Here is a 261,960-nt window from a genome sequence, read left to right as displayed (position 1 = left end):
GGCTAAAGGTTACATGCATTTTTATTACTATTTCCACATTTTGTGTTGCACCCCGTAGACCTAGCCTATGGGTATATCATGTAAACCATATATATTCTATTTGATTGTGATAGTGTCGTCGCTTGAAGCATCTTGAAATGGTTTCGCTCATGCGTTAAACCTTATCATATTTTTGTTATTGCTCAACAACAGCTTTGGTTTCAGCTGCTTGCCGCATTCTTATGGCCTCCCGGCAAGCACCGAGCACTTGCCACGCCCGACTGAATCCGGAGCAGCAAAGCCGCTGTCAAGAAAATCAGAGATGATATTTATCAGCATGCAGCACAAAAGTACCCAGTGCGTATTCGAATATTAGATACCCTGTTTTATTAAAAAGTCTCTTGTGAGAGAGATTAATGTTGCGAGACGACGAACACCGTTAATTAATTATCTTGATATGCTTAACAGACACTGTTAATCTACAGGCTGTGCTGGGATTTTTCAAATATTAATCGATAGACAGAGATCTGGCTCTGATAAATTCAACCGATAAATGATTCATTTTCATTTTTCTGCATTGAGATTCAATTTGTATAAAAAAAAACTACAAATCGAATATATACAAATCAAATACAAATCAAAAGCAAGTTTATTAATATGATATGTCATAAATAAGATACCCCAACTGCACTTCGTATGTATTGCAAGGAAATGAAGCGACAATTGTAAAATGTAAAATGCAGAATGAAATTCAAAAATGCATCTAAAAATGCACTCAACTTGGGGTTTTGTCAGAGCAGCCTTGCAGATGACAGCAATAAAATGCAGGTGCAGGTATCTCAATCTCAATGGTAACCGAGACAAGTGGTCTTTTGTTTGTATGTATGCTTGCATGCACAACCACAACACTCAGGTACAGATGCCAACGCTGTTAACTAACAGCAGTTTCAATAACATTTGTCTGTCTACGAGTAAAGGAAACTTTGATTAAACTGCTAGCAATAAACAGTTGCCGACGGCTATTCAATTTCAGTTTTTCGGCCTGATTGCCACACACCGACACACATACACACCCACATATATAGCCTGCCACATTTTGGTGGCAGAGTCATCAAAGTGGCAGCCATTTAAGCTAGACAAAAGAACAATTGCAAACATTTGCCTCACCCTCAAATTGATAGAAAATTGGCGGGGCCAAAGTGTATTTTATAGTTTTGCAACAAATTTATTTGCTTTCAGTTAGTTTTTTTTTTATTTTATATATGTTGTTTTTATTTTCCATTTGATTTTGCAGCAGTTGTTGTTTCGTGCATAGCGGCGAAATTTATTGTTGCATACTTTTCGGCTCAGCGCGCGAGCACACGAGAAATGAAAAAATAAAAAAAATACAAGAGCAAAATCGCTTGTTGCCACATGTTGGGGCATGTTGTTCGCTGATATTTTTGGTTGGCCTTGTTTATTTTTCGGTTAAGCTCAGATATGCATTTTTCATGGCTGCTGCAGCGCTTTTTGTCTGCAGCTTGGCCAGAGTTACTGCAGCTTTTGCAGTTGCTGTTGTTGCTGCTGCTGTTGTTGTTGTTGTTGTTGTTTCACTCCTTTTAATTGTAATAACATTTGTTGGGCACACGATTTAAATTGCATTTACGTTTGGCAATTGGTCTGAGCTCCACTGCCACTGCCACGACTCCTGCTGCTGCTGCTGTTGCTGTTGCTTGGCTTTTCATATGACTCATACGTCACGTTGGCCACGTCGCGTACTGTCGCTTTCACACAATCTAATAAAAACAAAAATTAAAGAAAAAAAAACATTGCGCGCAAAAAAAAATATTGAAACAATGACAATGGCAATGGCAACGAACGAACGAACTTCACGTCGTCTGACGAAACGGGGCCAAATTAAATTACAAACTATTCTTTTAAGCAAGCAATTTAATTGAATTGCTTCATTCGCACACCCATAGACACATGTTCACTCACACATACAGGAAACGAATGCTTATTGCATTTGAGCGTGCACAAACAATAACACTCTTTGCCATTGTTTTAACAAACATAACAAAACTAAAACAACAAAGTTTTTCTTGTTGTACAATAGCAAAATAATTAAATTTAACTTGGCTTTAGGGTATCTATAACGCAAGAGGCTTAAAGAATTTTGAAAATCCTTTGCATACACTCAAATTATAAAGAAATATTTAGTTTTTATAAGGTTGCAATCACAATTACCAATTAATAATTGATTCGTATTCCTATCTCTTTCATCATCTACTCCTCTCTTTTTCATCTCATTCTATAATCTCGCTCAGCTCATCCAACTTGCAAGTATATTTAGATCACTATCCTTATTTGCATGTATAAATTTGAAATGAAAATACATGTTTTATCCATTACGCATCTGGGTAATTTTCGTTAAATTTATAGAACACGAAATGCTCACAACTAACAATTAATCAAACGTGTTCCAAAGAATTTAATTAAGGCTACGCCCACAGTGACACCTCTATAATTGACACGTAGACAATAGACGAGTTCTAAGCAATTATTTGAGGCGTACGCATCTGGCAGGGGAGTAGAGGATAGAGATAGAGGGTCTCGCAGAGGAGGGATGCAAACCACCAAATGTAAAAGCCCAAAAACTATGCCAACAATTTTAATGTTGAGTGCCAGCCGGTGTTATGGATTGCTGTTGTTGTTGTTGTTGTTTCGGTTGTTGGATAGAGACAACTTTTGATTAAATTAAAATTTATTTTAATTAAACAAGCGTCGCAAATGTCTCATTTACGCTTCGATGATGCGACAGGCAACAGAGCTGGCCAACACACAGATCTGTCTGCTAGGGCACTCTTATGTGTGTGTGTGTGAGTGTGCGTGTGTATTTGAATGACAGAAACAATGTTGCTTTTTTGTTCGCATGTTTTGCGGTCTGCCGACAATTTGTGCGTCGCTCGCACCACCCAAAAATAAAAGAAGCAAATTGTTGTTACCTCTGGCAATACACGCTCAGAGAGTGTGTGACATAGACTATATAGGTGAACAGCTGAGCTTACTTTGTAAGCATTGCGTGTTGTATGGTTGTCTAAGTCCCTAACAAAGTGCTGAGTCAAGGTAGACTTTATGGGAAAGTTGTGAAAACTTTACTATAAGGTATTATAATAGATATTGGACTGTTTTTTCACATTTTTATGATTGTAATATAATAATCATGTATATCTCACTGACGACCAATCGCAAGGGATTCCAAACATACAACAAAATATTTAGGTGACCATATTTAAGGAGAAAGCATGGTGAAGAACATATGTAAATAAAAAATACACACCGAATCAAAGTAGATTTACGCCTATAATATATACAGTATATATAATTAGGGTAAACGTATTTGAAAAACTATAATGCAGATAAAATCCAAAAGATTCTTATTAAATTGAAAAATGAATACTTATAAAAAATATAAAAATTGAGAAGACCATATTTTGGATAAAGCTTACTCATTAACAGCTGCCAACCACGAGTCTATCAAAAATAAAAAAATAAATACAAATATTTCATATCTCCATTTTTTACCTAGTATCAGATCCTGAGCGAGCATTGTGCAGTCATTACCAACCCAATTGCCTCACTTACACTTACATTCATTTTTGTACTGTAACAACAACTGCAATTACATCTATTTAAGAGCCAGAAGTATGCTAACCATTTGTGGCTGCAGTACAAAAAAAAAAGAGAAAACACACACACACACACGGAAAATGAAAACAGAAGCTAAATGCCGCCGCAAGCAGGTTTTTGGGCGTGGGTGGTTGGTGGGCGTGGCGTGGCGGCAGCTACTAAGCGTCGTCTAAGCAGGCACGCCTAAGTGCAGCTAATTAGCTTAGATTTTAGGGCAAGTTGCAAGTTGCTGTTGTGCGCCGCGTCTGCCGCTTAGCGTACGCAAAGTTTTTGGCATTCGCTCGGCCTTGTTGCGGCACTCAATTAGCTTTATCTACGCACCTGGCACAGGTTCAGCTGGAGCTGCAGCACCTGCGGCGTGGCTATTAATTGATGTTATTTATGGCTGACAGACAGTTAGACAAAACGCATAGCGAACGGCTGCTGTTGCTGTCTTGCTGCTGCTGCAGGTGCTCTGCCAGAAGGTGTGCTATGTTATTTTCATTACGCGCAAAGTTTGCGCTTAGTGCTGCCACATCTAGCTGCAAGTGGCTGGCAATTAGTTGCAAACATGTTGAGCATTCCGGAATGCTGCAGCTGCATTCATTAGAAGTTTCCGTAGCGAAGGTCTGATGAGGTCAACACTAATATGCGACTGCCGTTCCCGCCCGCATCTGTCCATCAAAGTGCTAACTAGGCTGCGCATAGTCAAGGCACAGTCAGGCCCATAGTCACTCCGGGGTATTATGATTTGGTTATCTAATTTGCCAGGCTAATCAGCAAGCAGTGGAAGAGTGTAAGCTGAAAGTTCTGTTGGTGAAATCCCTGAGGAGGATTACTAGGAGTACATGGAAGACTTTCGCCTTAAGCTAAAGAATTCGAGTTGCGGTGGTCCAGAAATAGCTCGAGAGATAAAATACTTTCTCGAAGCTAAAGCTGGCTAATGCTCTAGATACTGTGGCCAACCCTAGGATCTGTTAGTAACAGCGCTAGAAAATACTGAATATCTGATTTTGAACTTTACCTGTGATAGGTAAGCTCTGTTAGCTCTGCCTTTTGCTATGCTAAATATACTGTGTATATTTTATATGTTATTTATTTCTGTTTCGGTTGAGTGTCATAAATTGTTAAATTAGTGGCAGGACACTAATTTGTTAATATTTTATCAACTTAAAAATACTTACCTCTATATGATAGTTCTATATAATATTTCTATTGTCAAACTCTAATCATCCACAATATGTTATAACCGCTATCTTAGTCTTAATAAATAGAACTATGTATGTATATATACAAATTGATATTTATATATATTTCATATTCTGTCTAATCTCAGCTAGGGTATTCAATCTTCTCTGCTTGCGCAGCAGTGAGGAACCGTTCGTGCATGTCGTCGCCGATTCTGGAGCAAGCTGAACTGCAGACGAGTCCAGTCCAGTCCAGTCTAGTCTCATCCCGTTCCGTTCCGTCCCGTCCAGTCCAGGCAGGGACTGTAAGACATTTGGACTGCTGCAGGCATAAATCACGTGCGCCGCACAAGAAACTTTTGATTTGTGAAATCAAAAGCTATTTGCAGCGCTGCAATCAGCACAAACATTGTAGCAGTCAGCAGTCAGCAGGCAGCAGGCAGCAAAAAACTTTTGCTTTTTGGCATTCGTCAGATATGGATGCCAAGCAGCAGCAGCAGCAGCAACAGCAGCAGCCGTTGCAGTTGCTGTTGCTGCAGCCAAATCTAAATCCAAGTCCATATCCAAGTTCTGCTCTGTCCGAAAGTTTTTCTCTTGTTGTAAAGTTTTTAATAGTTTGTTGGCGCTTTCGCTGATTTGCTGTTGCAAACTTTGTTGCATTTTATTTTTATTTCTATTTGTATTTTTCTCTTATTTTATTATTTTTTGTATATATTAAATAGTGTTTTCTATTAGCTAGCTTAAAGTCGAAATGCATTCGTTAAATTTCAATGGAGAGGCTAATGAAATGCCCTGAAGCTGGCAGTTCACATTCACATTTCTCTCATGTCTCCGGCTGTCTCTCCCTTTCTCTGTCTCTTCCTCCCTTTCCTCCAGTCGCTGTCTTTATCACGCACGTGTCCAACATAATTTGGCTTTAGCCGCACTGCGCTGCGCCCAAAAAAAAAAAAAAAAAAAATAAACTATGCTAAAAGAAACTAAAAGTGTGTCAGAGCCTGGCCGCTTGGCATTTAGCATAGAGCCCGAGCCAGCGGCGGCACGAGAATTTGTCACAATTCACGTAGGCTGCAGCAGCCATAAAAAAGAGAGGGAGAGAGGAACACAAAAAACTGTGCAAAAAGTGGAAAATAATCAACTAAAGCTAAGTGCAGCTCCAACTGCGACAAGCTGTGTTCACCCCAGCTGAAGAAAGTTACCATGTCTCTCTCTCCATCTCTGTCTAGCTCTCTCCCTCTGTCACTTAGTTCGTATATGTGTGTGTGCTGCACTGTTTTTTCTTAGGGTATCACGGCATCTTACAAATGCGGACAATGAAGTGAAAAATCTACTGTGTATGGGCATAAACTCATATGAAGTTCAAGAGGTCTACACACCTGAAACTGAATCTGAAGCATTCTGAGACTTCAAGTTCTGTTAAGTAATATAGAGTATCTATTTGTCTGCCATGCTCTCATGTTCTCTCATCTCTCGTCGTTTTTTTCCTTGCTAGCATTAGGAAAAACTCGTAGAAAAGTAGTTAAACTTAAACTTTTAGCTGCTTTGGCTGACATAATTTCACTTGGTTCGCCTTCTGAATGATATATACAAAATGCAGTAATAAATTTGCACAAAGTATACTAAAAGTTTTTGGCCAACCATGACATCACACACACACACATACACTTATATATATGTAATTCTTTAAGCATGTATGCTAGAGAGGGAGAGCAGCTGTTAAAATATAAGTAACTGGCTAATGCGGCGTATGCGTATTAAAGTAGCATTTTCCCACTTTAGCTGGGCTTAGTTGAATAAGTAAATTTAACTGCTCTAAATGAATTCTTATAGGAAATTATATTATATATTGCAATGTAATATTAAATTTAATATATAAATTTGTATGTGAATAAAAATTATTATAAAAAAAGAGATAATGCAATTTAATATACAAAAACAATGTTATATCAAATAATGAATATATAATTATATTGTATATCAGTTTATATAAAAATAAAATATACATAAATCGGATGTTCTGGTATATTAATATGTAATATTTTATTATATTAATTGTTTTTTTTTTTTTGTTTTTGTTTTTGTTTTTTTTTTTTTATATACAGTTATAGCTAGTTTTCATAGTACGAATATGAGTACGATATCAAGTATTTTATTTTTATTTAAAGTATAATAAATAAAATTCGATATATAGAGTTCATTATTTTCAATAATACAAGTCAAATATTTCTATTCGCCATTTACATTATTAGCTTTATAACATATACATATATAGTACATATGGAATACACTTAGTTTCTCTCACTGCAATTTGCCCTCAGTGACCTTCAGCGCGAGCCATTTATTTCATGCATATTTTTAAATTAACTATTTGCGCTGTGTTTGTGTTTTGTTTTGTTGCACATAAGCCACAAAGAGCTGCACAGAGTTGGCGTGCATTTGCCTGCCACTCCCCCCCACTACTTTCGCCTGCCTTTTGGCCAAGTTCAGGGCAGGGCTGGCATCTCAGCACGTGCTGCCCAGATTCATCTCAGTCAGTGGCAGTCAGCGCACAATTTCTCCATTTAAATGAGAAAAAATTGTGAGAAATTTGTAACGCAGGCGTTTTGCTTGCCCCTGCCACATTGTTGTTGTTTTTGTTTTTGTTTGTTGTTTTTGTTGCTTTTGTTGCTGCTTTGCAGGCTTTGCCAGTCAAGTCAAGTAAACATGACGTGCGATGTCTAATTTTTTTTTTTTTACTATTCAACTCTGTTTTTTATTTTATTTTACTTTTATTTTTGGCTGCTCTCTCTAGCTATCTATCTCTCTCTTACTTTCGCTGACTCTCTCCAGTCGTTGACTCCATGAGCCGTTAACTCTGTCTCGATTCAACTCGCTCCTGCTGTCCCTCTCTCTTTCTGTCGCTCTCTCTCGCTCTCTCGCGCTTGCTGGCTTACAGGAGCGCAATATTTTACATTTTCATGCATGACGCGTTTAATCACGTGATGCATATGATTTTCAGCCGCTGAGGGCAGACGCAACACTTTACCCGCTCCCAATCCGCATTTTCTCAACCTTCCTTATATTCATGCATACAATTCCATCAGCATGAATTATTATGCCTTGCATACTTTTCAGCTGCCTTCGGTGGTTGTTGTTATTGTTGTTGTTGTTGTTGTTGTTGCTGTGTTTAGCTTTGGCGCTGTCTGCTGTTGGCTCTCTGTGGTTTGGTGGCCCTTGGCGCCTTTACGAAATGTCGCCTTTTATGTTTTCTACTTTAGCCGCTTCTCTTTGGTTTGTTTTTAGGTTCTCTTTCATTTTGTCTGCCAGGTTGGACGGGCTCTCCACTCGCAAACTTGTGGATTAGAGCGTGTAATTTAACTAAAAAGAGCACTTCACATACGACGTATTCGTAAGTGTTTTTGGGTGTTCACTGTTCGCTGTTTGCTGTCCGCTGTTCGCTGCTCGGTGTTTGGTGTTTGGCTGTGGCTGCGGGGCAATGTGCTTTTAATTTCGCTCCTTTTTGGCTCCAGAGTCACAAAATTTCCATAGAATTTATGTGCTCAACTTTCACAGTCCGCTGCCAGTCACCGAAAAATAGTCACAAAAATGGTCAACGTTTTCACACTTTTGCGCCTTTTGGCCAAAAACTGAAAATGAAAGCGAACACAAAGTCAAACAGTCAGCCAACCAGACGGCCAACCAGCCAGCCATGCAGTCAGTCGGCCAGCTAGCCAGGCTAACCAACACTCAGCACCAACAACAACAACAACAATGCGCTGAATATATTCAAGCGAATATTTATGAGCGACAAAAGTAGCATTTGTGCTTTGCATTTCGGCTTGCACTTGTTATACAATCTACCCATTGCAAATGCTCTCGAATGGGAGTTTGGGTTTGGGTAAGCTTATGTGACGTTATGAGAAGTCGAGTTGAATCTATCTAGCGTGCCATATCTGTCTGTCTGATCCATATGCACAGGCTTTATATGATTATTATGTTTAAATAAAGCTAAAAAAATGATAAAAAAGGATCAAATTTAAAAGTATATAAAATATATTGAAAATATATAATATATACTTGTTTATTTCAGATAGATAGATGACTACCTACCGGACTATTTGACTATTTGACTATCTGTATATCTATCTGCTACATTACCTATTTATGGCTCTTTCTGTCTATATCTTTGTATGTACTAATATTAGAGATCATGAAATCTCACATCCTCAGATAGTATATAGTCTATATAAGCCTGTTTTCTATGGCATCAGTCTCTCTCTCTCTCTGTTTCACTCTCTCTTCCTGTCTCTGTCTCTGTCTAATTTCCTGTCTATCTGCCTATCTATCTGCTACATTACCTATTTATAGCTCTTTCTGTCTATATCTTTGTATGTACTAATATTAGAGATCACAAAATCTCATATCTTAAGACAGTATATAGTCTATATAAGCCTGTCTTCTATGGCATCAGTCTCTCTCTCTCTGTTTCTCTCTCTCTCTTCCTGTCTCTGTCTAATTGAGTGTTTATTAATGCTCTGCTTATCGTTTCACTTTGATCTTATTGGAGGCACGTTTCTTTCCTTTTTATTCTGCTTTGCCGCATCTCTGTTGTCTCACTCTAACTGCCTGCTTAGTTGTTTGTGGACTTCCTATTGATCTGACACACTTTGATTTAGAATCTTAAAAGTATTATTATTCTTAATAAGATTCATTAGCCAAAGCGACTTTTTGTCTTCTTTTTTTTCGAATAATATGAATGACTTGAAAAACTAGATTTAGAAAAGTATATATACAATAATATTATTCAGCTCTTGGGTATTTCTTTCTTTCTCTCTTTCCCTCTATCTTTCTCATTCTTCACCCTGTCGATGCTTATCCGAATTCTTAGAAGTATTTACAGTCGTGTTAAACCCATTTCTAACTGGATGAGTCATATAGCTTGTCTGTCTCTATTGTTTTGTATTATTTTCTTCTTTTCTACTCTCTCTCTCTCACTCTCTCTCGCTCTTCAGCCTATCGATTCTTAGCTATATTCTCAGAAGTATTTATAGTCTTGCTAAATCCATTTCTAACTGGATGAGTCATATTATATGTCTTTCCTTTGCCTGTCTATCTCTCTCTCTCTTTCTCTCTATTTCTACTCAGATTGCTGGGTATTTTCGAGCTGTGCGTGCCTCCATTGTTGCTGTTGCTGCTGTTGTCATTATCCCAACATTATAGCTGTAAGCAACAGTCGGCCAAAAGTGACGGCCAGCGACAACAGCTTTTTGGCCAACTTCTCTTGTTGTTGTTGTTGCTCGCATTCGTTGTCAGCCTTTCCGACGCTGATGAGTTTATGCTTTTGGGCTATATTACTTTATTCGCCATTGCTATCCGAGTGCGTATATGTATGTGTGTGTGAGTGTGGTAGTGTGTTGGGCCTGTAACTCTGTGGTTGGACGCCTCACACAAACGCCCATTCATGACTGTCATGAGTTTTCCGCAATTGATGGTCTAATTATGCCGCCAACACTAAATTTCATGACTTTGGTGGTCGACCCAGTTGTGGGCTGAGCTGTGAGCTGTGAGCTGTGAGCTGTGAGCTGTGAGCTGCTCTATGTTTGTGGCAGACAGGCTATGCATGTAATTTAATGGAAAAACATTTGACACGCACACACAGACACGAATTAGAGCGACTAAGAGCTGCGTTATCTATGTGTGAAAGATGGCCAACAGCAATTGCCCTTTTAACAGATTGACGCTGCATACTGAAGCGCATGACCAGAGCATCAAAGGATAAGACTTGAGGGCCTCTATTAATTTGTGAGTGCTTTAGACAGTTTGACATTGATTCAATGGAAATGTGATATTATAAAATCGAGAATGAGCCTCAATTGGCTTAAGTTAAATGGGAGAGGGGAGACAAGAGAGGTGTGGCCACTTGGACTCTGCAGAGTCTGAACCTGTCAATAGAGACTCTAAGGCTTTCATTAATCTAATCTTAAGTTCTATGACATTGTTCGAGGCATTATTAACACTTTCACACAATTTGAGCCGGCTTGAGGCTTAAAGAAAATGGCAACGGCTTAATAAAATGGCATATTAGCTGATTTATATGCTTTATATGGACACGCCTTCTTCTGGCTGCTTATTATAATTTTCATATATCTTAAATGCTTAAGTAAAATGCTCATATTTTGTCCACCTATTCATTTTTACAGGGTATATAAATGAAAATAATTTACATAAACAAATTCTGCTTAATGATATCTAGAGACATTATTGACTAGCTGAGCGCGGCTATTTGCCCAACACTCGCAAAAATTGAATAGATAATCAATAGCAGAAGCGTTCAAGATTTAAGGTATTTAAATATTTACCTATTAACAATAATAAGTCATTTAATTTATGTGAATTTAATCAGGCTTTCGGCCATTTCTGTTGCTGTAATACAGACCTCACCGCAAATTTATGCAAATCAGTTTGTTCGCACTTTATAATAATTGTATGCATATTTATGAGAGTCAATAATTATGTATACAAATTAATGTCCAAATAAACAAACAAAAGAAGTACTAAAATCAAATGCCGAAAATATGTATGTGATTATGGAGAACTAACAAAACAAAGCCCGATTTGTGGCGAACAACTAGTTAGTGCTGCCCCATCAGGTTTCTACATAACTGTATGACTCGCTGGGCCCGGTGTCAGTGTGTGTCGGTGCTTGGTAGAGGCCGGTTCTGTACAGATTATTGTTGGTACTCAGAATGTGTTTCAATTCGCGCACATGGCTGCTGAGCTCTGCTGTGCTCTGCTGCCTGAGCACAATCGGCGCTCAGCAACTGTTTGAACAGCCGTCGACGTTGACGGCCAGAAAGTAGGTCGCCTATGGGCTTAAGTGCTGGAAAGAGGTCAATCTATTGAGCAGCCATTTACTTGCAGCTTAGCGCCGACAATCTATAATGTGGCAGGAGGGGCTGGAGTTGGCGCCGCACAGTTGCCAAATCGTGCGGCCGCTCAACGTGCGCCAACACAAATTATTAAGGCAACGGCGCTGCAAGAAGTCAGGGACAGCGAAGAGCTGGCGCCGTTCTTCCAGCAATTGTTGAAGCAAACTATGCCAAATTGGCAGACAGAGCACAAGCAGCGGGGGCAGCAGCAGGAGCAGCAGCAGGAGTCGCGGGGGCAGCAGCAGCAACAGCAACACTTTTTTGTGGAGCTGCCAAGTCAACAACCTCAAATATTGCAAGGCTACAATGGCGTCAATGTACGCCAGCAACAGCAGCAGCAGCAGCAGCAGCTACAATCGACATCTCTGCCGCAGCAGCAGCAGCAACAACAACAACAACCATTCACTCAGCTGCCAATTCAGTCGCAACAACAATCATACACAACATATTTACAAACATCGCCAAAAATCGCATTGGCGCCGCTTGCAGCAGGAGCAACAACAACAACAACAGCAACAGCAGCAGCAGCAGCAGTGGCAACAGCAGCAGCGGCGCCAATTGGAAGTTTGGCCAACAGTTTTCAGCCTACGTAAGCAAACAGCTATCAAGCATAATAGCATTTACTTTACCGTTTTGTTTTTGCGCTTTTCATTATTATTATTGATTTGCTGTTGAAATGCATTTTTTTAATTAGCTCACCTCAAGCGCAAAACACGACGTTGGGCAAGGAGCAGTGTGAGCTGTGCTGCGACCCGTTGGCGCCGCCGAATACGCCCTGTGGCTGCTGCAATACGAAGCCGTTGCTGAGCGCTGCGGCGCTCAGGGCGACAACTGGTTAGATGCTATTTTTAATTAAATTTCTGTGAATGTGTGTGTGTGTGTGTGTGTGTGGGTGGCTGTGTGCTGGCCCAATTAATAAAGACGTATCCAAAAGTGTTGCATACTTTTGAGCTGTTCGTTAAAGCTGAGAAGGGGAGGGAGATAGACAGAGAGGGAGAGAGTCTGTGTTATTTAATTGCATGAAGCAGCAGCTGTGCCGTATGTGTGCCTGTATGCGTGTGTGTGTGTGTGTGTGTGTGCATGCTTGAAAAGTTTTCACAATATGTGTCTTATCTGTCATCAACGCCAGCCACACCTACGTCTGCAGCGTTCAGTTGACTCCAGCTGCTGCTGCCATATTTGTTCCAAACACAAAAGCGACTCATGCAACTAAAAACAATTTTTAAAAATATAAAACATGCCACACACAACAACAACAAAGAGTAAAAAACCGCAACACTTCATGTTGAGTGCGACGTTGCAAATTGTTTGCCACAGCTTCTCGCTCTCTGTGTATGTGTGTGTTTGTTAGTCCGTGTGTGTGTGTGTGTGTGTTGAGCTGTCAACACGAAAATAAATAAAAAATCTGCTAAAAGTGCGCGTTGTTCTATACGTCTGTGTGTGTGTGTGTTTCAAACTGAAAAATGAAAGTGCTGAAGTGTTAGCCATTGTTTTGTGTCAACGCTAAGCGAAATCGCAATCCCATTCACCGCAGAACAACAACAACAACAGCAACAATGACTGAAACGTAGACGATGACGAAGTCAGAAGGAAAGGTAACAGCACGATCCGCCTAAGCAAGACATAGAATGCATAGTATAGATATAAGGATGTTATCTAATATGCTTCGTTAGTAACATGATATATTAGATTTTTCAAAGAATATGTTTATTCATGTCTATAAATTATTCAAATATATTGAATTATTGTATCATTAGACTATGAGTCACTACAGCGTAGTGCCATAAACTCTCTCCTCGTGTGCTATATAAACCAGTCTTTGCGTCATACAAAAAGCTATTCAAATATATGTAACATATTTAGAACATAAACATTTCGTTAGACTCATCAGATATTTGATGGGAACTCGTTTGCAACTTGATCTAATGATCGTACGTCATGCAATAGTTCACCAGTTTATTTTGGTATCAACCAAATTTTTGAATATTCTTTAATTATTATTAGTTTTAAATATTTATTATTGCTCATATAGGTAAAGATACATATCTCTAGCTATAAAGGCCGGATTTTACTTTTCGAAATGAAAATTTATATATAAATGATCTAATATCACAGAACAGATAAATTAGGATTACTACGATGGTGTTTAGTTTCTATTGATCTTTATTCTTCTGAACGGGGGGTTTCTACCCAGACTGATGCATATATTCCTCGCGTAAATCTATTCGGTCTATTGCTGTATGTTACACTCCGCATTGGTCTATTAATTATTCTTATCCTATCGCCGAGTTTGTAAGGCTTGGCGCTCGTCTTTTACATATTCTGTCGCTGGGGCTGCAAGGGCTCATCTGCCCTTCTCAGTTCCGGGTACATCCAGATCGGACATGCCTATTAAAAAAACACGATATCTATAACTTTACTTATTTATTAAGAATTTTCATAGTCATAAATAAAAGAAAAATAGATAAATATATACCTCAATCATTGTTGTTGAGAAGATCTGTATCTATCTGATTTATCTCTCTAGATCAATCACACAAAATCCAAGTTAAGTGTGTGAGCAAAACTATAATAAACTAAATAAACGCACACTATTAGAGCATTAGAACTAAAGCAAGAAATCAATACTTAATTTAAGATTTCGAAACTCCTGCATAATCAAGTTAAGTGTTTGCTACCTCCAAGTCTCGCCCTCGAGCTGAGCTACTAAGAGCTGTGTCATGTCACGCAGTTTATATTCGTGTAGATATTTATATATATATATATCTATGTGGCATATATCTTATTGCGTTAAATTTGGCCAAGAGGTAAATGTAATTTCATGCTCGCTGCCTGGAATGGACCATAATCGGATGGCGTGGCTAATTAAATTCTAAGCATTTGCCAGCAGCTCCAGCTCCAAGTGCAAACAGTAAAAAATGTTTTTTTATATGGCAACAGAGTTGCAAAAGCCAGCTATAAAGCGGCTGGCAGCTACCAGGCATCTCTTAACCCTAGCACCGCGCCATTCACTCCAGACTCTTTCAGCCCCACGCCCCACAACCCATCCCATCCAATTGACAATTTCAATTGCAGATCCTGGACCCACACACGCCCCTATGCAAATGGCGAAGCTGCCTCCGTTTGTGCTGACAGCTTTCGAGCTGAAATCGTTTGTTGTTGTTGCTGTTCATGTTGTTGCTCGTGTTGTTGTTCGAGTTGTTGCCGTTGTCATTGCCGTCTAAATTAACCGTTTCGTAACATCAGCACAGTCCTTGCCTATCTTTGTGCGTTGCCAGCTGCCACGACTCGCCCGCCCAACCCGCCTGGTTGGCTGCCTTTGCGCTGAGATGCGAGTACTTCTCTTGTTATACCCAGTGAAAATGAGCCAAGCGGGGTATATGGGCTTTGGTGTAATGTCTGCATGGATCATATGAATTGAGAAAATGTGTTTAAATATATATACAGAAGAATTTGGTTATAATGATGCTCAAGATACCGTCGTTATACCCGGAAGACATTATAACCGTTTAAGTTTGCTTACCTACGTTTGCCTGGGAATCATAATTGTCTCAATAACCGTACGGACGCTATAAGCGAAGTCGTTATAACTGGCTTCTACAGTATATGCAAACATTCTTGACTAAAAACAGTTAAGTTGGATCGATCACGACTCTCCGTTCATCTCTCTGTGTGAGCTCATTGAACTCGTAAAGCAAAAATGTTAGAGACTTGAGATTTTATATATATTTATTCACATGTTAAATGTAGGCAAATGTAAAATCGGCTTTCCGCTTATATATCGAAATGGTATATATACTTTATTTTTAAAGCATGACGCATCATGTAATCATTGGATAATTCCTTTATATTTATGAAATTTCAGGCTTCGCACAATATACAGCCAGTTTTATTTTATTTATTTATTTATTTTTTTTAAATATAGTTTTTTTTTTAATTAATTAAATTAAATACAGCTGTGGTAGTGAGTTGGATCAAAATATTAGAGACTATTAAGCTTAATATCCATATCTAAATTAATAAATTAATATTGATATAATATAAATCTTAAATCCGTTTCAAATTAATTTCAAAATATATTCAAAATATTTTTTTTGTGTACTACTAATATTTTATTTACCTTACACGTATGCAGTTTAGTTCATGAGAGAGCATAGCTCTTTAGCTGAAAGAGCAACTGGAAGAGATGCTCAGGATATCTCTTAGGCATATACTTCCGCAGAGAGCGCGCTCACTTGTTTAGTTTCAAGTTTGTATGAGTCAGTCGTGCGTGCCGGGGCGCTTGCCAATTGGCGCAATCAGGCAGCGACTTTAGACAACGCCACTCGACTCGACTCGCCTCGCTTCGACTCTACTCGACTCGCCTCGACTTGACTCGACAGTTGGCTTTGTCTTGTTCTGGAGCGGATCAGGGCGCCGCCCTGATTGCCATTTACAATTAGCGCGCGGGTAAACAGTGAAATCGCATGGCCTTAAAGGCGCGCTGTCTCTAATGAACAAACCCGCCTCAAAGTAGAAAGGGGTATACTACATCCCGCAGCCCACAGCCCACAGCCGCCCCACCCTCACACTTGCCACTCCCACGCCGCCTTCCCTGCAGCTGTCTTATGCGCGCGCGTAAGTATGGAATTGGAATAATGTACTCGTAATTGGATATGTGATTAATGAGGCATGTACGCGTTCGCCTTTGACTCAATACACGTGCTGATTTCACGCTGTCAACGGGCGGTCTCACAAATACACACGCACACACACACACACACACTAAGACATTATGCATGTGCTTAATCATTATCCGATTAGCTGTCCGGTCTATATTATTATCGAATTTGGTTTATATTACGACTGGTTTTGTTTTTCAACTGCTGCTGCTGCTGTTCCGGCTGTCAGCTGCACTTGCAACGTGCAACCGAATGTTGCAAGTCGCTGTGAAAACTTGCAGTTAATTATGCTTCAATGAAGCGAGCATTTCTTGTTGTTCTTGTTGTTGTTGTTGTTGTTGTTGTTGTTGTTGTTGCCTCACCTCTTGGCGGCTGGCAGCTCGAGTAAGTCATCGATGAAATAAATGTAATTAATGGCAATTAAGTGGGCGTGGCAAGTGCTGCACGTGCAACACACTCAGAGCTAATGACCCATATTATGCATTGCCTTTCACTGTATATGTATGTGTGAGTGTGCGTGTGCGTGTGCGTGTGTGTGTGTTGGTGCTGCAAGTGTTCTTTGTAATGGCAAGAGCTTTAAATTGTCAATGAAAGATGCTGTTAATTGGGTCAGCAAGCTGATGCAAGAGCAGCAGAAAAGTGCCCCAGCCAGCCAATTGATGCTTCATAAATCGCATTCGTTCTGAGGTCGAGCATTTACTTCATTAATTCCGGGGCAGTTTTCCTTGAGCTCGGATAAATTCGCTGCAATCAGCATTTTTTTTTGTGGTTAATTTTCTGATGCGCTGCTCTGAGCTCTGTAGCATATGGATATGTATTTAAAATTCCACTTTGAACTGAAGTGTTTAATGAAAGCTGAATTGCATTTATATAATATAAGGCTCTACAAACGAGTCACGACAAGTTGTCTCCCGCTAAGTTGAGAATCTCAATAATTCATAAATACTGCTGTCCCCATTTGAAGTAAACTCATTAATTCGTAAAATATCCACACATTGTGGTCCCCTCAAGTTGAATACCCTAAAGTCGTATAATATGAAATTCCCTTAAGTTCAAAATATGGTTTGAGAGTCGTTCAATGAATATTTCGATAAATCGTCAAACCATGTCTATTTCGCAATTATAATATTTATATACTAATATATACCATTTTTAATTTGTATTCTATCGTTTTAATTCTTCATAAAGTGAACTGTAGGTATTTATATATACCCAACCATTAATATCTATTTATTAAATATTATTATATGACTATTAAACATTTAAATTAAATTTTACATTTATCTTAAGATCCCATTTTTATTCTTCTGTATATCTTCTATATATGCATATAACTATGGGAGTTATTTCCTTAGCCAAAGCCCTTAATTTTAACTTAGCCACAGGCATCAAAGCCAAAGAGCTTAAATTATTAATTTATATTGAGCCAACTTAATAGCTTATTCTAATAAGTCATAGTTATTAAGCTAAATAGTTGATTTCAAATTAAATTAAACTATTAAATGCATTTCAAAGGCTTAGAAATTTAAATGCAATTCAATGAAAACTTTGAGGTTTACGGCCTAAGACACTTGGCTCCTTATCTTTAGTTGCTGTGATTTAATCAGAGCCGAGCTGTTAGGAGCAGGAGCAGTAGCAGGAGGAGCAGGAGCACACATTATATGCACAGTTTGTTGTGGTTAAAATGCATATTAAATCTAATTCGATTTGCATTTACTCTGGCCACCGTCATTGAATGGATAATGATGTGCGTGTAGACGGACACACACACACACTCTCTCTCTCTCTCTTTCTCTCCTTTTCTGACTCGAGGTTTGTATTGAGGTTTTGGCTGAGCTTTAGGTGCAGACCGAGGCGCACCGCAGGCCAACTTGCAGCTGGGCGTTGATGCGTCTGGCAAGTTGATGTAATGTTGTGGTCGAGATTTGAGGCACGTTGCTTTGAGGCTTTGGCACTGCACGCAGCCGAGCTGAGCCGAGTTGAGCTGAGCAAATAGTTCTAGCCAGACGTCTATGGGGTCCGCCATCAAATGTTCAAATTCTCTTCAAATAATTGAAATTTTATTATTGCTAAATGAAAAAAAAAAGACAGAAAGAAGAAGATTTGAAAGCGCAAATACTTGTTTGTTTTTCTGCATTGTTGTTGTTTTTTATTTTTCTGTTCGGCTGTCGGGCGTAAATTCCCAACAAAATATTTTTACATATTTTTTTGTACTCGCGGCTGCTCAGCTTCCAAAAACATGTCTTTGATCTCAAACGAAAGAAAACAAAACAAAAAATGAAAAAAGAAAAAAAGAGAATAAATTTACATACAACGTCAATTGCGATTAAAAAGAAATTACTAAAATTAAACAAATACGTGAATAATGTAAGTGCAAAATAAGCCTCAGAGTTTGCTGCGTTTGCCGCTGGAATTATTTACGGAATTCATGATATTCGTGAGCAGTCCGAGTGCCAATAAAGCCATCACAGCAGGAGCCGTTCGCTTGAGGTTTTTCCAAAATACAAGTAGTGGGAGAGAGTGAGTGAGAGAGAGAGAGAGAGAGAGAGAGAGACTCACGCAACGCACATTAATTGATGGAAAGCGGCTTTGATTGACAGTCAAGTGAAGGTAATTTATTTATTTACATTTATTTATTGTCGCATTCTACACGGAAGGCAAGACATGCGAATGTGTTTACAAACACTTAATCATTTCTTTAGAGAATGTTTGATTAGGCTGGCCAGACATTATAAATGAGTCATATAGACTCATTCATTAAATCTATAAATTTATTAATGCATTTAAGTTTTTCTAAATTCTTTGCTCTTCGTAAGACTCAGAAGCAATTTATCTTTATAAAATATTTGAATCATTGTTTTGAATTAATTCAATTTTTTTCTCTCTAAATTTATCTAGCTTTATAATATGTTTATTTTCGCATTTCTCACAGTTATTAGGCTAAACGTTTTTGTTTTTTTTTTTTTTTAAGCTTTAGAATAAGTTGATAAAAAGCTGAATGCTTTTGCTGCATTCTTTTGTAGTTTTTTGTTTTGTTTTTGTTTTTTCTTTTTTCAATTTTTTTTTTTTTATTTTTGCTTTTTGCTTGATTCTAATTTAATTGCTTCTTTCATTTCTAAAATAAATAGCTTTGCGAAAGTTCTCTCTATCACCCAGCCCAACTCCAATTCCTATCATTTAATTGAAATCAGTTTTCTTATCTTCAAACACAATTTTATGGTGGCAAACAATTTGTGAATCTGAGTTACGTCTTTTATTTTTTAGTCTATACGCCTGTATACCTTACCTTACATATATATATATATATATATATATATATATATATATATACGTATATATGCAAGCGACAATTAGTCTGAAGGCAATGCACAGCAAGCGAAAAAATTCGTAATTAAATATCAATATTAAAATGTCACATTATAAAACCTTTTGATCGATATGCCAATTTTCAATCATGCGTGTGAATGTATGTGTGTGTGTGTATGTATGTATGCATGTATGTGTGAATCAAGTGCTTAAACTGCATTAAAGTTCAGTGGTACAAAGCGTGTGTAATTAATAATAATATTTATTAACATTTAATTTGTGCGTATTAATTAGCCAATAAACTCATTGAAGACAGTTGAACAAAGGTGTTTTTGTTGTTGTTGTTCTGCTTGTAAAACACAATCGAATTCAAATGAATCAGACGCACTCACAAATGTGTGCCACAATAAGCTGCACAGTCGCAAATACCTCGATTTCTTGTTGTTGTTGTTGTTTTTTTCTTGTAAGCTTGACATGCAACATGATGCATGACGCGACTTGTCGCTGGAATCATCCGTTCATCCATTCAGCTGCTGCCTGACCTGCCCTGACGTCTGCTGCGTGTGTCAGTCACACCAATTGTCAGTCAAAGGCAGCAGCAGCAGCAGCAGCAACCGGCAGCAGCAGCAGCAGCAGCAGCAGCAACCGGCAGCAGCAGCAGCTGAAGTGGTCGTCGCACAGTTTGAAATCGGAGCTTGCGAACCGGATTTACCCAAAACAAACAACACAATGATTAAGAACATTCGAATGGCATGCTAACGACTGCTGAATACACTGTATGTAGATTAAAGTAGGGACTGCAGAAAATAGATGATATATTATATACATTTTTTTAGATTCATGAATTATAATATAAATATATTTTATAAATTGTACTCTAATTTCGCTGTTTTACTAAAGGAACTCTAGGCAACTTCTAATCTATATTTCAAGATGTATTCCCATCCAAATATACATATATAATAAGTTTGTAGATATATATGATTATTTTTTTTTTATATTCCTATATATGTATATAGTTAAATGTAGTTCCTTATCATTTGAGCTGTATTTCATTTATCTATAGAAAATATCCGCATTGTAAACCTACTTTACATTATGATATATTTCATATAAACTTATATGTATTCAAGGTATATTACCTTATCGTGCACTCAACCAATATACCCCTTTGCACTTTCTGTACAGTGTAGAAAGAAACAGAAACAAAAGAAGCAGCAGTGAAATGTTTTTTCTCTCCACTTGAACCTGATGCGCTGCTTAAATATAAAAACACCCAGCTTCAGAACATTAGACGTGTTTAAGAGCTCGATTAAGACGTAGCGCGCATCGAATCGACTTGAATTGAATCAAAAAGAAATTTCAGTTTGTTTATAAATATTATATATTCATAAAAAAAAAACATTATTGGAAAGTGGATTTCATTCACAGTAATTTTATCAGCTCGCAAATTTAACAGAAATGTGTTTTCGGAATATGGTAAGCACTCGCAGTACCTCAACTATATACGATCTATATTAATATAAATATATTTTGTGCAACCTCAGTTGCTTGGCTGCTGTCTGATTCTGATGCTGGCCACAAGTCAAGCCCGGCCACGCTACAGTAAAACCTCAAACAGGAAGAACTTTGACCTCAGCACCGCCGGCAGCGAAACCATCCTGGCCTACGCAGCCAGGCCCCAGCCGCCTATGGCCCTGACGGGCAATTACAATTTGATAATGCCCGATTACTACGATCACCATCCAGCAGAGTCGATGCAGCTGCAGAACTTTGCCGCATTCTACGACGCCGAGATGAGTCCGGGCGCCGACCTGGGCATGGATGAGTCACAGTTCCTGGCCAGCAGCACGCCCGTGCGTCCGCCAAGGCCCATCACTGCCGAGGAGCAGCGCATACGCCAGAAGCTGCATCCCGTCGACATCACCCGGGAGAAGAAGGCCCTGCAGAAGCTGAAGAAGGGCAACACAAAGCCGAAGGGCGAGGGCTATGCCGAGTGGGATCAGTTCGATTACGATCTCTATAGCGTCAATCCGGGCGATAGCAAGAAGTACTATAACGACTACTAAATGTCTGTCCAACTTTCTAGCTATTCCCGTATTTGTTTATTGTTTATTGTTTATTTCTGTTTAAGCACTGAATAAATTATTTATTTATTTGTATATTGCATTTCGAAAAATGGCACTGGAATGCGGTTTTATATTTTTGGAAAGCTTTTGCGGCTGTCGCATTAACTTTGGCTAATGCCTTCCCTCTCATCTTATTTTTATTTTGTTGTTGTCAAATTTGTCTGTCGCAAATAATTATTAGTTGCCTAATTTGTTTAATTGCGCAAGTCATTAGCATTTGGCGCGACGTTTGAATTTAATTATGGGGAAGATTTTTCTACTCTTTTCTTTTGCAGTTTTCAGCCAAGTCGTTGCGATCTCTTGTACAGCATTCACTCTGCTAGCTGGAGTGCCTGGGCATCCGGCCCTTGGAGAGTGGCGACCGGACAGAAGCTTCATCATAAACGTGCCTGTTGACACCTTGTTTACTTATGCACCTCTTGTGGCGCCTCGACGCTGCACAGCTAGTGACACTTCCGCTGGACTTGGACTTGATGAATCGTCTAGCAGCTGTTGGCTGTTGGCTGTTTGCTGTAGTCTTTCAAGCACACACAAACACACGCACACTATGACGTCGGGGCCAGAAACGTGTTTCCATTTGGTAACTAACTAAGAGATAAAATAAAATAACAACAAGTACGAAAAAAAAAACAAAAACAAACAAACTAGAAATGATGCTATTTCTTGGTATGTCCCACTCGAATGCTAAACAAATGACTCAACAAGAAGAGCTCGGGCTGTCTTTGGAGCAGGTTTCGATTTGTTTGGGTTTTACAGTAATTTAATATCAAATATTTCCCAATTAAGGCGAAATGAAGAATTCTTTGTGGCCAAAATCTATTTCAAATTGCCTTTTATGGTTGTTGCTTGATGCTAAGCACGATTGAGTGGCCGAGTCGACTCCAGCAGGAAATCTAATGTGAGTTTCTAGTTGGAATTTTAGTAATTGAAACTGTTCTTTGTAAGTGTATAAAACGCTCATAGTTATGAAAGCCAAAACGAATCGCTACTAGATTGATACATATGTGTATAAAGCTTCATTTCTTTAAATTTGCTGGCATTTCAATTACTCTTTATGCTTTATTGACCAGCACAGTAACTATGAAACGCGCTTTCAGATTTTAGTTTTAACAAGTTTGTCTGAGGCTTGACAATCAGCATATACAGAACCAATAAGAAAAAAAAAAAAAAAAGTTTTGCTATGACTTAATTGAAAAATATTGCACATTTTTAGGCTTGATGAGAAAATCATTTGAATTGACAGTAGAAAGTCTCCAGCGGGTCTTAAGCTTTTTTTTTTGTTTTAATTTTAAATACACATTCATGAAGCGTAAAGGGTATATTGGTTTTGGGAAATGCACCCCTAACTGTCAGTCCGTCTGTTGTAGTCGTCCTTACCTTAATACTTTGGGTCGCCAGAAGGCCAGTATACATAGATCATATATGTGCTTAAATTTTAGTTTGTATTTATTTATTTATTATTTATTTTGTTTTTTATTATTATTATTTTTTTTTTGTTTTGCTTTTTTTAACTCTTAACTTTTATTAATCCCTAAGAGGCACTCTAGTAAAAAAAAATAAATTTGATTGTAATAATTGAATTTTTTCGCTGTGAGTTTGAGCAGCTACTGAGTTTGCAAATTTTCAGTTGCACTCTGTTGAGATGAGAGCTGATTTAGATGTGCTCTCAGTCTTTGTTGCTATCTGCAGCTGTGTCTACCCACGTTTCTAAAGCTTTGAAGCCCAATGAGCTCAACTACTGTGAGAGTCCCTAGACCTTCATGTAGCTCCCCATAAGTTAGTCAGCTCGATAACGCGCCACAGATTCACATAGCGCTATTCCATATGGGTAAATTGGGAATAGGTTTTGCACAATAATGATATTATATTCTTACTTACTTACCTTGCTTATATGTGGCTTAAAAGTTAGAATAAGTAGCCAATAAGCTCACAAAGGGGTTACTGGAGTATGGCTGCAATAAACATTATTATATATTATAAAAACTGAGAAAAATAATATTTGTTTGTCACAAATACATATATGTTTCTTTACTCTTCTTTACTCCTATACACGGGTGTCCTTTGAGTGTAATTTAAGTGCAAATTTAATTGAAGTCAATAGCTTACCGTAAGAAAATAAGGCCAAATAAAATATTGAGGATAAGAGGATTTTAAAGGCAATATAATAGAACGGATTAACAAAATGTCAACAAAATATTTAGAATATTCCTCTTAAATGTACTTTAGATGTATTTAGTTATAGGGATACACATCCAGCTGCTCATGCAAGTGCTGATATGCGCGTCTGTCGTGCGGTGTCCGCTGGCCATTGGCGTTCGCCTCTGCAGCCTGCGACAGCTGGTTGTCCTGGGAGTTATTCTTAAGGCTCACCGTTTTGGCTCGAGCCTTCTTCAGCACTTCAAAGTGGTTGGCATCGATCTGACCCGGCTCCAGCTGCAGCTGCTGGCACTGTCCGTTGGGCTCGCAGTTGGTCACGAGGCGCTTATAGCCGCGCGACTCACCTGCCACCGACTGCTTGTAGTCGTAGGCATCCAGCATGGCGCTCTGCGACTGGCCGCTATAGTCGCCAACGCGTTTTGGTGCCGCCTGCTGCTCGACCACGGGCAGCACTGGGCCATTGCCATGACCGCCGTCCTGCACTTGCTGGCCATTGGGCAGTGTGACAACGGCATAGGGCAGTGGATTGCTGTCGGACTGCTCCGGCTGCGCTGGTGGCGGCGGTGGCACATAAGTGACCGCTGGCTGCACCTGAGCTCTGGTCACTGCCACCGGCTGCGGCTGTCTGTAGTAGCTGGCAACTAACGGTTGCTGCGGCTGCGATTGCGGCTGTGGCTGAGGCGGGAGGTAATTGTAGTTGATTTCCTGGACTGTGGCAGGCCGCGGTGGTGAGAGAGCCAAGAACTGGGGCTGGCGGTTAACCAACAAAGGATTGCTAAGCTGCTGGTGCTGCTGCTGCTGCTGTTGCTGGCGTTGCTGTTGGTGGTACTGCAGTTGACGCTGCTGTTGCAGCTGCTGCTGCTGTTGCAACTGTCGCTGCTGTTGCTGTTGCAACTGTCGCTGCTGTTGCTGTTGCAGTTGCTGCTGTTGCTGCAGCTGACGATTGGGCACCGTGTACGTTTGATGTGCCGTGTAGACCGCTGGCGACTTCTGCGATTGCAGCTCGTAGGTGCGTCCAAGGGCTTGCACCACATACTTGGTCGCCGCGTTTGGAATTGCTGCAGGCGGGCGGAAGGGTATCTTCGGGTGCGGATAGTTGTAGGTGATCTGTGACTCGGCGCAGCTCAGTAGCGCCAGCTAATACAATTTTTCAAAACATTTACACATTAATATTAATGAGGCTTGGTTGGCTCATTAGGCCGCACGTCGCCGCTTACCGTCACGACGAGCAGCATCAGGTTGGCCATCGAAGTGTCAGCTCGGAAATTGTGGAACTGCCCGTGTTTCGTGTTGTGCACGCGTCGCCGTCTGGCAAATGATTGAGACAGTTGCCGCGCAGATCACAGTGTTAGACTTCTTCGACAGAAGAGCCAAACGAGAGCTGCGTCAGCGGCAGCAAAACTCGTTTTGCCTATTATTGAGTTGTAATTGTGGCATCGCTTGCCTCTGGATTCGCTGTAACATTTAAATTTCATAACTTTCCTTCTCCCTCGCTGGCTATCTCTTTCTTTGTCTTCCCCTATACATATATGATTGTGGAGATATTTCTGCCTGTATATGTTATCGTCGCTCGCCACTTCAGCGTTCGCTTGCTTGTGGAATAATTTGGCTATCACTTGGGTCTCGCTTTTGTCATCGTTAGGGAGCCAACTTTTACGTTGGCACATGCACAGAAATCATTCCGCGGGGGCCGTGAAAATCTTTTCCGCTCATTTGGATGCGCTTTTTAGAGGGTACTAAGTTGAACTCATGATTTATGTACTCTAGTGATAGATGAGAATCTGAATGCTGACAACAGTCAGGTAGATAAATTAGTTCAGCTGTTTGCTTGCTTTTTTTTTGTTGATTGATCTATGTATATATTTCGCAAATAACATTGAGTTCACAGTAACTTAGGATTGGATTATGAAGTGATGGAATGAAGATATCTGAATCAAATTTGTCATTACCAAGATACATTATTTTATATAGTATTATCAGTGATTTTATTTCTCTCTCTCTCTCTCTCTTTGTGTTGTTGAATTGTTATTATTATTTTCTCTTCTCTCAACATTATTTTAATATCTCCTACTCATCCCACTCATTTTACAATATTCCAACCTTAACTCAAATCTCTTGCATAAAGAGTATTAATTGTTCGTTTGCCTGCACCTCCCTCACTTTTTTTCTAGTTTTGTGATTTATGTTATTTTTCATTGTCTTTCCGCACTTAACCACTTTTAATTTACCAACTCAGCCATGCCACATTATCGTAGATCTCTGCGTATTGACTCTGTGTGTTTATGAAGATCATGTTGATCTCGTCAAAAGTAAAAGTGCGGTTCCGTCGGGTTCAATAATTTGGTTTTCATAGCAATATTTATTAACGTTGTTGTTGTTATGGATTTATAAATAAATTTGCATCAATTTCATATGGGATTTCTTGTTTCTGTTTTGGCTTCATCCGTTGAAACTGTGTAAATTGGTAGACAATAAAGTTTAATTCGATTTCAATCCAGTGCGCAGACCCGATTCATATATATGTATGTATGTATTACATATAGCCAAGAGTCGAGTTAAGCTTAAATTTATTACTTTAAAATGCTGAACTTGATTCAATTCTCTGTTTCGGGCATATTTATGGGCCACGTTTAAAGCCGCTACTGCCAAAAAGCGTGTTTGAAGATGACAAATTAGTTTTGTTTTCTCTTCTCTTTTGATCAAAGTCGAATTTCATATATAAGACAAAAATAAGAAATATATATGAAGGAAGTGATGCGATCTGCAGATGTGTTAATTATTAGCATATATATCTTAACTCTCTTAATGACGAATCATTTTGATCATTTCATTGTGAATCTACAAAAATGATCTTAGCCAACATAATGAGTGCTTATATTTTATTTTAAGAGCTTAAGTTTGATAAAATAACTTGCGCGCTAATTGAGTTAATGTTAACTATTAGAGGTTAGTTGTCAAAGTTGGCAGTAAGGCTATAATTGAACAATATATTTATGATTAAACTGCGACCGCCTCAGTTCATTTGTTGACAAATTTGTAAAACGATATTCAATCCTACCTGGGAAGCTGAAATATTTTGGAAATGTAATATATTAACAAAATATCAAGGCTACAAAAAATCTATTGAAAATTCGCATTTTGAATAAATAAATTTAAATTTACAGCAAATGTTTATTTATATATTTTTCCAAATAAAATATAATTAAAAAAAATTGTTTAAAATTAATTTAAAAAAATTATGTATAAATAATATATTATTGAAATAAATCATTTCTGGAATTTAATAAATTTAATAGCTTGCTGGTTTTTTTTTTTGTTTTCTGTTTTTTTTTTTTTTTTGCAGAAAAAAAATATTTGCTTATTGTTGTTAGACAATTTATTTATTTATTTATTAAGGATATTGACAATCAATCAATTAATCAATTTAATTTTTGAGTCTTGAATGTGTTTTTCCCTCAATTTTTTTATTTCCTTATGGGAATGTATAAAGATTCAGATTCATATTTGTCGGTTCGATGTTAGAACAGAACTGGTTTCCAACGGCCTTTGAATGGCTTTACTAATTATTTAACACACCTAGCCGAGGCATAAGGAATGAATATCAATGTAAAAGTGCCAAGAGGTTAACTAACCAACGTCACGAAAAGATATTATGTTTATTTTGCTTGCCTTGGTGTGGTCAAGATCGTCAACGCATAGATATTTTTGGGATTGTAGATTAAAAAATCGAAGAGGCTTGGCTCTGTTGAAGGTTTTAACTAACGCAAATGATGTTCTCAAACGGGTTCAATAAAAAGTCAAAGTTCCAAGCTTCTTTCAGCATACAAATAAAATGTTTATATACTAAGATCTAAGTTGTAGAAAAGCTATATGATTATTATGCATGACAATTATTGAGAAAGAGATAAGTGAAATTGTGTCTATATATATTATTTAATTCACAATGGATTTGAGTACGACTTCATAACCGGTAGTGGTCAGACTCTCTGGTACTTCTGCTCAAGAGATCTCAGTCAGTGGTCTGAGGCTCATGAAAACTTTCGAACGCAGTCAATTGACTGGCTGACAAAGAGGCCAGACGTTGCTCAATATGTTAATGTCAAATCAAAGACACGGCATTTGAATGCCACTTACGGAGGCAGAAGTCGATGCCGATGAGACGCTGCGGGTGGAGCTACGCACGTGCTGCGTTGCTCGGGCTGAAAACAAAGCGCAAGGCAACTGCCGGCACTTGACATTCACAATGAAAATGCAAGGCAAATGAAAGAGACTTACACACGCACACAGACACACACACACGTACACACACAGACACACGCAGAGATTCGCACTCGCGACAGCTTATCAGAGCGTTGGAGTAGCGCTTAATAATGCAAGTGGCCAATGCTGCGTATACGCAATGCGCCTTGACTGCAGCCAGCTTGACTGAGCTCAGTGTGAGCCCACAGGCGTGACTGTAGGCGTGCCGCAACTGCCGGGGTGTGGGTTAGTCTGTGCGTTGTCTGTGCCACGCCAACGTTGCATTCATAACGTGCATTCAGGGTTAAAAGTCGTGTTACGTCGCGTCGCGTTGCATGCAACGCCGAATGAGATAGCGCACGTGATGGGGTCGCCATAGAAATGCAGTTGCAGTTTGCAGTTGCATGTGTGCATCTGTGTGTGCGTGTGTGGGTGTGTTGCATCTTTTCGCGTAGGCAGACGAAGGGACGTGCAGTTTGCTTTAGCCATTTTCCACATGAAGCGTCACTTTAGACACCTCGCTGGCTTTGCTGGGCTTTCAGTAGCTTTGCTTTAGTTGCGGCGCCTAATTAGACACACCTGAGCCCACGGCGCCCACTGGCCTGCCGTGCAAATTGGTTAGTCACCTGCCACCTGGGTTGAATGACCCCCAATGCCACCCAGCTGAACCCCATAATCCCGCAAAAAAATGAAGGAGAAAAACTGAAAAAGTGCTTTAAGCAGCTTCGCCTACAACAATGCAAAAAACGTAGCTTGAGCGCTGCAAAAAAAGCAAGAAAATCAATTGCATAATGGCGCATGTGTTGCGCCGTGCAGCAGCAGCAGCAGCACCGGCAACAACAACAGCAATAATAATAACAGGACTAAATTGCAACTCTTTTTTTGTTGCTGTATTTCCATTTGCAGCGGCAGAGAAAATAACAAAAACAACAACAACAACAACAAAATCAACCACCAGGCGACGCCACTCGACTTGCAGCCAGAGTCAGTCAGAGATTTTTGTTGCTGCTGCCATATTTTTTTGTTGCTGTCGGAGACACACACATACTACCACACATTCAGAGATACTTGGGTCGACACATGTGTGTGACTGGCTGGCAGTCAGCCTTTGTTTGCACCCGCACAGGAAGCCATTTAAGTGCGGCTTCTTGAGAAAATTGCCGGCGCGACGGGCAGAGAGAGAGCTGAGACAAAAAGAGCCAAATAGATGGAGCGAGTAGGAGAGAGAGAGAGAGAGGACGATAGACACATAGATAACGAGAAGGAGTGTGGGAGAGTTCCATTGGATGGATGTGCCTAACGAGCGCGCTGCAGCCTTAATTATTAACAGCAGCAGCTGCAGCTGCAGGGCAGGGCGGGGCAGGGCACGCGGGCTGCAGGCTGAAAGAAAGGCAGATGGAGAGAGAGAGAGAGAGTGAGAGATGGGCATAGAGAAGCTAATGCCTGGCCAGAGCTTAACTTTGTTGCTGGCTATCATGTGCCGGCGCTGCTTGGAAACCCGCTCGGTGCTAAGCCGCTCAATTGTTGAGCGACTCGGGCGCCTTAATAGGCTTAGAATCGAGTCAACTATCAAAACAAGTCTGATAAAAGCACAAATACGCATGCACACATGCACTCACATGCACACACACACACATATGCATCGCATTTGATATGCTTGCGCTCCAGTTGCAGCGCAAACAGCTTTGTCAACGCATTCCAGATTCGCGTGTGTGTAGATGTGTCCCTGCTCTGTCTCAACTGCGTCTGCACTCTGTACTGTGTAGTAATACACAAACACACGCACACACACACACACACATTGCATACATTTGCATATGTGCGCCCGTCTGTCTGCTGCAGCGCCTCTTAGTATGCAATGCCCGTCGCAGTCGCCGTTACCGTTGCCGTTGCCGGCTCTTGACTTGTCCTCGGAGTCGTCCTCATTGTCTTTGTTTTATAATTTTCCTTTGATTAATTTCTTGTATTTTTTTATTTTCGGTCATATGCGCTAAACAATGCCTACGAGCAGCGCAGTCTGCAGTCTAAAGCAAATAAACAGGGTGCGCCAGCTAAGCAGATTTCTTATGGGTATTACTGTTATTTGCTTTTGAGCTTTGAAACATTTAATGATATTGTTCACACTCACTTCTTTGATATCATTGTCAATTCATCTCTTAATGTGGTCTTAGAGTTTCATTGAAATTAAATGAAATACAAAATTAAAAGTCATGAAAAAAGCAATAAACAAAAATAAATAAAAATTAATAAATAAATAAATAATAAAATTAAATAAAATTTAAAAAAAAATAATAATAAAATAATATAAAATATATAAATTTTAATGATTCGAGTATATTAAAAATATATTTGGTTTTGATTATATAAAATATAAAATAAATAAAAACATAAAAGAAAATTTAATGAAAGGTTTTATTCGAATTTAAAGCTTTTTTTCCAAGTTATATTCAAATATTTTTTGTATATTATATTTTATTTATGTTTATTTATAGTATACGAAAATTAATGGTTTAGTTAATATATATATTTATGATTTGAATACATAAAAAATATCTTAATTATTTAAATTTAAAAAACTCATATTTCCAAATAAATCTCTGCCTAGTATATTACTCTTCCAATAAACGATCAATTGATAATTAAGACATATGTAAATAAAATAAAATAAACGTGAAAGTAACATGAAAAATGAGTCAACAATAAATAGAAATAATGGCCCTATATGCATTGAGCATATCATATCTTAGCTTGATGCCGGCCAGCTTCCCTTGCTGCAAATGCTGAATATAACAACAATATCAAATGCAACAACAACAGCAACAACAACAATTGCTGCTGCTGGATATGGACTCCTCTGATGTTTATTTGCAGTCACTCCCATGTGTCGCCACCAGCGGCTGAGCGACACCGATGATGAGGCACAAAATGTGGCCAGGCGAAGTCAAAACTAAACTGCCAGCCCGACTGTCCCTCCGTCTGTCCGTTCGTCCGTCTGTCTGCCTAACTGCCTGTCTGTCTGTCTGCAACAAAAAAAAGAGAATTAAAAAAAAAACAAGCAGAAATGTTTGCAACAAACAGACAAATGAGGACGGCGGCGTTGACATGATAGCCGCCCGGGAGCCTGCGAGCGGCATCTGTCGGCGTCGCTGCCGCGCTGCCGCGTTGCATGTTGCAGACGATGTCGTCATTGCCGCGCTGCATGCGTTGCATTTTTTTTTGCTGTTTTTTCTTCCTCTTTTAGCTATATTTAAATACGCTGCGGGTTGCACTGTGCACAGCACTTCATTTGCTTCACAGCTCATTCATGTTTTGTGTCGAGCCTACGCCAGGCAGCAGGCAGCAGGCAGCAGGCAGCGAGGCTGCCAGCCAGACGTAGCTCTAAGCCGAGGTAAACACTGCTCGACAGTTGTCCGTCTCGCTTTGGCACATGCGACTGATGTGGCAGCTGCCTCACCTACATTCTGCACTTAGACATGCTGCCACATTGGCGGCGGTGGTGGCTGCTTCGCAAAAAAGTAAAAAACGGTGGAAAAAAACCTCCCCAGCTGCGACGCCGTAGCCGTCGCTGCTGCTGCTGCTGCTGCTGTTGCAGCTCCCTCGCGGCCTGCGTCTGGGCTCGGGATATCGCTTACAACAAACACTTGCAACGTTTGCAAAGCTTCTGCTCCGCCGCACGGTCGTTGGCCATGGCGGAGACGGAGGCGGAGGCAGAGGCAGAGGCGCTGGCGGCGACGTTAACGTTAACATTAACGTTAACGTTAACGGCAACGGCGACGGCGACGGCAACGTTAACGGCGGCCTTCCTTTCTCGAGAAGTTTGCCGAGCTCTACACTCGGTTGCATTTGCTGCATGTGGCATGGCCGTTGCCAGTACGTTCGCGTGCTTTGCATACTTTGGTTGCGTTTTTTGTTGCGCCACAGCCGCTGCTGCAGACGCCGCGCGCGTGATTTAACGGCATCGAGGACGTTGCGGGTTTTTGCCTGGCTTTATTTTGCAATTTCGGTTCTCATTCGCAATCAACGCGCTTTTTTCTCCCCCGATTGCCGATTCTCGATTCTCGGTTCCCGATCCCCAATACCCAATTGACGATTGGTCGCTTGTGTGGCGCCCCCGATTTCCGCCGGTGTTTTGGCCATTTGCGCGCCATTTTTTGCACGGCCATTTGAGGTGCGTTGAGGTGGCCAAGGCTAGCGCCATAAATCACATGGCATAATTGTGCATGTTGAACCAACAGTTTGGCTCACAGCTTGGCCAGCTAGTTAGCCAGAGACAGACGGACAACAAGTGGAAGCCTTTGATATTGGCGCTATAAGCCAAACGCAGGCCTAAAACAGATCAACAAAAAATAAACAAAAGCTGCTTAAAGCTAATGCGTCGATTGTGCATGGATTAGAGAGACCACCCAGAGCCGGCAATAGGATTTATTTATATATATAAATATCCATATATATTTAGCGGAGCAAATTGATTTCCAAACTAAATTGTAAGTATGGGGGAGGTGTGGGAGTAAATATAAAAATAAATAATTATAATTAAAATGAAAAAAGAAATAAAAACTTCGTTTAGTATGGGAGGTATTATAATTTATTTATATAGCAAATACTTATGCTTAAATGTATTTAGAAACCATGTATTTTACACAGAATTTATAAAACACTATTATCATTCAAATGTTTTTCAATAAATTCAAAAAATACTTATTGAAGTGTCAAATTATTTAGATAGAAATCTGAGATATAAAGAAAACCTAAAAAATTTAAAAGATAATAATTTTGTTCAAGTTTATCTATTAATATGTATATTATGCAGATTTTTTTAAATAGAATTGTAGTATATTCAATTTTATCTCTTAGTATGTATTTATTAAAAATACAATAAAATAGATTAGATATTTGAATTAGTATTTTGTTTTTAGGCTTTAACGCAAAGCGGAATATCTAGATCTAGAGAGCATACTGAGTTTACGGCGAGGGCATGAGTTGGCATATTTTGGTGTGAAATCATGAGTGCAAATAAGTTAAGATAGGAAAGACTTCCCATTAGAATTTCCAAGCTGCGGGTACTTAAAGAAAAAGTTTGAGCATAAGAAAAATGCAAAATGTGCAGAGTGAATAGGAAATGATTGACTTAGGACTACATTGACTTAGATAGACTAGATTAGTTCTGTTTTCTTATGATTAAACAAAAGAAGGGAATAAAAGGAACATCATGTTAAACTTAGCTAAAAATGATCTTATTATACCAAAATTCAATAATGCAAACAAAGAGAAAATTTAAGTAGAATATATAAATGACATATATATGTAATTGGTCTTTATCTTGTAACATGAGATACTTATAGTAAATAGATTTATATACCCTGAACCCTGTTTATTACAAATAATATTTTCTAATTAATATCTTAATTTTTCATAAGAGATTTAAGGAATGGAATCATTAATCTGATATATGTTTGTTGTCAAGTGTATTCGAGCTGCTCCTTTCACTTTGAGCAGATTTGGGCGAAGCTTAAGGCCAAAAAACTCAATAAAGGGTTATTTGCTTTGTGGGTTGTATGAAGGGTTTCGAATGCATAATAAAAGCTCGTTAACCGCAGAATTGTCTGACAGCTTGTCGCATATTTACATGGGAAGTGAGACGCGTCTCGGATGCCCTGTTGTAATTCAGAACTTGTAATTGTGGGCAAACAAACGCAGCAAATGCAATTTCAATTAAGCAGCTACAACAACATGGGAACACGACATCAAAGTAAAGAACGGGAGTGAGCGAGATGGCGCGATGGAGAGACTGATGTGCGGGGAAAAAAGTGAAATCGAATCCGTTAACATCACACGCTTTGTTAAGCAGTGTCCCCATACAGGAAAGATGCCACTCGAAACGCTTGTAAGGCTTCCCCCTCCCTACCTCCCTCCCTCCCTCCCTCCCTCGCTCCACCCGACAGGCAAACGCAACCGCAAGTGCGTAGCCTGTCAGAGGCTGTGTTGCCAGGCCATGCCTCGCTGTCTCGCTGTCTCGCTGTTTCGCTGCCTCGCTGAGTGCCGTGCTGCATGTAGCATGTAGCATGTAGCAAGTGGCAAGTGCAGCGTCAGGTGCACTGACATTGACGCGCACGGCTGCAGCAGCAGCAGCAGGAGCAGCAGCAGCAGGAAGGGACTTGCCACACAGCCAGCTGTTCCGCAGCGAACCTTGAGCCCAAAACAAACTCGTCTGCTTTTTGCTGAACGCCTGCTGGCCGACCGGCGCGTCTGCAAGGGCGTTCCCGAGTTGCATTTCGAGCCCCTTTCACTGTGCATTGTATGCGATTGTTTTTTACTTTACTCTCTCTCTCTCTCTCTTTTTCCTGTTTCTGTTTCTGTTTTTTTTTTAGCATGCAGTTCAGCTGTGTGTTTTGTCAACATGGCAGCCAAGCAAATCCAGTTACGATTCCCAGCTCCAGCTCCAGCTCCAGCTCCTGCACCGACTCCTGCTGCTGCTGCTGCTGTTGCAGCTCCCTCGCGGCCTGCGTCTGGGCTCGGGATATCGCTTACAACAAACACTTGCAACGTTTGCAAAGCTTCTGCTCCGCCGCACGGTCGTTGGCCATGGCGGAGACGGAGGCGGAGGCAGAGGCAGAGGCGCTGGCGGCGACGTTAACGTTAACATTAACGTTAACGTTAACGGCAACGGCGACGGCGACGGCAACGTTAACGGCGGCCTTCCTTTCTCGAGAAGTTTGCCGAGCTCTACACTCGGTTGCATTTGCTGCATGTGGCATGGCCGTTGCCAGTACGTTCGCGTGCTTTGCATACTTTGGTTGCGTTTTTTGTTGCGCCACAGCCGCTGCTGCAGACGCCGCGCGCGTGATTTAACGGCATCGAGGACGTTGCGGGTTTTTGCCTGGCTTTATTTTGCAATTTCGGTTCTCATTCGCAATCAACGCGCTTTTTTCTCCCCCGATTGCCGATTCTCGATTCTCGGTTCCCGATCCCCAATACCCAATTGACGATTGGTCGCTTGTGTGGCGCCCCCGATTTCCGCCGGTGTTTTGGCCATTTGCGCGCCATTTTTTGCACGGCCATTTGAGGTGCGTTGAGGTGGCCAAGGCTAGCGCCATAAATCACATGGCATAATTGTGCATGTTGAACCAACAGTTTGGCTCACAGCTTGGCCAGCTAGTTAGCCAGAGACAGACGGACAACAAGTGGAAGCCTTTGATATTGGCGCTATAAGCCAAACGCAGGCCTAAAACAGATCAACAAAAAATAAACAAAAGCTGCTTAAAGCTAATGCGTCGATTGTGCATGGATTAGAGAGACCACCCAGAGCCGGCAATAGGATTTATTTATATATATAAATATCCATATATATTTAGCGGAGCAAATTGATTTCCAAACTAAATTGTAAGTATGGGGGAGGTGTGGGAGTAAATATAAAAATAAATAATTATAATTAAAATGAAAAAAGAAATAAAAACTTCGTTTAGTATGGGAGGTATTATAATTTATTTATATAGCAAATACTTATGCTTAAATGTATTTAGAAACCATGTATTTTACACAGAATTTATAAAACACTATTATCATTCAAATGTTTTTCAATAAATTCAAAAAATACTTATTGAAGTGTCAAATTATTTAGATAGAAATCTGAGATATAAAGAAAACCTAAAAAATTTAAAAGATAATAATTTTGTTCAAGTTTATCTATTAATATGTATATTATGCAGATTTTTTTAAATAGAATTGTAGTATATTCAATTTTATCTCTTAGTATGTATTTATTAAAAATACAATAAAATAGATTAGATATTTGAATTAGTATTTTGTTTTTAGGCTTTAACGCAAAGCGGAATATCTAGATCTAGAGAGCATACTGAGTTTACGGCGAGGGCATGAGTTGGCATATTTTGGTGTGAAATCATGAGTGCAAATAAGTTAAGATAGGAAAGACTTCCCATTAGAATTTCCAAGCTGCGGGTACTTAAAGAAAAAGTTTGAGCATAAGAAAAATGCAAAATGTGCAGAGTGAATAGGAAATGATTGACTTAGGACTACATTGACTTAGATAGACTAGATTAGTTCTGTTTTCTTATGATTAAACAAAAGAAGGGAATAAAAGGAACATCATGTTAAACTTAGCTAAAAATGATCTTATTATACCAAAATTCAATAATGCAAACAAAGAGAAAATTTAAGTAGAATATATAAATGACATATATATGTAATTGGTCTTTATCTTGTAACATGAGATACTTATAGTAAATAGATTTATATACCCTGAACCCTGTTTATTACAAATAATATTTTCTAATTAATATCTTAATTTTTCATAAGAGATTTAAGGAATGGAATCATTAATCTGATATATGTTTGTTGTCAAGTGTATTCGAGCTGCTCCTTTCACTTTGAGCAGATTTGGGCGAAGCTTAAGGCCAAAAAACTCAATAAAGGGTTATTTGCTTTGTGGGTTGTATGAAGGGTTTCGAATGCATAATAAAAGCTCGTTAACCGCAGAATTGTCTGACAGCTTGTCGCATATTTACATGGGAAGTGAGACGCGTCTCGGATGCCCTGTTGTAATTCAGAACTTGTAATTGTGGGCAAACAAACGCAGCAAATGCAATTTCAATTAAGCAGCTACAACAACATGGGAACACGACATCAAAGTAAAGAACGGGAGTGAGCGAGATGGCGCGATGGAGAGACTGATGTGCGGGGAAAAAAGTGAAATCGAATCCGTTAACATCACACGCTTTGTTAAGCAGTGTCCCCATACAGGAAAGATGCCACTCGAAACGCTTGTAAGGCTTCCCCCTCCCTACCTCCCTCCCTCCCTCCCTCCCTCGCTCCACCCGACAGGCAAACGCAACCGCAAGTGCGTAGCCTGTCAGAGGCTGTGTTGCCAGGCCATGCCTCGCTGTCTCGCTGTCTCGCTGTTTCGCTGCCTCGCTGAGTGCCGTGCTGCATGTAGCATGTAGCATGTAGCAAGTGGCAAGTGCAGCGTCAGGTGCACTGACATTGACGCGCACGGCTGCAGCAGCAGCAGCAGGAGCAGCAGCAGCAGGAAGGGACTTGCCACACAGCCAGCTGTTCCGCAGCGAACCTTGAGCCCAAAACAAACTCGTCTGCTTTTTGCTGAACGCCTGCTGGCCGACCGGCGCGTCTGCAAGGGCGTTCCCGAGTTGCATTTCGAGCCCCTTTCACTGTGCATTGTATGCGATTGTTTTTTACTTTACTCTCTCTCTCTCTCTCTTTTTCCTGTTTCTGTTTCTGTTTTTTTTTTAGCATGCAGTTCAGCTGTGTGTTTTGTCAACATGGCAGCCAAGCAAATCCAGTTACGATTCCCAGCTCCAGCTCCAGCTCCAGCTCCTGCACCGACTCCTGCACCAGCTCTAGCTCCAGCTCCTGCATTGTGCGCCTTTTTGTGTGCATTGTTTTTGTTAGCTCTGTGTGGGAGCTGTGCTATGGCAAGACGGGCGCGGCGAGTCGAGTTGCCGTTGCAGTTAATTGAAAATACTAAATTTTCACTGTCTAGACGGCAAATTATATGACAATTGTTAGAGCGCATGTTTGACTTTCATATTAAAATTAATTACTTGGGCTGCTTGCCATAAAAATGGGCACTGGTTAAATATTAGAGATATGCAAATACAAATATATAGCTTAAATATACTATATATAGCTAAAATTAAAGCTATTTTAGTTAATTATTTGTGTGTGCATTAACTGCGCTGGCAGCTTAAATTAGTTTATATATAAAATAGAGTTCATCAAATGAAAACGTGGAATTCTATCCGGCTCGACACGGCTTCTGTTATATAACGCTTCTTTTGGTATGATATATAATTCTGCTCTTCAGCTATGTAAAGCAAGGTCTAAATGAGAATGTTCGAAGCTTGAGGCTAAGCTAATAAAATATTTTTGGCACTAAACCAGCTCCGTGTGTCCGTAGTTGGCAAAGCCCAAAAATGTTGTTTGAGCTCATTTCATAAAAGCGAAGCCTAACTATACGATAGCCAGTTTATCATAAATCTTTCAGTCAGCTGAAAAAAGTCGATTTTTACATAGTTAAAAGTTGGCTGGTTTAGCTAAGAAATGCTCTGAGATGTAAAGTTCGATTTACTTTAAATTTCTCTAGAATGCATATTAACTAAGCCTGAAGCCTCTCTGTGTAGACCTAGATAACGATTTTTGATTTGAGAGAGAGAGAGAGAGACCTAATCACAAGTTGGCTATGATCATAATTAATGCCGTAATTGCAAATGCATTAAAATTAAGGAAATCTCATAAATGCCGAGCTCAGCCGTACAGGAAATTGAACGAAATTTGCACAATAAGCAATTACAAACGGAAATCGTGCGAAAGCAAAACACCTTTGACGATTACCACATACACACACACACGCACACACATACGCACATACACATGCATGCACATCGGGTATTCCTTTGGCGTTTAATAAACAATGATATTGAAAATTTAAGATGCTTAGCCAACGAGTCGTAGGCCAGCTCATATGTCAATTTTGGCATTACAGTCATGCAAGTAATTACACTGACCGCCTCACTAAGTCAGAAATTTTATGCATTCTGTAAATTGCAACAGCAATCTATATATGTGTGTATGTGCGTGTGTGTGTGTGTATGTGTATGTTTACTATTTGACTACTGCAAATTCATTAACTGCAACTCCTTGCTGCTGTCGTTGTTGTGGCCCTTTTGGGCAGCATCTTGAGGATCCAAATTTGCATCTGCTTCAACATTGACTTTACCGATTTTGCCTAACGCATTTTATTACGTGTTTATTATGCTAACAATGCGAGAAAACTTTGTCTATGTGTGCGAGTGCATGTGTGTGTGTGAGTGGTGCAAACAGTGGCGCAGTTCTTCAAGGAATGAAAGTTAAACATAACTAAAATTCATGTAGATAAACACGTGTTAATGAATATGCAAAATAGTCGAGCCCCGAGAAAGATAAACGAGCTGTAGATACACATATATTTGGGTTTTGGCAGATATTGAAGATATGAATTATATATATATAAAAATGAATAGTTACACTACTTGTAAAATGCTAAGTGACAGAGTTTAAAAGCTCCGCAAGTTGAGAAAATTAATTGGTGTTTGAGGTGTGGAATGAAAATATTCCTAAGACTGAATAAGCTGTAAAAAGAAAATAGTTTTCTTTGAACATAAGTCTACTCAAAACTGTCTTCTATTTAAATTTGATTAAATTAATATATCTTTCAATATTTATTATTAAAATATATATACAAATTTAGGCACATTATGAATGATATGATTTGTGATTAAGGTTTGATTTAAACTATTATAATAATATTATTTAATAAATATATATACATATAGATTTCTACACGAATATCTAAATATTCAATTACAATTCTTAATCATTTCCTAATCTTTTATTTCAATATCAATATTTCATGTGTTTCCCAATATGCACAAAAAAATTGAGAAAACTCTTGGAATATTTAATATGATATCTAATATCGTTTATTGTACAACAATTTCCACATTTAATTACCAGGGGCTGTTCAATCATCTGCCGTAGAGGAATGGGGCAGAGAGAGCATTGTTGACTGTGGTATTGGGCTGTTGCGTTCTGATCAATAAGTCGGCTAGGCAAACTCAAGTGCCTGAATGTGGCTCCCAAGTGGCAGCAAACAACAAATGAAATATCTTATAAATATGTATACCCTCAGTGTGTCTGAGTGTGTGTGTGTGTAAATAAATCAACACACAGACAATGTCACTGGACCACCCTACTTAATGACAGCTGCAGGAGCAGCACAACCGAAAACTGTAGCCACATAACATCTTTTCATTAGAGCATTGTTTCCTTGAATTCGCTGTATGTGTGTGTGTGTGTGTGTGCGCTCGCACGACTGGACACCTGAGCTAAGCCAGACGAATGTGTTGTGGAAATGGCAGCACATATTTCTAGTGGCAATAGCCATTTGCATTTCATTTTTCGACAAGCAGAAATATTTTTCAGGCGCAGGACGAACTGTCTGCCAGGACATTATAAATAGTTAGACGACTTCCTTTTGTCTTTTGTTCAAGTGCTCCGCCTCACCACTGCTGCCATCCATGATTGTCTTTCCCTCTCACTCTGTGTATCTGTCTCTGTGTGTGTGTGTATATGTGTTTGTGTATTGAGTCCATCTGTCATTTTAAGTGGCTTATTCATATGCAAGTGGCTTCCGGGGCTAAACATATTCGAGTGTTTTAGTGGCCCGTGTACATGACCGAGCATTATCATTAAGTGCTTATAGGCTGCCTGGCCAAACAAGTCTGTCTCTCTCTCTCTCTCTCTCTATCTGTCCGTCTGTCTGTCTGTGAACAATGATGGCTATTAACACAAAATTGATATACGTGTATAACTGCCTATTGCATACTTTTGCGGGCGCCGGAAGTGACGAGCCATTATTAAGCATACGCACTGTTGCACACTGTAGCATAAGTTGGCTTTCGCTTTTCATTGATGTTGATGTTGACGTGGATGTGGATGTTGTGTTTCTTTGCAGGCGTTGCTATGAAGGCAACGGTCAACAGCAGCAGCAGCAGCGCCGCCAGCAGCATCAACCACTTGGAGCCACTGGCGGCCCCCAGCAGCAGCACCAACAGCAACAGCAACAGCAACAGCAGCAACAGCTGCAAGCCGCGGCAGCCCAAAGTCTCGTTCGCACCGCTGGACATTCCGGCTCCATCGGCCGCTACGTGATACGCGAACATGCCGCACCACAACATCGTTTGCGAGTGGCTGCGCACTATCGGGCTGCCGCAGTACGGCGAGAGCTTCCTCGAGAACGGCTACGACGAGCTGGAGATCTGCAAGCAGATTGGCGAGATCGATCTGGATGCCATCGGCGTGGACAACTCCTCGCATCGCGGCAAGCTGCTCAAGAGCGTGCGGGCGCTGCGCGAGAAGGGCGCTGCGATTGTCTATGTGCTGATCAACGATCCGAAGGCGCTCAGCAACAGCAACGAGATACTGGCCTCCGACTGCGACACGCCCATTACCATGAAGGAGCTCGAGGGCGTGATGAAGCGCCACCTGGAGGCCGATGGCATACGCCTCACAGCCCATCCCTACTCCTCGCCGGTGAGTACTTCATTTAGTTTTAGTTTCAGCTTCAGTTTCATTGTCGCCTTATCTTGGCCATTTTATTTACCGCTTGCAATTTGCATGCCACGCCATGGGGGACCTGTTGTTCGGTTGCAGCGTGTGACAGTCGCCGCTGGTTTTGTAATGGTCGCCATTCGGGAACGGCCAAGCGGACAGCCTATGCTGGCTGCTGCCTGGTGCGCTGTGTGCGCTCTAATGTGAAATTAACACGATTTTAATTTAGTTAAACCGAGTGGCCAACCGCGTGTCTGGTCTGGCCGACACTGTTGGTCCTGGCACAGCGACCGCCCACAGAGCCGGGCAGAGCCGTGCAGAGCCGTGCAGAGCCGGACAACCGGGCAGCCATTTGTACACATTTTGCTAGAAAGTTTATTTTATAATATGTCGGTTTGGCTTAGCCGTGGGAAATGCTTTTTGTATTGCGTTAATTTTGTTTATTTTGGGCAGCAACTGCCTCTGCCTCTGCCCCCGGCTTGAGCAAATTGGGCCATAAACGCCACCGGGGACTGGCAAAACAGCAGAGCAACAGTCGCCCCCTAATGATCTCTGCCAATGTACAAATTTGTGCAGCGCTTGCAACACGGGCAAATTGCTGCTGCTAGACACGCACGATAAAGCAGCGTTGGCAACAATGTGGCCATAATGCAAGTGTTGCAGCAGGCGAACAAAACAACAAAAGAATTCAAATAGATTCCATTAACAGTGGGCTTGGCTCAATAGAAAACTGGACACAAAACTGCTCAGTTGTGAAAATTGAAGAACGTTTTTTATTTAATTTTCATTTATATTATTTACCTAAAATAATATTTGAAATATATATAAAATGGTACGATCATTTATACTAGAGTAGACCTTGCCGATTGTTAGTCGAAAAATATAAAATTAGCTCATTTATTTAAATATAAAATATTAAATTAGCTCATTTATTTAAATATAAAATATAAAATTAGCTCATTTAGTAATAAATAAATAAAGAATACAAAGGATAAATCTGACAGCTTGGAAATTATAAGAAGTCTCATGATCTTAAAATATTTTATCTTATATACATTCATAATGGAAACTAATTTCATTAAGCAAACAAATATATTAACAACAGATATTTTTGGATTACTACGCAGAATATTTAGAATATGATACAACAGTTATGTTATATTTAGTTGCTAAACGCCTTTCTGATTGAGCAGATGCTCCTCCTTAGGAAGAAAACTCGTTATGAATGAAGCAAATCAGAATTTGTATAAGAGCTTCGAATTTCCACATTCCCGAATAATGAAAATATTTACAAACCTCATTCTTACCCGATTTTGCATAATCATTTCAAATGCATATTTATGAACGGATTTGAGCGCGATTTGAATCGGTCGTGGGCCACTGTGCCACATGCATAAAAAGTGCGCATTTAAGGAAATATACACCAGAGCTCCTCGCACTGATAGAGCTCTGCAGACGTGTTCGCATTGTTGGGTCCGATGCGATGAGTTCTGCGAGCGTGTCTAGCGGCAGCTTTGCACCCACCCGCTCAGCTGTGCACCCGGCAACCCCTTCCATGGCTCTCTTGCACTTTTGCTGAGCAAATAGAAACATGTCACTGGTTCAGGGCCGCATGCACATTCGAAGAAAAGTGCGCTGCAAATAAATGCGGAATGAGCCGCTGCTGCTGCTTTTGATTTAAAGTTGCATATTTAGAGCAGTGAGGCGTGGGGTGGGGGAGGCCACTGCAAATGCAAGTGGGCGTGGTCAGGTGGGCCATTGAGCACGCATCGTTCAGCCGACACATTATGCACTGGCCATGCCCAACACCTGCCCAAGTGCCGAACTGTGCCTCTTGATGATGGAGCACGCAACGGAGCAGCTCTTGTGACGGGCTCTGTCTGCCTGGCAGCAGCTGCCTTGCATTCTAATTAGCAGTTTGGATGCTCTTCCTTTTTTGGGCACTTAACATAGTTTGCCTGTTCGCATGTAGACAAATAAACAAACAAACATTTTGTGCAACGCGTCGTATGCGCAATATCACGTCTCGGCCGCAAATTGAAATGCAACTTAAATGCGGCAATAAAATTATATGAAATGGAAATGCAGTCAAGTAAAAATACATGTCTACATGTGTGTGCATGTATGTGTGTGTGTGTGTGTGTGTGTGTGTGTGTGACAGGTGTCTGCGCTCGTGCGAGACTACAAAAGCTTAGAGAAGGAAGCTGGGCCAGGGGCTAGACTTGTTAGCTTCTGGCTGCTTGGCTCTGTCTGGGCCATGTTGATGCGCGCAACTTCAACTAATTGCACTTTGCGCTGATGAGGCAGACACGAGTGTGTGTGCCAGTGTGTGCCAGTGTATGTGCATGTGTGTGTGTGTGTGTGCATCAGTGACTGACTGACAGTTGCAGACAAGTTGCATTTCAGCACAAATGTTTGCATGGCTGCGACTCGAAATGAATTTGCCTGGCAGCAACAGTAGCAGACAACAGTTACACACATACACACACACAGACGCACAGATAGATAGACATTTGGAATGCCTTAAGAGGATGCACTGATGCTTCAGTGGACACTTTGAATGTCAAGCAGGACACATTTAACTAGCAGCTTTACGCTAATTACCGGAAGATATTAACACTTGTGTTTCTGGGCCACAAAGCGTCTTAGCAGTTGACCCTGGTCAGCATCAGCATCAGCATCAGCATCAAAGCGACGACTGCGGCTGCTGGCTACAGGTGGAATGTGGAGATTAAAGATATGTGCACGTGAATGAGTTCCGACTGAGAGAGCAGCTCAGCTCAGCCGCTCCACAGCTGCAAATTGAATTTCGATTAAGTCGGGCATGTGGCTTGGAAATCTTTAGCTGCTGCCATAATAAAATAATACCTAGATAAATTAAAGTATTGAGCTAACAGGCAAGTCAAACTCTGATCCTAACTTTAAGCCACGATCAGCTTGCCTAATAGCCTGATTAGCTCCTCTCTACGCATAGTTATGCTTAGCATTTATTTCTTATTCCCCCCTCTCAAATGCTTTTCCCGCAGGAGGGCAAACGCGGCTACTTGGAGGGTCTCGCTGCGCATTATAGCAAGCAGATCAATATGCCCTACGAGGACGTACTGGATGCCATCGAGCAGGTGCGCGTGTCCAAGTGGAAGGAGCGCCATGTGCGCATCTCGACAGGACATACGCTGACGCGACGCAGCGCTGGCGCCGGCAGCGGCAGTGGCAGCGGGGGCAGTGGCAGCGGCGGCAGTGGCAGCGGCAGCGCTACAGGCGGACTCGTGGGCTCCTCGGTGCTGCCCACCAGCCACAGTCAGCCGCTTTATGTGCCCGGAAAGTATTTGGTAAGCAGAGAGCACATTGACTTTTACGGCTGACTGTTTTTACGAGCCGGGCTAATCAGGCCGCACGAGCCGCATGGCGAATGAGTTCTAATTCATTTCGTTTATTATGCATGTATGCAGCCATCGAGCTGCCTGTCGAATCGCGAGGAGAACGAGATCTACAGCTATACCCAGAACGATTTGGCCAATCGGATGGCCCGCAACGCCATCGACTCCAAGTCGGCGCTCAATTTGAATGGCATGCAGCACAGCTATCCCGGGGCGCGCACCAACTTCTTTTACGACTTTTCGGCAACAGGTAAGGCAGGGGCCAGGTGAGAAGGCGGCCAGGTGCATGTGCTGCATGTGGCCTGCCCATTTGCCAGTTTGCCACTTTGATGCGGCTGTTTGAGTTTTTATGGCTTTTAATTCAATTACATTGGTTTCGACTCGCCCGCTACTCAATCGTTAGCTGTATGTTTAGCGTACGGCTTGTGGCTTTTAATATCGGTTTGATTTCTCTCTCTCTCTCTCTCTCCCTTTTTCCGGCAGAGGGGCGCAACAAGAACAAACAGCGACGTACGGTATTCGCCCGCTTCCTGCAGGGCCTGCGGCAGAGCGGAGACGAGCTCAATGCCAACGAGGGCATGCAACTGAAGGTGAGTGTGCGGGAGGGGGCGGGGAAGGGTGTCAAATCGTCATACTTAACGGCTGTTAAATATATTGAATATTGATTTGCACGAAATGGGGAATCGAGCAAATGGGGACAGTTTGTATAAAGAGGTTTTAATGGCGGTAATTAAAAGAAAACAGTAAAAGAGGCGAGATGGTAATGTAAAGGCATTCCATATTAAGTGTTTCCCTCTCTCTCTTTCTCTAACTCCATTTGTAAATTTCCTTAGCCTGTACCGAACTTGCATTTATTCTTCGCGTACATTATTCATTTCATATTCAAATTGTTTACTAGGGGTAAATTATTTGTAAGTGTTTTACATCAGAGATATTATAATGAATACGAGGAATTTACCAAATTGAGTTATTAATATATAGTAGAGGTATTTATATAGTAGAGGTATTATTATATATAATAAAGATTTTAGCATAGTATCAAATATAATTTGGCTTGGGTATTGTTCAGTTGTCTAATTCGTGGATTTTAGTCTCTCTATAATAGAAACTCGCTCTATTAAAATAAATTTACTTTATGGCGTCCACATTAGTTGGGATTTTTATTTCCCATTATGTATTATGGTATTCGTCGGAGGAAATTAAGTGAGACATAAGTTTAAGAATTGTTCAAGTGCTATTTGATATTTCCTTATCAAATATAATATTTTTGTTTTAATTAAATTATCTAATGATTATTTCCCCATCATTTAACTGCAACAAGTAATTTTGTTAGGGCTCGTTACATTATCGATAGAGCACAACGTTAAGTGGAATTATAATTATTTCCGCTGTATTTGACTTTTCCTTTGTTTTCTTTTCTATTTGGGTATGATGGTATGTATAGAGCGTTATTTTGCATATTTAACTGCTATGTAATATACTTCAAAGCATTTTGTGCCCTCAACCAATGAGAGAAACTTTTTGAACGCTCTTTTTATGTCTAATTTTTGCAAAGACAAACTTTTGACCTCGGGCACCGCCTCCCGTGTGCTACTTATAAAATTAAATTAAAATATAAAAACCGCGTTAACCTACAAATAACAACAGCAACAACAATAACAACAACAACAACAAAAAGAGCCACTGCCAAGTTGACAGAGTCGGAGTCAGAGTGAGAGAGACAGAGAGTGAGAGAGACAGAGGATGAGGAAGTGGAAGGCAAACAAAGGGAAAAAACTTATCAGGACTAAGCCGATAAAAGGCAATTACCGTTAATTGCGTTGCCTTGTGCGAAGGGCGTTGCACGAGATGACAAAACAGAAATGTAAGAGTACGCCAAAGGCAGAGTGCGAGAGAGAGAGAGAGAGAGATAGAAAGAGCGAGGCAGATAAAGATGGGGTGCAGCTGTTATATGTGCAGCATGCAAATGGTGGACGGACAACGGCCAAAGAGATATGAACTGCGCAGGTGAGGTGCAAGGATGTGCCACCAACAGGCAAAGGATTTGTCCGGTCTAGCTTAACGGCTTGCAGTACGTTTCTGCACTTCTTGGGGAATGGCCGGAAGCTGAAAAGGAGAGGGAGAGAGAGACAGTGTGAGAGAGAGGGAGATAGAGAGTTAAAGGTACGTTGCTGGTCGCCCACTCATTTGCACCTTTGCGCGTTTGCTTTCTGCGGTTGGCATCCGTTGATTCCCAACACACGAATGTCCTTTTCCTTTTGTTTTTTTGTACTACGTATTTCGTATTTGTATTTTATTTTCTCCTGTTGAGGGGGAACAACATTCAACGACAGCGCCGCATTTGTTTTTATTATTTCAGGCGTGCCAAAAAGTGTTTTGTTTTGCGAGTCTCTTTTTGCGCTCCTGAGAGAGTTTATAACTTTTCGTGTTTTACGGTTGTTGTCCGGCATTTCTTTGCCGTATTTGTGTAGCTTCTTTTCTCTGTTGTTCTTTTTTCCGACCGCTTTTTTGTTGTTGCTGTTCATTTAATATTTAAGCGCAATTTGCTGTCGCCCAGCGCAACAGAGTCCCGACTCTCGGCTTTTTGTGCGGCGTGGTCAATTTTGAAAATGACTTGGGCTAAGCACTGGCGACAATTGTGGCCCGCAAGTTCACCCTGCGTGCGTGTGTGTGTGTGTGAGTGTGTGTTTGTCCTTTGGCACTCATTACCTTTTTTGAGGACTGGCAGGAGTCGGGGTGGCGGTAACAGCTGCCGGCCATGGTTAGCCAACAACAACAGCAGCTCACAGAGACGCGTATGTACGATTCTAAACTTGGCTGCGCTCTCTCATTATGCGGTCTGTTGCGGAAATGTTGCTTTGGGGAAATTCTCAGTTTGGCCTTTCATTAATTTTTCGTTGCTCGCCGCTTTTCATTTGACATTTTCATTTTCATTTTCGCTCCAGTCTTTATTCAGCTCTCTTTTTTGTGGTTTTGTTGTGAGGTGTCGATTTGTTTCATGCCGTCTGGCAGCCAGAGCTGCGCTCTGCTTAGTTTGATAAAGTAATCACGGGTTGCAGCCATACTTATTTATATCATGAATTTATGTTTGTATTTAACAGACGAACGAGCGCTTGAAAAGCTGCGGTACCATGAAGCGACCCGAACCGCCGCAGGACTTTGAGAAGACCATACAGCGTGTAAATATAGCAACCCCTGCCCAAACCCAACCTACGAGCCGCGCACTATTCACACCGACTAATGCACATCCTCTCTTTTGCAATTTCCATCTAATTTCACCGTTCTCCATCCTCGTGCAGCTGAAGACGCAGAAGGCGGCGCAGAAGAAACCAGCCAGCGCTCCCCTGGACATGGCCCTGCACGAGCGCAACAAGGAGGTGGCCCACAGCCTGGCCACGGAGATGCCATTGAACAATTACACGAAGCATCCCTAGGACACGGTCATCAGCATCGATGCTGCATAAGATTTACATATTTAAGAGCCGTGCACTCATACAGGAGGAGGAGCAGGATAATACGAGTTGGGCCCGGGTGATACACACGTTAAGCGAGCAATACGAATTTATAATAAGCTTAGTCTAGTTGATAGTTCAGTGTAAAGGTGATATTGAACAGTATAAGAGCTAGTTGTATAACAGTTGATAGACAGTTCGCAGCGAACTGCAAATAGACAGTTGAAGCCATTACAATAATTGCAAAAGCAATCCAATAGATTATTCAAATCCAAATCGAGACCCAAAGCCAGTTGAACTGAATTTCAAGTTTTTTGTTTAACATATGCATCGCAAGGACTTAATTACATTTATTTTTGGGCGCACACAGAGATACACACACACACACTCACACACATACAGTTAGCTAAAAGCTGAAAGCTAAAAGCATTCACAAATCAATCAAAAGTTCTTCTAACATGCCAGAGCATATGCCATACTTGATATTCCACGAGCTGCATTCAGGCACTGAAATAACTAGCGGCAAACGCATTCGAAAACTTGGCAAGGAATGTTGACAAAACGCGAAATTCCAACAAGATTAACGCTGAATCAACACGACCACACACATACATATAGACGAATGCACACGCACAGCAAACTTGCGCTAACCGCAGACGTTGCATAGACAATCCAGCAACTGCTGCTGGTTGCGGTGCTCGCTGCTCTGCCCGGATGCTGCTGCTGCTGCTCCTGCTGCTGCTACTTCTGCTGGCTGACTGGAATGGGTGCATCTCGCATTGGAGTGCATCGATTTTGGTCCTTGGCTTATTGGGTGGGCGTTGCTGGATGTGGGCATCACTCGCTGCCGTTGGCTTTTTTGCATTTTAATTGCATGTCGCGCAGAAAAGTATGCAACGAAGTTGACACTGGCCAGAGCCAGGCTTCCCCCATCTCTCTCTCTCTCTCTCTCTCTCTCTCTCATTCTCTCATTCTTGCCCACCCTGTTGTTGAATAGAATTTGCATTTTGCAATGAAAGCGGGCAAAAGCATTTGAAATTCGCTTATAATTTTATTTGCTTTTTGGCCGAGAGGCAGCAAAAATGGTCGATAAGAGAGACAGGCACGCCGTTGTCCTCGCAATTCGCGGACTCACAAATGTTTCAGTTCCTGTTGCTGGCGACTGCATTTATTATTAAATGTCTGCTGGCGCCTTATGGAGCCGCCAAAATTGAAACATTTAGCGGATACGTGAGTGCAAAACAAAACGCTCCAAAAACTATGGCCATTTAATGGGGCTTGCGTGCCTGCGTTTCCGCATCCACATCCACAGCCACATCCACAGCCACATCCACAGCCACATACACAGCCACATCCACATCCCCATCCTCATCCGTTTGTTGGCAGCCCTCAACGTGATTAGCCAAAGTACTTTGCTGGCAGCCGAAAAGGCAGTTTTTGTCGCCGTTTTGTCAAAGATATCGACAGAGCCGTTCTGGGCAACGCTTTCGCCTCAGTCCAGACAATCCGCGGTGCAAATTAACAATTATTGCAAATTGTTGCATTTGTGGAATCTGATGTGTGCAACGTGCTCAATTATGCCGGACTTCAAACTTGATTGCGAATCGCTTGCTTTATGAAATACCCTTTATTTCTCTCGCTGTTGTCCCATGTGTGTGTGTGTGTGCGTGTTCTCGTGTGTGCGTGTGTGCGTGTGTTTTATTTGCTTTTAATTTTTGTTAACGTGCAATTAAGCTAGCGCTTGTGCTTGCGATGCAGGCCTCGTTTGGCATTTTATCATTTCATCATTGAAATTTAATTAAATGCAATGAAAGCTCATTCGTAAAATCAACCAGCCATAGTGAAATAGTATAGAGACAAACAAAATGCAAACAGTGAAAAAAGGTGAAATTAAATATAGGCAATATAGGCAGTCATGTATTAAATTGTGCGCCATTTTAAAATACATACAGTACCGTTACATGCATGCACATGCACACATACATATCTCTCTCTGTATGAGTGTGTGTATGCATGCCAAACACAAGCAGGATTACAATAGCAATACAACGAATCAGTTTATACATATACATACATACATACATACACATAAATCTATATTTATGTACGAGCATAAGGTTTTTTAATTTGTTGCAGGCTCAATTTTATCGTTTGGTATATAGGCAAATATTAAGTATACGCATCAGCATAAAATACACATACAATATATAATGGAATGCATGCATTAAGTAATAGAGTTCTTACTTCAATCAAAGCTGCATATATGTATATCTCTGTTAATATCTCTTTATATATACATACGTAATACACACGATCTATGCAAAGTGCCAGTTGAAATAACGAATGTGAACACGTCTAATTGTAAGCCAGCTGAATATAAGGAAAGTAAATAGGGATATTCATACAGTCAAGTAGTTGAGTATTCATAGCTACGATTAAGGCAATGCGAAAGCAATAACATTTAGTGCTCGCCAATCAAAATATTAAAAACAAAACCAATTTTGAAATGACCATCGAAGCTCGTTGGGCCATTGAGGAATAAATCAATATTTAAAGAGACAGCATATTTATTGGCAGCGCATAAATATTGATGGGATACAAAATATTTACAATGATAAATACTAGAGCAAAAACTCAAATAAATATATAAATATATACATTTATACATTTATATATAAATATGTATACATTTTCAATTTACATTTTTAAGTGTTTAAGCAAAATGCCAAAATGCATTTTAAATGCCCGGCTCAAGCGAAAAACTTGTTTACACAATTCAAAACAAATATTTATGAATGTAAGCGTAAAAATAAAAATAAAAATATGACATTTCCACATATTTATATATATTGATTACAGGCATATATAAATTTAGAATATGTAAAACATCCGACAAGCAGCACCAAGCAAACGATTTTAATGTATGCCACTTGGTTTATGGCACACGGCACATTTTGTATTAAAATATATAGGAAATTTGCATTTATTGCGAGGCACGCTTGCATCAAATCGAACGAAAAATAATATATAATAACAAGTGCATATTGAAATGAAAATGAAATGAATAAAGTGTTTTACCATTGTAAATTGCATTTTCTTTGGGATTTGAACTTGAGTAGGGCGAGGAAAACTTCTATTATTAGATATATCGATGTATGCTGTATGGTGTATGCTGGTATGGTATATGCTGTGTGCTGTATGCTGTATGCTGTATGCTGTATGCTGTATGCTGTATGCTGTATGCTGTATGCTGTATGCTGTATGCTGTATGCTGTATGCTGTATGCTGTATGCTGTACCCTGTATGCTGTACCCTGTATGCTGTATGCTGTATGCTGTATGCTGTATGCTGAATGCTGTATGCTGTATGCTGTATGCTGTATGCTGTATGCTGTATGCTGTATGCTGTATGCTGTATGCTGTATGCTGTATGCTGTATGCTGTATGCTGTATGCTGTATGCTGTAATGCTGTATGCTGTATGCTGTATGCTGTATGCTGTATGCTGTATGCTGTATGCTGTATGCTGTATGCTGTATGCTGTATGCTGTATGCTGTATGCTGTATGCTGTATGCTGTATGCTGTATGCTGTATGCTGTATGCTGTATGCTGTATGCTGTATGCTGTATGCTGTATGCTGTATGCTGTATGCTGTATGCTGTATGCTGTATGCTGTATGCTGTATGCTGTATGCTGTATGCTGTATGCTGTATGCTGTATGCTGTATGCTGTATGCTGTACCCTGTATGCTGTACCCTGTATGCTGTATGCTGTATGCTGTAGCTGTATGCTGTATGCTGAATGCTGAATGCTGTATGCTGTATGCTGTATGCTGAATGCTGTATGCTGTATGCTGTATGCTGTATGCTGTATGCTGTATGCTGTAGCTGTATGCTGTAATGCTGTATGCTGTATGCTGTATGCTGTATGCTGTATGCTGTATGCTGTATGCTGTATGCTGTATGCTGTATGCTGTATGCTGTATGCTGTATGCTGTATGCTGTATGCTGTATGCTGTATGCTGTATGCTGTATGCTGTATGCTGTATGCTGTATGCTGTATGCTGTACCCTGTATGCTGTATGCTGTACGCTGTATGCTGTATGCTGTATGCTGTATGCTGTATGCTGTATGCTGTATGCTGTATGCTGTATGCTGGATACTGTATGCTGTATGCTGTATGCTGTATGCTGTATGCTGTATGCTGTATGCTGTATGCTGTATGCTGTATGCTGTATGCTGTATGCTGTATGCTGTATGCTGTATGCTGTATGCTGTATGCTGTATGCTGTATGCTGTATGCTGTATGCTGTATGCTGTATGCTGTATGCTGTATGCTGTATGCTGTATGCTGTATGCTGTATGCTGTATGCTGTATGCTGTATGCTGTATGCTGTATGCTGTATGCTGTATGCTGTATGCTGTATGCTGTATGCTGTATGCTGTATGCTGTATGCTGTATGCTGTATGCTGTATGCTGTATGCTGTATGCTGTATGCTGTATGCTGTATGCTGTATGCTGTATGCTGTATGCTGTATGCTGAATGCTGTATGCTGTATGCTGTATGCTGTATGCTGTATGCTGTATGCTGTATGCTGTATGCTGTATGCTGAATGCTGAATGCTGTATGCTGTATGCTGTATGCTGTATGCTGTACTCTGTATAATGTATGCAGGGTCTTAACCTCTTATTTAGTTGCAAGAAATTTAAAATATTTAAAATATAAATATATATTTGATTGCTCGTTCAATTAAATAAACCTTAAAGTATGTAAATCATGCGAAAATTGAGTCAGAATATTTAAATTATCTTTGGGAATTCCAACACAGAGTCTTTAACCCCAGTGAGCTTTGCTTCGGCCAAGGAATTTGGCCAGAAGATGATTTTTGCAAATATGAAAGTGCTTAGAAATGCAGAAGTGAGTCGCCCGCTTACAAATATCATCCAACAGGCAGCTCCATTAAAACTAATGAAAGCAATTTGTAAAGCCGAAAGCAGAGAAAGAGTATAAATAAATGGAATGCATCTGCACATTTATTGCCGACAAATATGCAAAGCTCACACGGTTCGAACATGTCATTGTAAGTTCAAGTGTAGCCAGGACGTCAGCAACAGCACTTGGCTGGGGATTGCGAGTGGGCGTGGGCCTGGGCGCAGACAGTGAAGTTGGCAGGCTTACAGCTGACTCTGCCTGATGTTTGGCAGTGCAATGGCTGCTGCTGCGGTGCCTGGACTGGGACTGAGGCTGATGATTGTGATGGGCACAAAAGCCGACACCTTATGAAAAATGCATGGACTCTCATATGTTTTATGGCTTGTTGAATTTCGTTGCTGTTGTAGTTCAAGTTGTAGTCAAAGGCGCAGCAGTGGCAGCCTGTTAAATTAATAAAGGACATCAGTGCCTGTGCCTGGCCACCGAGCATCCAGCTTCAGCCTGACAGAAATTTCGTATGCGGCCAAAAAGTTGAGGTTTGTTTTTCAACAGCTGTGCAGGAGACAACGGCCGGTCGAGCCGCCTGTCAAAACTGGCTCGACCCAGCCTCGCCTCGCCTCACCTCGCCTCATCTCGACTCGACTCGGCAAAGATATAATATATTAAATTTTCTTTGCATTATTTTTTTTGGCTTGTTTTGTTTGATTTTATGCGCTCAGCCAGCGCATTTGTTTAACGAACTGTAAATTTTGTTTTAGCTTAGCAGACTGTATATGGGTATGCGTGTGTGTGGGGTTCATATGTGAGTGTGTGTGTGTGTGTGTGTGTAAAGGATTGCGCTTACTTTTTTTACGATAGGTTTTAATTTCCGTTTGCATTTTGCACGTTTTTCATAATTCATGCGCTCAAGTAGCGAGATTGATGAGGGCTCTCACAGCAGGTTTTAGGGCGCTTCGTATATTGCTGAAACTGGCTTAGCTCCCAGCCAAAGCACACACACACACACACATACTTTCTCACAGGGCATAATCGTGCGGAAATGCCAGGCACACTAAGCTGACCTGGGCCAGTCGCTTGGGCATTACTTATACATATATAAAGTTATATACGTACATACATATATATCGTATATGTATATATGTTTATATAAGTAAATCACAATGAGTGCAGCAGCAGCAGTAACAGGAATCGGCCAACCGCCCCCGCTAGCCCGGTCAACCCTTTAGACATTGTCGAACAGCTGCCGTGACTAGCGCAGCTCGTTGCATCCCCAAAGGGCCATTGACTAATAGGATTTGAAGAGCGTAAAATTGGTTCGTTGTGAACATGAAATATGCAGTAAATCCTTCTGCCTGCATCCAGAACAATCTCACTTCGTACAGCGCCTCGCTGTCCCCGTCATTCTCTCGCTCGCTCTCTCTCTCTCTCTCTCTCTCTCTCTGCCTCATTCTCAGCTTGGCATTCTTATTTTCACATGTTTTTCTTTAATATTTGCTGCAACGTCGCAGCTTAAATATTCTTTGCAGCTTGCCATATTTTGCGCCCAGCCAGTGGGACCGGATCCTTGTTGGCGCTCGCATTCACTGCTGCCGCATCCTGTTGTGTGTCTGGGTCCGCTCGCCTTGTGCCTTGGGTCTGGGTCCTGACTTTTGCTATTACCGCTGCCATGGAGGCCAATGTACGCGCAGTTTGTTACAATTTCGCGGTTCGATTTCGCCCAAAGTCGCCATCGTCCTTGTTGTTGTCCTCGAGGGCGCGATGGTGTGTTTTATTATCGCAAATAAAGCGCAATCATTGTTGTTGCACCCACAGCCAGGCAAACGTGTAACTCACTGCCTTATCCCCCACCAATATGTACGTCCAGCCCCCGCCTGGATTTTGTTCAGCTGCTGCGGCAGTTGGCTGCATGAAATATTGCAAATAGTTTTATTCATACCCGATTGAGTGAAATATGAAAATCTCGTCGCCTTCAGCCACTCCTGCTCCAAAACTAAACAACCCGTCGGAATCAAATAGTATGTCAACTGGTTAAAATTGAACTGGAATTAAACTGTTTGCCAATGGATTTGGCTAAGCAATCCAATTTGTTTTGTCTTGCAGATGGCTGTAATCCATCTGCAAGTCTGCTGATTGGAAAAGTGTTTGCGCTAGCTGACATCAGAAATTAAATATTATGGAATGACGTCTACTGATTGGCCAGCACTCAAATAAATAGTTGAAAATAAACTTTTGATTTTCTCTAGCATAAATTTTTTTTTTTTTTTTTTTTTTTTTGTATATATATTTTAAGCGCTGAATCTGTACAATGCAAGTTTAGTACCTTAACAACACAATTAGATTATTTATATAGAACCTAACCTTCTGATGTATTCAGGAGGACTTACAAATATATATTTACAAGTATCCCTAAACTAAACTTATCTAATATTTTTGCCAAAACCCAAGAGTTTTAATCTAGCATAAATAAACTCAAAAGCTCTAAGCGCGTATAAAAAGCATTGCATACTTTTGTGCTGCATGAAATATTGAAAGCCTAGAATTTCATTGCATACTTTTGTGCTGATGAGTTTAAGATTTGCGAATTTTCATTAGAATAAAGTTTGCTGTTTGCATTTGATGTACAGAAATATTTAAATTAGACTTGTTTGTTTAAGGAGTGTAAACATCTTCATGATTATGACTTTCTAAGAATATAATTAAGCTTAAATTAGATTAATCGATTGTCGAAACTAATAATGAAAGTCGCATATATATTGACTGTGGTCTGCCAACAAATATTCGTGATAATTGTGAATAATGACTGCAGTTTTGTTGCGCTGTTGCTTAAAGTGTCATTGATGCTTGAAATATCTCAAATCTCTTGTAAATCTATAGAGCCAGTGCCAAGGACTTTGGCTGTCGTCTTAAGCCAAAGCTGGCTGAAGATATTCTCTCGCTTGTCGTTCATTCAACTGCATCTTGGCTGACTTCCGGCGTTGCCTTTTATGATAAATTGAAACAAATAGCCAGCAACACTAGCCCACACACCCTACCATACACGCGCGCACACACACACACACACATTGAGTGGAAGTGGAAGTGCAGCCAGTAGCAAGGCTTATCAGAAAATTGCGCTCAGCTGTTTATGAAAGCATAACAATGTTAGCTGCTGCTTCTGTTGCTGCTGTTGCTGTTGCTGCTGCTGGCGGGGCCATTACTGTACGGGGCATCAAGCTGATCATCAAGCTGAATGGCTGCCCCGGCTGGCCGTAGCGTCGCAGCACATTACTCACAAGTAGGATAAACAATTTACTTATCGCTGCTGCAGGCCAGCAGCAAGAAAAGCCTTTGGAGCAGTCTTGCTCCGCCCTGGCCCATAGTTCGCTCACCACTCAGCTCTGAGACGCTGCCACATTGGCAAATAAATCATAATAAATAACTTGAAAAACGAAACACCTTGCCGCATAAAACTTGCACGTCGTTGCCTGCCTGCCTGACTGCCTCCTGCCTGCCTCCTGCCTGCCTTTTGCCTGTTGGCAAACAAGTTTTGTTGCCGCTGAAACTTGTCCGATTTTTGTGGGGTATTCCAGCTTTGACATAGCATTTGCAACATGCAGTAGCTAGGGATTACAGAGTCTCAATGAGTTGATATGAAATGACCTATAATATAACAAGATATAAGTAAAATATGCATCATCTTCAACTTACACTTTGCTTGATTTCTCCCTGGTCAAAAACACAGTCAAGCTCTCAAGTTGCATGCGAGGCATATGTTTCAGCTGCTCATAGAGTATCTAGACTCGCAGTTTATTAAACTTCTTGCATTACTTTTCATTGGTGTTACTTTTATTGTTGCTGGTGGTGTTAGTGTCTTCTTACAGTTTAACACTTTGCCAACTCCTGGCGCCGCTGGGAGTGGGCGTGGGTGGGCGCTCGTTGTTGCAACCGGTGATAAAAATTGATACATAACAGGCATAAATCAGGCGAGTGGAGCGCATTACGCATACGACGCGTGTGTATGCCGAGCCATTTATTAAATTAGCCACAGTAGCATCAGCATAAGCAGCACACACACACAGACACACAGACACACCCACACCAGCGCCTTTACGCCAAGGGCAACGGCAATGGTATCGCAGGTAATTTGTAAATATCTGACAGATGCGCTGATAAACTCATTGCAGAGATTTCATTCATTCAGGACGGCGGCTCTCCTGTGATTTATATAGGGCTTATTACAGTTACCAACACACACACATACAGGCACATACACAGTCACATGTAAATGCACAGAGTTAAGTATAACAACACTTTATTCGTAATACTTGGGGCGTACTTAATGTAACATCACAACGGGCCACAGCAAATCAATTGCCTTTCTGCGTCAGCTCCTGGCTCGACTTCAGATTCCGCTTGAGCTGTAGCTACTGATTCATGGCGCAAATGAAGGCTGATTCAGCTTGGTTAGCTCCGGCTCGGCATCTGGCGTCTTGCTCAGCACCGGCGGCGCTTTTGGCAGACTGAAGAATTTCTGTAAATTAAATTTATGAAAAATGAAATTAGGCTACGGCTGCTTTGCATAATTTAAATTATAAATTAGATGCCGTCGATGGTTGATGCCTGATGCCTGATGGCGCATGGCGCATGGCTCATGGCTGATGGCTTCTACTTACATCGTGTCTGCCAAAGTTCTTTGCCTCCTCGATGGTGTCTGGTAGCTTCTTGTGCAGCGTCTCGGGCAGGAACAGCGCACCGATTCCGCCCAGCAGAAACAGGGTGCCCAGAATGTAGTACGGCGCGCGTATATTCACCGTCGTCCCCAGGTACACCAGGTACGGAGCCAGCACTCCGATCGCATTCGCCAAAATGGTGCCCAGTGCGATGCCCGTCTGGCGCATGCACGTGGGGTAGATCTCCAGGCACTGCAGGTTGGCCGTGAAGAAGGTGAGCGCGTTGAGGAACTTGATGAAGGTGGACAGGTAGATCATCAGCCACTCGAATCGCTCGTCCGTCGCATAGGCGATGATGGGCAGGCAGGTGAGGAACGAGGTGAGGAAGGACACCGAATTGGTAAAGCGCCGGCCGTACTTGTCGCCTGTCGGATGGAAAAGCCAATGCCAAAGAGCCGAACAGCATAAGAATGATTGGCAATCAGTGGCCGCATTGGAGCACGCACAGCACACACACACTCACCCATGTACTTGCCCACCATGTACGCGGGTATTTCCACAATGCTCTGGTACAAAAAGTTCAAAAACGGATTGCCGGCCATGCGCGAGCTGAAGAGCACCAGCGTGAAGTAGGAAACGGCAACAACGCACCTGGCGGAGGACAAAACGGCAAATGGACAGGTGGGTAGGGGCGAGCTCGACCAAAGCGGACCGCAGTTAGGAATGCAAATTGGTTTTTTGATACGCACCAGCTAAAGCCCATGATTGTGGTGTTGCGGGCCAGCCGCCAGCCGGCGAAGAGCGAGGCCATGCCATAGGTGACCTCGTGCTTGTCCTGGCTATAGATTTCGGTCAGCTCCTTCTCGGTCACATCGAATGTGCGTCCATTAATTCTGGCAATCTTCTTGAACTGGACAATGGCCTCGCGAAAGCGTCGCTTGCTAATCAACCAGCGCGGCGATTCGATGACATATCTGAAAAAGAAATAAAGGAAAGGGAATCCCCCCCAAAAAAATGTCAGAGCCAATGACAAAACAAATACTAGGAATGAACTGGGATTTGGACAATAGTTGGGAGCATTCAATTGAATTGACTGCGTGACTTACTTGGAGAACAGCAAGACCATCGCCGTGGGCAGCGAAGTCAGCCACATAAAGGATTCCCAGTGGCGCAGCCACCAGAAGAGAAGCGGCATCAGCGTCGTGCCCACGGACCAGCCCACGCTCTGGAAGAGGGCGATGCGACTGCGATCCTCCCTGGCCAGTGCGACATTGACAAAGTTCTAGTTAGTTTCGGCAAACTTTTCCTTGCCTTATTCTGCCTTATTCAATATCTGTCAAACTTACTCTCGGGAGATTTCCATGCCAATGATTTGCGGCGATTGGAAGAGACTGTTTACGGTGAGGCCCACAATGCCGGACATGATGAGGAACCACGTGTAGGAGGACGTGCACAGCACAGACCCCAGGCGCCCCACCGAGCAGAAGATGACGCTAATGTAGTAGACCACGCTGCGTCCGAAGCTGCGACCAATAGGAGAAGCCGAAATTCAATTACCAATTGCCAATTGCCAATTGCCAATTGCGGGCAGGCACATAATTTAGTTTCGGCCAACTTACGAATCGCCCATTTGGCCAAATATAAATGAGCCGACCACCTCGGTCACGCGGCCGACAACGAACACATTTGTCACGAACAAATCCTTGGCGCAGACCCAGTCCTGGTCCGTGGGTATTGTGCTGTCATACCAGGTCTGGTCGTAGGTCCAACCGTGCTGGCAAGCTGGCAAATCGAAGAGGCCGTCCAATTAAATGTATTCGAGTGCAAAGTTGTATAAATTTATAAGACAGCCAAGCTACTGCTGGCCAAGTTTTTCCATGCGCTCAAATGGCCAAGCAAAGCCAGGCAATATATACAGCAGTATTAATGGCTATGTGTGCGTGGGTGTGTGTGTGTGTGTGTGTGTGTGTTTAGCTCACCTGTCGTCTGATTCTTGCTGCGGCTGCTGCGCCAGGCCGAAAAATCAGTTAACTCTGTAAAGTTTGCATCGTACATTTCGCAGTTGCTGTGCGTCTCCTTGCCCCGATTGTCAGTCTGCCTGCGGGCGAAATGGAATAGCTTAGCAGGGGATTTGAGCCAGTGCACCGCATTTGGCAGCCAACTCACTTGGGCAGCGTCAAATCGAGCCACTGATTCATTGTGAGATTGGTGTGCTCCCTGCCCGGCACCGTGCACCAGTGATCCGGTATGTTCAGCGCCAGGATGATGTTCATGTAGACCATGGCGCCGGCGAACGCCAGCCCGGCGACGAACACATAGTTGTAGAGTGTCTGGTAGCGGCCGTGGTTGCCCGCCTTCTCCATGAGCGCCTGGAACGGATCGTTCAGCTCGGACTCATCCAGATCCATTTCACTGACACTGTTGGCTGCCGTAGATAGCTTTCTACTGTTGGCTATCACCTCCTCCAGTTTATCTTTCATTGTCTGTTTCTATTTGTGTGCTGGCTGACTATTCTGGGTATTCAAGTAAATCATTTGCGGATTAGTTTCGCTCTTATCTTTATGAGTGTAAATAAACTATGTGTAAATAAACTCTACTTCTCAGCTTTTCATGCCCAAGCATGTGTCGATGCTCAGAAGCGTTTGCATATGTTTACGGACATTTCATCCAATCTAATTTGGAGGCAATAACTGCGCAGCAATTGTGGATTGTGAATGTTTTATAGGAACTTTTTTAGTTCGCTGATTGTCAGCACAGTATAATTGAGCTATAAACTAGCTGCCATAAATGGTACAACTATTTTTTTATGGCAAACTAGTTTAAAATAATGCAAAAAAGAAATTCGTGAATATTTTATCGCAAAGAATTTCACAATTTGTTGTTGAATTTCATTTGAGAAATTTATCTAAAATTAAACACTCTTTCATAATTTCTTTATCATTTTAAATTAATAATTTTATATAATTTTTTTTTTTTTTTAAATATTTGTCATAATTTCATGCTTAAATTCACTTCAGAAGTTTATCTATAATTATAAATATTTTATTTACACTTTTCACAAATCTTTATTAAATTTAATTTCGTCAATTTATGGAAAATTTCGTATTTGTGGTAAATAATTTTTTTTCACAATTTCTAGTTGAATTTCATTGGAAAACTTCATACAAAGTTTCATCATTTATTTATTTAATATATGATTTATTACTTACAGCTCCGGGTAATTGCGTCTTGTAGTTTGAAAGGCAATTAATGGTAAGGTTTCACAATCGATGGGGTTTGTTTACACACTCTTGAACAGCAATTAGCTTTATAGGCGCGTACACTAAAAGAAAATTAGTAGAACTTGTTGCGATAAGATCTGTTGCTGCTGCTGTCCTATTGCAGTTGAAAATCAAATTGAAATTTGTGATTATGGCTTAGAGCTCGGCTTGGCCATCGGCTCGATAACAACTCTCGTGGTGGGAAATTCTCCGTTTACACTTTTCACATTTCGCATGCAAATGATATGATAGGTTAAGATCGCGCCGGGGTCTAGAGCAACGCATGCACCGTCCGCAGCACTCGCGGGTGTCGCTGTGAGTGATGGCCCAGGCGACAGCCGGCGTTAAAAGGGGCCCTCTGTAGGAGGCGGCTTATCAGCGGAGACAGAGCGCAAAAGTATTATAAAATAATTGCTGATAAGCGTGGGTCTTTAGTTTACAGCGTTATTTATATGTGCACGTAAGACGATTAACAAAGAGTAAACCAAACGTTTGTCAAAAAATTAGCAAGACTTAATGGTTCATTGTCTCAGATGCATTGTCCAAGCAGCTGCAGGTTACAAGTCACATGCGAACTACGATGCAGAGCGCACCACATTTTCGACTCGACAAGAAACACTGATAACTATAATAGACTTGACTTGATTTACTGGGCACAGTGTTTTATTTTCTAATCATCGGACAATATATCAAGAGTCCAACTCATCCTGTCACATGTGATTTGCACTTGTTTCAATTGTCAGATTATTAAATTGATATATTAAAAAAGAATTATATAAAAACAAGTAAGAAGGCTCCAGTCGAGACTGCTCGACTAGGAGATACCCTGAACCCTCCAAACTGATATTCTAATCATTCTGGACTTCTTTTATGCACACATACATACACATGCACGTATAAGCACGCGCTTTGCAAACTGCGCAGCTAGCAGCGGCTGCGCTTGGGCTGCACTGCAGTGTGGGCAATATAACGAGAATTTATTTGTTGAATAATTTCTTTTGTAGACATACGATCTTAATGAAACTTTTAGAGCGTAATCATATGGCTTAAATGTGTGTACATTTCAAAGCACAAGTCTCTAGTACTTGAAATGCGTTTTTTACAAATTGGGGGCGAAGGGGGCGTGGTATCCAAAATCTGTAAATTACAAAATCTTTGTATCCATTAACTTTATATACAACGCAAATTTGAAGTCTCCAGGTCTAAAAGTGTTCAAAATAAGCTGAAAAAACATTGTCGATTTTTCGATTATTCTCGATAAAAAAGTTATCGGATGAGTTATCGAAAAAATAAAGCAAACTTGTACTGCCTATGGTATACACGAGTATGCTTGCCAAATTTCAGCTCTCTAGCTCTTATATCTTCTGAGATCCTTTTGCTCATACGGACGGACGGACGGACGGACGGACGGACGGACGGACGGACGGACGGACGGACGGACGGACAGACGGACAGGGCTATATCGACTCAGCTCGTCGTCCTGATCAAGAATATATATACTTTATGGGGTCTGCGATGATTCCTTCTGCCTGTTACATACTTTTCACAAAACCATTATACCCTGATTTCCCATTTTCAATGGGTTCAGGGTATAAAAATTATATTAGTCACTTTCTTGTTTATGTTTGTGGGTGTTTTAATAGTTGCTCATGGTATTATCTAGTCAAGTCATAAGTAAATTCATCTTTATTTATTTTTGTTTATTCATATCTTTTATGAGAATTATGAGCATTATTCAGGGTTAGGGTTGCTTTTAAAGTTATAAGCAAAGGGGTTTTATCGGTGAGTAATACAACACTCAGATGTCAAGTTCTGCAAGCAACTGCATAGAAAATCTAGAGCTCGGGCCCGATTAGATAGCCTGCAGTTGCGTGTGCCTGAAGCGATGCTGTTAACCGGATAAGCCGCCATTTAAGCCAGTTCATTTGACATTGCTAAACAATTGTCTTAAATCTTGTTGTCAATTCGCTGGGTAAAAGTATTTAGAAAATTTCCACTCCACTTTTACTTTAAATAAAAGTAAGTAAGTATTTACTCATTTATATCTATATATATATGTATATAGTCTGGCTATCTCTGGTATTTCTTTATTGGATTATAGAATTTATTATTTATGCGCTTTGATTCTGCGATGGCTCCAGCTCGGAACGCACTGTCACTGGAACTGAAACTGAGACTGAGCGCAAAATGCGGCAGAAAATGAGATAAAGTCTACATAGTTTGTGCAATGCAATAATATCAATTTTCATATTTTCATTTACTTATCCGCTGGCAGAAAGACAAAAGCAATTTAACAATCTACTAAACCACTTAAGCGCAATTTTACTTCCCGCCCGAGCAGGCGGCATCAAAAACTATGTGGACAGAAATAAATGATAAAAAACAAACGCAAAAAATCGTGTAAATACATATGTATATGCCAAATTCCAGCATAAAGTTCGTTAGTTCGCGTTCTCAGATCGGTTACAAGTGCTCTATGAATAAACATCAGAATGCATTATGCATGTGCAACTGTATGTGCGTGCGTGTGTGTGTAGGTTAGAGATAGATCCATTCCACAAGTATAGTAAATTTAATCAGCATCAGCGCAGATTACGACTGACGCCGCTTCGCCTCATCGACAACAGGGGCCGTAACGCCAACAGCCATGCAACCGCTCAACCGTTCAACCACCCAACCTCTGCCGTCTACCTCCCTACCTCCCTCCCTCCACAGCGAGCGGATCAGCTGCCTGGCCGGTTACTAGAGCTTTATGAATTGTTTACATACTCATTTCGGGTAGGCGCGACACCTTAAATGATAAGATTACCCGATCATATATATGCATATGCATACATATATATAAATATGATAATATATACATGTGTATGTATGTATGTGTGCATGTACATTAATTTAGATTTTGCTCACGTGTAGCTGAAGCAGCGTAATCATCGTTAATGCGAACTGAAGCGCTCACTCAATGTCATTGAAACCCAACACTTGTAGGTAAATGTGTGAGCGCTCTCTGAGTGGCGAATAAAGTCATTTAGGCGGTTTCTTTTGATCAAGGCAGCAGCTCAATCCATTCAAATAAATACTTAGCACCAATTTGCCTATTAACGATAAAGCTTGAGCTCAAGCGAAACTAACCAATGTATGTGGAATAAAAGACAATAGTTACTAAAAAAAAGCCATATTAAATAATTCATTATATGATATGTGTAATTCTTGTAGGGCACAACATGAATAGTTCAATAAAGTGGCCTGCTTGATAGCCGTGCTTAAGTAGTCTATATAATATAGATTGGGCTATATTTAGATAAATAGCTAATCAGTCTCAATCAAGCAGATGCCTGCTCAGCCTTGACTCTCGTAGAAGGCATTTCTCTTACCTGTTTGCTCGGTTCGATCCAGTTAAATAGATAAGACGTTTAGTTACTTTTTAGATATGTTCAATTTTATTTAAGACTTTTATTTGAGTTATGCATAAACTTTCATCGCTCAGCTAGCTGCGTGCTGCTCGCTCTCTTTTCGTTTCATTTTATTTGAGTTTTTTTTTTTGCGTTCTTTACTTGAGTTTTGCTTGAAATTTCTTCTAAAATGTAGGGAGCTCTGGAGAGTTAAAGTTCTTTTGTGGGTGCTAATGAATTCTAAGATTGTTTTTAGTTTGTTTCTTTTCATTTTTTATTTTTAATTATTTATTTACTTGTTAGCTTGCCTGAAACTGCGTTGTGATGCCTTGAGTTTTCTTTTTTTGCTCACTTTTTTTTTTTTTTTTTTGTTACTTTAAACTTTAATATTGCTTACATATTCGAATTTAATTACATAATTTTACAGTGATAAATGGAAACTTTTCGCACATGCTGCATGTGGCTTTTGTGCATTCTGCATTTGTTTTGCTTTCTCTCTAATATAATTTACAGTTGAAACACTTAAATTTATGTTTTTAGATAAATAAAAATTCAAAATGCCTACATAAGAATATTTTTACTCTCTGGCTTTAACACGTGCGCAATTAATAATCTTTTTATTTTTTCTTTTTGTTTGGACTAATTATAAAATTTTATTTAAGTTTTTGGGATTATTTAATTTTAGTTGTTAATTTTATGAATATTTATATATGTATATATCTATAATTTTGCTTAATTATGATTAAAAGCATTTCGGAATTGGTTTGTCGTTTCTGTGTCAAATGTACATAAAGTCGATTGGTATTCGATATTTATATGCGCTATGATATAGTTTAAATATATATGTATGTATATATATATATTCTCTTTTTGTGCTCGCTTTGAAGTATTTGTATCGATTTATTTAACTAATTGTTTAATGTGAAATCAATAAAATCTGCCATCCAATTCGTTTCATTGTCCTTTTCCTTTTGATTATCGCTAAATAGCTGGCAATTGCTAATAGTTTATATATATAAATATGTATATAAGTGTGTATCTTATTATTATTACATATTTGCATTTAACTGTTAAATGGCATTCATGAACACCCCAGTGACAAGAATACCCTTACTATATACAGCTCGCTTGTCCGGAGTCTACGTTTTACCAATTTATATTGCTTAGCATACAATTTTCCCTTAGCTGATTTTTCCAAATATACAACTTTGACGGATACATCATGATGTGAGTGTGTGTGTGTGTGTGATTTTCATACTTAAAATTCAATTGAGTTTCTCTTTATAGAATTATAAATATTGGCAAATTCGTTTGCTTCGTGTAAATATTTGGGTTTTAAAATGTAATTGGTCTATTGCCGGCAGCCTTTGTGCCATAATATAGGAATCAACTTGAGTTATTTATAGATAGATATCTTCGGCCCGTTCCCTCGTGTTAATTAAAATGTGGTTTCATTGATTAAAAACTGCAATTCAAGTTGGACGTTTGACAATATCACGTTGCGAAATATACATAGAAAGCAATTGGCAAAAAATGGCAAATGAGAAAATGTTTCGTTAATCTTTTCTTCTTGTCTTTGTTTTTTACATCAGGCTAACTAAAAATAGTTAAACGATTTGATTACATTACAATTACTAAGTATATAGCTCTGTCTTTTTACATATATATATGTAAATATATATATATAAGAGTATATATAAATGCCAACATTATCGGAGGAAGGATTGACTGACTAACTGACTTTGCTTAATGTGCTCACTCTCTCGCTCTCTCTCTATCTCACTATCTCTCTCTCTCCTGCTCTCTCGCTCTGTTGCTATCTATCTGTCTCTATACACTATACATTTGAACTGAAAGACGCGTCTTGGCCTTTTTTCACTATCGAATCACAGCAATTGAAATACATACATATATCTAACTGAAGTATCGAGAATCTAAACTAAAATCTGTATGTAATAAATGGGTTGTTATTGATCCTTGTCGTCCTGCAGTGCGGCTGATGCGGCATTTCCACCCGTATTTTTGCGCAAATGATTGCGCAACATCACCAGATTGCGGTTCAGCGGCAGATTGCTGGAGAGGCCCATCGTGCTGCTGCCACCGGACGGGGCATGCGGCAGAGTGTTGCAGATGTTGCCAAGCGGCGCCGTGGCATTCAGGCTGGCATTGCCACTGCCACTGCTGGGACAGCCCAGCATGCCAGCCGAGGCGACCGAGGTGGTGGGCGAGGTGGCGCCCACGCTGCTGCCGCCGCCCGCCTGGCCCACGCCCAGCAGCAGCTCGTGGGCGAGTATGGTTGGCAAATGTTAAGTGCTGCTCTTCAGCGGACCCGACGATAGCGAACTGCTGCTGACGCCCGAGTCGCTCGACTTCTCGCTGAGGCCGCCACGCGTGAGCGTATCGTCGCCCATAAGACTGCCGCCGCCAAGAAAGGACTTCTTGCCGACTCGCGCCGGCAGCGTCGCCTTGAACGGGTTCTCCTTGCAGCGCCGTGCGCTCTCCACGCGCTTCATTATCTCGCTGGAGCACTTGGAGACCACATCGTCGAGGCTGTTCGAGTCGTCCGTCGAGTTCACCGTCTGCGTGGGCGTCTGGGAGCTGGGCAGTGGCGAGCCCTCGTAGCAGCCGGAGTCCCGTGGAAAGTGTCGTCGGCCAAAGGGCGAGGCGCCGTGCTTCTTGTTGATGTTGTTCAGGCGCGCCTCGTCGTTCTCCGAGCTGGAGCCGGCTATGTCCATGTCGGAGCCTGTGCGTGCGAAATTTGTAGCTGTGTGTGAGTACGTGTGTGTGTGAGAGAGTGGGCGTGGGTGTGGTTGTGGGCGTGGGTCGCATTGTGATTCACATGATTTGCTTTAGGCACGGGGCGAGGCAAGAGCAGGACACTAATACTCACATTCAATGTCGTGCAACAGCTGCACGGCCGTCAGCAGCTTGGCGCGATGCTCCTGGTTGAGTATGCCCAGATAGTCCAGATCAGCCGGCTCGAGTTCCTTGAACAGCTCCAGATCCTCGTAGCTGCAAATGGAACGATAGGTGAAACAATCCAACAAAAAATTGTTGTGAAATTTGTTTCATCTACACCACTTACCCGTTGAGCACAAAGACGGAGGTGTACTCCTTGAGCCCGATGCGTATCAGCAGATCGTCCACGGAGCTGGGCCCCGCGTTGCCGCTGCCGTTGTTGCTGTTGGCCAGTCGAGAGGCGGGCGCCAGGGTCTTGCTGCTCGAGTTCTTCATGCGCTGCTCGGGCAGCACCTCCACGTTGATGAACTTGAAGTGGCCCACGCGGCCATGGCAGCGGCCCTTCCAAATGCCCGAGGCATTCATGGACAGCACATCGATCAGGTCGCCCTTCTGCAAAAGCAACCAGCATGTTATATATATAAGAGAGAGGGAGAGAGAGAGAGTGGGGCGTCTGCTTACCTTGAATTTGAGTGCCTCCTTGTCGTAGGGATTGGGCAGACTGTCGACAAGTGCCTTGGCCTTGCAAATGGGCGCCAGGGAGGCGCGATCCTCGGCTGAAATGGAGCTGTGTGGGCTGCCGGGACGCACTAGAGCTTGAGTGCCTGCCAAAATAGAATGGTCTTACGTTTAAATATTTGTCTCGACAACATTTCGATGGAAGTTTGCCCAGAAAATTTCCCAATTAATGCGCCCACAGCCAATTAGCCAAGGGCTGAAGAATTTGGCAGAGCACGATATACAAACACACACACACAGACACACACACACACGCACACAAACAGTTCGTTTGGTTAATTAAAAACTTTTCAAATATTTTTACACACTTTCTCTGTGTGTGTGAGTGAGAGGGAGATAGAGAGAGGGTCTCAGACACAAAGCTCGTTTCGCCCAAAAAATATTCAAATAAGCACTTGAAGTTTTTGGCCAAAGCTTTGGCTAATCCTTGCTTTGTGTCCTGGCCACATGAAAATAAAGTATTTTTTCTTGCACTTTTCAAAGTTGCTCCTGCAAACCCCGCCGGCCGCCGCCTCCTGCTGCTGCTGCTGCTGCTCTGCTCCTGGTACAGCTGCTCTGGCATTTTGTGTTGTTTTGGTTTTGTTTTTTTCTTCTTCTTCTTTATTTAGAGTAGAAATTTGCGCATATAGCGAAAACTTTTGTTCATTAAAAACTGAGCAACAGCAGCAGAGGCAGCAGCAGCCCTTTATTTAACCACGCCCTAGACATTGCATCGGGCTGCATGGCCTGGCCAATGCACTTGCCACATTGCCACTCGCCACTTGCCACTCGCCACTTGCCACTTGACTGTGCGCAAGTGCATTAAAAATTCATTAAGTTTGCAGAATTTCAAGTTATTGTGCAGCGGTTGCAAAACAACCGCAGCAACAACTACAACTGTTAATAGACCAATATGCAACACGAGCCCAGCTGGGCGTGGCGCTGGGCGGCAGTCTGGGAATTTTTATAAACAAGCCGGGGCAAGGCAAACGCTTCCACCCCAGTTCGAAAGGCCACAGCAAAAGGAAAACCAAATGCAAAGGCAAAATCAAAAATCTAAATTGTAAGCACACACACGCACACACACACACACACATGTAGATATCTAAACACATAGATAGAGTTTTGTACTCACTCGAACCGGATGCACTGGGCAAACTTTCAACGGAGCTGGCGGAACATGCAAACGCCTGATCGCTCATGCTGCCACGGTCGGTATTATCTTGGGAATTGCTGAAATCCCTTGATGTATCCTTTGTGGCAACAAAGTTTCGTCCATTCTCATTAAATGCGCCAATTTCCTTTGGCGAGCTACGCATTTCGCCCGACTGTGCAGCCAGAGTGAAAGTTGTTTCGTCGCCGCCGTCGTCGCCGTCGTCGTCGTCGTCGTCGTCGTCGTCGTCGTCGTCATCGAGTTGTGCAATAAATTGCATGTTAAGCCGGGCGGGGGCGGCAGGCGGAGGGCGCATGGAATAGAGCAAAAGTTTTGTTAGTTAAATCATTAAAAAGTTTAATGCTACCACACAAATTCCCACACACACACACATAGATACAGCTGCAGACACTGCTTTTGAGCTGTCCTTTTTTTTTGGGTCTTGAATTTGGCTGCAGTGCTTCCGCTTGGGCTTTAGCTTTGGCATTGGCTTCAGCTTCGGCATTGGTCTTCTTCTTCCTTGACAGGGAATATTGAGCCGCTGCCTGCCACAAAACTTTGCTCATATCTCGCCCAGTGAAGAGGCCTAGGCGTCGATTGCAGCTCCTGCTTGCGATTTGCAAACAAGCATTTGTTTCCCTTTTTTTTTCAAAGTAACGAGTAGAGGTCTGTAGACCTAACTGCGACCATTAAATACCCTGTATTATTATTTTTCTTTGCTTAGCCAGCCTTGCAATTTCTAGCAAGTTCCAGGCGTTTCCACAGAAAGATGTATTTAAAAATTGTATAAAAATTTGGAGTTTGTTTTGTTTCCTTTTTTTTTTTTCTTTTTTTTTTGTGATTGTCTATGAGGGTGCCGTAAGGGACTCCATCTGGTATTCAAATGGCCACCGTCCATTCGTGTGAATTTGAAGTGTTTGGCAAAGTGCAAGGCGTCTATTTCCGTCGACATGCCGAGATGAAGGCCAAGACGCTGGGACTGCGCGGCTGGTGCATGAATACGGCGGACGGCACGGTCAAGGGCTACATCGAGGGACCACGCACCGAGCTCAACCTGATGAAGGAGTGGCTCCGCACCACCGGCAGTCCCGCCAGCAACATTGTGAAGGCCGAGTTCTCTGAGGATCAGGAGAAGCGGGAGTACGGCTTCAAGAACTTTCACATCCGGCCCGATGAGCCCAGGGAGAAGAATCGCCGACCGCCCAACAAACAGAACAGATTCGGGAAATACGAAAGCAATCCATGAGACCCACATGTAAATCCAATGTAAATCAAATATTGTATAATCAAGAACTTGATATCTACAAATATTTGCAAAAATATTCATTCATTTACGGATTTTGAAACTAAATGTCAATGGAGAGACATTTGGAAAATTATGAAGAGAATGAGAGTTTCAGATTTTCTCATTTTTATTACGATATGCGAGTTCAAGCTCTGCCAACTGCAGCGCAATGTAATCATGGCCAAAACTGAAAATGAGCTTTCACTTTTTTTCTCGTTTTTTTTTCTTTTTAGAGCCAACCAGAGCAGGACTTTGTGGGGCTCCTCTCGGCTGTTGGGCGCGTATAAAAACTCATTTAACTGGCATTTGCATTTAGAGTGCATGTTCACGCTCTTCCTCCTCTTCCGGCTCCTGCCGCCTGCTGGACGCCTTTCGGCCATGTTGTTTGAGCCCTTTTCGGTCAGCGTTTTCCGCCTAGGTCGTAGACAAATTGCAAGTGGCTTAGAGAGAGTCAGTCGCTCACAAATTCCAATCAGGCGCATATGTAAATGGGCAAGCTAATTACATTTTGCAGCTCACGAGTCAATATGCTTGAAGCTGTTGTTGTTGTAATTGTTGTTGTTGTTGTTGTTCGTGTAATCCAAATGCAATTGCAATCACACACGCACACACACACACACACACATGCAATACTGATTAATTAACTTACGTGATGCACCATGGCCTTCTGGCAAATCGTATTCGCCTTGTGCGGCAGCCCGTTCTTTTTGGCCTTCGCTGCAAAACTGGGCGGCAGTCCGTGCCTTGTGGCGCCGATGTCCTCGTAGTCGGAGGAGGGGCTCGGGGACAGCGACGGCGACTCGCCGATGCCTCCACTCAGCGTCCGGTATCTGGCGGTGCAATTGTTGGTGCCAATCTGTTGCAATGGAGCCACAAAGGCAGCGAGAAGAAGAAGAAGAAGAAGTGGAAGTGGAAGAAGTGGAAAGTTAAACGCGTTTCGTATTAACCAAAAAGCTGGAGTCGAGTCAAGTCGACTTTGCAAATGAAATGGCCAACAGGCACAGCCAGCATCGACATGGACATGGACATCGTTTAGCTGGCTTAAGTGGCTGCCTGCTGGCGAAAAAGAAAACTTTTCTCTCTTTTGGCCAAAAAGCTTTTTCCGTTTTTATGCTCGCACACAGACTACGTGCATTTTGTTATTCTTCCTGCTCGTTCAGGTCGTTGTGAACTTTGTTTGTCACTAAGTGCACTTAATCAATTTAGACGACGCATTGAGACGCAAACACACGCACACACACACACACAGACACACACAGAGAGATGTGCGTCTGTGTGTCTGCAAGCTAAATGAGCTGCTGCGTCTAATGGCTTTTTGGCTTACTCACCGAAACTGTGCTCAGTCTGGAGGTAACGCTTTGTAAATCCGAAATGGAGCCCGCATAGTCGCCGCTCTCACGATCATGCGATCTGTAAAGGCAAGAAAACAGGTGAAATTTTAAGTAAAAATGGCAGTTAAGGCTAATAATAGTTAAGCGCGCTTTACGACTAAAAACTTGGCCATAATCTGAGCAAGTTGTTAGTGCTGCACAGCTATGCTCAATAGGGCTTTAGCTGTGTTGCTAGTCAATTAGAGCCAATGCAAACTTGGCCTTAACTTGGGCAAGAGTTGGCCAATAAAACAAGTTGAGTTGGATTTATAATACATTAAAAGTAGATATATTTTCATTCAGATTTAGGACTTTGCGGAAGAGAATACTTTTCATATATAAAACATTACATATTAATGGAGACTTTTCTTTAGTTTTCATCTGCCAAATTCAGCAAGTTTCTTTTATCCAACTGAAGATACAATTTATATGCACCTTCATGTATCCAACTCTCTCTCTCTCTCTATCTCACTCTCTCCAGTTGAGCTACGCAAACTGCCTGCTTGACTTGCAGCAGCTGTCAGCTTGTTCTTATCTAAGCAAACTATTTAAATTATATACCAAATATTTGCTCATCTTCACCTTGAATGGCCAGCAAGGATACAAGACAGAGAGGGACAGAGAGGGAGAGGGTGTGAGAGAAAGAGGCAAAGAAAAACACTGTAGGGGTATGCTCGAGTCCTGTAATCTAGCTTACACTGGAGTAGCTGTTCGGTAACCGTTTTGATTTCAAGCCAGAATTTGTTGCTGCTAAGCAAATATGTATACACAAGGGCAACACAAACAGCAACACAAACAACAACAACAACAGCAATAATAACACTTGGCACAAAGGTCTTGGGTCCACGGGTAAGCAAAAGCTCATATAAATAAATATTTTATACCTTTTTCTTCAACTTCTGTTTCGCTTGTGTTTTTTCTCCTCTTTTTTTTTTCTTGTAGCTTTGCTTTATTTGTTGTTGTTGTGCCTGGGCATTTGACTTTAACACTGTTGAGATTTTCACTTTTGGCTGCTTTTCGTTCGTTTTTTCCAATTCCATTTCCATTTTCATTTTCATTTATTTTATTCCTGTTGTTTTCTGTTTTCGGTTTTCTTTTATTTGGCAACGAAAGTTTTTTGTTTTGGCCCTGAGGGCGCACAGGGCGTATAAGTTATTTCAGCACGTCTTTTGTATAGTTGGCCGATGCGTACGTGTGGAAAACGGTTCAGCGCTGCCAATTGGCAGCCGGGCAACTGTCGACCGACTGTGGAGTGTCGATACGCTGACTCTGCCCTGGCCCGGACTGGCTCTGCTCCCGGCTGATTGACGAGCCGTGCGGCGCGCTGCCTCCTGCAGCCGCGTTGAAGTAGCAATAATGCCATTTCATTCAAGTGTCGTCGCTGTCTCTGCACTGCTGGCCAATATTGCAGACGTCGGTGTGCCTGTCTTCTTATTAGTTTTGGCCCAGCTCTGACTGACAAGCCAACCAAGCCCCGCCCACACAGCAACCAGCACACAAACAACCCAGCAGCCCTCGCACCAACCTTTCTTTGACCTGGCAGAGTCCATGTTTTATTCTTTGTGGCATGCGTAACAATATGAAATTGATGACTTTCGCTTCAATGCGTTACGATATGTTGCAAGCAGTCAGTCAGTCAGGCCGGACAGCCACAGAGCGAGAGAGAGCGAGAGAGACAGACAGACAGACAGGACATTCAAAGAGTCAGTTTGTCATTCATTCACTAGTTCGTCCTTTGGCTCATTCATTCATGTGGCTGCAAAATGTTGATAACGGCACTAATGAAGTGAGGCTACCTTTTCACTTCTTCTTCTTCTTTTTTTTTTTTTTTTTTTTTTTTTTGTGTGCGTGTGTGGCATGTTGGCCGGGTCAATCCTTTTGCGCACCTTTTCGCATTGACAAATAAATTCAAGCATTCTGCGTGGAATGGGGCGACGGTGGGCGGGGGTGTGGCTTTGGGCTTGGCTGGAATGGTGCGTCAATTGAGCTGCTTGATTGCTTTGCTTTGCTTTGCTGCGATTCCATTCGATTCGATTCGATTCGATTTTGGCTTGGATCGGTCTCTGGCTCGGTTCAGTTCAGTTCAGTTCAGTTCGGGTCGGTTCGGTTCGGTTAGGTTTGGTCAGCTATTAGTGTTGGGTTGTTTGCCAGGCTAAATGCTTGGCCTTTTCATGCCACAGTGCACACATTTGTGGCACATTTTGTACTTGAGTGGGTTTGCCCCCCCCACCCCCCTCCCCCCTTTGGCGCTTTGAAGTGGTCAAAGGGTTGCCGGCGGGCCACCCAGCAATTGCCAGATATACATTAACAGATAAATGCCGCACCATTCATCTTCACATACTTATATACTAAACAGATAAATACATATATACATATATATATATATATTCGTATTATCCTTACATATATATTTATTTTCTGCGTTGTTGCGGCCCTCTGTATTATTAATGCCCTTTGCCCTTGGCTCCACAAATAATAATGGCAATTGGCCAATGAGCGAGTGCTGCCCTCACCCACCCTACCCCTTCCCTTCCCCACAATCTACCCACTTTGGACACTCACCTGGCATGCGTTAACGGTATTATTGTCGGCGGATTTGGCGGCTGCTGTGGCACGATAAGCCCTCGACGCGGCGGTCCGCGCTGCGGCAGTGAAATATCTCCGGCGGATCTTAATGAAATTACGCCCGTGCTCTCGCGGTTGTTCGAGAAGCGCACACGGCCACCCTGAAAACGAAAAGAAAGAAAGAGAGTTGTAAGAGAGCGAGAGAGAGATAGAGTTATGGTTAAGGTAAGCAAAGCATTTGGATTAGCGTTCAAGTAGAATTTGTTGCAGCAACAGCCGCCGCAGCAGCAACAACAGCAACAACAACAGCAACAACAACAACAACGACAACAACAAATTATGAAAAATTAACAAAGTTATAAAAGTTTATGCGCCGCGTGTTGCGTGCTCCTAAAGTAGAGTTTACTTTGGGCCCTTGTGGCTGTTGCTTCAGTGGTTGTTGCTGTTGTTGTTGTTGCTATTGTTGTTTTAGCTGTGATTTGCTGTAGTTGTTGCTGTTTGCTTTTTATTCAGCTTGGAATTTTAAATTTAGTTTATTCGAACGCAGCGGAAATTGCAAAGTTGTTGCTTTACATTTGGGGCAAAAGCCAACACATACACACGCACACACACACACACAGAGAGAGAGAGAGAGGGAGAGAGACACGCTCTTCTCAATTACAGCAACTTTCAGCTCGGACATGTAAATTTTCATTTTTGTAGCATGTAGATTTGCTGTTGCTGCATACTTCATGAAGGCAGCAGCTCATCAAGCAGCAAAGTTGCAAGCTGGCATTGGCGCGGGGCATAGATAATGAATTTGTTGCATACTTTTTGGCATGGCCGGCCTGCGCTCAGGGTGGGGCAGAGGGTCAAAGCGAATGCTAATACCCTGTATTGGCAATATTTTTTTTGCGCAGTTATTCTACTTTTTTTTTTTTGAGTATCCATTAGCATTGGCCAAAGTTGCGGCTCGCTGCCCAAATACAACAACAACAACAGCAACGAATAGGGACCATTGTGCGCTTCCCATTTCACATTTTTGCAGAGAGGCTCGTCTAAAGTGCTGCGCAAACCGCAAAAAAACTTTTTTACTAAACAAATTTTGTGGCTCGCTGATGTTGTTGTTGTTGCTGTTGTTGTTGTTATTGTAGCCGCTTTGCGTATTGCCACATCAAAGCGAAAACTGAAATTGAAAGGGCACAAAGGGCGGCGGCTCAAGCATATCGAGAACCTCCTCGCCGCTGAGTGATTTTCAATTGACTAAGAAAACAAAATTTCTGCCCCAAAAGCGAACCCACTCCCCCTCGCCCATCGCCCCCTTCTCTTAGGCGCAGCCATAAAAGCGCAACTACCACTGTGCATAACACAAGGCAAATAGAAGAAGAAGAAGAAGAAGAAGAAGAAGAAGGAGAAGGAGCAGAAAAGAAAAAGTGGGTAAAAAGTAAATTTTATGCAAAGCCCGAGGAAAAGTCTCAAGACGTCGTCGCCGGGTTGAACAAGTCAACAAGAATTATGCACTTTTTGACTGTCAATAAAAAATAAAGTAAGTTGAAGCTCAACTTGCACTGGCGCTGCCTTCGAGTGGCAGCAAAAATGCCAAAGGACATACAAATCGAAGTTGGAAACCAATGCGCAGGCAAAATATATTCAGCGTATAATTTAATAAAGCAAATAAAAAGAAGAAAGGATAAAAGGGAAACAGAGTGAGAGAGTGAGAGAGGGGGAGAGGGAGCGAGGGCACACGGAAGTGCTTGGCATCCGCTGAGAAATCAAAGCAGCCAACGAGGCGTGCGCTGCGGATCTCAGCCAGGATTAACGGCAAAGACGAATGTGCTGCATAAATCGAAAGCTGAAAAACCGATTGCACTGCTCCGGCGACATTGTTGAAGCCGGAGAATTGCCCGGAGTTATGCCAGCCAATGTGCTTAGCTGAGCCGCACTGTGCGCTCTGCTTTAAGTGGGCGCGCAAGTGTTTGGTAAACCGCGCTCATAAATCACAGCTCAAGCAGCTGCACACACACACACACACACACACACACTGATAGATAGTCTTACCTGTATGGTAGCAGCTGGTCCACAATTAAGTCCGGCCATAAGAAAATCATCGGGATCGCTCTCGTAGGGCGGCTCGTCGTACCAATGACCTTGGTGGTGCAGCGCACTGACCGCATAATGCGCACCACCCTGGCCAACGGCGCCGGGGCCGTTGCGCAGCGCCTCGTCGTACATATACGTATCATCTGCAAAGGGATAGACTGCGAGGTGTTAGAGTGCCATCAAGATAGAGAAAGGGAGAAAGAGAGAGAGGGCAAGGCAGAGGCACAGTCTGGGACATATAAATGGCCTTTGGAGGCGGTGCTCGAAACTTTTGCCAGGCCGAAATGATGTGCAACGGCTACATGATATCATATTATACGCAACGTTGCACACACACGCACACACACACGCACACACACTCGCACACACTTGAATGCCATTTTCCACATGTGCTGCACACAGAAAGTTGCACAGCTGCACAGTGGCAAGTTGCGCAGTTGCGAGTTGTTGTTGGTGCCGGAAACGGACATAAGATTTTATGCTCGCTTATGCATGTGACGCTCGCCAGACGGTGCCACGCCCACTCATCTAACAAGATTGTCGAGTGCAAGTCGTCCGGGGCCCTAAACTGAGATATTTATTTCGCAGCAGCCGGATGAAAACTTACCCGCTCGTCCCTCGCCCCGACTCATCTGCAGCAGGCCCTGCCGTATGTCCCGCAAGATCTGCAAAACAAATTCATAGATAATTAATACGAAATAAGTATATATAAAATGTAAATTCAAATATTTGAGACTCTACTCGCAATAAGCGACTTGCGACTTATTTGACTGAATGCTCCAGAGCCTTCGCTTAAGCCCAGTTTAGGCACAAATGAGTGCACTCTATGAGCCAAGTAATATATATATATATATATATATATATGTATGCTCAGAGTGGAGCTCTGTCTGTCTGCTGTATGCCGGCACGTGACTGTGACTCGGCGACTATAAAAGAGATGCGAGACGTACTCGGAGAAGGGGCAGACGAAGAGGTTTCAGCTTATTCGTCAGCCTGGCTGACTTCAGTCACTTCTTTTCCTCTGCAGAGCTGCAGAGGCGTTAAAATTACAAAATTCCATTTGAAAACTAAAACAATTTTCGAGAGAGACAGACAGAGAGAGAGAGAGAGAGAGAAAGCACAACTGAGATGCTGCCTGAATGTCCTGCAACATAATAGCGCAATATGTGCTGCATACTAATTTAAAAACAAGATATGTCTGCGTCTGTGTGTGTTTGTGTTTGTGTGTTTGTGCTAGTGCGAGAAGGATGCCAGGGCCAGGCCATAGCAGAGCAGCTAGAAATGGATACAGCGCAACATCAGAAACTAGTGTAAAAATTAGCTAAAAGCTTTTTCGGGGCAGCTACATTAAAAATGCATTTAAATGGCAGCAACAGCAACAGCAGCAGCAGCAGCAGCAGGAGCAGGAGCAGGAGCAGCAGCAGCAGGAGCAGGAGAAGCTGTAACAGCAACAATTGCCTTGCAGAGCTCGGCTGCCACAGCAATTTGCAAATTTATGTGGCCGAACTTGTGCATGTTGCTTTGGGCTAATCACATTGGTCTAGAGCCGTGCTTAATTGACTGCCCGATTGTTGGCACAAATTATTGGCCAGCAAACATTTGCTTTTGGCCGAGTTGCCGTCAGGGGTCGAGTCGTTCGGCTATCTCTGCTGTTTTATTATAAATATTTCATAAGCAGGGGACAATTTCTTTTATTTTCTCATTCACATTGCTCGGTCTCGCTCTCTCTCTCTCTCTCTCTCTCTCTCTCTCTCTCTCTCTCTCTGCTCTCTCTTTTTCTTTTTGTTGTGGCAGCTCTTGGCGCTTGAGAAGGCCGAAATGGAAAATAAGCAGCTCTAGCTGAGGCAGAGATGAAGGACCAGGCCCGGACACAGACTCAGACTCAGACTCAGGCTCAGGCTCAGGCACTGGCAACAAAAACAGCAATTACAATTAGACAAACAGCAAGTTGTTTGCACAAGTTAAGCAGCAACTACAGCCACTCTGCCTGTGTGTGTGTGCGTGTGCGAGTGTGTGTGCTTTTCATTTATGCACAAAAATTATTGCCTTTGCTTAGGCGGACACGTCGTCGACATGCAAACAGACAAATTGTCGTGCAGCAACGCATGCCACATGCTATCTCCCCCTCTGTCTCTCCCTCTCTCTCTCTCTCACTCAGTTTGCAAGAATTATGCATTTTCAGTTCAAATGGCCAGAGCAACAGCATTTCAAAGGACTTTTTCAGCTTAGCCGAACGAAATGGAATATGTGCTGCTGCTCGTCGCTGCCGATAGCTGAGCTCTCTATAATTAACTGGGTTTCCTGCTGCTCTGTTTCAGAGAGGCCGAGTTTCGATTGGCAAATCACATAAAGGCAAATGGGTCGCACTGCAGCCAGCAGATGTTCTCATCAGGCACAAATCTGAGCGACTAAGCCAGTGTGAACTGATTCGAACTGTTTCAGGTGATACAGGTGATTTGAAATGCTTTGACAATTTCCGTTGATAAAAGTTTGCTTAATTTGTAGCACTACTTATACACATCATAATGGCAGAGTTCTTATGGAAATTGCATTTCTTATGAGTTTCTATTGCTCTCTCTTTCTCTCTCTCTCTCTCTGCATGTCTTATGCCTGATTAGCTGTCCATCTATATCGCTAATCTATTCCATCTATATTTATTGGTCATTCTCTTATTCTATTCAATATTTAACTAATTGCTTTATATCTATTCTTATCTATTTTATACCTTCATTATTTGCCTATTCTATTTAATATCTAATTTCCTTATATTCGGTTTCATTCTCTGGCATTTCATTTCAGTCCATTTGACTCTGCTTTATGCTATTTAATTTGCTTTCAGTCTATTCTATTCTATGATATAATTATAGCTCATTTTTCGCCCAATTATTTCTGTTCTAAAGTCAAAGCAGCTTTTCATATATTTTATTTATATTGTTTGGCCCGGCACCTTTCGGCATGTCAAACAGTGTTTTCCCAACTTCTGCCACGCCCATTTATTACACGCATTACACACTTCCACACACACACACAACCGTACAGACAATTAGTATGCTACCTTTTGAGCTGTGTAAAATTTGAGAAAATGTGGAAAAATAATTTTTATGACAGGCAAAAAGTTTATCATTTGCCACGTTACAGTTCATTATTTTTGTTTTTGTTGTTGTTGTTGTTGCTGTTGTTGTCTTCTGTGCGCTTGTACTTAAGTGTGAATACACATGTGTGTGAGTGTGTGTGCAACTAAATGAACATTTGCGTCTGCTCTGCATGTTTTCCAACATTTGTTTTGCTAAACGCCCCGCCCCCTCCCCAAGCCCCTCCTTCTGCTGCTGCTGCTGCTGCTGCACAGCAAAATAATTGCTTTTTTGTTTTTTGTTTTAGAAGTAAGGAATGTTTTGCTAGCTTTTGCAAAATTGGGACTACAAATTTAAGAGATTGTCCAGCATTTAAATATGCATGATACGTTGGGTGGGCGTGGCAACTAAACTGTTTTGTGGGACGGTAAATAGCCGAGTAAATGGCATGGATATGGATTTTAATTTTCCCAGCAGCTGCTGATGTTTTATTTAGGCAAACAAAATGTTGTTGGGCCTAAGCACAAACTGCAACAACAACAACAACAACAATCAGGATTGCCTTATATTTTTGTTTATTTATTTATATTGCGTAAACTCTCTCTCTATATATTTATATATGATTTGATGTGTGTGTGTAGTCTCTCGCTTATGCTTGATTTATTTTCGGTTTACAGTTGCAATTTTATTGTTTGCAATTGCAACAAATTGGAATTTGGCTAGCAAATTGATTGACAATATTTCGGCATGATTCATGCAATTTTAATCAAACGACATGGAAGCCCTGCGTATGTATTATAAGCACTGCAAACACATTTTCATTTACATCAATTTGCGAATAACAATTTCGAAATTTGCAATTTCCATTTCAGCAGTTCGCTTACCTCTTCGTGCTCACGTTGAAACTTCTCCTTCTTGCGCATGGCCTCTTGGACTTTTAGCTGGTGTTCGGCAACGAAAAAGAAGAAAGCGAAGAGAACAGTTGAGAACATTATTGAAATAACAGTATATTTATTTATTCTTAACTGCACCACAGTTTATTCAAAAGACAACTTCATAGCAACAACAACAACAACAACAACGAGAACATTGCAAAACTTTAAAGTTTACTTTTGGGCTCTGGCCTAAAGTTTTCTCCGGCGGGTGCGAAAAACATGCGTGCAGTGCCACACGGCACACGGCACACGGCTGGGCGTGCCGCTGGTGGGCGTTGCCGCATGCATTATGCAGTGCTTGCCGCTGCAACTGTCATGTTGCTGTTGCCACGCTGCAGCTGCAACTGTTGCCGTTGCCGTTGCTGTTGCTGTTGCTGTTGCTGCTGTCTGTTTGTTGTCGTCGTTGATTGCATTTTGCTGCTTGTTTTTGGTTGCTGCTCGCGCTGTCATTAATAATGAATGTTGACGGCAATGAACTTTTAAATGTTGCATGCATCTACTTGCCGAGCGGCGCCGTGCTGCAGCAGGTAAACGGCAACGTAAACGTGCTCGCCAGCAACGGTTGCAGCTTTCGTGTTGAAATTACATTGCAAATGCAATGCCAGCAAGTGGGCAACTGCCACTGGGTGGCTGTGGCTGTGGCTGTGGCTGTGGGTGTGGCATAAGTAGGTGCTGCAACTTTCTTATTGTTGTTGTTGTTGTTGTTGTTGCTGCTGGTGCTACTGCTGTTGTTGCAAACAGTTTTTGAAGTAATTTTGTTTGCTGCGGCAGCTGCTGCCAAATGCGTTGCACTGCATAAATATTTATGCAATGGCAGCTGCTGCGGCAGCCCCATACATATTTATCAAGTATACGCGCCGTTGCCGGCTCCACACACTCCACACTTACCCGGTGGATTGTCTCCTCAAAGCTCTGCTGCGGCGCGCCCGCTCCGCCGTTTATCATCTGGAAGTGTCTCAGGCGATCGTTGGCCGCCTGCAAAGAAACGCAAAGGTTATCGATATCAATTACAAAATTAAATTTTTCAGCACCTCTTCCCTTTTTTTTTTTTGTGTAATTTCAATTTATAATTTTCAATTTACAATTTTGTTTGAAAGTTTTCCACTCTCGGCTTATTGACTCTGACTTCAAGGCAGTTGGCCTTAAAATATGCACAAGGCTCGCTAGAAGGCAGCGGGAGGAGGGGCCCACAGCTCGGGATGACCCGGGCAAAGAGACTCATAAATCAGCGTGCGGGCGCCACGTGCTTTATCGCCATAACGACGCCATTTTGTATTTCACACCTTTCAGCCGGGCTTTAATTTTTAATTAATAACGAGTCGGGGCAACGAGGGTCGCGACCCAAGTGTTGAGAGTCCTCTCGCTTTGTATCTGTGTGCCTGTGTGTGTGTGTGTGTATGTGTGTGTGTATGTGTGTGACCCCTACACGGCCAATTCAAGGCAGCAGCAGCAGCTCGTCCATTCGCTCACCCACTTCTGCCCCCTTCTGCTCTTGGCCATCTAATGCGTTTGTTTTCTTATCATAAATACCAAATCAGCTGGGCGGGGCCCTGCCGGCTAAAACACATGGGCCATGGCCAGGTGAGTGCTGTTTAATTATATTTTGAAAGGCAGCTTTTTGTGTGGAAGGATGCTGCTACTTAGGCGCATATCCTTAGTCATTTCCTGCGCTTATCTGCTGCAGCACCCCGCTGCCCGCCCTTGGCTGCCATTTGGGCTCGTTCACTTCTTCACTTCTTCACTTCACTCATTCGCTTTATTATTTATTTTCAGCTGGCAGCTTCTTTTATTTATTCCGTTTTCTCCTTTTCTTTTCTTTCCCTTTTTTTTTTATATTTATATTTATTTTTTTTTCTCTGCTGCGCTCGTTGCTTTTGAAAAATTTATGCATGTCCTTGCTTATTTATGAGCGACGACGAGGACGTCCTGCTACGGCTGCGTTATCTTTGGCCACAGTTTCATTGCCAGCCAGAGCCGGCGTCGGGCTCCCCTTTCTGTAGGAATAGTGGCAGCCGCGTGTCTAAGGTGGCTGGGCTCTAATCAAAGGCGCTCGGCGCCTGAATATGTCCTTTGTGGAGAGGACGCGCGCAGATAAACCGACTACATGCCAGCAGAGCAGAGCAGAGCAGGGCACATTATGCCATAGTCAAGAAAGAAGTGCCAATGTAGACATACCCGGCAGGCATAACAGCAGCAGGAGCAGCAGCAGCAGCAGGAGCCATGGGAGCAGCTGTAGCTGCTGGAGCCGTCAAGCAGCAGCACAGCAGCACGGCGGGCACATTTTTAACCTTTTCGGCTGGCGCGGGATTTCTCGGCGCGCATAAAAATTTACATGTCCCCAGGGCCAAGATTAAGTACAGCAGCATCAGCCAAGACGCAGTCATAAAACGACAAGCGATGTCGATGTGGGTGGGGCCCGAGTGGTCGGGGGCGCGCAAAGGAATTGTTACAAAGCGAAATATTATGAAATGTACGAAGGACTACAACGAGCCAGCAAGAAACTCGGGGCAAATAAATTGAAAGAATTACCGCAGTTGATTTAAATGAAAGGCAAAAGGACAAACAATTTGCTTGCGGTCATAAAACCGAGCTACGAAAATGACTTCGACTTGAACAAGTTTTACAGAGCAGAGCACGGCTTATACATATAAATGAATATACATAGAAATGTGTGTGTGTGTGTGTGTGTGTGTGTGTGTATTGTCAACTTACCCTGGCTTGTGCGCCATTTTGTTGATTGTTGCGATCCCTTCGATTGACAGTTTTCAAGCCTTTCAGCAGCCGCGCCAGAGTCGTGCGCTTCTTTGTCTCGCGTCCCTCTGTGCAGGAGCAGAAATTGAATGGGGAGTTGGCAAATTGTTAATCCTAACTGTAACTGTAACTGTAACTGTAACCGAACTCACCTGCAGTCGGTGGGAACTCGTAGAAGTATGCGGAGCGTGGACTCAGGCAGCTGTAAGCACAGAGAGAGAGAAAAGGCATTACCAAACTGTTCTTCTCGGAGAAAGCTTACTCCCTCCCTCCCTCACCCTCCTCCCTATTTTTACTCACTTTTGCTGCACAAAGTTCAGATGCGCTACATTTGGCGGGAGTGTCTGATGCTGTTGTGGTCCAACGCCGGGCTGTCCTGCCGCCTGTTGGCCTGGCACATTTGGTAGTTGTTGCTGTTGCTGCTGCTGCTGCTGCAACTGTTGCTGCTGTATGCTGTGCTGCGTTTGCAGTGTCTGCTGCTGCAACAGCTGCTGCTGCTGTGTCAAGCCGCCGCGTGCCACTCGCGGCGCAAAGACGCCATAGCCAAAGCCATAGATCTCGTCCTCCTCCTTGTCCGACAAGCAGCTGGAGGGCTATAAGGGGCGAACATAAAGTGAGAAAGAGAGAGAGAGAAAGAGAGAGCAAGCTGGTTAATCAAATGCAAAAGTATTCAGTCCATGTGCGCGTGCAGCATGCGGCAAAGCAAAACGTAAAACAACACAAATTCACAAATATTTACAAAAATCATTTAACATTTTTTCTTCTTCTTCTTTGCTTTCAGCTTGCATAATTTATGTGAAACATAATTTCATTTATTTATTTTTAATTTTTATTTTTTAACTGTTTGCCAAATCAACGCCAACATCAATAAAATGTTTATAGATTTATTTATTTTTGTTTCTTTTTTTTTTCTGTGAGCCTTTTCTGTAAATATTTTAAGCAAATAATTTGTTGTCAATGCTGCTGCATTTGTTTGCTTTTGGCCCAGTCTGTGTTGTTGTTGTTGTTAGTTGTTGTTGTTGTTGTTGTTGTTGTTGTTGGCATACATACCGAGTACTTTCCTGGCACATAAATGGGCTGACTATGACTATTTGGCAGGCCGGCGCCGTGCGCTGAGTGACCGCGATGGCCGTGCTGCTGGCGATGGTGCATGCCGCCGGCGGTAGCGCTGCCGCTGCCACCGGCGCTGCCGCTGAGGCCGCTGCCACCGCTGCCGCTGGCGCCGCCGCTGCTGCCGCCGGCGGGATGGAGCGGACTGCGCTCCGCCCATGCTGCTTGTCTAGCATTTTCTAAAGCACTTAAAATATCCCCAAAGGGAACCATTAACAATTCACAATAGACGGATGCAAGACCCTCTAAATGGCCGCGTTGTCCATCCTGCAAGCAAACAGCAAAACAGCACCAAAATGAAAGTTACATAAACGTGGCCAACATGGGTTGGTGGACGATTGGACGATTGGACGAGTGGACTAGTGGGCGTTGGACAGTGGAGGTGGGTGTGGCAGCGAAACATGATCTGCATAATCATGTCTATATATACAAATATTTATTTCGTATGTGAAGTATAAAATGCAAATTGGTGCAGCTCGAGTTGGGTTGATGCAGTTACTCGAGCAGATAACGGGAACTACGATTAACGATTAGCGATTAGCGATTATTATGAGCTGGTTAATGATGGTTATTGATGTTGGCGCTGGGTGCGATGGGCATGGCTTAAGGCAGTGCTAGCTGCTTAATAATAATGCTAAATAATTGTTAGGCTGGGGTTAGTGGTTAAATATGTTGAATGAATGGTTTAGCTGTGGGCCAGAGCTTAAAGCAAACAATACATGTGTGTGTGTGTGTGGGTGTGTGAGTGTATGTACAATGCGCTTAACTCAAATTAGTTTGCCGCTTGACGCCAATTCGCGCAAATTATTAAGTCGGCGTTCCCCTTGGGGCACTAAAAGCGTTCGCCTAATGCACTTACGCTCCCTGCAACTCCTGCCACTAGACACACATCGTTTGTCTTGGCATAAATTATGGCACACACTTGCTTACGTGTGTGTGTGTGTGCGTGTGTGTGTTAGTCTCGACACAGCTGTAAAAAGCACCCCCGGCCAGCTTCTGTGCGTGTGTGTGTGTGTGCAAATATTTACAGCTTGGCAGGCAGTTGCCTAGTGGCAGTAAATCGCGTAGCCCAAACTTCCTCAGCCTCAGTGAGAGGGAGAGAGCGAGAGTGAGTGGGAGCGAGACAGAGTGAAACCAATAAAATTGTTAAGCAAGAAGCGACGTTAAATTACGCAACATGCACACAATAAACAGCCACACACACACACACACACACAGAGCAAGTAGCAGTGACAAGCAAATGATTTTTATCCAAGCACATGAAATTGGCCCCACGCACAGTTGCCGCGCCCACTGCACACCTGCAGGGGGCGGCCGCTGGCAGCTGAACTCTTGACATTGTTGCCAGCGCTCTAGAGCTGGCATCAATCAAATATGACACGCATTAAAATTCTCACGCTGCCTCTCATATGCGTGCGCGGCTGCTGCTGCTGCTGCTGCTGCAGGAAATTGACAGCTTGTCTGCCACGCCCCCGCAGCCAGCCCACCCCAGCACCTCCTGAGCTTGCGACACGCTGCGCATTGTAAAATGTTTGCGCCTCTGTGTTTTACGCCTTATTTATAGTTGCTTGAATTTTACGCCGCTGCCATATCCCTAGGCACAGCACCCACTCTGCAGGTGTATGCGTGTGCAGGTGTGTGTGTGTGTGTTGTGCAATTTACCAGGAAATTGCTGCGTTTAGCGTAATTTTTGCTACTTATTGCCTGTTGGCGTCTCGCGCCAAAGCCTTTTTCATTTCTAGCCTCGCAGTTGCTTTCCTTTTTGCTTCTTTTTCTGCTTTTCCTTTGTGTCCCCAGCCCAGGTAATTTTAACATTAAGCGCTTTAGGCGCCAAAGGTGTTGTCGTCTGTCGGTTGTCGTCTATTGCCGCTTGACTGTTTGACTTTTTTATTAAGCACGCCAGAAAAGTGTCAAGTTTTGATGGGCTAACCAAGTGCTTCATTTTATGCCGGGCGAATGCACAGTTAACATTGTTGTTGCACGGATTCTTAAAGCCGAACATTACGTCAATTGGGACCTGGGCCGGCACTGGCTGGGGTTTACTGCCTGCCCCGGATTTAAGTGCTTGATTATAGACTCTCGAGCATCCTAAATGCGTATTCATTGCGATGGACACATCACTTCTATATGGCTGAGTAAATGTAATGTTCATTATGCATTCTGCACAAATTTATTATGTAATTCCAAGTTTATGCGGGGCACAGAATCAATTTCATAGCTTATTATACAGTGCTTGTATATAGATATATATATAAAGAATATTTATATATATAGATGGAATGTGTATTGCCTTTTCTCGGCTTGTCGGTTCGTCATCGAGTGGCGGAGGAAAAAATTCATAAAGTCATTTGCAATTTGTTGCCAAAGCAAGCCAATGCGAAATGACAGCAGATAGCTACAAAAAGCAACAAATATATACATATATAAATATCTATATATTCGTGTGTGTGTGTGTGTGGGTGTGGGGGTGTGGGGGTGTGCGAGCTCGTTCAACAACATCTTCTGGGGAAGCAAAATAACTGTCGCAATAAAATAATTTATTGAAGTTCTGCAATGCCAGCGACAAATGCAATAAACTGCAAAACTGCGCGAAGCCCACATGACGTATACGTTATAAATTTATTTTCAATGCTTCGACAGCAGCGCGTTGCTGCTCTTAGCAACTCTTGACACACATCCCACAAAGACGCACTCAGCCAAAGGAAAAGAAGAAGAAGAAGAAGAAAAAAAAAAGATATGTGCGAAATTGTGACGGAGCAGGACACACACACACACACACACATGCTCACATGTATAGCAGTTAGTTAAGTATAGCTGCGGATGGGATAAAGGCTAAAGTGATGCATGAGTTTAACGCCCTCACGTAGCTGACAGGACAGCTGCAAAAGTTGTCTACTTATGAGGCAGGAATATGCTGCCAACAGCGCTGAGATATCGACTAGAAATCGAAGCAGGAACTCTATATATATATACAGATAGATAGACATACACATACCTATATATATATTTATATATATATATATATGTATGAAACGCCTGCTCGTGCTAGGATTTGGCAATGACAGCAGCAGGAGCAGCAACAGCAGCAGCAGGAGCAGCAACAGCAAGAGCAGGAGCAGGCAACAACTTTTTTTGGCAACGAATTTTGTTATTGCAAGCAGCTCCATTGAGCTGGCCAAAATGACTTTGTTTATACGTTGTACTATGTATTTAGTAATCAGCTTTCTTGGCACAACACAAATTATTTGAGCTGAGGCTAATAACTTTTGACATGCGCTTGTAAGTGCCACTAAGCCGTGGGTGTTGTGGGTGGGCGTGTCATATGTATGCGTATATGTATGTGGCTCAATGAGAGAACTGCTTCACATTTGCTCATTAGGTGCCGCAATGCCACAAGATTCGCTCAAGCCTGCCAATTTTTTGCGCAAACTTGGCATTCGACGGCCAACGAGGGCCAACTGCTAATTGATGACATTGCTTTTCTTGTTCTTCCTCGTCTTCATCTACTTGCTGTTGTTGTTGTCGCTGCTTTGGTTGCTTTGGTTGTTTCGGTTGTTGGCTGCAAGCGTTTAATGAGCAAACAGAACGCACGCAAAATTACAAAGAAGCAACGTCTGTCTGTCTGTCTGTCTGTTCGTCTGTCTGGTCAGCCCGTATTTACACAAGACTTGAAGCCGCATGCAAACACCAATTAGAGTGACCGCAATGCAAACAAAGGTATCAATTAAGGGCCAGTCAGTGTAGCTGGCCCCCCTCTCTCTCCCTCTCCCTCTCCCTCTCCCTCGCCCTTTCCCTCTTTAACTCACTCTCGCTGTCTCACACTTGGATTGTCAGCCAAGCCAAGCTGTTTAAACGGCTTAAAGCATTAAGTTCTTTGAGTATGTCAGCCAAATGGAATGCAAGTCCATTTACGCTCAGCCCCAACCATAGCGCAGTCTTGTAGCATAGTGTATTCATAACAATCAGTGGCACTGCATCCTGTTTCCGTTGTGCTGGCGCGTAATCAGCTAAAAGAAATCAACTTGAAGTGAAGCATTCACTGAAATGTTGATGTCTCTGTCAGGAAATCAACAGCAGCAGAGGCAGCCGGCAGCAGGAGCAGGAGCAGCAGGAGCAGCAGCAGCAGCAGCAGCCGGCAGGCACCACTTAAGGGTTAATTTCATAAATTGTAGATCAAAGCATTCGCCAGCGGCTGTGCCGGTCTCTGTGCGTTGGGTGGGTGGCTGAGCGCTGGCATTTGCCCTGCAGTTGACAATTTTTGAAAGTCAGTGATTTGTAAATAATCCTTTTATAAGCACAATAGCTGCTCGTTAACGGCAAATGAGTTTTGACATGCCCAGTGGACAACTACAGAGTTCCAGCTCTCACTCCCATCGCCTAACCACCTAACCACCAGCACCAGCTAGCCACCCACATCCACTGCTTATCCCTCTGACAATCTGAGAACGAGACTTTGAATAATGCGTGGCCATTAGCACAGTCGTTGTTTTCAGTTGTTGTTGTTGTTGTTGTTGTAGGCAATTTAAGGCAACACATTTGGTGCCGCCTGCCCAATCCACACTCCACACTCGTTCGTTCCAGGTTGTAGTAGTTGGCGCTAGTTTGCTTGTTCGCTGCTAATATGCGGCATACATGCAAAGTTTTCAGCTGTTGCGCGTCGTCGCGATGTCCCCGCCTCGCCGCCCCATCCCTGCCCAACCGAGCCATGCTTCAGCTATGCTCGCCATTTTCCGCTTTGCGCTCTAAGGAAAAAGGTATTTTGTACAACATATGCGACTATGTTAAGTTGTTAAAAAGCACAAGCTTGTGCACTGGCGAAATTCATTAGCACCACATACACACATCGACAGGGCCACAGAGAGAGATGGAGAGAGAGAGAGAGAGAGATGTTTGCTGAGGGGAAACTGTGCAGGTCCTGGCTGCCGCCTGTCGCCTGCTGTCGCTGTGAGTCAGCCTGAAAGTATTTTCTAATTAAATACTCATGTTTTACAATATGACGCTGACATTTTGCGGAAATGCCTTTTAATTTTACATTTGAGATGCGAACGCTGCGAGCTCCACGCTCCACTCTCCACGCACACATGTGCCCGAGCGTTTCGCTTTTAACTCATATTTGTAGCTGGGGCACATTTCAGTTTAATTTGGCAGAAATGAGTTTTAGTTTTCATTTCAGCTTTTTGGCCAGGCCGGCGTGTGCCGGCTGCCGGCTGCTGCTGCTGCTTTGCTCTTTTGCTGTATCATTTCCGTTGAAAGCAGCCCCAGCCCCACCCCCAACCCGCTTCCACAACACCCTGCACACCCACATTCAATTCACAACCCTTACACGCGCTTTTCTAGACATTAGCAGCAAATAATTTAATTTCTCATTTTCGAGCTGAAAGTGCTCAGGCAAAATCATTTAAAAAGTGCACACACACTCACCTCAAGGGGGGGCTAAATGAAAAATTACGCATACGCCACGTTTGACAGAAAATTGCGCATGATGCGCGAATCAACGAAGCAAATATGGAGTCAACATGGGCAGCAGCCGAGACAGCAACAAGATAAAGAGCAACGCGCAACGTGCAACGTGCAACTCGCAACGCGCAACGTACAACATGCAACGCGCAACATCTGACAGCAGACGAGCGCCGCTGGCAACTGCGACGCGACTGCATTACATTTCAATTTCCACTTTTCCTTCTTTTTATGGCTTTTAATTTTTATTTTTCTTCTACTTTTGTTGTTGTTGTTGATGTTGTTGCTGCCATTTAATTTTAATTCATTTGCATTGTCTTTTATGATATTGCGCGACGCGTCCTTTGTCTGCTTTGAGCGCGGCAAATGGAATGAAATCAGCCATAATTAGCATAATATTTCATGCTTAATGTAATTTAAGCTGGCAAAAAATAGCAGAGCGAGAGAAACAGATGGAGCGAGAGAGAGAGAGAGCGAGAGAGTGGGAGAGTGGGGGTGGTATATAAAAGGAAAATAAAATGATGTGCGATGCATGACAAGCTTCGAGTGACAGGCATGCAACGGGCAGCAGCGGTGGCGGCGGCAATGTGAACATGCAACACCTCGGTTCATGCCACGTCACATAGCGCAATGCAGGGTTGCACCAGGTTGCCGCCATTTGACATTTGCATCGGTTGATTGTTGCAGCACCACCCAACCACTTGCCCAACCACTCGCCCACCCAGCCATTCGAGCGATCAGTGCTTTATGCCTGTCACTGCGACTCGATGGATGGCCAACATGCTACACGTGCAACATGCCACATGCCACATGCCACACGCTGTGACGCCCCAAGGGCAGCTGTCTTTGGCAATTTATGCGTTTGCTGACGCAATTATGCGAAATTTTCGCACAGCATGAAACGTGGGGCGTGGCTAAGCGTTTTAAGTTTTTGTTCTCTCTGCTGCTGCCGCTGCTGCTGCTGCTGCTGCTGCGAGCAGTTGGGGCAGGACATTGTTTTTCAGCGTAATTTAATTACATTTCTGTGGCCAGAGGCGGGCGTCGCGCTTCCGCACCCTTGCTGGCCATTTGAGCAGCTTTGGCCATTTGTGCGGCAATTTGAATTTTGCGGGCGAGCTGCTTGAGGTCATATTAGAAGCAAATTAATGTTGTTTTAATTGTAAATGAGTTTGCAATGGCCAGGAGAGCGGCCTGCCACATGCCACAGCCACCGCAAGTGGCAAGTCCCCATGAAATATTGTTGCAATTGCAAACAGCTTGCAGCGAGCTAGAGATTTGTTTTTTCTAAATATATATATATATATTTTTTTTATTATTATTTTTTAGTTTGAGCCAATGCGAAACTATATTAATTACAGCTTCTGTCTGCTCCGTTCCCATTCGAAATAAATAATATGTTCAACGAGCTGGCCAGGGGCGCGCGAGACCAGGGGGCGGCTAATTGCGCCTTGTAATTGGCGTGCTCACCCACTTTCAACGCCTCTGACTAATGATTTATATTTCAGCTCTGCTCTACACAAACATTTGCCTTGCCATCTCCGCAAATTGACATTGAATGCACAATCGAATCGATGCCAAGACAGAGCTGAAGAGGATAGAACAGGACAGACCCGGACAGCAGGCCAGGCCCAGGGAAAAGGGCTCGAAATACTAATCTGCCACAGCAGTAGCAGCAGCAAAAAAAAGTAGGCGTTACTCTGTAAGCTGACAGCATGAGAAAGTGCCAAAATGACTAACGCACGAGTTCTGTATGTGTGTGTGTGATTGGGCGCAGAACGTCAATGCGCTGCCTCTGCTGCCCCGCCTCTACCTATGCCGCTGCCTCTGCCTCTGCCGCTGACTGGCAGACAGACAGATTGGGTTTCATTCATTCGACTGTAGCCGACATAGCCAAAACACAGACACACAGCAACAGCCAAACATACGCACAACGCCAACAATTTTTGCCAAATTACATTTCAGCACAGCCTTTCGCTTGTACAGCTACAATGTGTTCGATACTCTATTCGATTTGCAAGTTGCGCCAGCTACACATGAGAGTCTGCTATGCAATTGTTTAAGTATAATAGACGAGGTGTTAAACTAAAATATTGATGAAAAGATTATACACTTTACACTTTTATTAATAATAAAAAAAAAAAATAAAATAAAAATAAAATAAAATAAAATGAAATAAAAGACCAAACTTAATACTTGGAAATATGTGTAGAGATTGTTAAATTAATATTTAATATCCATATAATAAATATAACAACGTACATATTTTTAAAATGTAAGAAATACATTCAAATGTTGTATGCATAAATCTTATTCATCTAGTTAACTGACATTTTATACAACTATCACAAGATATCAGAGTATCAGATCAGATCTATATACACGTATATAATGGCATTTCATATTCAATGAACATCGTTACATATATTTTCAAACATTAAATTTTTATGGTATCTATCAGAAGTGTATAAATTCTTATAAAAAAAAAAACTAAATAAATAATATAAAACAAAACAAATCTGTTTAACTATCCAAGCTAGACTTAGGTTTTTTCATCAGTTATTTTCTATAAAATAAGGTAACTATAGCTTAATGCTCGTATAGATTAAAGAAAAGATATGTTAATTTATACCTAAGCTATAGCAAGAGAAATGCTCCATTGCAACCATCGTGTTGTGAAGATACTTAAATTAAATGTATCATCACTTATAAATATACATTGGGAAAAACCTATAGATGTATGTCAAATGGATTATCAAGCACCCAATTGAAGTGTTGTGGACACGTCATATATTTATTCTAATAATATATAATATTTAATAATAATTCATATCTATCCAGTCTTCTTTTTTCTCAAGCTAACCTCATCAATCAAAGCCAAATCAATCATGGTATTTTACTCAACTAATTCTCTTTTTATTTCGAGCAAGAGCAAGTGTATTTATTTTTCGGCTTTAATATACTCTACTAAACTTTCTTATTTCATTTTAGTTTTTTCACTTTTTGCCTCAGTTAGAAAGAAAGAGTGTGTGTGAGAGAGAGAAAGAGAGAGCGAGGGAGAGGGCGAATTTTCACATTTGGCACATCAATGTCAAATTGAGGCATCGCAACGACAGGCTGAGTCCAACGAATGAGCTGCCAGGAAATGGCCAAAAATATGCGTTGGTGTGTGTGTCTCCTTCTCCGCCTCTCTGCGTGCCTGTGTGCGTGTGTGTGGCAAAGTAGACATAAAATGAAATGAACAAAAAGATTTCTATCGCTGCTCGGACACTCGGCTCAGCTCGGCTCAGCTCGGAGCTGCTGCTGCTGGCCAACGGAATGGCAAAAGTTGCTTAATATGACAGCCTCGCGCTGCAAGGCCACTCCATGGAGTAGGTGGTCCAGAAACAAATGAGTGAGTAATAAACGTGACCAGCGTGGCCGGGGCCAGTACCAAACTTTGAGCACAAACTGCAATTGCCAGCAAACTAAGAAGCGAGCTAGCAACGACTTTTGCCCGCTAATGGCGAAATGGCAGTGCGGGTGGCTGGCTGGGTGGTTGGGTGGTTGGGTGGTGCTGGCTGAAGACTTTTGCTTGTTAAGCCGCCAAGTTCTTTGTCATTCGGTACGGCACGGCACGGCATGGCCCGTGTGCGTTAGCTATCAGATTTTACCCCACTCAACGCTTGGCTGGCTGCCTGAACTTTTGGCCAAAGCGTAAGCAGATGCTAATCGCAGCTCTTCGCTCTGAACGCTTAAAACAATTTTCTTTGATGCGCGTCTAAGCCCCGAGTCCAGGCACGGCACAATCCAATTGACTTCATTTGTCCAGCTAAAGAGCAAAAGACTAAATGATAAAGCGCTCGAGGCTTTTGCTTTTGCTTTGCCGTTGCCTCGGCTTTGGCTTTGGCTATGGCTCGGACAGAGTCCATTTTCTATATAATGGCCTGTCGCACCCTCGAGTCATATTTGCAGTTAACCGCACACAACAATAGGCAGCGTTTTGATGAATTCATCTCTACCCCACCATCAGCAGCACCACCACCACCACCAGCACGCACCACATGTGGGTGGGCGGGATTATAATACTGCGTGTCTCTCCCTGCCTCTGAGTATGGCCAGGCATATGAATTGATTTGCTGTCAGCGTTGCGGCTGTGCCTGCATGCACGACTTGGCTCGGCGACGTCCTCATTATGCCGCACATATGGCCAGGCCAAGCAGCTCTGCCAGCGCAGAGCAGAGGCAGGCGAATGTTGCCACCACGTGCCACTTAATATGCGCAGGCATGTGGCAAGATTTGGCTGCAACCACCAATGAACCCGCCAGCAGTTAAGCTCCAAGTCTTTGTCTTCTTCATGTTTGGTATTTGTCAAAGCCTGTCCTCTCCTCTTGCTCCTGCTACTGCTCCTGCTTCTGCTCCTGCTCCCGTTCCTCCTCTTGCTCTATTCTTTTCGATATTTGCGCATTTGCCTCGAAACAGGCAAACAGACAATGGGCCTGTCAAGTTCTTTGCTTAATGCACAAATTATGAATAATAAAACTTAGCAAAGCAAATATAACATTTAGGGGCGTGAAATCAAATAAATTCTCTGATTGTTGTCTTACTTATGGATAATGCGCGCCTAATGCGCAAAATACAAAGGCTTCGCATCTGACTTGGCTTCAGTTATTGAAAGCAACTATGGAGCTATGAGAGACTGTTGCAAAGATGTATGGAATATATATTGAATTGGTAATTGAAAATGTGACTAAAGAAAAAGCTGAAGTATTATGGAAATATTATTAAAATGAAATCAAAACCAAAATTAATGGAATATAATATTTTTTATGATGAATTTAATTCATTCAGAAATCTATGATGATATTATATAATTATAAAAATATTATTAAAACTATAATAAAATTATTTTAATCATATTTATACTTTTATTATTATTATTTTTTAAATAACTCATTAATCGTTAAAAAATTTACTAAGAACGTCAAAGAGAAAGAATGTGTATATTGAAAGCTGGCCAAATCCTAAAGACGAAACTTCTTTTATATCTCGCTTCGCTTCTCGCTTTTATTTACATATATATATATTTGTATATCTACTATAAATATATATTTATATCTACTCTATTTTCAGAGTTTTCTCTGTCTCTGTCATCAGGAAAGTTTTGCGTGAGCCAAACAAGCTGTCAACATTTTAATAAAACTGCGACAAGAGCAGCAAAATATGAAGTAAATGCTTAAAAAATTGCGACCAAAATATTTGTATAAAATTAAAAAGGCAAATGAAATAACAGCCGGCGCAGGTGGCAGGTGGGAGGTGGCAGGTGGGTGCTGCAAGGTTAGCTGAAGCAGAGGCAGTTGGCCAATAAAACTTTCTTCATCAAGTCAACAGCCCTCGGACAAGCGCCGCCTGGAACTATGCTTAATTCTTTCATTCTTTACCCTAGATAAGCCAGAGAATCTTTCTCACTCTCTCTCTCTCTCTATTAATCTTTCTCCCTCTTTTCGCTCTGTCTCTGTGCTTTAACCCAAAGACCAAGTTTGCGAGCTGGCATTAAGCCAAATTGCGTAGCACCGGCTTTGGGGAGCCGGGCTAAAAAGGCTGCTGAAAGACAAGAGAAATTGCCTGCCAAATGCTACATTTAGCCTACAAAACTGTGTAGGCAAAACAAAAGCGCGTGCATTGAACTTTCGAGAGTGTCGCGCACAAAAACAGACAACAGCCGGCAACAAGAGCGACAGCCCCCAAGGCGCGGCAGAAAAAAATGAAAAAGCAGAAAAGTGGGCGTGTGTGGCAACGTAAATAGTTTGTGCAGCTGCAGCAGCAAGTGCAGCAGACACTTTGGCAGTCAGACAGAGCGAGAGAGAGGGAGAGAGAGAGAGAGAGACAGTGAGACGGACGGATGGACAGACAGCCGACAAGTGCACATGGCTTGGTTCCTAATGAAGCCAGCCAAAGGCGTACATCAGCCTAGGCCCGCACAGCCCCGCCCACCTGGGCGAAATGGCGACCGCCGCCGAAAAGTGCAGAGACTCGGCATGTCGAGGTCTGTCTCGGCGGCCAGCTGTGAGGCGTGCACACTTGTCAGCTGCCGTTAGACACATTGTTGACAGCCATTGCCACGCCCACTGGCAAATACCTGGGCGCACTATTGCAGTGTTGACAACACACTCACTCACTCAGTCACTCATTCACTCTCCCCCGCTCTCTCTCTCTCTCTCTCTCTCTCTCTCTCTCTCTGTGTGTCTCTTTGCTTTTTGGAGCCTGTCAGTTGTTTGGCTTTTAGTGCACTTGCCAATTGCCTGACCCACAAAACTATGCCCACTCTGCCACGCCCACCGTCTGCTCACTGCTGAAAGGACACAATCAATTGTCAGTTTTTAGTTGCTGCTCCTGTTGTTGTTGTTGTTGTTTTGGCTTTGGTCTTTTGTGCAGCGTAAATCTGTTAAGCTGCTGAGTGCTGCCAGTCGAGGGTTTTGGAAATTAATAAAATTTTATGTGGCATTCGCGTTTATTATGCTAATCAACCAATTGCCAATTGGCAACGGCTCCCCTGGCTGGCCACAGCTGATTGCAGCTGAAACAAAAGCCCTTCATATAGCATCCATACACATACATACATACATATATTTTTTGTGTTTTGCAATTTCAATGCAAAAGTGATTATCTCTTATGACAATAAACAGACTCACTCTCCCTTACTCCCTCACTATCTCCCTCTCTCTCTCTACTTGATGATGTTGTTTTGGCTCTGGCAGCGATTAGCTATTTCCCTTGGCAATAGAAAACTCGTTCGACTTGCCGCTGCACAGTTAATTAAACTGTAAATTTCGATATGGCTATTGACAATACCGTTAGCAGCTGTTGGCAGTGTGAGACTGGCAACGCTTTAGCCTTAGCCGCAGACAGACAAAGCCGTCATTAAATGTGCACAATGCAAATTAATATAGCATACTTAGCAGCGCGCTGCACATTCTGCGGTTTGGCAATGCCATTTCAATTTTTTATGTTTTTTTTTTTTTTTTTTTTTTTTTGCATTTTATCAAAGCAACAACAGCCGCAACACTTGCGCATTTGCGGGTGCTGCTGGCTGGCCCAGACCCAATCCCATGCAGCGGAACCACGCAGACGAGGGCGAGGGCAGAGCGAGGGGGCGGGGCAACGTTGTGACGCCGGCTTTGTTGTTTATCAGCGCTGACAAATCTTTATGCGTTCATTTCATTTGGCTCTCGCCTTTTTACCACTCTTTGACATACCCCTTAAGCTATGAACAGTGGCTGAAGGGTAGCTGGGAGAGAAGCTTATGCTATAAACTTTTCTCATATTTATAACAATATAATAAAGGGTTATGAAACCTTATATAAACCAAGCATACTTTAAGCTCGCCATGTGTCTGCTCTACAGGGTATTTGGCAAGTCCATCATTATGCAAGCGCGCTGCTGTTTATATGCGGCACTCGTGCTATTTTTCATTAGAGCGCGCGTGTGGTTAGCTGCATTGTTGACACGCGGCTGTGGGCGTATGCGTGCAGGCGAGACAGAAAGAGTGAGAGGGAGAGCGGGAGAGAGATATTCGAGAAAGGGTATTCACAGTGGCAACCTAAGCTACAATGGCCCAGCCGCGTTCCGGCGCGGGGGACTTTAATTTATTTAAATGCTTATCACGAAAGGCTTAAATGTTGTTTTGCTTGTTGCGGCGGCGGTTTAAAGCGGATTAAAAAAAACAACAACAACAACAACAACAACAACAAAACCAAAAAAACAAAAATGCCATGCACAAACGCACAGTGGTACACAGATCGCAGTGGTGCGTGGGCGTGGGTCAGTGCAAACAGTGACAGCCTGCACACAACTGTGAGAATTCCCTTTACCTCTGCTTATTTACGTTTGTTATTTGCTCGGCTTCTATATGCCCTTTCCCTCATTTCTTCTTCTTTCTCCATTTGCCATTTCAGACTGGACTTCCGGTCGGGTCAGTTGAATTGTATTGCTTAATTAAACGCAGCCAAGATGGAGGCCAGCCGGGCGCCACAAGACAAGACCACGGCAGATGGGACAGGAAACAGCAATTGGCAGGGGGCTGCTCGGGGTGGTTGGGGGGATGGGGGGATGGGCTGGTGCACGGTGGGCAGGTGCCCCAAATGCCAACCGCAACAAGACAAAATCAACAAGGACATGCCGCATGCTTCATGTTTGGGTCGTCTGGCTGCCCCATTGCCCATTGCCACCCGCAGCCCGCCCCCCACCACCAGCCCTCTGCCAACTGCCTGTTCAATTAATTATTCAAGTGAAAATTTTCATATCCTGCGATACATACGAAATAAGTCAGGTCCCCGCTGCTGGCATGGCCTCCCCAATTCGACAGCTGTTGACCTTACCTCAAATGACTGCCCCAAAAATGGCCTGAGAAATGTGGGTGTGGGAGTGGCTGGGGCAGGGGCTGGGCTGGGTAGGTGTTGCGCCTTGTTTGCTGTGGCAAATTTATGGTTGCAAATTGTTTTGCACCCGGCAACAGGACAAAAAGGTTAACACGCGGCGAATGAGTAACATATTTTGAGGCTCGTTGAAAAGTCAACATTGGGCAGCAGCAGCAGGAGCAGCAGCAGGAGTGGAAGGAGCAGCAGGAGCAGCAGCAGCTCAAGTACGCACAGTTTCCGTCAGACATTTCTCTCTTTCTGCTTGGTCAATGGTCGCCATTTGCTGCGGCTGCTACTTTGCATGCGCAGCGGGTCGGGCTTTAAGCAGGAGCCGGCGTGAATGTGGAAAAGGTTCAAGGCGCTCGCAGCTGCTGCTGCTGCTGCTGCTGTTGCTGCTGCTCGTCCTGTTGTTGTTGTTTTTGCTGTTGTTGATGATGATTGTAATCCGGTTTGTAAGTTATGTGCTGCTTAATTGAGTTCACATGCACATGACCTGAATTCTTGATTGCGAGAGCCTGCGCCGGCAGCGCAAGGATGCCCCAGGATGCCCAAGGATACTAAAAATTCAGATTAAACCTAAACCTTTGCCCATAGTCGAGCTTCAATGTGTGGCGGGAGCGCGCCAGGTGTGCTGACTGCTGATGAGCTTTTAGCACAGACAAGCACACGCACACACATATAGAGAGTTACACTCACGTGTGTATCAGGTTGAACACGTGCTGTTGCCATTTGCAGCGCAGCGGGAGCGACGCTCAACCTGAAAGTTGATTTCACTTGTGCTTTATCTTTAGCCTTGCTCTTATTATGCAATTCTTTAGTGTACGTGCGCGCGTGTGCGTGTGTGTGAGTGTGTGTGTGGGTGGGTGTAGTTGGAAAAACAATCTCTTAATTTTCGTAAATCTGCACCTCATAATTTATTTTAATTGCCCCCAAAGACCCGAGCTCAGACAGGGCTCGCAACGCTTTGAAGCTGCCATAAAAAATGACCCGGACCAAAGCAATTTATGATAGGTTGTATGTAGTATGTGTGTGTGTGTGTGTGTGTGTGTGTGTGTGGACCTGGCCATTGTTTATGTTGTCTAGCCATAGAATTTACGTGAGTTTTTCTCCAAATTTCGACATCCGACATCCGCCATCCGCATCCGACATCCGCACAGGCAATTCAAACTTGGCAAACACACGCCGAACTTTGCCCGTCCAACGAGGAGGTTTTCGAAAAACTAATGAAACTAATTTAGTGCACAGCTCAAAGTCTAAATAGGGCTGCTGGCTTCAATCATTTAGCCACAAAGCCCGCAAAAAGACAAAACCCGCACGACCGCAGGAAACGGCTAAAAAATTGCACACATCTAAATATGTAAATATGCACCTGCTGCTGATCCTGGGGCTGCTGCTGCTGCTGCTGTCGCTGCTAACCAAAATACACTTTAACTTTTTCAAAGCACACACACACACGTACACATACACATGTGAGTAGCTGTGCCTGCAAGTGTGGGCGTGGCCGCAACAATGTTGTACAACTTTTTGGCCCGAGAAACTGTTGCTATTTTGGCTGGCAGCAGCCAGCAGAGAGAGAGAGAGAGAGAGAGAGAGAGAGAAGGAGAGCGAAAGGGAGGAAGAGAGTGAGGCCCGCAACATTTGACAAATGCCGGCAGAGCAGAGCACGGCGCAGCACGGCGCAGCAGCGGGCGCTGCGTGTGGGGCTAGTTGCTCACTGCGATGCCCTGGAGGCCTCCACACGGGGCTTTTAATAGTTTGATGTATGAGTCGCATATATGGCAGCCACACATATGCAAATTTCCCAAGGTCCTTCCGAGGGAGGGCGGCAGCGACTTAAGAGCGGCCCGGCGAGTCGACGCCGCCTTGTCAGAGTGCCGCCACTAAGCCTTTTTATTACGCATTTGTGTGATGTGCGTGTACGAGTGTGTGTATGTGTGTGTGTGTGTTCGAAAATTAACACAAATGTATTTAGTTTGGCCCGGAATGTTGGCCAAACTAATAGTCTGCTGGCGAAAGGGGTTGACAGGCGCCCATTTAAAGGTGCCCAATGTTTGAGCATGTGTGCGTGTGTGTGTGTGAGTGTGTGGGTATTTGCTTCTCTATCTGTGTGTGACTAATAGCTTTAGAGCCAGAACTTTTAAGCTAATTTCATGTGAAATGTGTTTTAAAGCCATACAAAAGTCCTCTACTTCCCCCTCCCCCCTCCCACCGCTCTCTATCACCCTCTCTCTCTCTCTCCCGCTGTCTCTTTGTCTCGCTGAAATTATGCAACAATTCGCTTTGTTTGTGTTTTGCCTTTGCTCGCTTTCTCTCGCATTCTCTTAGGGTTTCTCGCTTTGTCTCGTGTCCCTGTGTGCAAATAATGAGCGCAAGTTCAAAGCCAACATAAATAAAATTGTTAACATTTTGCGCTGTGCCACGCCCATATGCGAAACACATACACGCCCCAACAATTGAATTTGCTTCAAAAAAAATTCGAGTGACTGCAGTGCTCAGGCAGACAGCTGAATACCCTGTAAATAAATAGTATTAAAGTGTCTATCTCTGCCTTTGTCCCTCAATCTCAATTTAATGCCTATGTATATATATATACTTGTATTCACCTATGGGTAGAGTATCTACAGGGTATAAATAAAATAAAATAGATGCTGCACTGAGTTAAGAACGAGCTAAGCTGAAACTTTTTCCTTTTCGCTGGCGCTCGAGCGCTGCAAATGGAATTCGTCGTTTGATGTGCTCGCATTTTATTTTGGGTTTTTTTCTGTCTATCTCTCTCTCTCTCTCTTTCTTTCTCTCTCAGTGCTTGGCTCGACTTTCACTTGGGCGTCGCCTTGTGCAATTGTTTGAATACTTTTTGCAGCGCATTAAATTAGTTTCGTTTGAGTTAACGTGCCGAGCGATACGGACCGACGGACAGGCGGACAGACGGACAGACATTCTGGCAGACATCGAGCAACATGCTATGCACAGAAACAGAAACTGAACTGAACAGAGCGAAAGACACATACAACTTATAATCATGTCAGTCAAAGGCAACAACAATTTTTGGCTAACAAGTAAATGTAACACACACACACACACACCCGCACACACACTTTGCTTGCTGGAAGAAAGGATGTTGTCTGTGCTGACAGTCAAAAGAAAGTTTTCTGCAGCCCAGACAGTTGGCGGGGGGGGAGTGCCGCAATGAAGCAGCCAAAATGCCCGGGCAATTGACTTTAATTTGAAGCCAAGCGTAGCTCGCTCAATAAAACTGTTTAAGAGCAGACAGCGAGGCATAAATGTCAAAATGCAAAGCCAACTGAGATGTGTCGAAATATGCCAGCTACGTTGATAATTGTGTATGGCTGGAGCTCGCTTGCAACACTGTTTTCAGCACTGGCCATGCTGAGGTGTGCCTAAGCTGCCTTGATCTCGGCAAGTCGTGCCAGTTGTGCTTCTCGCTTGTTTATTTACATTTGCGTTCTATTTACACAACTCTAATTGAAGTGCCATTCGGCATTTGGGGCAGGGGTTGCTGCTGTGAACACAACCCTTGCGCTCATTGCGGAGAATTATGCAATTTTCATAATGCGCAACATGATTGAGAGATCGTTCGCCAGAGATAACAAACAGCAGCATCAGAGCACCCTTCTCTGTGGTTGTGGTTGCTGCCAGAAGGCAGAGCTGGGGCTGGAAGGGGTTGGGGAGGTTGTAGATGACACAATGAGGATGCAGACGCCCTTCGTTGCGGAACTTCATTTGCATAAAGTTTTCGATTTTTTTTTTTAGCTGGAATAACTGTAATGACAAAATTGAGCGCAATTTCTATTTGAATCTTGTATCTGTTTTTACTTATTTTTATCTTTTATCTTTTATTTTGATTGGAGCGGGTTGGGGCGCTGGCTGATCCTCTGTCATGACAACGACGCATGTCAACATGAAATAAATCACTAAACGCTGGGACAGTGTCAAATGTCAGGCGAGTCGAGCGGCTGTTGTCTCGCCTCAACTCGACTCGACTCGACTCGACTCAATGCGACGCCACTTGCCACAGCGTGCAGAGCAGCGCACAGGCCGCAGGACGCAGGACACAGCACCGGCTATAGGCAGTTGATGGCAGGGCGGCGGGGCAGCAGCAGGCAGGACAATGACCGTTGCCACCGCCGCTGTCGCCGCTGCTGCGTCACTTCATTGTTGACATTTAACGTGTTCGTGTTTGGCGTGACAAGTGACATGCTGTGCGCGACCTGACGGCGGGCGCGACCAACTGTTGAGGTGGAGTTGGAGTCGCGGAGTCGAGTGCTGAGTGGTGGGAGTTGCGTTTGCCAAAGCCAGCCAAAAATACAAAAATGAAAAGGCCGAAGGGGTTGAGTCCGCTAAGAGTCGAGAGCACAAAAACCCATGCACAAAAGGTAGCGTATAATTGCATAAATATGCAAATTAGTGAATGTGCGTGTATGTGTCTATGACTATATCCGTGTGCCGGTAGGTGTATGGTGTGAGTGTGTGTGTGTGTGTGTGTGCGAATGTGTTAAAGGGGTGCGTCAGCTTGACGCATTGTCGCCCCAATGTCAACGAGTGTCGCTGTCACACACACACACACGCATAGGATGTGCGAGGCGCTCGAGCAAAAATCTATAGCATACTTTGCAGCGCTACCCAAGCACCTGTCTGTCTGTCTGTCTGTTCGCCAGTCAGCACACCTGCTCAGCCCGACCGTGCGCATCGGCATATCAATGCGCAAAATGGCAAAGTGGAAGTCCTTGCTGCCGTTGGCATTTCGCATGCACGGAAATGTGTCTAATTTCAATACAAAGTAACTTTGACAACGAGCTGCCTGGCGGTAAGAAGGGCCAAGGCTGCCGGCAATGGAGGCGAAGACAAAAGCTGCATTTGTCTATGTGCAATTGCACTAACAAGCACGCACACATGCACACACAGGCACACACATGCACGCATGTACGCATGCAGAGACATGTGCACAGCTTCCAAGCCAATGCACAACATTTTCATTGAACATTTCACAGTTGCTTTTTCTGCATTTTCCTTTGAAAGTATATATGTACCTATAATTTTCTTGTTTTTTTATTTGGATACCCTGTGTTTCCATTTAAATATTGTTACAAAAACTCTATGCCAATGGGCAACAGCAGCTGTCTGCCACACAGTCAGACAGCGTCGGATAATTGGAAATGTGGCTGATTGCATGAGAAATTCATGTTTGATGGGGCTCTTCGTTTTAAGCAAAGACTCTAGGTGGGAGTCTAGTGCGTGTGGCATTCACAGAGTATGTGCTAGTCAATCAGTCTGCTGGCGGCCCTCGGGCACTCTCCGGTGCATATTTTCATGGCTTGCCTCTTTGGAAAATCAACAAAATGTTATTTATTGAAAATTGTTATGGACTTGTGCCGCAGCCAAGAATCTTAATTTGGCTCAGAGTTGCGCCATGTTTTCCCTTAGCTTTCCTTTTCTTTTTTCTTTTTTTTTTTTTTTTTTTGCAGTTGGGCATTCCTTTGGCGCATTATGACAAAATGTGCATTTAAGTACAGCATTTATGTAAAATGTGCGTCTGGCAAGTTTTCACTAGCAGCGAAGCTTTAAAATATGCCCCAAGCACTCAGCCCACAGCCAGGCCAGCCATGGCCCATCATACTCGTTCGAGCAGCTTCATAAGAAGACGTTGAATAAGCGACCAAGTTGGTGACGAGCATTTTGCCAGCGTCGATTGGGGGCGGGGCGGTGAGGGGCGGGGCTGGGCTGCATGCCATTTGCTTTGGCTGGCAACGAAAAAGTTCAGAAATTAAGTTTGCTGACAAACGTTTGTACAGGACGCCAAAGGAGTCGGGGCGGGGGCGGGGCGGGGCGAAGGCGTGGTCGCTGGCTCAGGGTACTGGCAACTTTACCAAGACATTTCTAAACTTAAATAAGCGCAAGTTTGGCGCACCGAGTTGCCAGTTGCCGCCTGCCACATGTGCGACTTCGTGCAACTTTTCTAATGCAATTAATTTCTGCACTCAACAGCGAGCAGGAGGCGTACGGAAGCAGGGAGCAGTAGCTGGAGCTGTAGGAGGACGCAGATGAGGACTGGCTGGCTCCAGGACTAGGACGAGGGCAAAGTTTTCAAGCCTGCAACTTGGCGGCGGCAGCAGCGTTTTGTTTTTCGCACTTGCAACTTGGGAATGCACAAATTAGTGTGGCAGCATGTGGCCGGGCCTCTGCGGCAGGCAGCGGAAGGCAGCGGCAGGGTGCGACAGGGCGCTGCCACGCTTCCTCTGGCCATAATGCATGTCATACTTGTAATGGCAGTGCAGGGCACATTATTTCGGGCTTGCCGTAAATTTGTCACACGCACAAATTGTTGCTTGGTAGCCACCCAGTGCCATTGCCATTGCCATTGCCACGCCCGGCTATTTGATGTAATTTAAATTTTTAATTAAGCACACAAATTGTTTTCGGCGGTTTCGCAAATCTCTGACAGATTTCTCCTCTCCGCGCCGGCATCAAACAAAATGATAATGAAAACGTTTAAATATTTACCACAATTTGCAGCAACACCAACACCAACACCAACAGACACACACGCACACAACAACAATAACAGAAAGATGAGTGAGAGGGCATACAAGTAGATGAAACACACATAGAGCACGCATATACCAGAGTAAATTTAGTTGTTTGATTAGTTTTTAAAGCGAAAACAAACTACGTGAAAAATTAAAAGATTTTCGTTAGTTAGTCTAAATGATAGGGGTGTTCGGATGATGAGTGTTGTGGAGAGTGCAGAGAAATATCTACATTGATGAAACATCGAGTGAGAGTTGTACAAGGAAATGACATTTGCTTCCAGTAGACATACCTGCAAAGAGAAGAGCAATAAATGAAATCAATTAGTGATTGTGATTAAATTTTAATGTGAATATATATCCTAAAATATATTTAAAATATTTGCATATTTAAATATAAATTGTGATAATATATATCTTAATATATATTGAAAATTTATACATATTTAAATATAAATTGTGATAAAAAAATATGAAATATAATAAATATAAAAATAAATTGTAAACTTCAAATAAATAAATTAATTTTTCTTTTTTTTTACTTAAAGGAAAAATTGAGTATTAATTAAATAAAGATAAAAAAGTAAAAATTATTCAATATATACCAAAATATTTTCAAAATATATGTATACTTAAATAAAATAAAATAAATTAATATGTAAAAGTAAATTAATCAATTATTTATTTTACTTAAAAAAGTATTTATTTGTAATTAAATTAAGGACTCTATTTTCTTTTTCCATAATAAAATCAAGTCGAGTTTATTTTATTCCGCTTTCAAACAAACTTAAAACAATTTATTTATATTTAATCAAGTGAAATTCCATAGCAATTTTATTAAATATAAATGCAAATTTATTTGGAATTATCAAATTAATTAAATCGCTCAGCAATTGCTTTTTAACAGCGACAAAAAATATCTTTGGCCGTCGGACAGCTCGGCGGGATATCAGCGAATGCTATCTCTGATATTTGCTTAAAATTATAAAACAAAACTTGTGCACGCCACAAAATGTGGTTGTTAAATGAAAAACAAGCAAATCACGACAACAAATGCGCGTTGCACGTAAGAGTTGAATGTGTGGGTGTGTGTGTGTGTGTGTGTGTGTGTGTCTGCCGCTTGGGGGTTATGGGGCGTATGCTTGATGTATGTATAAGCAGCTGTCCAGCTGACTGATCTCGGCTAGACGAAAATATTTGCCTTGCATTTCACAGTATAATTTAAATTTGCCCACTTTTTTATGTTTTATTTACCTTTTTGGTACTTTTTTTTTTGCCTGAATATTGTTGAAAACGTTGTTGCATGTGTTGCCATGTGTGTGTGTGTGTGTATCTATGTCTGTCTGCTATTTGTTTGGTTTGCGGCTTGTGCGGCGGCATTTATATCATTTTTGCACAGTGTCGCTAAAGGTTTGGGCTGAGGGCATTGAGGACTCGGATTGGAGATTGGGGATTCGGATCGGATCGGATCGGATTGGGGATTGGGGATTGGGGTTATGGCTACGGGTTCAGGAAATGCGCTCACGGCGATACAATTTCAGTTTCAATTCATGAATGTTAATATTTATGTTTTGATTTCAAACAACGCCACCTCTGCAATATTAATGAAATACAAACAAAATGTTAGCGCGCGCCACAAATACATGTTCACACACACACAGACACGCTCACTCACACACTCACACATATGGAGAGCAGCTGGCGTGCAGGCAAACACAGACATAGTTGATATGCAAATAAAGTTGACTGCGAGGCAAACGAAGAAACGCAAAACGAAGCACCTGGCCAAAAAGAAGCCCCAAAAAATCAAACACAAATTGAGTGAGCCATACAGCCAGACAGAGAGGAAAGAGAGCGATGTAGGGTGAGAGAGAGAGAGAGAGAGAGACGGAGAGAGAGAGAGTGGGCAGGCGGCAAGGCAATGTGAAGTTCTTTGTCAATTTGCCAGAGCTTAGAAGTGTGTAGCTAAGTAAAAGATACCAAGAAAAAAAATACATGTGCAAACACGCACACACACACACACACACACCACACGCACACACAAAGATATTGTGAAGGCTTTTTTTGCTTTGCCAAAATTTATGCAAAGTCTATGAAAAGTCGCTTTGCGTCAAAGATAATCAAAATGCCGCAAAGAGCGCGCGCGCCTTGCGCCTTTGCGCTCTAAAGCATGCAACACATTTTGGTGGTTGAATCCCGTTTCAAGCGATTTGCCTGCCACTGCTGCTGCGGCTGCTGCTGCTGCTCCTGCCACTGCCACTGCTGCTGCTACAGCTTCAATTGCTGCTTCAAAACAAATACATATTTTATTTCAAAGATTAACGCTTCACGCTGTCTGTCTCTGCCCGCCTGGCTGTCCAAGCAACTCAAGTGCGGGGCTTTCTTGAAAAAAAAAAAAAATAAATAAATAAATAAATAAATAAAATGCAAAAAGCCCCTCGCCCGCCCACCTTTAACACACACGCACAAGACAATTTCAATTCGGTTTGTTGCACTTTGTAGCCCCGGCTGAGGGGCAACAGCTGCCATGTGCCACACCTAAGCCAACGAGAGCACATCTGTCTCTCTCTCTCTCTCTCTCTCTCTGTATGAGTGTGTGATGGTGTGTGTATCTACGGCGACAAAGAGACAGGCTGGCAGACAGGCGATTTTAGCTGCAGGCTAAGCAAATGACAAAGCGGCGACAGCGACGGCGACGTCGGCAGCGGAAACTGCTTGTGCTGGCAGCCGTCGCCGTCGCCGTTGTTGCTGCTGTTGCCATTGCCATTGCCCGTGTCGCATCTTGCGCTGGCAATGGCAAAAAGTAAAAGTGGCGGCAACACCAGCCAGCCGCCTCGCACGTTTTATTGATTTTCCTTTCAACGTCGCCTGCCAGTTGCACATGCGTTGCCCGCTGCTGCTGCTCGCTGCCCGCTGCCCGCTGCTGCTGCTCGCTGCTCTCTGCCCGCCTCATCTTCATTTCTGTTTTCTTGTTCTGCTCGGGCATTTCCGGCGATTAAGGCGAATGTTGCGCCGTTTGTTTGTAAATTATTTAATGTTGCGCTTAAATTTTCCGGCCCAGGCACAGTTTAGTTTGGCGGGCACATTGCGAATGGGGTGGGAAGGGGGCGGGGCTGCGCCTGTGTGGCCATTGCAACAGTTTTTTGGGGCCGTTTGGGCGAGTCTTTGAACTTTTGGGCTGTCTGTACTGGAGCGGACTGCCGAGCTTTCGGTTTCATTTTTCCCATTTGGCCATTTCGCATTTCGTATTTCGCATTTACGACGGCCATGTCCTTTGCTGGTGTCCTTTTAGCTGCTGCTCCTGCTACTGCTCCTGCTGCTGTTGGCTCTCTCGCTTATGTCTTTTGTTGTTACATGGATTTGCTGCTTCCTTTTGCTGCTGCTGCTGCTGCTGCTGCTGCTCCTGCTCGAGTGGTATTTAACATTATCTGCTTGAGTACATGTTGCGGTATTTGCAGCAGACAACAGGCGATGCCCGACCACAGTGCCGCGCAGGACAACAAGGACACACCCACACACACACACACACTTACCCCCATTCCCCCCTTTCAATTGGATTGTGTTCGTGTTTTCTTTCTTTCGAGCTGCCATTTTTTTTCCATGTCTGCGTTTCCGTTTACAACAATGTTGTCATCGTTGTTGCTGTTGCTGTTGTTGTTATTGTCGTTGTCGCCATCTTTTTTGCTTGAGCGCTGCAAGCCGCTTATCTTTGGTTATGTTTTCCTACATTTTTGTTCATTGTTTGCTTTTGATTTGATTGTTGGCAGTGCTTTGCTTCAGATACAGCTCCTGCTCCTGCTCCTGCTCCCGCTACAGCTGCTGCTACAGCTACTAGCAAGAGCTATAGCTATGTGCCGCCTGCTAACTTTTAACGAAATGTCTACAAAGGATCAAGCATTATGTGCTTGCGTTCACCCAACCGCCCAACTTCCGCCCACTCATCTGCTTCTTTCTTACTTGAATGGATGTGCGATGCGTATGCGCTTGGGTATGTGTGTGTGTGTGTGTTTATTTGTCTGGCTTGTCAGAATCACAACTCGGCGTTTGAGGATTTTCTTTGGCATTCGCCTTGGCATTCCTTGGCATCATTTTCCGTTTGACTAAATGCACTCAAACTGCCAACGTTTCATGTCCGATGCGACGCGACGGCAGCATTAAAAGCTAATTAATTATGGAGCTCAGCTAGCCGCCGACAGCAGTTAGTCAGCGCTTCGGGACGTCTTGTGATTTATCTATTGCTGCTGCTGCTGCTGCTGCTGCTGCTGCTGCTGCTGTTGGGCAGCAACAGTTTGCTGCACGCTGATTGAAAAGTCTGCGCTCAGATTTGCTGTCAAAGTATCAGTTTCAATAAAACATAATTTATGCTACATCTCTGCACAGCAGCACTTGACACCTCAAAGAGACAGAGAGAGAGAGAGAGAGAGAGAGAGAGAGGGGCGGGGCTGAGACAGTCTCGGGTTGCGGGCTACCTATTGGACACAATAAATCTTTCTCGGTTTCATTTAAAATGCAGACAGATTGCTGGCATATTTGATATCAAAGCTGAGCCGGAGCACAGCTCAACAGACAAATAAAATAAAAATAGAAATCGAAATAAAAATCAAAATAAAAATATACAAATTGATGCAGTGTTGCGTGAAACTGCAAATTTAATCCCCGATTTGCAGGGCATTTGTCTTTTCTTACTGCGCACTGCATATTTATCAGACAAAATGCAGCTCAGCCGTGTGAAATGCTGCAAACTCTTTAAGGCGAGACGTTTGCATTGTAGTTGAGCAAGATCTAAAGAGGAAAGTATTTACACTAAAGCAGCTAAACATTGGGTATAATAAGTATTTGAATTAGGGGAAGAACCATAGAGAGAGAGAGAGAGAGAGAGAGAGAGAGAAAGTGGAGGCTTTAGAGCATTCAGTGTAAGCTGCTACAGCTCAGCCAATGTCATATTTATTTATGTATATACATACATATATTTCCCATTCTTGTTACACACATTCAAATTTGGCTCCAACTCCCTCTGCCCACCCCTAATTTAAGATATCTGCACTTGCTATACATCATAATATTAGCAAACTTTTCAAAGTCTCCTGTAAGCCGCATGAAATGGCAAAATATATGGAGCTAATAAAGGAACATTTTGTTATGTAATAATATCGTGCATGTAGCGCACTCAACGACAACCCAATGACACTGCACATTTCCACAATGAGAAAGAAAAAAATATATTAAAAAAAAAAAAAGCAGCCATAAATGTTTTATACTCAAGGCACGCAATGCAAACTGAATATGCATTAAAAATATTTGACAAAGTTATGTATGCTTTGCTTTCTCGCTGTTGTTGTTGTCGGCGTTGTCGGCGTTGTTGTTGTTGTTGAAAAAGCAAATGTCAATGTTGTGTGTCAGCAGCTTAAGCATTTGAGATATTTTTGCTGGCAAACTTGTTGTATGTAGTACAATGTTGTTCCGTTTCTGGTTTTATTTTGTTTTGCTGTGTTTTGTTTTTATTACTTTATTTGCAGTCGCATAACAAAAGCATAAAAACGGCAAGAGGCACACTGTGAGCAGAGGGGAGCAGAGCAGCAGCGAGCGGGTACGCCCCATTTTCATGTCAATTGTCAATAAGCTGCAAATGAAATGAAAATATTATTTCTTCTGCTGTAGCCTTGTTCCAGTTCGTCGCAAAGCATTTGCACTTCCGCAGCTCAGCAAATTCGCCGGCTTCCTGTTGGCTCCTACTCTTCCTGCACTTTTCTTATTTATTTCGCTTTTGTTGTTGTTGTTGTTGTTGTTGCTGCTGCCTTCTTTTACGACAGTCAAGACAGCAGCTGGCAGCAAAGTCGCGTCGGCAGTCAGCATGTTGGCATTTATGCATATTTTATGTTTTTGGCAAGTACAGAAAGAAGTCACGTAACACGCATACGACATGTGCGCCGCCAACAATGACGAAGTTGTCAAGCGCGCCTAAGTGAAAGGTGTAACGGCGACCGTGACGCCGGCTGCGACGCTGGCTGCTGGCAGCGACGCTGACTGCTAGCAGCGCTGCTGAAGTGCGTGCGCAAATATCAACAATAAACTGTTCGAGTGGCATTTAGTGATGAAAGTTGTTCGTATTGTTGTTGTTGTTGTTGTTGTTGCTGTTGCTGTTGCTGTTGTAGCTGTAGTTGCTTTAGCTGTTGTTGCTTTAGTTTAAATAAAAATCAAAACACGCCACACTTGAAGCTCAAGACAAACACTTCATTTAAACCTGAACAGAAAAGGAGTTATAAAAAACACTTGACTCACTCAAGTGCCAGACAGCGGCTATAAGAGAGTTGGCGTTGCTGTTGGTGCTGTTGCTGTAGCTGTTGTTGCTGTTGTTGTTGCTGCTTCATGCGCCATTTGGTAGACAACAACAGCAGCCTGGCAACTGCTCTTGAGTCGCGCACATGTTCCAGACCAAAAACCGAAAAGCCCCAAACCTAAACGCAGCAAAGTTCCAGTTGCTGCTGCCACTCCTGCTGCTGCTGCTTCAGCTACTCCTGCTGCTGCTGCTGCTGCTGCAGTTGCTTTTAGCCATTCATATTGCGTTTCTCTGGGTTCTTTGCACTAATGAAGTCTCAAAGGCGCGATTAAAAATGTAACTTGTGCACAAGAAAAACTACGCTGAGCGGCAACTGCGATGAGTTTCCTACCGCCAGCTGCATGCAAAGCGTAGATAAAAAGCAAATATGCCGAGGGACAGGAAGGCGCAGAGTATAGCTCGTTGGCGTTGATGCGCTGCCAAAGTGCTGCTTCAACACTTTCCGAGCTAAGAGCTGGTAGAAGAGAATGTGCGAAGACATATAAATGTATATACATATCTACATACATATATAGATAGAAGCCAGCTAGCTAGATAGCTGCTTGCTGCTGGCCAAGCCAAGTGCCACATCCCAACCAAAGCGAAGGCGAACAACTTCAAATGAAGTAAGAGACAAAAAGCTGTAGCACATTTATCACAAAGTCAGCCAGCAGTCGAGGCAGCAGTCCAGGCAGGCAGGCAACTGTAGCTATTGCTGGAGCCTGGCTTGGGTCTGATTGGAAGTTTGTTTTGCCGTTGGGTGCTTAGCGGTCGCCAGATTGGCAACAGCCAGGGAATGTTGCGGGTGTTGTTGCTGCTGTCTGGCTGCCATGTGCGATTGCTTTGTAGTTGTTGTTGCTATTGCTGTTGCTGTTGTTGCTGTTGTTGTTTTATATAGATTGCGCGCACGAGACGCATGACATTGAAAAATTTATTGCACGCTTGTGAGTTGCAAGCCAAACCGCTTGGCTTAGCTAAGCAGGAGAGATCGTTCGAGCCGGGGCGGGGGTGTAGGTAAGCGTAGAGGGTTGTTCAATGCCTAGAGGTTGTGTCAATGTCATTGCAAGCGCTAAGACTCACACACACTCACACACACACACACACACACACACACACACACACTCACACACACTCTCTCACACACTTTCAGTGCTGTCCAGAGTCTGCATTCGTTCCACGCTTCATTTAACACCTCAACATTGGCCCTACTCGACGCTAGATGGCGCTAAAGCCAAGCGGCTTGCTAGCCTTTTGAGTGGTCCAAGCACTTGGCTGTCATTTGAAATGCAATTAAAAAGCATTTTGAGCACTTGCTCGACTTGACATTCGCGTGATAAATGACTCCAGCGTCCAATGAGACGCCAGTTGCTTTCATCTCAAGTTGGCTTTTTTATTTCACTTCTCTATTCTATACTCTCTAGCTGGAGGGTATTATAATTTTGTTAAATTACTAGAGTAATGTGTATTTGAAGCAAATAATTATAAAATAATTCTTGATAATTGGAAATTCTAAGGAGTCTGTGGCACGTGTCCATTATAAGGCAGGCAATTAAAAAGAAAATTCTCTATTAACTAAATTATATAAGTTATTAGATTCTTTTATAAATCAACTTGTCTCTTAGCCATTTTCTAGACTTGGCCATTTTATAGACTCACGGAAATTTACTACTGCAAGATTCAAGCACTTCAACTTTAGGGTATTTTATGTTCGCTCTGCCAATCTGTCTTGTTTATTTCTGCTGCTGCTAGCAAATGAAACATTTATTTTCTTTTTTGCTCTTATTATTATGGTAAATGCATTGCCTCGGCATATTCGCAATCCTTTCGCTGCCCTTATACAGATATTTCACGCGCCAACGCAATTCGAAAGCGAAATTCCAGGCCAGCAGCAGCAGCAGAAAGAGCAGCAGCAGGAGCAGGAGCAGCTGCCCTTGCTGCGAAGCCGTAGAGTACCCAACTACCGCCTCCTGCCACCATCCATCTCCACTCGGCTTACAGCTGGCACTTTTGGTTGCCTTGTCTATTCGGCATTTAAATGTTTTACGGTGTCGTTTCATTCTGTTTCTGTTGGCAGCCACTGTTGTCTGTTGTTTGCGCCTCTTGAGTGTGTTTTAATTGCGTTTGTATTACACGCACACCCTCACACCTCACGCACTCACACACAGGCACACACTCACTCACTCAGATAGCTAGCGATGGAAATTTAAAGCCCTTTTTCAGCAACCCCTTTATAGCTTGGCAGCTCGTTTCATTCCCCCTTCCTCGCTCGCTCACTCTCTCTCTCTCTCTTTCTCTCTCACTCTCTGCAAAGTTTATTATATTTCATTTGCCTGATTTTTGTGCCTGTGCTGCGCTTTTTGGCTGCCCGGCTGAGGCTGCTTCTCCTGCCCGGCTGTGTTGCCTTTTGCTAAATTAACTTAATTGTTTTTGCATGAAATTAATTTCGGCGCATAAATTTCACCTTCGGCCATTCACTGGCATTCCGCCCGCCGCCCTCTGCCCACCGCCCTCTGCTCTGCTCTCGTAGCCACTCGCTCGGCTGTCAGCTTTAAGTGTGAATTGCGTCGCCAGCTTCGCATAATTTACGCATTTTTGTAGCCACTTGAGGCGCCTGGCAATTAATTATGTGCCACTGTGTAAATATTTAAATGCTCAAATTAATGAAAAATACTCGTAGAATTCTTAAATTGCGAATGCCTAAGACGCTGCATAAATATTGTCTCTTTGCCACTACTGTCCAGGGTCTTATAATAATGAGTTCATTTATATGCCGCATTGGGAGAGACTTTCATTTGCTATGCCAATTGCATTTGCCAGTGGCCAACAGAAAGATAAAGAAACAAATGAACAGAGGGAGAGAGAGAGAGAGAGAGAGGTAGAGAGAGAGGGAGGGGGAGCACTGCATTTCATTTGGCCTGACATCTATTTAATCTCTATATATTGTGGTTTCGTCCTCCTTTGTTCGGGCTGCCTTATTTGATTTTAATTATGATTGAACTAGAAAAAAATGCCGGGGTATGCGCTAGTCCATCAGGGCTGGCTTCCGCTTAAGCCGCTGCTAATTTGCATAGCCGAGCGCTGAGTGCTGAGAGCCAAATCAGTTTAGATCTATAAGCTGCTTACAGCTCGCATGCGAATATCCTTGCATGTGGCTGCTTCGTTTTCTGCATATTCCCCATTCGAGACATGCAGAACAATCAGCATACTTTCACATTTTATTTTTGTGTGCAAGCGCCAAGCACTCGAATATTTTCAATTTATTTGCTGCTTAGCTGCTGATGACATAAAGCGCCCAGAAGCACAGGACTAAATAAAAAATGTGTTTATAATAATAATAATAATAAAAAAAAACCGCGAATACGCAGAGGGCACCCCACACACACACACACATACATACATATTTCGTATATGAATGAATATGCGCATGCTGACATTCATCCGCACAAATGAATGGGTGCCAAAAACCTGCGCATTTAGACAACTTAACAAGGATCTAAAAGGTTTTGCCTGTCAAGCACACACGCATTAAAAAAAACGCGGCTCTGCGCTCGACAATGAATCAAATATATAAAAAAATATATATGTAGGTATATAAATATATGCTGATGTATATGTATATATATGCTGATGTGTATATATTGCTTATAGAATTTTACATATAGAATATGCTCTAAAGCAAATTTGTATTTCAATTGATTTTTATGTTGCCGTATGTCAAATTCGTGGATAGAATATCAATTTTCTTTTTATGTATATTATTATATATATTATATATTATTTATTTATCAAGAATCATTAAACTGTAGATAGCAGCGGGTTGGTTCAATTAAAAATGTTTCTCACTTTAGCATGTCAAAGTGAAATTCCATATTTCAGACTATATGTTCTCTGGAATAGACACTCAATCTGAGAACTTTGCCATTCCATTACATTTATATATTCATGTTTGTGAACAAACCAATATTTTTGAGTAAAGACTCTGATAAAGAGCGAAACTTAGGCCCGCATGCATTAAAGTATTGTAAAAAGCACTCTATGTGGGCATATGAATTAATATATGTGAGCATGTGCCTAGGCTTATAAAGAAATATGTTTATCACCTACTTTGCTTGGCTCACTCCCATTTTGTTGTCTGTTTTGGCAGCTGCCTCTTCTTATTCTTCTTCTTCTTCATTTTTTATGCGGCATTTAGTAAATTTTCATTTCCAAATGAAATTTTATCGCCCCAGCTCCAGTGCGCGCCCCTCAAGCGTTGCTTTCTAGTTTATCTTGTTGTTGTTGTTGTTCTCTGCACATGTCCCTGGCAGCTGTTAGACACAACCAACACGCACACACATACATGCGCTACAGTTATATGGCTGACAAAGGCAGTTTAATTTCATTTCAATCATGCTAAAAGCAAAACATAATAATTTATATAACTGTCAGAGGCATCAGCAGCATCAGCATCAGCAGCAGGAGCAGCAGCAGGAGTAGCAGGAGCAGGAGCAGGAGCAGCAGCAGCAGCAGGAGCAGCAGCAGGAGCAGCAGCAACACCAGCTCAAAGTGTAAATTAATAAAGCCTCGCATCGTGGGCTTCAATAAGCACATAAATCAGTTGCTCGCCTAAACGTGTTTTTTTGTAGCCAACTTTAATGCACCCGACTCCCAGGCGAAACATATGGATCTCTCTCTAGATATATGCAAGGATTTGGTTTTATCTTATTTTTTATACTTTTACTCTTAGCTATTGATGGAGTAGAGAGAAAGGTTTTTCCACTGCTGACTCTTCGTGAATTATTAATGAAGGCGGCTGCTCGCCGCACACAGTGTGAAATCAGACGCTACAACAACAGCAACAGCAGCAACAACAGCAACTTAAGCCACACACATTGTTGCTTCTCTGCTTGAAATTTTACACAGGGGATCAGTGGCAAAATGGCCGACAGACGACACCCAACAGCCGACGGCCGACAGCCAGGCTGCCATATTTTTACACACACACACACACACGCGCACACACTCATACAGCAAAGATGCTGCGACTTTAATCTGACCTTGAGCGGGTGCCAACAAAGTGTTACCCGAGCGGCGTCAGTTTCAATTATGTTAATGTTGTGTCTGCGCTTCATTTTTGTTTTTGCCTGCAGACGCTATTGTGCAGTCAAATGGCTAGCAATTTGGCACTTTATAACAGGCATATTTTACAGCACACACCGACACTCGCACACACATACACACGCACAGGCTTTAATTAAATTAACACAACAAACCACACACACACACATACGTTTGAGTCGCGCAAAGTAAGCAAAAAATTTATTTAAATTTTTTACGCGAACGTTTTCTGATTTTTATATAATTGCATATGATTGTTGTTGCTGTTGCTGCTGGCTGTTGTTGTTGTTGTTGTTGTTGTCGGCTGTTGCTGCAATGTCCTGGCTCGGCCAGATCCTGCTGTGTGCATTAAAAAGCCACTTTGCGGCTTCCTGTGAACACCGCCCCTTGGCGTGCCAACATGCCTGTGTGTAAATTTGTGGGCAGCAGCAGCAGCAGCAGCAGCGGTGTGGGCGTGGCCGCACTTTAATCGCCGGCTGGGCTTAAAGCGCAGGTAAGCAACTACCGCCAGCAGTGGGAGTTGTGCTTAATGCGTCCATAACTACAAGTGCATAGGCATAAAAGCCAAGTTGGGTTCGTGTTTGGATTTTGGATAGGGGTACGAGTATGGGTACGGGTACGGGCATGGGCATGGGTATGGGCATGGCTATGGGTATGGCCTATGGGTTTAGTGCCTGCACAAGTCTCGGCTTATCTAATCCTTTACAGCAACTCTGTACCTGAGCACTTTGTGGGCTTAGCCAAGAATACGAGACAAAGAGAGAGAGAGAGAGAGGTGAGTGAAGGTGGGTCACTTGCTGGCCGCTTTTATGAGGCATCGTAAAAACTTTTGTGGCAGCCAGTCGAACGTGCGCCTAGAAATATGCTATGCATACAATTTTAATGCCACTGCCAGAAGACGAGGGCCGAAAAAGCCAAAGTTAAGTTTATATTGTCGACGTTTTTATTGATATCGTAAAATGGCGAGGACCAGCACGAAATACCCGTACCGCTTGAGCCAACAGACCGCCCGCTCTTCCGTCCGTCCGTCTGCCTACCACACAATTTGCATAGTAAATTTATGAGACAATTACTGAGCATTTTTGATTTAATGACAATTATTGTCATAATTTTCATAAAATTGCCTGCCGTGTGCTCTTTTTTCGCTGACTCTCTCTCTCGCTCTCTTTCTCTCTCCCTATCTCTCACTACATCTGCCTCTATCCCTCTCCCTCTGTTTTGCTTAGCTAATGCCATGCTTTTTGGCACATTCGTGTCAAACACACACACACTCGCACACCGAAAGAGAGAAAGAAACGCGTTTGGGGAAAAACAAAAACGAAGCAAAGTTTGGATATTTATGCGTTTTCGTGGCTCATGAATTTCGAAACATACTTCACTCAGCTGGCGGCCCCAAAAACTCCGCCCGAGTATATTTTCCATATTCGCCTGTTGGGCTTTGCATGCGCTCGTAAAAAGTCTACGCCGTATTCGGGAGTCTACTTTGTGGGTCTGCTTTAAGTGGCCGCCTTCATAGCGTCTCCCATTTCAGAGTTATCCTCTTCCTTTCCTTTCCTTTCCTTTCCTTTCCTTTTTGGCTTTTATTCTTTTTCGGCTTTTACTCAACTGTAGCTTAGGCTATGCAGAACTGTCTGGCAGAGTTACTTGGGTAGTTAGAGCTTATTGATTAATAATAGAACTGCACAAATGTTCTCATTAATCATTTCTAAATTGAAGATTATTAAAATTGCAAATGATTTTTTTTTTGTTCTAGTATTTTTAAGGCACACATATGTATTCAACTGCAATACATTTATAAAAAAATATATATCTAAAATGTATTAACAATTTAATAGTATCTATTATCTTCTCACATATCTAGCTAAATTTCATACAATTGTCTTTAGTCCAGTCTTAATTTCTTTAGCTTCTTTTGCACATACACATACATACATTTATACACATATACACCTATACTTATATAGCCTTCAAGTTGTCATTCACCTTCCATTTGAGTATCCTTGTCTCTATTAGTCGCAGCTTTTGCTTTTATTTCATTTTTCCTTCAGCTCGCCCACGTTTCTTACTCATTTCTTACTCATTTCAATTAGCCAGTCACGCAATTTGCTTATACAGTTGTCTGCCAACATCGCATAAATCAACATTGCCCCAAACCATCGAATTTTATCAATTTTTGTTGGTTAGTTGGCTGTGCGTTAAATAACTCTGTTAGTGCTCCATTATGAGCTCTTTACTTCATTTAGCTGCAACTGCTGCAAATGAATTGAGCCAATCGATCAATGAATTGAATTGAGCTTCTTCAAAGTGTTAAAAATATACAAATTTATATATATTTCAGATAACTGCTCTACTGTCATATTGAAAAGAGTACAAAATGAATTAACTAATCCATATATTCAAATTGTCTTTTCAAAGGAAACATTTTCAAAACACAGTTAAAGCTCAAATAATGAAAATATTGTGAGTGCCATTCAGAAGAGTGGCATAAAATTCAGAGTTTTTGTTTAGCTGCTGCTGCTGCTGCTGTGTGTGTGTGTGTATATGTTTACCGTTTTGCGGTTATACGTTTTAGGTCTGGCTGTCAGTGAGTGTGTCCACTTGTCTGGCATCAATAACCCGACGATGCTTATAAAAATGCAAACAAATTTTGCGCGCTGGCACACAGATACACACACTAACACAGAGAGAGAGAGAGAGAGAGAGAGAGAGAGATAGAGGGGGAGATACACAGAGATATGCAGGTGTTGTTTGTCCAGGCTTTGGGGCACTCAATTTGTCACATTTGAAATACGACGACAAACAAAAACCAAGCACTACACTGCACAACACAATACAGCAAAGCCGAGCGACTCGAGCGCTTCGCAACAAAACAAAATCGAATTGCATTTTTATTTACAAACGCTTTGCACTTCAGCCAAAACGCAAATGCGAATGTGAATGCGAATGGCGTCGACTCACTCGACTGGCAATTGGGGTTGACTGTGGGCGTGGGCGTGGCCGTGGTCGCGTCTGCATTTGGGGTTGGCATCGCAGTGGGAAATGTGCACCACTCAGCTGCATAAAACCGTTGAAATGCTAAATATCCGAGTGTGCTGCACATCAAGTGTGCGGGCAAACACATTTGAGCAGCTTTCCGCAGCTCAAATCAATGGCATATTATTTGGCAGCACTCACGCCCGAGCTACAGTTACAGCTTCCCTCCCTCCCCCTCCCTCCGCCAACCAAACAAGAAAATCAACTTAGAAATGATGGCTCCTTGGTGGGCGCAGAACAAAAATTAAACATAAGAAACAAAAGCGCAAAATCATAAAAAACATAAAATAAATGTAATAAAAAAAACAACAGAGATGCGAAGAGAAGAAAAAAGAGGCAAACAATGCAATTTTCGGGGCGTATGTGTAACAGGCCACAAAGGTCATAAAACCATATCAACGCCATTAAATGTACAACGGGGGGTAAGCCGAAACACACACACACACACACACACTCGAATGAATGTGTGTGCGAGTGTGTGTGTGGGTGGATATATAAACACCTTTGGGCGGAGAGCGAGAGCTTTGCTGGCGCAGCTCAACAAAATGCTATAAAAAAGTGCGCAACAAAAAGTTGTGAGGGAAGTGGTGCGGGGAGTGGGTCGGTTAGTTGCCAAGTGAGCCACCTACGGCCGGGCTGCTGCTGCTGCTGCTGCTGCTGGCAAATGAGATCCCGTACGCTTGTTGGCCGTGCCCGGGCGTTTAGACAATGTAAACGCCGGATAACCGCAAAAAACTAAACAAACTGAGGCGAACTTCGACTCTGGGGCGAGGGTTGATGCTGTAGCCAAAGCGAGTGTTGCCTGTGCTCTGCCAGCCGGTGTGACTCAAGTGTGAGCACAGACGAATTTTTTACGATGCTCAAACGTTTCACGTACCACGCGATGCGCACACACACACAACAAAAAATGGCTAAAAAATGAAGGAGAAGCAGGAGAAGGGGAGGAAAACACGGCAGGGAGCACAGCGGGCGGCCATGTGAGGGCGTCGATGAAATTAGGACGGCAGCGGAAGGTGAATAGGTTGCCAAAACAGTAAACTAGACAAACACAAAAGAGGAAGAGAGAAAGAGAGAGAGAGAGAGTGAGAGAGAGAGAGGGAGAGAGAGAGAGACAGAGCGACTCTCCGTTTTAATGAATGTTTACAGGTGTTGTTGCAGCACCTTTGCTTCGCGCTCGATCATCGTAAGCTACACAATTAGTGCCACGCCCACTACTTACGTTTTTGGCCAGTGCTCAGCATTAGTCGCGTTAAGTGTGGCGCAACGTAATCGACATTGCTTAACGTTACGTAGCATTAACGTTACGTTAACAACAATGGGCAGCAATTAGCCTTTTTTTGCTGCTGATGCCGTCTCGCTTTGGCATTGGCAACTCAATTAAGCGGCCGCCCCTCCCAGCTACCCCTAAACTACCCCTAAAACTAGTCAAATAGCTGAAGCATTTTGTAATGCAGCCAACAAACAGCGAGCATTTAATGAAACTCACGTGCTGGTAAATGCCCGGCAAAGGCACACGCACACACACATACACACACACATACACGCACACATTCACTTAGGCTAAACAAGCTGCATTTACATTTCGTTTCTATATCCTTTCAGCTTTATCACTCTAATGAAGGCAATTTAAATAAAATGCATTGAAAATTGCATTTAGCAACATGCAAGTATTTAATTAAATGGCTTTCAAAGCAGCTAAACAGCTGTACAAGTTGAAGAAGAAGCAGCATATGGTGTGCGCCAGCCAGCTCGAATAATTGGCAGAGAAATTCAAGTGAATTCATAAAGAGAACCCCAAGTGATTCAAAGCAGTTCTACTAATTGCTCTAATGGAGTGGGAATTCAGTTCACTTTAAGGCATTGTAAATGAGAATGATTAAAGAATAATATTTGAAGCCCAACAGCTGTCTCATACAAGCTGATTTGCTAACAAAGCGATTTAATGCTCATTAACAATAAATATTACAATTGGTGCGCCAGCAAAGTTTCGCCGACTCAAAAAAACTAAATAAAAAGCTGTCAAATGAGGCCATTTTATTTTGCACTTAATAAACGGCAACTTTAATGGCCCAAACACATGCAGAACAAGCTGCAAATGGCCAAGAGAGCGGGTGTGGGAGAGCAGAGTAAACAGTGTTTTGCTTTGATCGATAAGAGCCGCGGAATACGAGCTTAAAGTAAGGATAAACGCACGCCTCATACCCCAGATCGAAGGCCATAAATACAAATGCCAATTTTATGAGACAAAAAGTATAAAAAGTTGAACAAAAAGCAAATACATATACAAAGGAAAGGAACAAGGCCTAAGCTTGAGCCGCGTACCGCAAACAGGAAGCATAAAAGCAAAGCGTGAAATATGTCAAAATGGCCAACAACAACTTTTGCCAGTCATAAAACTGTTGCCAGCAGCAGCTGGGGGAGCAGCAGGAGCAGGAGCAGCAGGAGCAGCAGCAGCCCGCTCGGCCACAAGCGAAACGCGATAAAATCCACACAAAACAGCCAAAACAAAAACAAAAAACGAGCAGAGCAAAAGCAACAGCCGCCGCGAGCCGCAACTAAACAAAAAGCGAGCACAGCAAAGCCATAAAATAAGCAGAACTAAAAAAAAAAGGGACAGAAATATGTTTTGCAAAGTTTATAAACAATATGTTAAATCAAAGTGGCCAAAAGCGAGCCACGCCCAGAGGCGGGCAGCGGCGAGCGGCGAGCGGTCCTTAAGCGTTTATTAAAGGCGTCGACTGACAGATTACAGGTGTGTGCATTAGCTCGGGCCAACGGGGCGTATGCGCAACAAGAGCCTCAGAGCACACAGTTGAGATATATACAGAGAAATATACATATGTATATATATGTGCGTATGTATGTATGTATGTATATAATGTGCAGACAGTTTGGGGCAATGTCAACAAATTGACACATTAAAACAAATGAGGCCACTGCGACCGATGCGAACCCAGCCAGCTGTCGAATCCTGCCACAGGCTGAGGGGGCAAGCCAACTAATGGCGCTTGTTAGACGACTTATGCGTAGTTTTTCACACACACACACACACACGCAGAGAGGGAGATGGAGAGAGGGAGTGAGAGTGAGCGGGAGAGGGAGAGGCGGGGAGTGGGTGGAACTTGAGTTAAAGTGTGGCAATATTTATAGAGAATCGAGTTAGCGCCACCCGAGGAAATTAACGCCATTGCAGGCGTGTGAATGTGTGCATGTCTGTGTGTGTGTGTCTGTGTTTTTTCCGTTCTTTATGCGACATCTAAACACATATTTCTGTTAACTTTGCAACCCAAAAAAAAAAAAAAAAGAAAAGAAAAGAGAACAGCAATAGAAGATGGAGCAGCAGAGCCAGCTAAAACAACCTTGGCAACACCTGGCCAAGGGGCGTGGCAGTGCGAAAGTTTTTTTGCCGTCGCCGCACGCATAAATCAAGTTAATCATTTGGCACCAAAGTTGCGCAGACGCTGCGCAAATTGGACATTTATATTTTACGCTCAGAGCAGCAACAACAATGGCAACAACAACAACAACAATAGCATTACTGTGGCATGTTCTGCTGTGTTAAATTATGACGCCGTCCATCGGCATTTGCTGTGTATTTCGTTGTGTTGTGCGAGCCAAGATTTATGATCCAGCGACTTGTACTTGACATTTTCAGCTTTACGCCACTGCCTGATGGGTGAATTAGTGTAAATTACTGGCCAAGTCAACTTGAAAGTTAGATCATCAACTTACACACACATACACACACACACACACACACACACACATATCTGTGTTATATAAAGCAAACCTGTCTCGCCTGCCTGCCTGCTTCGTGTTTGCGTATATAAAGGAATCTCGGCTTACCTGAAATGAGCAGAAATAGAGAAATGTCAAATGTTATTCAAGTTTAATTGCATTTCAAATAGGAGCAGCTGAGCATACACAAATTATGCAATATGCAAATCAAATGACAGCAACAACAACAATAGCCATTTCAAATAGAATGTCAGCTCATAAGCAATCGAAACAGAATTGGATTATGCGCAAAAACTAAACAAAAATTGATTATTTCTCTAGAGACTGCCTGCCTGGGCGGGCAGCTCAGCGGGAGGGGCTGGGGACTGGTCACTAGGGTGTTGGGTGGGAGCAGGCACACAAACTTTAGCTCGGCAACAACTTTGGCCATAAAAATGCGTTGAAACAGAGAACTGAGAGCTGAGAGCTGAGAGTGGCCACAGCTCCATGCATAGATAAATAAGTGCAGAAAGCCACTGCCAAAAGGCGAATCAATAAAAGAGCAATAGTCAAAGGGGGCGGGCACTCAATAGATTCAATATATATATATAAACATAGGTATATATAGTGGCAGAGGCAGAGCTCGCTAGAAGTTTTCTAAAGTTTTACTGTAGCTTAGCTAAAGTCAAGCTACAAAATCAAATCGAAATGTAAAAGAGTTACCTGACTTTAGACAACAAATGCAACGGCAGCAGCAGCAGCAGCAGCAGCAGCAGCAGCAGCAGCAGCAGGGACAGGAGTCGGGGGCGGCTGCTGGTCAAGCACAAAGCAAGCATCAGGCAATTGCATTTTTAACAAAGGCTCGAGTCGAGTCAAGGCAGGTGCAACTGTCGCATTGATGGGCAAACGAGCTCGCAAGTGCGTGACACCAGAAAAGGGGGTGTGCCTGGCAGCTGACACTGGCTGTGTGACAGGAACAAGCACAAGTCCAGGTAATCCTTTGGGTACGACAAGCGCCCGGTCACGCCCAGAATGCTCAGACTGAAGTGGCCGGGGCAGCGGGGCGCAGCGGCCAAACAAATTCAGCAAAAATTCTCAAACTACGCTGATCAGTCAATGTGTGCGTGTGTGTGTGTCTGTGAGTGTGTGTACGTGTGTGTAAAGAGGTTTGCCTTTACTTTTCGGTTAGCATTATATGCAAAACTCCACATTGCGCTCCTTTCTGGCCCGCAGCAGCCCAGTGAGCCAGAGCAAGACTCTCTGCACCCGAAATGCTATGCATGGTTATTTTTTGTGGTCAGGTGGATTGGTTCTCGTTGTTGTTGTTGTTGCTGCTGTGGGCTTGTTTGCTTTGGCTGTGTGCAATTTGCGTGCGTGCAACGTTTTGTTTGTGCGCCTCGAGGTATGCTTCATTATTTTTGCAAACTTTTTGCACAAACATCTGTGTGCGCGTGCGTGTGTGTGTGCGTGAGTGTGTATGTTGCTGTGTGTGGCCTTAAATTTCATGCATGTGTTTCAGTCCCCTACAGTTTATTGATAAATTAGTCTTGGACACTTGTGGACAGTCTGGTTTTTGGCATATGAAATGCAATTATTGTTAATAAATGTTCTGTGCACAGAATTCAATTAAAATGCACACGCACACAGAGACAGAGACGGTGAAAGACAATGGCCTGTCAATTGCCGTGCCACACACAGACACACACACACACACACACACACACACGCACGCACTTAATGACAATCATTGCATGCATAAAGCGCCACTTAAAGCCGTGCCAGGTATTGTATGACAAACTGTCACGCCCACAAAGCCAAAACAATATTGAAATCCGCTTAAGTTAGCTTTTCTAGCAATTTTACTAAGTGCCAGCGGCGTAAAAGAATTACCACAAAGCCTGTGCGTGTGCGTGTGTGTGTGTGCTCAGCTTAAACTAATTTAGCCCATGTCTATTGAGTGGAAGGCGGTGCGTGGGCGGGGCTGGGCTAAATGAAAGGCTTTAGTTATGCTTGCGTGTTGCAGCACTTTTCCAAACGATAGAAAAGCAATTCACTTTGAAATTTGCACCTGTAAACATTGTCAAGCAGGCAGCGGCGACAGGACAATGCGCAGGACAATGGACAATGGCATAACAGCACTTGAGTGCATCTAGTAGCCACACCTGATGTGCCAGTGCAGCAGCTTATTGCTGCTGCTGTTGTTGTTGTTGTTGCTGTTGCTGCCTTGCAAATCGCCTTAGCTGGTAATTGTGTATATGAGCAAACAACAGAACAACACAGACCCGGAGCAAGACTCAGACCCAGAGCCAGACCAAGACCAAGACAGCAAGCAGAGCCAAGCAATCGGGCAGCCGGCCAGCCGGGCAGCCATCGACAGGCAACAAGACAAGACAGCCAAGGTAAGGCAGACGACATAGACAACATAGAGGCAGCAGGGGAGCAACAACAGCAACACACACAACAGCAACAACTGCCATCATTGGTTGCTCGTTAGCAACGCCTTATGCCACAATTTGCTGACTCTGCTCGGTGCTCGAGGCCAGTACCCCTCCACCCTCCCCACCACAACCCACCCCCTTTCACTTGAGCATTCTTTTAATGCCATCAGCTCTACGTGAGTTTGACCAGCTGCACTGGCTGTTTGATGTATATGTATGTGTGTGTGTGTGTGTATGTGTGTGTATGTATGGGTGGGCGTGTGCCAGGCAAGCAAATGCAATCATAAAATGTGTCATTATATTAAATTCACTATTAGCGAGCGAGCGAGTTTTCTCTCCTCTACTGCTCAGGTATGCAGCAGCAGCAGCAGGAGCAGGAGCAGGAGCAGGAACATTTGCAAAGTGCACTTGACTGGCTGAAAGCATAGCTTTAAATGGCTGGGCGTTGCTTCCATTTGCCGGCAAGCACAAAGACACTCAGACAACACAATTAAAGTTCAGTTAACTTGGCCGCATCAGCTGCAGCAGGCAACAGAAAACAACAATAAAAATACAAATACAAATACAAATACAAATAAAAAGAAGAAGGTGCTCACAGTGCGTGGCAGAAAATAAATTGAAAATCGAAAGTTGTTAAATTTAACGACCAATTCCGCTTGCTATCTATAGAAACGTACATATACATATACAGTTATATATATCTGTATATATATATATATATATATACATATATATATATATATATATATATATATATATATATATATATATATATATATATATATATATATATCTTAGTTGTTGTCCTTCCACTGAGAGTTTAACGTTTTGCGGCATCAAATGTTTTGAATTGTCAACGGAAATCGCCACGGCTAACAGCTTCATCATCATCATCATCATCATCATCATCATTATCATCATCATCATCGTTTTATTTACATTTAGCATATTTACTTTTTATTTCAATTTCTTTGCCTTTTTTGCTGTGGCTCGCTTTGTAATTGATTTTGAGCATTCATTAGCCTTAGCTCTGTCTCTTTCTCTATCTCTCTCTCACTCACTTCTCGTTGTTTCGTTCGACGTTTGTATTTGATTTTGCAGCGTGGCAAATATCATTAAAGTGCCACCCCAGCCAGTGGGGCATGCTCCACGCTAAATGTTGCAGAATTACGCTTTAAACATGTTGCGCTCTGGCTTGCTCTTGCTCCCTCTCCCTCTCTCTCTTTCTCGCTCGCTCGCTCTATTTATCAATTTCTTGTTCCTTTTTGTATTCAGAAAATGTTTGAATTTTTACTTTCGCATGTGCGAGTTGATTTCCGTTGCAAATGGCTGCATGTCGGCCGCGACGGGCATTGTAAGGGCGGGAGGCGTGGCATTATAAGTGATATTGAAAGCGTTGCGTTTATGGGCCATTGTATTGGGTAACGACGGGGACGGATGGGCAATGCCCGAATGCCTTTTATTGTTAAATGGTGCGTATGATTTATATTTGATTTCATTTTTATATTCAACACAATTTCATGTGCTTAATGTGGATTTTTCATTTCGCTGTACTCGTGTCTCTGCTTTCGGGTCTCACTCACACTTAAATACCATAAAGCTTCGCAAATGCTCGCCAATTAAAGTGCTGCACGCTGAAGTACATAAATTGATGTCAGAGCTGCAATCACAACCGACAAGGACATGAGATAATCCACGTAAAATATGTCAGAAATGCCTAAGCCAAAAATAAAATATAAAAGGCAAAACCAACAATGACCAGAGGAAAGAAATGCGAGCAGGCGGGGCAAATGCTTGCATGTTTTGGCCAAATAAACTGAATGAATTTAAATAGATCCGCTGGCCAGCCAACAAAAAATGGCAGACAAGTAATAAACCCAAAGAGAATGCGGCAACTGATATACGGAGCAGAAAAGGACAATATTTATGCATGTGTGTATGTGTGTGTGTGTGTGTGTGTGGAAAATCAAGACACAAACTGCAAAATGCCTCCAAAGCAAAATGTAGCCAAGCAAAAAGGGAACAAATTGTTTTGCAGCCGAATGGCATGCCAAGAGCAACAAAAACAACAATAAGCATGAGAGAGAGAGACTGGGAGAGGGAAGTGTAAGAAGCAGCACAAGTACACAGCGAGTAGACACGGAAAAAGAGGCGGAACTGTCGCCGCTGCAAAAATAATAATAAAATCTACAAATAGATTTTAAGCAATTTCACTTGTGAGCGAACGCAATAAAAATCAAGAATATTTGCCATGAGTTTTGCGGCAAAAAGGAAGCCACTTACACACACACACACACACACACAGATAGAGAGGGAGCAGAAGGCCTCGCCGAACGGAAAAGTAAATCGGCGGCGTCGATGGCGTCTGCTGATAAAGCGCAGCCATTGAAAGGCGCACCAAGGATAACAGCAGCAAGAAAGAAAGCGTAGAAAGCAGAAAGCGATTAAACTACATTTGTTTTGGCTTCTCGCTCTGCTCGCTCTCCTTCCCACACTCCCCCTCTCTATGGCTGGCTGTTGTGGCACGCCTTTTCAATACATGTGCATGCAAAAAGGTTGCAGGATATCTCAATAGAGTCACGACTATTTACACGCCAGCCAGCAACTCACTTGCTGTGTGTGTGTGTGTTTGTGGCAAGTGGGAAATTGAATTTCATGCAGAGCAGAAACAAACCCAATCGAAGCCCAAGCGAAAAAAAATATATATATATATATACAAGTATATGTATATGTATATAATAAAATCATGCCATGGGAAATTTACGCCGCCCAATGTCGAAAAGTTTAGTGGAGCATCCTCGTCTTAGTGTCGCACGTGCGCGCTGTCGAAATGAAAATCGAAAGCAATAAAAAAGTGAAATAAAATAAGAGCTCGAGCACCACACGGCGTATACGTAATGCGCCAGACTTGACAATCAGCTTGGCCAAATGTTGAGCGAAATAACGGAATAGCGGCACAGAAAGTGATGCATACTTATTGGGGCATGCAACCGCTCCCACAGAGGCACTAAAACGCCAATTTCGTTGCCGTCACAGAAACGAAAATCAAGTGAAAATATCCAGCATATATGAAAAGCCAACTGCAGGCATTTTACAATTTATTTACATTTTATTCCTCATTTTTTTTTTTCCTCTGCTTACCTCAACAATGAAATGCTGAAAATCATGCAGGCAACCAACAATATATAATATATATATATACATATATAATATATATAATAAGCAAACAAATAAGCAGCTGAAGACGCATCAAAAGCTTTAGAAAGTAAAGTAGCTTTCAGACTTGCCATATGAGTGAATATATGAGTTCCTTCTGCCGGTAGCAGGCAGCGGAGCTGACATCCATATTGCGAGTCCTGAATGCCTCCTGTCTGCAATCAGAGACGACGCCACTTGCCGAATGCCACAAAAAGTCAACAGATTTTACTTAGAATTGAAATTTTTGCGTCACTTGGGCAGATTATAAAGAAGTGCTCTATGGAGCAGAGAGCTATTGAGAGCTCAACTATATAATATGAGAGCTCAAATTAGTAATAAATTTATTCTTTAGTGCACCATCAAATGAAACTTTTTTGATTTAGCCATAGAAATTTCAATAAATTGCCTAAAGAAATACTCAAAACTCAGCTGAATTCATTTGATGGCGGTTATTAAAGAGCGTAGTTGCTTTATTATGGCTTTTTAATGAACTGTAGCATAAACATTGTCGAACCACTTGGAGCTTGGGAAACGTCTGCTGGGAGCTGCTGCTTAGCCCCGGCCAGCCGCAGACAGAGACAGAGACAGAGACAGAGATAGAGACAGAGAGACAGAGCTAGAGAGCCGGCCGTGACAACTGTTTGTTGGACAACAATCGCTGTCAAATTGGGGGTGCGAGCTGCTTGGCTGGCTATGGCTAGGTGAAAGCCAACTGCCATTCGAATGGCTCACAAAATTTGCATTTTTAATTCGGCTTTTTGCCAGTTTTGCATAATGCCGCCGTCGACGCGACGTGTGTCAGTTGTTGTGGCTGCTGATGTCAGCTGCCAGTTGCGAGTTGCTCCGTTTGCCCGTTTGCCCGTTTTGCCAGCTGCAAAGGGTCCGCAGAACTTTGTTAGAGTAAGCCCCGAGAATAGCAAAATTGGCTTGTCAGTTAGCATTTGTCGCAGTCTCAGCTCTCAACTTTGCCCCACAGCCAGAGGAAGACAGAAACAGAGAGAGAAAGAGAGTGAGAGAGGGGGGGGGGGGGGGGGGGGGGGGAGTTGAATGCCCGCTCCTCCAACCCCTGGCAAGTTCGTGTCGTTCAAGTTGCGACTGAATTAATATACAATTGCATAGCTGAAGGCGCATTTAAATAAACAAACTAAACACGTAGCGGGTGAAGGGTGCGGAGGGGGCCAGAGGGGTGGCTTACCCAGCAAGAAGTTGCGAAGGGGCAACTTTTGTCGCATTCATAAATATTCATAAATAAGCACTAAGTAAAACATATTTTCTGTTTGATAGCCAGGGCCAAGTTTTGTTTACAGCTCGCGGCCCAACAAATGGCAGTCAATTTTTGTCAAAACTGTCGCCTAGATAAAACTCATTAAAGCCCAACTGCCAAAGTACGATATGAGCGGAACAGGACGAAACAGACGAGGAAGAAAAAATTAGGAAAATTGACTCGAAAAAAAGAAGGAAAATAACAGCAAGGCAAATACTTTGCGCTTCATTACAAGTCACTTCCGTTTCCTCCTCCTGCTGCTGCTCCTCCTCCTCCTCCTGCTGTTAATGAAGGCGCAAACCCCGATCTGATCTCTATCGAAAGTTTTCGGCTTTGATGATGTGGCCCACCACTGCCAGCCACGCCCACTCGAACGCCGCATGTGGGCGTTGCAGGCACAGCTGTGCCCGAGCAACAACTAAATTAAAATTTACAGCACTTAAAATGAAAACGTGCCAGTTTTATTAAATACATTTTATGTTGCTCGAGTAGAAAGAGCTAAGGAAAGAAAGACAGAGAGAGAGAGAGAGAGCGAGAACGAGAGAGAGAGGGAAATGGGAAAAACTGTGAAATGGAAAAGCTTGTTGTAATAACGAATTTTCTCGCTTGCTCAGTTGCTGCTGCAACAGTTGCTGATGTTGTTGTTGTTGTTGTCCTTTGGAAATAAATTAGACATTTAATGATGACCGCAGGCTGTTTGCTGATTGCTCCACAGCTGAGCCGAAACTAGACTCTAGCCGAGATTTATTTAATTTAATTGAAGTATTTATTGAAGGCTGCATCCCTAAGCTGAGCGAAAATGAGGCTAAGGACTTAAAGCAGCTGTCGAAATGGAAAGCAGCTGAATAAAATATCCTCTTAAGAGCCTTTGCACTAGCAAGGATATACAATAGCTGCATTCTGTATAATCTGATATAAGAAATGCATATATATATAGAGAGAGTGTATGTGTGTGAGAGAGAGAGAGAGAGAGAGAGAGAGAGAGAGAGTGATAGCTACCAGGCCGTGGAATGGGAAAATAAAAAAATACTTTTTTAAATGCATTTTATTTTAAATGGCTGGAAAGTTTTGCCATCGTCTAAGCTCCGTTCTCACTCATTACTTAACATTTTTGTAATTGAATTAGGCAACATAGAAGGCTAAGGAATGTATAAAAGGGGAGGAGGAAGAGGAAGGAAGAACTTTGTGCTTGGTCGTTGCAGGATTACTTTCACTTGAGCGCTTTCAGAGCATTTGACACTTGTCTGCAGCAGGGATATGCAAGTAGCTGCAGCCGGCCATCAGCTGGGGACATCAAACGGCCATTGTCGGCTAATGAAAATTAGAAGCAAACGGCGTCCCTAATGCGCAGCAAAACATGCAGACAGATAGAGAGAGAGAGAGAGCGAGAGAGAATGAGAGGCAAGGCAAGACACATTTTGAATATGAATTTCAATTTATACTTGAAGCTCGGCTGCGACGCACATGTCTAAGAGTCGCACCCCAAGGACAGAAGTCCCACAGACACCCATGGAGAGAGAGAGAGGGAGCGGGGAGGCAAAGCGAAGGCAGCGCTGTTTTAGGGGTCGTCTGTGCCAACAAATTGCAGCAGTCAACAACCTCCGACAAGTTTAAGGTAATAAGCCCGGCAAAAAGAAAAGTTCCCAAGAAGCTGGCTGAAGGAAACTAAACATTAAGCATGCACACATGTATGTGGGCCTTGTGGGCGCTGTCGGGCAACGTTCTTACAACGTGTATGCATAAGTTATGCTTGGCAAAGTTCATGCAACTGCCACGCACTGCTGCAGGTGCTCGTCGACTGGCTTTAATGTGGCACTTTAATTAAGGCAGCTCGAGGCGGCGGCTGATGTAGCTGCCGTTGCTGCCGTTGCTGCTGCAGTGTCTGCCTCAAATCATATTAAAAGTTTTTTCTTTTTCACTCAACTGAGGAACGCAGCAAAAGACAAAGAGAGCTAGAGAGAGAGAGCGAGAGAGAGAGAGGTAGCAAAAAAGAAGAGAAAAAATTAAGAAACTTTGTGCGCCCGCAAAATGAACTGTACAACTGTGTCTGGATTGTCTTTGTCTTCGTTTGACTGCGTCTCGCATTAACGGCCCAGCATGTCTGCAGGACACCCTCCTAATTATTATGCTATATGCGTGCGGGTGCAGGACTCCGCTGAAGGACACGCCGGTCGAGAGCCGAGCCAAAAAGGAAAATATAATAATAACAATAATAATATGAAGTAGCAGCAACTCGGTTGGAGCTCACTTGGCCAGCAGCAGCTAATGTCCCCGCCTCCTGCTTCAACTATTTCCCGATCTGTCTGCACAAAAGTATATATTGTATGTATATATATATGGGCAGTATTCCCCAGCCATCTACGCATTTTCGATTTCAATGCGACTAAGGCAGCCGAGAGCGTGGGCAGAGCCAGAGATAGAGAGCCAGCCATAAATTGGCATTGGCAGCCGCAAAGCAACAACAGCCACAAAATGAAAGATGTAGGCAAGAGAGAGAGGGAGGACGAGAGGGAGAGAGAACAGAAAAGAAAACTTTTCCTTTCAGGCTGTAGACGCAGCACTTAAGAGCACCACAGCACCACAGCACCACAGCAGCACAGAGCCGGCGAGCCGGCCAACGGCTCTGGCAGGCAACTTCAAATGCAATTAAGTCCCGGGCCGAGCAAAATCTCTGCCAAAGAGTTGCCTCACGTTGCTAGCGGCCCACAACAATTTCACGCGTTCGCCAGCTCAATAAAAATGGCAAAAGGACTTGAGTTAATGCCACAGCCACAAAATGCTTTTCCCTCTGCTGTCTCACACACACACACTCACACGCTTTGGCATTGCATTGTACACTGTGCGGCATTAAAAATGGCATTAAAAATAACAAAATTCGAGAGAGAGAAAAAATTGCAAAAAATAAGAGAAATTATTATTTCACATTTAGCACGTAACGCACATAAATCCTTTTAAATAAACGTTTGGCACGTTTTTTGTAATATTTTTGCCAAACGACGCGCTCGCTATCTCGCTCACTCACTCACTCACTCGCTCTCTCTCTCTCTCTCTCTCACTCGCGCGCTGTCTCGCTGCACGGGCAGCATCCGGACAAGACAGGACAGGACAGGACAGGTTGCCAGGTAGACTGGACCCTTAAGTCTTATCCTTTAGCTTTTTTAATTTCTTTGGTTTCCTTAAAAAATTACTTAAAACAGCGGCCAGACCGGGCGAGCTTGGTAAGGACAACGAGCTGGGGATTATCCTGTCACGACTCTCGAGGCACGAGCAGCGCATGCAAATGGGTTACAAACGTTGCTGGGCGTTGAAATTAATCACAGTGCATTATAGCCATGGCCATGGCCAGGCATCAGCATCAGCATCAGCATCAGCATCAGCATCGTCATGGGCGTGGCTGGCGTGGCGTCGCAATTGCTGTGCTCAACTTGTCTCGCTATCTCCATCTATGCCTTGCACTCTCTCCCCTCTCCCACTCCTTCTCTCAAACATTTCTGCATTTTAATTGAACGAGCCGAGTCGCAGCTATTCGGCATTAAGCGTAGCATACTTTCCAGCGCACTTGACAGCGCTCGAGTCGCAGGCTCTAATTGCAGCCGGCGTCTTCGCATTGCAAATCATATGCCAGCTGCTGATGTTGCAAGCTCGTCTTGGCCAGAATCGATGCTGCTGCAGCTGCATTGCAGATGAAGCCTGTGTGGCCTGTGGCCTAACGACTGACACGTGAGAAGTGCTAGACGCAAGACAAACATGCAAACTCGACTTATTTATTATAATACTAGCCCTCTCTCCCTCTCCCCCTCTCTCTTACTGGCTGACTGTCTGCTGGCGTGTGATTTATTTGGCGAGCTGCAGCAACTGAGCTTAATTCTGCCTTGGCCAAAATCACTTGGCTGCCGCCTTTGGCCGTCGCCACTGCACCACTGTCTGTAGGTGTCACCGCGTCGCACGCGATAAGGCCGTCGCACACTTGAGGGCGGCAACCGCAAAAATGGAGAAAATACAGGAAAAACGAAGAAGGTAAAGGAAAGCAAATGTAAAGAAAATACAGAAAAGCGCTGGAAAAACTGAAAGCAATGCACAAGGAAATGCAAAAAATGACACGATATCGTTAAGAGCTTCGCTTCTAACAAGCGCGTGCCCAGGCAACGGAAATACCACGGCCCCTGCTACCAGTTGCCAGTTGCAAGTTGCAAGTGGCAAGTGGAAAGCGGCAAGTGGCAAGTGGCAAGTGGTAGGCAACTGAATGCGGCGCGGCAAGTGTCGCCCGGCGATAAGCAGCACGGGCACGCCCACACTTTTAGATCCAGCTCCCCCCCCCCCCCTTCGCCCCTCTAAGCAAATGATATGCAAATGTGTGAAAAGCCAAAGGACAACTACGTGGCACAGCAGCGACTAGGGGGCTGGGCTGTAGGCGTGAGCCTGATCGCCTGGACTTGACGCCGGTAAGCGATATGCCACAAGTTTTGCAAGTTGCAACCCTTCTGCCGCGCACAGGTAGACCGAGCTAGCGGATAGGCAGGTGGTTGGCGATGTAAACAAATGAATGCTTTGCAGCAGTTGCATGATTTATGCCTCCGTTTTTCGGTGGCTTCTGCTTCGCCTTCTTCGTGGCTGTAGCTTTAAGTGCCTGCCAGCCATTTAAATTTATGAATTCGCTGTCTGCCACGGCGCGCTGCACGAAAATCAATAAGTGCCAGCACGTTTATCGATGTGGCGAGTGAAGTGTCTACTAGAGATGACAGCGATACGACAGGGATCAGCACCGGATATATATGCATATTGATAGCTTTCTGTACATGTGTGTGTGTGAGTGTGTGTGTGTGTGTGTGTGTGTGTGTGGTTGTATTTATAATATATGAAGGGACTTATGGCTATGCAGTTGCTCAATGTAGTCTCTCGACACGATGCGACGCATAAATTTCAATTTTCAATAAACCGCTTGTAAAAAATGCGGGTAATTTGCGTTTTTTATACGCACACACATACATAGACACATACGCACACACACACACACCGCCACAAATATGTCCTGCAGGGGCTTTACTCATGCATAGACATAAAGGCTGTATTGGCATGCCATATATGTGTGTGTGTGCATGCGAATATGTATTTGTGTGTGCTTTTTATGTGGTCGCTTTTAAATGGGTCTACTTGAAGTGCTAAAAAATAAATAAAAATTGTCATATGAAAAATGCATAATAAATGTGCTTGATTGCCGAACCAAGAGCTCAGTGTGTGTGTGTGTGTGGATGACTCTGTGGCATGTTCACATGGCCCTTAGTTTTTGGTTTTTATTGAGCATTGGCTGATTGATTTTTTGCTACTGCCATTGCCGGGGCGTTGACCGAGGGGGCGTGGCGCCCGAAACTAAACATCTAAAGCGACAGTAGCCGAAATGAAATAGTTTGCAAAAAGCAAGCAAATTGTAAAACGCAGCCATCAAATGTCGACATATGCATAAATCGAGCCGAGCGAAATAAAAACCAACTGGAAATTGCTTTTCGACCATGGCAAAGGAAATGTGCGAATTGCAGATGGCACAAAGAACGACAACTAGTGATAGCCATTGCTATTTTACCCGGTTTCGATTAAGCTATCAAGCATCACTTTAAATAATTTGAGTCAACAGCATTCAAATTAATTAAATGGCAGAGCAAAAATATGAAGAGAAAATTTTTAGTATTTTTTTTGGGTTTTTTTTTTGGCCAGCTTAGCTCGCCTGTTTACACATTTAATTAATTTCCGTGTCAGGTGTGTTTATTTTCGGTTATGTTTAATCTATGATGAAGTGGCTCAGCGCGTTAATCAGGCCTTTTACATGGGGCTGCGGCTAAGCAAACAAACAAACAAACAAAATATTTGCCAAATGCGCTGAAAACAATGTTTATGCGTATAATTCATGACGCGCGCGTATTTAATATTTAATGTGTTTCTAATTGTGCGGCAAAGTCAACACACACACACACATATATATATATATATATATATATATATATATATATATATATATATATATATATATATATATATATATATATATATATATATATATACTAATGCACACGCATTGTGTGCATCTATAAATGGTGTGCGTAAATTATGCAGTTGGCAACATTTGTCAACTGATTTATTGTTTTAAAATTAAAATTTCATCTGTGCTTAGCTAAATTTTGGCTAAGTGCACAGATGGCAAAAAAAGACAAAGGCAGGGAGAGAGAGAGAGAGAGAGAGAGGGGGGAAGTAGGAGTGTTGGCATATGCATTTAATTGCATTTAAAACTAATTAAAATTGTAGACAAGCACTTACGCCAAATTGCAATTGTTGTTGTTGTTGTTGCAGTTGTTGTTGTTACTGTTGCTGTGTAGTACAGTGTAATAAGCTTACCTGCAATTAGAAGAACAAACAGGAAAACAAAATTAAATGATTAGTTTGTAGTTGTGAGCTTGTTAGCGGCAACACTGCGCACCACTGTGCACCACTGCTACACCACTGCGTCATTACTGCACCACAGCAGTGGCATGCCAGCTTGCGAGCCACTTTGTGCCCCTAAGGGGCCGGCACAGAGCTGTCAACGCGCTCGCCTGGCAGTTTCTCACATGTCGCAGGTAATTTGTTGCTCATGACTAATGCACAATGGGCCGAGATTGGACAAGTTGGCTTGGACTTTGTCCACTCTAGCTAAAGACTCGCACAAAAAAAAAAGCAAAAAGGAAAAGGAAAAAGACAAAATACAGCAACAACAAACCGACAAACAAACAAACAACAATATATCTCATGGCACGTCAACAAAGTCCCAAAGGCAACGCTTACACTCACACATAAGCATTTACACTCACACACACACACACACATAGCCAAGCCAAAAATGGCAGACAACGAGCAATTGATTGTTGTTTTTGTTGTTGTTGCTGCTGTTGCATCTTTCAATTGAACCCTTTTTTCCGTACAATTCATTTTCGTTGCGTCTATAAAAACAGAGAACTGAAGGCAGGAAAATTGAAATGACATAAAATGAAAATTCCACTACGTGCGCACAATATAACCAAACGTCCATGGGGGATCATCAGCAGCTGGCCGCCCCTCTGGACAGCCGAGCACAATAAATGAACACGAAGAAGAACAAAGCAAACTTTAAGTTACCGAACATTAAATACCCTTAAGTTGATGCATAGATGTATCTTTATGATATATCATGCAATAAGATGTAACTCTATATGATACGGACATCGTCGTATTTGATATAAATAATTTCAGAAAGTTTATATATTATTATATTTTGTATTATATAAGTTAAAAGTTATATCCATATATTACAAAGTAACATTTTTCTAAAAGATAAAACTTTCACACTCTCAACGACTACCCTCATTAGATCCTTGCTACCTTCACTAGGCCTATGGAATCTTCTCCCTCTAACAGATGTCACATGTCGAATTTCACGTACCCTGTTCAGGAGCATAGATTTAACGCCCACTGTTGGGTCATACAAAATGCATCAGCATCACCTGTCTCGCTCTCTTCGTCTCTGCTAAGTAATCGAGCATCATCCTTGTCTGGCTCTTTGGCCTCCCATTTTGCTTGCTCATCGCTCACAAATAATCAAGTTAGGGCAGCAAGCAAAAATGTCAGGAATCGTGCGCCCCATCCACAGCCCCACACGGCCTGTGCCTTCCATTTAGCGCCCGCACGCCAATTACAATGACAATGAGTAATTATTTGCGCAAAGATCAGAACTGGCCTGGAGTCAGGGCCAGGGATTTGGCCAAAAGGAATTTTAATAGCAGCTGCAGCTGTTGCAGCAGCAGCAGCAGCAGGAGGCGCCACAAATTGCTGTCAAATTAATTTTTACTCCCATCTTAATTTGAATGCATAAAGTGATTGGGGGAGAAGCAGAAGAAGAAGAAGACGTCCATTTGCAACGGCAAACGCTTTTGTTGTGCAAATTTCCCAAATTGACAACCTCTTTTTTTCTGCTTCTTCTTCTTCATCTTCCCCTCTCAATTCTCAGTGGGCATTTCTCTAGGTGTTGAATGGGCTTATGCAAATGCCCGACGATTAACAATGGCGCGCATTAATTACATTTTCCAAATGAAAAATTGATGGCTGCATTTGCCAGCTGCCCCCCGTTTTAATTACCAAAAGAATTTTGCACATATGCACAAATTAATGCGAACTGCGAACAGCTATGCTGTGATAATGATAATGATGCCAGCGGCTGCTGAACAATGGTCGGACAATTGCAACGAATATTGGCATTAGACACGTTCTATATAGAACAGCCCGGCCAACCCCCCAATTGTTCCGTGCATTGGTCACTAATCCCGTTGACAATTCGAACATTAAGTGGGCGACAAGGTCTGACATTATATCAATTACTCAATGGCAACCACCAACTGAAATTGAGCATTGCATTTGATGTAATCATTTTTGACGCACTCGCACATTTCGATTGATGATCTCTGTGTGCGTGTGTGTGTCTGTAGGTGTCTATGTGACAGATGTACGCTACAAATTGCCATTCATATGGTGCGCGCACTTGCCACGCCCACGCTCTCGTACAACCCCCAACTGCAGTTGTGATTTAATTTGCTGCCGCATGTGCGACAATTTCGGAACCCCAGGGAAATATTATATAAAGGCCAATTGGACGCTCATCAAACTGCACAATGTACAGGGTATTTATAGCAGCTGCAATTTGTCTATGAATAGCAGCGCGTCGAATGAGCAACTTCATCAAGAACTAGGAAGTCTTTGGTAAGACTTCTATGATTTTTTACACAAAATATTGCATGAACAAAATTTGAAATATTTAATGTATAATGTATGTCTAAAAGGTATGTATCATATATAAATTATATTTAATTTATAAAGTTTGCGTATTGGATTCTAAAAACCAAGAAGAAAGTCCATTTTCAGCATGGAAATAAATCAAGTTCTTATGTATAATTAATTATGTATAATTCTTATATATAATTAAGTTATCAAAAAATCGATTTTCGACATCGAAACACAAATTAATCGATATATGTACCAATGAAAGACAAATCGAGCTGAGCTTTATATAACCCATATCTTCAAGCTCATCAGTTAATCTTTTAAGACAATTAAATAAAGTTTCGATTAATGTTACCAATATTATACAAATTCTTTTGGTATTATATAATATGTATATAATATGTAATAGAAAATAGCCTACCCCAAAGTACTTCCAGTTCAATATTATGTTCAGCTCAGCTATTCGCACAATCAAAAATAGCTTGCGCTATAAAAAATCCAGTTGCTTAAAATTGTCCTTGTTTTCAGTCTTTCATATAGATTTAGTATTATATAATCGACTATCTAATAAGCACATGACAAGACGAATCGAGTTGAGCTTTATATAGCCTCAACTATATAGCCTCGCCAGCTCAGCTTTTAAGACAACCAAAGAAATTTACCATTATTATTAATATTATTATTATTATTTTTTTTTTTTTTACTTTTTATTCGTGTGTTTTTTAATTTTTTTTTTCTTTTTTAGCGCTGTCTATTTTGAAAACGAGTTTTTTTTTTTGGTCATTCCGAATGGGGTTCTGGATTGGCCGCTGTTTATCCCATATTTTGTTTAGACATTAGCGCATTTTTTACATTTTTTGATTGATTTTCTACAAAAATGTGTGAAAGTGTTTACTGTGAGAATGTGCGTACGTTGTACTAAGAGTATAAAATGGTTAAGCTCCTACAATGACTCTATACCTAATCTCTCTCTGGAGATTTCTATATGATTATTGTGCATTTCTTTAATAATATTATGATTATTTGGGTTGGGAGTGTATGTTGTTTGTTTGTTCCTTTTTTTTTTTTTTTTTTTGACTTGATTTTGTAATTTTTTTTTTTTCTAAATTTTTTTTTCAAAATCATTTTTTATATCTATATCTATATATTTCTTGCTCTTGGATGCTTTTGCTCTATGTTTTTTGTTTGTATTTGTACTAGTAGTGATTTTTTTTGCGACCACATTTACGAAAGATTAGAGTTGAAAAAGCTAATTTTTTTTTTTCAGGGAGACTATCGCTTGCGAAGGAATCTTTCAAGAATGTCAAGAATCTAAATTGTGAAGTGTCCAACGTAAAATTTAAAAGTGTTTTTCCGGTGCAAGCTACAAGCAACTACGATCGTTTCTATCAAAATTGTACACTTTCGGATGGGACAGCTGTCTGGCATTAGCGCGCAACTAATGATTGCTGCTCAGGTCTAAAGCCGGTGCGTGAGGGCGACTCTTGGACGGTTCGATTATTCTTCTGCGTATTTCTTATCTTCTTATTTTCTTATGATTTTTTTTTTCTTCTTTTTTTGCGGAGGGGTTTTTTCGTTGAGAGAAGGAAGGAAGGTTGATTACTGTTTTTTAATACATTTTTTCTTTGCTTGTTGATGTTGGGTGCGTGGCCGCAGTTTTTCTTTTCTCTTGCAATTATTGTGGGGCGCGTGCGTTTTTCTTTTGCTTGGCCTCTTTGGCCAAATTAAGGACATGCTCCTCCACAATGGACACCATTTCGGACTGCTCCACCTTGTTGCGTATGTCGCTCCACAGAGCTGTGGTCGCCTTGTCCACCATGTGCCTGGGCGACGGCTGGGCACTGTTCGATTTGGACGATGTGGCGCTCGGCTGCTTGAGGCCGGACTCGTTGTCCGATTCTTCGGTGAGCGGTGCCATCTGTATGGTGGGGCCGTCGTAGTCCTCGAATATGGAATTCAAATTACGGGTGGACTCCAATCGACTGTACGAGGCCAAGAAGATGGCGCGAATCCGATCGAACGTATCTGGATCGTAGACCGAGCGAGCCGTATTTGTCAAATCGAACGGCTCCTCGATGCACAGCTCATTCCACTGGTGTATATCGTTTTTGGCCGCCTTCGAGGAGCGGCATGTCTCCACCGGCAGCACGCCGCCCACCCGTATCGAAATCGCAAACTTGCTGTACTCAAAGAGGCTGTAATAGTGCAGAAAATCGAGCAACAGCTCGCCCAGCGTCTGATGGTTGTCCGACTGATACGGGGTCATCACCTCGTTCATGTCCACATAGCCAAAGTCCGTCGGCTGCAGAATGCTGAACTTCTCCGGATATAGCTTGTGCAGGCAGGGCAACACCGGCGGATTGACGCCGGACTGCAGAAAGTGTATGACCATCAGCATGAGCGAGTAGCTGGAGATGGTCATGTTCTTGGCATTGTTGATGTTGTGATACTGCGCCCACTGCTTGATGGTGAGCGCGATGGGACGCAGGCGCCACTCCAGCTGCGAATAGCAGTAGAGCAAGTGTGTGTTCCGTATGCCCACCGAATTGTTGAAATTGATGTCCACCTCCACCTTGTGGCGGCGATCCGTGAAGCGCAGGATCGGCACACGCGCCTCAATCAAATTGAACTCCTGAAACTGTTCGGTGGCATTCAGCATTTCGCGCATGATCTGCAAGTGGTAGACGGCCTCCATGCGTGGGTCGATGTTGTGATTGGTGCAGGCCAGCATGCATATGTCCATGTCGGAGCACTTGGAGCCAAAGAACGATATCGACGAGCCCACCAGGTAGACGCCATAGCGCGGATAGACGGCCTATGGAAGTAGCACGATTAGCAGGGGCCACCACCGAACCGACTCTCTATTGAGTGATCTATACCCACCATAGTCACCTTGTAGATGAAGCGCCAGAGGCGCATTTTGGTCTTGAATATGTGGCGAGTCTGCTGAGCCTCGCGGAACTTCTGCCAAATGGCCAGCGTCAACGGATCCCATTTGGAGCGACTGGGCACCGAGTGGGGGGGACGTTTCATTTCCACCATCTTGGTGCGGGTCAGAAAGCGATCGGCCGGCGTATAGCCAAAGAATTCGTGCCAATATCGATTCTGCATGGTCAACGGCTGATCGTCATCCAGAATGTCGTCCTAGGCGAAGGGAACGCAATAAAACTCAATCCCATAAAGGGAATAGAAACAAGGTAAATAATAGAAATGCCCACCTTAATGATGTTGCCCTTGGTGGAGACGGCCAGCAGGGTCTTGGTGGAGGATATGGCCGATGCCTCGGAGCAATTGTCCTCATCCGTTTCGTTGGCACGCACAAGCTGCGACGCCTTCGACGGCTCGACCAGCATATCGCCGCAGCAGTGCGACGAGCACTTGAAGCCATTCCGTGCGCCATGCTGACCCCTGCGCTCAGCCTCCCGCAAGTGATGCATGTCCCCAAAGGGTATCAGATTCGGCCCCTTCAGGTCGGGCATCTGAGCGCTGGTGGCCAGCGCCAGGCAGCTTATGGTTATCTTGCGCACCATCGACTCCAGCGACGCGTCGCTCTGTTCGCTCTCCGTGCTGTCGCTAGACGAGCTCGGCTCCAGGCTGACGAACGACTGGCTGTCGCAGTCGCCGCAGTTGGAGCGATTCGTCTGGTTGTTGCCCTGCAGATCGGCATCCGATGAGAACTCCATTGCATTGACCGCAACGCCATAATCGACGGGGCTGCGCTGCTCAAAGTCCGATTCATGATGATGGTCCCCGTCGGAGGTGCCGCTGCTGGCAGCGTTAATGCCCGGCGAGTCCTGATCGTCCAGCTCCATTTGCGCCTCCGGATATGGAGCCATGGCCACCGGGTAGCCGGCGTGCTCCATGTGGCGCGACTGATACGAGCGCGTATGCTGGCGTTGCATCTCCGTGAACTTTGGCATGCGCCGCATCGGCGGCTGATAATTGGCAGCCGGCTGCTGCTGGCCGCGCTGCTGCCCAACGAGCTCCATGCCCACATTGGCGGTCATATAGCGCGCCCGATTGCGATAGCTGCGCTGCTGGTGATTGTACGAGGCCAGCGACACTGTCGAAGCCGTCTCCACGCGCTGCTCGAACTGCGTCTTTGACGACGACGGCGACACCGAGTCCGAGGAGTGCGAGCTGCGCGCGGTTGTCGATTGGCTCTTCGAACGCTTCAGATGGCGGCCCGTTGTGGCGTGGTAGCTGCCGCTCGCCTGATAGCCACCGCGTCGGTTCATGTTGCTCGGCTCCAGGGCAGCGGCATTTTGTCCATTGTGCAAGGAGACGGCAGCGTGTTGCTGCTGCTGCTGTTGCTGCTGCTGTTGTTGTTGCTGTTGTTGCTGTTGCTGCTGCTGCTGTTGTTGCTGCTGGGATCCGCGCTGCAGCCCTGAGCGCGGATCAAACGGATGGCGTATGCGTGTGCCCGGTGCGCCCATAGTTACGTTGCCATTGCTATTGTAGAAAGTCTTGGACTCACGGGCAAAGGTCATCGGGCCATTCGCATGGCGGCCAGGGCCGAAGCGTTCGCGTGGCGGCGGTGCAGTCGGACGGCCGAATCGATCCACTGGCGGAAAGCCGCCATTGAAACCATCCGGCACTGCTGCCGCCTCCGGCTGCGGCTGTGGCTGCGGCTGCTGTTGTTGCTGCTGCTGTTGCTGTTGCTGCTGCTGTTGCTGCTGCTGCTGTTGCTGCTGCTGCTGCTGATGTGGCTCTCCATTGGCCGAAGGCTGCTCGGCGACGGTGGACAGATTCGATGAGACATGGCGATAGCCGCCGCGCGGCATTGCCGTCTGATTATAATAGCCTGGAAACATGAAACGCTGCGGCCCGTACGGATGCTGCTCGAAGCCCAGCGGCATCATCGGTATGCCGTACTGCGAGGCGTAGCCCTGATTGTACGGATAATTGCGATCGAACTGCCAAACGGCATTCTCGGCATGCCACAAACGTCGCTGGGGGCCACTGTAGCCCGGGCAAATGAATTGGGGCGGCGACAGGCTCGCATTGGCAGAAGTCGGCGAGGCTGCGGCCGCTGCTGCTGCTGCCGCTGCCGCCGCCGCAGCGGCGCTAAAGCCCGTACTCGGCGAATTGGTGCCCGATCGTGGCACCATCGGCACGGCGGGCAGCAGGGGCAGCTGCGTGGGCGGCGGCGGCGGTGAGGTGCGCAGTGTCCGCGGCGTGATGGATGTGGGCGTGGGTATATCGAGTGTTACCCCAGCCATATGGCTGCCAATGCTATAGAGAAAGCCCATCGAGTATTTGTAGCCGCCAGGGGGACGCGGATACGTTTGTGTTAGCGTCTTGTGCACCTTTTTCTTTCGCCTGGTGCCGGGCAGCGGAAACTCATTTGGATCAAGGTAATCCGATTGCAACTCCGATCCAGCCTCCGAGTCTGTTTCCGCACTCAACGCCTGCTGCTGGTGATGATGATGCTGCTGATGATGCTGCTGCTGCTGCTGATGATGATGGTGTTGCTCCTGCTGGGGTGGCTGCTGATGATACTGCTGTTGGTATATGGTTGGTATTGTTGGGCAGGCTTCGTCAGTGGGCAATGGACTTACATTATTAGTGCTGGCCTCAAAATCTGCATAGGTTATTTTCGTCGTAGATTGCTCCACAAACTGCGGCAAGGGCTCCAGCAACATGGGTCTGGTGTTTGCTGCAGCTGCTGTGGCGGCTGCTGCCGCTGCGGCCGCCGCAGTAGCTGCCGCTGCTGCTGCTGCTGTGGCAGCTGCCGCCGCCGTTGCCGTTACCGTTACCGTTGTTGCTGCTGATGCTGCTGTTGCTGCTGTTGCTGCTGTTGCTGCTGTTGTTGTTGTCGATGACGTGGCTGTTGTGGTCGCTGCTGGCGGCGCTGTTGTGGACGTGCCGGTTGCACTTGCCGCCGCTGCCAGCGCAGTTGACATTGCTACCAGTGCGGCGCAATTACAAATTAAACGACATATAGTTCAATGTTCACGCAAATGCAGAATTTTCTAAAAATCCTATAGAATCTAATGCGCGGGCGTGTGCTTAACCAAATTGCTCTAGACTTGTGTGTTCTCTATGTGCCTCAAAATGAGCAAATATTTGACAGCAATCGACACGCCTTTCCAGCAGTCCCAAAAGCTGTAGCCCTGTCAACTCTTTCTAGCTCGCTCACTCACTCTATTTCTGGCTCTCTGTAACTGTCTGTCTGTCTGTCTCTCTCTCCCTAGCTGCTTGTACGTTAATCGGCGTAAGTGTGTGTGTGTATTCTTGAATTGTCTGTGCTAGTGCGTGTCTCACAAATCACAAGAAAAACGAAAATGAAATCAAATGCTCCTCAAGCCGAGTGTGTTGTGTTTTCTTTCAATAAATTCATCGTCACATTTATTGTTCGCTTTCGTTTGTTTAAGCCTTGTCTTACGATGTTTATTATTTAACTATTTTTCACAATTTCACAAAATTTTTATGCGATTTACACAACCGTAGAAAGTTAATTGTCATACGTTTGACATTTGTTGACACTTCCAGCGCACTTAAAAAAAAAAAAAAAGCAAGAAATAACAGTGCTGTAAAACAAATGGAAATAAATACTAGGGCTTCCACCGAGCACCGTTGGATGGCAAGAGAATTTGAAAATAAATTCACTTCAGCTTATCTTATCTGATTGGCCATCTCAATTGAAGCCATCCCCAGTTGCCAAGTAACGAGAGCAAATATTAACACGAATATTTTGTTGGTAAGTAAAGTTGTGTAGGGCATATTCTTAATACTTTTTACATAGTGATGGCATAAGACATGTATGTATGCATATAAAACTTACATATTCATGTAAAAGTATGGTTATGGTATATGTAAATATTCGATTTAATGTAGATTCACTTTTAAGGAGGTTTTCGGCATTATAAATATAATATTCTTATTTTTATAAATATTTAAAGTCAAATATATTTTTTTACCTCTTTTATAAAGATATGCCAAGAAGACTTAAGGCTAAAACACATCTAAAATATGTGATATATATATATATACATACATGTTAAGCATAAAACCCTTTTGGCTCTTTAAATACGAATGGTGAAGAGACCAAAATCTCCATTTGGATGTAAATGGAGTTATATACAATTTTATAAGTAATATTGTCTCATGTATTATATATTCTAGAGGTTATATGTCAAAGTCATGTCATGTATACATATTTTATATTCTTGTGGTATATTATTTAGATTTGAATATAATTCATAAAATGTATATATATAAAATTATATAAAATTTATATAATATATCATTCGAATTTCGAATTTGAATATGACATTGCTTATATTTCCACATACTACAACTTCACACTGCTTAAGATCTCAAGATAGTCAGTTCGATGGGTACAATATAACAAATGTCTGTATTATGTAACAAAGACTTGTAGGAATATATAAGTGATTAAATATATAAAATAAGACATTTTTTCAATTGCTCAAATGCTCTAGCATTAGAAACAAGACACATACAGATGGTTACTCCCCCTCACATTGCAGTTGTGTCACAAAATTACATATGAAATATGGCCACACATCGCGTCATCGTATTACTCAAATATGTTTCATTGGGCGCTCAAATCGCGAGGCAAATTGTCGCCGCAATTTTGAGCATTGACATGCCACTGGTTCGTATTATACAGACAGGAGCACAACATATTTATGTCTGCATCTGCTCGATGTACACTCCCCCCTGCCCCAAGCCATGCCACTCCCCCCACTCAGGGCTGGCAAATATAAAGGCGTCACTTGAGCCAAATTCTTTGACGCATCGACAACAAAAGACGCACAAAGCACGCAGCAACAAAGTAAGAAAGAAGCTGACACAATTTGTGGCAAGGATGATAAAAATGCGAGCAAATCTACGTCAGACACTCAACATAGTTCCATTTTCATATCTCTCTCTTTTTTCTTTTGCATTTTCATTTCATTTTCAGCTGGTTTTGCTGGTGACATAAAGGAGCGGGCGCCAGCTTCAGCACGAGCTTCGCACCCGCCTCTGCCTCCGCCCCGCCCCGCCCCTTCCACAGTCCAAATTCCATTTACAATTTGATTTGCTTATGTAAATTATGAAAATTGCCCGCAGAGAGTAACCGCAAGTAAGATTCGATTTGGCGGCTTAACAAAATGCAGCCAACAAAACGAGAGAGACCCGGGCTAACAGAAAAAAAAAAAAAAAACGAATCACCAAAAATAAAGCCAAAATAAAAATTGTTCATTGCTTTTTGGCTGTAATTTGAAACAAATCAAATTTATTGCCTAGACGCACAGGCGCCGCCATTGGCAATTTTCAGTTGCGGATGCGGCCAGATGCGCTGAGCATATGAAATGAGGGCCAGGAGTGAGAAGGGATTGCTGGGCATGCTGGCTAGGTACATCTAGAGAGAGAGTGAGAGGGAGAGTGCTGCTGCTGCTGCTGCGGTGCGCACATATTCTAATTAGATTTATAATGCAACAAAAATGTTGTGTGCCAAGAGATTTTCGAATTTAAAATTTTTGAATTATGCTCAACCCGGACAGATGACACATAGAAAGAGAGCACGAGAGTGCGCCGGGCAGGAAACGGGGAGGCTGGCAGCAAAAGGGTGGCTGACTGCAGGACTTGCAGGCGAACAAAAACGCGATTTGAACGCTGCAGATAAGCCAGCAGCAAGGAGCAGCCAGGAGCAGCTCAGAGCAGCTCAGAGGTAACGAAATCTCTGAGTCATAGTCATGGCATATTAGTGTGGTATGATTTTTGGGATTTGATCCCTCGGCTCCTCGTTCCACGCGGCCGGCAATGCGTGACGCGTGTTTCAGATTTTCGATTTAGCACACACTTTTTTGCCTTCTTTTCCATTCGGGTTTTTTGCCTGTGAGTCATTGGCAAACTAAAAATTAGCCAGTATAAAGAGAAAGGGAGAGAGAGGGGAAGAGCGAGCGGAAAAAGTTTCATATTACATGCAAGCAATTTGCCAAATAAACTGTCAGCAACTGCGCCAGCCAGGGGCAGCCGGTCTAAAGAAGATGCCATTGGTTTAGCAGCAATCGGCCTTATCGATTGAGCTCTGAATAATTCACATAGCGAAATGGCAAAATATGTGCAGGCCAGGCAGGCAGAGCAGGAGCAGGAGGCAGAGCAGGAGGCAGAGCAGGAGGCAGAGCAGGAGGCAGAGCAGGAGGCAGAGCAGGAGCAGGGCAGTAGCCCAGGCAGTCAGACAGGGCATCGTCCCCAGGGCACGCACAATAATAATCATCAGCCAAGGGGCCAGCACCACCACCACCCTCTGCATAGCGTGGGCCGCAGGGTTGCAACGGTCCAGTCGGCTCTACCTACGCCCAGACACAAGTATATATGTGTGTGTGTGTTTCTTTACAGCAGCCTGCTAAAAGGCAACATCCGCGCAGCTGAATTATTTGAAGGCAAGTTTTTAGAATTTCGTTACGCAACGGCAGCAATAATGCATGACAGGTAATTAGATTAAGCTAATTTTGCTTTTATTAGCAATCAGGCTCGTTAGCCACGCTCGGCGCATTTCGGTTAATAATTTGATTAGAGCTTCGCTTGCCACGGCGCACCAATGAGCCGTGCCGCCTGGCGCTTGCTTATTATTTGCCACTCACTCGACGTCAAATTTGAGTGACAGTGTTGCATGCGGCTGTCAGAGCGAGCGGCTGACAACGTTTGCCGCAATGCAACACTGGCCGAGTCGAGTGTTGGCAGCCGAACGTGTGTCGTTCTCTCTCTCTCCCGCTCACTCTAGCTGTGTGTGTGTGTGTGTGTGTGTGAAAAATCAAATAATTAATAATTCATGGGACACGATTGACAGTGCGCCCAGCTGAAGCAGAACTCTTTCTCCTTTCTGCGTTCCCCTGCTCCTGCTTTGCCTGCGCCGCTTTCTGTTTGCTGTTTTCCTTTCTTTTTTTTTTTTGTATTTATTTATTTATTTATTTATTTTCTTCTTGTTTTCCTCTCTCTTTTTATTTATTTTTTTTGGTTTCCTCATAAATTTACAATCACAGATGCGAATGCGAATGCGCTGTCGTTGCGCCTTTTGCGCTTTGTTTTTTTAATTTAATAAATTAATAAAACAGCAACGTGACAACACTGGCGGCCGCGTTGCCATCAAAGTGGCAAAGTGTTGCCATTTGCATTTTTAATGCACTCGCTGCGTCGCGTAAAAATAATTATCAACTGAATTGATGATGAGAGTGCCAACTGGAGCGGGCATACGGAATGCCGGAGACCCGCCGTGAGATGAGCGAGAGATGGCCACGTGTGTGTGTGTGTGTGTGTGTGAGTGCGCCGTGTGTCAACACGACCGCTGCCACGCCCACACGCACACAACCAGTGAGTGTTGCCAACACAAATAAAACAAACAGAAAACAAGTAAGAAAACTCTAGTCGAGAGTGCTCGACTAGATACTACCCTGAACCCAACAAATAAAAATGCTCATTTAGTATGGCTGAAATTTCAATTTCGATGTATTTAAAAATATAAATAAAATACCAAACTCATTTAATAAAATATAAAAATATTTTGAAATAATTAAAAAAAAATTAACATCAGTTGCATCGACCGGGATTCGAACCGCGACTCCTCGGTCGAGCGTCATGCTGCTAACACACTAGGCCACCTCACTCCTGCTAGTGGCGCTGGCAAAACTCAAATAGATTCACTGCTGCAGCGCCATCTACCAAAACTAAATGAAACTAACTGCTGATGTGATTCTAAGAATCTGCTAGAATAACCAAACTATTAAAAACTCACATAAAGTATAGTTAAAATTTCAATTTCGGTGTATTTAAAAATATAAATTAAATAGAAAACGTATTTATGAAAATATAAAAATATTTTGAAACAATTTAAAAAAAAAAACATCAGTGTTGCACCGATCGGGATTCGAACCGCGACTTCTTGATCGAGCGTCATGCACCTAACACACTAGGCCACCCCACTCCTGCTGGTGGCGCTGGCAAAACTCAAATAGATTCACTGCTGCAGCGCCATCTACCAAAACTAAACGAAACTAACAGCTGATGTGATGTATTTGTTGTAGCTGCTGCACGTGCGTTTGTTAATTGGCCAAATATTTGATTATTTTTTATTAATTTTTGACTGAACGGAATTTAATGAAACTTTCAGCATATGATCTACATATTATATTGAATATTTGAGAAATTTGAAAAAAGAAAAATCATTCACAATTAGCTATAGAGGCACCTGATTTGAACTTGAATGTTTTTACTCGATAAAAACATAACGGGATGATTTATCGAATTTTAAAAGCAAACTCGACGTCCGCGCTGTATATACGGTCATTTTAAAAAAAAATTCAAGTCTCTAGCTCTTATATCTTCGGAAATCGACGCGTTCAAACATACGGACAGACGGACAGACGGACAGACGGACAGACGGACAGACGGACAGACGGACAGACAGACAGACGGACAGGGCTAAATCGACTCAGCTCGTCGCCCTGATCAAGAATATATATACTTTGTGGGGTCTGCCACGCCTCCTTCTGCCTGTTACATACATTTCAACAAAACCATTATACCCTGATTTCCCATTTTCAATGGGTTCAGGGTATAAAAAAAAATTTTTCCCAAATTGAATTTTACAATTTTGCGTGTCAACTTTTGCTGACTTTTAAATTAACAAATTTTTGTTTCCCATTTCTGGTTGAGTGAGGAAAATGTTTTAGTTAAGCCAAAGTAAATAATCAAATGCTATGTCTTTTCACTCCAAAATTTCACTTTCAATTCATCTTAATTGCATCGAGCGAGCTGCTAAGAAGCAGAGAAAATAAAAATGGAAAATGGAAAAATGTAATAACTGCAGTCCGACAATTTATAAGTGCGGCAAAAATTTTACTTTTCCTTTTTAGCACACTTCGACACAATGGTCGGCGGCGTGCCAGGCGCTTCCTCCGCTTCCTGGACGCCGGAACTGGGTATGGCCTGGCGGTTGGGGCTGCCACACCTGGCCGTAGTTAACCCCAATTATGCGCACAAAGCCCAAACAGTGGAGACAGACAGACTCAAGCAGAGACAGCCAGACAGCCAGCCAGGCAGCCAGCCAGCCGGACAGCCAGACAGTGAGACAGACAGACATCGCAACTAGCTAGCGAATACGTGCGGTAGTTAAAATATTTAAGCAACCGAGCCGGGGAAAATGCCTGGGAAAATGCCATGGTATAAAAATTGTTACGGTTGGAGGGTAAAAAGTAAGTAAGATGAAATGCAGCCGCAGGCATTAAAATAATAAGGATAAGGAAGCGCTTGTTAACCACGAAACCGCTCAAAAATGAATGAAAGCCAGTGGAAGTCGACGAAGCCGGCGAGTTGCAATCGGAGTCAGCGCATTTGCCGTAACCATTGTCAAGAGCCGGAGTGAGTCAGTGTGCCGCTGACGGCGTTGCCAGACCGCCTGTGCAGCGTGTTCATTATGCGTTTCCTGTTTGCTTAAGCTCAGGCCCTGGCCACGCCACGCCATGCCAGTCCAATCCAACTCAGCTGGCTAGCTTCTGCCCGAGGATTCGCTAGTTGTAATTATTCTGCTGCTTGTTGTTACTGCGGTGAGCAGAGAGACAGAGAAACAGAGAGAGAGAGAGAGAGAGAGAGAGAGAGAGAGAGAGAGAGAGCGTGGAAAAAAAGCGAAACAAAACAACAGAATTGCGCAGCATTGTGCAGAGCGTTAAATTTGGAAAGTTTGCATAGCCATGCCCCGCGGTCTATTGACCGAATGTGAGTTGAGCTAGGACCAGCAAAAGTGAAATTGCCAAGACGAGCGTAAAAAATAGCAGGAATTTTAATTATGAAAAGCAAATAGCGAGCAGCAAGTGGAGAGTTTAGTAAAAATAAAAGCGAGTGGAGAGTAGAGAGTAGAGTGAGCGAGTGGAGAGTGCTGCGTAGAGAGGAGTGAAACGTTAAGAGTGGAGAGTGAAGAATGGAGAGTGGAGGGTGGATAGTGTAGAGTGAACAGTGAAGATTGATCAGTGGAGAGTGAAGTGTGTAGAGCGGAGACTAGTGGGTTGAGAGTGGAGAGTAGAGAGTACATAGTGGATGAGGTGCAGCGGAGAGTGAATAGCGAAGAGTGGAGAGTGAAGAGTGTAGAGTGGAGAATGAATGCATGACGTGAAAATTTTCCGCATTCACAGTGAAGACAACAAACTGGAATTTAACAGTAGGAAAGTAGAGTGTAGAGTAGAGAATGGAAAGTGATCAGTAGAGTTGAATAAATAATGAAGAACGGAGAGATAAAAGTAGAGAGTTTTAAGTAAAGAGTGGATAGTGCAGAGCGAATATTGAAAAGCAAAAAGTAGAGAGTGAAATATGGAGAACCGTCAGTAGAGAAGGTGCAGAGTGAAGAAATGAGAAGGTACAGTAAAATGTTAAGAGCGCAAAATGGAAATTAGATTATTAAATTGATCCCTGAGACATAAAGAATACAAATACTGAGGAGCAAACACTAAAGAGTTGACAATTTGAAGAAAGAAGTGAGCAAGACGATTGTGAGGAGAGATGGCACGCTGTGGCACCTGTCAGACGTTTGCCAACACTGTCGTGCTTATTTATATGCAGAGGCCAATCGCTTAATTATGTTTTCAGTGGTTACAGTCTGGCAAATTTTCCATATGAATGAATTTCGCACAATTAACCGTGGGCCGCTGAGTCTGGGGTGGCCCAGTCCCAGTCCCTGTCCCAGTCCCTGTCCCAGTCACACTCACAGTCACATGTCAGCACATAGAAGGCAACGACACGCCCAGCTCTCCCATTCACAATTAAGCTAAAAATACACCAAAGAGACTGACGTCGTCGAGGTTGTTTGTGTGTGTGTGTCAGTGTGTGTGTGCTGTGCGTAGAGCTACAATAAAATTTATTGTCAAGTGCAGTCAGAGTGGCTCAAGATATGTAACAGCCGGGCGCCTAGGTGTGCACAACAACAACAGCAACAACAAAAGCCGTGACGAGCTCTCTTTGGGTGTGGGAACATTGGAGCTGGGTATCACGCTGTCGCTCACGTTGCGACTGCCAGCCTGTGACAACAGCAACAACAACAACAACAACAACAACAGCAACAGGAGAGCCAACGACAACAGCAAAAAATCAACAACGCAATCTTAATGAAGGCAATAATTCAAACAAAATGCAAAATTCCCTTAACAAACTGTAGGAAGTCAGCCAAGACGAGTCAGTCCGTCAGTCATTTAGTCACTCAGTCACTCAGTCAGTCACTTATTCGACTCGCACTCGCTGAGCTCTTGGCTCATTCATTTTTCAGTCAGACCTCCGACACAACATTGAAAAATTGCCGCCTAGTGTTGCTCTTCCTCTTCTTCTCCTGCTGCTGCTGCTGCTGCTGCTGCTTCTTCGTCTTCATGTAAAACGCTGACAAGAATTCCTTGTTGAAATTAAATTTTTACAAAATCAAATAAAATTCAACGTGGCAGCGTCTCATTGTGGCATTGTGGCAATGCGGCATTGTGCCAGCCAACTCCCTCGCCGTTCTGCCTATATTAATTAGTTTGTATTTTTGGCACACACACACACACAGACACACACGCATACGCACGCATACTCACACCGAAATATAAGAGAAAATTGTTTAACATTTGCCCCGCAGCACATTAAGTGGCCACATTTGTCAATTCGCGGGTCAGCATTTCAGCTCTGTTCGATCCCCAGCCGTGCCCGCCCTGTAGTTAATGGCTGCACATTTGCCTAAATAATGAGCCACCGGTGTATTGCCTTGAATTCGATTTGGCTTGATTAAAAATATATTTCATTGTGAAGAAGCTCCAGCGCCAGCCGGCAGCTGTGTGTGTATGTGTGTGGAGGGGGGGGGAGGGGAGGAGCTGTTTATGCCGAACCGGGAAGACCGATTGCAGCGGCAGCTGAGCTAAGCTAATCAGCGAAATGTGGCACAGTTGACGGGGGCCAAACTACAATATATTGATTAGCCAGACGACGAACGGTACTATAAGTAAAGCCAGATAAATCTCTGGACACCCTACAGTTGATAGCCTGAGAGTTCTCTCTCTCTCTCTCTCTCTCACACACACACCAAGATGTGAATGCTGATTCAAGTCAAAATCTGATTCATTCTTCTGCTGATTCATTCACTTTCTTTACAATTATATAATATTGCCCTTTACAGTCTCTGCAAAATTATAATTCAAGCATTTATTGGTATTTGCCATAAAACAATTAAAGCGAATTCGCGCATTTTCGCAGAACTCTGGTCGAGATTTAAGTCATGCAACATTCTCCAATGGCTTTCCGCAGTTAAGCAGCTTACCAAGCATTCGCTGAAAACTTTCTCAAAAGCCCTGAATTAAACAAGCAATGTACATAGACAGAGACAGAGTCAGTTAGAGAGAGAGAGAGAGATAGAGAGAGAAAGAGAGAGGGAGAGAGAGGGGGATAGAGAGGGAGCGACGCATTGACAGTTGGACTTGAGCACAAAGGCGCTGCCATTAAGCTACTCATAACCTAAATATTCGAGCAAAGCCGCCAGCTGTGGGCGTGTCGGGGGCAAGCGGGGGGCGGCACTTATGTCAAATGCGTTTGCGATTTGTGTCAATAAACGTTGTGCAGCAGATGCGGCAAACGGCGACAGAAAGAAATTTCTATTATCTGTGCAAAGTGTGCGCGAAATTGAAAATTGCAGCCGGTCGTCGCTGCGTTCGCCCCGCCCCACTCCAACTCCCCCCTCCTTTCACCATTGCAGTTGTCCTTGCTGTAGCACTAAATTTTCATAGCGCTGCCAGTTGATAAACTCCAATATGACATTGTTTGTGGCAAAGGGAGGGGTGGTGGGGGAGGGGGTATTGCTGGTAGGGATTGGGGGGAGCAGAGCTGCGCTGCGCCTTGGCTTATGCAAGCATTTTGTAAAATTGCATTTAAGTTGCTTTGGCTGCTGATGCAGCGCATTATTGCACAGCTAGATGCTATCCGCTATCCGGAGTGCTCACAGCAGCAAAAGATAGTTACATGTGTGTGTGTGTGTGTGTGTGTGTGTGCGTGTATTTGTTTGCTTGTGCATGCGTCTATATCTATATAGAGATGGCAACAAGTTTACCAACACATTGCGGTTCCGCGAAAAAGTCAATTACCATTTTAACTGAAAGAGCGCCGGCTGCTGCTGCTCCTGCTCCTCCTGCTGCTGCTCCTCCTTCCCCTGCTGCTACCTACACGCAAGCTGCTCCTCCGCGGGCACGCCCAACCGATCATCGGGTACATACAGTCAATCAGTTGGTAATCGATTTTGTCTGGCAAGTGGGGCGCTGCTACAGCTACCGATTTGGATTCTGATTCGGTTTCTGGTTCTGGCTCTGGCTCTGACTGTGGCTCTGGCTCTGTTGCTTGAGGTTAACAAATATGGCAACGCTTTTTACGCACAATTTTCCTTTGGCAAGCAGCGCGCGTTTGCCAAATGGAATGTAAATATTTATTTTTATTTGCTGCCAGCCGCATGACGGGTAGAAATTTGTTTGCAACTTCGCTCGACATAATTAGACGTCTGTATTTGTGTCTGTATCTATGTGTGTGTGTGTGTGAGTGCAAATGATAGTCATACTCGAAATACGAATAGATTTGCAATATTTGCGCATGCAAATTGCCTTAAGCCACAGACTTGGCTTACACTCGTTGATTTCATTTGGCCAACAAGCTGTGGCGCCAGTCCCTGCAGCCAGCGGTGCAAGTGGTGCCAGTGGTGCGAGTGCACCACCCATCAGCTGCCTGTGTGTGAGGTGTAAAAGGGCGTCAACCTTCTAAGTATTCATAATTGAATTTTCATGTTTGCCAGCGTTTGTGAGCTCGAGTAGTTTTCGAAAATGGGAATGTTTAAAAGTTCAGCACGCAAACGTGTTGCGGATATGTTGACGCAGACCGTTATTTTCAAACACACTGAGAGAAAACAGGGTGTTGTCAAATTGTCGTGCTGTGGAACTAGAAATATACATATGTACATATATCGACTGTTGATTCCCTAAGGACCAGTAACTGAATTGTCAGTCTATTTGCTTTAGCTTCTCGTTTCTATAGCAGCCAAAAGTCGAAACTCTGTGTTGCCTTTTGAGAATAACAGAACAGCAGCAGAGCTTTGATATGATATCAACTACTATATGACTATAAGATATCCATAAATAATGCCATGAATTCATCTGAGGTTTTTAGATCTTTGACAAACTCAACTCAAGTCCAAATGGAAGCTCGACTCACAGATATATTATACAAACTATATAACCAAATATAAACAAATACGCTAATGAAATATAGCATCTTAATATAATATAATATAATAGTAATAATAACCTATTAATATAATAATATCATATTACAGTAAATATAGCGTATTAATAATATATTAATCTAATATACTTTTACTTGAAATTGTTTCATCAGAATTTAATTTGTATTTGCTCTACAATTAATCTTTTATAATAACTTATTATTTGCTCTTAAATTGTATTAGCTCATATCTTTTAAAATATATTTTTTCATATATATTTTAATATCTTTTTCATATCTTTTAAAATCGATCAATCGACCTTAGCGATAAATCGATCAATTTCTGCCATAAAAACTTTGAATATTCTCTAAGAAACAACTCAATTAAATTTCATTCTCTGAGCAACTATCTTTCTAGATTATGCACCTCACTTCATACCTACTTCAAAATCAAAGAGTATCTAATCTTCGTCTCATTTTTCGCATTGTTTGTTTTTTACCCCTTGTTGCAGTTGCTTTGCTTGTTTGTTGGTGGCAGCTCCTGCGCCTTGTTTTAATAACATAATTGAAAAATGACTGAGGCCAGCCAAGGAGTGCACTGGCCACCAGCACACACAAACACACACACACAGAGACACTGGAATGTGTGTATGTTGTGTGCCGCACAGCTGGCTCTGATTACAGATGAGGAATGCGAAGGGTTGGTCGATCGCGTGCAATGCGTTGTTAACATGCGTTTGTCCTTTTAATGGTGCCCTGTGAGGCGGCAGCAGCAAAACAATAACAAGGCCCGCTTTATTACCGTAAATCAATAAGCGACAATCACACACGCACACACACACACACACATAGGCTGATAATTAAGTGCGATTTTCTTGTTGTGGAATGACCAAAGCGTTTTGCACAGGATATAATGTCTTTTTACCGTTGTCTGTCATTTCGTCACAGTTAGAGAGAATGAGAGATGGAGCGAGAGTCACCTCTCGCTTTCCTCCTCCCTCTTTCCCTCTGTCCATGGGCAAAGTAATGAGCATTCCGCGCTCTGCCATCAAATTGAAACTATTTTGCATAGCATTGGAAGCATTTTAATTTGAATTTCTTTGCAAGTGATCAGCGCAAGACTCGAGTGCTGGAACTTGGCTGCTGGACTGCCCGCTGCTAGCTGCCTGGCTGCCCGCTGCCTGGTTGCCTGGCTGCCTGGCATCCCATTCACAATGGCAGCGAACGCCACTAATGGCGTCCATAGTTGCTGGCAACATTAAGGATAATTGTTGTAGTTAGCATGTACTTTTGCATTTATAATGTGCCTCATTTATTTCCGCTGCGTTCCTTTTCGCGTTTCGCATTTTTGAATTACTTCTTTGCATATCGCCCCTATTCCTACTCCGCCTCCTCCTTTAAATGATAAAAATTATAGAAAAAAAAAAGAATGTAAGAAAATGCTGATTATGCATTTTATTGCTTTCAGCTGTGGTGTTGATTGCGGCTGATTGCTTTAGGGCCAAGAGTAGGCGGCATAGCATTAGGCGTGGCGCTGCGGAATAGAATATAGCTGAAGGGCAGCTAGAGCCAAGGTGAAATGCTCATTTATTATGCAAAATATTTGTAATTGTTCGCACCTAGCAGCCCACACCTAACAGTTTTATCATATCAGATAAAGAAAATTCCAATCAGCTTTGTTCTTTGTCTATAAATATGACAATTATAGAAATTCCATCACTTACAGTTGCAAATATTGAAGCCTAAACACTTAAGTGCACTTTCAGTTGGAGCCTTTCACAATTACCTAAGCTGAATTAGGCACACACACACACACAAAGGCAGCTGCAATCGTGTCTGTGCGTGTAACTAATGGCATCCAGCTATTGCTGTCCACTAATTGGCAGCCAATGAACACTTACAAGCGCACTCTTATTAGCCACAACCCGATCCATTCGCTAGCTATCATAATTTCAAAGCTGAGCGCCAATTGCAAGCTCATAGCCAGAGGCAAGGACAGCAGCTGCAGGAGCAGCAGCAGGGGCAGGAGCAGGAGTAGCGGCAGCGGCAGTGGCAGGCAGCTGACAGGCAGACAAACAAAATTGACGTGCCGACACGTCCAGCTAAACGGGCATAAGCGGGGCCCAAGCCACGCCCCCGCCTGCTGGCTACCACCCGCACAACAACCAAACGAACTGGCTGACAGACAAACAACAACAGCAACAGCAGCAACAACAATAACAGCAACAACTATAACAGATAGAGCAAATTGTTGGCCAAAATGATAGACAAATGCAATTTGGAGCAGGGGCAGGGGCAGGAGACAGGAGGCAGGAGGCAGGAGGCAGCAGGAGGCGGCAGCGAGTGTTTTTGTATTAAAAATTGCATAAATAAATCATGTTCTAATATTGCACTTGGCCTTGCAGACAATCTGTCAAAATGCAGCGCACTCCACTCTCTGGCCGACAGGAGTCGAATGGAGTCGGAGGAGGCGGCACACATAGATTGGATGGATGGCAGAAACAATGGCAACATGCCCGGCTACATGGCGTGAATGAGCGCGCACAAAATGGCGTTAAAGGCCGTCGGAAAACAGCTAAAAGGGCTATCTAACAATGGCACGAAAACCAATCGATGCCCGGCCATAGATAGCGGCCGGAGCGGAGTCATCTAAGACCCGGTCAACATGCTCGTCCGGCTGGCCGTCTCTGCTGTTGCCTGGCAGCAGACCACCGCAGCCTGCACTTGACAATGCGCCGCGCGGCTGAACGTGAAGTGGGCCCGGGTCCGGGTCCGATGCGGTGCGGTTCGATTGATGCTGCGATGCTCTAGGGTGGACTAGGGTGGCCCTGACATACTGAATCGCCTGTCTGTTTTGGCGCTTAATTCGTCACTAAATGAGATTTTTGGCTGCCTGTTTTACTGTTCTCTCTCTCTCTCTCTCTCTCTCTCTCTCTACCTCTCTCTATCTCTTGCTTCTATGAGTGTGTGTGTGTAGTTTTTTTTTTTTTGGAAACGCGTCTGCTGCTGCTGGCATTGTTGTGCGCCGTTTGAAATTGGTATTTTGGAAGTTGGTGCTGTGGCTTTTGGCCGGCACTGCTATTGCTGCTGTTGCTCCTGCTATTGCTGCTCCTGCTGCTGCTGCTGTTGCTGCTGCTGTAGCCTGACGCTGGGGCAGTTGCAGCCACTTTGCAATAACACAGCGTGAAATTGCAACGGCAAATCGAATCAGTCCACACGGGAAATTCGATTCTCTTCCTGTTTTTTCTCTATTTTGTTCGCTTTTTTTTTTCATTGCTTTGCGCTGCCTTTTGCGGGCAATCAGACAGCAACAAATGCCTCGAACCCCGCACGGGAAGCCAGAGCAACTGAAACAGTTGGAGCCGGCGAAAGGCATGTGAGTTGATGCAGATGGAGCTCTGCAATTTAGCACGCGCGAATTTTTTCAGCCAAAAAACTGTTGCCCAAATCGACACAGAGACACACACACACACATAGTCAACTACAAAATAGGGATAACAGCGACGTGCTGATCGTCCAGTTGCCAAGTGGCCCACCAATGCTCCAGTGCAACAGAGCATCCTGGCATCCTGGCATTCAGCACTCAGTCAGCCAGCTGTCCAGCTGTCCAGTTGTTCAGCTGTCCATCCATCAACAGCTACAGCTCGACTTTTGCTCGCATAATGAAATGAAATTACAAAATGTGTTGCACGAGTATTGAGCACGCTTTGTGGCACTTTTGCATAGTCCGTTGCTCACACACACACACACACACACACACAGCTGCTGATTGCTGGCACCTCCTCCTCTGTTGTTCAACAAATTGCATATTTATTGTTTAATAGTGTGATTGCTAACAACATTTGAGATTCCACAGCACTAACACCTCCCCCCACACCCACACCCTTTAATTGTGTTCGCATTGGATATTGTGATTGGAAACAGGTGTAGTACGTACGGACAGGTAACTGGAGTTTGTATACAAATACATACACATATTGTAGTTTGATTTTCGACTCTGTCTCTCCTTATCTCCTCCCACTCTCTGCCCCTCTCACACTGAATGGATTTTAATTTCTGTCTGGCTTTTCATGCCCAAACACAATTCCTTTGCAAAATGTTTGCTGAGGCTGCAAATTAAGCTGCCGCATAAAGATAATTGAATCCCCTTTGTAATATTTCGATGCAACTCTAATAACGTCTAATATGAAATTGTGGAACTTTAGTTCTTTCGAAGCAAATTCTCACTTAACTAAAATCATTTCAATGTTCATTCAATTATGAATATTACAATTTATTTTTTGAGAACTTTTAGTAGCATAAGCTGATTAAACTGAATTTAGTGAAATGGTATTGATAAATAAATAGTAAGTATATAATATAATCTTATCATGACTCTATAGCACTTAATCAGCAGCAACAAAAATTCATTCATATTTTATTCTCTCTCAGCATTTCTGTTTTTCTTTAACGACTCAAATTCTCATCCAAGGACATGATCTTCATATTTGTTACGTATGCTTCCTCTTTTGGACTTCACTGGACATCCTCCTGCTAGAGCTTATGGCAATTGCCATTCAAGCCTGACAAGTCTTCAAATTGATTTGCATAGTGATAGGCAGTGAAATATAATAATGACAAGACAATCGGAGAGACAATGAAAGCCGTTTAGATTATCAGCTGAAAAGTGTCCCACACACTCGATTGTCGATCGGTGAATGTCGCCGACTCACTCTCTCCTTGCCTCTCCCTCTCTCTCTCGCTCACTCATTTTCGTGGACTTCCAATTTTGGTCAATGCGGCTGACAACATCGCACATTGTGAGCCGTGCGACAACCATTGGCGTCCATCAGTCGGGCAGTTGCCAATCAAACAAAAGTCACAGGCAATGGACAACTGTGGCAGCAGCAGCAGGAGGAGGAGAAGGAGCAGCAGGAGGAGTATCATCAACAACAGCAACAACTGCATAACGATATGCAAAATATGCAACAGGCCGGCAGCTTCTGTGCTGATGCAGCAGGAGCAGCAGCTGCAGCAGCACTCGACTCCTGCTTGTTGTCTGAGACGTTCGCCTGTCGCTTTGCGCCCAATTACGCCTTCAAATTGAGTGATAAATGTCTTAAGGATGGCACATAAATAAGCTGCAGTTAAATTTATTACACAACCCACACAAAGACTTCATAAAAATGCAAACTAAATGAACTATTAAGAGGCGGCGGCAAACATGAGAAGCAAATAAGAAACCCAGAAACCAAAGCCAATAAACAAACCGACAGCCAAAAAAACAGAAAGAAGAAAAAAAAAACTCAGCAAACGAAATTCAAGATCAGACAATTGAATTGCATTGCGCTTAAGCAAATAAATAAAAAGCGCGAGAGCAGAAAGAAAAAAAATATATAAGGGACAACAAACAAGTTACGAGTGCTGTGTGGCAAAGGGGGCGTGGCATGGGGAAGCCAGCAACAGCAGCAGCAGCAGCAGCAGCAGCAGCCACAGCCACAGCAGCCGTGTGAGAAAATATGCAAATAAATGCGCAAATAAAATGTGCAATCAACTGGAGATGGCGCACTGAGATCTGGCAACTGTGGCAACTGGCGACTTGCAACACGCAGCCCAACTGCCCCTACCCATTCCCCTCTCCAGCGAAATCCAAAGTGTGAATGTTGCGCATGCGCAGCGACCGCGTGGAGAACACTGCGCATCAATTAGGCCGCCAGGCGGCCAGGAACAGCAGCACGAATTGTCCAGAGAGTGCGAGATAAGCCAAAGGCTTGGACACGAAGAAGCAGAAGCCACACACACACACATATATATATACACACACAGTTGCATACAAAACGTTTAGATAAACAAATACAGAAGAATGCTGAAATGCTGTTAAAAGCTACAAAATGAAGTGGAAGCTGGCGGCCCTCGAAATGGGATTTAGTTAAAGGGGCATCTCGGCGGATTGGCGGATTGGCGGCTTGAGCCGGATTCGCCGTGGACCCAAGCTGGCTGCAGCTACAAATTCAATGAACATGCGCGCGCACAGTTGAAGAGCAAACAAATTTATTACGCGCCGTTTGAACAGCGCATAAATTTAACAGCAGCAGCAGCAGCAGCAGTTGCAGTCGTAGTCACAGTCGCAGCTGCAGTCGCAGCGGCAGTCGCAGTTGCAGTCACAGTCAGAGAGGCAGCCAAGATTAACATACCTGGGCTAAAGCGACTGTCCGACCGACTGGGCCCAATCGATCGCTGTGGCTTGCGTGCAGCGTGCGTGATTTAAAAACAGCGCCACATTTGGCGAACATTTACGTGGACTTGTCCCAAAACTACGTAAAACGATTTAAAGCCGAACACGAGCAATTTGTGGATAGGCTGCAGGCAGTCAACTTAGTGGAAAGAGGGAGAGCAGCACTAAACCGAAGACCAAATGCTCTTGGAGCTATAGGAATGGTGAATAGATTTATAGAGAGTTGTCTCTAAAAATGTGAAGAAGAAATATATCATGTGAAGCTATAGATTGACGAATAGAATCTATAGGCTCACATGTGCTAGATAGAGAGTGAGCTACAAAGGAAAAGAGAAAGTCATCTTGAAACTGTTCATTTTAATAGGGAAATCTTGATGGAAAAACGATGTGCATGAAACTTTTCAATCATATGTCATATGAAGTTGTAGTTGTATTATAAATAGATCATATCATATATCTATGTATACCTATCTCTAGGTAGGGTTAAATTGGAATATAAATATATCCCTATCTCTAGGAAGAGTAAGATTAGAATATACATTCAGAGGAAGGTATCATAGAGAAATCATATCATATCATAACTTATGCTTTAGGAAAAACTCTTCGAAAGAAATTAGCTTGAAAAAAATTAGCTTTCAGAAAAAAAAAAAAAAAAATACTTTTCAAAGAAAAATTCATTTTATCATTTCATCAATTTTATCTTTGGAGAACTGTGAAATAAATGTTGGTAGAGTTTCAGATTCAACTTAGGCTGAAGCCAACTCTTAACTTCTAAGTGATTTTATTAGATAGATATATAGATGGAACTAATCTATATCAGCTATTACTATAATGTACATATATCCTTTTAAAGAAATCAGAAGTGTAGAAACATATCTCTAAAGTGGGGGAACATATCTCCATGTATTTGACATTTAATGCCTTTCAATCTTATATAAATATTTGATATCTTCCACATTAAACGTTTCCAATTGTTGCACATCTCTCGACTAGCTGTCAATACCCTTTCGCATGGCATTACAAAAAAAGAGAAGAAAACCTGGCAACAACTCTTGTCTGCAGTCGTCTCTGCCCACCCGCTGGCTGGGCGCGCACTGAGGCAACGGCCGCGGCTGTGTCACATTTCTCATTTTGGAATTTATGCGCACATTCAATTGATTGTTGAGCGTTTCATGTTTTTGTTTTTGTTTCATTTTTTCCTTCGTTTTTTGCCTTCTTTGAGCCAACATTATGTAATTCAATATGTTTTAGCGTCTAATAACGTCTGCACTGAAATCAATATACTAGAAGCGAGTATGTTAATTTCGGTGCGGAGCTAGCTCAGTTCCAATGAACTGTCTGCAATGTCATTTACAGTTCCGCATCAGAGTCGGAGTCGGAGTCGGAGTCACAGTCCGAGCTGGAGCTGCGGGACCCCACACTTATTAAAAACATGCAGCGCTGTGACATTTCGATTTATTTTTATTGATTCTCCAGAGCACAGCGTGTGGAGCAGGAGTTGGAGGTGGATCAGGACGGTAGGGGACGGGTCGGATTGGGTCGGGGTCGGGGTGGGGCGAGCTGAGGCCTCACTGAAATGCAAGTCAGGCGCCGCTGGCACGCAAGTGATCATCACACCTTGATAAGGTGCTCGGGACGCAAGAGCTCATGCCCCAAAACGTATCGAATTTTATTGAAATGCAGCGCTGCATGTGTGTGTGTGTGCGTGTGTGTGTGTGTGTGTGTTATCTGAGTGTTGGCTGTGCATTTGTTACTTTTATGCTTGATTTATTGACTTTATTTTATGGTCGCTTGATTGGACACTAAATGAGTTTTTAAACTGCATACGAAGCGGGGCGGGCCTTATCAATTTTGGTTGCCTTTATATATATATTTGTTGTTGTTGTTGTTGTTGCTGCTGCTGCTTCTGCTGCTGCTATCCAATGTGAAGTTCTGTTCTGCAGTTGGTATGTGAGCCACTTACTTTTACATTTAAACCACGTCAGACAAAACGTTTCGATTTTATTGCGGATATGAAATTCTTCGGCTCTTTGCTTTGCTTCAAACTTACCTGGAAAGAGACGGAAAAAGATACGAATAAAGAAAATGTTAATTAAATTGTTTTTCTTCAAGTTGTTCGTTTTCAGTAAAAATTAAATATTATTGACTCTAGAGGGCAGCTCAATAAGCAAAGAACTCCTCTGTGATTATAAAAGGAAAATAAATTAAGTTAATATTCTACATGGAATTTATGGGACAATTTTAGGAACTCAAATGGTTTTAACTCTTAGATAGGTTATTCTTACATACTTTAATATCTTATCAAAAAGCTATAAACAGATTCTTATGCAAATGCTCCAACTCAATTCAACTACTGACGTAGATCACTCAAACATAATCGCCGTTTCCTGCTCATATCGAGGGGCTTATGATAATTGTGATCTCTCGATCCTCTTGGCGCCTGTCAAGTACTTAGAGGATCTTTAGAGCTCTCATGCCGTATCGCATGTCTATCGCTGCCCACTTTGATTTCTCCTCTCCTCTTTCGCTTGCCGCTTTCCATGCCACCATGCCACAAGAGGCAAATTGAAGCTCGCAGTTAGCTGCAACTCATGTCAAACTGATTTGAATATGTTGCCCACGCATAACATATTTAGTTATTACCAAAAGCGAACATCAAAGTCGTGCACGGCACAAGACATGGGCACCCCGCAACTTCAGAAATCATGTTAACTATTATTAAATCTATAAGCAAAACCAACAACAACAGTAACAACAACAACGAGAGTCGGCGTGAATAGCAGAAATGTCCATCAAAGCAGCTCAGGCAAATGATGCAGAATACTTTTTAATTAAACATAAAATTACTTTGGCGCAGTCAGACAGTCAAAGAGACGGAGAGACAGAGAGACAGACAGACTGGGAGACTGGGAGACTGAGAGACAGCACTGCGCTACACAACACAGCTGGCAATAAATCATGAAATCTACTTGGCAAACAACTCTCGAGTGTTGGGCGAGTCGCGGCGATTGGGTAGAGGCAGGGACCGGCTCTAGTCGGCACGTAATAATCATTTACATGAACACTCGCATAAATGTCACGTTGCTACGATTATAAAAATAGCCAGAAAAAAAAAAACGAAATAAACTTTAAAACTCGAACTCGAACTAATGGAGTTGGTCTGTCCATATAGGAGGAATCGTTACTGAGAGATTTTTCTGCTGGATCTGCTAGGCGGCTAGGCCGCTAGGCCGCTAGGCCGCTAGGCAGTTTGGTTCTATCGTTTGGCCGCCTCTGGCAGTCATATATTAATGAAATTTTATTTGCTTATGCAATGAGGGAAACATAACAAAGCGCCCCGCATGCCGCTGCACTAGCCCATCTATATTAATGAAAGCATATCCTGCTTAAAAGCGCGCCCGTACCACGCCAGGTGGAAAAATTCAATTTCCAGGCCATGCTCTGCCTGCTGCCTGCTGCCTGCTGCCTTCCGCCTCCTGTTTGCCGCCTGCCGTTTGCCATTCGCATCGAGGAGGTTGGAAAACAAGTTGCATCCGCAATTAAGTCATCAAGTTGCAATTATTGCCATAAAAACGAACAAAACGCAGCCAGCCAGCAGAAAAAAATCTCTGGCCACGCATGAACGTGATGCTGTGCGGGGCCAGGGAGAGGTATAGGGAGAGGGGCCAGCTGGCAGGGGAGCAGCTCAAGCACTGAGTGGCTCCCATAGCCGTGACTGCGACGGCGACTGTGGCAGCGGCTGCAGCTCGGCCTGTGGCTGGGGTGTTGACGCTCAGCGGGGCAGCGCTTCGTGAGAGACTTAAACAAACAAAACAAAACCAAAATAAAATAAAATAAAATAAAGAATCGAGAAAAAAAGTGGAGATACAACAGAAAATCAAGCAAGACAAGGCGCGCAGATACATATTGCAGTTACAGATACGGCTTAAGATACAGATACGGCCGCAGATACAGATACATACGCGCGGCTTACGCGCAGATAAATTATTTTCTTCTGCTGCTTCTTCTTCGTTTGCGTCGTTTTTGTTTTTTTTTTGTTTTTGTTTTTGTATTGCCAAGTCCAAGACGAAATGGAGTCGGCAGTTGGCATCGTAGCTGGGGCAACCAGTTGCTCTTTGGCTTAATTAAAAGCTGCTGCACTGCTGGATTGTTACACGGATTCAATGAGATTGCTTTAGTTTGGGCTGCAGCGAGCCCACGAAGAGAGAGAGAGAGAGAGAGAGAGGGAGAGAGATAGAGACAACTCGCATGTTGGCTTTTTATTTGGCTTTCATGCTGCGGTCGGCTGGACAAGTCGTTGCTGAAATGACACTACAATGTCTTCAAAATGAAAATAAATACGACGCGACGACAACAGCAACAACAACAACAACAACAGCAACAGCAACAACAAGAGCAATGGGCCGCATTGTGGCCGCCGCAACACGCCGGCAACTGGGCTACATGTTATACATTAAAGCCGCGACCCGGCGCGCTCCGATACGGCCTCGTCTTGGCTCGGCTCTCGGCGCGACTCGGCCACATTCTGTGGCAGCCTTTTGTTTTGTTTGCTTTTCTGATTTCGCAGCCAAGCGCAACGCTGACAATGACTTTGCTCTTTTCGCTTTTTATTTGTATTTTTTATAAGTAGTTTTTTTCACTCACTCACTCTCTCTCTCTCTCTCTCTCGCTCTATCTGTCTGCCTATATCTGGTCTGGTATTTTTTCTCATTTTTATGCTGCGTCTGCTCAGTGTTTTATAAATCTCATTTCAAGAGGATTTGTGTGCCTGTCAAAATGTTGATGTTTCACAAAACACTCCGCATTGAGTGTGTGTGCATGTGTGCATGTATGTGTGTGTGTGTGTGTGAGCTCTGCTCGATTTCAATCATGATCGATTTCAGTTTGTTTGACTTTTGGTTACTTTTGATCTGCGCTGCGGCGGCTGCCTGGGAATTAAAGTGCAAGATTTATACGATTTCTCGACGCATTGAATTACTCGCGCATCCAGCTGAATGACTTGTGGTGAAGTATATCTGTATCTGTATCTGTATCTGTCTTTGTCTCTGCCTAAAGCTGTCTGTCTGACTCTCACAATCAGTCGCGCTTGCGGCCAAATAACAACAATTTGTTTGCCTTATAAAGATAATGCCACAACAAAGGCATTATACACACACACGCATATACACACACTCGCACACACATAATCATCATTATCGAAATGTCATAAAAGTAAATGAGCGTTCATTATTCAATTTTAAACTGCAAACGCAGCAGCTGGCAAACAACTTAATACAAAGGCAAAACAGCAGCTACGCAAAGCTCCCCAAAATGTTGCGGCCAAAGAATGCGAATCGCGTCGAGTCCGGCAAATATATAAAAGTAAATGTTTCAACTGCCACAAATGCCCTTTCACTGCGCCAGCAGACGCCAACAACAGCAACAGCAACAGCAACAACAACAACAACAAACAAAAAATTAAGCATAATTACTGACAGCAATTCGGAGCCGACTCGGTCTTGGCCACACAGGCGCGCTTTTGGCCGCAGCCAGAATTGGTTAAGATACGTGCAGGCTGGCCGACTGGCCGATTGGCCCTCGCTTGCCCTCCGTCTGTCAGTCCGCCTGGATTGCAACGATTTCATTAAAATTGCCGGCCCCAAACATTCATCGGCTGCCCCCAAAAAGCTGCAATTTGCTGCGAGTGAGACAATTATAAGCATGACAAATGAATTTCGCATTTCGGATCGCCTGAGCTGGGCCAAAAACTGTCAGTCAATTGCGAGCATCGCAAATCGCTCTAGAGGCCACCTCCGCCACTCCACTCCGCCCCACACCCGCTCTGCTCTGCTCCATTTCAGTCCATTTGGCAGCTGTTGCCGTTGGGCACACACCTTCGCCTTAGCATTTGACTGTGCGTGTGCACGATTGTCTGTGTGTGTGTGAGTGTGTTTGTGTGTATGAATAATTGCATCAAGATTTTCGTTGCTGAATTTCTTCTTTATTTTCTTTACTTTTTTTTTGTTTTTTTTATTTTTGTTAAAGTGCGGTTTTTTGGCCGCAGCATCAGCTGCCAGCGGGCAGAGCTGACTGCAATTCAAGGTGAGTTTCAGCATAAACCGCAGTCAACGTGACATGCGGCGACCACCAGCCGTGCCACAGCAGCAGCAGCAGCGGCAGCAGCAACAACAACAAAAACCATACTGCAGACTGCCTGCAACAAAACTCATTTAAGTTTAATTTTTAATTTCAGCGCTTTAAAGAGCGAATCAACCAACAGCAGCAACATCAGCAAGAGCAGCAGCAACATTAACAGCAGCAACATCAGCAGCAGCAACAGCAGCTTTCATTTTAATGCAATTTGCTGTATTATGCACATCAGCAATAAGAATGGCAACAACAACAACAACAACAACACGTGCCACCGTGTTGCCTTTATGGAATTTCACAAATATGAGCTCTTTCTCTCTGTTTTTTCTGCTGCTGCTGCAGCTGCTCCTGCTTCTGCATAACTACATTTGTCTGACACTGCGTATACTTGATTTTCTGTTTTTTTTTTCCTGTTAGCTGCTGCTCTGCTCTGTGAAAGCTGGCTTCGTGTTGCAACTCTTATAATTTGATGTTTATGTCGAATATGCGTTGTTCTCTTCTGCTCTTATTCTGTTTGTGATGCCGTGCCTGGGCGCATTACGCAACATTCCTTGCCTTTGGCTTTGGTGGGAAACCGAATTTTACATATTTTTGGCATTGAATGCGTCCCTGAAAAGCACACACACACAGGACGAGTGTAGGCGCATATTAACCTCTTTTTTTTTAGACGTGTGTTAAATTTGCATTAGGGTGAGTCAGATGGCAACATCTAAGAATTTAGCTAAATAATTAAGGCGTTAATTGTTGAAGGACAATTATGAAGTTGAAGTGAAAGTATGAAATCTTTTGTATGATATCTTTTATTTAAGTAATTACAATTTGAATATTTCTATTTAATTTTATATTTATTTTTATATTTATATATTTCTTTTTAATTTGTAATTTTTGTTAATTAAAAAAAATAATAATTCTCTTTTTTTTTTAACAATTTTGTAATATTTATTTTTATTGCTAATTTAGATAGCCTAAAACTCGCATTCTATAAATTTTAATTTAATCGCCTGGCTCACCCTAATGCAGATATCCATATATATGTGTTTTACATCATTTATATATCCACTGGCACACGCATATTTTTGCCAGCCACAAAATTTTGCGCCATTACGATGGAAAAACGGCTACAAAAAAGGGCAGAGGGCAAGGCAGCACATGAAATTGTTTTCTACATAACGACCCACAACAAACATACGCTCAAACATAAAAAGGAATATGATGTTTGTCGGCGAAAAGAACGAAAATAAAATACCCTATACGAGAGCAATGCCAGATGAGACTCAATAGAATATGCCAGAATATGAGAGAGCGAAAGAGAAGGGGAGAGTTGCAGCATTTACTAAATTGTCATTTATAAATCTTTTGATAACTTGGCTTAAACTACGCTTTGATTACTGAGTGATATGTTGCTTACATCATAGCAAAACCTAAACACCCCTTTACAGTTATACGAAAAATGAAAACAGAAACATAACAAAATAGCTGAAATACGAAAATAAAGGCAGACACATAAAAAAATGGCGCACAATTTCAGTTATGCCAACAAAACCAACATGAAATCCACATAGATGTAAACAGCAGCTATGTACGACCCCTCGACTCAGCCCCCCCCCCCCCCCCCCCCCCCACCCCCAGCAAAGGCATCTCTTTTTGCATTCGTTTTTTCTTTATCCATTTTTGGGCATCTCCTGCCACACAGCCAGCCCCCGGCCCCCTGCTAAGCTGCACAAACAAAAGTAAAAGCCAAATTGCAGCGGCCTTTACAATTTTGTAAACCAAATTTACAGTAATGTAATGGAAACGCGGCGTTAAAAGGATTAAATTCCCATTGCATTTATGGAGTGTATCAACAAAAATTAACGAACAAAAACAAAAAAGGAAAGTCAAAAAAGTCCTTTTTCTCTAGTTGCCCCAAAATTCTGGAAATTCGGAAAATTCTTGAAATTTTTGTTGAATTTTTTATGCGCTGCGCACGTGTTTTTGTGTTTTAATTAACAAACGGCAGCTAAACAATAAAAATGGAATATTAAATGGAGCCATAGCTAAGTGTGCGTGTCTCTCTCTCTGTATGTGTGTGTGTGTGTGTGTGCTTCACCTTGGCGCCCATAAAAATGTAGCAAAATGTTTACCAATTAAGTAAACAAAAAGTACGAGAAAACTCTGAATTAATTGCGTGGGAACATTTTAGTGTGTTTTTATGCATTACGACAATGAGACTTCAGATAAGCTGTGTGTGTGTGCGGGTGTGTGTGGGTGCGGGCGTGGCAGTTAGTGCTACTGCTACTGCACATTAAATGTTAGTTTATAGCTGGCATATAAAAACTGCCAGCAGGGATGCAAAAGTTTATTTCACTGCAGATTTGACAGGCCATGTTTATATTACTCTCACCCGCACTCGCTCTCTCTCTCTCTCTCTCTCTCTCTCTCTTTCTCTCTTTCTCTATCACTCTGCCCTGCTCTAGTGTGTGTGCCGTTAGTGGCTCATAAATCAAGCGGTGTAGGTGTTGCGCTGTAGACAACTTAACAGCTGCCCACCGTGGCTCATGTGCTGTGTGTGCGTGTGTAGGCAAATTAAAATTCACACAGAGTGTTGCCTACTTTTTGGTTGGCTTCGTTAAAGCTCATTAGCACAGCAGGCGGGTTGGGCTAACACCTGCACAGAGCCAGGTGAGAGAGAGTGAGGGGGTGAGTGAGTGGGGAGAGAAGTTGGCTAAGCCTTATGCATAACATAATTTGCTCAGAGCCTTTTGTCAATGCCAATTGATGGATGGCTTACAAGCAATGCGGCGAGAATGTAGGAGAGTGCAGACTAATAGATACCCTGTACACACATCAAGGATATGTTAATACTGTCAAGATTTAGTTGAATAGCATTATGAATCATATGAATTATTAAAGTAAAAGAAATTCGCCTGCACTTTACATTACACTGCCCATCATACTCTCAGCTCGAGTCGCACATATCCCACGCAACGACTATTAAGGGGCATTAGAGCTTCTTCAAGCCATTTATCTTGCTTGCGTAACCTAAACACGACTCATTAGCACCACATTAATGACAAACACAGGAGCCAAGCAAATCAATAAAACTAATTAATAATTACAGCGTGCTCTTACGAAAGGGGATATCATATAATAGATAGATAGTCGGCGCTCTGATAGCAGCTGACTATTTAACACGAATTTCTCAATGCGAATGCTTAATACTTGTATTACAATTTCCAACTGAGTGGTGCAACAATTTGGCATTTCAATTATTAATTTAATGCTTAAGCGATAAAGCAAATAAAAAAGAAAATGCTGGCAAAAAAAAATAAATTAATTAATAATAATAACAATAAAGCAGCAAAAAAAACCGCGACTAATCCACTGTGCGATTTTCACATTTTCCATAAAGCTGCTTACAAAAAATACCGCGAGCAGCGGAATTCGGAAAAGCTGCTGCTAATAATGCAAGCAATTTTAATGCAAATTTGTGGTCATGCATGCTTAATTACAAAACATTTTCAATAATTATAATTGTTCTGTAATATTTGGCAGCAGACAAACAAAAAATATCTACTCACACACACACACACAGAGAACGAGAACACATTAACCAATGAAGTGCATAAAAACCAATCCATAGTTAATTAGCGTTTTTTATTTTCCGCGTTGTGGGTTAAGGCAAAGCTTTTTAATTGCAATTAAAAGGGTTTTTGTGTGTGTGTAATTAAGTGTCATTCGCATTGGCCTAAACATTCTAGAACACTCAGTTAACATAAGCTGCAGCATTTTTCCAGCTTGACAAACGCAAATATCTATTTTTATTATAAATGTTTTTTTTTTTTTACTGTAGTTTTGTAATGCTCATTAAAGCCGTAGGAGATTGGGTATATTATTGTGTAAAAGCTTACGTAAAAATTATTAAATTATTTTTTTATTGTTATTATTATTAATTTTATTTTAATTAATACTATTTTTATTAATATTATGTTTATTATATTATTTTTATTACTATTATAATTATTATTATTTTATTTTATTTTATTTATTTATATATTTATTATTATTGTTTATTTTATTTTGTTTTATTTTATTATTTTTTTTGCCTATTTTGATCGAACTAGTAAATTTTACTGTACACGTACATAGATGGTAACACAGTACTTATATGTATTAATAAATTAATTAACTATCGATACTCGATCATTGAACATAGCTCAAACATCATCCCAATTTTTAGAGTTTCTCCCCTAAAAGGCTCTAAAGGCTAGCGATACAACACAGTTAGTTAAAACTGCTAATAATCTTGACCTTTAGTGTAATCGATAATTATCTTTATAGTTCACATTTCCACAGTATCCTCCAGTTGGGCACAATCGCTTTAATCACTTTTTTGTATGCCATAAATAAAATGGACTTTGCTAGCAAAAACCAAATCATTTTCAATTAAGTCGCAAAAGCAACAATAAGAGCAAAAAATGTCTATTTTAATTGATTTAAAGTAGTTACTGGATAAAGGCGAAAAGCATTTCGTGCATGAAAGTTTTATTGGTCGATTGACACTTTAAGAGCTCTTCGTCACGTTTCAGCTGAGCTGAGCTCAGTTCGGCTTTTGTCGAGTTAGACTAATTCAATTTGCAAGTTTTTCTTCAAGTTGTGTCGAACCTAACCACAGAGCACTGTACTGTTGCCTTGTCTGTCGTGGCATATGGCATATGGCTTGTTCGCTCAACTCGGGCCAAGTCCCCGCCTCACAGAGTCTCTCAGAGAATATTTTTGCCACTCGCTCGCTTCATTGGCGCTCATCATTTTATTTGTTTAGGCCATTGACTGTGCAATTCGATATGAAATTTGTTGCCGTCCTTTGCCATTTCAATTTTTCCGCTTTTCGCAACTTTTTTTTTTATTTTTTTATTTGCGGCTGCCACTCATAATGAAAACGCTTTCTACAAGTGGCTGCCAGCCAAAAATAAAAACACGAAAAGAATTCAACAAAATTGGCTAAAAAATTGAAATAAATGTTGATATTTGCACACGTAATACGCGCCTTAACGCTCAAATACGCTTTCAATTGTCCAAATTGCTCAAAATTTTATTTAATTTTTTGTTTTGCTTTGTTCACATCTATATATGGCCGAGTTTGAATGGGGTAGTATGATTTTGGTACTAGCTATGTTGCATATGGAATTTTTTGTATATAAAAGGAAGTTGATTTGTAAATGTTTTTATTTTAATATTGGATGATAAAAAGTATTCTATGTATGTGTCAAATTGATAATAAAATTATTTAGAAATTATTTAAAAAATATTTTATAAGGATGAAAATTATACCAAAATTGAAAATGTTTCTTTTTTTTATATTTATTTATTTATTTATTTATTTATCTATTTTTTTTTTTTATAAAGCAAATACACCATACCCAATTATAAAAAGTATTTTTTCTTAATTTAATCGTTTTCGCTTTATCATTTTTTCTTCTTCCACTGTCTATATGACATGTTCTTCTATTTTATCTATCTTAAAATCAACTACAATACTTTTAGATGCAACTTAAATCATAGAACTCGTTTTGTTTAACACCTCAATTTATGTTTTTCTTGTATTCATAGACTACGCCTCTGCTCTGACTATTTGCCGGCACATATATTAAAATTTTATATATAAATTAGTTAAGTTATTCACCTGCTCTTACATAAAAAAAAAAGAAACTGGAATATTTTGAAGCTGAGTATCAAATATACTATTCATATTTCATTACTTTAGACTGCGATATATGATACACATAGAGGAGACTTGAATAGACTTGAATGCAACTTTAGAGATTAAAATCTATTTTTCCAAATGTCAACATAGAGATACATATCATCCACAGTTAATATTTCAATAATATTTAACAAGATGTTAATCAAATCAAGATCAAGCTCAGTTTACTAGAGACATAATTTATCAAACAAAAGCCTATAGAGTATTTCATGTTGCAAATACAATATACTTGGCTACAGCTGCAAGCTGTAAATAAAAAGCGTGAGAGAGAGAGAGAGAGAAAGAAAGGAAGAGGGAGACAGAGTATGGACGGGTTGCGGCACTCAAGTGCTTGACGTGCAAATAAAAATTGTTATACAATATAAATAGAAACACAATTTGTTTCGGGCGCTGCAATTTCAAGTTGTCTGCTGAAGTTCTCAAAATATTTAATTTGACTGGATGCGGCGCATGACGGGGCTAATAGAGTAGCTGAAAGGTGCATTTGGCCATTGTTAAGTCATGCCATGTGGGCTTCAAATAAGAGGAAGTGGAGCTGCCAGTTGGAGCTGGAGTTGGAATTGAAGCTAAAGCTGAAGCTGAAATTGGGCTTTGAGCTGCCGCCGTCGCCGTCGCCGGTGCCGCTGCCGCTGCTGCTGCAGTTGTTGTTGTTGTCGTTGTGTGGGAGTTTTCTTTATGCGCCATAATTATGTCATTTAAATGCAACAAGCTTTGGAATGAGCCAGTCACTCAGCCAGTCAGCCAGTCAGTGCAAGCCAAAGAGCACAACGATAATTCATAATTAAAAAAACATGCAAGGAGATGAGCACAGAGCACAAAGAAAGAAAAGGGAAGACAAAAAAAATATATATATATACGAGATAATAAAGGCAGAGCAAAGAGCAAAAAAAATTGGTTGCCCGCCCCAAGATGCAGCACGCCTTCTTGGCACAGCCTCCAGAGCCAGGCTGTGGCATGCAACATGCCCAAGCCTCGCCTTGCCGTGCCGTGCTCTGCCTTGCCCTGTGACGTGGCGCGCGACTGTTAATTAAATGAGCGCGCAGGCAAACGAGCAAACGACTGATGGACATATCGCATGGAGGCACCACCAAAGCCATTTGCAGTGAGTGGGTGTGTGGCTAAATTGCTAAATGGATACGGGGGCCAGCATGCAGCTAAGGACACCCGCAAGCACACACGGAGCGAAAGAGAGAGGGAGAGAGAGCCAGAGTGTGTGTTAGTGTATGTGTGTGTGTGTGTGCTTGTGAGTGGCATAAGGGGTTAATAGTGCAAACTGCATAGTGCCACTGTTGCAACTTGTCTGGGGCGTCTAACTAACTTAGGCTTCTAATTAAGCCAGTCGACGCGGGCGACAGTCGGACTGAGCCGACAGTGAGTCACTTGCATGCCAAGTGTGAATGTGTCTGTCCTCCTGCTCCTGCTGCTTCTGCTCCTGCTGTTTCTGCTCCTGCTGCTCCTGCCGGTGCTGCTATATCGCTCTGTGTGTCTGTAGATCTGCTGCGTCTGGGCCTTTTGCATTTTGTCGCTCATTAGTTTATTGCCGAAAAAAAAGAACACAAAAGCCTGCGCCCAGCTTGGCTGGCAAATGCATGCGAGCTTCGTGTTTGAGTTCAAGCACCCCAAGTGCCGACTGTCAGGATCCGCAAGTGCCATGTGGCATGTGGCATCCATATAGACGCTCTATGACCCTCTCTCACTGTGTGTGTGTGTGTGTGTGTGTGTATGTGCTGGACAAAAGGCTTTGGCAGCTAAGTAACTGAGCTCTGCTCTTAATTGCCAGCAGTCAACTTTTTTTCTCTTCGTTCTTCTTCATTCTGCTATTTTTTTTGTTGCACTGCTCAGCCAATTAGGCGCAACGCGGAAGCTGCCACTTGGCTACTGCGAATGAGTTTTCATTTGAAGACTTGTCAAATTACGCATACGTCCTGTTGTCTACGCATCGCCATTTGCCAATCAAATGACTCGCCTTGTAAGCACGAATTCCAAGCAACCCTCGCTGCCCGTCGTCCCCTCCCGCACTGGCTGTCTTCGCCCAGCGCCAACATGGGGCGTTGATGCACATATGTCACATGATAACAACATGGGGCCATAGTGTAGACCTCAGCCAAACTTGTCTCTCCCACACCCCCCATCACTCCTTCTCTCGCTCTCACTCAAGTCTCTGAAGTAATATAAATTTTGCAAAAATCAGCAAGCTGTGTAGGCGGTCGCAAGACAGTGCCTGCCAGCAGACAATGCCAACAATGGCAACAGGCAACTCACAGAAGGACAGCAGAGCAGCACAGGGCACGGCTATAGCCACACACACACACACACGAGCGAATTGACTGAAAGGTGTTGCAAATGTTGCCATGTAATGCGACGAGCGGCGTTGGTCAGCTTAAAGCAACAGCAACAACAACAAAAAAAAAAAAAAAAAAACAAAAAAACAAGGCAGGAAAATATGCTGCCTCATACCAGTTGGGCATTGCCTGTTTTGGCATGTGTCAAGGCTTGCAACGAGGCTGTGTCTCGAACAGTCAGCAGCATGTCCATCAATTGTGCCCGCCCCCTGTCCCCTGCCAGGCCCCCTGCTTGCCACTGCAGCGACTGACTCTGGCGCCGTTGTCCTCCACAGTTGATGACCATGTGACTAAGCTGCCAGCGTGTATGAGCCGTGTATGTGTGTGTGTGTGTGTGTGCGTGTATTGGTTTTCGCAATTATTTTCTAATTAAAGACGTGCCCGGCAAGCCGAAGCCACAGCCTCACAATTCCACACAGCTCGCTGGCATTTAATCAAAGGCAAAAACCCATCGCTCTTTAAGGGCAGTTGGCAGTTGGCTGTGGAAATGGGTCAAGTGATGGCGCCCCGGCTCTACATGCTTGTGGTTTCAAAACTGAAAATGAAAAGCTAGCAAAGGGAAAACCGTTACAAGCACATGCTATACTCATAGCAGATGTATGCCTAGGATATGTGCCATGATTAGCCAATTCAGTAATTCTCTCCTCTTCTTTCTTTCTCTCTTTTTTTTGTGTTTCTCTTGCAACTGTGGCACAACTGCAACACAGCACTTCATTAAATATTTAAATGAGCATCCTGTTTTCTTTTTTGTTGTGCATCACCTACACAACATGCAAGTGGGAGGGGCACAGCGACAACAGCAGCAGCAGCAGCGGCTGCATATGCAGATTCATAAGCAGTTAATTAAGGCCGAGCTGGGGTCGCCGGCAACACAACTATGAAACACACAGGCGCAAAAAAAAAGTGAAATTCACACAGAAACAACAATAAATATGAGGTGCAGGCATGCACAACTAGCAGATGCCCTGTAGTTAGCTGAGACTTTAATCAAAAACTAAAGCAAATATAAATTTTTCTTCGAACTTTGTTCGTCTTGAAAGGCTGTTTTTATATTTAAAAATTCATTTAAATTAACAAATAATTAAAAAAAATCGAGTAAGAGCAGATGTTGATACGAAAATGTTTCCAAATATATTAAAAATTATCAAACTAATTTTTTACGAATTATTTTAAGCTCTCTAAATTCATTTCGGTCCAGTTTTAGCTTGTACTAAAAATTAAAAAAAAAAAAAAAAAAAAAAAAATGAAAAGCTTTTTTTATTGTAAAATTTTTTGTAAGTGGGAAAAAAATATAATATTAATGACAAATCTAAAATTTTATATATTTCTTATTTTACAACATAATCTAGAATTATATTATAAGAAATATCACATGATTTTCGAAAGATTACATATAATTTTTATTTATTTTATATTTACTTTATTTATTTACTTTTATTTATTTATTTTTATTTATTTATTTTTTATGATAAGATTTTAACTTAAATAATATAACTAATATATATCATTTCAAAAAGTAACTTTAAAAATGTCATATTTGCATTTGCTAAGGTTGAAGCTATTTTTGTTCATTCATTTAATTAGTACTGCATTTGCCTATAACTTTAATTTGAGCAACAGCAATAAAACCTTTCGTTTCTTTTTTGTTAACTTTTAATGGTGCAGGGTATTTAGGAAGATAAAAAAAATAAAACCATACATAATAATACTTGCCAAAGCAACTGGCCAGCCAAAGTGAGGGAATGAGGTTGCAGTCGAGTCTCGGGTGGAGTTGCTGCTGCTGCTGCACAGTCGGGGCAACATATTTTACACATTTCATTTTCGTTGCTGCACGAATTTATTTGGCAATAAGAGCAGCCAGAGTCAGTCAGGCAGCCGGCCAGACATCCAGCCAGCCATCCAGGCAGACAGACAGCCAGACGGCCGAACAGACACACAGACAGACAGACGGGAGAGAAATAGGCTGGCAGAGGCAGAGTCAAGAAAATGGCGCAATGAATACGAATGGTTATAGTCGTGTCTGCATGTCCCTCTTTTTCACTCTCTCCCTCTCTCTCTCTCTCTCTCCTACTTCATCTCTCTCTCCCTCTCTCTCTCTGTGTGTGGATGCGTGGGGCATGTTGGTAATTTCGTACAAGTGGAATTATTATTTATAATTTTTAGCGACGTCAGTTGGGTGGGCGTAACGGGCGCTGCGCTATGCCGTAAATTATGTCATTTAAGACAAGTGCAAGGGAGGAGGGCATCTGGGCGATTGGGGCGTGGCATTACAACCGGGAATACACGGCGCAATTCGCTATTCATTTCAACATACTGCGGATACGAATCCCCAACGACATAAATACATACATAAGTTCAACTATATGCATATGGAATTGGGTTGAGCAGCAGTCGCGCGCACTTGTGCACAAATGGAGCTGGCTTGCCGGATTGCTGGTTAGCCGGGGTCGGAAGAGCGAAAGAGCGGAGGCGGAGTAGCTGAGAGTGTTAAGTTTCATATGCATTTTATCTGACTGTTGGGCTCCCCACTAAATGAAGTGGCCCAGCATGCGAAATTAGTTAGCGTTGAGTGCTGGGAATGCTTGACGAGAGCGAAAGGAAAAGCGACTGGCCCAAAAGGGGGACAGAGATGGAGAGTGAGAGAGAGAGAGAGGGAGTGAGGTAGAAACTATATGTGCGAGTGGGCTATACGAATAGCCCACTGCTGGGAAATTGATATAAATTGCTTGGAGCTGCAGATCAGACAAACAGACAGAGAGACAGAGAGACAGACAGACGGACGGACAGTCAGACACTCAGACTGTGAAGGCGACAACTCTTTGATTGGATCAGACAGATGGAAATATTTGTGCTAGAATTGAACATGACTTTCTGTGAATTCTTGTGGCTCATTAAGCGAAATCAAAGCTATTATAAATCATAAGACAGACAAGCATATTTTCATGCTCTGCTTTGACCAATTATCAAAGTATTTGCATAAATTCATTTCAAATTTATGCCTGAACTGAAGCGTAAGATTTCTTGCCTATGCATGTTTTTATTTCAGTTGCTGATAACGCCTCCCATAAAACATTCAACATGAACTAGCTATATAACACTTATCCTTCTCGCACAGGTTGAGCCTCTTCAGCTTATCATCTATTATTGCAACACCTTAAACATTTAGTTTCCAGCTATTACTTAATCGATTCTTTATGCTTTAGCTTTACTCTTATCTTTGTGTGTTGAACGTGCAACCTACAACTGGTTTTCCCTTTGCCGATAGTCAAAGTATATTTCTTTCTGTGTAGCATTTTGCATTTTGCATTGTGCATGCGGCTCTGCAGCTACCTTAAGCCTCTCGCCTATCTTATTTCCATAACAAACCGACATATATGCCTATTAAAGGGCAGCTCAGCTGCAGCTGTTGTCTCAATTCTCACACCTTTTGCCGTCATATCGCATACACGGATACAATTTCAGTGCAGCCCAACATAGGACTGAAGTGCAATGCATAAACAGCAAAGCAAAGGCAACAACGGCAACAACGGCGACAACGACAACGACAACAACTAATGTCAACCAATTCATTTCATTGAGTGCAGCGCGTTGGCCGGACAACGTCTGGTAGTATCCAGAGTCCATCTGCTGTGAGACTGTGAGGCATTTAAGGCGCATGTTCAGTCTAAAGCTGCCTTAGCCCCAGGGTCAAGTTCAAGCGATGCGGCAAGAAGAAGCTGGCCGAAGCGCAGCCAGGCAAAAGGTTTGCATATCGCATATCTAAATGAGGTGATGATGCTGCACATGCACAAATATCTGACGCAGATACAAAAACACAAACACAAACGCAAACAGAGAGCGAGACATAGCAATGGCTATGGCTTAAACATATATATAAATATATATATATATGTATATACAAAGAGCATAAGGCTCAGATGTCCACTCGAGTGGGTAGCATGAACATGAAGTGTTTGCGCAACAACAACAACAACAGCAGCAACAACAACAACGTAGGTTGTTGATGAGACGAGAATGTCAGTGCTGCCAGTGCCAATTATGAAAACTGATATGCTTGCGAAAACCCGTTGATGGGCGCGCTTCAAAGCGCTGACCAGCCGCCACAGCCACAGCTACAGCCAGAGGCAGAGGCTGGAGCAGCAGGAGGAGCAACAGCAGCAGCAGCAGCAGCAGGAGTGGAGAACCAACCAGAGATAAGGAAGTGTATGTGCATCCCGTCGCCGTCCGTCTGGAGTGGCGCTTAAGCACATTGTGGTTGCAGTTTTGATTGCATACGGATATTGGACACTCACACGTGGCACTCGGAAATTAATTAAGCAGGCAATGGCACTGAGAGTTGCTGCAACTGGTTGCACCTAGATGGAGCCGAAGAGGAAGACAGAGAGACGGATGACGAAGTCTGCCGACTAATGAAAATGTAATGCCATGGATGAGAGATAGATGAGAGAGAGATATGGAGAGGGGGGGAAGTGAAATACCCCGGGCGGGGTGTGGCAAATGCATTGCGGCTTATTTGCAAGTAATTAGATTGAAACAGAATCTTGTCATTCAATTGCTAGTCGGCATCTCTCTCTCTCCCTCTCTCTCTCTTTCTCTGTCTCTGTTTCTGTCCGCGCTACGGATGATGCATCATCATTATTAACATCATCATCATCAATTGCGGATTTGTCCAGTTCGCAAGCTGGCTGTTGGAGGCGTGTCATATGGGCGTTTTGACTTGTCTTATCTGCAAGTAATTAAGCACCGCAGGGCGGCATTACAAACCAATATCGAAGCACATCGTGTTGCTTATGCACACACACATATATACACATGGCTGTGTGTATGTGTGTGTGCTGCATAATTCACTTGAAAACTGCCCCAGCAGCAGAGCAACATGCTGGAAAAATGCCGAAATGTCGCCGTGGCGAAATTTATGACCCAAAACGGCAACAAGCACCAGCAGCAGCAACAGCAACAACAGCAACAACAGCAGCAGCAGCGGCGGCAACAATTCTCAACTCAACTTGCAACACAAATGGGGAGCAACAGTCGCAAAACAGTCGCAAAGGACGCTGTTGTAAATGTTTTTATTGTTGCTTTAGCTGTTGCTCTCACTGTGGCTGTTGCTGTTGTTGTTGTTGCTGCTGTTGCTGCTGCCACAATGTCAAAGTAGGGAAAAGGCAAGAACAACTGCAACTGCAACTGCAATTTATGCGCAGAAATATTGTTGAAATTGTTCGACTTTAACAACTAAATTTCCAGTACTCAGTGTGGGTGAGCTTATGTCTGTGTGTGTGTGTGTGAGTGTAGACAAAAGTGCTCTAAATTGGTTTTTGGTTTTACTCCAACTCCAACTCGAACTCGAGCTATAACTCTAGCTCACACAGTGGCAGTTGCTCGGGTGATAAACTGTGCAGGTGCAGCTGCAGAGGCAGAGGCAGAGGCAGTTGCAGATGCAGATGAAAGTGCTGGAAGAGTTGCGTTTCACAAAGTCTGTGCAACATGATTTGTGTGCTTCTAATGGCCACAGGTATTTAGTGGCAAGGTGTGGCTGCTCCAAAACAGCAACAACAATAAGCAGACTTTTGTAACATGATTAGCCCAGCTCTCACTGAAGTGCGTATTGTCGAACATTTCCGACAGCAGCAGCAACAGCAGCAGCAGCAGCAGCAGGAGCAGCAGCAGGTTTATGGCGACACGGCGTGTCAGGAGAATGGAGCTGTCGCACCTTTTGTGGCAGCCGCTCATCTGTTAGTCTGGACCACAGAAACAGTTAAGCGTGGCACAGACGACAACACACATTATGCAAAATAACGTTTCGCATGCCTCAATCACTCAGCTCGCCAAGTGGGGGCCAAGCTAAGCGCTCGACATTTATATCAAATGTCATATGCCTCGAATTGCCAAATGAATCATAAGAAGTGAGGACCACCATCAGACAGGAAATAAACGCAAATGCGACGGGTGGGTGTACCCAAAAAAATAAAAATAAAAATAAAAAAAATCACACACAAAATACCCAGAGAGCGCTACGCCTACGGCTTGACTGAAGACCCCCAAGACCTGCAGACAGACAGACAGACAGACAGCTGCAGATGAGGGGCCCATGATAGACAGCAGGGTAGGCGCACAGCAGGACGATGTCTGCACATGCAAAATAAAAGTAGATATAGACGAGGAAGAAGCAGAAAAACGAAACGTGGCCAGAGCACCCACACCCACACCCACACCCACACCCTCTCCCACACTCCCCGTGTCGAAATCGCCAAACTCCATTGCCAACTTCAAGTCCAACTCCAGGCGGTTGACCAACATAAATGGCGCAAAGTTGAAATGCTGACAGGCGCACATTCGTTATGACGTCGCAACGTAACGTAACGTAACGTGGCATGAGCTATGTGGCATGAGGCCATGAGACATGAGGCCATGAGCCACGATGGCCATAGCAGTGCCGTGCAGTGAGTAAATCAAGTTGTAGGTAAGTGAGATTTATGCTTATGTCGTTTAGTGTAAGCCAGCAACATCGCCAAACAACTTGGCCAGCTCAATACGCCAGCGTCGCCGTCGCCGTCGCCCTCGCCGTCGCATCACCCGTCTGTAGCGGTTGTCGTCTAGCGCATGCAAAATATGACAACATGCCTCCCGAACGGATCAGAGTTAGTCAAAATCGAAATGCAACTCAATGCAAGCAGCAAAAACTCCTTCGCCAGAGTCAGCTTTGGGTCTCTACTCCAGTTGCTGGGCATCAAAGGTGACAGCTCTCGTTTCTCCATTAAACTGTCGGCAGACAGTGTCCAGATAACTTTATTAATGGATATTGCTGTGACTGCGCACTAGGTAGTTGGAAATGCCTCGCACCGAAATGCAGATTCTGGAAAGCTGAACAAATTTCCACACAGACAGGCTTTAAATTGCTCAAGTGAACTGTAGACCATATATGTGTAGAAAGAAATCTGTTGCTCTTCGAAATGCAAAGAGATTTTATCACTTACTTTAAGCACGCAAGGCCTAAATGATTTCATGATATGTATTGAACTACAAAAATAATAAGGATAAAGGATCATAGCTCCATCTCTACTCAAATCTTAGACATGACAATATTCAAACTTTCAATAAGCTTCAGCTCTATAGAATTAATATTGACTTAACATTATTTTAACATGAAAACAACTGTTATTAACATATAATTCATAGCAGCAGCTTCAATTAACAGGAACATTAAGTCTAAATTGTAGAAAGTCAAGGAAAACTTCTGTTCTGTCTACTAAACCAATAGAGCCCACAAATCAGTTCAAGAGTTAGTATAACAGATGTACAGACTTAACATAAAACAATATATGACCGATAGCCTCACATTAAATATGTGCGAAATAATAATAATATTTATGTTTATTTATTAAAGATTAATTTAACTAGCAGAAACAAGTTTAATACTTTAGCCGAGGCAAGCTTTTGTTATCTTTAATTTAATTTAATTTAATTTAATTTCTCTATATACTAAGCATTTCCTAAGCACAATCTAGGAAAGCTTCTGCTATCCCTAACAAGCCAGCCGACCACTCTCAGTGACAATTTAACAGACTTTACTTAACAGTAACAATTTAACAGACTTTACTTAACATTTTCCTCTACATGCTAAGCACTTCCCAAAAATTTAACAGACTTTACTTAACATTTTCCTCTACACACCAAGCAATTCCTAAGCACAGCCTTGGGAAGCTTCTGCTCTAAGCCAACAGCCAACTAACATTGTCAATTTAACAGACTTTACTTAACATATTCCTCTACACAGCAAGTATTTTCTATGTATTTAAGCCAACTTTCTATGAAAATTACACAAAACTGCCTCATTTAAATTAGGCAAATCCCCAAACGTTAAGTCTCTCAACTTCTTCCAAAAGTCTATGTAAGTCGAAATACTTTGCTGTATTATTCATGCACTGGCCCTTTTTTTTTTTTTTTTTTTTTTTTTTTTTTTCGGTAACCTGTTTCTAATCGCAGCTGCTGCTGCTGTCGCTGCTGCCCGTTAATTACAGCAAACAAGCTGCATTCTAATCAAAGCTAGCTCCATCATAGCCGCGCATCATCTTTCAGTTGGCTTGGTGTGTGCTCGTCCTCCCATTGGATGCTCTAATTAACTGCAGCTGCCCCAATCGGACTAACTGGGACAGGCCATGGTGCCGCATTTGAAAAGGCTTCAATGGTTGGCAAAATGTGTCAGCAACAGCAGCAGCAACAGCAGCAGCAGCAGCATCAACAACATGCTGCCACGAGGCAAATGTAAACAACTTTCACTGGACGCTCGCTGTGAAAAGCGTTCAAGAATCCATTTGCACGGCGATGCCCGGGAGCGCGATTCCAGATGCTCTCGTTGCTGGGGCACAGCCAGAAGTCAAGAGCAAGCGTAGGGCGTCAGGCCCCGCCCACAATAATAGACTGCGAGTGAAAAGTGGGCGTTGCAGATGGGACGCCAATTAAAAGCGAAAACGTTGCAAAAATAGTTGATGACATTAATTGACATTTAGCTGCGACGGGCATATCAATGCGCCGGACAGCACAATCAGCCCCAAGGCAAAAGACCAGCTGGGGACGGCTGGCTGCCCGGTTGGTTGGCTGCCCGGTTGGTTGGCCGGCTAGAGGAGGGGAAACAACTTTTAGCCATTTGCTGTAATAGGTAGTAATACTATGGACTAGGCCGCCTTTCACTTGGCCACTGCTCCACGCAATTGTACAATTGGCAAAATGTCACAAAATCGAAAAGGCAGTTGTCAGCGCTGCCTGTGGACGTGGGACTCCCATCATTAGCGTGGCACAATTGTGAGATGTGTAATTGCTGCAGCAACAACAACTGGTTACAACAACAACAACAACTGGCAGACATGCAGACGACACATTGACAGCGAGTTATGTCAAGTCGAGCGCGATTTGTTTAGCTCGAGCGCTGCCAATGAGAATTTTTGCAACATAAATAAATGTAAGCAACAAATTGAAAGCGAGATGGCAACAATTGAGCAAGCACTCACTCTATCTCTCTCTCTCTCTCTGGCTCCCTCTATCTCTGTCTCGTTCTTTATTTATTTGTGCAGCACTCTCTGATAATTGGTGGCACGACGCAACGCACAGGCGAAGCATCCACAGCCGAAGTACTCCGCGCTGCAGCGCAAAAGTGCGCGACAAGATTTATAAGCGGCTGTCAACGTAGCTGCAACGTGGTTGCAACTTTGTGGCAAGCGCTTTTTGATTTATAAGCAAAATGTTGCCGCTGCTGCGTGGTCAACCGCGGTCCCCTGTATTTATGAAACATTTCAGGCCAGCGGACACACAGCTCCTTGAGCAGCGTCCAGGAACGGGTACCGGGCTACTTGTGTAGGCAGTTGACATGGCCGCGGCGGTGCAGCGGTGCCAGCCTGGACCCGCCAGTAAGTAGCCGCCGTGGCGGCAGTAATTGCGCCGGCATGTGAAATATGAGATAAACTCCAAGTAAGGCTCCAGCAGCAGCAGCACCAACAGCAACAGCAACAGTTGCTGTGGTGCAGCGGAAACTTTCAAGCATGTGGCAAGTTGTTCAGAATCGCAACTAGCCGACAGGCGCGACAGTAGCTGACTTTAGCGAAAGAGAAAGACAGGCGACGACAGCGTTTTGGTGCCACATTGCGGCATGCGAAATAACTTCGCACAATTGAGCATGCCGACAGACAGCCAAGAGTCAGAGCCAAGAGTCCGAGCTGCAGTCACAGCCATTGCCGGGAGTCAGTGTCAGAGATTGTGGCAGTGGCAATGCCAATGCCAATGCCAGTTAGTTGCAACACCAAACTTGGACATTCTATTAAATTAATCGTCAATTATCAATGGGCCACTAAGCACGTCGATAAATTGCATGTGAACTCTCTGAAGCAGCTCCAAGCGTACCTAACGGCCAAATCAATTTAACTGCATGTCTAATTAAGCCACAATTGCCAAACTACAAGCACTCCAATTGCACAGGCACACACACACACATACGTACTCCCACTGTGTGTTGATTTTGTTTCGAGTGCTGCCAAAAAACTTTGCATGCAATTTACACGAACGCCTCCTTCACTTGCCAATGTGTTTAATTAAATAGCAAGCGTAATTAAATCGCAATTAAATTAATTAAAAAGCACGCAGCCCATTGCCTGACGGCTTTGAAGAGGGTTTCTGCAGCTTGGGCGTTTAGTTTAGGGTCTCTCCCCGCTCCCACTTCCTGGCAAGAGGGAAAACAAAAATCGTGTAGCCGCCCCGTTGGCCGCCGGCCACGAACCTCAACCTGAACCCGGAAACTGTAAACGTAGCTTTGTGTACAATTAGACTTTAATTTTTTATGAGCAATGAATGCGTTCACAGTTCTCCACTTTGGTGTTAAATGCCTGATTGAGGCACCGATAGCACCGATAGCACTGAGGCACAGCAGGCACAGTCGCGTAGCTATGCAAATTTGATTGGCCAGCTAGCCAAAAACCGGCTCGCTTTGATGTCGTACAGCGGGGCGTGGCTGAATGCTGCTCATGTTTTAATTTACGCAATGATAGGGGTCGCAGGGAAAGTTCAGACCCAACCGCCAGCCAGTCCAACAACTCCACTCAACGGAATGCAGGCCAATAATAATAATAATAATAATAATAATCAGATGCGGGCCCAAAGGATGTGTGTGTTTAAGCCTATGAATTACGAATAAAGTTTTTGGCAGTGCTGCTGCCATAATTTGTTTAATTAAGAAGGCATATTTTCATATGCAAAACTTTGACTTTTGGCATGCGCATATGCTGAATTATGTAGCACATTTATGCCAAATACATATTTTTGAATAATTCAAATGAAACTGTGCAAATCAATGGGAAAATGTCAAAAGCTGTAATTAAAATGGAATGCAATATTGGGCAGCTTAGCTCAGTCAAACACGATGATAATAAATAATCAAATAGCTAAAAATCATTGCAATCATTGCAAATTATTGATGGACATTAAATTGCAGCACGGCAAACGGGGCTATAATTTGTAAGCAGCAGCAACAACAACAAAAACTAGAGGAAAACAATACACAAGAGCCGCATGAACAAATTGAATTGCGGCAATTACTTGCCACGATACGCAGAAAATGCTCCGCACAAAAGGTGGACGAGGCCAAGGAGAAGTCTGAGCAGCAGCCGGAGCAGGTTAGGGGCAGGGAGAGAGAGAGAGAGCTGAAATCAAAATAAAAATGCACAGAAAGTCAAGTTCATAAAAATGAAATCATGCCACAGCTCAGGCAGAAGATCAAAGAGGACAAATCAATAAAAGCCCAGCGCTGAAATAACTTAAAGTCAAGCCAAAGTCGTCCCGGACCACAGACCTCAGACCAGACCAGACCAGACCAGAGCAGAGCAGAGACCGTGTTCAGTTCAGTTGAGTGGAGCCGAGCCGAGCTGAGCCGAGTCGAGTCGAGTCGAGCTAGAGCTAGATAGAGCGCTGGCTAGGCAGTTCGACCCCAAAACAACTTGACCTGGTCAAGGCTACAGGCACATAAAATAAAATTATACAACAAATGCCACAAATAAAAGACAGAGACAGAGAGAGAGAGAGAGAGAGAGAGAGATAGGGAGTGAGAGAGGGCGAAAAACTAAAGCAAACTGTCTTTTGATCTATGGCAAAAGCAAGCGCTGTCTGCCTCTGTTATTGCTGCTGCTGCTGCTGATGAGATGATGATGATGATTATAATGATGATGATGATGATGATGGGTCTCAATATGGAGCAGCTCGATGCTGCACGCGGTCTATAGTCAAGAGTAAATTGGCATAAGAAATCAGAAATCACAGAAGGTTGCTGTCCACGTTCACGTCGAGATAAATGGACGCCAGGACTGGACACATACACACAGGCACACACACACACACACACACACAAAGAGTGCACAGACCATTGCAATATTAAGTAAATATACAAAACGTTGTCGGCGCGGCGCACAAAACTAATGATGTCGATGCGGCTGCCGCTGCTGCTCCTGCTGCTGCCCCTGCTGCTGCCCCTGCTCCTGCTGCTGCCGAGTCCGAGTCCAAGTCGGATGCTGTGGCTGTGGCACAGACGAGGCTGATAATGATGCGGCTGGCAAAAGTTTAGGACGTTCTCTGTATCTGTGTCGACTGTATGTATGTGTCTGTCTGTGTGTGTGTGTGTGTGTGTGTGTGTGCTGTATGTTTCAGTTCACTCGGGCTCTTTGGCTGACTGGCACTGGCGATATACACACGCCAGGTAATAAATTTCATTTCTCAGCTGATATGGGCAATTAAGGAACAATTTTGCAGCTGAATGAGTAATAAATAAAAATTGTATGCCAGCGATACGCAGATACAAAACTGCAAGAAGTCGTCAGGCAGCCAGATAGTTTTCGGATAAAAATACACAAAACGAACGGGCGAACGAACGAACGAACGGACGAACGAGCGGACAGACAGGCCGACAGACGGACAGACAGGCGAAGAGACAGCAAGACGTCAGCAAATGAATGAATGAGCCAACACACAGACTTGGGGCAGGCAACTTGCAGGCAACTTGAGACTCTCTGATAGCCGCGGTCTCATCAGCCAAACGTAACGAACAAACCGAACTGTGGGTACGGCCACTGGCACCGGCTGTGGCACCGACATCGGCAGTCGAAAGCCTCAGCATAGCTGGGCGATGCTGCATGCTTGCCCTTTTGATGAAAACAACTCAATGACGTGATTTGTGCGGCAAGCGTCGCGTTGAACCCCCAACGAAGCCGCAGCAGCAGCAGCAGCAGCAGCAGCACCAGCAGGATGTTGCATACATTCATTTGTGTGTGTGTGTGTGTGAGTGTGTGTGTGTATTGCTGTCTCTCATATATAAATCACACATTTTGCCAGCAGATTGACGTGCAAATTCCACAAGTCGTTCAGATACCTGCAGACTTTGGTCAGTTTATAATTTCAGCTTTTGCATAATAAATCACAAAGGGCTTAAAGACGCATAGACATTGAGTTTGGGCCACGTTTTCTACTGAAACCACCTCCCTCTCTCCCTCTCTTTCTCTTCCTCTCGCTGCTATGCCCAAAAATATCGGCTCTTTGAGCATTACTTTAATTACACAAAGCCAATGGCGGCAAAGGGCGCCGCAACGCTGGCATTTTTTAAATGCTGCCGAAAGTATATAGCCAAAAAAAAAAAGAAAAAATTTAGCAAATGATTCGACGAGTGCCTTGGCTGCCCAATTGTTTGGCCCCGCAGCGCAAATGCGACGCATCGCTGCCTTTTGGTACATATAATGTCGGCACATGATATGTCGCCTCTCTACCTGAGCGTCCTGCAAAACGGCACCAAAAACCCGCCCAGTAACGGCAGAACAATGGACCAACATCCTGACACTCGAGACGGCACCAAAGCCAAAAGCTGCATACAAATGCCATTCAGGCTGCAGCAACAGGGGCAGCAGGGGCAACGCGGACTGCAGAGGGGGCAGCAACTGTGGCCGGACAGCGGGGCCACCGTTTAAATGTGCTCCACTTTACTGTCAAGTGGGACCGGGTTGACATTTGGAAAACGCTCTAACCCTAGCTCTCTCCCTCTCTCCCTTTCTCTTTCTCTCACCCACTCACTCTTACTTTGCACTTTGCTTGTCGTAGAATTTTAATTTAAGTATGTAAACTGACATTGAATAGTTTGTCGGGCTTTTGCTTTAGCTGCACCACCTTTTGTTGTGGGTGGCTACAAAACTGAACTCCACTTAAAACTACAAAAAAGAGAACCAAACCTGAACGAAAAAGGCAAAAGCCGTTGCCAGGTGAGAGCAGGGCGCACCTGAGCGCAATTTAAAACAATTTTAAGTTTTCGCAATTTTGTTTGCAATTGGATTCTCTATTACAATGCGTCAAATCAATGCACGACTAGCTAATGCTCTAAGCAGCTGTGAGCAGATGAGATGAGCTCAAGTCTATGAAAATACCTGGCAGAGATCTTATCTTAAAAAATAAGTCTAATAAAAAAGATTATTCAAATAAATAATAATTAAACTAAATATAAAATCTAAACACTTCTAGCTTCAGCTCCTCATAATGGCCCAACTAATATACCCCATTTGACTACACCTCGTAGCGCATAAAAAGCTGCTTCAACCTGCCAGGAAATAGAGTTTGAATAGATTTTAGCTCGAGTCTGGTGTGAGCTACATTTAATGAAAACTGAGCATTGCCGCAGCCGAGCGAATTGAAGTTGTGAACTTGTTGTTAGCTTGATGAGTAGCTGTCCGAGCCCAGGCAAGGCAAGGCAAGGCAAGGCCGGGGTCTGGGCGCAGCTGACAGCCATGTAGAACCATGATGCAGTTGACAGCTCGGGCTGCGCCACGGGTGGTGCAACACAGCAGCCGGCGCTAATCAACGGGCCAAGGCCCAAGGCTCATTTTAACTGCCAATCAGTGGCATCTTATATAATGTATGTATATACATATTTACATCTATATCTACACATATCTATATCTATATATATATGTATTTGCTAGCGCTTACCGGTGTTGAATATGGATGCGCTGTCAGACGCACTCCGTCCGTCTCCAGCTGTTCGGCCAGCACCATTTCCAGTTCGTTGCTGGGCGGCGTCTCGCACAGGATCTCCATGCTGCCCGAGAGTGAATTGGGATCGTTGAGCATGAAATAGACTGAGGCAGCTCCCTTTTCGCGCAGCGAGCGTACGCTCTTGAGCAGCTTGTGTCGATGGGCTGGATTATCGACGCCAATGGCGTCCAGATCGGGATCGCCGACTTGTTTGCAAATCTCCAAGTCATCGTAGCCATTGTCCAGGAAGCTTTCCGCGTATTGCGCTAGCCCCAGGGCGCGCAGCCATTCGCAAACAATGTTGCTAACGGCCATTTTGACACCTGGCCAGCTAGCTGGATGCCTGTGTGTGTGTGAGTGTGTGTGTGAATGATTTGATGGGCGCTCACGTGTGTGCCACCAATTACCGTTACAAAACGGGGTCGTCTATTAGCGCCGCGTCACGTGCCAAACGCGCTGTGCCAACAGCTGTTGCCCTTGCTCTTCTTATTCTTCTTCTGCCACTTCTTATTGTTATTGCCGCTGCTGCTGCTGCTTACAGCTTGCAATTTCCTTAGCCCGTTAGGTTAAAGCTTTACGTATTGTTTTAAATGCTCTCGTTAAAAGTCATTGCCGCATGCCACACACACACAGAGACACATGGAAGTTGATCTCACATTTTTGCAGTTTCCCATGCCTCGACGCGCTTTTCAAATTTCCTGCCTGCGCTGCTGCTGCTGCTGCTGATGGTGCCACATTATGTTGCATGCTGCAAATAAGAAAGAGAACAAACCACAATCATTTAGTTATATTCAATTATATTCATATATACACACATATATACATCGATATATCTAAGGCATTGCATCAATTTCAATTAAATCAACGTTCGCCCGCATTTGCATAAGATTTGAGCATTTTCCCACCATTTAGTGGAGCACTTCAAATCAATAGCTGCAGCGCTTCGGCTGCAAATCAAAATCAAAATTCTCGAAAATTAATTAAACCAATGGCAGCTGATGCGGTTTCCGTTTGCCACACACACACACGCAGATAGAGGGAGGGAGTGTGTGTGAGAGACACACGCACACAGTCAATAATTCTCACATTCTGGCGGCGCCTTATCGGGCAGAGCATATAATGTATGCCCCCACATACACTAACTCATACGCACACACACACACATACTTACAGGCACATCACTTTATCATAGACACTCTGACGTCGTCTCCCATGTGGGCAGGAGTTGCCCTCCCCCTGCCCCTTCACCTTCCCCTTCCACCCATTCACACGCTGAGCTGCCTACGCCTTGGCGCTTTAGAGAATCTATGAGGCGTTAAACGCAAACTAAAAGCTTAGAGCAACCAATCAACAGCAGTAGCAACAACAACAACAACTACAACTACAACAGCAACATGAACTGCAGTTTTTGGGCGTGTGCCGTCGCTTATTGATAAATGATTGATTATCAGCTTGTGGGTGCGCTGCGGTTTGCTTTGCCTTAGCACAAGAGTTTAGTGTTTGCTTTTAGTTTATCTTTAATGGATTATTTTAGCGGTTGGCAGCAGCAACAATAACGCCAACAACAACAACAATCATTGCCATAATCCACGCTCTGTTACCACGCCATGCCACGCCCAATCCCCCCACCGCCAAGAAGAGGGCAACCATCACACAAGTAATTCCTATGTGCTCCAGTCTCCCTCCCTCCCTCACTCAGTCTCTCTCTCCCACTCCCTTCCTCGCTTTGACACTAGCCATTGTTGTTGTTTCATTCTGGCATCTGTTTTTATTTCATTTTCACATTGCCATCGAATAGATCAATCATGCCTGCTCGACGTGCCTTACAAATGGTTTAATTATACACAATTATTCACCAATAAAACTGTCGAGCAGATGTCAAGAGTTGAGTTGAGCTTTCACAAAAAGACAAACAAAGGAAAACGAATGAGCAGAAAAATTGAATTTCTTCTGCAATATTTGCTCATCAAGTCAAATCATAAAAACATTAAGTCACAACAAGCAAAGCAGACAGGTCTATGTATGTATTCGTATATAATTTATATATAAATTTACATTTAAGTGAGTTAGTGAAGAGCTTCTCAGGTCGCAGATAGTAGAAAGGTGTTCAGACCTGTTCAGGTGTTCTTACGCTGCCTTACTTTGATCTTTAGACTTGGTTCATTTTGCTAAATCCAAAGAATCTGTTTTCTGCGTCTAAAGTTCTTTCTCACTGATGACATATGTAGCTGGATCTATGATCAAGAATGCTCCATAAAAGCCTTATCCACAGATAACATCAAAGATAAAGCTATAAACTCACAGCTTCCTCAATAACTTTCAAAAAACAACAAATTATTCACTCTCGACTTAAATGTGGGAAGATATCTCAAGCTAAAATAGCTTTAAAAATACATTTATCAAAGCGCTCCGACAACACACAACTTTACATATTAAATGTACGTTAAAGTCCAAAAAATATAATTAATTACTGAGCTGTCTGTCTTACTGTGTTTAGCCTCAGGTGCAGCTGCCAATTATGGCTGGCAAATGTCTTTCGATTTATTGCACAATTGCAGCCTTAATTAAAATGGGCTCGATGCAAACACGGACGGACATACATACATATTTATTATTTTTGTATATTACTGTCATAAGGGGCGGCAACCATGCCCCCTACCCCTCGCTTGACATGTCTTGACATTTAAGTTGGCTTTTAGTTAATTTATTGAATACTTTCAATTTCGTGGCCCGCAATCAGTTGCAATGTGGCTGTAAAATTTTAATGTGCCCCGTTCATTATCTGAACTCGAGAATCTAATTACCAAAAGTGCCTGCACCGACGACATGTAGACCCAGTCCCAGCTGTACTCCAGCCACCGCCAGTGCCCGCGACATCAGCAGTAGCCGTTCGCTGGCATTTTGCGGAGCGAGCGATATGTGACCTGCTCGACTTGCAGCTGACGCTATGGCTAGCCGGCTTTTGATGTCTGTCCCATACACTTTGCAGCAGGGCGTAACAACTATGTCGGACAGCAGGTAGTACGAAGAGATACATATATGGCATAGTAGTCATATTGTTGTTTTTTAACCCACAATATCAACAGATGCATTCATCTGGCTATATTTGCAGTCCATCAGTTTGGATAATTATAGATGGGCATAGACTATCGAAGGTATCTTCGTAGATTGAACATATTTTCATAAAATTTTTATCATATTAAGCATATATCGTTGCATCATTAAATATAAATATTGGGCTTCTAGAAATCAACCAAATATAAATAGACTTATATTATATATGAATCATTTTGTGTATATGCTTAAATATCTATAAATTAATATATAAATAGAAATTATTCAACTCCCAGCATAGATTAGAGGGTTAATAAAGCAAAGTACAGCCTACTTAAAAGATCAAAAGTTCGGCTTCTAAAGTGATATCTGCTTATTTCAAAATACAGTATGTGCGAAAATAATGCTCATCTCTCTTTAGCGGGATATGGCTATATTTAGCCTTAACTATGATGTTACGACAATGAAGAAACGACTCGAAAGATCTCAAATATGACTTGCTCCATATATACCATATATATACCATATATAATAACAGAAGTTCAGTCTATATATAAACTAATTCTTCTATGCGGCCTAAATAATATATTTAATTTTATTATAAGAGCTCTTCTAATTCAAAGTGTATTCAGTCTTCCACACACTTCACTCCTTGTTCGTTTTTTTTTTTTTTTTTTTCAGTTTACTCTTAACGCAATTAAAGGCGGCTAAAAACCAACAACGAACAGGAGGATAACAAAAAACAAAGAAGAGAAGAGTAGAGAAAACAACAGCAAGAAACAAAGCAAACAAAACTTCGCTCGCTGGCCTTTATTATCTTGATGAGCGGCCAAACTATTTTACGAGCTCGCCAACAAGTTAATTAGCCATTGGCATTAATGTGGCCAAGAGCGGCTGAGCGAGCAGTTGGCTGAAACGAAAATTTTTGGTGTTGTCAAATGTATTTCACTTTTATTTGCCTGACTGACTGACTGACGGCGGCGGCCTATTTCCTATCATTAATGAAGACGCCTTGTTCTTGCGTTTTATTTTTCCTTTTCTTTTTCTCATCCGTCTCTCAATTTTTATAATTTGATTTGCTTCTCTTTAATGTTTATTGCCTGCCCTCCCAGTTGGCCAGTTGGCCAGCAGCAGCAACAACAACAACAACAACAACAATTGCCCCCTCCCTTCAGCTAATGACAATAATTAAATACTCAAGTGCGTGGCGTCCGAGTTATGCATATTAATTAGCCCAATTCGCGTAGCGTGTGAACATTTTCTTGCTGCTGTTGTTGTTGTTGTTTCCGTTGCGCACCTGCACGCAAAAAAAAAAAACACCAAAAAGGAAAATTAAATAATAAAAGAGGCAAGCGCAAAAAAAAAGCAAATATTTATATATATAATGTGGCCGGGCAATTGGCGAAGCGGTGCAAACAATTTTAATTAAATGGCAATTGCGCATACGCCGCGTGTTCATGCGCCGCAGATGGCAGATAAAGCGTGGCCCAACTGCCAGCTGACAGCTGTTGGCGGTGCCGCAACGTGTTGCAATAAACGTTACCTGCAACACCAACAACCAAACAACCGACAACAGCAACAACATCAATATAAATTTGCCTGCCCCAAGTTATTGAGGCTCAATTTGATTTGGTCTCGCCTTGTCCACCTCTCACAATTGTTTCTGGCTCTAAGGCCAAAAGTCAACACGATCTGCATAGGGCTTGCTCTGTTGAATTGACACCGTTTAAATACAAACGGACGTGCTATAAACAAATTAAACTTGCCACAGCACACAAAGGCAAGAAAACAAAACAAGAAAAAAAAAGGAGGAGAATAGCCGAACAAGAATTCGTATCAATTCGAACATAATGCGTTGGGATGACGCCCACGAGTAAAACGAATACGAATCTCCATTGTGAATGAAGGCAACAACTGCTGCACAAAACCAACAACCAACAGCCAACAACAAGTCAACAATTTATTGTTGTTGCTGGCATCGATGATGTTGCATTAAATTTGGTTTGCTGCCCCTTGCCGCGCGCTGCTGCGTTGGCGTTGAACATTTGGGAAGACCAAAAATGCCAACAACAAACGCTGACAAACTTTGACCCAAAAAAAAAACTAAATATATATATAGAGAGAGACAGAAAGAGAGAGAAAGAGATAGAAAAATGCATAGGTAATAGGTCGGAAGTGAAAGGGTTTTAGTTTTGAACACGGTGCGGCACTGCGGTGCGCTTTGCCACTGACAGCGCCACAATTTGTGGCATTTTGTTGATAGAGCATTAAGGCATTTAACCATTTACAAAAAGGGGCGCGCCCCCACAATAGAAAAAGACTATATAATTATTTCATTTACGATATGGGTGTATTACAAAGTGAATACCATCAAAATGTAGACTATGCATTGACTTTGATGGAAATTGCTTTTATATAGCTCTTCTTCAAACTTCTTCAAAAACATAAAAAAGTTGAGCTCTCAAGAGTTCAGTTAAAGGGAAAACGAGTGTAAAAAAAAAAATTAACATACAATTCAATTATGTTACAAATTGTATACCTTTTAGGCAAACACTTAATAAACTTTGATTTGCCTCGGTAGATAATTTATAGATATTATGATCAGTCAGTCGTAACTAATTGAAGACACGTTTTTAGCTGATATTTACTAAGTCGCTGTGGGCAAACAGTAGTCGCTACTAAATGGAAGCTTTGTGGTGCACGATAGTATATGTATGATATACGATATACATAGATTTGATTTAAAGATTGTAGCGTAGGTAAGTCACGGCTAGAAATTTGTTTGTATATATACATATATATTGAATTTAAAAATTATTCCCACACTTTTACTTTGGGCAGTCAAAAAAATAAAAATAAATAAATAAAATATTTATACAAAAACAAATATATATATTGCGTACAAAATAATTTTTGAAATATAAAAAAATTTAGAGAAAAATCTATATCTTTTATAAATTATTAATACAAAAATAAAATTAAAATAAAAATTTAAAAAAATAAAAAAATTATAAAAAAAAATATGTATTTCAAAATAAGCAAAGAAAATATAATAAATAAATGAATAATTTTTTTGTACATTATTTCATTTATTGGTGTTATATACATAACAATATTTTAATAATTGAAATATATTTTCTCATGTTTACTTTCGAAATTTATGTCCAATTTCTTGTTCTACCGAGCATTCATGTCCATTGACCAATGAACTCATTAATTCTAAAAGCTTTTTAATTTTCAACCAGGTACTGCACCTAAATATCGACATGCATACGGACATATATATGCGTACATATATATACATATATGTATATATCCACAACTGCCAACACTTTGTCAGCTTTTGGGTGTGCATAAGACCAAACCCAAAGTGTTGCAATTTGGAACGCCTTCTCTTTCTCTCTCTGAGATGTAGCTGGGCTCTCCAAGCAAAAGTTTCACGCTGTGCACAAGCCGGACGACCTTTTGCCATACACACACACACACACACGTGAGTGTGTGTGAATATTGGCAATGCCTAAAGCTGTGCACAAGTCCAAGTCAAAAATTTATAAATTTATATCATTTTTTGTTTGTCGCTCGTTTTCTTTTTTCTTTGTTTTGTAGCTTTTTGTTTTTGGCGATATTTAAGCGCAGGTCAGGAGCAGCGGGTGGCCAGAGCGCAGGTGGCTTCACATATATACATATTTTTATATTTATCTACACTCTTTTTTTTTTTTTTGTTGGTGCCTTAAGCGTGTTTTCTGCTTAATGTTTAATGCCCGATAATTTAACATTTTTGTCTGCGTGTGTTTTCTACAATTTGTTATGCAAACAAACGGGGCCACAGTTTATTTAATAGTCGCTTATAAATCATCATCTTCATCATCATCATTATCTGGTTCGTCATCGGCGGCAACGACGGAACGAAACCGTCGATAATATCGCCATTGTTTAAACAATGAATAATGTGCGATATGCCCTCATAATATTTATTTGGCAGTCTATAACTACGCAGCAACAACATCTTCATCATCATCATCATCATCATCATGCATCAGGCAATGTGGGCATTGATTTTCGACAGTTTTTCTTAACGCCTGAGCAAAAGTCCCGTACATATGCTTCGTCTTTATTTTATTGATGGCTCCCCCCACCCATTCCTCCACCCTGCTCAATTCTTTTCTGATATTTCTTACTTGCCGCGGCTCATTATGGACAGCAGTGGCTGTGGTGCTGAGCCCCAGCCCAGTTGGCTGGGCCGCTTCCAATCGCCGTGCCAATGAAATGCAATAAATTCGAATTAAGCCGCTCACATAAAACGCCTGATTGCACACGGCGCGCGCGCCGTTGCGGCAAAAGCTAAAGTTCGTCCGCTCTCTTGGGGAACGCGCTGATGCCAACATCCTGTTGACAGTCGACTGCAGCAGCAGCAACAGCGGCAGCTATCAATATTAAAAGCGCTTATTTGACAGAAATATGACAAATGCCTGACAGCAAAGCTGAAAATAAGCGAACACAGGTTGCCACAGCTTCGGCGTTCGCCATTCGATTGGATCCTTCCTTCCTGCCCTACACCTCTCTCACTCACTCTGTCTCCTTCTCTCTCGCGCCCGCAACGATGTCCTGTTGTGTTGCGTAAAGTGCCAAGTCATTAGTAACAGGCGAGAGCAAACGTCAGATATGCTTTTTGGATTAGTCAATTCAAATTGCGTGCGAGTATTGAACCGTTGGCAGCTGCACGGCCGAAATGATTTCTGTGTCTCCTTTTGCCAGTTAGCTTGCTCCTCGCCTGATTGTCTCTCTCCCTCTCTCTCTCTCTCTCTCTCTCTCAATATCCATATGAACTTGCCATATGCTGTGCCCAGGCATTCAATGCGCGGCTTCAGCGCGACTGCCGTTGACAACGTACGACACGTGCAACACTCACGCAATTTCAATCACCCCCACTCGCTTCCGCTCTCTCACTCGCCCTCGCCCTCTTCCTCTCCCCCCTCTCACTCTCTCTCTTTACGTGTGTTAAATGAAATAAGTAAGCATCGAAAATGCGCTCAACTGTCAAAGTGGTGCAACCGCTGGCCCACGGGTAACTGTAGCCAACCACCATATTCAGCCGTCTATTACCTTTATGTGGCATGCAATGAAGCGTGCCGCAGCTACAATGCAATCACGGCTAAAATGGGACATAGCCAAATTGTAGGATAGCTTATCAGCTGGGTGTGCGTGTGTGTGTGTGCATGTGCGTGAGAGTTTTCAATTGGAAATTGAATTGAGCCAGCGCTGAGCTAATGTCGGTTGAAAGTGTGCGGCATAATTTAACAAAGGGATCGAATCCAATATGTCGCGGAATTCCTGTTCAACTGAAGTGTATCTAAGATCCAAAAAGTTCTATTGTACAGGAATAATTGTCAAATGAAATGTAAATGAAGTAAAGCAAAATCGACAACAATTCCATCTATATGAAAGAGTTAGAGCAGTTTGACTGAGTCAGTCGAGTGATCGGTTGGGTGATTGACTGATAAAGATGGTCAATCAGTGAAATTGATTGGGGATCGAATGCATTGACAGACTGGGGATCGAATGCATTGACAGACTGCTACAGATGTAAGCGTTAACTAAGTGGTTGAGTGATTGACTAAACAACAGAATAACGGATTGATCAGCTGACTAACTGTCCAGTAAGAAACTAGCAGTTGATAGACTGATTGATACGCATAACATGGAAATGCTTGATTGATTGACAGATTCGCAATAAGAAAGTGGCTGTTGATTGATTGATTGAATAATAACTGTAACTGTGAGTACGCATAATATGGGAATGCTTGATTGATTGACGGATTCGCAATAAGAAAGTGGCAGTTGATTGACTGATTGAATAATAACTGTAACTGTGAGTACGGATAATATGGGAATGATTGATTGATTGACGAACTTAAAATGAAAAACTCATTAATATCAATCTATTCGATTGGCCGATTGACTGATTAACTTAACAGGTAATTGACAGACTGACTCTACAAACGATTTACTGATTGACCCAATCACTGAAAGATCCACGTATGCAATGATTGATTAACCAAACTGACTGTCCAAATTACATATTACCTCATCAGTGAGGTAATAACTGACTGTCAATGATAAACGGACTCATTGAAAGGCCAAGATAGTAAACTATTGAGTGACTAATTGAATGATAATTGCCTCATTTCATACTTCAATCTGATTTCAATAAGGCTTAAAATATATTCTCAAGCCAAAAGCGCGTCTCCTCAATAAAAATGCAATTTAAAGACCTATAAAACGATATCAAACCAGCTGCAATTGCAGGTCTTCCGCACTTTAAAGGCTTATGAAATGCGCCTCAATCAAAGTCGAATTCAAATTGACAATCATGTTAATAGTTATGCATCTCATTATGTTGGTGCATGGCACTGGTATTTGGCGCATTATCAGCTCCGATATTCGCGCATAATTTTCGCGTTATTTTAAAATGCACAACAGGCAAATAAACACGACGCTTTGCGCCAATTTCATAAATATTTTTATGGCGTTTAATAAAATTTTATTGGCAGGGGCTGCATGTTTTATGACCGTCTGTTGTGCGGCTGCCTGGCCGGCTGCATGGTCTTTGGCTTGTCCATGGCTACTTCAATTTGTCGCCGTGCTGCAGCAGTTGATCAAACCAAAGTCCCGACCCCGAACCGCCCCCTTGCACTTGCAGCAAGTGCCCCCTCAACTCGCCCTCTCTCTCTTTCTCTCTCTCTCTCACTCTCCCTCTTTCGGTCTCTATCAGCATTGGCTCTCATTCTGTCTGCCATGGCAGCATGCGATTTTTTGCGTATTTTAACGCTTCATTGTCAATGCAACTGACAGGCACTTGCAGCCTGCTGCCTGCCACTGGAGATGACGATGGAGATGGCGATGGCGTTGCCGATGGCCATGGCGATGCAGGCAGCTATGCAACGCGACGTTGTCATCAGTTGCAACAATTACTTAAATGCAGCTATAATTTTTATGCAGACGGACGGGCAATTTACTGGGCCAGCCAGCCAGCCAACCGGACGGACGGACGGACAGCCAGCGAGCCAGCCATCCGAGTGCTTATGGCTATTTTCACAATTTTATTTTTATTATTATGAGTGCAACTATTATTATTATTACGCCATTGACTTTAATGCTCGTGCTTCAAAATAATATTCATAAAAAAACGTATATACATATACATTTTTATATGTATATGTATGTATATAAAATACCAGCATAGCCGACATATTAAAATACCAACAGAGTGGCGATAAAATAATTGCATTATTGCTTTTTCCAGCCCGTATCGTCGGTGTCAACCTGCAATAGTTGGCGATTCGGAAAAAATGTGATATTTGTGGTCCATTAGCTTGGCGCATTGTTATACATTGCATATTTATTAAATTCCTGGGAATATATACAAGTATATAGACATACGCATACACTCCTATATACATGTTTCTATTTATAGCTAAGCATTCAATTAAAGTAAAAAGTAAACTCTGGCAGGCAGCTCGTTTGCTCATTCATTCATTAATTAAGCTTTGGCTAACAAGCCTTCATTCAAGATGCTCCATTGAGCAAGCACTCAAACCAATATACTCTGTAAAAATTGCTGAGAGCAACAAATATAGAAATTCTCCAACCAGAGTTGCCACCACCTGCCCTAATGAGTCAACCCCACTCAGTCTACTCCATATCACTAATGTTTCTTTAAAATTCTGATTTCTTCATATTCATATTCGATTAGCCTAGCCCACCCTGCCGCTGCCTTGCGCCCTCTACAGGGTATTTATGAGCAGTGACTCAACTCCGGCAACTTTTATTGATCAATTTCGGGTATTTAGCATTTTGTCAATGTGTCATATTGGCCGGGGCCATCTCCTTCATTGGGTCTTCGTCATCTGCCCGCTCCGCCGTCCGTCTCTTTGCCCTATGCAATTTGCGCGGCACATAAATCACAGCACAATTCGGCGCAGGCAAATAAAACATTTTTTACAGCATCTTTTTCGTTCTCGTCATTTTGGCAGCGGCTCCATCTCCGGCTGATTGCCGAACAATGGCAATTAACCCATAAATGCCCACATTTAATCGCATCTATCCCCCTTTCGCTACGCTACGCCACGCCACGCCCCTTCACTCCAGCCCAATCGCAGTCCAATTAATTGAAATTCAAAGCTCTGGCTTTAACTTTGAATTTGAGTCAGTTTTATGATGGTTTTTTGCCGGTTTCTGTATAATTTCACTTTGCTCCATGCACCATGCCCATCATCATAATCATCATCTCCATCACCATCATCGTCATTATCATCATTGTCATTGACTTGTGTTTCCAATGAATAATAAAGTAGAGTGGAGTACACCAAGCCGTCGCCGTCGCCGTCGTCGTCGTCGGCGGCGGCGTTGCCACAGATATAAATCAATTCCAGAGAAGCGACAAAATTTACATTCCGCTTCGCCTGCGCGTGGATGTGGATGCGTGTGTGTGTGTGTGTGTGTAGGATTGGAAGTGGCAGCCCGAGCGGGAGCTGTAAATGGAGCTAACACAGATAGAGAGAGCGAGAGAGAGATAGCATATTGGAAGGGGGACTCTGGAAGAATGGGGATCAGCCATTTGGCTTATTGAGATTTCATCGGAAGTTTTGTGCGCATTGTGTCACAGCCGCATGCGTATTGAAATTTATGGGAACGGTAAAGCCAAACGGCATTGTATTAATAATAAAAAAAATATATACAAAATAAAATAAAACCAAAATCAAAGAAAGAGAGAGAATGAGAGAGAGGGTACGGAAATCGTTATCGTTGAAATCGTGCGAGGCGATACAATTCGTAAGCGTTTAACTTTAAGTGGGCCTTGATTAATGATCACAAAGTGCGTTGCGGTCGGCCACGCACCACAGGAGGCTGGCAGCTGGTCTAAAAAGCTACAGCGGGGGGCAATACCAATCCAGCTTGAATCGAAACACTTTAACCTTGGCTAAGAATTCAAGCCAAGCACAAGCCATAAATTTCGAAACAGTTAAATTGTATTCCAAGTTTAGACAAAATAGTTTCCACATGGAAATTACAGTACGATAACATCTACAGCTTCTTATGTGCATACTTAATTCTCACAGATCAAGTCATGTGATGGTAAACTATATATATTATGATCATATATGGAAGATCTTATGAGCATTCCTAAAATATTGAATTATCTTAGAGTTAAGCAGAATTTGATATCCTCTTAATGGATGCGTCGTATTAAAAATAAAATAGCTACTAAAAATGCGAAGCAAAAACTATTTTACATTAGTCCAATATCTCTATATATACATATGTCACTATATGTTGATTCAACTCTGTTGAGCTGCGAAAGCAACATTTGATACCTTCCGCTCAGTGGGCTCTCTCTCTCTCTCTCTCTCTCTCTGCTCTCTCTCTCTCTCTCTCTCTCTCTCTCTCTCTCTCTCTCTCTCTCTCTGGCGACTCTGTACAGCATCTTTAGCCTTTAAACTATATCTATATCTATACCTGTCAGACCCTTAGCTGCAAACATGTCCAATCAATGCCACTTCCATTACTTAAAAAACCATCAACACAATGGCCACAGAGTAGCTCAAATTTCACATTAAAAATAAAACGTATCTACACACATTAGGCAACGCGCACATAAAATCGAAAATCGAAATCAAGAGAGAGAGAGAGAGAGACAGGGAGAGACAGACTTGGAGAGAGGTGGCGAGGTAGCGCGGGATAAGATGGAAATTTCATCATTCTGATTAGCTGGTTGCGCCATCAACTTGAATTGTCGTCTAGAATTTGTGGCTGCGGCATATGCCATAAAAATAAAAGACGATCCATTAATGAAAATTACGTACCACACGGCGCATACAAATTTTCCAACTGACTGCAAACGACGCACGATCAGATAAAATATATATACAAACAGACATATATGTATATGCAAGAATAAAGGAACCATATATATTAAAGTTGAGAATGTCATGGCGCTGCTTCGTACAACAATATGACAGGCGACAGGGAGCGACAGAGAGGCAGAGTGGCAGAGCGGGAGGTTAAGATTCTGGACAGGATTCAAGGTAATGGCAGCCAAAAATTTATGCCGATACCCACACGATTCTCTCTCTGGCCCAGCTCTGACTGTAAACCGATCCTCCACGCGCGCTACACAATGAAATTTCAGTTGAAATGAAAAATTGACAAGCCAAAAGAGGAAAAAAAAAACAGCAGCAGCAGAGAAAAAGGAAAGTGAAGACGGACAACGCTGGCTAAGGACGACGACAACAATTACACAAATAAAATGCACAATATTAAACGAAATTATACTCTATATACATGTGTGTGTGTGCGTATGTGTGTGTGAACTTCCCCTCTCAGCTCAGTTGGCAGACAAGCGACACAACAAAGGCCAACGGCGGCATAAAACAAAAGGGCCCAAAGGCATAAGGCTGACAAGGCAGCTGTCCCAATGCCGCTATCTCGCTCTAGCTGCTACTCGCCCTCTCTCGCTCTCTCGCTCTGTCTCTGTCCTTGTTGCGGTGCCGTGACTGCGTTGTTGCCTGTGTGTTTTGGGTTTGCCTTGAGCCTGCAGCGCATTTTATGTATCATTTTTCATGACAGGCAGCTACTCAAATGCACACACGCACACAAAGCGAAAGAGAGAGACTCATACACACATACACACACACACACACACACACTCACACACATAGGCAGCTGATATATCCGCCTCGCTTGACAGTCGCGCAGTTGACAAGCACTTCAAAGTGCAATTGCTGCAGCTAATTACAACAAAATATGTAACTACCTCTCTCTCTCTCTCCGTCTCTCACTCTATCTCTGTCTGTCTCTATCCCACTCTATGTGGCACTCGCTCCCGCTCTATTACATTTAGTCACACACATTAATCAACACGTGGGCAATGCTAATGAAGACGCATCTTCACTCACAACTCACTTCAATTCTGATTTAAGGCAGCCACCCAAAAATGTGCCCAAATACATATATCATTATTTGGAATCTGCCAGACAGCACGAGTTCATATAGCTACAAGTGTATGGGTGTGTGTGTGTGTGCTGGGACAAAGACTTCATCATTTAACGATTATTTCTAGCAATTTTAATGCACTCACTCAAACCGCTCGAGTCGAGCTGTTGCAGGTCTCGTCAGCTCACCTCTATCTATCTCTCTCTCCCGCTCAGCTGAGCCACCTCGCACCCTCTCTGTCTCTCTGCGTGCCCCTTTTACTAACGGCAACATTGCGAAAATTTACGATGCCTGTGACACAGTTAACTCATGCTCGACACCAAAACATATATCAAATGTGTGGCACGACTTGGAATGACTGAGCCACAGAGCCACGGGCAACGCCAGCCTGAGGGTAAAGGCTGCATTACCTGCCGCTGGCACCCAATACCTCTCTCCCTCTCTCCCACTCTCTCTCACTGTCTCTCTCTTACCAGTCTTACTCCTGCCCTGTTTCAGTTGCAGCCAGGCAAACAATAACGTGAAATATGTGCGGCGTTTTGCAATTCATACGCAAAAATGGATGAGCGGCGCATTTGAATCGCAATGCGGAATGGTTCGTTGGTCTGGCCTGGTCTGGTCTGGCCAGGTCTGTTCTGGTCCGTTCAGCTCAGCTCAGCTCTGCTCTGCTCTGTTCTGGTTTGGTTTGGTTTGGTCTGGGGGCAACGGTAGCAGCCGCCACATAGCTTTGTGGCAATGTGGGTTGCGGGCATCAAGGACACACATATTTTGCCGGGCACACAATAACACATTGTAATGGCAATGGCAAAAACATAAAATTAAAGTGTCGTACGGCCAACTGTGGAGTGGCGACTCGAGTGGGCTCCATGGAGCGGGTGGTGGTTTGCATTTAATCTTCCAATTGAGTGCGTGCTAGAGCCGTGGCTCTATGGCCATGGCTATGGCTATGGCTGCTGTCCTGACATAGATAAACTGGCATATCCTGCCTGTCTGCACCTCTCTTCTCTCGCTCTCTCTCTCTCGCACTCCCTTCTGCTTCTTCTCTTTTTTTTTTCAGACCGGCATTGCCAACATTTTTGCTTTTAAAAAACAATTAATCTTTATTAGCCGGAGCCGTTGGTAACTTTGTCGATGGCTCAAAAGCCAATTAAAAGTGTTTTGCCAGTGCAACAATCAAAAAAGGCGGCGCAAACCCCCAAAAGAAGCAAAAAATATGCTCGAGTGGCAATGGAAATAACGCCCGTTCGGCTTTTGGCTTGTGTAATTAATCATTTTTACTGATTTTATATTACATTACTCGCTCTCTCTCTCTCTCTCTCTCTCTCTCTCTCTCTCTCTCTCTCTATCTCTGGCTCTCTGGGCATTCAAAGAGAGAGCGAGAGAGAGTGAGCGACACAGGGAATTGTGCAATATCCGTAAAATGTGCAAAAGTTGCCATCAATATGCTACGCTCGGATACGTCCATCAGAAATGCATTGAAGCGTAGATCCTTTCGTGTTACCGTGCCTCAGCGACAAAGGATTCGTTACGGATTTATTGGCAACTTGATGCGTACCCTGGCACCCGGTCCTGACCCTGATCCCCCACACATGGCCATGGTCCTTCGCCTTTTTGTGACTTGGCTGCCTGCTTTGGCTCGTGGCTATAAATTGACTTTTCCTTTTGCTCTCCCCTTTTTTTTGTGCCCCCCACCTCTTGCTCTGATTTGCCGAAACTCCATTGCACATCAAAAAATTCACAGTGTAGAAAAACACACAACCCTCGAAATTAACAAATATTATTGCAAAAGAAAAAGTTCTGTTGCGGTCAGTTAGGCTAAATTCCAGGCCCGAAATAAAATAAGGTATCTAAAAGTTTGCCCCGTTGCCAAATTAATCCAAAGACAAATCATTAAAAAGGCAACGAACGACATTATTACGCTGCGACTTAAAAGGACTTTGCGCATTGGCAGCGCACTTGAATGGGATTAGTTACCGATGGCCGAAACAATACAGTCAAACAAAGGCGACAAAGCAAAGCACAGTGAGAAAATCGAGTATTACGAATTAGAAATACACTTTTGAAATAGACATATCAATGAAAGATTTTTGTAGGCAAAATAATGATATATTATTTGATAAATGCAAAACTTCTTTTTATAAAATTCTTGAAAATATTTAACATAGTTTAAGATATAAAAACTTGTATGGAACTCGAGAGTAGTGTATTTATTTTACAGAGAATCATAAATTATTTTTAAAATTCCCAAAAATATCCGAAATGTTTCTTTGATTTTTTTCTTATTTTTTAATAATTCTTTTTTTTTATTGTTTTTGTTTACTTTTTTTAAATTAATTTTTTTTTTTTTTTTACTTTATATCAAACAATTAAAAATGTAAAAATATTTCCTTGACAATTTTAGTTTGTTAATATTTTTTTTTTTTATATAAAATAAATTTGTTAAAAATTAATTTATTTTAAAAATTATTGTTTTCTTTAATTTTAACATTTTTATTATACTTCTATTTAATTTTTTTTTTTTTATTATAAGGGGGGTTATCAAAAAGTGCATGCCTCGATTAAAAATAATAAATAATAATAACACGATTATAAAGTCAATAAAGTAAATGAGCATGTCCTGATTTTCTTCACGCCTGACAAGTCCCATGCTAAATGTCTAATACCCAATTGGGTGAGGGTATTGCAGCACAATAAATTGTTAATCATCCCCGCGCCTTTCTCACAACATTTTGGGGTGTGTGCAAAACAGGAAAATCGTGGAATAGAACAATGCATGGAAATCCCTAAATGCTGTTAAACAGAAAACAAATGAAGTCGGGGTGCAAAAGGATTTCTGCATTAGCGCCGCAGACAAGTATTGATGGCTGGACACGGCCTACAGCTGGCAAACGTTTGTATATAGAAAATCACATCTATATATGTAAGCTATGTGTGGTATGTATGTATGTATTTAATTTTAGGGTTAGTCAGAGGGAAGTTCAATAATGTCGCCAAAATGAAAATACGTAAAGATGCGTGTGGCAAGGGGCAACAAATGAGTGGTGGTTGCTGCATGCTCAGAAATTTCTATTTGTTGTCAACATTTGCAGTTGTTGTTTATTTACATGTTCTTGTTGCTTTTCCTTCTCCACCGTCATAGAAAATTAGCAGCGGCAGCAGCAGCAGCAACACCCCCCAAAGAAAGACGTGACGCTTCAAATCAGTTTATCAAAAATATTTGCCCAAACGCTTAGCCCGAACATATTCCGAGCTGTTGACACTTTCCACAATGTTTGTTTAGGTCTCTTGCGCGCGCTCCCTGCCCTGATTGGGTTAGCTGCTAATTTGAGCCACTCTCGGCAAATGCACTTTTAAATTACATTTTCGACTAAAACTCAATTTCATATAAAAACTTGCAGCAGCAACAAAAAATTGTCTTCGTTGCAACACGCAAACGAAATCAAACAGAAATATGAAAAGTTTTTTCTATTTTTTTTTTTTTTTTTTTTTTTTTTTTTTTTTGCAGCTAAAGCGCACAGCAGGAATCAGGTCAACTGGACGTATGCAAATGCCATGTACAACTATTGTAGCAACATGTAGCCCAACAATGTGCACAACTTGTTAAAAACGTTCTTCTTCTCATTCTTCTCCTCGCTCGCCTGTTTTTTATTGTATTGCATACACAGAGCAGCACGCAGGCTGTGGCAGTGCTGCCTGTGCTACATGTGGCATTGGCCAAAAAGTCGGCTGCGCCAAAAGCAACGCCAAGTGCAACTGCAACTGCAACTGCGGCTGCGGCTGCGGCTGCTGCTGCTGCTGCGGCTGTGGTAACAGAGCAAGACAATGCCAACGGGGCAGACAGCGGCTCGGCAAAGCCAATGGCCCAAACGAGCAACAGTCATGGCCGCGGCTCTTTGTGGCGCTGTGGGGTCTATTTTTCGTTTCATATTTCTGCTGCAGTTTATAATTCACGTTTATTCAAGAAGAGGCACAAGAGAGGGAGAGAGAGACAGAGAGAGAAGGAGCGACTGAGAGGGAGAGACATAACTCAGAGGCTACATTAGCAATACAGGGGAGCTCTAAGTGACATCATCTAGCTGATTAAATAGAGCTAATACATTTTTATATTTTTTACAGATTTTTTAAATTTTGTTCAAAGTGTAATAATCAATTATATAAATATAGATTAATGGTTATAACTCGATTTGATATATAGATATATTATATGAATACTAAAATATAGTAAATACATACTTGTGTATATCCATATAGTACAAAAAATTCATATAAATTTATTTTCTTTTAAATTTTCCAAATATATTTAATGAAATATTGCATTTAAAATGCATTTCAACAATATAACCAAATAATATTTACATAACTTAAATTTGCAAAGCAAACGTAATCTATAGCTTGTGAATCAAAATAGAATACCATTCGCTAAGACTATATAAGTCCTCAGCTCGTTGCCTATGTATCTATAGCAAATATTGCCTAGCTTCTGTCTGCAATGCTGTATAGTCTTCCGGGCATCATAATTATAATTCCTTGAGCACAACAAGTGAGCTCTATGAATAACAAAGCAAAAAACATAGCTGAAGTTCTTAAGCATCAATCAAAATTTGAGCTCAGCAACGATTACAAACTTTGCTACGTTCATTTGGACAGAGCGAATAATCTTGGTGCTTTGGAGCTCTGCAATTTTGCTTATTTATTTTTTTTTTTTTTTTTTTTTTTGTTCGGTATATTTGGTAGCACCTAAGCCCCGAAGCCGACACAAACCAAAGTTTGCTCTACGAATATGCATTTTTTTTTTTTTATTTGCCAGGTTTACATTTGCTTTAAGCCTTTTTTCGATTTCGAGAGAGTGCAGGCCTGCATAAAAACCAGTTACAAGGGGAGTTGCATATTCGAAAAGGGTAACAACAACAGCGACGCTGGCAACAACTACAACAAATAATAGCATCTCTCTCACCCCTCACTCTCTCACTCACTCCCACTCTCTCTCCGTCTCCCTCTATTTCGCAGTGCAAAGTGCATTGAGGCGTGCGCCTGCAAGGGATGGACGCCATTTGTTTACAAATAGCCAAATACAAAATGCGAAATGGAAAATGCAACGGCAATGGAAATGGGAAATGGGAATGTGAAATGGGTATGGGTATGCTAGATGTTAGTTGCATAATACATAACTATGTATAACTATATTTTGCCAGATTTTTTTCATGATTTTTTCTTTATATTCGTGCCCGCCCAACTGTGAAATTGTGTCAAAATCGGCTGCTGCAGGCGGCACTTTGCTGCAGTTGCAGTTGCAGTTAGCTTTAAAGGCTGCAGCACAAAACAAGTCAGGTTTGTGGTATAACCTGCATCTCAATTGGGAAGAAGTATATTGGGCTGAGTTTGGTATACGATAGATAGTATCCCAAAAAATAATTATTAGTTGATATTATATATAAATTCAAGCTCTTTTCTTTACAGAAACCACTTTCATCATCTCTAAAAACACTCTTCAGCCAATCCCATTCCATCCAATTCAGTCTCCAGTCAGTCAGATATACCCGTCTAGATTCACTTACTTGATTTTATACGCTGCAACATTTATAGAACTTGCCGAGCAATTTCGCCAGGTACGTTAACTGGCAATTTTAACGGTATATTGTAAATTTCATTTAATATGACAGCGCGGTCCATAGCTAATAAAGCTATGCCCAGTCCAGAGTCAACTAATTGGATGCGGCCCAGATTTCGCCAAGAAACTTACCTAAAAAGAGAGAGAGAGAGAGAACAGATTAAGAGGGATGAGCGAAAAAAAAAATGATTTAATAAGCAATTAAATTATTTTAATAACATTGACGCAGGCGCAGCTAAACAAACTGCACATAAAATTGCAATTTTCCAGCAAATTCATAAGAAAAACTACAACAACAACAATTAGAAAATTCTATAAAATCAGGCCGCAGGCGTTTGGCAGCAAAAATAAGAAGAAGAAAAAGCGGGCATTAAACAAAAATTAAGAGACGACTACGAAGAAGAGCCTAAGGAAAAATAGTACAAAAAAAAAAAAAAAAAAGAGAGTAGCTCAAGCTTGGGCGAATATTAAATACTCTTTAGGGCTGTATTTGCTATATCAGTGATTGACTATACTTCAAGAATTTTTCAATGTTTTACAGATCTTTGAATCACAAACCTTCTATTATCTCCCATCAAATATATGATTGTTTTTTTTTTTTTTTTTTTTTTAATAAGTTATTCAGTTATCATATGATGTTATAGTAAAGATAATATAGTTTAATAATCATCATATACGTAGTTCCATCAGATAGTCTGTATATTTACGAAGCTGTCATGGGCTGGCACTATAATGGGCAGAGCTGGCCAACTAAAGAACTTGTCTGCATTGTAAAGAACAGATGAAGCGACAGAGCAACGTCTCTGACAACTCGGCTGCTGATACAGATCAGGAGTATGACGCATTAGGCCGAGCGTTACACATTTCACATCGTAATATGACTAGCCGCTGCAAGGGTATACAGATTGTACAAAAACCAAAGGCGCACAGCTCTGGCCAACTGGGCTAAGGCAAGACTCAACAGCTGCCAGGCCAAGTCGTCATCATCAACAGCTGAGATAGCAACAACTCAAGTGGCAGGCAGGCAGGCAGGCAGGCGAGTGAGCAGTGGCAAGCAGAGGGGCAGGCAGCAGGAGGCGGCAAACGGCAAGCGGCAGCATCTCAACTAATGCCATCAAGCTGATGCATATAGTGATTAGAGTGGACGCACTACTGACTCGCATCGGCTGCAGATGACGATGACGATAAGTGCAGTTTGCAGTGTAATAGAAAAGTTGCCAGCACACACACACACACATGCACACACATGTGTGTGTGTATTACTGATGATAATGATAGATAAGTGTGCGCCAAGTGTACTACGTAACTTTACTCTAACTTCAAAAGCTATCAGCAGTTAAATCGAAAAGCAGTAACCCAAGCTGAGACTCGACTCGCCTTGGCTCGACTCGACTCGACTCGAGTCCCGGACTAAGCCAACGGGCAAGAACTGTAAATGTGGCACAGCTTAATGACAAGAGCGCCCAGGAAGCGGCTGCTGTTGCAGCTACTCGCATAGCACCACCGACTCTGCATCATTAGCAATTGGGGGCTGGCCAAGGCGGGCGTGAGCCCGAGCATGTGCAGCGAGGGCATGGGAAATATTTGCTATAAATGCATGCAACATTAAGTAGAACGCATTTTTGCCACAACAGCAACCTGATGACTCCGCTGCTGCTGCTGCTGCTGCTGCCTGGTGTTACTGCGGCAGCGGCTGCTGTTGCTGCCACCGACGCCACAGACCACTTCACTTGACTGCAGCTCCTTGTCGCAGCTGTTGTTGTTGTTGCTGCTGCTGTTGTTGTGCCTTTTCACAGCTCAACGCTTGCGCGCTTTTGGAGCCTGCAAAAGGGTTTTCCGTCTTGCCACGCCGCATGCTTTATATATATATATAAACATTTTTTTTCTTAGAATCTTGACGGCTATTAAGAAAGCAGCCAAGCCAAGCAGGAAGCGCGACGCGCGAACTGGGCTGCTGCCATAAAATAAAATTATTATTTTCTTTTCGTGCTCATAATTTCAGAGTTTTCCTAACTGTTCTTGTTTTTTTGTTGCTCTTTTGTTGTTTTTTTGCTGTTGTTTTTTTTTTTTTTTTTCTCACTCTTCTCCACCCATTTCGTTCTGCTTTTGGCCCCAATTAGTACAAGTCTTTTCCTTATTACATTTTTCGCCTTAACTTTTGCTCCGCTGATAGATTTTTTAGTCACAATTAATACGGACAAGAGCAAGAGCGAGTTTGGCTTGAGCGCACAACTTTCAAGTTTCTCTAGGACTTGAACCATTTTAATTTAAAAGTTAATTTATTATGTATTTGTATCTACTTGTATCTATGTAGTATATATAAATATAAATAGTTTAGATCAACATTTTCAGTCAAGTCGTAATGCTTTAATCTTTACCTATTTCATAGAGTTGAACTAAATTGAAATATATATACATAAACATATATATATTTAACCCACTCAATTTATACCCTCAGGATGTTTTACAGCATATCTTGAAGTGGATAATACCCTGTGCAAGCCCGTCTTAATTATTCATTTATTCGCCTGTAAACCTTTAAGCACAACGTCATGTTTCAGGAATTTAAACCTCTCTGGGTTTTATGGCTCCTCTTGGACTTTAATTTGAATTGGCTATTTGGCTGCGATGTCGTCCCGCACCCAACACTCTCGCCCACTCAGCGGGCTGTTATTTATTGACTATTTATTTTATTTAACTATAACCAAATCAAGCGCTCAGCATTTGCGGCCATTTAGCTGCGATAAAAGCGCAAAATTTATGCAGCAATCTGAATGCAAAAAAAAAAGGCAACTAAAAAGGGAGTGAGAGAAAAAGAACAGAGAAAGAGAGCGAAAAAAATGTATAATAAAATATAAGAAAAATTCTATTTTCTCGGGCAATAAAAATGTCAACAGCGTCGCCCCAATGGACACAGCCAATTGCAACTGCGGCGACTGCTGCTGCTGCTGTTGCTGCTGTTGCAGCTCTCCCTGTTGTTGTTATTGTTGTTGTTGCTGTGGGTCGACTACATCGGCTGATTTATGCATTTCGCATGCAAAACGCTAATCAGTCCGCTGCATGCCCCCACCCAGCCCCATTGCCCGCCTGCCCGCGCAACGGGCGGCCCTGCTGCCAGCCAAGAAAAAAGGCGAACTGAGTCTGTAATGCAAAACTCAAATAGCGTTTAGCCAAAGATGACTAATGGCCCGTTGTTGTTGCTATTGTTGCCCCCATGCGGCAAGTGGTCAAGTGGGCTGGCCGCCTGGGCAGCATGTGGAGGCAGGCAGCAGTTAAATGAATGTTAACAGCAACAACAACAACAAGAACAATGCTGCATCGACTTGTGGCATTAAAATGTTTGCAGCGAAATTCCATAAATTTGCATAGTATTCTGTGGCAAGTGCCTCGATTGACAAGCAGCACACACACACACACTCGCATCTGTTATCTACACATACACATGTTTATGTCTATATAGTTTCATATGCAAATACATGCACATGCACGCCTGCTCTTCACTTGTATTGGTGCTCAATTAATTTGCCTTTTTACGCAACGGCTGATGCCCAAATTGAAGCCCATTTTTGTGGCAGTTGTTGCAAGCAGCTCTGCTCTGCTCTCGGTCGCTGCTCTGCTTGCAGCTTGTTGAATATTTTGCGCCTCAATAAATTTTAACCCCAATTGAATTCAATAGCGTAAATGGGCTGCCTTTTTTTTTTTCTTTGGGGTGGTTAACTATTACATCTAGTTGATGTTGTTGTTGTTGTTGCTGTAAAAGTTGCTGAAATGCTCGCATATGCCTTGCATAATAACATCATTTTCAAGTGAAATTTTTGTACAATTTTGTAACTTTTGAAGTGCTTTAATAAATAATAAGAGCCTTCGCCACTTCAAAGTTGAATTTACATTTTGGCCTGATGCTATACCCTTTTCTTGCAGCTAATTGAATGGGGTACACATCGAGTTATCTTCGAGCAGAAATCATGGATTCAATTAGACAAATTATTGTTGAATCATTTACACTTTGAATATTTCATTAAACAGCTATTAAATAAGGTAATTAGGCATTAAATATTCAGCTCTGACAAGGGCTTGATTTTGTTTTTTAACGGTAAACTTTTCATTATCAACAATTCATATGAGAATTACAAGGTACAAGGCTAACAAATTGCACTTAAATCGAACCGAAATGCACTTGCCAATAATAAGCACGATCAAAATCAAATGCACCAATACATATATACAGATATATCCATCTACATACATCTATATTTGCATATAATGCAGGCAATTGCCCGGTGCCACTTGACCGGAAAATTAATTAACTAAAATATTTACATATATTTGCACAATTGAAGAGAGCTCGAGTGCCAAAAACTAAGCAGACACACACACACACACATTCACACACCTACACACACACACAGAGAGATAGAGAGTTCAAAGGCAGACAAGTATAAGTATTATATGTATTATATAAACGGCCCGCCCACTTGAACATAGTTAGCCCAAAGGCAAGAAATATGAGTCGCACATGTGACCAAAGTGGGCAGCGCGGGGGCCAGTGGCCAGCAAATGCGACAAATGTCACTTAAGCGGTCATGTCCTGTACTCTAACTAGCCACTATTTGCTGTGTCTGTCTGTGTGTGTGTATGCGCGTGTGTGTGTGTACAACATATGGGCTTAGTTATTGTGCATAGGCAATACTCATGTCCTGCTGCCACAATTAACTAAAAGCGCGCATCAAATTACAAACAAACAGAAGGAGCAGCAGCAGCAGGAGCAGCAGCAGCAGCAGCAGGAGCAGAAATGTCCCCAAAACAGGCGGACAGACAGCGAGTGACAACGACATGAAACGGAAGTAACAACTGTGTATGTTACATGCCTGTGTGGGTGAGTATATGTATGCTGTGTGTGTGTGTGTGTGTGTGTGTGTGTGTGTCTATTGCCTGTATTGCCTGTATTATTGTTATTTCAGTCAAACGCTTGTAGATTTGTCGCCAACAGCTGTGCAGCTTTTGTGGCTCAACTCGACGGCCATTTTGTATACGCACCTATACAGAGACAAACTCACACACATATATAACATACTGTATGTATCGAATGCGGCCTGAACACGGCTGCAATTTATGTGTATCTTTTGGCTTACAAGGATAGATGGTCATTGCGCCTTGTTGGTCCGACCTCAATCAGGGCCCCTCTGGCGCGCTGGCTGGGCGTACGTTCCACATATAGTAAGCTACTTAAGATTTTGCACAGATTATATTATATATGCTAAAATAGACGCGCAAATTGAGTGTGAGTTTTCCATAGATAATCTTTACAAGCAATTTAAAGCTAGACAAGTGCTAATATAACAAGCCAATGGCAACAGCCAGTCAGCCAGTCAGCCAGCTAGCTAGCCAGGTAGAGATACAGCTACGGCAACAGCTACAGCAACATCTGCAGCAACATCTACAACAGCAACATCGACAACAACAGCAACAGCAGCAACAATGGCAAGCAAATTAAAGGCTTAAGTACTTGCTGCCGAGTTAAAAGGCCAGGCGGGTCGAACAGGTCGGCCATATCACGTGCGATCAACTAATTAAAGCAAAAACCGTAAAAACAGGAAGCCGCACATTAGGCAACAACAAAGAGAGAGAGAGAGGGAGAGAGGGAGAGAGAGACCGGGAGTGGAGTTTTTCTTTTTGTTGATAGATTGCCTCGGCTCGAAGTTGAGTTTTGTGCTGAGCCTGTGCAACATTAATGAGGCAACAACAACAACAGCAGCAGCAGCAGCAGCTTCCTGGCCGCACTTGCCATATTCAATTATGAATGAGCAGCTAAAAATTACAGTTAGCCAAGCAGCAAAGCCTATTGAGCGCACAAGCAAGACTTCAACTCAAATCAGCATGGGGCGTGGCTGCTGCCACCGATTCATGCAGGCAGCACAAAAGAGACTCGGCTAGTTGACAAGCTAAAGCTGACAATGAGCTGGAGGTAGAATGAGAACGAGAAAGAGAGAGAGAGTGGTAGAGAGAGTGAGATAGCGCACAACTCTGGCATGCGTAGATAAATCGAATTGAATGTCAGAGGCGCCACTGATTGTTACAACAGAGCTCCTCTGACACAGCCACATCTGTCTCCCTCTCTCTCTCTCTCTCAGCCTCTCTCTCTCACCGTTGGGCCGCTTTCACATTTTTCAATTATGGTTAATCATGCAAATGTTTGTCGCCTGTGAAAATGTTTTACATAATGCAAAGTGAAAATGTTGCCACAGCCAATCGGGATATCGTTGGCCACACTGCAGCCCGGCTGCATATATGAATAATTGCGTCTTTTTGTGTGCCCCAATGGACTTACAGCTGCCACTTCCACGGCTGCCCACAGGTAGCACAAACAATTTTTGCCACTTCATTTCACACACGCACACACACACACACAGACACATAGAGAGATAAAAAGAATGAAACTACCTGGCCGCAATCGATGCTGCCTTTTGCTACGTTTTGGGATTAAAAACAACCCCAGAACGTGTCGCATTATGCGTGCCTTTACTGTAGTGAGCCGACAGCATTAGTTTGGCCATGTCCTGCGCCAGGGTGTCCCGGATGTCCCGCATTCAGCAAATGCAAAATACCTGCGGGCCACCACCACCACAATTTGCTGACCCGAAAAAGAAGGTAATGAAGTTTGGCTTAAGCAGTAATTGGAATTGTCTTCAAATAAAGCCAAAAGGATGCTGCACAGATTTGTAATCTTATATCCTGTTTGAGAAGAGGAATGGAAATGTAAAGCGCATAACAATTACGGCTGAAAAGTCTTTGGTCTGCATAGAAGTGGAATGGACCAACACATAAATAATGCCCACAACTATCATCTATCTTATGATATTCACAAATAGCAGAGCATGTAATAATTCATCGAAGATATATTGTTATTTAAAAATACATTTGTTTTGCAGGTAAATTTAGAAATTTCAAGCGCACCTATGGAACATATTTTCTCATGTAACTCTCTCGATTGCTCTTTCATTCGGTATAAAGAAAATTTCTTTCTGAACTTATTGCAGTTTATGTAAATTTGTATAACAACTAAAAATAATAAAAAATAAAATGTTAAAAAATTCTATTATTTATTAAATAAATAAATCTGAAGGAAATCAGCTAAAATTTGAAATCTTTGATTATGTAAACCTTTGAATCTACATAAATAACGAAATCTGAGTGAATTCAAATATAAATATGGCTTATTTGTATATTCGAATAAATGTCAGCTCTTGGATTATTCCTTTTCTATTGATTATATAAATTTATTTTTGGTTCATTTCCAATTTGCTCATTTATGAAATATTATTTCGTTTAGTCATGCAAAATAGTGCAATTCATCAACATAGTTTAAGTCCAGTTCTATTTCATAATATATGGTTTATTCTCATGGCATTTTGGGCCATGTTAACCATATAATGCGCCCGTTTGGTTACGCACCCTATATGTAGCTACCCACAGGCTCTCTAACATCAATTCCCATGCGTAAACCAGACTATTTATATGTCTGCGTTTAAGTCTGTGCGTGCATGTGCATGTGTGAGCGTGTGTGCATGATTGTGTTTGTACCATTTGGTCATAAATTCAAAAAGCTGTCCAGCTTAAATTTTGGTTTTTCAATTTTTGAATGTTAGACCTACAGCAAAAACTCCCCCGCACATATACACACGTACACACGCACACCCAAAAACACGCACACTTGCATACACTCACATCGTCTGTCGCATAGTTGTGCGTGTAACTGTAAAGTGTGTAAGCAGTCAACGCACGGAGCTATGTACCAGGAGTCGAAAAGGACGAACGTCACACAAAAACCATGAGATTTCATTTAATTAAAGCATTTTTTATGGACGGGGGCTACGCAGGGGCAACCCAAGCCCAAAGCCCAGAGCTCAATGGAAGAAAAACGTAAAAACGTAAACTGAAAACTAAAATGCTCGCATGCATGCTGAATTTTTGACGCCATATGTGCGTGGAATATATTAAATATATATATATACATAAGTATATATTCGTATATATGTATTAAGTATAATACATATATATATATATATATTTATGTGTGTACAAACAAGCCTTTAAAAAGGATAAGCGAATGTTTAGGCGTTGTCGCCATCTGAATATTTGTAGCTCTAGCTTATTACTTGTTTCATATACCCTTAATTGTAGAAAAGGGCTATATTGGTTGTGAGCAAGCTGCTTATAGGTTTTTCGAATAATAATAGCATTACCTGATGCTATAAGAGAAGAACACTAAAAGCCAAGAGATGAGCTTTAAGTATATGCTATTTTCATGTAATCGATAATTATCGATATTATGATAAGGCAGGAGTTCATCATATCTTATTATTATTATGAATTTGTTGTATGAAATGATCAATAAGTATCAATATCCCACTGTAGCTAAAACACTTCAGAACTCTATAAAATAATTGGCAAATCCTTTTTATTCCTATTATCGATAATGATCGATGTGCTAAATAATGAAAATAAATTCACTTTTGAAATTTGCCAAAGCTGTTTGACTTCATTTTGCCCAATTTCACAGGGTATACCCCGGTCTAGCACACCCGGCTTGAGGAACTATTACATTCTTTGTTGTCCTGTTTTTCGTTTATGTTTTTTGCAGTTCCTAAACAAATATGTGACAGTGGCCACAAAAACGGTTTGCCTTCGGATTATGTGTTATTAGCTGGGCCCTGGCATGCAAAATATGAGATCGCTGTGGGAACTGAGGGGTAGCTTGGGGCTTAAAAAAGGTTAAACAAAGGTTAAGCCTGACCCGAACAGGAAAATTGGTTAGTCACTTGGGTTGCGGCACTCATCAGAGTTATTTAGTTAAAATTAGTGCTGTCGAGGATGTCTTTTCAATAAAGCAAAGCAAACAGGCGACAGACACCAAGCCAAATTAGCTTCGGGCAATGGCAAAGGATAACAGCAAAGGATATTGTCGTGCTGATGCTGCTGCTGTTGCTGCTGCTGACAACTGCGACACAGCGTCAAAGGCCGCTGTAGCTTAAAGGCATCTTCCTGGCACTGTAAGACGCTCAGCTGGAAAATCAAGTTGGCCACCCAACAGCAATAGCAACAGCAGCATCGGACCCCAAGCCGCAAATCATGAAATAAACTCTTTAATTACGCCTCACGACTTTGCGGCGGGTAGTGAGGCACGCAACAAGCTAAATGGAAAATTATGCAAAATGCAGCAGCAACGACAGCAGCAACAGCAGCAGCTTCTGAAATTGCAAGTAAAAATTATAAAATCTTTGGCACGACGTCGACTTTAGCAACGACAAAACTGCAAATTACCAAATTATAAACAAAAAGCAATGCTGATGACGACCAGCAAAGCCATAAAAAGCCCGAGGATGCAGCAGCAGCTCTAAAGCAGAGAGAGCGAGAGAGAGGGAGAGCGAGAGAGTGGCAGAGAGAGAGTCAGGCAGTCAGGCAGTCAGGCAGACCGCACACAGCATGTCGCCCAGACATGCCAAACAGTCTTTAGGGGGACCCCCTCGGACCAGACAACCAACGTTGCCCCTTCGCCCGCCCCGTTTGTAAGCGCATTTAAACAACCTGATGGTTCGCCTGCCAAACCAACTTCGACGTCTACCCCGCTCATCCAGTCGCCCGCTCACCTGGTCCGCAGCGCTTGGCACCCACTCGATTATCACCGAAAAACGATTGACCTCACGAATTCGTAATTAATTTTCACAAAAGTTTTCCATTCGAAGACAAACTTCAAACAAAAGGCTCGAGCACACAGAATGTGAAACGTGGCTGTGGATCGTTTTTGGGTTTGGATTGCTTTTCCTTTGCTCGCTCCACACTCGATGCATGTGGAGTGCAGTGCAGTGCCAGGCAAGGCAGTGTATGTGCTATGGTTACTACAATGTTTAAACATTTGAGCAGCCCGCCCGGTACATGCCGTGCCACACCGTGCCACAGCACACTGCCCCACACACACTGTGGGGGGGCAGCAAGTGAGTCTCGCTCCAAAGCTGAATCTTGCTGCGATTCGTTCGTTTTGTTGGTTCATTCGCTAGTTGTGCGCATGATGTCGCTTAAGTGCTGAAACAATGTTCCAAGTTGTAAGAGCAACAACAACAGCAACAACAACAACAACAACTGCCTGTCGTTGCACCAAAAATAAAGTGTGTAAAAATGAGCAACTTTTTCAAGTGAGAAGCAACTATGTGCCCTGGCAAGCAACACAAACACAAGTACACACACACACACACACACAGAGAGAGAAACTGAGACAAGGCAACGCATAGACAACGCCAACGACAACAACCTCAACAGCCTCAGCAGCAGATACTCGCACTCCACACCACAAGCTGGCAAAAGATACAATTTCGCTGCAGCTCAGACTGAAGCAATGCAAGGAAGTATGTGCATGTGCATGTGTGTGTGTGTGTGTGGGTGTATCTTAGCATGCACACACAATTTTCCAACTGGCAACATAAAGTGCACAAATTGCAATTGCAGCCAAAGCGCGGGAATCAGGACAAGAGCACATGTCCTATAGAAACTCCAGAGAGGCGCACCTAAAGCGCCTCTTCAGCAGCCTAAAAGTATTTATATTATGGAGTAGAGATCATTTGCTATGCGATATAGTAGCTCATGAGTTGATCAGTAGATGTTGGCTTGTAAAATGTTCTTATCTGAGCTGTGTTTTAGCTGAAGCATATGATTGGCTTTGCTATATTGTGTTCATTAAAATAGCAGATCAAATAGTAGTAGTAATAGCAGTAAATAATAGTAGTTAAATAATAGTAAAATAAATTTAAGTAAAACTAAATGTGAGACAGCTTAATTTTATGATTATTTTGAAAACAATTCGAACGATGAAAGTATTGTTTTATATGATCTACTACTATTTCTATAAATAAATGAATATGTAGTAGTAGTAAGAGCAGCAGTAGTAGTAGCGATTGAACTATAATTTTTCGTAAAAAAAATATAGAGTCTAAGTGAATCATTCTAAATTAATAACAATTTATATCACTATTAATATTCGTTTCAAAGTAAGTCAGTCTACATTAATAATAATATATATTGATAATACAAATATATTTATATATAATAATATTCCTTTATTCTATCAATTATATCAATAATAATATTCCTTAATTACAAATTGTTTTCAACATATTTAGTTTAACTTCTTGAGATTAATTATTACTACTACTACTCTGCTATATGTAAGTCTACATATTACGAATTGTTCATTATATAATTTTCATTAAATTCCATTTCATATACGTATATATCTGTATACCTTATATGCTACCTATTCCCATGTTCATACCACATACAAATAATCTTAGAAATTGCTCATTTTGCAGCTCACATTAAGCACTCAGAGCTTCTACGGTAAGTGCTCCGGCATAGATTAACGCCATCTTTGCTATCTTCCCCACACACACACACACACACAGATGCAAACACACTCACACACACACACTTATCTGTCATTATAATGCTACCCTTTTGTTGGGTCCCAAAATGCAAAGTGCAACTGTGGAATGCAACGTTAAGAGGCGTTGACCGCAACACAACCTGCCAAACTGATAGTCTCTCCTGCCCTGGCCTTAGACATGGCCGGAATGATTTCGGCAAACGGCTGCAACTGCAAGGGCAACTGCAAGGGCAACGGCAGGGGCAACGGCAGTGGCAAAGGGCAACAAAAACGGCAATTGCAGCAGCTCCTGCACGCACATTGACACTTTGCCATGATATTGAACCACATGCCACATTCAGCATGATCTGCGGTCTATGCCTCCTGCTGCTACTCACACCCGATCCTGCTCCTGTTCCTTTAGCTGCTGCTGCTGCTCCTGCTGCTGCTGCTGCTCCTGCCAAACTTTAATTTAAGCTCCTTTTGTGTGGCATTTTTAGCATGATTGCACTACAGTTTGCAACTTCTGTGCTTGTGGCTTGTTGTTGTGGCAGACACCCAATGACGCAGCACAAACAGTTGACCCGATCCGAGACAGCAACGGACATCGATTTGCTGGCCCCGTTGCCAACCCCGTTGCCCGCTGCTGCCGCTCTCAGCACTCAAACTTATGTCCAAGTGTAAATAAAAATGCTAACCACAAGAAAGATGCAAAAACTTCAATTGGAGCAGCAGCACAAGCAACTGCCACAGCAACTTTAGCAACAGTTTCAGATTCAACAAATGTGAAGAGTTGGCCAAACATCATTTTATACATATGTTTACATATATGCAATACAATATATATGTATACTAACTCCAAAGAAAAAGAAATAGATATATATATTTGACATAAGATTATCATACCCTAACTATACCCTATACAGCTCGTTGCTATGTGAGCATGAGAATTTCATCTCAATTTAATTCCCTAAATTTCACATCAAGTATCTCAAAAGTTTTCCTCAGAAATTTCGCTCAAGTTTAACGCGTTTTTTCTCCACTTGTTTGCTGATATTGAAATTAATTTTGGAAGCTGCTGGCGACAAGAGCACAACAACAGCTGCCAAAAACCAGCCCAGCAGGCAGGCTCCTACCAGGCACACAGACACACACACACACACACACACACACACACACACACACACACACACACCCATACACCCCGTCATTTCGCCTTTGTTGTGTGACTTGTAACTTTTGTAAAGCGCTTTTTTCGGCGCTCAAGTTAAATTTGAACGCTTGACTTGGACAACTTTCCGCGAGTGACAGTTGCCGCTGTCGCTGCCGCTGTCGCTGCCGCCGTCGCTGCCGCCGTCGCTGCACTCTCCGTCGCAGCTCTCCGGGATGTAAGCAGCGTGCTGGGGCCTTTTAGACGGCGCAAATTGCTTCAAGTTTTATTTCTCTTGCCTTATTGCTGGCATTCAAGTGCTTAAATGTCTCACGAGTGTTACACGTCATTTGAGTGCGCACTCGAAAAAGACTACAAAAACTACAAACTAGAGCCATGAATTAAGCGGAAAGCAGCTGCTGCTGCAGCTTTTATGGCATTAAGTATCTTTTTAGTGCAGCGCGAGGGGCGGGAGGGGCGGTAGGGGGCGCAACCGCGACGTCAAAAGCTAGAGACAAGTTCAACTTAATCAATTTAAAGTGCTCACCGCAAAGTCAACAGTTCAAACTAACCGCAAGGCTGTAAATACGCACCCACACAGAGCGCGACAGAGAGAGAGAGAGAGAGAGAGAGAGAGAGATAAAGAGAGAGAGAGAGGGAGAGAGAGAGAGAGAGGCAACTATGCTGGCTGCCTGCCCTTGCCTTAGTCTGGACTGAGTTATTAGGCAAATTGCAGCACATCGACTCTCAGCAGGTTGTCGTTCGGCTGACCAACAAGTGTCCAGCTCTTCCATGGAGCTGTGGACACTTCCTACTGTCCAATTACCTACCCCCCATTGTCCTGGCATGTTAAGTATCCTTTACACTGTGCGCCTTTTGTTTTGCCCTTCGTCTCGCTGTTTTTTTCCCCGCCCCTCTCCCGTTTTCTAGCACGCTGCGACGCTGTCAACGTGCCGCACACTTTACCTCGGCCTCTGTCTCAGTTCCCGCTGCTTGTTTGGCTACGTGTATTTGTGTTTACTTTGTTGTCAACATTGGAAAATTATGAAAATTAATATGAAAATTGTTATTATTATGGACACTCTACGCCATTCACTCTCTCTCTCTCTCCCTCTCTCTCTGTGTGTGTGTGTGTGCTCGTGTGCGTGCCTGTGTTTGCACAGCCAATTGTTAGTTTTGGATTTAATTACTTGCCTCAACTCAACTTCAACATTAATTTGATTGAGCATTATGCGACATTGAGCCGCCCCGACTTGAGTTCGTGCCCATTTTAAAGTTGTACAATTGATGGCATACTTAACCCCATTCTCCGTTCGACTCTCTCCAACCCTTTCTCTATCGCCAAGTCGGAAAAGGGTCTGGCATTTTCCCAGCGCATGCAGAAAGCACAAAATAGAAACCCTAAGCAAATCGATTGGGCAGCCGCTTTGCACTCTCGACATTTGCATTGGCTGCTTCGTTGTTGTTGTTGCTGCGGCGCTATTTGCATTGAATTATGCAATCAGCTTACTTGCAATACACCAACACACACGAACCCACACACACACACACACACACATATATATACACACATGAATGCTCTCTAATATATGCGAGTGAAAAGTTAAGCCAAGCAAAAGATTGCCAGGATATGCTAAGTGAGGCAGCGAGTAAAGCAGCTAAGCAGAGCTCAATCTGCATTTATGATAAGCATAAGCCTGACATCTTGTTAACTGGGCTGCCAGCAGAAAAAATCAGCTCAATTATGTTTATGCATAGTTTATGATACGATATGAGAAAGATATGATATGATATATTATACGTCTATAATTAGATACCATATCGATTGGGCTCTACTAGAATATGTTTAACTAAATGGATAGTTTTGTATTGAAAGGGAAAGGGATATATAGATAGTTGATTTTGATAGTTATTTTGGTTAGCTAATAATACTAGGTCTATTAACCATCTCATATATATTATATTTAAACTATAAAAAGATCATGTCTTAATATAATTTTTAAATTATTTATGTATTTTAATAAACGTTTTTTTCTTGGAATACACTAAAAATAAATTATTTAAAGTTTTCATATTTTATATAACGGATTATATATGTATATATATATATATTTTTTATATTTTATATTATATATTTAATATATTTCATAGTTTACATTTTACATTATATATATATCTAATTATTGTCCAATATTTAAATATTTCTTTTAACACATCATAATTAAACTGTCTATCAAATAAGTCAAAACAAAAGCTTTTAAAAATATAACGCACTTAAGTGAGTCAATGTTTAATTAACGAATTCGTAAAACTATTATTTACCCAATTCATTAAAATCTGCCACCTTTAATTAGATCTCTTGATAGGCCAGGAAAATCGAATTCGAACTCGGATTCGAATTCAATTAGCGAGCACTTAAAAAACGAAAGAGAGGGAGACCAGACGGAAGGAGAAAAAACTATATAGTTAGCTTCGCTAATAGAATCGTCATAAAACACTCCATTATAAATGTCGAATGTCAATGAATATGAACGCTCGACCATAAAACTCGAATTGCCCAAATTAAGCAGCTGTTTAAAAAGTACAAAATCCCCCAAATAGACCGCCCTCCCCCTTTCGCTGTAATTCATATGCATTGAGTGGGCCTGGGGAGAGGGGGTTGACAGTGGGCCGGCAGCCATGACAGTTTTTTATGACACTTTTATTTCCTGCAGGCAAATAAAGCAGCAGGCAAAAGTTTTACGGTTTATGCAGTCAAACTTTCAACTTCATTATCATGATATGGCCACTGAATGCAGTGAATGCATTTTTATTTATTATTATTATTTACAAATGCATTAAACACCATATTTAATTGCATCATAAAAACGAGTCCGACGACGACGACGACGACGACGTCGTCGACCGTTGGACATTCAGCCAACAGCCCAGTCGCGCTGTCTGCGGTCACCAAATGCAATTGAAAATGCTTTTCCAATGTATCTGCGTATCTGTATCTATGGCTGTGCAACTGCATCTGTATCTGTTGCCTGCGCGGCCTGTGTTTGTATTGGTATCTGTATCTGTTTATTTAGTTGCATTGCTTATCGCAAATGCCTTTTTCCCTATAACGCTTATGCGTGTGATATTTTTATGGGTTTTCCAGTCAGCCAAGCTGATAGACAAGTTACATTTTTGGCCCCTGTTTCTGTTGGCTAGTCTTGTTGTTGTTGTTGTTGTTATTGCTGCTGCTGCTGTTGTTGTTTGCTGTTCACAGTTTTTCGTTATTATTTACACAATTGACCCTTTCACACCAAAAACTCATTGAACTTCGGCAGCTACAGCAGCTACAGCAGCAGCAGCTCACGTACAGCAAGTTCTTAGCAGCGGGTGTGTATAAGTATCTGTGTGTCCATGTGTGTGTGTGTGTGTGAGTGTGTGTTTGTTGTGTGCACCTCTCGCTGAACTGTAAATAGTCATAAATGTTTTGTTTATGTTTACAATTTAGCTGCTGTTGTAGTTGCTGTTGCTGTTGCTGTTGCAGTTCGTGACTTCTCTAATGTTGTCGACGTGGTTGTTGCAGCATGTTTCCTTCTCCATGCTGTTGTTGTTGTTGCAACTGCTGTTGCTGCTGCTGCTGCTGCTGCTGTTCGAGCCAAGATTTCTGAATTGGTAATGGAGCATGTGCAGTTCAGAGAGGTGAGCGAGCTGCATTTTATTGCTATCTAAATCGCTGAGCGGCCATTTACGTATGTCTTGGGCTTTTATTTGCTTTTAATTTGACTCGAAACGGGACTCGAAATGTCAGCTTTAATCTACATATGCCAACGGAAATAATCAGAGACCCTATCCCCGCCCCACGAATCGACTACATAAATCTCTGTATATGCATATTATTAATGCATTCAATTAAGTGGCAATAACAATTAAAGTCATTATAATGAACATTAAGTCAAATTGCCAAAAGCTATGAAAATTTGTTGTTGCTGCTATTGTTTGGCATTGTTGCTTGTTGTTGTTTGTTTGTTAAAGTCCACACAAAATAGCGCACTAAATTATTTACGATTCCGTCTAAATAACAACAAAAAATTATAGCCAACTCTACTCTTAACATAAGCACTTCACATAATGTAAACGAGGCCCAATAACACATTATAAAACAATGTTTATTTTTGGTTTTTTTCTAGCCGGATTTGTTTTTAAGTGCTGGCCTAATGAAGACCAGACTCAAGCACATAACAAAAAGTGCCCATAAATAATTAGCAAAGCTCGAAAAAAAAGCTGCATTAAATGAAATTCAACATAAAAATTATGTTTAATGTATTAAGCCTAGCTGGCAGTAATATCAAAATAATATTAAATCTATAAACGAGCCAATTTTAATTGCATTGAAATGAGTTTTATTCAACTCTTTTATTAATCTACTTTAATTTAATGGCAATTTTGTAGGTTCATCTAATCTATATCGAATCGTTTTTTAAGGGCTCAGCTCTTGAAACCGGTTGGAAATGCTCAACTAACTAATCAGTTTACAATAACAAAATTAGATTAGGCCAAATTAATTGATATGCCAAAATCAGGAAAAAAGGTTGCCCCAAACAATCGGATTGAGGCCCAACAGAAATGTATTGAGCCACATTAATTAGGGCCAACAAATGACAACAACAAAGCGCGGCAAACTAAATCATTCAGTTGTCTTTCTCGCATGGCATTTTAAACTCCATTTATCATTGGCACCGATGAGCAGCGAACAATCAATTAAATGGATGAGTGTAGAGAGAGATTCACTAGCCAGCAGATACCCTGCAGTTGAAAAGGAAGAGCCATTGCTTTTTTATGTAAACTAAATGAAGCCTTTAAATTAAATTTTTCTATATAAATTCTAGAGCTTGAATGATATCCAAGTCCTTCACACACCATAGTTGCATATACTCAGCTCACACATTGCACCAATTACAGGGTATTGCGAGTTGCGAACTAAAATAAAACCATATGATTAATGCCAAACATATTGTGGGCAATCAATAAAATGAAATAATACACAATTTAGCATAAATTATGCAAAGGGTATAATTAAATAATAATAAAATCGTATAGTCGTTATATATATGTATGTATTTATATGCATGGGGCTGTGTCAATGCGAAATTAACTTAAATTATTTAAACAAAAAGCAGAGCAAAGCTACAACAAAGCCAAATTGGAATTTTGTGATACGAATTTGAAATTTCGGAGCTGCAATTAAAAATGCGCATAAATTACAATTGAACAACAGCAACTAAAACAACAACAACAACAACAACGACAACAGCTCAACGAAACCCGACAACAATATTAGTTTATAATTGCAATATAAATTATAAATAAATGCTCGCGCCTGTCACAACAACACCAACAGCGGCAGCAACAACAACTGCAAATATTTTGCATAAATTAATGAATTACGAGATGAAGAGAACAAGAAAAAAAAGGTGAGTACATTGAGCCACAATGAAAATTAATTAAAATATTCATAAGCCAACTCTGCGTGGGCGTCACCGCAGTTGACGATTAAATGTCAAATTCAGTCGAGTAAAAATAAGAGAGGAAAAAACTTTGTTCTTGAAGCAATGAAAATGCGAACGCAAGTTGGCTATAAAACTATAATGGATGATTATAAAAAATATAAAATATGTAATATACCTATATACATATATATAGTGAAGTATTATTGTGCTTGCATACAAGCGGATTAGAGTATATTGATTTTGTACATATGTACATATAATAAATATGTACATATAATAAATATTTTTGTTTTATATCTAGTCTTCAACTTTTTATTTTTTATTATAATTTTTTTTTTTTACATCTTTATTCATGGTTTTACAATATAATCATTGAAAGTCATTCATAAATTTAGCTTGAAATATTATTCTGTAGTCTATTGCCTGCAACTGCAACATAGTTTTTCGTAGTTCTGACAGAGGTTTTTTTTTTTTGACTTTTTTATTATTTCTCTTCATTTTAGCTAATAATAATATGAGATATGAATGTTTATTTGTTTTAATATCTGATGAGATTAAAATTAATTTATTTATTAGCTTTAAGACTAGGGAAATCTAGAACAATTTTCTGTTACGATAAGAATATAATATGAATTATATGTCGTGTCGGTGTAATATTATGACGTTGTGTTAGTTGCAATCAGATGATTGGCTGATATAGTGATAATAGGTAGAAACTAACTAACTAAACTAAGGCGCGAATAATATTAGCGCCATATATATTCTGTGAATATCATCATATCAGATGTATAAAAATATGTAATAGACTATGTAAAAGTGTATATTTAAGTTCATTATAGAGGATTTATAATTTTAAATTAAAGAAATTTACTTTAATACATACAAATTGGTATATTCTCTCTCTCTCACTCTCTTTCTCCATACACTCCCACAATTACTTGGCTTCTGTAAGCAGCTAGCATTTAAGATTTGCAATTTGGATTAGCTCAATTTGAAGTAACGCCTTTTAATATTGAGCGTGGGCGCGACGTGTGAAAAGCGGTTCTTGTTTTCTAATTAATGTTGCCGTCGCACAACAACAACAACAACAACTACAACACCAGCAACGGCAAAGAGCCACAAAGGGTTCAGTGCTCTCAGCGTGGCTCATGTTGTTGGTGTTTGGCATTTCCTGTAATTTGTCGAGCGCGGAAATTGCTAGCTGGCCAGGCTCACAGGCTCTTGCATATTAATTTAAATATAATTATGATAATTTTTATTGTCAAGCCAAAGAGGCAAAGGCTGCCACATGTTGATGTTGCTGCTGCTGTTGGCCCTTGGGCAACGAACCCTTTTTCGTCCTTAACCATCCGATTGGATTAGTTATTGAGTTATTTTAAAACTGAACGCAACGATCCTTAACGCAACGCGACGGTCGCGCTTCGCTGAACGCGCTGCAGTTCGGGCCGGGCCAACAACTTGTGACTGACATTTGTGCGTCAAATTAAGTGAACTCTTTCCTTTTCTCTGCTTCTTCTTCTTTTTCTGCTTTGTTGTCTTTGCTTTGCTGCTGCAAGGAGTCAGCGGCCGCAGCAGCAGCCGTCGGAGTTAGTGGCACATGGTCAACAAGAGGTTGGCTTCCTGCCCTGCCTGGCCTGGCCCGGCTCGGCTCGGCTTCACTGCCTGACTGACAGACTGTGAGTGACTGTTATTGTTGTTGTCTTCGGCCTGTCCCCTGCGTTGCGTAAACTATAATTAATAACAAAACATGTTATGGTTATGCCCGTGCTGCCGTCTCATGAAAATTGTTTCTTATTTTTTTTCTTGCCCGCGGCCTGCGGCTCACAAAAGTAAGCGACGGCAACGGCGACGGCGACTGCTGCTGCAACTCTTTGAGTCGGGATGATGATCGGGCTTCTGCTGCAAGCTGCCTGCTGCTGCCTATTCTGAATCTCTTGAGCCAGCCTCGTCAGGGCTGTGCAACACATGTTATGCATTTTTTAGCTGTCCTCGGCATTCGAAAAATTATGTAGCATTTAATTAGCGCATAATTGCAGCGGCCTCAGCCTCAGCCCTCGTTGGCTCCCAAAGCTGACAGAGACAAAGCTTTGGCTTAATCCCCGCAGCTACTTAGCGAGCGGACCACAAACATGTCAACGCATGTCACACACACATACAGTGAGAGAGAGAGAGAGAGGGCGAGAGAGAGAGAGAGAGAGGGAGCTTAACTCAATCCCCTTCATATTTTATGCATTTTCTATTTATTTATTATTTTCTTCTTTTTTTTTTTTTTTGTCTAAGCAAGTTCAAAGGCAGTCAACGACTTCCGTTGGAAAAACTCTTCTGCCGCGACATCGTCATCCTTTCTAAACGATTTTCATATGCCTTCGCTGAAGTGTTCGAGCTTTCCAGTTGCCAGTTGCCAGTTGCCAGTTGCCAGTTGCTTGTGGCTTGGCAAATACTCAACAAACCATGAAAGTAAATAAATGTTTTGCAACGTTGCAGAAATAAAATGCAATTTAAGTCGCACCAAACTGACTAACGCGACCGAAAAAAAAAAAACAAAAACAAGCCCAAACAAACAAAAGCAAAATGTGTAAAAAGCTGCACACAAAATATATATGTATATATATATATATACTATGTGCATACTGAAATATCTAGAACGTTGCAACGCAGCATGCCTCCTGTCTAGCCTGCCATGCTGCATGTTTCGCAGTTTTGTTTTTTATATTTTTATAAAAAAAATGTACTTATATATACATGTATAAATGTTTGTATATATATTTCTTTTCTGCATTAGAATCGTCTGTTTGGCTGGCAGTTAAAGTTGGGGGCTTCGAACTTTTGCATGCTGCACAAAGGAAAGTGAAATGCAAAATGAGTTTGCCTGCCTGTCCGAGAGGGGGGTGTTTGGGAGAGGGTTTTCGGAAGAGGTTATGCAAATACAGCTGAGCTAAGGGAGTTGCCCGTATTCCCATACAAAATTAGCAGCATAAAAAGGTTAGGAATTACAAGTATTTAAGAACAAGAGCAAAAGCATCCAAAATATATCATTCACAAGGCACCAGAAACTGTGCTTGAGTCTCGAATAAAAATATATCATTTACATTCAAAAAATATTTTAATTCCAGTCACTATCACATTTTGTATAATATCTAATTTTGTATACTATAATTGTAGGATGTGTTCAATAAGCAATTTTGCCAATTTTGTAAGTAGAAATTATCGAAAGGTGGATCATTTTTTGATTGCTTAAATATATAACACATTTTTATAATATATATAATAAAATATATCAGATAATTTTGAATATAATGTACAGAGACTTATATTGAATATTTCAATGAAAATCAGAATTTTTTTATTAAAGTTTATATTCATTTCTATGAGTCTTATATATATTTTTCATATATATTTTAATATATTTACAAAAATATATATATTTTCATATTTATTTTCATATATTTGCATATTTATTATTTTAAATTTTCACATTCATTCATAAAATTCATTTATTTCGAATGGTTTAATTTCTGTTCTTTTAGTTCTGACTTTTACATTTATATTTAAAATTTTCATTAAATATTTCCTTTATGTTTAACTGTATTTATTTTTCGTTCGCCTTTTCCCTTCTGCCAATCAAGGCGCATTTTTGCTGTGAATGATTTCGAATCATTCGTTCGGCCTATTGTGTTTAATGTTTCTCCTGGGAAACGTTAAAGTAAAACGAATTGAAAACCGAAAAAAAGGAAGAAAAACGAAAAAAAAAAAACAACATGCGAAGTGCTGCAAATGGCAGACGAAACGGAACAATAATTAAAGCAAAATCAACAGCAACAACAACAGGAACAAAATGAGGACACAACAACAAGCAGAAGAAGATGAAGAAGAATAAGAGAGAAGCGGGAGGAAAAGCCAACGCAGCAGCTCCTCAAACTTTGAATGGATGATGTGCGCCTGGTGGATGGATAACTGCCCCTTGCAACAAAAATCATGTCGTTCCAGTTGTCGTCTGTTGTTGTTTTTGTTGTTGCTGCATTTTGTAGATTTTTTCTTATTTTTTTTTTTTTAACTTTTTTTTTATGTTGTTCTGTCATTGATGCCGCTGCGTTGATTTGTTGTTGTTTTTGCTGATGAGCCAAGAGTACGATACGAAAAAAAAGAAAAAAGCTGGACTAAAAAAATGCAGTGCAAAAGTCGAGTGCAAGGTAGATATCTACAGCGTCAACTGGTTGGGTGTCGCCGCAGACAACTTGAAAAAGCTGAGAGCAGACAGAGGAGAGCGGAGATCTATGCAGCAGCCAGTGCCGTTCCCTGCCCCCCCCCTCCCCTTCCACACCCCTTCAATGCCAAATGTTGCATTGCACAGCCGTGCCTCTTCTCAATTGACAGTCACGTCATTTTTGCTAGCGGAACACACACGCAGTCGGGCCAGCAAACAGATTTCCCAGACAAGCAGGTGGCAAAGCCTGCGAGCTACAGCTACAACAACAACAGCAACAGCAACTACAGCAACAACAACAACAGCTATTGATGTGCCCCGCAGTAGCAGCGGTAATTGCTGAACGGTCTGCGTTCCATGCAAATTTTGCCTTTGCGTGTCTAGGCCTACAAACAAATACACACAAGCATACACACACACACACACAATGCCTGCCCCGCCCATTGTTGCCTGACGCCCTCTTGTGGCAAAGCATTCAGTTTGAGTTTGTTTCTAGCTGAGATTATGTTGTACTTTTCGAGAATTTAGTTGTTCTCCTCGGCCCTCGCAAATGGGCATACATAATATGCCGTTAAGCGTGTTGCGTACAGTGAATACACACAAAGAATGAAAGTGAAAAGTTGTTAATTAATTTCTGCCTTACCTTGGACATATGTATATTCTCTTTGGGATTAAGCAATATTTAAATATAATCAATGTGTTACATTTGATTCCAATCTCTTTTAGATTAGATTATACAGATTAGTTTATATCTATTTTTCTATCATTTTCAACTTCCCTCTCGAGTTGGTTCTGTAGTGCAGCTCAGCTAAATACGTTTGACACTTTTAAAAGATATTTATATATTCACATTTACATATTTACACCAACAAACTTAATTGAAACTTCAAATTCAATTGTCTAGTCAAAGTACCGTAATGATTAATATACAATCAACCTGCAACTAACTCAACGTACTACATACATTTGCCATCGGCACAAATTGAGTTATTAAGACTGCAGCAATTTGCAAGTGTATTAAATCTTCGGCATGCCCTAGTAATTTCTTATGCGACCCGTGTTGCTGTGTTTGGGGCTCGGCTTCAGTGGAGATGATTTCAATTAGTGATAAATCAGCGACTGCCAAGGGAATAAGCACAGGCAGAGGGCGGCCGAGGAAGAGAGAGAGAGGGAGAGAGAGAGAGAGAGGGAGACAGCAATATAGACTGCAGTGCAACGGAATTATAGCATTAACAAATTTATTTATAACACAAATTAAATAAACCATTGCGCAGCGACTAGCGAATGCAATTTGCAGATTTACTAACTCATCCCTTTCCCCTCCTTCCCCTACCCGACACAACCACTCTCTGCCTGTGGTGGGCAAACTCATCTGGCAAGTGGCCGTCCGCTGTTGCTGTGGCTTAGTCCAAATGGCAATTGCAATTACCAATGGCCATGGCGCAACAACGTGGCATAAAACAACTAAACAACGCAGACCCGACGACAGTTTGACTTGCAATTCTGCTGCTGCCTCTGCCTCTGCTGCTGCCTCTGCCCGTGCTGGACCAAGCGGCCGGCGGTCGCATCATCATCAACATTGAGACCGCACGCCCGTAGTAGTGTATCCATTACTCGGAATATGGGCCGTTTACCCAGCAACTGCGAGGGCAGCAGAGAGGCAGCAAGGGTCCGAAAAATGCGCGCGTTTCGAGCCCTGCGGCTAACTGGGCTCCAATCCCCGCTCCAGCTCCAGCTCCAACTTCAGCTCCAGCTACAGCTTCAGCGCCCTGCCTGGCCAAGTTTGCGAGAAAATCGATTTCTGCTGCTGCTACGCTTGGCCCATGTGCCGCCTTTTGCGACCAGCCGCAGTTGCATGCCCCACCGCAGCAACGTCCTCTGCTGCCGTCGCTGCTGCTGCAGCTGCTGGCAGGACCTGTACGTTTGTTTGTTTGTTTGTCGCTTTTAATGTTCGCAACGTTCCACCGCGCGGAGGCGACTCTTGACTGATTTTTATGCTTTTGGCCCAATTGCCCCGCAGTAGCCCGAGTCCGAGGCCCAGTCCGAGTCCGAGGCCCATACACAGGCACAGGCACAGGCATCGGCTGAGGCCTGGCGACCGGTTTTTGGGCAGCGTTGATCTTTGCGTCAACACAGCATCAGGCAATGTGCACGCCCCGCCCTCTCAACCCTTCCCGCCCCCGCCGCGCCCCATTAGCGGCTCTTTGTTTGCGTTGCAGTTTGCAATATATAAGGTCATTCCCTTTGCTTTTGTTATTGTTGTAGTTGTTGCTGTTGCTGCTGTTGCTCCTGCTCCCGTTGTTGTTGTTGCTGTTGTTGTCGAGCCTGCACGCTTTTCGTTTCGTTTGATGGTCGCGCGCACGCGGCCTTTTGTTAGTTTTTCCAGGCGCATTTTCATTATTATTGCCGTATATATATTTATATGTATATATGTATAAATACTCTTTGCAAATGTGGCCCAATTACTTTAATAGCACGTTTGCTTGATTAAGATATTTACCCTAAATGGGTGCACATATAGAAGTAGCATGTGAAGTAACTGAATAGATGTCTAATTATATTTACTTTAAAATAGTCTAGAAGACTCAAGATCAAAGCAATCAAGAAATTTTGTATATGCATACATATGTATATACATATAAAACTATCATTTAGACATAGGTATTACTGTGAGACATATATTTTCTTCATCGAGAAACATCTAATCATCTAAGGGATGGTTGGAACCAAAAAATGTTTCTAGAATATTCCTTTTAGGTTGTACCATTACTCTAAACCAAATAATATTTTTTATAAGTATAATCTTTTAATTCTTATTATAAATATCTTGTTTAACAAATTTAACTTAAAAGAAAAAAAAACAACAAATTTTTTTTTCTGATGATTTCTGACTGAGAAAGATTGGAGCCAACCTTGGGGTTGTCTTTTAATTTTATATACTTAAATTTTAAATAACAAACATTTTGCATTGGAACCAACTTTGGGGTCATCTTTTGCATTTAATATAATTCCATTTTAAATCAAAAAATTTAGTCATTTTACATGCAGCTGCTTTTATTGAAATATAACAAATTATTTTTAATGTTTCTACATTTAAAAATTATTATTAAATAATAATTTTGTTCAAACCAATTAAACTTTTGTCATCATACCTACTGTTACAAAATTAAAAATTTTATTATAACTGGAACAGTACTTATTAAATTTATTTTATTAAAATATTACGAATCTGATATCTTCTTTTTCTTATACTTCACATCACATTTGACTAAACATTTTTCTAAAGGAATTAAAGTTTCTGCCACAAATATTTGAAATATATAAAAATGAGTCCAGAACAAATCTTTAATATTATTATATTATATGAAATTTCTGAATCAACTGGAACTGTGTGTTCTTAAATTTATGGATTTTTTTTTATGCTAATAAACACTGTATATCACTTTAATCACATTATTAATTTCTCAAATTTATATTTCAGTTAGAGTATTCTAGATTCGTCTCGTTCATGCATCTGGCTGCTGCCTATTCACAGAATGAATATTTGAGTGTAGTATTTTATTCATTGCACTCACAATTTTGTGCTCTGCTTCGCGTAGTGCTGGCTGGGGCTTAAAGTTAAGTTGGCCATTGGCCGTTGGCCGTTGGCCGTTGGCTTAAAGTGCGTCGCCGAGTTGGTCGAAAGGTAGCGGCTGCTTATCGCATAATTGGTAGCAATGTTGGCTGCCAGTTTTTGCGGCGCTGCTGCTGCGAGTCGGACGCATTCCGGAGATGCCGGCAAAACACTTGTCAGCGACTTAAAAGGCGCGCAGCTGGGCAAGAAGGAGCCGCATTCACGTCCAAGGTGGACACACCTCTGCCACAGACACGTCGAAGGTGTTGCCACTGATGTTGCTGTGGCTGCTGTTGCTGTTGGTGTTGGTGTTGCAGCTGAGACATTTGATGTGATTATTGAGTTATGCCCAACGGGGGCAGCTGCTTGGCATATTTCTCTTAATTTTTTGATAAAGTTATTCTTCACTCTGCTTCCTTTGTTTTTGCTGAGAGCAACAAAAATAACACACGAATGTGAGAAGAGGAATCGCATGGAGCTTTTTTTTCCTACCGTTCACCCACGTAGCAGCACAGCAGCCGTGGCAGTGGCAGCGGCAGCAGCGGCAGCTGATAAAAACATGGAATGACAAAACTAGGAAAAGCCAACTCAGCAGCTGAGCAGCCGGTAGCGCAGCAGGCACAGATTTTATAGCCGACACAACAACAACAACAACCCCAAATGAGTAGTGGCCAAAGAAGAACTAAAAAAAAAAAAGAACATTAAAAAGAGAAGAAGGAAAAAAACACAACACGGCTTGCCGACAATAATAACAACTATACACACACACACAGAGAGAGACTCACACAATACATGCATACGCAATGCTGGCAGAGCACTCCAGCTGCGCTGCCTGCAATCAATAAAACGGATTAGAAATATCCTCAAATGCGTTGTTCACGGAATAACAGAGTGAGATGGAACGTGTGCAAGAGTGGGCGAGAGACAGCGAGAGCAAAGGTTTAAGCAGGAGAGCCCAGTCGTAGCTAAAGGTGACTGCGAATCATTTACAATAACAACGGCAAATGCGAATGAAGCTGAAGGAGACCAAAGGGGGAAAGAAAAAGTAGCGGCACTTACCATGCGATTTGCAAGCTGCGCTGACGTTGCCGTCGACGGCGATTGCTGCTGCTGTTTGTTGAATTTACGTTTTTATTTTATCTAAATACTTGAGGCACACGCGTATTTGAAGATTTACCGTTTTGTTCAAGCTTTTGTATTATTGTTGTTGGGGCGTTCCTGTTTGTCACACTTGCAGCACGAAATTCGTACACTCTTTATCTCTCTCTCTCTCTAAGTCTCGCTTCTCTCTTCAGTTGACTGTGACCTTAGCGCCAACGACCTTTGGGGCGGCGGCGGCACTCGACAGCGTCTGCCGGCAAAGCACACACAAATTGTAAACGTTGCTGCCGCTGATGTTACTTTTGTTGTTGTTGTTTTGTTGTTGTAATTTATGTATGCAAAAAACTGTGTACATTAATTGCATGCAAGAGACAGCGACGGCGACGGCGACGGTGACGGCGACTGAGGCAGCGGAAGCTTCTGCCTGTTATGCTTGTTTTGTTGCTATTGCTGTCTACCTTTTATTTAAAACGTCGCTGCTGCTACACATAATTGCAGCAGCCGGCAGCAGCGACGTCGACGCACGAAAATTGCTCGTTTGTTTTTGTTGGTTGCTGCCGCTGCTGCTGCTGCTGCTGGAACACACACGATGTTAACGGCGATTGAGCGTGCACAACAACAAAATGCTGATGCTGCTGTTGATGTTTATGTATGTTTGTGTGTGTGTGTTTTATCACGATTTCTTATGCTGCACGTGAAGCTCTCAAGCTTGTCATATACTCGTATTATAATTATTTGATTGTCTCTCGTGCTCACCGTTTTATTATGATTTTGATTATTATTATTGAGGGTCTCACACGCGCACCGGTAATTGATTCTTACTTATGTTCAATTGCATTTTGGACAATTGCGAAAACTATACAAATTCAACATAAAACGTAACACTAAACCAAAGAGGTGTAAAATAAAATTTTATTTATAATTTTAACCGGATACTTGTTCACTTGACTTTAACAACGATAACAAAAACAAAAACGCAGCAGACGTTCCTTCTGAGAAAGTATTGTATTGGTGTATAACGTTCTTGCACATTACAGTTCTATTCAGTTGCGTTACGGTGTTTTGTATTTGTCGCCTGTCTGTTCTTTCGTTGCGTTCGCAGTGTTTGCCGCTGCGAGAAAAAACACGTCCGTTCACGTCAAGAGTTGCTCGGCAACAGCAACGAACAAACCAAATGAAACGCAACGAACCAACCAACGAGCCAAACAAGCAGATAAACTAAACGAAACGAATGCGAAACGATACGGCTGGCAACGGAACGCGCGCAAGGGATAAAATGCGAAGCATGGCCGAACAAAGTGAAACAAAGAGAGCCGCAATGGCAACTAAAGAGAGCGATAAAATATGCATATACGCGCATTTAAGCCACAGCGAAACGATGTGAAACGAAACTAAGAGAAAACTCAACGAAAGCATAAAACAAGCGAAACATTTGACGAAAAACGCTGCATTTACAGGTGATTCCAATCAAATTTCGTAGTTCTTCAAAAACCCAAGATTTTAACTACCTGTTGACAGGTAAATAAAAATATATAAATATAAGTGTAAACTTTATAATGGAATTTTCTTATTTTTTTCTTATTTTCTTATTTGTAATAGTTTCAGTTTCGAGAGTTTTAAATATGTATAGAGCAATAAGTAAATATTTAAAAATATATATATTTTGTACCTTGTTTATATATACCTATAAATATTGGTGTATATATTATATAGCATCATTAGCTCACCTGCCTTCGCTTCGACTTTTGACACCTACTAAACGATACGTGAGTTTTTCAAGATTCCCTTTTTCGATTAAAACTAATTAGATTAATGTATAAATTAATAGAAACTGTAAAATGTCGAAGCGAACGCTCAGTTTGTGTTCTCCACTTGGCTCAGAATGTTGTTGGCGCTCAGTGCATTGATGTTTGGTCTGTGGCTGCTACCTGGCCAATCGATAACTTATCGATTATCGGCGTCAGCTGAAACCTCAGATGTTGAGTATATCCTGGAACTCATAGAAAAAATACAAAGTCAAAGGCCCATTGAGACGTTGCTGTTCATGCAACGCGAAAAGGACTTCAACTCCTGCCTGAACGAGCTGAATCCGATTGGAATACCGGTGCTACGACTGGACGAATCTAACGGGATTAAGCTAGGCGAACACTTCAATAGCGAGGCACTCGCCCTGCTCTGCATACAGCAGCGGGAGGACGTCGTGCTGCTGCAGTGCCTGGCCGAGATTCTGGACCGGATCAGAGAGACGCGCACTCTGATCTGGTTGAATGTTGCCGAGGCTGATCCAGAGGAATATCTATCACTGATCGCCGTTCAGGCAGATCAATACAATTTGCTGAATATGCTGCTGCTGCACTCCATGCCGATGGAGCTATCGATAAACGCCTATCGATTGCAGCCATTTCCGGAGGCGACTTTCGCGCCGCTGAATGATTCAGATGGAAGTAAAATCTTCAACCGGATCTGGGGCGACTTTCAGCAGAGGACAGCCATAGCCCATCCGAGTCTACATATTCCCGGCAGCTTCCTGGCCAAGCACAGAGTGGGCGGCAGGAAATACTTGGGCGGCTACATGGATCGACTCATCAGGCACTTCGCTCGCATATACAATATTCGATTGAGATTGAGGAATCCAGTGAACGAGAGCACCTGGCTAAGTGACGTGGAGATTCGGGGTCTGGTGAGCCGGAAGGAGGTGGACTTGCCCATGTATGGCCGGATATTCTCCTTCGATACGGAGTACACCACCTACCTGGACATTTCCCAGGTGTTTATAGTCGTGCCGTGTGGCAAAGAGATGCGATTGGATGACATCTACAGGAGTCTACGGCCCTACTTTCTGATCATACTGGGCGTCTACCTGATCTTCGCCCTGCTCGAAAAGCTCTTGGAGCTGGCGAACCAGCGGATCACCCGACGTGAGGGCGTGAACTGGAACTGGTTCGCATTGTTCGTCAATCTGCGCGTCTTCGCTGGCGCCCTGGGCCTGCCCATCGGCATCATCCGACGCTATCGCAGCCTCACGATGCGACAGTTCCTCATGATCATGTACGTCTTCAGCCTGGTCTTCAGCTGCTTCTTCAGCGCCAGCCTGAGCGCCCTGCTGACCAAGTTGCCCTGCTATCAGCACATCCAGAACTTCGAGGAGCTGCAGCAGAGCGGCTTGCCCGTCATGTTCGACGAGTATGCAGCGAGCATGAGTGAGCTGCAGGTGAATCGCCAACAGATCGGCCAGTTGACCAATAAGATTCTGGCGCCCAACATCAAGCGCAACGCTCTGATGTTCGCCCTGGACACGCACCACGCCTACCAGACCTCCAGCCGACTGTGGCAGATCGTGAACAACTACCAGAGCCGCTACAGACGGAACGTCCTATGCGAATCCCCCGGCTTGATCCTCTTCTATGACTATCCCATTGTGGGCCTCGTGCAGAACAACTCCGTCTTCAAGGCAGCCCTGAACGAGTTCATCTATCGCGCCCACGACGTCGGCCTGGTCAGGCATTGGATCTCGGAGGCCATGCGCAGCCTGACGGCCACCCAGATCGAGCCCCACAACCAAACCCATTCGTATGTCGAGTTCACCCACGCTCCACTCACTAATCGCGATCTGCTCTGGGTGTGGAAACTTTTGGCCACATTTGATGCGGCCGCTGCTTTGGTTTTCGTTCTCGAACTGGCCAAGAAATATTGGCCGGGATGGAGGAATCAGATGGAGCTGATACTATTCTAAGTCAATGCTTAAAGCTAATTAAATCACTTATGTTTTTTATATCAATGCATATATATGTATAAAAGGATTGAAAAAACTTGGATTTACGCTTCATAAAATTAAATCCTAAGTTTCTTCAAGCACGAAAATTCCCATGGTCAAATATGAAAATTTACGCTACACTAAGAAAAAAATTCGTAATTGGCAACGTATATAAGCACCTCAAATGATTTTAGTGATCTAAACACTATATTCAATATTATTATTATATTATATTATGTATTATTAAAAAAAAATTAAATAAATAATAAAAATTTTCAAATCTCTGATATGAGTTTAGTTTTCAGAAAACTATGTACTTTTACAGAAAAGACTAGAGACAGAGAGTGAGAGAGTGAGAGGGGGGGGGGGGGGGGGGGGAAGGAGAAAGAAAGGGAGAGAGAGTCGACCAGCCTGGTCGAAGCAGAGCACTCAGCATGGCTCTGATCATTACATAAATTCCTATCCTATCATATCCTATAATTCCAATGTATCAAAATTTGTTTCTATATTTGTTTTCTTTTTTTTTTAATTCTTAAACTTATATAAGATCACATTATAAGTTAGGAAATCAAAACTCTTATACTTTTGAGAGAACTTTTCAAAATTCAAACTTTTATTTCTAAATTTAAAAATTTTAGTCTTTCAGATGATACCCAAAATTATACAGTAAAAGTCTTATCAAAAAAGTTAAGTATATATATAAGAATATATATAACAAATTAAAAAAAAAAATTATTATAATATTTTTTCCCCAATCCTTTTCCAAATAATGTATATATAAATTGTTTTCCATGTTTTTTCCTTTAGTTGAAAAATTAAAAACTTTGTTAAACTTGCTAAAAATATTTACATATATTTCGTTAAAGTTTCATTTTTTTGTTACTTTTATATCTTTTTGTTTATTGTAGGTTTTAGAAACCAGTTCAGATTGTATTTTACAATTTTTATGTAGTTTAGTGTTTCTTTGTCAGTGCTCAGTGGTGCAGGGTGAGAGGACAGTGCGGGCAACTTGAAGGGTCGAGTGGTTTGTGGTTGGTGAGTGAAGGAAACTCTGCAATGGGCAACGCGGCGCGACTGCGCCTCGGCTGCAACGGACCCGGCGTGAGACTCAAGGTGAATAGACATTCCTGCTCCGTTCGGTTGGATCAGACGGCGGAGATCATGTGGGCATCGTCCTCGTTGATGCGATCCTTGCATTTGCCATTGATTTCGATGGTGTGATTGGATTCCGTGTCGCTGGGCTCCTGTTCGCCGGGCTCCTCCTCCTCGCCATCGTCCTGGCTGGAGGAGGAGGCGGAGCAGTTGCCGTTCACTTCGAGCTCGGGCGATTCACGCTCCTCGTTCTCCTCGTAGATGACATCACAGCTGGTGGCCAGAGTCTTCGGCGGCGGCTTCTTGACCGCATTGCCTCGCTGCTGCTGCTGCTGCTGCTGCAGCTGCTGCTCGGCCATTTGATTCTGCATGTCGCGCAGCCGGTCCGTTAGAACAAACAGATCCCGTTCCTGGCTGTCGCAGCGCTGGCGCAGCTCGGCGATCTCGCGCAGGTCCTCGGGGCGCGGATCACGGCGCTCATAGCGCATGCGCATCTCCTCGAAGCTGCAAAAGGATTCGCGAATTGAGATTAGTGATGCGTGCAAGGCGTCTCGATCCGGAAGCAGCGACAAGACGAGACGACACGGCTAAGCGTAGGTTAAGCAGAGTTCAGCCCCAGACTGGGCTTACACACTTACAGATTGGTCAGGCAGCGGCACTTGCGATGCAGTTGCTCGATCTCGTTGGCGTTGCTAATGTCGCGTTTATCCAGCGCCGCCTTCTCAGCATCATAGGCGGCCTTCAGGTCCTTCAGATTGCGCTGATGCCGAAGCTCTACATCGCTGTACGTTTGTGAATGTTAGATTGAAGCAGAGACAGAGAGAGAGAGAGGGGGGAGACAGAAAGGGAGGTAGATAGAGAGGTATAGAGTGTGTGTGTAACAGAGGAGAAGACGAATATATAGCGTAAAAGAGAAAGTCAAAGTTATATATTCATTGACATAGACCAAAAATTGTTCATAGCAAAGCAGGCACAACTGATTGATTGATATGATATATAGCTAGATGTTTAATATATATATGTATATAGATAGACTTCGATACTTATGTGCTAGCTCTAAATGTTGTTCAAGAGATGACGATATTTGATATAGAGCACAGCAATTATATTGAACACTAAGCATGCTAAGGCAATCAATGGCGACATCGTCAGATACAGCACATAGATGCTGGGCGCATATGGACACGCCCACTTCGCAAGCAGACACAGGGCGCCCGCACCAATGCAGCTGTGTGTGAGTGTGTGTGAGTGTGTGTAGTGTATGTATATGTGTGTGTGTGTGTGTGTGTAAAAGAGAAACAAGAGACAAGTAAATGCATGAATTTGTTGGCAGGCAAATGAAAAATGAGAAATGTGGCAAACAAAAACAGTTGGAAGTCTATTGGCAGGCACTGTATATATATATATATATATATATATATATCTATATATATTCATATGGGTTTAGGCTCTAGTACAGTTAGCTGGGGTCACATCGATTGCCTCGGAGCCAATTTACTCACTTGATTCGTTCCTCGGCAGCGGCCATTTTGGCGCGATGTCGCTCGACGAGCTCCTGAATCGCCTCATCCCGTTCGGTTTGCAGTTTCGCTTTTTGGCTCTCTGCAAAGATTATGGATGTAGCATATGCTTCTGTCTCCCTTAGCTAAATCTTACCCAGCTCCTTTCGATGCGTCTCAATCATGTCCTGCGTGGACAGCTGCAGCTCCTTGGCAAACTCCTCCTTGACTTGATCCAAACGTTCGCGGAACTTCTCCTCCATTTCCTCCTTTTCCGCTTCGAACTCCTTGCGCAGCTTCTCCTCCAGCTCCACGCGTCGATCCTCCTCGCGGCACATGGCATTCTGATACTCACGATCCGCACGATCCAGATGCATGCGCGTCTGCAGCAGCGCATTGTCCGAGCGCTCGCGCAGCGACAGGAAATCCTGCTTCTTCAGCTCCAAGTTCTGGGTCAGCTCTTCAATCTGGAGAGGATATCATTGGATTAGCTAATTCAAGAATAAGTATGTATTAGTTGCTTTGGCACCTCGGCACGCAGCTCCTCCTCGTTGGCCGTGTAGCGATTGGTCAGCGCACGCAGCTCCTCAATGTGCTCCGCCTGCAGCTTGTCCAATGCGTCGCGTCGCTCCTCCACGTAAACGGATTCCAGTTCATTGGTCAGTCTTGTCATCTCTGTGCTGTGGGGTGGAAGATTGTGAATACATAAATTATTAAGGATCCATCAAATTCAGTTGAGTAGATGAAAAATGGGTGGAAATATATGTGGCTCTATCAATTTCACTTGGAAGCGTGAAAAACGAGTGGAAATATATGCGGATTAGGATTAGGGTTTCAAATGACACAAATGGAATCTACCTTAAAGGAACCATTATATAATCTTAAGTTATACAATCTTAAAAATTACAACATTTTGTTTTTTTCAGAGAACAAAGAGAAAACTCTACTGGAATAATTGAATCTATGGTATAAACTAATAGTATGAGGATATATGACTAAATACAAAAACATACAATATTAATTGTTTAATGAAAAATTTTAATGAAGATTGAAAGAAAAGTAAATATGAAAAATCCTATGGATGAGAATCTATGTAAGATTATTCAGGGGAATTTCACAAGGAAAAGTGCTCTACCAGGGGAACTTCGATATTGAATAAATTTTAATCTAGATGGAGATCCTCTCTAAGATTTATAGAGTGCTAAGGTATGATATACGTTTTCTGAGTGAATTCCTTCAAGGAGACAAAGTGTTGAATATGATTAAATTATAGTTTAAGTAAACATAATTCACTTCATATATATTTATGTGAATTTATAAAAGAAAAGAAAAAAACCCTAACAATTGGGGAAAATAAGTGGATATACTTTTCCATGCGTAAACTTCTTTATATTATTATAGTAATAAATTTATTAAATAAAAATATATATATACAGTAGAATCCGGTTATAGCGACACTCAAGGGACCGTCGATTTTACGTCGCTATACCCGGAGGACGCTTTAACCAGAAAGAGTAAAATATATTTTTTTTTCCATTTTTTTTAACGGTTGCGATGTTCGTTAAAGCTTTTACTATGAAACAATTTAAATTTGTAATCAAAACAACCATTGTTTATAAACTTCTTTCAATAACATAGTTTGGAAACATTTTTGTGACGTCGACATTGTACCGTGTCTCTCTCCCTCTCTCTGTCTTAGCAGCATTTGTGGCGTTGCTACGCACTGATCAATACATACATGTATACATTTCTAACAGAGTCTTCTTATGCTGAAATTAGTTGTCATTATTTCGGTATTTTTTGTTATCACGTCGTAATCACCGGTGATTGACTCAAAACTATGAAAAAAATCGTCGGCATAAGCGGATTGTCGTTAAAAGCGGAGACGTACTAAGCGGAGGCTCTTTCATATAAGTTTGTATGGGGACGCTTTAAGCGGAGACGTTATAACCGGATTCTACTGTATTTATTAAAATAGTAAATAAAGTTTCAAATTGAATATTGTATGTATGAAGTGTTTTTTCCCTAAGCCAGTACAAATGTATAACTGACTTATAAACAAGCTTTCTCACTGAATTTACCTTACCAACTTGTTTACTTTGTTTACTTACTAAAGTTTATTCTCCCAAAAGGCGGCAGCTTCGTTGCGCACCTCATCGATGCGATAGATCATTTGACGCTCCTTATCATAAATGGCGCTGCAGAGTAAAGTTCACAGATTATCATACGCTTTCATTGAGAAGTATTCAAAAGATAGTTCGACTCACTTATCACACTGATATTTAATCTTGTGCACAGCTTCGATCTGTGTCTCCAGATTGCTGTTGGCCATTTCGAGTTCATCCTTCAGGTTATCGATGCGCTCCATGAGCGTCTGGATGGAGCGCTCCTGTTCGCTGACGACGCCGCTTAGCGACTTCACCTGTGCCTGGCAAATGCGCAAACTTTCCGCCTCCTTGCGACGTGATTGCAGCTCCAGTTCCAGCTCCTCGGCCTTGGCCGCTGCCTGTTTGCGTTCGTAATTGGATTTGTCCAGTTTGTCCTTCCACTGGCGCTGCATTTGCCGCATCTGCCACTCGCAGTCCGACATCAGGGTCTCCTCGCGTTCTGTCAATTATGAAAAGACACACGAAAATATTATAGACTAGAAGATATCCTGTATAAAGTATTATAGTTGAGTTTCTTATTGTATAAAAGGTGTATTCACTTTATGAAAATTGCATAGAAAGGCGGAATTTACAAAGTGATAAAGTCAAAGTGGAAATGAATAATGTAAGAGAGGGAAAAGATTGAAAGAAAAAGGATGGGAATGAGAATCAGATGAAAGTAAAATAGAAACTTGGAAAAAGAGATCGAGCGAGAGAGTGAGAGGGCGATAGAGAAAGAGAGAGGGAGCGGGAGGCAAGTAGGGAAAGGTAAACTGGAAAACAATAAAAGGCGGATGGAGCCCTGGAGAGAGACAACGAAGCTAGCAGTAGACGTAGGGCGGGATTGAAAGAGAGAGAATGGGAATCGAAGAAAAACTTAAAGAGTAAATGAAAAACCTCAACTTCTAATCATCTCTGAGACTAAGAAACAATCACTAAGAGAAAGGCAAAGAGAGTTTTTGATAAGGAAAGAGACAGAAAGTGAGATAAAACGACTAAACAATGAAAAATAATATAATGCTATAATATATAATCTATTTCCCATCAGCTTTAGTTCACGAGAAGGGTAAAGAGAAGCGATTGCTGTTCATTGACTTGAACTGAAATTTCGCCTCCACATCTACTGAGATATAGTTGCCTTTCAGTTCAGCCCACCCTTTGCCCTTCTAAGTGCTCGAGGGTATCTAAAAGCAATATTTGTTTTGCATGCAGGTGTGTGTGTAGCGTATTACAATGTGGGTCGCACCTCTGTTGTGTGTTCTTAGCAGCTCGAACTCGGTTTGCCACTTATCCTCACAGATTTTGCGCTCCGCCTCGGAATTCTCGAGTGCATTTTTGAGTATGCGTATTTGCTCCTCCAGCTCCTCACGTATTCTGTTCACCTCATCGGCCCACTTGGCCAGCTCAGCCTGAGCTGCAGCCAGCTGGGTCTGTAGTCCATTTGCCAGGCTCTGCGTCTGTTTGTACTTCTCGGTTAATTCGTTGTATTGCGCCTCCAAAGTATCTAAGATAACGAGTTTTTGTTTTGATTTTATTTCGAAATCAAATTGCCAACTACTCACTGTATTTGCGTCGGAATTCGTCTTCATCGTCGCTGAATTTGTGCCGCAGATGCATCTTTTCGTCCTCGAGCAGCTTCAGCTTCTTGCGCACATATTCATCGTCCTTTTGCGCGGCCGTCAGCTCTCCCTGGAGTCCTGCGAACAAATATGATGAAAGTGCGATCTCAGGGATTTGCTTAGTTCAACTCACTGTCCACATTCCATTGCTTCTGCGAGAGCTCCTGCTCCAGATTCTGTATCTTTAGCTGCATATCGCTCACTTTACTCTCCAGATTTTGAACATTTTTGTGCGCATCCTCGAGCTGTGAGCTAAAACGCGCCTTCTGCACCTTGAGCTCCTTTCTGCGAATGAATTTTGCAATAATTAAATACAAATTAGCAAAAGCCAGACAAATTAGTGTAAATATCTATAATACATATATAAATATGTATTTGTTGTCTCTCTATATAGGTTGCATATATTTTTAGTCAACAAATCTCTAGAAAATCCGAGTGAAAACAAAAAATGAGTCAGCTACGTGAGCAGCGCACGCACTCGTGTCTTATGTTAGATTTTTAACTAAGCCGCAATATAAATAAATAAATAATTATATTATTTAAGAAAGAAAAAAAATATATATATACACCCGCACCTGTATAGCTCACACTCACACATATACACATATATATTTATATATATATTTTGTATATGTTAACGACTTGACGCACTTGAATCGAAAGACTGAAATGAGGTGCAGAAAACATTGTGGGAATGCCTTCCCCACAGGCTAGCCATAATTTGCTAGCGACGACGCAGACAACGCAGACATGCGCATCTATTGTATTTAGTATTTCTTAGAGCTGATACCCTTTGAATGGGCCATAATGACACTGTGAGCTGGATTGTGTATGGCTTGAAAAGGGCTTTGACTGGATGGTCTATTGATGAGCTGTTTATCTAGATTGTTTATAGAGCAGCAGCTCACGTAGTAGGGGTGGATAGATATAATGGGATGAACAGCTGATAAGGCTGGGCAAACTTTATAAAGTTGCTGCGAAAAGCGATTCGAATAATACTCAATCACTTTAAACATTTGAAAGGGAAATTCAATTTTGTTTTTCATTTTGTTTCGCAGTTTTATAAATGTGAAGCAAAGTGAGCCTAAGTTTTTTATTATCAAGGTTTACTTAAAGCGCTGCACTATCGAAGAGCTAGTTATGTATCTCATGGCAGTTAAGTAAGGAAAACACCTATTTATGTTTTATAAGCTAGCAAAATCAGCTATATGTGCCTTGCGAACAATGAGAAAACTAGTGAAAGGTAAAAGTCTATCATAAAACTTTTGACTGAACAAAGTCTATCAAAAAGTTGAAAAGTTGGCATATGTTTATATCGAAACTAGGCCAGAAACAAAGCATGTGATATATATGTATCAGCTGGTATATGTTTTTCAAGTTATACATCATAAAAATTGATATAGAGCAAACTTATGTGGAATATGTTGCAGCTAAAATATATGTACATTAAATTCTCATTAAAGCTATCAATTTTGATTCTAGATTAAAAACAAATAACATAAAATGTACACAAAATTTTGCATAAAATATTAGCTTTCAATTATACATATATTTATATATTTATATATATATATTTATATATAAACAATTCATTATTTACAAAATATATATATATATTTATATATAAATCAATCAGTTATACATATATCACTTTATTGTTCCTGTTAGAGTATTGCATTGGCGTTCAGGTCGTTGTCAGCATTGGCATTTAGCTTGTTTTATTTTGTTTCTGCATTAAACGCAAAATAAAATACGTTTTAATTGAATGTAACTTATTTAAATTTGCTGTCTTGTCGCGCGGCAATGTGCAAATGCGCAAAGCTATTTATAAAAGAAACAACGTATCTGTGTATCTATAGCTCTATAGCTGTAGCTGTAGCTGTAGCTGTTTTTGTATCTGTATCCGTATAGCCGTATCCGTGTAGCTGTGCGATTTGGCAAGTGTTAAGATGCTGCTCGAGAGACAATGAGTGGCGAATTTATCAAATTGTGACACGCGATGCTGCGTACAAGATACAGCAGATACATAGATACATAGATACAACAGATGTATCTGGCAAGTTATTTCAATTATTTTTGAGTTTTTGACGAAGAATGCTGCTGCTGCTGCTGCTGCTTCTTCTTCTTCTCTCTCAGTTAGTTTGTTTATGTCCAAGTTGTTCATGAAATTACTTCATCTAAACACAGCAGCTCATAAGTTAGATGCACGCTAACGAAATTACGCATACGCCCCATTGCGTGGCGCTGGGCGTAAACATTCGACTTGATGGGCTAAGATTGTTTACTTGGCCACTTTCATGGGCCAGCTGTTAAATCAAGAGCAGCCGCCTTCCTCCAGAAATCTAAGACGTGTGCATTTGCAAGCATTTGCAATTTAGAAATATTTCACTTGGCATAGAAAAGATAGCAAAATAATTGAAGAGAAGTAAAAGCAACCAAAATAAACCGGAAAAACTAGAGCAGGCAGCTCGAGTTCGCAATGCACATTTGACGTAGCGCATATGAAATGAAAATTATTGAAAATTCGGCGTGGGAAACACAAAATACGAAATGCGAAATGCGAACAAACATGTTGCCAACAAATGACGAGCGAAATTATTTTCAGCTGATTTACGGCAAACGGTGAGCTCGACGCCCCAAAACGGAAGGGCACGAACAGCATGCCATCAAATGCCAGTTTATTCTATAAAATATTTAATAATTGTATATAAATACTAATGTGAATAATTAGTGCCAAATATATATAAATATATCTATGTATAATATAACAATTGGTGGCTGGTCAAGACACTTGCCGACCGGCTGTCACAATCTGTCATATTTATGAAGGCCAAACAATGGGCAAGTGACATTTGTGGTTATATGATATGAATACAAATAAATACATACATAAATAAAAATATAGTATAATATAGTAAACAAATAGTTTCGCAATAACATATACGTAATAGTCAAGAAAATAATTGCTTTTAAATTGAGATTAATTTTGCTTAAACAAAAACATTTAAAGAGGGCGAAAGCAAAAGAAAAACAAATGCAAAAAAAAAAAACAAACTTAAAGAATAAAAAAAAAAAACTAACAAAAATATTATTAGGAATTCATTGTTATAAATATTTAAATACATATAAACATATATACTGTGTGGTATTTGGGGATTCAAATGGAATCTTTCAAGTTAGTTCAAGGTTTTTTTGTTAAGAACAATAAGTTCCAATAGTTGGCGGTGATGAACAGCGCTATATCCTATAAGAATCTGCAGTGCGTATTTTATTTTATCTATTAAACAAACGCTTTATTAAAAATATAGCACATATGTATATAAATTAGTATTTAATTAAGAGATCTTCAGAGTTGCCCAAGTTCAATGTCAAAAGGCAAGCAAAAGGCTGGGAAAAGTTATTGATGGCTTCAACTACGATTTAATGAAGTTTCCAGCAATATTTGAAATACATTTGATAATCAGGGTTTAGCTCCTTTTTTCTCATATTTAGAAAAGGCTTTTAAGAATATTTAGGCAAATTTTGAAAATTTTGTCAAGGTATCAAATTGTAGGAGCAATATTTTTGTTTAATATTTATCAAATCTGAATAATTTCAATGTTTCTACGCAACAATGATAAATAAACTTTACTTTGATACATGTAAAAAATAATAAAAAATCCTCTTCGATTTTCATGTTTTCCAAGAAATCATATACATATATCATACTCTGGGAACACACAATAATAATTGGCATGTGCAAAAAACAGAAAAAAAGTTTATAATATAAAAACTCAATAAAATCAAAGCGCAGAAAAATGTTTTCTTTTTAGGTGACTTGGCTGGAAAACTGCCACAAAGTACATATATCTTGCTATATAAACAAAATATATATATATATATATATGTATAAATGAAGAACAAGAAATGGGAAAAGCGCTCAAGATGAATGGCAGCAAGAAAATTGCTACGCAAATGTCATGGAATATGTGGTGGAAGAAGTCGGGAAGTCGGTGGGGGGCGGGAGGCAGGGATCAGCTAATTAATTAAGGCATCGCATTTGACGCAACAAAGGAAAATGCAGTTGCAGCAGCTTTGGAGAGCAACGGGCATAAATATTGCGCATACGCCGCACTGCACAGACAATAAACAAAACGTTGAATCATTCAGCAGCAGTAGCCGAAGAGCTAGAGACGTATTAGATCATCGCTTAGTTTCACTTTTGTTTTTGTTTGCTTATTCTTTTGATTTATGACTGCGACGTGGGAGACATGGCGTATACGTTACTTGAACACGTTAGCCATGCCGTATACGTGAAGTGACTAAGTTTGGTTTGATGTATGCGTTACTTGACTACGTTAGACATTGACTATATGTTACGTGATTACGTTAGACATGTCCTTTACATAGTTGACCAAGTTATATTTGGCGTATACGTGATGTGATATTGTTCTTCATGGCCTATGCATTACGTGATTACGTTAGACATGGCATACACGTTACGTAATTACGTTAGACAACGGCTATAAGTTACTTGACTATGTATATTCATTACGTGATTACGTAACACATGCCTTATACGTTACATGATTACGTTAGGCATGTAATATACGATACTATACTACGTTAAGCTTGATATAGGTGATCACTTTAGACTTGGCATATACGTTACGTGATTACGTTGGCATGGTATATACGTTTGACATGGCACATACGTTACGTGATTACGTTAGACATGGCTTACACGTTACGTAACTAGGCTGATCACGGAATATGCGTTATTTGACTACGTTAGCTACGTTACGTGATTACGTAACTCATGGCTTGTACATCACATGAATATGTTAGTCATAGAATATACGATACTTTACTACCTTATGCTTGACATAAACCTTACGTGATTACGTTAGACATGGCATATACGTTGTTTGATTACGTTAGACATGGCATATACGTTACTTAATTACGTTAGACAAGGCATGTACGTTACCTCAGCTCCTGTGCTTCACGATTATTGTCCGCCTGATTGTTGAGCACGCTGCCATCCTCGACGATCTCCACGGTGTTGCGTCCTATGCAACTGTCGTCCAAGCTGCGCTGCTTGGGACTGTTGCTGCGACTGCGTGCCGCCGTTGCTGAACCCTCGATATGTATTGGTATGAAATGCACATTGCCGAGGCTATTGCCGCCGGCGCCGTTGGTAATATTGATATTCAGATGGCCATCTCCATTGTTGCCATTGCTGCTGCTGTTGTTGTTGTTGTTGTTGTTGTTGTTGTTGGCACTGCTGCTGCTGCTGCTGGTGGCATTTGCTTGCGATGTGACGGTCGTTGACTCGACAACGACATCGGGCAGGCTAATGCTCTCGATGCACACCAAACGCTCGTCGAACTGCTGCTCATCGTCGAGTTCGTCGCACTGCAGCAGCAGCTCCTCGCAGTCGCAGTCGGTGGACGTTGAGTTGCCGTCGCGCACGAAGGGCGTACGCCGTGGCTGCATAGAAGCAGCGCTGCGCTGCACCGGCTGCTGCTGCTGCTTTTGATCTGCTTGGCTCGTTGACTCGTTGGCGGCCACGCCCAGGCCCATGCCGATGCCCGAGTCGGCATAGCTGCTGCTGAGATTGGAATCGCTTTTGAGCGCGCTGCGTTCGCTGCTCGCCGATTTGCGTGAGCTGTTGGGCGTGCCACGCCCACGGTCATCACACTCGAGATCGAGCGCCTCATCAAGCTCATCGTCCTCGGGCTCTGGCTCGGCCTGCGGATCATCCTCATCCTCCTCGGCCTCCTCCTGTACATTCTCCAGCTTGACATTGGTCAAGCGTGTCCAGGGTCGGGGAATGCCATTCGCCTGCTGCTGATAGATCGTCGTGGGTATATCGAACACCTCATCCTCGAGCGTCTCCTCGTGTGCCTCGTTCAGCTCCTGGATGTTAAGGTCGTGGCCCTGACAGTGGCCCTGGGTGGGGGACTGGCTCTCAAAGTCATAGAACACCTCCCCCGCCTGTGGACTGCCATTGGGACTCTGCTCGAAGCTGCAGTCGACGACAGTTATTTTGGGCACTTCCTGTTGCGTTTGTTGTTTCTGGTGACGCGGCGGCGCCACGGGCACGCTTTGCGGCTCGCTCACGATCGACTCACGGAACTCACGTGGCGTGCTGGCTCGTGAGCTGTGCGCCGACTGTGTGCACTCGTTGGGCTTGGTGCTGGTCTGGCCCATGTTCCCAGAGATTATGTCACTTGTGTTGTTGTTGCTAGTGGTGTTGTCGTTGTTGTTGTTGCTGCTGCTGCTGATACTGCTGCTGCTGTTGCTGCGTTGCAGTACGGCAGCGTCCTCTTGCTGATCTTCCGCGACAGTGCACAGCTCGACGTTTGCCGCTTGAATAAAATTGGCACTCGCCGCTCTATGCGCATCTCGTCGCTGCTGCTGCTCCTCTCTCGCCAGCTGGCCGATCTCTTTTGGCTGCTGCTCCTGTCGCAATGCTCCAGCTGAATTACTGTCGTTCCGCTCACGCTCTCGCTCTTGATCTAGCTCACGCTGTCGCTCTCGTTCGCGCTCTCGCTGCTGCTCTCTCTCTAGCTCCCGCTCACGCTCTTTGGCCGCGCTCTGCCGCAACTGTGGGCTATTATTAGACATAGTCATTTGATAACTATTTGTGGACGCGGTCGCGGGGTCGGAGTTCGTTTCAAGGTGTGCTGCTGCCAATGTCTGTCCAATGGCGATTACGTTGTCGTCGATAGATGTTTTGGATTTCGATTGATGTTGCTGCTGTTGCTGGTGTTGTTGTTGCTGCTGCTGTTGATTTCGCTGCTGACGCTGATGGTTACGTCCACGCGCCATGAAAATATCTGTGAGAAAATCGCGACTCTTCTGCAACGCTTTGCGCTTCTTCTGCACCGCCGTATCGTCTGCGGCAGTGTTAATGTTGTCCCTGTTGCCACCTAAATGCAACGCAATGTTGCCCAGCGATAGGCGCGATTGTCGTTTCAATTCGTTCGATTGCTTCGATGCGCTGCGATATATCACCGTATCGCTCGCGTCAATTACCGTGCCATCGGTAATTGGCCCGTTATTGTGGCGTTTTTTCGTTTGGCCAATGTTCGTACTAATAATGCCAATTGGCCGACCGTCGACGTTATTTGCTTTTGCGTTCGCGCTGGCTGACTCGTTTGGACTGGTCGCGCCGCCATGCCCAGCAGCAGCAACAGCAGCAGCACCGCCACCATTTCGATCATCGTCTACATCAGTATCATCATCATCATGATCAACAACAACAGACGTTGTCCTCGTCGCCGTCGCCCCATTGCCTGCGCCCATGTTATTTATATTCAAATTGTCGGAGCGCCAAGAGATCGCTGAATGGCCATTAGCTGATGTTGTTATTGCTGTTGTTGTTGCTGTTGCTGTCGGCGCAGCTGTTTTAGCTAAATTTACACTTTGCCGCTCTTCGTCGTGCTCGTCGCTGCTTAAGTCCTCCAGCTCTTCGATCACAGCGCGTCGCGCTGCCTGCGTAGGCAAACGCATTTCGCTCTTTTGCTCGCACGCTCTTGCTCGCTCAGCGTCGCGCTCTCTGGCGCTGAATAGGCAACGGCTCTCGCTAGCATTACTGCTCTCTTGCTCTCTGGTCCTGGCAGCCGCAGCAGCAGCCGCACCACTTGCTGTCGCTGTTGTTGTTATTTTCGTTTGTATTGCTTCCTCTTCGTCGCTTACATCGTAGTTTTTGTTGTTCTTCTGCGCTTTTCTTTGACGCGTGCGTCGCAGCAAATTAAACATTTTCGTCAATTTGTTTCGTTCACACACAGTTGCACACTCACACACACTTTGCCAAAATATATGTGCACTTTGAAATCGCTTTTATTTTTCATTTGAATGCATGTCCATCGCTTTGCTGCTTTGCTTCTTCCTCTGTCGGCAACTTTTCACATTTGCCAATTTTTGCTGTTCGTTATTTCGTTTATAAACAAATCGTTTTTATCGCTTATTTCAGTGTCGCAACCTGTTGATTTAAATAATAAGTATTTATTTACATTTGCATATGTGACTAGAGACTAACTAATTAGCATTAGACATCTATTACACTACATACTCACACACACACATACACAGTGACTGTGCGATGCGTTCGTTGCTTTTGAACCGGCTGAACCGACGGCTGAACTGGAACTGGAACTGCGATGACAAACGCTGGACAAATATGAGCAAACGAGACGCATGAGCTACACTTGACAAAAAGACATATGGCATAATTAATTTTAATTGCGATTGTATTGCATAGCAAAAAAAAAATAAATATCTACACACACATTCACACGCATGTTTATAGCTATAGATTTACTGCTGTATTAGTCTGCTTATGAATATTAATTGATGTGTTGAGAGCTAAAGGCTAATTGTTCGATTTTATCATTATGTGTCATCGAAAACAACAATGAGCATGAGCTGTGCCCATTCACCATTGCAAAGCCCACATTCCATATCTGCGCTCAGCTGCCAGTGGAATGGCAACAGCTTACATATGTACATGGCGCCAAAAGTGGGCGTAAGTCAGGTCAAAAGAGACATGGCTAACGATTGCCTCAAAGAAAACATTTTAATTGCCCATAAAAATTATATGCATATATAAATATCCATCATAATATATGCTTGCGTTTGTTTTTCTCTTTTATTTTGGTTTTATTCTCGAGCATCACGATATCTGTGGCGCTTGCTTCCTGTTTGTCTGCCCATTAAGCTATTTGACATTTTTTATTTATTTTTTTGTCGCTCTCACATTTTCCTAATTCCCCTGTACATATCAAAATGTGGTATATGTGCCTCTATCGAATATTTTGAATAGTTGACTGTTTATTTGTTATTGAATCTAGTTCTTTTTTTCGCTCTGTCATTGGAAGCCCCTTCCTGCTCATTTTCTCTACTATCTCTATATTTTCCGTTTCTTTCAATCTCTTTCCTCTCTCTGCGCTTCTCATCTCGTTTCTTTATCTTTTCTCATTCTGCTTTATTCTGTCTCTTCCTTTCTCCTTTCTTCTGTATCTTCACCATCTTTATCTCACTGTTTCTCTATCTTTCTCTCTTTTTCTTTATCTTTCTCTCTCCCTTTATATATATGGTAATTTCCATCCCTCTTTCATCTGTTTTTTTCTCTCTCTTTCTTTCTTTATCTCTTTCTCTTTTTTTATCTCAATCTCTTTTGCTCCCTCGTTTTTTCTATCTCTCGCGCTCTATATCCATTTTCAATTGTGCTCCTTTCCCTGCTTTTCCTTCTTTCTTCTCTTCCTTCCGTCTATTGCTCACTCCTTCTCTCTACATATATGCGATATCAAATATTGAAGTACAAAAAGCACTTATGTATACATATATATCTAAATACGTATATATTTTTTGCATCAACTATCTCGTATTTTCTTGCAGTGTCTTCGCTCTGCACTGAGTCAGCGGGCACTTCGACTCTGCGCCAAAGTTCAAATTGCGGCAACGTGACAAAAATAAATCTAATTACCGCAACAGCGCGACTATATAACATCATAATAATCCCAGGAAAAACTAACGCAGCCCAGCTCTAGCTGTGTTGCAACAGCATGCAATGTGCTCACTCTGGCCGCAACATGCGGCATACAGCATGCAGCATGCAGCACGCTGATGTTGTAAATCGTTTCAAGTTCAGGGCGCGCACATAAACAGACCAATTATAGGCAGCAATAAAAGTATAAAAATCGCAAAGTTCCGCAAAGAGAGGCCGAGCAGCGTAAAGATCGCTAAAATTAGAGACAGTAATACACCTATGCAGACACATATACATACATATAAATATACTTATATCGGCATATATCTACATGTATCTATATATCTACTATAAAGCAGGCGTATTGTAGGGCCACGACGCGCACATTGACGTCACCATCAATGAGGCGAAAGCAGCTGAAAAGGCAGCGTGTGTTTTATAAGTGGATGCCACAGCGGCAACAAGCTGGCGTGTTGCATTTGATTGTGCCACTAATTGATGGGGCACAGAGATTTTCGCTAACTTTTGCGGCGCAATTTGCGCGTATTTTGCTTCCATTGAAATTCATTTATTTTCAAAATAGATAAAAGCTAAAAATACATGCAAATTGCACGAAAATTTGGAAAACGTCAATCGATGCCAGAATAAGAGAGAGAGGGGGAGAAAGAGGAAGAGAGCGAGAGATATGGAGTGGTAGGGGGCGAGGACGCGAAGCTTGAGCTTTGCGTTTTGGCAGCAAATTGAAAGATAAGCAAAAACCCACAAACGGAAATGATGCAGTAAGAAAACCAAATCGGATTCGATCAATTCAGCTATAAACAAAATAAATACTATATACATTTCATATCCATAATAAATATGTGTGTTAACCCCGCTATATTATTATAATGCGTGCAAGTAATTAATAGATGCGAATCTCTGATAAATTGCATGAGATATTGAGCATTCAATGGGGAATGCAAATAAGCGAAGCACACTGTTTTGATCGAAATATTAGACATACAGCTATATATTAACAATACTCCAATAGATGAACGTATAAGGAGAGAATACGTATGCTTTCAAAAGAGCGATTGAGCCAATAATCCTACTCCTTTCAGAGCTTTTCATATGAAGTAACAGCAGAATCATATTACTTAAGTCAAGTGCAATCATGCCACTCAAAGCTTTCCAACGGCAAGGTCAGGCGATGCTTGAGGCTTATCGCTGCCAGTTGCAACGCTTTCGACATCTTGTATTGTTGCCTTAGGTTGATGGCCTCAGTCTCAGTTAGCCTTGGGAGCCAACATATTTTTACTGTTTGACTGACTGATTTCAGTTAGTCTATTATCGATAAGAACAGAGTATTACAATGCATGCATGCAATACATGCAACGCATAGCACGAAGCTCACTCACAGACAGTTGAAGCCGTTTGTCAGTAGGAAAGCTTACCGAATAAGGAATAACTTCAAGTTAACTCAACAAAAGTTATGAACTTTTATAATATTAAAAGAATGTTTCGGTCGGATGCTAACGACTGCAGAATACTCATTCACGGTCATAACACAGTTCAGCTAGAAAGATATAGATTGTTTGATTTGCTTTGCTCGGAATTGCCTTGCCCCGCCCACAGTGGGCGTAGAAGAGATCAGCTATATTATTATGATCTTGGTTGCTCCATGCGAGTATATATTCTAGTTGACGCGGGTATATACCCTAATCTCTAGAATTTTCTAATTTCTAACTCCTCTTTTAGAGAGGCGCGTACAGCAAGACGGACACTGCAAAAAAGCAATATACTCATTTCACTTTCCTGAATGGGTATTTAAAAAAACCATATATTATAACTTGGAATAGTTCTTCATATATGTATAATGCCCCTCTCTCTCTATAATAACAAACAAGACAAATTTTTGATAGCTGTAATTCCAAAAACCTGAAGTGAATTTTCTACCCAACGATTTAACATCTCAGAGACAGAACTCTATAAAAAATGATATCAAAAGGCAGCCCACTCTTCATAGCCCCATTTAAAACTCGTTCAAGTATACAGCCTTCGCCAATTTCAGATATTTACATAGTATGTCAACGCATATCATTGCCAATTATTGCACAATTCCAGCAGAGATTTAAGCATAAACTTGAAAAGTTTTCCGAACAGAAATGACAGCCATAAATTCTGCACTTGGGCCAATGCCATGAGTATAAATAAATAGTAAATAATTTAAATAATAGATAAAATATGCCAGGCAACATATGTTTTCAATATATAAGTATATATGGCAGATATAAGTATGTATATCTATGCCACTTGATACTTGACATCTGAAATGGAACAATTGAAAATGTGCTTGGAAAATTTGCTTTGTTGTTATTGAGCAACTTTTCGGGGCGAGTGTAGCGCATCTAAAATTTTCCAATCCACTCGACTGCATGAACATGTCGTCGCACACTTTCCCTTTTTTCTTTCTTTCCATTCGGCTGCATGCCCCGCGCGTCCCTCGGCTGGCAGCCAGCCAACTGACATTGACTGATGCCAGAGCAGAGTCGAGCCGTTCCATGACCGATTCGTCGGCGTGTGTGGGTTAATGTTTTGCTTTTTGACTTTGCGTTAAGCTTTCTGTGATTTTCATAAACAATTCCTACTGTTCCGCTCTACACACACAGAATCTGCTATATAGAATGTATGTGTATCTGTATCAAAATTGTTTTCTAAATTATGAAGGCGCATAAAACAGCTTTGCGAGCCATCGCAGACGACAATAAAACCGGAGGAAAAACTATTCAAACGTTTCAAGCGTGTGACAGCCCATGAAATATTGCGACATGCGACAAGGTGTTGAGCAAATTAATTGAGCATTTGCCGTACCTAATCTGTTGATAAGCTAATGTTAATTAATTGTTAGTCATATTATTTATAAACCACCTACGGGTGCTCTCCCAACACTAGTTGAGTTTTATGTAGATTATTTGTGCGTTTAGTTACAAACAGTCCACACGCACTTTGAACTCTTATCTACGACACTTCACAACAGGCTCATTAGATACACTTTTCTTTTCTATTTACATAATTTGTGTGTTTGTTTAGTCAGTTTTACAAAATTGATTGCCCATTTGACTTGAATTTGTCACTTGGAAGACGGAAAACACTTGTTAAGCGCTCACAAGACGCGCGGCGCATGTGGCGTATGCGCAACGAATGAAAAATGAACACGGCAAACACATTTTGACCGCAGCCCACAATAAGCATTCGGCGCACAGACCAAGCGGCGCAGACAACTTTTCACGACTGAAAATCGGCTGCGCGGCGACGTGAAAATGTTTGTCGTGCAACTGAAATTCGTATTAGCAACAATCGCCTATCGATAGGCCGCAGATTCTGGCATTTGTATTGTGCTAGAAATGTCTTTAATGTATGCTAAATATAATATATTAGAAAATTTATTTAAATAAAATATATATATATGAATTATAAATATATTTTAATGTATGATTTAGCTTGAGACAAGCTGAATTATTTATTGCTCTGATTTTCATTAAAATATTTTGTTGGAGCTGTTTGATTAATAGTTCTCTGCTCAAAGAAGATTTAAAGCGTTGTTTTTAAAAATGTTGAATTTTAAGTGTATATTGCTGTAATGAATAGAGAATAAAGGTAAGTAAATTTCTTTAGAATGAAGTTTCATTAATTCATTTATTAGTGCATAATCTTTAAAATATTCAATTTGTATTTTTTTTTTTTTTATTCAGGGATTACAACTGCTCCCAATTGGTTTCAAATTAACAATGTTTTATAATTAAGTATTACCAAATAATTCAAACAATTTATTTGACAAAGTGCCAGGTGCTCATTTCTGTTATACGAATGTTATACTATCAGGTAGCTCTCCAAGTTTCAGACACCAAAAAGAGAGAGAAAGAGACGACTTTAAAGCGAACTACATTCATATACATTGTTATTGTGAAAACATTTACAATTGTTGTTTGTGATATACGTATTTATGTAATTTATATGTTACGTGTGGATATATAACATACGAATTTCCTAATTAATGACTGGCCTTCTCATCTGCTGTTTCCTGTGCCAATGGGCCACACAAATTTCAGCAATGAAAACTAAGCCTGCCATAAAGTAGTATAGCCTGAGCATCCTCCATAACCACATAAAGTCCCTAAATTGTAGGGGCACAGGCTTTCTTCTTAGTCTAGTTTGCGGCCCGCGTGAATGCAGAGTCGACATAATTTTAATACCAGCATGAAATTTCCAGTGCCTGAGCAATCCGTAAGTAAGAGTATCTTGAACAAAATTTGTATACGCCTCCCTATAAATTGAGTTTCTCTTGAACACATATCTGAGAGGAACATTCCTAATTAGACTTAATCCATCGGAATTGCATATCCTATTTCGTTTATAATTTCTCTGATACATATTTACAACCCTCCACATACTTGAATGCATATTATAGGCACAGCTAGAATTTAGGGTTGAAATTAGACGTACATATTCATTTATGGGAACAATTTTGACATTCCGTACTAGATTTCTTAAAGAAATATTTGAATTGCCATAAGTTAGGTCAAGATGAATGCTCTTATCGAATATTACATCTAATCCACTCTTCCTTAGCTGCTCGAATGTCTTAAATTTTGCATCATTCGGCTGCTTTGTCAGCAGAGTACTGAGATTTGCATTGAAATAAGAGGTGAAGACCAAGCCGGAAATGCATAACAGCATTGTGATCTGCTGCAGTGAAATACTGCTATATCTACTCCTATATCGTCTCAGGTACATTGGAAGTCCCAAGACTCCAGCAAATGCCCGCAGGTTTAAGACTAAGTTCAAGTATTGATTATTGGGTCTGCGTCGGAGAATCCAATTTGAGCCGAACTTGATCAGAGTTTCAAATATATTGAATATAAAATATGATCCTAGAAGCATTTTGAAGTATTTCCTCAAGCCTAAGAAGGCATCGTCTATTTTAGCTCTATGTCTACAGGGAACCACAATAAATATGCTCGTAAGCTCAAATTGTACATCTACATATTCTAAATTGGGACCAGGATTCGGTGGCTGTATAAGATTTCGGATTGGCAAATCAAGAATACCTTCGCTGGTTATCCTACGAACATCGACTATTTCAACATACTCAGAATCACCCACAGTTTTCAGGTGACGAAGT

At 42.3% G+C, this 261,960-nt stretch overlaps 10 protein-coding genes and 1 long non-coding RNA gene across 23 annotated transcripts; 6 read left to right on the top strand and 5 right to left on the bottom strand.

Annotated features, from left to right (window-relative positions):
- The first annotated feature begins 11,452 nt into the window (after positions 1–11,452).
- LOC149270284 (uncharacterized) lies at positions 11,453–12,667 on the top strand. The gene is made up of 3 exons (XM_089461673.1): positions 11,453–11,646; positions 11,712–12,308; positions 12,414–12,667. The coding sequence occupies exons 1-3, from the start codon at positions 11,537–11,539 to the stop codon at positions 12,556–12,558; spliced, it is 852 nt and encodes a 283-aa protein (XP_089317799.1). The 5' UTR covers positions 11,453–11,536; the 3' UTR covers positions 12,559–12,667.
- An 8,302-nt stretch (positions 12,668–20,969) lies between these two features.
- LOC108613671 (uncharacterized) lies at positions 20,970–21,848 on the top strand. The gene is made up of 2 exons (XM_018007269.2): positions 20,970–21,165; positions 21,234–21,848. The coding sequence occupies exons 1-2, from the start codon at positions 21,148–21,150 to the stop codon at positions 21,753–21,755; spliced, it is 540 nt and encodes a 179-aa protein (XP_017862758.1). The 5' UTR covers positions 20,970–21,147; the 3' UTR covers positions 21,756–21,848.
- A 2,107-nt stretch (positions 21,849–23,955) lies between these two features.
- On the bottom strand, positions 23,956–25,337 carry LOC108621325 (uncharacterized). The gene is made up of 2 exons (XM_089461827.1): positions 25,190–25,337; positions 23,956–25,109 (listed from the first exon to the last, which is right to left on the bottom strand). The coding sequence occupies exons 1-2, from the start codon at positions 25,217–25,219 to the stop codon at positions 24,048–24,050; spliced, it is 1,092 nt and encodes a 363-aa protein (XP_089317953.1). The 5' UTR covers positions 25,220–25,337; the 3' UTR covers positions 23,956–24,047.
- Positions 25,338–33,677: 8,340 nt separating this feature from the next.
- LOC108613575 (uncharacterized) lies at positions 33,678–51,249 on the top strand. The gene is made up of 7 exons (XM_018007122.2): positions 33,678–35,591; positions 40,738–41,315; positions 44,360–44,662; positions 44,783–44,960; positions 45,194–45,300; positions 47,812–47,889; positions 48,010–51,249. The coding sequence occupies exons 2-7, from the start codon at positions 40,944–40,946 to the stop codon at positions 48,142–48,144; spliced, it is 1,173 nt and encodes a 390-aa protein (XP_017862611.1). The 5' UTR covers positions 33,678–35,591; positions 40,738–40,943; the 3' UTR covers positions 48,145–51,249.
- A 6,119-nt stretch (positions 51,250–57,368) lies between these two features.
- On the bottom strand, positions 57,369–61,374 carry LOC108613559 (carcinine transporter). Of its 2 annotated transcripts, none has more exons than XM_089461879.1 (10): positions 60,953–61,374; positions 59,910–60,256; positions 59,723–59,841; positions 59,363–59,525; positions 59,090–59,266; positions 58,850–58,999; positions 58,493–58,717; positions 58,267–58,394; positions 57,747–58,168; positions 57,369–57,604 (listed from the first exon to the last, which is right to left on the bottom strand). In XM_089461879.1, exons 2-10 carry the CDS (start codon positions 60,221–60,223, stop codon positions 57,506–57,508), a joined length of 1,797 nt encoding a protein of 598 aa, XP_089318005.1. In that variant the 5' UTR covers positions 60,224–60,256; positions 60,953–61,374; the 3' UTR covers positions 57,369–57,505. The 2 variants fall into 2 exon arrangements, with proteins under 2 accessions (XP_089318005.1, XP_089318007.1); XM_089461881.1 differs by having other exon boundaries at positions 59,910–60,251.
- Positions 61,375–64,415: 3,041 nt separating this feature from the next.
- SKIP (Shal K[+] channel interacting protein) lies at positions 64,416–238,388 on the bottom strand. Of its 7 annotated transcripts, none has more exons than XM_018007008.2 (18): positions 237,169–238,388; positions 190,545–191,337; positions 84,111–84,437; positions 83,361–83,653; positions 83,213–83,262; positions 83,022–83,128; positions 81,198–81,284; positions 80,259–80,315; positions 76,911–76,968; positions 76,262–76,461; positions 74,222–74,385; positions 71,618–71,699; positions 70,939–71,145; positions 68,987–69,179; positions 67,816–67,958; positions 67,481–67,746; positions 67,286–67,407; positions 64,416–67,159 (listed from the first exon to the last, which is right to left on the bottom strand). In XM_018007008.2, exons 2-18 carry the CDS (start codon positions 190,902–190,904, stop codon positions 66,702–66,704), a joined length of 3,174 nt encoding a protein of 1,057 aa, XP_017862497.1. In that variant the 5' UTR covers positions 190,905–191,337; positions 237,169–238,388; the 3' UTR covers positions 64,416–66,701. The 7 variants fall into 7 exon arrangements, with proteins under 7 accessions (XP_017862497.1, XP_017862506.1, XP_017862537.1 ...); XM_018007017.2 differs by having other exon boundaries at positions 64,416–67,138; XM_018007048.2 differs by having other exon boundaries at positions 76,262–76,446.
- Positions 69,740–70,314, top strand: LOC108613681 (acylphosphatase-1-like). The gene has a single exon (XM_018007297.2). It carries the CDS (start codon positions 69,888–69,890, stop codon positions 70,248–70,250), a length of 363 nt encoding a protein of 120 aa, XP_017862786.1. The 5' UTR covers positions 69,740–69,887; the 3' UTR covers positions 70,251–70,314.
- Positions 139,445–144,871, bottom strand: Gld2 (GLD2 poly(A) polymerase). 4 transcript variants are annotated; one of them, XM_089461871.1, is made up of 4 exons: positions 143,965–144,871; positions 141,622–143,907; positions 141,287–141,547; positions 139,445–141,218 (listed from the first exon to the last, which is right to left on the bottom strand). In XM_089461871.1, exons 1-4 carry the CDS (start codon positions 144,307–144,309, stop codon positions 140,079–140,081), a joined length of 4,032 nt encoding a protein of 1,343 aa, XP_089317997.1. In that variant the 5' UTR covers positions 144,310–144,871; the 3' UTR covers positions 139,445–140,078. The 4 variants fall into 4 exon arrangements, with proteins under 4 accessions (XP_089317997.1, XP_089317998.1, XP_089317999.1 ...); XM_089461872.1 differs by having other exon boundaries at positions 141,622–143,904; XM_089461873.1 differs by having other exon boundaries at positions 141,622–143,895.
- On the top strand, positions 144,966–152,879 carry LOC149270282 (uncharacterized). The gene is made up of 2 exons (XR_016268505.1): positions 144,966–145,106; positions 148,402–152,879. It is a non-coding gene; the product is annotated as an uncharacterized LOC149270282 (long non-coding RNA).
- A 76-nt stretch (positions 238,389–238,464) lies between the features above and the next one.
- On the top strand, positions 238,465–241,026 carry LOC108621317 (uncharacterized). 2 transcript variants are annotated; one of them, XM_089461878.1, is made up of 3 exons: positions 238,465–238,728; positions 238,810–238,976; positions 239,039–241,026. In XM_089461878.1, exon 3 carries the CDS (start codon positions 239,093–239,095, stop codon positions 240,941–240,943), a length of 1,851 nt encoding a protein of 616 aa, XP_089318004.1. In that variant the 5' UTR covers positions 238,465–238,728; positions 238,810–238,976; positions 239,039–239,092; the 3' UTR covers positions 240,944–241,026. The 2 variants fall into 2 exon arrangements, with proteins under 2 accessions (XP_089318004.1, XP_017874047.1); XM_018018558.2 differs by having other exon boundaries at positions 238,700–238,976.
- A 761-nt stretch (positions 241,027–241,787) lies between these two features.
- LOC108613487 (uncharacterized) lies at positions 241,788–260,081 on the bottom strand. Of its 2 annotated transcripts, XM_018006985.2 has the most exons (13): positions 259,711–260,081; positions 255,388–255,513; positions 252,291–255,293; positions 247,455–247,606; positions 247,265–247,399; positions 246,949–247,206; positions 245,823–246,162; positions 245,667–245,753; positions 244,085–244,235; positions 243,713–244,022; positions 243,559–243,658; positions 242,695–242,838; positions 241,788–242,560 (listed from the first exon to the last, which is right to left on the bottom strand). In XM_018006985.2, the coding sequence occupies exons 3-13, from the start codon at positions 255,068–255,070 to the stop codon at positions 242,110–242,112; spliced, it is 4,908 nt and encodes a 1,635-aa protein (XP_017862474.2). In that variant the 5' UTR covers positions 255,071–255,293; positions 255,388–255,513; positions 259,711–260,081; the 3' UTR covers positions 241,788–242,109. The 2 variants fall into 2 exon arrangements, with proteins under 2 accessions (XP_017862474.2, XP_089321536.1); XM_089465410.1 differs by lacking the exons at positions 255,388–255,513; positions 259,711–260,081 and adding an exon at positions 243,125–243,284 and having other exon boundaries at positions 242,695–242,840; positions 252,291–253,542.
- Positions 260,082–261,960: the final 1,879 nt, after the last annotated feature.

This window comes from Drosophila arizonae, chromosome 2 (assembly GCF_054131065.1).
Source record: "Drosophila arizonae isolate 15081-1271.41 chromosome 2, UAZ_ARI_1.0, whole genome shotgun sequence".
NCBI classification, from domain to species: Eukaryota; Metazoa; Arthropoda; class Insecta; order Diptera; family Drosophilidae; genus Drosophila; species Drosophila arizonae.
The sequence above is the reverse complement of the archived record's forward strand: the minus strand, read 5'-3'. Positions and strand labels throughout refer to the sequence as shown.

Coding starts and splice junctions, on each gene's coding strand:
- LOC149270284 (XM_089461673.1), top strand. CDS start 11,537: ATGTGTTTCAATTCGCGCACATGGCTGCTGAGCTCTGCTGTGCTCTGC. Junction 11,647..11,711: donor TCGACGTTGACGGCCAGAAA/GTAGGTCGCCTA, acceptor ATTTACTTGCAG/CTTAGCGCCGACAATCTATA. Junction 12,309..12,413: donor GCCAACAGTTTTCAGCCTAC/GTAAGCAAACAG, acceptor TTTTTTAATTAG/CTCACCTCAAGCGCAAAACA.
- LOC108621325 (XM_089461827.1), bottom strand. CDS start 25,219: ATGGCCAACCTGATGCTGCTCGTCGTGACG. Junction 25,110..25,189: donor TGATGCTGCTCGTCGTGACG/GTAAGCGGCGAC, acceptor AAATTGTATTAG/CTGGCGCTACTGAGCTGCGC.
- LOC108613575 (XM_018007122.2), top strand. CDS start 40,944: ATGCCGCACCACAACATCGTTTGCGAGTGGCTGCGCACTATCGGGCTG. Junction 41,316..44,359: donor CCCATCCCTACTCCTCGCCG/GTGAGTACTTCA, acceptor CTTTTCCCGCAG/GAGGGCAAACGCGGCTACTT. Junction 45,301..47,811: donor ACGAGGGCATGCAACTGAAG/GTGAGTGTGCGG, acceptor TGTATTTAACAG/ACGAACGAGCGCTTGAAAAG.
- LOC108613559 (XM_089461879.1), bottom strand. CDS start 60,223: ATGAAAGATAAACTGGAGGAGGTGATAGCCAACAGTAGAAAGCTATCT. Junction 59,267..59,362: donor TTTGGCCAAATGGGCGATTC/GTAAGTTGGCCG, acceptor TATTGGTCGCAG/CTTCGGACGCAGCGTGGTCT. Junction 57,605..57,746: donor AGAACTTTGGCAGACACGAT/GTAAGTAGAAGC, acceptor TTTAATTTACAG/AAATTCTTCAGTCTGCCAAA.
- LOC108613681 (XM_018007297.2), top strand. CDS start 69,888: ATGGCCACCGTCCATTCGTGTGAATTTGAAGTGTTTGGCAAAGTGCAA.
- Gld2 (XM_089461871.1), bottom strand. CDS start 144,309: ATGTCAACTGCGCTGGCAGCGGCGGCAAGTGCAACCGGCACGTCCACA. Junction 143,908..143,964: donor TTGAGGCCAGCACTAATAAT/GTAAGTCCATTG, acceptor ATATACCAACAG/CAGTATCATCAGCAGCCACC. Junction 141,219..141,286: donor TCATCTACAAGGTGACTATG/GTGGGTATAGAT, acceptor CTACTTCCATAG/GCCGTCTATCCGCGCTATGG.
- SKIP (XM_018007008.2), bottom strand. CDS start 190,904: ATGGCCGTTAGCAACATTGTTTGCGAATGGCTGCGCGCCCTGGGGCTA. Junction 67,959..68,986: donor GCCCAGTGCATCCGGTTCGA/GTGAGTACAAAA, acceptor CTATTTTGGCAG/GCACTCAAGCTCTAGTGCGT. Junction 67,408..67,480: donor TCCGTCTTTGTGCTCAACGG/GTAAGTGGTGTA, acceptor TTCCATTTGCAG/CTACGAGGATCTGGAGCTGT.
- LOC108621317 (XM_089461878.1), top strand. CDS start 239,093: ATGTTGTTGGCGCTCAGTGCATTGATGTTTGGTCTGTGGCTGCTACCT.
- LOC108613487 (XM_018006985.2), bottom strand. CDS start 255,070: ATGTTTAATTTGCTGCGACGCACGCGTCAAAGAAAAGCGCAGAAGAAC. Junction 247,207..247,264: donor CGAATTCCGACGCAAATACA/GTGAGTAGTTGG, acceptor TCGTTATCTTAG/ATACTTTGGAGGCGCAATAC. Junction 242,839..243,558: donor GCTGCCGAGGAACGAATCAA/GTGAGTAAATTG, acceptor ACAAACGTACAG/CGATGTAGAGCTTCGGCATC.